Source organism: Silurus meridionalis, chromosome 6 (assembly GCF_014805685.1).
Source record: "Silurus meridionalis isolate SWU-2019-XX chromosome 6, ASM1480568v1, whole genome shotgun sequence".
Taxonomy (NCBI): domain Eukaryota; kingdom Metazoa; phylum Chordata; class Actinopteri; order Siluriformes; family Siluridae; genus Silurus; species Silurus meridionalis.
In genome coordinates this window covers 8,536,937-8,773,286 of record NC_060889.1, presented here as the reverse complement: position 1 = coordinate 8,773,286, position 236,350 = coordinate 8,536,937, and the positions used below count along the sequence as shown (strand labels likewise).

General features: G+C 39.8%; 11 protein-coding genes and 4 long non-coding RNA genes across 33 annotated transcripts; 7 read left to right on the top strand and 8 right to left on the bottom strand.

Moving 5' to 3' along the window:
• Positions 1 to 2,173: 2,173 nt before the first annotated feature.
• On the bottom strand, positions 2,174 to 14,827 carry ubtfl (upstream binding transcription factor, like). 10 transcript variants are annotated; one of them, XM_046851765.1, is made up of 20 exons: positions 14,652 to 14,826; positions 11,198 to 11,310; positions 10,302 to 10,483; positions 10,011 to 10,094; positions 9,744 to 9,899; positions 9,589 to 9,653; positions 9,387 to 9,507; positions 9,190 to 9,300; positions 8,988 to 9,115; positions 7,207 to 7,348; positions 6,473 to 6,514; positions 6,274 to 6,384; positions 6,027 to 6,182; positions 5,630 to 5,758; positions 5,249 to 5,334; positions 4,965 to 5,154; positions 4,786 to 4,833; positions 3,923 to 4,054; positions 3,568 to 3,684; positions 2,174 to 2,806 (listed from the first exon to the last, which is right to left on the bottom strand). In XM_046851765.1, exons 2-20 carry the CDS (start codon positions 11,253 to 11,255, stop codon positions 2,720 to 2,722), a joined length of 2,145 nt encoding a protein of 714 aa, XP_046707721.1. In that variant the 5' UTR covers positions 11,256 to 11,310; positions 14,652 to 14,826; the 3' UTR covers positions 2,174 to 2,719. The 10 variants fall into 10 exon arrangements, with proteins under 10 accessions (XP_046707721.1, XP_046707724.1, XP_046707730.1 ...); XM_046851768.1 differs by having other exon boundaries at positions 3,568 to 3,681; XM_046851774.1 differs by having other exon boundaries at positions 3,989 to 4,054.
• A 2,269-nt stretch (positions 14,828 to 17,096) lies between these two features.
• On the bottom strand, positions 17,097 to 51,979 carry slc4a2a (solute carrier family 4 member 2a). 4 transcript variants are annotated; one of them, XM_046851251.1, is made up of 25 exons: positions 49,172 to 49,626; positions 42,653 to 42,716; positions 40,180 to 40,326; positions 34,162 to 34,330; positions 33,730 to 33,989; positions 33,496 to 33,635; positions 32,268 to 32,494; positions 31,611 to 31,747; positions 31,387 to 31,446; positions 29,881 to 30,061; positions 29,635 to 29,770; positions 28,428 to 28,617; positions 27,184 to 27,289; positions 26,212 to 26,396; positions 25,770 to 25,986; positions 25,411 to 25,614; positions 25,109 to 25,257; positions 22,734 to 22,928; positions 22,434 to 22,649; positions 21,711 to 21,800; positions 21,426 to 21,592; positions 20,477 to 20,730; positions 20,019 to 20,188; positions 19,751 to 19,924; positions 17,097 to 18,903 (listed from the first exon to the last, which is right to left on the bottom strand). In XM_046851251.1, the coding sequence occupies exons 3-25, from the start codon at positions 40,234 to 40,236 to the stop codon at positions 18,823 to 18,825; spliced, it is 3,765 nt and encodes a 1,254-aa protein (XP_046707207.1). In that variant the 5' UTR covers positions 40,237 to 40,326; positions 42,653 to 42,716; positions 49,172 to 49,626; the 3' UTR covers positions 17,097 to 18,822. The 4 variants fall into 4 exon arrangements, with proteins under 4 accessions (XP_046707207.1, XP_046707208.1, XP_046707209.1 ...); XM_046851252.1 differs by having other exon boundaries at positions 42,653 to 42,713; XM_046851253.1 differs by lacking the exons at positions 42,653 to 42,716; positions 49,172 to 49,626 and adding an exon at positions 51,763 to 51,979.
• A 5,697-nt stretch (positions 51,980 to 57,676) lies between these two features.
• ttc19 (tetratricopeptide repeat domain 19) lies at positions 57,677 to 72,847 on the bottom strand. 2 transcript variants are annotated; one of them, XM_046852779.1, is made up of 10 exons: positions 72,561 to 72,847; positions 71,761 to 71,846; positions 69,032 to 69,142; positions 68,561 to 68,599; positions 68,405 to 68,461; positions 68,154 to 68,215; positions 67,105 to 67,199; positions 63,111 to 63,268; positions 59,471 to 59,633; positions 57,677 to 58,250 (listed from the first exon to the last, which is right to left on the bottom strand). In XM_046852779.1, the coding sequence occupies exons 1-10, from the start codon at positions 72,817 to 72,819 to the stop codon at positions 58,084 to 58,086; spliced, it is 1,197 nt and encodes a 398-aa protein (XP_046708735.1). In that variant the 5' UTR covers positions 72,820 to 72,847; the 3' UTR covers positions 57,677 to 58,083. The 2 variants fall into 2 exon arrangements, with proteins under 2 accessions (XP_046708735.1, XP_046708736.1); XM_046852780.1 differs by having other exon boundaries at positions 63,111 to 63,265.
• A 5,459-nt stretch (positions 72,848 to 78,306) lies between these two features.
• On the bottom strand, positions 78,307 to 86,572 carry abcf2a (ATP-binding cassette, sub-family F (GCN20), member 2a). Of its 2 annotated transcripts, none has more exons than XM_046852486.1 (15): positions 86,453 to 86,572; positions 84,629 to 84,811; positions 83,745 to 83,957; positions 82,905 to 83,087; positions 82,508 to 82,679; positions 82,158 to 82,253; positions 81,819 to 81,921; positions 81,233 to 81,328; positions 81,011 to 81,130; positions 80,818 to 80,907; positions 79,688 to 79,798; positions 79,534 to 79,596; positions 79,269 to 79,397; positions 78,875 to 79,078; positions 78,307 to 78,762 (listed from the first exon to the last, which is right to left on the bottom strand). In XM_046852486.1, exons 2-15 carry the CDS (start codon positions 84,762 to 84,764, stop codon positions 78,655 to 78,657), a joined length of 1,824 nt encoding a protein of 607 aa, XP_046708442.1. In that variant the 5' UTR covers positions 84,765 to 84,811; positions 86,453 to 86,572; the 3' UTR covers positions 78,307 to 78,654. The 2 variants fall into 2 exon arrangements, with proteins under 2 accessions (XP_046708442.1, XP_046708443.1); XM_046852487.1 differs by lacking the exon at positions 86,453 to 86,572 and adding an exon at positions 85,150 to 85,171.
• A 625-nt stretch (positions 86,573 to 87,197) lies between these two features.
• Positions 87,198 to 121,633, bottom strand: smarcd3a (SWI/SNF related, matrix associated, actin dependent regulator of chromatin, subfamily d, member 3a). Of its 5 annotated transcripts, none has more exons than XM_046851202.1 (14): positions 121,414 to 121,633; positions 109,196 to 109,383; positions 107,602 to 107,691; positions 105,250 to 105,292; positions 104,363 to 104,485; positions 103,974 to 104,096; positions 102,402 to 102,497; positions 97,616 to 97,717; positions 94,948 to 95,109; positions 93,583 to 93,680; positions 93,357 to 93,492; positions 92,099 to 92,221; positions 89,497 to 89,598; positions 87,198 to 88,590 (listed from the first exon to the last, which is right to left on the bottom strand). In XM_046851202.1, exons 1-14 carry the CDS (start codon positions 121,423 to 121,425, stop codon positions 88,537 to 88,539), a joined length of 1,452 nt encoding a protein of 483 aa, XP_046707158.1. In that variant the 5' UTR covers positions 121,426 to 121,633; the 3' UTR covers positions 87,198 to 88,536. The 5 variants fall into 5 exon arrangements, with proteins under 5 accessions (XP_046707158.1, XP_046707159.1, XP_046707157.1 ...); XM_046851203.1 differs by having other exon boundaries at positions 121,469 to 121,630; XM_046851201.1 differs by lacking the exon at positions 121,414 to 121,633 and adding an exon at positions 115,110 to 115,414.
• A 3,222-nt stretch (positions 121,634 to 124,855) lies between these two features.
• Positions 124,856 to 133,225, bottom strand: tmub1 (transmembrane and ubiquitin-like domain containing 1). The gene is made up of 3 exons (XM_046851206.1): positions 133,079 to 133,225; positions 128,879 to 129,435; positions 124,856 to 125,747 (listed from the first exon to the last, which is right to left on the bottom strand). Exons 2-3 carry the CDS (start codon positions 129,388 to 129,390, stop codon positions 125,396 to 125,398), a joined length of 864 nt encoding a protein of 287 aa, XP_046707162.1. The 5' UTR covers positions 129,391 to 129,435; positions 133,079 to 133,225; the 3' UTR covers positions 124,856 to 125,395.
• A 4,938-nt stretch (positions 133,226 to 138,163) lies between these two features.
• fastk (Fas-activated serine/threonine kinase) lies at positions 138,164 to 150,081 on the bottom strand. The gene is made up of 10 exons (XM_046852044.1): positions 149,417 to 150,081; positions 147,439 to 148,270; positions 145,549 to 146,022; positions 145,176 to 145,324; positions 144,719 to 144,935; positions 144,293 to 144,452; positions 143,615 to 143,706; positions 142,873 to 143,512; positions 141,575 to 141,689; positions 138,164 to 141,492 (listed from the first exon to the last, which is right to left on the bottom strand). Exons 2-10 carry the CDS (start codon positions 148,226 to 148,228, stop codon positions 141,406 to 141,408), a joined length of 2,724 nt encoding a protein of 907 aa, XP_046708000.1. The 5' UTR covers positions 148,229 to 148,270; positions 149,417 to 150,081; the 3' UTR covers positions 138,164 to 141,405.
• A 3,173-nt stretch (positions 150,082 to 153,254) lies between these two features.
• On the bottom strand, positions 153,255 to 162,036 carry LOC124386768 (cystatin-like protein). The gene is made up of 4 exons (XM_046850726.1): positions 161,785 to 162,036; positions 154,329 to 154,442; positions 154,029 to 154,109; positions 153,255 to 153,915 (listed from the first exon to the last, which is right to left on the bottom strand). The coding sequence occupies exons 1-4, from the start codon at positions 161,971 to 161,973 to the stop codon at positions 153,802 to 153,804; spliced, it is 498 nt and encodes a 165-aa protein (XP_046706682.1). The 5' UTR covers positions 161,974 to 162,036; the 3' UTR covers positions 153,255 to 153,801.
• Positions 162,037 to 167,608: 5,572 nt separating this feature from the next.
• Positions 167,609 to 173,724, top strand: LOC124387674 (cystatin-like protein). Its single transcript, XM_046852170.1, has 4 exons — positions 167,609 to 167,861; positions 169,118 to 169,228; positions 169,436 to 169,507; positions 173,470 to 173,724. Exons 1-4 carry the CDS (start codon positions 167,763 to 167,765, stop codon positions 173,530 to 173,532), a joined length of 345 nt encoding a protein of 114 aa, XP_046708126.1. The 5' UTR covers positions 167,609 to 167,762; the 3' UTR covers positions 173,533 to 173,724.
• A 900-nt stretch (positions 173,725 to 174,624) lies between these two features.
• Positions 174,625 to 178,641, top strand: LOC124388033. Its single transcript, XR_006926322.1, has 2 exons — positions 174,625 to 175,006; positions 178,518 to 178,641. It is a non-coding gene; the product is annotated as an uncharacterized LOC124388033 (long non-coding RNA).
• Positions 178,642 to 181,889: 3,248 nt separating this feature from the next.
• On the top strand, positions 181,890 to 183,088 carry LOC124388034. Its single transcript, XR_006926323.1, has 2 exons — positions 181,890 to 181,970; positions 182,790 to 183,088. It is a non-coding gene; the product is annotated as an uncharacterized LOC124388034 (long non-coding RNA).
• An 11,935-nt stretch (positions 183,089 to 195,023) lies between these two features.
• On the top strand, positions 195,024 to 197,869 carry LOC124388032 (cystatin-like protein). Its single transcript, XM_046852658.1, has 4 exons — positions 195,024 to 195,293; positions 196,467 to 196,577; positions 196,773 to 196,844; positions 197,246 to 197,869. The coding sequence occupies exons 1-4, from the start codon at positions 195,105 to 195,107 to the stop codon at positions 197,351 to 197,353; spliced, it is 480 nt and encodes a 159-aa protein (XP_046708614.1). The 5' UTR covers positions 195,024 to 195,104; the 3' UTR covers positions 197,354 to 197,869.
• Positions 197,870 to 199,903: 2,034 nt separating this feature from the next.
• LOC124387854 lies at positions 199,904 to 202,454 on the top strand. The gene is made up of 3 exons (XR_006926253.1): positions 199,904 to 200,177; positions 201,605 to 201,718; positions 201,908 to 202,454. It is a non-coding gene; the product is annotated as an uncharacterized LOC124387854 (long non-coding RNA).
• A 2,116-nt stretch (positions 202,455 to 204,570) lies between these two features.
• Positions 204,571 to 206,692, top strand: LOC124386774 (cystatin-like protein). The gene is made up of 4 exons (XM_046850733.1): positions 204,571 to 204,829; positions 205,880 to 205,993; positions 206,193 to 206,273; positions 206,388 to 206,692. Exons 1-4 carry the CDS (start codon positions 204,647 to 204,649, stop codon positions 206,493 to 206,495), a joined length of 486 nt encoding a protein of 161 aa, XP_046706689.1. The 5' UTR covers positions 204,571 to 204,646; the 3' UTR covers positions 206,496 to 206,692.
• Positions 206,693 to 219,463: 12,771 nt separating this feature from the next.
• Positions 219,464 to 222,296, top strand: LOC124386775. Its single transcript, XR_006926011.1, has 4 exons — positions 219,464 to 219,770; positions 220,864 to 220,977; positions 221,167 to 221,247; positions 221,360 to 222,296. It is a non-coding gene; the product is annotated as an uncharacterized LOC124386775 (long non-coding RNA).
• The last annotated feature ends 14,054 nt before the right edge of the window (positions 222,297 to 236,350 follow it).

The window sequence follows — 236,350 nt, the reverse complement described above, 5'->3', positions numbered from 1 at the left end:
CATCATCAGAAAGTTTGCTCCATTTCATTTCACTCGGATGCTTGTTTCATTTCGAGACTGGTCTACTGGAACCTGATTCTGAGCAACATACAACCTCTGCAACTAATCCAGAATGCAGAAAACCTTTCCACACCACCCCATTGGTACGACCGCCCCCCTTTTACTTTAAAAAACAAACGAAAACGTATTCACTTTACCACACTCCCTTCGATCTTCTACTCTGCTCAGCTGGTCCTTCCATCTCTCAGGGTACGAGGAAGGCAAGACTCTCCTCGGTTCTTGCACCTAGGTGGTGGAATGAACTTTCCCTTGACGTCCAAACCGATGAGTCACTAGCAGTGTTCAGAAAAATGTCTAACCTACCACTTTCTGATCAAAATTTCTCATTATATTATCTCCAGAACAGCGTTTATAGATTATAGAGGGTGGTGTATATATAGTCCAGGATCTAATGAACCAGTATTTATTTATTTATTTGATTGAAATGTAAAGGCAATAAAAGTTGGTGGTTGACTAAACTGAATATCTTGGACTATCGTGTCTCAGATGTTTATCACTTTGGATCAAAACACGTTTTAAATAATGTAGTCTACATTTAGGTAGTGCGACGGTTCTTTCATGCTTTTATCCACAGAGCTCATGCAGTTGGGTTTCCAACTAGGATTGCAACCTTCCAATCATTTACTTGAGTTCCAAAAACCACTGCCCCTTGCTCATGATAATATAAATACCTCTGAGATGAACCATAACCTTAAAACCACTGACAGCTGAAGTGAATACAATTGATCTTGTTATAATGGGAGTTTTTGACTGGTGGGATGCAATTAAAACGTTATCAAAGGTGTTTTGTTGGACAGAGTAGAATTGGTGTGAAAGACTTTTACAAGATTGTTGTTGGTTTGACGATTGGGTCAAAGCATCTCCAAACCAGCAGGTCTTTTGGGGTGTTTCTGGTATGCAGTGGTTAGTACATGCCAAAAGTGGTCCAAGGAAGGACAACTGATGAACTGGTGACAGGGTCATGGGACACCAGTCCTAGCCCCATGTGGTGAAATTCCAAAACTATTCTACAAAATGCTGAAAACGTTAACACGTTCAGTGTTAGAAAGATGTTTGAACACAAATAAAATGTGTCCTCTTCCCGCAATGTAAGCACTAGAATTGGATAACCGATGAATCATCGTTATCTTGTTGAAGGCTGGATACAAACCTGGCAAAGACAGTGTGATGCTCCGAGCAATGTTGTGCAGGGAAACCTTGTTACTTTGACAGATAGCATCTACCAAAACATTGCTGCAGACCATATACACTCCCTATTAGTCAATGGTATTCTCTAATATTCGTGGCCTCTTTCAAAAGGATAAAAGCCCTGAGAGTTCAAGACGTCGACTTGCCCAAATTTGCAAAGATCTCAATCCGATCGAACGTGTTGGATGTGCTGGACAAACAAGTGCGATCAGACAGGACCAGAAGGATACTTGGTAACCACCTGGTGCCAGCACATCTTTAGAGGTCTTGTGGAGTACATGCATCGACGGGACAGAACTGTTTTAATGGGCACAAGAGAGACACCCACAATATTAGGCAATATAATATCTAATGTATAATGTTATTCTAAGACACTTTCAACTACAATTATTTAAAACAGAATAATCCTTTGGATAAAATCATAAAACCCTTAACCCCCGCTTTAATTACTATCACGATACTATTCAACTGACCGAAACGTTCATACCTGAATGTAATTGCAGTAAAATTAGCTTTTATCCTTCTTTAGTAAACAATCAATATCAGGGTCATTATCCAGAAACTAAGATTGGAATTCATCCTGGATGGGAAACATCAAGATATTGCAGGACATCATGCAACCACACCATCTAGGTCACTCTAATGTAGTCATCAACCTACAGGCATGTTTTTGGAAGTTGGGAGAAAACAAAAAACAACCCCAGACAGACACTTGAAGGAACACATTAAACTCTACAGACATTAACTTCGGCTATGGATCAAACTGGGGCCCTCAATGTTTCCCAAAATATCCCTGTTTCCATGCTGTGGTAACGATAATCAAAAAAAGTACAGTATTACACAGTCTTATATGAAGTATGGCGCATTTAGCAAAAAAGCTTGTGAAAGAAAGAGAATAATATGCACAAATCATCACGCTACAGAATAAAAGAAGAAAAAGTGCAATTTATTTTCGAGGATTTGTCCAAAAAAATGAACAAACAAGACCAGACTAGCTTAATATAGCTCTCTGAGCTTCACTGAACTGACTAAGGTGTACAAACCCAGGCTCCAATACCTCTGTTATAAAAGGCCTTCTCCCCCAAAGTCCACCTCAGACCACTGTTAATGTTTCGAAAAGAATACAATAAAAAAAAAAGGGAACGAGCAACACAATTTTTAATAACACACCTATATAAAGGCAATAAAAATTGCTTTGATAAACACACAAGTAACAGCTCGTTAATAAGAGGTTGTCCAGTTGACTTTAAGCCCGTAAATTGGACATTATATATAGAGAGAGATAGAGAGAGAGAAAGAGAGAGAGAAGAGCTGTCACTTTTCTGAGTCCTACGTCCCTCACTAAGGAGAGACAGACGCATTAGTGCGTGCTGTGTGCTCACAGCTACTCAGCCCCTCCCCTATTGGCAGGAAGGGATGTTGTATGGGGGTGTGTCCTGCACAGCCCCCTCCCACGGAGAGGACGGGATCGTTAGTCTGAATCGGAATCGCTGGTGTCCTCTGTCGAGCTGCTCGAGCCGTCTGACTGGTCTTCGTCGTCTTCGTCATTCTCATCGTTCTGTAAAAATGGATGATTATCGACTTATGGCTATTTTTCGAAAGTGAATTTCACTCCAACATAATTTTCGATTTTGTTCCAGCATCAAACTGAATAATAAACTAAAACTGGACCACATTTTTTTCCCCCCAAGAAATGAAATAATGCTCCTCAACATTTTCGAATGCTGCTAGTTTGTTAACTAACATCCTACTCATCATTACTCTAAACACACACATTTCATACTGCAGTCATTTGTTGTTTATGCCATTGACTAGACTCCTTTCACACGAAAAGCTAGCAATAAATACTTGAAACATTTAACCAGCCCTATCATTATCAAACTATGAAATGCTTATATTTAAATGTTATATGCTTTATTTATATTGTTATTAAACACAAAGTCCTTCGACGTTTACACAAAACGCAAGCGGTCCTAAGGGACATATTATAGCAATCGGGATTCTGAACATGCCTCATATTCTGATTTCATAACAGCCATTTTAAACGATTGCAAAGTTGATTTAATATCAAATCATCAGGTCATTAATCTTACCTGAGGGAGTCATTAATCTTATCTGCAAAGGCGTGATGTGGCTCAGGGTTTTCAATCCAACCCGGCAGGAGCCAGAGCTGATAATGACCGAGGGCAAAGATGAACAGAGAAATCACGTGTGATCTCCTGACTGGTTGCAATAAAAACCTGCAGCCACATTCGGAACACCGAAGCTCCCTGGTGTAGGTTTTTAGGCCTCACTTTAAGCTTGGGACTATATCCTTACCTCGTCGTCTTCCTCGTCGTCGTCTTCTTCGCTGTCTGTGGAAGGGGACGACTCGTCGTCTTCGTCCTCAGAGTCTGTCGAGTCGGACTTGTCGTCCTCTGTGTCTGAGGTGTCCTGCTGGAAGCCACAGAGTCACACGTCTCTAATAAGCAGTCATTGTCCTCTGTCTAATTCTCTCACACTGCATATTGCAAATTTGTGTTTTTATGGCATACATTTTGCCACAGCCTTTGCTTTTCTCAACAATATACATCCCTGACTTTGTGGCCTGAGTGGCTCATTGTTTTTAATTTGTATATTTTTTTGGTTTGTTTTGACAGTGTTGAGCGAGTGGCCCAGAGAAAACGGGCGTTACCTTGACCCGGTACGCCATGGAACGTTTGCCCCCCCCGGCCCCCAGCGCTGCAGCTCGGGCACCTACCGCCTTCCCCTTGGTGACACGCACTTTGGCTTCGGGACCCCGCGCCTTTGTCGTGCTCCGCCGTTTCTGTGGAGACACGGGCAGGGGAGAGGGAGGGGAAAGGTAGGGGGAAGACGAGGAGAGGGAGCAACAAGGGAAAAAAAGAAACACAAAAGAAAAAGAGAAAAACACAAAGAAACAATAGTTCAAGCTCAAAGCAACAATTAGTAGCTTCACAAAGCAGCCCGTAGAACATTACGTTCAGGTTAGTTCAATCTCGTGAGTGTACATAAAGCACGGTACCTATTCCAAAAAAGTTCTTAATAGCAAAATCGTTCTAAGTTGTATACAAATAAATCGCCAGCAGCGTAATTACTTGCCATGCAGTGCAGTGCGATTGAATACATGCACAATTTTTTTATGTTTACAGCCTGTACATTCAGTCCTTAGAGACCTAACAATCTGAAATCCCCCTAAATGCCGCAAAATGAGAATGAGCCAAAGTCTCGCCCTGCCCAAAATCACACCAGGGATTGGTACACACTGATAAAAAAAAAGAAAGAAAAAAGCTGGGGTCAAAGTGAAGGGTCAGCCATGTTACAGCGTCCCTGGAGCACATATGGTTAAGGGCTTTGCTCAAGGCCCCAAGAACCTTAACCACTGAGCTACCAGAGAGTGCATATGAGAAATCACGCTTTTGGAACAGTAGCTGAATTAGATTGTAGAGTGGCAGGGGTTCCCCGAGGACTAAATCAACAAGCTGTACAATACGAAAATTGTTAATAAGCAAAACAGTAATAATGAAATAAGACACTCACTGTAGAAGAGAACTCTTTGTAAACCGCTCGCTCCTGAGGAGAGAGAGACTGAGAAGGGAAGCAAAACAAAAAAAAGATCTGATCACTGACATCTGCATATGAATGAACTGAAACTGAAAGTGATGGAAGTGCGTGTGTGTGTGTGTCTGGGGAAGCGTAAAGCTGCACTTGGTGTCTACCTTCACCCAAGCATCCAACTCTGCTTTGTACTCGAGTTGCTGCTCCTCCACCTGTTTCTTGTACTTGTCCTTCTGGCTCTGGCTGAGCTTATGCCAGCGCTTGCCGATCTCCACCATGCGCTCCTTGAGGCAGAAGTGATTTAGCTCACCGTTTGTGAGCAGCTCCTGGGAAAACATCTGGTAGCCACTCCTATAGCAATAGGAGAAAGGACGAATAAGTTCGATGACTGATTCATCAATTTTTCTATACTCAAGAGTCTAGGAAATGCAGATTCCCCACTCACACAGGAGGTTTCTTGGGCTCTCCGTCAAACTTTGGCTTCCTCTGACCGTGACCTGATGGCACTGTCCTCATCTCGACTAGCTCTCTCTGCAGGACATCGGGAAGCAAAACACACATTCAGCTCGCTTCAACTTAAACGAAACCAAGATGAGACTATTGTCTTTTGATATGATCAGTAGTGTTAAAACTTTGCAAATACAGTAAATGGAAAGTACCACATGGCGAAAAAAAAAAAAAAGAAACAACAGCTATTGTTATAGCAGAACCCACTGTTTCACCTCTCCCCTGCTTTAGTCTGTGGAATATGAAGGTTAGGAGTCAACATTTTGGCATTGCATCAATAGGAATGAGAAGACAGTGGTCAAAACATTTGGTCACTGACCACAGTCCGGTACTGAACCTCGTATCGCTTCTGGTCCTCGGCTGCCTTTTTAATCCAGGGGATTTTCTCTTTCTTCTCCATGTCCTTCCAAGTAGCCTCCATGGCGTTTTGTGCTTTCTTCCTGTCGTTCTGCAAGAACACGCAACCCTTTTTGCTTATTTAGCAAAAACTATTTACATTTATTTATACAGCTCATCACGATCACCATCATCATGATGTAGATGTACAGTCATTAAAAAAAAAGAATAAAAAAGTAAAAAAATTTACAAACCGAACAGGCAGGGGAAGTCTTGAATGGATCAACTCCAACATCAGCATGACTACATTTTACTGACCCTCAACACCAATAATCGTCTTTAGATCAATTCTGACTGAAATGAGAGTTCGTCTGGCTCACCCTGTATTTGGCCAAGTAGTCACCGATCACACTCTGCTGCCACATCTCTTCTGCTGTTTTGGGCGTCTCGGGAAGTTGCGTCTTCTTCTTCCCATCTTTCTTCTCCTTTGGCAGCCCATGGACCCACTGGTCCAACTCGGAATCTCGACCCCGCTCCTATACCCCAGAGAAAGAGTTTGATGTTTCCATTATATTACACTGCAATGCATGAGTAATGGGGTTTGTGGGAAAATTCGGTTTAACCCACCTTTCCTGACGGGGACTTAGTCCCAAAAGAGTTTCCTCCCACAAGGCTTAGCTTGGTGCCTCCCAGCTTCTCCTCCGTCAAGACTCTGTCCCTTTCCTCATCTGGCAGAGTCTGTAATCAGTAAAGCAGAAAAACGAGTTGCTTGATAATTAAATAATGAATTACCTCTTGAATTTTTCAAATACGTCTGAATCCTTACCTCAAGAAACCTCTGGAGATCAATCTCATACTGCTTCTTTTTCTGAGAGGGCACAAAGTAGGAGAATTGTGTGATGTGGTTAAACTGGAACTTACTCGTATTTATTTGTTCACTCGGTTCAGTTTGTCATTATTTCTTTCCCGGAGACAATTTGGTTGCGGTGTACAAGCATATCACATAAAAACACCTTTACCTCAAATTTAAAAACCTTACAGCTAAAGGGAAACGAATGTCTAAAACTATTTATTTTACTTAACAGTAGTTCTATATCGAATGCCAGAAGGGAGGACGTGAAACTCATGATACATGAGGTGGAAATCCTTTGGGCTTCACCCAAAACCTGTCTGTGGTACAACTGAGCCTGGTACAATCTGCTTCCTCCTCGTAATTTTACTTCCCTGGTTAAAAATCCTCTCAAAACAGATTTTGTTTTTTACATTTAGAGACTTAAACACAGCAATTAAAAAGATAACAGTGAATCAATGTAAGATCTGGAGAACTTCAATATTTTATCCACATTGAAAGACCTTATTTTCCACAGACAATACAATCTTTGCTGCCCCCTATTAAACAGAGCATCAGTAATTGGAGTAAAAGAGATCTTGGTTTTAAGAAGTTTTTGAGTAAGAATGCTGACACCAAATGATAAAATCATCAACCACAGGACAGTGCATAAAGTCCTCCTCATTTAGTAAGCGAAGAAGTTTACTCGTGGTCATTGCTTTCCTGCTCACCTGTTCACATCGCTTCTGGAACATGTCCTTGTCTTTCTGGGTCATCATTTTCCACTGCTTGCTGCACAGCACCATCCTCTCTGTGCTCGGGACGTCCTTCATGTTGACCATCAGCTCGGCGCAGTAGAGAGAATAGCCGTTTCTGCAGAGCGAAAGAGAAGTACTGTCTCTGCAGCTGAAGCTGAATAACCTCTTGCAATGATAAAGTTCTGTATGCTGTTATAATTATGTTATTTAAATACCATTGAATTGATAGTAAGCATATCTAAAATGGTAAAACCATGGCTAGTGCGCCCTCTACAGGTTGAATCTGTGGTAAAAACCTGTCACTCAGAAATAGGTGCTCTATTATATTTGATGCTCCACAAACATGACAGCTTTATAGCGTTACATAGAACAAAGTTAAAAGCAGTGCTCGAATTGAAGGAGGGCTAGGGGGGCTCCGGGACCCCCATAAGGCATTGGGGGGGGATTATTTAATTTTAGTTAAAAAAAATATATGAATTACACAACAACTGGGGACCCCCGTAAAACTTGACTCAATCCGAGCACTGGTTAAAAGCATTCTCATACAAAAGTATTTATCACAAACATTATACTAAGAAACTACGTACGTCCTAAGAAGCCATTCATTGTCTGTTTTTTTCCCTCGTGATCACGACTTAATTAAGATCACTAGAAAATTGTCGCGATAACGAGAAAATAAGGGGGGAAAAAATACTACAAGGCACGGCCTCTTAGGAGTTCTGTAAAGAAAACAGAGAACAGAGTAAAACCAGTATTTATAGATAGCATTGTAGCTTAGCATTTTATAACCTTACATATTTTTCAATGGTGCCCAGTCTCACTATGGGAGACGGAGGAGACGATTTCATACTTTTTCTTTACGTGTATTTGAGGCAATCCTTGATATAAACTTGAAGGAACAAACGATCCTTGTCTGCGAGTACACCACAAGACGCATCCTTATCCCATATAATCAATGCTGCTCTGAAAACTGCTTTACACAGAGCTCCAGAGATAAACAAAGATTCATATCAGCTTGCAAAAGAAACTGATAAACAACCCCAAAGCTCAGTTTAAAGAAAAGAAAAAGCCTCTACAAAATCAATCGTTCTATAATGGGCCGAGACTAGTGGACTATTTAAGGATAAGGCCAGTTCAACTGAAGTTCTTCTATAAACAATATACAGGCTTTAATACAGATTTGTAAAAAAGCTTCAAACCAGCTTGTGAGAATTGATTTTGTAATTGATCGTGAAGAGAATGGAGCTCTCCTTAGGTTTTCCTTTAAAAAATAATAAATAATAAAGCCTTTTGTAGCCTTTTTTTCGTTTCCTGTAAATTTTTGTGTGATGGGCACCAAAACACTTACTCCTGAGTTTAAAAGCAGACGCCATTACACACATTTCAAAAATGGAAGTATAACGACCATAACCCTCTTTTTAAATAATCCTCATGTCTTGGCGGTCTGTGTGGGTTTTTTTGGTTATAAAGTTTCAGTCGTTGCATTTCGTCTGGATCTGAAATTGAGTCTCCCGTATGACGGAGCCTCAGGAACGTATCTGTGCTATTTCAGTTTGTGTGCATGGAATATGCTGACGTGTATTTAACGGTGACATTAATAGGGATTGGTCTCTCTTCGCTATTCACACGCCGCTTCCCACCTCCACACACTTCTCCAAGAGACTACTCTCGGGGGAGAAAAGACAAGAGACTAAGCAAAAAATAATAATCAATCAAGGTTGGACATGTTCTTTATGCAACCGGACGAAACCTACGGTGGTGGCTTAGTGGGCCGTCCGTCAAATTTATCCTTGAGCTGCCGCTCGGCTTTGGTCAGGACGGACTTGACGTGGTTCTCAGCGTTTGCATCTGGGTGTGCTTCATGGTATGCCCTCATGCTGTCCTGGAAAGGCAGGTTCAGCAAAATGAAGGCAGTTCTACCTCAATAACTCGGTTCTTTATTGCGCTGCAACGTACCTCGTAGTTTTTTTGCAGTTCCAGCGCTTTGCTGATCCATTTCAGACGCTTTTTATCCGAGAGCTGAGACCACTGACGCCGTAAAGCCTCTTTCAACTCCTTCTGACTTACCTAGAAACACGAAACAGCGACTTTCGAATCTAGACATACAACTCTCATTAAACTCATCAAACTTCTAAACTTCTTAACACAATCACCTCCGGGTGAAGCTTCATGAAGGTTTTCTTTTCGTGATTGTACCAAAGCTGCTGAGGGGTTTTAGGCTTCTCGGGGAGGTCGGACTTTTTTCGTTCTTCTATCAGCTCAGGGTGGTCTTCCCTGAAAGATTGAAAGATTGATGTATTGGTTTAATGGCTTTTAAACATTGCTATTTCAAAAGTGAGGGAACGGGATGCTTACTTGAATCGTGCCATGTTTTTCTCAAAGGACTCCTTCTCCCTCTGGAATTCCTGAATGTATTTAAGCTAAATAAGAGAAGACACCATACGAAAAATAAATAAATACCTTCTTTGCAGATATAAAGAAAAAATTTCAGTTATATTTAATGTGCCCACCTTTTTCTTTTCAGGGAGCTCTTTGTATTTTTTGGAGAGGATCTTAGTGAGATCGAGGTTGCTCATCTCTGGGTGGATTTTTGCATACTTGGCTCTCTTCTCCATAAAGAAACGAAAGTAGGGTGTGAGGGGCTTCTTCGGGAAGTCTGGATGTGTCTGTGGAGGTCGAAAAAAACAAGAAGTGATGGAAAATAATGCCTTGAACGTGCTGCAAAGAAATTATCCGAGCTGGTTTGCATTCTGTTGGGAATATTGTCTACACATTACCTTCAGTTTCTTTCCTTTATAAGGGTTCCTTACATATTCCATTGCGTCGACAAGGAGTTCGGTCATTGTCCTGTACTTCCGAACCTGTCAGAATAGCAATTATGAAATGGTAAGTCTATAAAAAATATTCTATAAAACAACATAAAATATTGATAAAATATCCCAAAGAACATTTCTCAACAATCTTAATTAAGTTAGCCTTTATGATATGATACTACACACACACACACACACACACACACACACACACACACACATCTGCACACACTTATTTTTTTTTAGTTGGCTCACCTCGGTGGAAACCTTCTGCCATTTTTGCTTACACATGTCCCCGGTGTAGCTGCCGAAGCCAACTTTGTCCCAGTCAAAATGAGACTCGGTGGTCTTGTATTTTAACGTGTCTTCATCAGGCAGCATACTCCTAATCCTCTCTAGCAGGGTCAGACAGTCCTCCTTACTCCATACATCTGCTACTGTCAAAACAAAAATGCAGTTTTAATTGCAGGCGTGTTCAAAATCGGCTGCAGGGACCCTCAGGACATTGTGAAACCAAGCTAGTGGGTCCATGTTGACATTTATCATCATTGTTAACCATTTTAATTTGCTTTGGATTGGTTTACTCCGAACTTTATTATCCTGACAATGAGAAGATCCATAAAAAGATATCTTGGACCTGATGAATTTTGCTTTTGGACAGTTATAATAAATAAAAAGCTCCATATCTGTAATACACGGGCCAATTCTTGGCTATTTCTCTCAAAATTGTTTGAGAATCCTTGATCTATTGAGTCCAGCTAAAACAAAAAGAGGGACAATTAAGTCTCCATATTCTCATCCAAGACTTCTATCTGTTGTGTTGTTCTCCCCCTACCATACATTTTTCAAAGCTTATTTGGCTTATTCTTATGCTCTGAAACCTGTTTGAGAATGGTTTATGAGTAAGCATAGCACACAGAGACACAAAGGTGGAATTTCTACACATGCTACAAGTTGCGAATGAAGAAAAATAAAACGTCTTGGTTGCTGGAGGCTTCAAGCCACACACATTTACATGCATTTGTTTGGCAGCTGTTTTAGTCAAATTTAATTAAAAGGTCAGACTGCAAGAATGCACTCCGCTGTGAAAATGCTTTAGAGGCTACGTTTCCAGCGTTAAAGTAAAGCAGAGAGAGATGCAGTGTGCCTACCTGGTTCGAGTTTGATTCGCCCAGTCTGGGTGCCAGCCACGCTGCTGCTGCCATTCATACCTACACAGTCAAGGTGGCTCCGACCGGACCTGCAGCAACACAAGCCCTCAAACCTGAGTGTAATACAAAGATAAGGTCATTATAATACATCCTTGCAAATCTGTTTGACCATTATTTCTACCTGCCCAGCCCAGGAGTGCCAAATCATAGCTGACCCTGCACTCCGTCCCCAGCTTCCTAAGAAGCTGGAATATCTAAATAAATAAAAGAATTTCACTAAACTACTACTACTTCTTTCAGCTCCTCCCATATAAAGTCTTTTTAAATTTCTTTTTCTTATTCTAAAGTTGCAATGTGGCACTTCTTGCTCACTCCAAAATAAACTTAACACAAATAAATGTGATCCTCTGCCACATACTTTGTGGCTCAATCTAATATCTGTGGGGAACCACTTATAAACTTGGCTGTAGGTGGAATGTCTCTTGAGGTGATCTAAATGTTTTTAGAAGGCTTTAGGTTTATCTAAAATGTTTGTGGACACCTGATCATACGATTCGTATTTGTTTTTTAAACATCCCATTCCACGTTTAGTCACGATTTGCTGTTATATTTAGCGTCCACTCTTTTTTGAAGATGCTCCATTTAGCCACAAATGCATCATTAAACTCAGGTACTGATGTAGATCATGGAAGTCTGAGGTGCGGTTAGAGTTCCAATGTATCTCCAAGGTGTTTAATAGGGCTGAGGTCAGAGCTCTATAAAAAGGCCACTCAAGATCTTCTACTCTAACCCATGTAAATCATATCTTCATGGAGCTGGCTTTGAGTACAGGGGCATTGTCATGTTGGAATACGCTTGGGTTTATGCCAAAAATGATTGTTGTTGCATCTAAAGACAATGTATACATTTGTGTGCCTCAACTCTGTGGTAACATTTTGGGAAAGAACCAGATATGGCTGGAAAAGTCAGTGTATTTTAAACTATGGGTTGATATCCTTAAATATTGATACTTTCAATACTGGTTTTGTATTGAGAGAATTGATTCCTGTTTATTGAACAGTTTATTTGGACTGTAAGTTAATGTCAACAGTCTGCTACAACGACTCAGGACTACAGTTTGCTTCTGATCACCATCACTGTACCCCAAAACATTGTTTATTTGTAATAAATGGACATTCAATGCCACCCAGATGAGGACGGGTTCCCTTATGAGTCTGGTTCCTCTCAAGGTTTCTTCCTTATGCCATCTCGGGGAGTTTTTCCTTGCCACAGTCGCCACCGGCTCGCTCATCAGGGACAAACTTACTTATAAAGAACATTTTATTCATTTTTAATCACCACATTATCTGTGTGAAGCTGCTTTGAGACAATGTGCATTGTTAAAAGCGCTATACAAATAAAAATGAACTGAATTGAAACAAACAAGTCAGCACCATGGCAGTAATATATTTTTAGATCACTGCCTCATTTATATTGTGTGAGAATTTATATATATTTTTTTTAATCAGAGGAAAAAAAAACACAAGAGGGAAATGTCATCATTCTCTTTGCAAAATGGGTTGTGTGACATTTTTAAATTGAATATAACATTTCCGATTACTTAATGTTCAAAAAACTATATAAACTATTAAATCATTTCATATAAGTATTGATATCAACGATATCGGTTATAAAAGTACTTGGTATCAGATCCAAAAAAAGAAAATAAGTAATATCAGCCAACCCCTAGACCAGTGTGATGAGCTTGTCCCTCAGAGATGAGTAAGATGTCTGGTAAAAGCTGTCTGGGAAAGACTAGTTATTTTTTTTATGTAGTGTTAAAACAGACCATTTGGAAATATGTTATGGCTATTTTCAGGTAGATAATGACCAGGTTTGGTTGTTACAGAGTGGAGGATCAGGTCTATTCTCTGGAGTGAGATGATGTCCAATAGGAGGCCACATGTGATTGGGGTAGGAACAGTTTAGAGTGGTAATGATGGAGGACGGAGAGTGCAGGATGGAGCATGAAGGATGCAGGATGGATGGAAGAGCAAATCCGTGTAAAAATCAGGATACACAGCACACAGAGATAAACAATAACTTATGGACGAGCTCAGGATGAAAATCTTGGAGATATTTTAAAAATCCTCCTGCGTAAATCTTACACTAAAGCAGTTTTGGATGTGATCCGCTTTCTCATCCTGTACACAAAAGCACCTCTTTTTAGATATTTGACACTAATAATAAATTATATATACATGTTATGAGGGTCATTTTCTACCCACTTCTCAATAGAGGCAGCTGGGCAACTTCTCTACCTATTAAGCCCCAATGCTAAACTTCTCAAACTATCCGAAAAACCTCACAATCTATGTTTAATAAGCTGATCTTCTGATAAATCGTGAAATAAATTCATCAATGTGTTCCTAATATTGAGCAGAAAACTAACATGTTGCTCCTGGCAGTCCAGTGAAGTTGTGAGATATTTCCAAACAATATAAAAAAGATTTTTGGTTTTTATTTTCATGATGGAAGCACCAAAAAATGGGTATGATTGTGAATATTTAATATAAGTTTAGGTTGGTTTGGTCAGGGCCCGTGTCCATCTGCTCACTTTACGCGTGCAAGGTGCTCCGCTTCTACCGGTGTCGCGGCTCATTCCGCCCGCATAAGGTCAACACAGAGCCGTGACCCTGGAGCTGGAAATTTTTTCCAACTTTTTTAAAGCTAAATATTTTAATGTTCCTCAAAATAATTATCCGCGGTTGATTTTCGCCTGCAGCCGCCACCAACTCTGAGATATTATCAGAAAATTGTAGAAAGTACAATTTTTTTTTGTAAATAAAAACGCGAACAAAGCGCATATGGGTGTTTAAAGACGGGCTACGTGCCGGTTGTGTGCGGCCGCTTCCCGGCACCACCTGCGCCTGATCCCGCGACCCTGCTCACGCCTGTTAGCGGCCATTGTCTGAACTCGAGCCCAGTAATGGCGCCGTGATTCCGGGAGGAGTCAGCACGCAGTTTCCGCTGGCAACAACGCCTCGGGTAGCCAGCAAAAAACATTTTTTTTTTTACGCAAAATAATAATAAAATAAAATAAAAAAATACAGGACATTTACATGTATTTTAATGGTTTCGTTTTTATAAGATCGCCCTTTTGTTTGAACAAATAAACCGATTTTTTTATTAGGAAAAAAACAAAACAAGAAAACAAGGTTTAATGATTCACAAATGTGGTCAAAATAAAAAACCTATCCGATCCCGCAATGTTTCCATTTTGCCATTTTTTCCCTTTCACGCTTTCCAGGTTTTAAAATAAACCCCGGTTCTCGGTGTCCTACGTGTAGGGGCCCTGAGCCCCTTTTCTTCGCCCCGGATTGTTCACCGCAGCGCCGCCATGAATGTTACAAAGACTCGGGGACGCGCGTCATGAAAATCGGAGAAAACGACGGAAATAATACAAAAAACTCACCTTTTTCGCTCAATTTAACACTAAATCCTCTTCGCAATCGATACGCGGTGCGAATCCAGTACATTCAGCGCGAATTTAATGTAATACGTGTCGATTTTTCGAAGCCGTAAACCCCGGGGAGTCGAGTCGAAACGGATCCGACAAAAGGAGCGTCTGGTTCGGTATGAAACTCCGCCCAGCGCCGCAGGGGGAGGAACTCCGGGGGAAAAAACACATGCGACGGGGTAAAGGCAGACTTTCGGGAGATATAGAATATTAAGTTTATTTATAGTTAGATACATGGAATACATAATATTAAAATTAAATAATCATTGAAAGTTTTTTTTATTCACGGTGAAAACACAGCGACCAGGCGGACTCTTTTCTTCACCGGAAAACCGGACCTCCACAAATAAACAGCGTTAACATCGTCCAGATATATAGAAATAAAACTCCACATTTTTTCTTCTTTTATTGGAAAACCTCGTCGACAAACGTCCAGTGTTTGAAAGCAGATAATTGGACTTTTATTTGGTCTTCGGTAACTATCCGGTGTAGGCGTCTCTGAGCCCGGGAGCAGCTCCTATAGGAAGCACGGAGTGTTCGCGGGGTTCATCCGCCGCTCCTGCTGCAGAAACCGTCAGCGTCCATCACCTGAGAAATCCACGTGTGTGTGTGTTTGCGGGTAGTGAGCTGCTGTGAGCGCGGACAAGGACAACGAGAAGGAAGGAGGAGACGCTATGGGCAAGAAGGAGCTAAACATCACTGAGACTGAAGTATCAGGAAACGTCATGATCTCTCTCTCACTCTCACACACACACACTTCTGCTAAATCATAGGTCACCAACCATCCCATACCCGTTCCCCGTCTCATCTGACCTCGATTAAGAATGATCTGCTGGCTACAAAAATTGTTATGAAGAAGATATAAAGTGCTATAATGCTCAAAAAGTTTAACTTATCCTAATAATTACACTTCTAAATTCAATAACTATCCTAACATTACTACTAATCATTATGACAGTGGCAGTCAGTATGGGTGCCATGCAGTCATTTATATTTTTTTACATTTATATTTACAGTGTTTGGAAGACGTTCTTATCCAGAGTAACCTACAACCATCAAGAGTTAAGGGCCATGGTTAAGGGCCCAGGAGTTGCAGTTTGGTGGTGCTGGGATTTTGAACTCATGACCCTTCCGATCCAAAGTCCAATGCCTTAACCACTAAGCTACCATAATTCCACTAAAAAAACAGATCCATATCTTTTGGGAAAGAGACTCAAGGCTGATCTGTACTTTCACTCAGGATGTGTATATCTTGACCACAGACAGTGTTGGAATTTTCTGACAGTAGGAGCAAAGGAACAGAACAAATGGGCAGCAGGGTGTCCAGATTATGAGCCAAATTTGGTGCAGGTTGGATAACAATTGTAGGAGTAGAAGCATGTGGTATATCGGTAGGAGTGCGCTGAGGATGGAGCTGCCAGGAAGGAGGAAAAGAGGAAGGCCAAGGAGGAGGTTTATGGATGTGGTGAGGGAAGACATGCAGGGGGGTATGGAGACGGATGATCCACTGTGGAGACCCCTAATGCGAGAAGCCAAAAGAAGAAAAGCAAATAAAAAGCAAATTGCAATTTGATATCATATTTACAATGATGTTGTAACTACTGACCAGTAGGTGGCGCTGCCATTAACTTTGTTCAATAGTTTCAGGTAATGGTGTTGAAGAGAGCAACTGAGTTTTGTGCCAGTGTACAAAATGGTTGTTGAGATATACAGCTTAATTCCTGTTCGCCAGCTTCACTAGAAGAATCCTTGGCACCAGTGGTGGGCTGTGGACTTGAATTGTGTTAATTGGGTTTCTTGCTTAAATAACACCACTGATTCACACTGCATAATATATACTGTTTCTGTATAATACTGATGCTTTCTACAGCCATGGTGTCATAAAGATAGTAATAGGTGGATTGATTCAGGTACACCAAAACTGAAGGCCTCGGTGGGAACCGCAAAGCCCACCACTGTTTGGCATATTACAGGTGAACCATTTGCAGTATTTAAAATAACAAATGGACAGAACCTTTAAAAGTAGTGGGGGAAAAAAAAAGTTTTCCAAGATGCTGGAAAATTTAATTGACAGGATGCCAGTTAGACCCAAATTTGACCTGATGGTGGTGCTAGAGCATTGAGAGGACTTGGCCCAAACGTGGTCAGAATGTTCCTCAGCCAATCCCCAATCACGTTTTACCAGATGGTTCTATGATTTGTCAGTTTCCCCAAGCAGAAGATAAAGAAAAAAAAAAAAAGGTAAAATAAACTTTTGGTGCTTGGCCCCCTACAATCATGCAGGTTGACCACAACCATCAAGCATGATACACGGACATGCTGATCTCAAACTAAAAGGCATTATAGTAATTTTATAAGAAAAAATAAACCGGAATAAATGCACAACAAGAGCCCTGCACATGTATAGAAACATAGAGTTGCTTTATTGAGTCTGCACAGTTCATAAACACAGAGGAATCACTTCTTTCACACCGTCGTCGTATACATTTTGATCCGGTCTCACAAATCCAATGCACCGTCTCGCTCTTCACCATCTTACATACAATAACAAAAAAAAGGGTCGCTTCTGCTTCACATTTCATCATCAAGCAGAAAGCAACCAACACAGTTTCATCCGGCCCGCATTACAGCGAATATTATATTAAAAGGCACTAAACGATAAGCTCAAGTGCTCGTAACGCAACTGAATTTTTTTTTGGCAAGAGCAAATGTACAGTTTCAGTAAAATAACATTTTGTTCAAGATTTCTGACAACAGTTTGAGTGTTATGGTAGGAATGTACATACAGATTGCACTTGTAACAATTACGCCACCAAGTACAACAACAAAAAAAAAGAACACACACAAGCAGAAATGATCAAGATTTCAGCATTGTACTGCATCTTTGGATCTTAAAATGTTTGAATAATCAATCATAAAATGACTAAAAAATAAAAAACAATGTCTAACATATGAATACGGTGTTTTAAAACCTGAACTATTATCAAGACGTGACCCGTTATCATTGCCAGCCTATACCACAGAACCCTGTCCAATGAAATCAACTGACATTACCGGCAATGGTGGGTCCAATCATTCTTTATCTCCCTCAGCTATAGTCCTAGATGCTATTATTAATCTAAATTATTAAAAAAAAAATTATTCTGAAGACATCAGATTGAAGCATGTAGCAAATTCACACAAATAAAAGAGAAACACAGCCCACAGCTTACAGCCTTTTCCTATTTTGGGAACTCCATACAGCAATAATGCAGCTTTCTTGATACTTTTTTGGCTTTTTTTAAATATATAAAGATATACATAGCTGCGGTTGTGTAGTTTCGCCAGACACCCGGCGGGGACGGTAAGCGTCTACTCTTGTGCGTGTACGTATTGAGAACTTCCTACTCCGCAAGTCATAAAGTAAAGGATTCGTATGATGCGATTTGTTCAATTAGTGCTGGTTCTAAACGACGAGGAACCCGGAGTTCCGTCCGTTTTTACTTCACCCCTCCTTTAGTCTTATGTGAAGACGCGCTATTCAACTGCATGTTACGTAGAGAAAAACAGAACATTGCATATTTTTTTTACAATACATTTAAAATATAGAGTCTCTAAAGAACACCGAGTTGTGCGAAAACAATTGCGTTTACCTTTCGGTGCTGGTCCGAGGGGGAGGGGGGACAGTGGGATTGGAGGGAGGGGGGGTTAACATGCTTTCCAACAGTTCTGCTAGCTAAATATGATCAGATGTTTGATAGTTGTTCACCCTGGTTTCACGAAGATGAAACGTCAATAACGAACCGAACGCATTACAATTGGTCATAAAGTGCTTTGTGTGAGAGGGGGGATAAATCAGTGATGTGGTCATGTGTCATTAAACAAATATAAAAAGCCCACGTGTTTGTACACCCTACACCTTGTGGATAAACAATTATATACTGACAACCAGGGAGCAGTTAAATATGCAAATACAAGTCTACTATCAGTAAAAAAAAAAAAAAAAAAAAAACAGCTATAACGTTTTACATAAACATGAGTCTCTGAACTACAGTGATACAGTCACGGACTGGTCGAAGCCTCCAATAAAAGGAAAGACGAAAATGTCTGTGATTGTACTCGTCCATCAGGGGTGATGCGATCCGTGTCATACTGGCATGGGCATCTCCGTGTACTCGTCTTGCCCCTCCCTCACGTTGATTGTGGGCTCCGCCTCATCTGCGTCAAGCTGGGAGAGACACACCCGATGAGAAAAGAGGGATACAGGCACAAAGAGTCTTTAACAACTAGTGTGTGTGTGTGTGTGTGTGTGTGTGTGTGTGTGTGTAACTAATTGGTATGAACAGCAATTTGGTAACTTTGTTGTTGCTGTTCGGCTCACTTGTGTGTGTCAGTCTGAATAACAATATACAACAACAATAATAATAATAAATGTGATTGCATATAATGCTTTGAAATACAAATGTAATGTGAAATTGAATATTGTAATGCTACACACACACACACACACACACACACACACACACACACACACACACACGTATAAGTATATTTGTTAATAATAAAGGGTTAGGGGCCTTGCTCCAGGGTTAAACAGCAGCAGCTTGGTGGTACTGGTGCTTAAACCCTGAACCATTCGACCAGTCACCCAGAGCCTTATATATACAGAGCTGTGAAAGTTTGTCACACTTGCATGATTCCTAGTAACTCCTCATAACCGGAATAAATACAAAAGTAATTGCCCCCTAAATCTAATAACTGGTTGTGCCACACTTGGCGGCAACAAAGGCATCGTTGTGTAGGATGTAAAATTTTCTTTCCGAAATTGCTTTTATTCTGTTCACACATAAACAGACTGTTTAGGGTCAATTAAAGGGGTAATTCCTTCTTTTTAAAAACTGCTTTTTGTATTTACTCGGGTTATCTGTGTGTTTTACCCCAAATCTGGCATCCGAGCCTACACCTATATACACTTTATAAATGCATTACATAAACACATTCGCTCTAATCAACCAATCATAATGCACACACTTCCCCATTGACCAACCGTTTTATCTCTGTAGTGAAACACTCACACAATGCATCTCGCGCTGGGTGAAGAGTCGAGGCAGCAGGAACCTTCTGAGGGGTACGGTGAGGATAAGGACGAAGGGAAAAGCTATCGAGGCCTGCGTGGACATGACGGCCCAGAGCCCAGCCAGACACACCACCTGGATAATGGTGAAAAGGTGCATGCGTAGAGTGCGCACCTGGAGAGACAAGTCAAAAAGGTCAAAGGGCTGCTCAAACGGATTGCTGGATGGTATTAATGGGTTTGGGAGAGCTTGATGAGGAGAGTCTGACCTTCCGCACATATGTATGGTCCGGGTGATATTTGGGAGGCATCAGCAGCAGCAGCATGCGCTCGGTCAACTGGATGCCATTGAGGGACATAACCCCCATGTAGAGGAAAATCCCAAACAGAACAGCGATGGGGATCTTCCTTAGCACGTCCCCAATCACAATAGAAAGACCTGCATAGTCACAGAGAGTTAACAAAGCAAAGCAAAGCCCTGGTGATAACTCTTGATACATGACCAAATGTTTGTGGACACCCGATCATCTCACTTATTTGTGCTTGCTGAACTCTACATTCCAGACATGCACTGTACATTAACATGCCCATATTGTTGCGCAAATTTTAAATAATGCCCCGTGTTTAACTTTACATTTGCACCTTATACTGTATTGTTTGAAGAAAAAAACTGTATTACCCTGTACTCTGTTTCACTTAGAGATTCATGTGCAACAGTTGAACTCACCAACAAAAACTGCTACCAAAAATCCAGTCACCCTCTGCTCCTTGACTTCCTGTATGCGTGGTTTATCGCCAGGTGCCACAGCCTTACTCATGACAGTAAGGGCATTCGCGTGGGTCACTGAGCGCACGGTTGCAGCAGCCAGCCAGGGCAGTCCAAACAAAGCCGAGATCCCACCCACAGCTACGATGATCAACAGGTCCAAATGAAAGCCTGAGCCCTTTACCAGCATCCTCTCTTTTTTACTCACAATAAGACTGAGGAAGAAAAAAAAAAAAACGTTACCTTCATTTCAGAAATTTGTACCGATTCCATCATACATTACATTCTTATCACACCTTCACGGCACGACCGTACGAATCAAACGCACGCAGTAAAGACCGATATCATGCCAGGTTACAGGGTCAAAATTTCATTGTGCAGAGCCTCCATCAAGACCTGCTTAAATGTACATGTGCATATGCTCTCACACTGCAGACGTGCAACATCGTCGGTGCACTGCAAACGCATGCGAACAGGCAAAAAAGTGCAACCATTAAACTGAAAAAAAAGAAAAACCGAGTGTGCATTTACAGGAAAGCAAGAAGGGAGAATGATGCTGAAAATAGAATTTCACCTTTAAACTAGTTGACCATCCCGGTCCAGCATTTTAAACAGGTTTGCATAATTAATTTTAAATGGAGAATACTTTTTTAAAAACAAATATCAAGTCAAGTTTATTTAAGACCTTAAGATCGAAAAATCATAACACATGGCATTTATCCTGTACCCAGAGTGGAGCACATGAACTGCATGTTTAATTGTATTGTAATGTAAAACCGTTGCGCTGCCACCATGCTGGAGGGGTGTGGACCTACGAACTATCAGATATGATGGGAGACAATCACTGCTGGTTTTGTTGTAATTTGAAAAATTCCTAAACATTGCCTCAAAATGGATCATGTTGGCTCACGTGGTGATTTGGGTCTCCATGAAGATGAGGATGAAAACGAGCAGGGCAGGCAGAATACTGGCAGCCATCATCCAGACTGGGAACTGACCATCCGAGCCCAATGGGTTGATTAACCAGCCTCGTTTCTCTGGGCTGGTCACACTGAAGCCGTCCGGCACACTCAGTTTCTGTAGGGAGAAAAAAAAACGAGGGAGACTCGAATTTCAAGCAGATTTAAGCTGCACAGATTTGTGTAGAAACATCTACGTATGGGAATAACGTGCTGTATTTTCTTTACCAACTCACCTGTGTGAAAGTGTCTTTTATGCTATAATCCACCAAAACCATGATGAAGATAGCAATGGGAACACCGAAATCTCCAATGACCCTACGGAGCTACATAATGAAACCTGGTTTTAGAAAAGACTTAATTCACAATTCTGTATACGTCTAAACCAGAAAACCCTGTTGTTTTTTTAGTTCGATTTTAATTTCACTAGAAATCTTGAAAAATGTCTCGAGCGTGGTGCTCATCTCACACTCGCATCGTTCAATTATGTTTACATTACGGTAATTTGTGGCGTATATGTTTGTTAAAATAGGCTACAAATTTTTAAAGTGCAGAAATAAGCGATCGGATGAGATCTCGGAACGGATTAAATCGCTTTTAAATTCATTCTTATGGGGAAAATTTGTTCGAACGTACGAGCAAATGGACCTACGAGCAATTTTCAAGAACGAATTATGCTCGTCCAACGGGGTTTTACTGTACATTCTAAAATACAGCAAGGTGGAGAGCAGGGTTACTGAAGGTCAACAAGTGGTTTATTTTTCTAGTTCAAATGTACTAAGCCAGGAAAATAACTGGTCAGTTGATTCTGTAGTTTTGCCAGCTTACCCACGTCCCATCAATCATGCAGCAACCTAACAGGGAGATCAAATGCTCCTCAAAAACAGGTGAAGCCACTGCACTTTTCATTACATGCTACACCACAAAAAAACTGCAAGTGTTTGGTATCAAAATCTTACACTGCCAGGGAAGAAGGCGCTGTTTTTAAATTTGCGCAGGTAGTAAGCGATGAAGAAGGTTCCTGACATAAGCACCAGAGACAGCAGTGCTGTATTGGGCTGGTTCAATAATTTCCCAGGAATCTCTTGCGCTCTGCTGGAGTTGACTGGTAACTCTGGTGTCGTGTAATTTTCTGCTGTGCTGTTGCAAGAGGTGAGAGGGTGGTCTTTAAAGATCTGGAGTGGAAAAAAAAAACAAAAGGACACATGTAAAGATTTTGTTACACAAAAAAATACGAATAAAAACAAAATGGGTTTTACCTTGGCAAGCTTCGCGAAGGTCTCGTAGATGAAAATGAGGGAGATGAGGAAAGAGAAGATCTCCTGAGTGAAGCGAGAAACAAAACGCACCAGGAAGCTTCCCTCGAAGGCCACCATAACCACCACGATAATTACCAGCCAAAATCCGATCCATACCCGGCCTGTCAGGTACTCCATGCCATAGGATTTACAGAACTGTCACAAATCAATAGGGGTTAATGTGCAAAGATTCTACAGGACAAATTTTCGAGTGTTTCTGGATAATTCATACAAGCTGGTTTTAGAGAACACCATTAAGTTACCATTAGTGTTTAAGGTTGTGTACTTTGGATCTGAAGTTTAAATCCCAGTCACACTAAGCTACCACTTCTGGGCCCCTGAGCAAGGCCCTTGAGTTGGATGAATGGGATAAATGTAAGTCGCTCTGGATAAGGGTGTCTGACTAATACTATAAATGTATTTGGAGTAATTACTATTAACACAAGCACAATCACTAGTGATATTTTGTCACTAATGCTGCATTGAATTAAGGGCTACAGCTTGTAAATTGAATTGAATTCCTACTTGCTAATTAATTCTTCTCAACCATGAGCCAATCAACTCAATATGGCTCCACAAGTAAACAAAGTACAGTTGTACACTCAAATAGTTGCATAGATTGATCAATATAGACATATTTGCTTGTTAAATACATGAAATCATCATCATCATCACGCTACGCACCCGAGGTATTTGGGTATGTCGAGAGTGGAAACATCAAGCCCATCAACACTAGAAACCGTAGAGCCATAAAAATATATCAACTGTATCAGGAGCTTTGAAGTGTTAAACATCAATACAAGGGGGCTGATGAAAAAGAAAAAGCAACCCCTTGCCACTTGTTGAGCTTCGCAACATCTTCTGGAAAAAGCTCATGTCCATGCGTAGGGCAGAGGGGCACCAGAGGTGGGGTAAGGAAGGAGCAAGGAAGCATGCTGCCTTTATATCCAACCCATTCTCCTTTACTAAGAACCTTTTAGGTGACAAGGGCAGTGGGAAATTTATGTGCTCAATTAAGGTAGTAAACACTTTGATCGATCCAGATAGAGACCTGGAACTGGAGCCAAATGCAGCCCTCATAAGCCCACAAAAATTTCAGTTTGCTATGAGGGAGCTGAGCTGGACAGAGGTTCAGGAGGTGGTGAAAAGAGCCAGATCAGCCTCTACTCTAGGGCCTAGCAGAGTTCTATACATTGTGTATAAACCCGCAGCTGCTTCATCACCTGTGAAAAAGTTGCTAAGCAGTGCAGATGGTGTATGGATTCCCAAGGAAGAAAATTCAAAGGGCATCGGCCAGTTTAAAGTCATCTCACTGTAAAGTGTTAAAGGCAAGATGATCTTCAGTTAAGGAGGCTCATGAAGTTAGAGGAGACCTTACTGTATTATTGTTGGACCTTGCTAATGTGTATGTATCCATACCTCACAATCTCATTTTGCTCACCCTCCAGTGACATCATGTTCCTAACAAAATCGTGGACCTAATCCTGGACTATTGCAGCAACTTCAGGATAAGAGTCACCACTGGGTCAGGTACATCAGACTGCCATCGGCTAGAGCAAGGCATTATTACTGGCTGTACCAAAGCCTTGGTAAGCTGTTTAACTGTAGCCTTAAGGATTCTACTTTTATCCAGAAAGCCAGTAAGGAGCTCAATTTTGGCTCAGTAAGGTAGACAAATCAGGTCTTCCAGGAAAGTTTAAGGCCTGGATTTACTAGCATAGTCTCCTGTCCCGATCCTGTTGCCATTGTATGAAATGCCTATAACAACCCTTAAGGCCCTTAAGGAACAGAATAAGTAGATATCTGCGAAGGTGGCTTGGTCTACCACAAAGCCTGAACAGTGCTGCTTTATACAGCACCAGTAATATTCTGCAACTCCTGGTTAGCAGCCTAAGCAGTATAGAGAGTCGGCAATACAGAGAGTCTAGAGATCCAAAAGTAGCAGCAGGTGCAAACAGGGAGGAAATGGAGTGCAGAGAACTTGCTAGAAGTGGCTGAGTCATGGTTGAGGCATAAATGACTTTTTAAAATGGATACAAAAATTTAAATAAAAAGAAAAAAAAGGACTGAAGCATTAATATGTGCTAAATTAAATAAATAAATAAATATAAAACTCCTGTGTATAAACAAACAGCACGTGGTGTCGGTGGTTTGCCTCTAGAGGCCGCTCTCGTAAAGACGGCGGCCCTTCTCAGCCGCTCCAGCAACCCGGAAAAACTATCGGAATGGATTTTTGCATTCAGCTGATAGTTCCAGCAATCAACTATCGATGCAGATTGCATGCGCATACACAGAATATAGCTGTTAAATTGATAGATACAAAAAAATATACTCACAGAAAAGAACGCCTCTTCAAACACTAACAAGGGTCCAGAAAAGCCAACCACTAGAAGGGGCTGAGCTCCAAGTAAACAAAACAAAGCCCCCTGTACTGCAGTGGCCACGATTAATTCTGACACACCCATCAAGCCATCAGTCTTATCACCTACAAGAGGGATGAATGAAAAAGACCACCTCATTAAGCATACACAGTGATATCTGAATTTCACTGTTGGGTTCTTTCAGTAACAAAGGCAAGGAGCAAGTGAATAAATGAACAAGCACACAAACAAAACAAGCATCCCAGGCATCAACTGACCCAACAGTCCTCCAAATGTAATAGCAGGTGAGAGGGCAGCAAAATAAATGAATATGACAGCAGCCATGCACTGAGGGTTGAGGGCATCCTTGAAGTCGCTGAGGTATTTGGGGTAGCGGTTCTTTGCGTCTCGTATCGCCCCGCCAAACGGGCGCCCCGTCCTGCGCAGGGGGTCTTCTACGGGTTTACTTGGGGGCAAAAGAGCTGCACAAAAGCACAGGCGTAGACAATGAGAGAAAAGACTGAGATCAAATGACTAAATATGTATAATAAGCTAAATTAATAATATTATACATGAATTCATAATAGGTTTTCTTCACAAATAAATTGTGTATAAATTGCATGTATTATATTTATACCCTCGTCCTCTGGTCTCTTGGGTTCCTTGGACTGCAATTTGACCTCTTGCTCGTGTCTCTTGCGCAGCATCTCTCGCTGGAATCGAGCCACCGAGTGCAACAGCTCGTCACCTCCTACCTCGGACGGAGGAAGCACGATACTGCAGTCCAGGAAGCTGTTGATGGCTGTCAGCAGGTCCCCGCGCTCATCCGCCAAATATGCTGCCTCGTGAAATTGCTGTCAAGATAAAACACAACAGCTGGTTAAAAATCGTATTGTAGTACAAACGAAAGTCGAGTTTTATTTAGTTTTTACTTATTTGCATAGTTATTATAAAAACTGTCGGTTATTATTAATCTGTCGGTCTTGTTTTTGAAATGCACTCGAAAGCAGTCACACAGTCTGGGCCAAGTTCCAAATTGATTTCCCTCTGTGCAGTCAGCGCGATTTCACTTAGCTTACTTTGTCGGACATCAGGGTGGATATGGAGCGTCCGATTTGGTGGTAGTCCATGTTAGCGATGGGCGGGCCGAGGAGGACGAACATGAAACGCACTGGTATCGGCACCTCCAGCACCGACTCCAGCAACACCGCCTCCTGCAGGCGCACGAAAGCCATAGACGGCTGGTCCAGGAAGTCGACTCTGCCTGTGGAGATGAACATTTAGACCAGGCAAAAAAAAAAATAAATAAACCACAAATATTTTAATAAATAAAAATATTTTAATAAAATATATATAAAATATTTTAAACCCCAGTTCAAATGACAAACTATTTAATATTTTTCTGTATATTATAATATTGAGTTTACTCACTTTTCATTTAATATATTTGGTTAAATGTTTTATTATTATTATTATTATTATTATTATTTATATATTTTATTTTGAACAAGAATAAAATATATACAATGTAAAACAAAATGTACAATCCATATGCTGTGCAGGGAGAGACAGAAAACCCAAAAGGGCTGATTTAAAGCCTCCACCTAAACAATAAAGGAAGCAAAAACTACTAATGACATTAAGAAAAAAACAATTACAATAACAAGTATAAAAGTGTAAATAATGGCAAATTAACTGCATGTCAAAAACCCAGGAATAAAATACTGCAAAAACAAATATAATACAAAAAGTGAATAACAAAAGAAGAAGGGACAACAAAAATAAAATTAAATTACAAAGCAGCACTAAGATGCTTTAAACCTCTTTTATAGCATGTGAAAGAAGAAATTTTCTTGGTTTAATGTTCTCATAGAGGATGACTTTATATCTTACTATGAAACACAGACTCTCACAATGGAGGACTTTATAACTTCAAAAACTTCACAACATTAAATCCGTTGACAAAACTGTGGTATAAGAGGAATGAAACACTTCAGGACATGCCGTTATTGGAACATAATCGTCAGCTCGCCCTGTGAAAGTCAACTCACCCACGAGCACGACGGTGGCTTCTGCATTTTCCGGGATCTTTTCCAGGAGCTTGAGCTCGTGCTTAGATTTGGATTTGTGCAAGCCCAGCACTAGAGAACTGTCTTTCTGTAGAAACACAGAGGACATCTTATATACAGATTCAAGCTGGTAAGATTCAATGATTAGCAAAAATTGTTTTGCAATGATTAAAAAAAAGTGTGCATCAGATACAAGCGTGCACTTTAATAGCACGTTAATGCAAATTCCTTTTTAACTGCAATCAAATTTTATTAACGCACCATTAATGCAGTGTGCGTTTCTGTTTGACAATTTTTTATAAAAAATATATATGACGCAACAATTTTTTATTTATAACATTTGTTTTACTAATGCGCCAAAGTCTCAAACCAAGCACCAAAATCCGCCAATTAAAACTGTCCGTGTGGAAACGTAGCAAAAGGTCCCGTTTGGTGTCCTGATGTTTTACACGATTTTAAACGCCACAATTATTAGAAAAAACATTTACAAGAATATATTTGTTCGTGCCTATGTTGTTTAAAGTATTAAAAAAAAAAAAAAAAAAAAAGTATTAATTTAAAGTACATTAAGAACAGATAAAAAATGTGCGATTAATCGTGAGTTAACTCGTACCGATCGTGCGATTATTTGCGATTAAATATTTTAATTGATTGATGGCCCTAATCAAGATGCATCGTTTTTAAAACATATTTGCATCGGTAAAAAACTTTTTATTTATATGTAATTATTAGTATCAGTATTATTATTTAGAAAGTGACCTAAATTGTGTGACCAATATTTTCTATATAGGTTGATTTCTCCGCGCTAAACTGTTTCGAGGCGTGTCCTGAGGCTCACGTAGAAAAGAGATTAACATGGCAGAGGTAGAGCAGAACAGGAAAAGATCTGATTTCAATTCATCTTTTTCTGCACTACAAAGGTCTGGTTGTAAAATGATTTGCGGTTTATCTGAGCCAAAGAAATAAAAGTCTGTACCACATTAAATTACATAACATATTTTTATCCATTGTATCGTAGTGCATTGAATCGCAGTGTCTCGAATCATATTGGAATTGGGTCACACGCCATTGTAATGGGGTGAATCGTATCCCATCGGTAGCGGAGTATTTTTAATGTATTGTATCATCAAAATGTAAATCTGTTACGGAGATGCGCATCCCTAATACAGATCGACACGTGTGCATCAAACACAGTGACAAATACAGAACCAAACTACATGCTGTACTTCAGTCTTGTCGATGTCGACAAAAAGGTGGGAGTCAGGTTCTGTGGTCCCTGCTATGAGCGGGTCAGCAGCAGAAGGTTCTGGATGGGCGATATGGTTGTTGCTATGGTGATGAGGCATCAGAGAGGTGAGGCTGGCTGCTGAGATGTTCCTGTTGAATGAACTGTGCTCCTTCCCATCACTCGGGTGACTGAAATGAGAGAAGACGTTCAGTCATGATGGCAGCATTACAGTATTACGTAAACTGCACAACTCTTGACGTGCTAATTATACTGCACATCTGGACCTTCTGAGTAAATTTTTTTTTTCCATTGTTGCTGATATATTATTCAACATAAAGCTAGCAGAAGTCTGATATCTACACACATCCCACATACACTAGGATGCTGCTTGATTTGCAGGGTATTGCTTCTTGGTTTGTGAGCTCCTCTGTATTTCAATTTGTGCCATTTTGGTATAAAAAGGGTACATTTTCTACAGGACCACTAGCATTAGAACCATATAAACCAGCTTTGGTTTTAAAATCAATTTCAGGCAATCGATCCCTAAGCCGAACATCTTATATTTAAATGTACACAAACATGAATAGGTTATTAACATACATATGTACAGAAGTATAAGCCTCTAATCATATGGCCAGTGAAAGACTTACAATGTTAATAAAATACATTTAGCATTTCGCAATTCTGATTATCCAGTTCCAGGAATGTTTTTTTCGCAACACAAAATCAAACTACATGCTTGTGTAGAAGATTTCTAGAAAAAGAGGTAAGAACAAATTACAAGATGATCGACTTTTTCAGATGCTGGTCTGTGTTCACTTCAGGGAATTATAAAATGAATTATAAAAAAAAAAAAATTATAAAAATAAATATAAATAAACACCACCACATTTTATTTAGATAACCTTGAAAATCGAATTTATTAAACTGAAATCATAGGGTACACTTAAACCCTCCACAATAATTTTGCCAAATTTTATATTATTTCTATAAACACCCTAGTCAGAAAAAAAAGAAAAAAATGAATAGATAGAATAATAGGGTAACTACACTCCTTCAGTGCTTGAACCCCCGCCAAACAGTATGTCATTTTAGTGGAATTTTTCCAGGTCTCAGTCACAAGCAATCGTTATATGCAGCATTTAAAAACTAGTAGTTCTGCCATCAGTTGTAGGGCCCATAATTCTGGAATAGTGTGTGCTGACCTGTGTTTAAGCAGCAGTGCTCGAAGCACGTTAGCTCTGTCTTCAGCTCGGATCTGGTCGGAGATGATCATCTGTTCCACCACCTGATGAGCGATGCCAGGCAGGGTCCTCTGGTCCAGGTCCAGCAGTACGACACCTGGCCATATACACAATCAGCATGAATCGGAGGGACAGGACCACGGTATTTATCTATAGCTGTAATCAATATGCTTATGTAAATACGTTTGTACGTGTGTGTGCGCTAACCGTGTGAGATTGTCCTACGCAGCTCCAGCAGGCTGCGGAATGACAGCGAGGCAACGTGTGGTTTCCCCCAGCGGTCCGTTTCCTCCTCCACGTCCTCCTCGAACTTGATCCAGCGAGCCGTCTCTCTCCACTGCATCTCCTGGTTCTTATCCATCAGCAACTCGTTCAGCTCCACAAACACCTGAGAGCGAACACAGGCTTTCACGCTTAAGCACAACTGAAATATTAACATACCAATACAATTCTGTATAGACAGAGTTCATTTTCCTTTTTCTTGTTATATTGCATATATTTACACATTTAAAGAACAATCCTAGTGAGATTTATGCGTTCGTTGCAAAAAAACAAAACCAAACCGATAAACACACGCATGCACATACTGTAGACAGGCAACTGTTTACAACTAATGATTTCTTAGATTTCTAATGATTTCCCTTACCACCGAAAGTAAAATATGTACAAGTTTTATCCATATATCCACAGTTATATCCAACTACAATTACAGAACATTAAAATGAATTGCAGGTGTGTTCTGCACCAAGAATCAACCAGATCCTAATTTGAATGTGGCAGCAGGAGGCAGATTTTTGATACACTAAATGGACAAAAAGTATTGGGACACCTGAGCTAACCCAAAGCTAAAGCCACAAAATTGTATATGATGTCTGGAAGTGGTAGCATGAACTTTTTACTTGAAGTTGGAGACCCAAACCGGTTCCTCTATTTTAATGCCACTGTGCACAAAATGAGCTCCATGAAGAAACGCTGTACACGGGATTGGAAGCTCTTGAATGGCCTGCTATGGAGCTTTGACCTCAACCCTATTGAACACCTTTAGAATAAATTGGAAAGCTGACTGCGTATGACTTATGGTCAGGTGTCCACAAACATTTGTCCATATAGTGTATATCAAGACGGTGGAAATATCGATCCGGGGATGATAAACACACTGGAAAAAAAAAAACCCCATACAGTTATTGCTATTAACTGATTTTCTTTGAGGGGTATACAAACTTTTGCACTCGATTCTAATATTATATTAGTAATAATAATAATAATAAAACCTGCAGCACATTAAAGCAATTGGTGAACCCCATAACATTATTTCACAATATACTGTCAACACTTTATTACTTTGGCAAATATATTTCTTTTTTTTCCCCACTCCCAAAAGCCACAATTGATTGAAGCTCATCCAAAAATATTTGTTTAGAAAACTCATGGAACATAGTAAATCAATTATCGGTGGATAAAAAGTGCTCATTTGCATACAGGAGGGTTCTGTGAGATGCAAAGCTAAAAAATATATATACAGAATTTATCTAAAATATAAATTGAACTGCTATTAAACACAGCATCACTCTGCGTGCTGTGAAAAAATGCACACAACAAACAGGAAAATGAAGGTGTGATGTTAGAAGCGAATTTGTAAAACTAAACGTGCACAAGCCTAAGCAAAAATCGGTGGTGTCCCAAACCACACAAACGTGCTCTAAGCAGCCGTACCTGAAGCTGCTGGACCTTGTGGGTCCTTCTGTAGTCTGCTGCGTGACTCAACAACCTCCTCTGATTCATAAATAAATGAAATACAAAAATAAAAAACACAGGAGCCTGAGAAAAGCCTTTTCACTTTCCTCACTTATCCTCACTACACGATGAAAAGTCGAGGAAATCCTGCCTCTTACTTTGACTTCCTTTAGAAAACCCATACACACAGAAGAGGGACTTACCTCGTGCGGGGTCCTGTCCAGCTTGCGGCTGCGGCCGCTCGGCTCTTTGTGGTCCTTGCTGATACGAACCACCTGCCCTTTACTGCACTTCCTGACCAGGTGACGCCGCACGCCGGGGACATCCTCAAAGCGGTGACCTGAAAGATCCAGAGTGAGCGATCGTAAGAAGAAGAGTGCAACATGACCACGTGCCTGAAAAGGTTAAATTAATAATACATAACCAAGCTTGGGTAATGGAGCTGCATACATAAACCAGCTAAAACTGCAGATCATCTGAGCTCTCAGTCTTCTGAGTCAAAATTATTGTTTGTGGCACTCGGTTTTTATTCTGTCCCTCCCTTCCTCTCTCTCTGTCTCACACACACACACACACTAGCAGAAACAATACAAAAAGTGATGGAAGTGTGTATCGGTGTGGGAAGCTTCACATGCTCACAAATTGCCCGAATTCCTGAATCGCTGCCAAATAATCGTCAGACAAACTGAAAACATTGTTGTTTATTCCCCAAAAAAACAACAAGCAGATCAAACAAGCTTTTGTGTTAATATGAACAAACAGGTCAGATGGCAACGAGAGAACAACAGCCGTCCCACAGAATGTATGAGACGATCTGATCACAAAACGTGACGTCTTTCACGCACACGCGTACCACTTACTCTTCATGCCGTCCAGGTCGACGGTGGCCAGCATCTGTGCCTCGCTTTCGTCGGTCGGCATGTGTTGGTAGTGGGCCAGTTCGGTGGCCGTCACGTCTCCCGTGCGCCGGCGCTCCTGCAGGTCGTAGCTACGCGCCAACCTCGAGCTGGCGTCGGGAGACACGAGCGGGTACACCGACGGAATGGACGCCGTCCTGCCATTGGGCTGGAGACACGCGCCGTCGATACTTCAACAAACGACAAAGACACAGACAGCGAGACTGATTATTCGGAAAATACAATACATGTAAATGCAGATGTGAACGAGGCCAGAGCATGAGGCTGCAGATGGAGCTGTGCGCAAGGCCCCCGAACCACGCCCACTCCTGCGGTTCAACAATTTGCATAAACAAATAAGTCATTTCAACACTATTAACACAGTGTCTCCATTTAATCAACTGGGTTACAGGCTAGGTCATGCTAGGGATAGGGCCGAACCTGAAGAAAACAATCTTTGGTGTGAATTCATGTGAAATGTGGAAAGTGTGGAAATGGCAGCCAGTTAAAAAAAAAAAAAAAAGAGAGAGAGATTGTGGAATGTGAACATTGAGGACATTTTTTAAAAACATCTATTAGTAATTGCTCTCAATCTCTTTCTGTTCTACATATTTCATGTAAAACAGCCAGTGGTGGACAGTAAAGAAGTAAATGTAATTTGTCACGTATCTGTACTTTACTGAAGTTTTTCCAAATTGAGAAACTTTTGCTTCACTACATTTCAAAGTCAAATTTCATCCTTTTTACTCAACTACATTTTGCAAATTCAATCGTTCCTTTTTATTTATGAACGGATAAAAATGTATCTGGTCAAACACGCAGCGATCCACTTTTGACAGTAAGCATTAACCTTTCGAGAATAATCCAAATAAACCTTGAATAAACTGCTCACAAATCCTGTTATTTTATTTGGTTCTGAAAGAAAATTGTTCAGATTCAAGGTTTTTGGACTCTTGATTGATTGTTAATAGATATCAGTGATTCATTAATATCATTCTATTAATACATCTGTGTGCTAAGAGAAGAACAGAGTCTTTTCACATAACCTGAACTGAGTACTTTGGATGCTAAAGAACATTTGAAGGTAAATAATTTTGTACTTATACTTTTTAAGTGAAAGTGGAGTAATATTTTATCAAGTATATATTTACTTTGTTTTTATTCATACTGTCACTTCATTGAATTTACTCACTCGGTTGTAGTGGCGTCCTCGGGGCTGGTGCTGCTCTTGTGTAGGGCCGACTCCGGGACAATGGAGAGCGGACGAGACGGAGTGTTCTGGTTATTTCTGACCACAGTAGTGCCGTTGGAGTCTTCATCACACACAAAGAACTGTGAAGGAAAAACACGAGCGGGGAGTCACGGATAGGGTGACACTTTGTAAGAGTGTGTATCTGTGTGTGTGTGTGTTTGAGTGTTTGAATACCTGTACTAGCTCAGCATGGGCGTCGATGTCGGTGTCAGGTGTAGGTGAGGTGGCGTTGTCTTCTCCATCCTGGGGGCTGCAGTGGTCCTCCTCTACGTCATCTTCTTGTTCATCCTCCTCGATAGTTGGAGCTCCGCCACTGCTGGCTGAGCCCCGCCTCCTCCCACTCTTCCTCTTGCGCCCGCTCTTCTTCCCCCGGCTCTCAGAGGGCAGCCGTTTGGAGAGCGGCTGATGGATATGCAGGGGTAAGTGACGGTGGCCTGAATATTGCACCAAAAAATAAATATTTAATGTGGCTAAAATTCATCAAACTTGTTGGATAACATTAACCCATACATTAAAAAAGTATTATAATACAAAATTATACAAAAAAATATGAAAAATCATTTGATGATATCTTGAGAGTTTCCTGGAGTTTGCTGGTGATCTCACCCTCCAAGTCCTCCTGGTTGAAGGTGCGGTGCTGCTCGAGAGGTAGACGCGGTGCTGGGGAGAGGATCTGCTGGAAGCGCTGCACTCCCAGAGTCTTATTCAGGTCCCCGTCGTCTTCGTCGTCGATGTCGTCACCATGCCGACGGGGAGAAAGGGGCACTGCAGCTGACTGAGGAGAGGAGCAGACACATGAAGAACGACACTTCAGGCTGCGCTTCCAGACACATTACAATGCATGATTCTAATACAGTATATATTAATGACGTACATCTTTATAATGGGGGCTGATGCGATTCACATCTCGATGCATAGTCAACGTTGGGTCACAAATTTATGGTCACTTTCTAAATAATTCAGAGTTCAGCTACTAATAATCAAATTAAAATAAATCAGGATATACCGACGCAAATTATGTTAAAAACAACGCATCAGGATACAAATGGCAACTTGTATTACTTTCATGATGCACACTTTTTGAATTCGATGCATCACATCGCTAACGTTTATGCATCTCATGCACGCCATTAAAGATGTAGTTGCCAGAGACAGAGCCTAGAGGGAGACACGATGTCTACTCGAGGCAAAACGAGTGCAGTCTAACAACTCAAACAATAAAAAAAAACGTACAAGTTATAGACCACGTGTGAAATAATATGCAGCTGAGAAACATTTATTAATTACCATACTGCAGTTTCTCTCCCAATGAAGCCACTCAGTCTACAAGGCTTGGATTTTATTATAAAATACACGGGCTGTACATGCAGCTGAATAGATGAAGCTGAAAAACTCTACGGTCATTTCTCTTCATCATCCTTGATATGACGTGCTAAAAACGCACCGACGGGATTGGCTCAAGGACAAGGACGAGTCCTAAACACTGCCTTTCTCGCTGACATTCCAGACACCGACTGTGACTCAGCACCCTGACTGCAGCTCTGTCGAGCATACATTTGCAAAAGCACTTAAAATACTTGGGCATGGTGCTTTTTTTGGCTTCAGATGACTGTGGAGTTAAAGCTGTTAAACTCTACCGTAGATGCAATTAATTGACGATACCCGATGCTTCAAATGACTGGCTTTCGTAAGAGGAAAGTGCTAATGACTTTACCGGACCTTGAAGTTTGATAATGCAGATACAGATAAAGCAGACGTTGTTACATCTCTGTGCGCCAGTGACGGCCGTTCTTGATATGGGATGGAAGTGTAGTGAAAACGTAGTGCTCGACAATAAGATTATCAGTGATGAGCGATGCATTATGTCACAAGGTCTCATTGATGACACAATAAGGACGTGGTAAGGCAAACTAGTTTTGCGTGCTCAATGTTTCTACTCCAAAAGGCATTCGGGTGGAGAGAAATTATGAAAGTATAATAGTCAAAATATCTGAAGAATATCAGGCCCACTGGGGGAAAAAAAATTTAAATTGCAAAATATAAATAGGTGGTTCAATCGCCTGATGCAAATATGAGGTGGTATCAAAAATATTTCTTGACTAGTTTTGTACCATGCCAACAGATGGCAGCACAAGGATGCATGCAAAGTCACAGGGAGCACCGACCTTCATAAATCAGTGTGCCAAAAAAACATCGTCTTGTGTACTATTCGGTCCATGTCTGCAGTCCATATTTTATCATGGACAGCAAGTTACAGCAAGCTAATCCACCGTGTCACTGAGCTCTTCTCACTGTTGAGTGTTTCGCCGGAAACAACATGATCTCACTTCCGCACCCACCCTACTCGCCAGATTTGGCTCCTGCGGACTTCGCCCTCTTCCCGAAGCTCGCCTTTGACACCATTGCGGGGATCCAGTGCGAATCTCAGAAGATGAAAGTGTGTGAACGTATTTGAATAAAGTACTTTCTTGTATCAGTGCTAATCTCAAAACTCGCCTACACACTCTGGGCTAGGAAGAATTCAGCCTCGTTTCTTCATATCACTCTCTCTTCTTATTACGACCAAAGCTTATTCTGTTATACAGGGTCCCAAAAAAGAATCTGATGTGGACAACAAAAAAAAGTTCTTGCAGCGACGTCTCTTTATTCGTGAAAGAACCAGGGCCCATGTAAACTAGCATTCCTTGGTGTTTTCTCTCAAATTCGTTGTAAACTACGATCCTCATTCAACTTTTAAGCATCACTTCATACAGTTGTGCAGGAGAGATTATCGGTTCAATGTATCCAGTCTCTGATCGAATTTAAGAGCTATCACTTAAATAAACGCATGTGATTGGATCAGTAACAGTATAAAATGTGCTCCAGAAGCTGGGTGATGTTTAGAAAACTGCTGAACTAGATGTTTTTGATCTTGGTGCTGAGATAATATTTTTTTTTATTTAAGTAGTTCAGTCAGCTGAGATACTTCGCTGGATCTGCATTGGAACCACACTCCAGGGGGTTGATGACCCCTGTTCTGAGGAAACAAACCTGGTATGGGTTGGCATTGAGCAGCACTTGTTCTCATCGTTTCAGAGATGTTTTTCAAAACGCTCCCCCACCTATGCACCCCAATCCAAACTCTCAAAGCTCATGTATTGGGTTACTCTTTCCCACAGAAACTGTGCTGCTTCAGTGTTGTTCTGGACACTATTTTAATATGGGACACAAAGCTCATCCTAATAGAGGCGATCGCGTTACTTCAGAGACAACGGCCTCGTTGAAAACGTGCTGCTGAAGCCTTTTCTTTTGCCGTGGCCTTTATTACAGCTGCTGACCTTCAGAGCAATCTTGCGAGACCAACGCTCTAAGAAGAGACCTTTAAAAAACAAAATGACGTCAGTCAGGAAGTCGCAAGTGATTAAAGTACAGGGTGTTTCTGCCGACGCCGTTATCTCAGTAATCTCGGATCAGGATCACAGTGAGAACCCTGGTACGGTGAAGCGGCGAAGCTGCCCACTGCGCCATCCTGCTGCAAATATCAGCGTGGTTTGAAAAAAAAAAAATACACTTTAAATTTTAGCCACTCACTGATGAACCCGATTCTTAAAATGATCTCATAAGTACACAGAAGCTGGAGTAAACAGGAAGTAGTCTTGATTGTTCCTACCGAAAGGTGTAGTTGTTGCTCTGAAATTACACCTGATTTGTCTGAGAAACCTTCCATTGAGAGATTAGATCATATGACGGTTTTTAAGCACTTCGTGGGTTGGTTATAATACTCACCTTGGGCAAGTCCATGATGTCATCCCAAAACTCTTAAACCAAAGCAGAGAGGGAGAAATGCAACTAATAGAGAAGAACTTAGAAATATATGATTGATGATATCCTCTGGTGAAGTTCATGGTCTTGATAATCCCCTGCCCATACAAGTAGGACTGTCCTGACATATCCTGAAGGACTTTAGTGCTTCATTTGTTAAAGACTGGGATGCTCTGGAAAATCTACATCCACCAAATTGATTAACAGAAAGAGACTAAAGGCTCGTCTATATATTGTCTAAAGTTCTCTCTGCCCATGTTGACTAGAAACATACATAATATGTATTAAGGACATTTTTTTCCCCTGCGTTTGCTCCTGGCAGAGGATCTCACCAACTGGTATGGGACATCACAATTCGTCACAAAAAGCATCTCAATCTAGTGTAACATTATATTGCTCCAGCTGCGCACATAATATGTCCTTCCAGCAGCGAAACGGTTCTGGGAAACCGACTGTGTGCGTGTGTGTGCGCACAAGTGCCCCATCACCATAGTAACAAGAAGCATAATTATCCTAGATGTAACTGCTGAAGAACCAACAGCCAGTCGTTTCAGATTGTCAAGCACCAGAGTCACACACATACAGTAAACTATACACAAACCCCACATATCCACAAACTTACACACTACTGTGTTACGCCCAGAGATTATTCGGGGTAAACCAAAGCTGGTTTTAATAAGTAAAGCTGCGCTGGAATGCTGGGGTGTAGCAGTTGCACCATTGCATGTCACCCAGAGCGGTGGACGGACCTAATATTTGTCACTGGGGCAACTAATATTTTGTCACTGGGGCAACACAATTGAGGACTTGAGTGTGAACCTTTAGGCTGTGTTCATGTTATCAGTTTGAAGTGACACGAATGCAATTTATTTCAACCCCGTTGATCTTTTCCAACAACACACAGTCATCCAGCATACACCCCAGCAGCTCATTATAAACAATTTGAAACACACCTCTCTATACAACCACGTTCAATGTAATATCGTTAACCATTGCTCACGTTTCAGCCCAATTACAGATCCAAAAACCCAATAAACTGTAGACATTTATTTATTTATTTATTTTTTACAAGCATTTCACACATTTCTGATAGAAGGACATAATCTGCCCCGTAATCAGTCTTTAATTATATTTCTTTACAATGTTATGCCTTTGATGGTAAACCTAAAATAGCAGCCGCAGACTAAATGTATACAAGACCAATCTGGCAACCCTGTCACGGTCCATTGTTGTTCCTTCTCAAAAAATTTTTTTTTTACATGGGGCAGAGAATATCCTGCCCCTTTGGACCTTGGTGCATTTCCCACGTATTGCCGCTAATTTCTCTAGGGGGAGCTAAATTGCACACTAGAAAAATTTGCAAAACTACACTTTTTTTCTAAAACCTTTTTTTGATTAGTATTGAACGACTGATATAAAAGGTAATATTCTGCCCCTACTGGGGAAAATATTATTGGATACTTAGGATTAGAAATTAGGAACAGCGCATGTAGGACATTTTGGGGACAAAGTGAAAGAGGCCCGATTGAAATAGTTTGGACATGTGCAGAGGAGCGACATGGGGTATATCGGTAGAAGAATGCTGAGGATGAGGCCACCAGGAAGGAGCATAAGAAGAAGGCCAGCAAGGCGGTAAATGGATATGATGAAGGAAGACATGCAGGTAGTTGGTTTGAAAGAGGCAGATGTAGAGGACGGAGTAGTATGGAGACGGCTGATCGACCCCTAATGGGAGCAGCCAAAAGAAGAAGAAGGATACAAAGGTCTAATTCATAAGAACAGTCAGAATATTATTCAAAAGGATTTTTCCGAACAGATTTCAATGCCATCATCATCATGATCCACTGTTTGGCAGTGTATCTGACTATTCAGTGGAGGAATGGCGCCTTGATATCTGGGGAATCGATTAAAGGAAACCTGAGAAGAGCATATGAGTTACTTTTGGATTTACATGTTAGAGGTCAAGATGTGCTCGAAGCAAAACAAAAAAAAAAACCTGATATTCCGAATTGTGCAGGAAAGCTTGTGACCTTAGCCTTAACTAGAGGAACATAATTGTAGACAAATATCATTAAGTCTTTTGCATACTGCGGGATACAGTTACTTACCCAATCTGCTATAATAATATGTTAAAATTAAATTGAAATACATTGACATTGGCTCTTGACTGCCGAGAGACCGTGAGCTCAAATCCCAACAAAGCCACAATAGCCATTTGGGTCTGGGAGCCAAGGAACCAACCCAGTCCATGAACTGCCGGTTTAGTCTTAGTTTCTCTCTCTCACAGTCTCGATCTATCTAACTTTCCTGCCAATCAAAAACATCCGTAACACCCTGCAGAACAGGTTACATAGGATAATCCTCTGAGGGCAACAAGACCGATATGTGGCTATGTGACGTAACTTAAAAAAAGCATGAAAAGGTGAGGCCTCGCACAGCCTTCGCCCTCCCCGGGTAGCTGTTATGTGAACATGTAATCTGGCAGCTGACCAAACTGAAATTGTGTGTGAAGGAGGGGAACCCATAATGTTGGCATAACGTGCAAGCACCAAGTCATACCTATAATTAGCACGATTTTTCCCTGGGATATAATTTAGGTCTGTGGTAGAACCTCAATGAGCAATTAAACAGACAATTTCCTGTTTAAATATCTGGCTCAGTGAATAAACCGCAAAAGTCCTTTGAATTGCTGCTACGCTACAATCGGCACACTGTATGAAACGATAAGCCAAACAGATGGTCGCTATTTGATCGAGTACAGTACCGGGATCAGTAAATTCAGGCAAAAAGAGGTGAACTAGCAATGTAACTTCAGATACTTACGTGTCCAGTCAGTCCAGCAGTGGCGATGGGGTCCCCATTATCCTGAGTGTCACTCATGGCTTGGTGAGTTGAATGTGGTGTGTGTCCCTGGGATTAGCCTTTTTCTTTTTTGCTCAGACTCAGCTGGGAGGTTTTGGAAAGCATAACCTGAAAGCAAAACACAAACCAACACTTAGCGATTTGTCGCATCTAAATAACATCTGTTTGGAGCATCTTTAGGGGGAATCAATGTTTACTTTCTACAACAAAAAAGACCTTTCAAAAGAGAGCTTTTTCTAGGAAAACTCTAGGAAACAGGCTGGATTGGGATATTGTGGATGTTAACATCTGCTTGGCCAGGCTTTAAACCATTAGTCAAATGTATGACACTGCGATTCTCTGAAGCGTAATCAAAAGGGCAAAAAGGATTTCAAGAAAACCGAGTACAGCCTGTTAAATCGACCCAGGCATTACATGTGGTAACATATTGCATCACGTCTGAGCAATCATTTGTCTTTTGAAGCTGAGCAACTATAAAATCCACCCCGAGGCCAATTCTAAGTAAATAGCACAGACAAAGAGAAAGGAGAAGAGAATAAGCACTTGCTAAATCACTGGTGTGCTCTTACAGTAGCGTTCCAGCACACAAATAACATCAGGTACGCATTTAGCTACAAAGAAAGCCGAGGTACACAATAGAGCTCGATAGAGCACCTAAACAAAATCCAGTCAGCTGAATTTTTGAAGAATTTACATAATTTCATGCATCAAGGCTTAAGACTGCATTATTTAACCCCGGGCGACATGTTCATCACCAATCGATCTGCTCAGCTCAAACGATTACTTTGAATCAAAAGTCATAAGGAACTCCGTGTTTTCAGTCCTGATCCACTTCCTCCGACTCTGCACCTCGTCGCTCAAATTGAATAATAGTTTCATTTTTCTTCGGTTTCAAAACTTCTCTTACTTAGCAAATGTCATGTTCGCACAAGTACTTTTCTTTGTTACGGAATCGAGTTCAGGAGTCTCGCTTCCTCGTTTCGTTGCTGTGCAGAGCATCTTTACGAACATATAGCAAGAGGTGTCTCTACAGAGAGAGCAATCACTAGTTTGGGACGTGTTCAAAAGGTAAAATCCGCACGAATCGGTGGAGGAGCCTTCCAGATACCAGTTAGTTAAAGAGGCTCAAAATCACCACGAACATGAATGAATAGCCTTTATTTGTCACATATACATTACAGCACAGTGAAATTTGTTCTTCACATAGCCCAGTTTTGCTTGGAAACTGGGGTCAGAGCGCAGGGTCAGCCATGATACGGCGCCCCTGGAGCACAGAGGGTTAAGGGCCTTGCTCAAGGGCCCAAGAGTGGCAGCTTGGCGATACCGGGGCTTGAACCCCAGACCTTCCGATCAGTAATCCAGCGCATCATAAACATCATAAACATGTTTAAATATGTTTCTATATCATTACGTTTGAAAATCGCTATTTACAAACACGGTGCGCAAAAAAGCATGTCGCCACCTTGAGGCCACTAAGAAGAAAACGACATCGGTTTCCACTCCTGCCGGCCGAGAACAGGAATCTGAAGCGACATTGAATACAGTCTCACTGTCCATTGTAGGTGAGCTTGTAACCAGTGCATCCTCAGACTCCAGTTCTTCGCCGACAGCAGTGGAAACCGAAATGGTTCTCTTCTTTTGAAGCTTATCCACCTCACGGTTTGAAAAGTCGCTCTTTAAGATGCTTTTCTGCAATCAAGCCTCGTTTCCTTTGTCATCATGTATGACTAATGAATGACTTTTGTTTTTGACAATTAAGATAACGAATATAAACTCCCCCAGTTCGCTCGTGTCAGTTACGTCCATGTTACAACTTGTGCCAAAAACCTGCTAATTCATGGACAAGCATTTACAGTTCGTTTTCTTATCCATTATCAGTGATGACAAAAGAAACAAAAGTTCTAAAAGTATAATACGATACTATTTTTGTAACTCGTCCAAAAAAAAGAGCTGACTCATCCATAGTTCTCAGGAACAAACCAGAGTCAGTGTTGTTTTGATCTCACGTGTAATGGCAGTGCCTAATGTCGCTGCCAGTCTGGGGACCTGCAATGTGATAGAGGACGAGGGAGTCGCATTCCTCGCACTCACAGCGCCGAATCAAAGTCTCTTTAAACCAGCAAAGCGGTCCAACCTGAGATGTGGCAGCTGCAGCCACATACGTCAGCGGCTTTTTGCTTGCAAAATAAGCAGAATTCAGAGAAAACAGGAAAGGTTTTTTGTTTTTGGGTTAGAAAGGAAGGGCTGTGAATGAAGGGCAAATCAAAAAAATATTTTTCCATATCCATTGAACAGAAATGTGGAGCTTAAATTTGTTGGACTTAAAAATACAGACCAGACAAGCCTGTGGAAACCAGTATCATCTGGATACATGCAAAGAAAATCGAACCAACAGCATCAAAGTCAATAATTTCTCATAGAAAAATTAACTCACCTTTAAGTGCTTACTGCAGGGAGCCTACAGGCACAGCGGTCATTGTAGTGCGATGGCAAGCCTACTGTAATCCCGTCCAGGCATGGAGCAGGAGAGAAAAAGCAAGGGAGAAAGAGAGGGAGAGACAGAGGGTGGGGCAGACAGAGAAGAGAAAAGAATGTGATTGGAGAAGAGTGGTGTTTTCTCGTCTCGTGTCATGCCCTGCCCCTACACAACACCCCCGCATTCCCACACACAACCCCTAACACTCTGACACACATGCACATGCACACTGTTCAACCAACCAACCCACCCCCACCCCCACACACACACACACACACACACACACACACACACACACACAAGTAGGCTTCCTCCTTCTGACAGACATGTGACTACATGACTCGGCTCTAGGCTTAAACTCTTCAAAGCTCTCCATACACCCACCCACACGTTAAACACACGCAGTACAAGTATCCTAATGTCAAATCAGATACTCAAGGCTCCTTTCATTAAGTTAAAAAGCCAACTGTCCTCCTAAGAAGTGAATAAGCAGGAAATCAAACATTCGTCGCTCTATTATCGTTATTACCGACTGGCGTTTTGACCGTACGCAATCCTAGTTTATCCTACTAATCCCGGGGCGTCTAGCGGACCATTACGTGCTATTCTGCTAGAATTATTGCGCTCAGTGTTCCCAGAAAGGATGGTACTTGATGTTCACCAAATTTAGAAGCATCACGCTGTTATCTGTGGAACTTATCGGGAAGCCCGAGGAAGGACAGAAAGCTTTTGTATCTGAGAAAAAAAAAGACGCAATATTAAGAAACCCTCTGACGTTTAGACAGCACGTGATCTATATCACGGGACTTTATTGTTTGTTTGTTTTTTTTCCATTTGTTTCTAAAGTTCTGAAATTGATTTACAAAATTTAGACATAAAAAACAACAAGAAACGAGGTGGTTTCAAATATTGCTACTGACTTAAATGGGACACAAACACACACCAACATATGGACAAAAGGACACATGACTTTCCAGACATATGTGGTTCTTCCACAAGGTTGGAGGCAAACAGTTGTACAGAATTTATTTGGATGCAGTAGAATAAAATATTTCCTTCATTTGAACTAGGAGACCTAAACCTCTTCTGGCACAAAGCCAGCTCTATGAAGTTATGGTTTAAATAGGGAAGAATTGAAGACCTTGAGTGGCCTGCTATAGAGCTCCGACCTTAACCCTCAGCAGTACCTGATTTATGGCACAAATCTCCTCAACAACGCGCTAAAATTTTGAATAACATCTTCCCAGAAGAGTGGAGGTTATTACAACATCAACTATGGACTAAATGTGGAATGATGTCCAAAAATGGACATGCACTGCCCGTCCGAAAAAAGTCACCACCTGGATCTAACTTAGCAAATACGCAAGAGCCTCCTATTGAATAATTACTGCATGGATGTTTATGTTCTTAGTTATTTAACCCTAACTGATGCACTTAGTATCTTCTCATTCATTCAAAACCCATGTCGGAAGACACGTCCTGTGGTCGAAGGGTCAAATTATTGCCATGCATCAAGCAAAGAAAACATCTGAGGAGATGTTGGGTTATGAATTGTCCAACGCATTATTAAAAACTATAAGGATAGCGAGGAACCATCATCTTCGAGGAAGAAATGCGGTCGAAATAATTGTTTAATAGTAAGAACATTTCCACAGGTACAATGCAAAGGGAACTCAAGGGATTGGGACTAATCAGCTGTGTAGCCTTAAGAAAACCACTTTTCAGGCTAGTCGCTTCAATTTGCTCCGGACTCCGGAGTAACGGAAGAAGGTCATGTGGTCTGGTGAGTTACTCTGTTCCAGAGTGATGGGCAAATCAGGGTAAGAAGAGAAGTGGCTGAACTGATGCACCCATCATGTCTAGTGCCTACTATACAAGCCTGTGGGGGGGCAGTGCTATGATCTGGGGCCGCTGCAGTTGTTCAGGTCTGGGTTCATCAACGTTATGTGCCCAAAGAATGAGGTCAGCTGACTAAGTAAATATACTGAATAACCAGGTTATTCCATCAATGGATTTTTTCCTTTCCTGATGGCACAGGTAAATTCCAAGATGACAATGCCAGGATTCATCGGGCTCAAATTGTAAAAGAGTGGTTCAGGGAGCCTGAGACATCCTTTTCATGGATTGGCCACCACAGAGTCCAGACCTTACCCCCATTGAGAATCTTTGGGATGTGCTGGAAAAGACTTTGCGCAGTGGTCCGACTTGAATATATAAAAAGGAATATATAAAAGTTGAAGAAATTGCCATTTGAATTAAGTATTGACCTCGATTACATAATAAATTGGATTGTTTCTCTTGGAAGTTTCACAGAATTTTGGAAAAACAGGTCAAAAAGGTCTTTTATTCATTTTTTTTTTTAAATATCATGAAATCATAAATTAGAGGAACCATGCCAACTTTATATGTATAAATCAATATATAGTTTTGGTCCACAACCTTCAACCAAGTTTGATTTTAGATTTAGATTTTTGGCCCTTTCGTAGAAAATCGATAATTGAGTCACACAAATTGTTTGAAATGCGACTTCTCTTTTATTGACTAAACACACGTTTCCATAAAGCATGGCTTGTCAACGGCTATAAAACGCTTCCTTACTACACTTGAGCCCAACTGACCCGATTAGATTCGACTACTGCGGTGAAGCGCTGAAGTGTCTCGACCAATCAGATGCTGTTATTGCTGTTTAACCCATACAGACCTGAGCCAAAATACTTTGTAGCTATTTAGGAGATGAATGGAAAAAAATGATTGACAAAAACATGTATCGTAATCTTCTAGAAAATACGGAAATACTACAGCACTTACAGCTGACATCTTTTTCCTTTTTTTGTTTTTGTTTTTCTAGAGACAGCACAAAAATGACCTCCTATAGACTTTCATTAAACATGGTTCAGTCCAAGATGGCAATTCCAATAAAGAAGTTAGTTCATTAGCATTTAGCAGTTTCTATATTTGGAGTATCATATAGAAGTATTTTTATTAACCAGTGAGCCAGTCAAGGAAGAATGTATAATATTTACACATCGTTCTTCAAGGTCTTATTTGCAACATGTTTGGTTATAGGATAAAGTGTTGCCTTAGTGGTGTTCATATAAATAAACCTGTCTGACAGCTGGACAAAAGTGTTTTCATATGTCGCCGATGAAAGATTTCGGTGGAGTAAATATAGGATGGTGTAGACTGAAAGCTTAAATCCTGAGAGTCACCTGGGAGAAAAACAGTCAGATCTGAATACCTTCACAAATCTAATACATGATGTTGCCTTCTAGCACAGTTTAAAATGTTGATGAAAGGAGAACCATCTAAAGTCAGCTTACCTGAAATATCATCTTACCTGCAGTTTCCTGTCTGTTTTTTTTTTTTGACAGGATAGCTCACGTGTGAAGCGTTTTCACTTTTTTCCCCACGAGCTTCGTTTTTTTTTTTTATGGTCGAGTTAAACTGCAAATACGGAAGAGATACCTGGGATGTATTCTCCAGGAACGTGCAACATGTTCGTTTTAATCAGCGAGCCGGGACACAAGCGTGTCTTATCGGTTTGGCTTGTCGCCAGACTCGCACATGCTACATTACGTGTTCAGTTGCAGGGGAAAGTGATGACGTGTTGAAAATGCTAACCAGAAAACTAACGGTGAACCAATGCAGTTTTCGAAAACAAAAAACTCTATAAGCAAGCACATGACAAAAACACGTCGTGGTATAACACTGCGGTACTCCTTAAACCGTTAACATTTAAATGCCTGCGGTTCGAATACCTGTTACTTAAAGCATTACCAGATATTTGTGATATTTTGAACGATCTCTGGCTGACTCTGTTTAAGCCTCAGGAGGCCCACGTCCTTCTCAGTTTGAAGTTTTTCCTGTTGATAAACTGCAACTGGCCCACAACACGTCCGATTCGTTAGATCCGGTGCAGAAGCAGAAGCAAAAGAAAACCTTCGACCGTAGCAGGGAAGTGGAGCAGAGAACCACTGCTGTGGACTAAACAAACTAACACACTCGCACCAAAAATAAGAATCAATGAGCCTAAATTCAGAGTCTATGCTCAGACATCCTTGAAGATGTCAGGGGTATTATTTCAGGGTTTGAAGCTAAACCAAAGCTCTACACTCCCTGGGTTAAATTATGGCCTGGTTTTACAAACATTCCAGAAATTTGACCGGTCGTAAAACGAAATACATGGGCGGTAAGACTGCACCGAGGGAAAAAAAAAAAACATCCAAAGACTCTTGACTACATCATTATTTGGCCATGAGCTTCCACATAAGCATTGCAAATAACCAGGACTGAAAGGAGTTCAATCAATTAAATATGTTGTGTACCCAACTGAATAATCAGTCCACACAAAGAACCTATTTTTAGCTTTAGGCACAAGTCCAGCTCTGGAGGGTCAAGTCAAGAAGAGTCAAAGATACCTACTAAACATGGTAATATCATCATGGGTTGAATTTTTGAGAAGAAAGGTCACCCCTTTGTACCATCTTCTTATATCAGACATTAAGTTACCAACATAATGTACTTATTGAGAGGTACAATCAGGGGCACATCTTTTGTACTGCCAGTACGTATACTCGCTTTGGCAAAAGATTGTGTTCATAGCAACTCTATTGGGAAAGCTTTGGAGTGTGGCTGTGAGGATTTGGTGGCCATATAAGCTATAGTCTTTTACTGGAGAAACTCAATGTATTAATTAATAAATCAAGCTAGAGCAGTGAGAGAGAGAGAGATGGATGGACGGACGGACGGACAGATGGACGTCCTCCATAATGGTCTGAAGTATAGTGGAAGGGAATACAAGACTGGATTACTTGTTGAAACCTGAAAGACTTGATAAAAATGATAGGACAGATGGATGGACGAATGGATGGATGGATGAATGGTTGGATTAATTAGTAGATGGATGGGTAGATGGATGAAGGGACAGTACGTATACTTGCTTTGGCAAAAGATTGTGTTTATAGCTTCTGGGAAAGCTTTGGAGTGTGGCAGTGAGGATTTGGTGGCCATATAAGCTATAGTCTTTTACTAGAAAAAATTAAATGTATTAAATAAAATCAAGCTAGAGCAGTAAGATAATGGATGGATGGATGGATGGATGGATGGATGGATGGATGGATGGCTGGACGGACGGACCAAAGCCCTCCATAATGGTCTGAAGCATAGTGGAAGGGATTGGGTCCAGTGGGCAGGTGGTAGCATTACAAAACTGGATTACTTGATGAAAATGATCAGACAGATGGATGGACGAATGGCTGGATTGATGGATGTATGAATGGACGGATGGATGGATGGGTGGAGGGACAAGACTGATAAGACAGGTAGATGAATCGCTAGATGCATGCATGCATGGATGGATGGATGGATGGATGGATGGATGGCTTTGTAGGAAAATGGATGGATTGATGAATGAATGACCAGGACCAGGTAAGATGTAACAGCAACAAAATCATGCACTGGATGTGTAAAGGGATACCGATCCGACACCAACATACAGATCACTGATGTAACTTTAAAACCTTACTCTAAAAACTAATTAAAGCTACAACACCTACACATTCCCAGGTAAAAGACACGTACTACCAGCACAAAAGTTCTCTCAACCTCAGCGAGAAACTGAAATACAGTAGGATGAACTATATTTGAGTTCTGAGAACTGACCTCCCGCTGATGTTGCAGATGCAGAGATTGCACATACGGCTCCATTGTGCACAAGCCCACTTTAGGTCAGCGAAGATCTAAATGACATTAACTAATCTCTGGTCTCGATCTTGAATTCAATTGGCTCACTGCTGGCCTGACAAGATCTCACAGGACAATAGAACAGGAAGTGGCGAGCATGCGGAGAGCAGGGGAACCCCTTTATGAAAGAAACTCTTTTTTCATTGTTCTCAATCATTCGTCCTTGTAACACCTAATATCATCATGTATCGCAATACTCTATAAACACTATCTATATTCGCTCCTCTTTATTTTTGGAACATTTCTGCTGAATATCTACACAAGGTGAAGACCAGAAGTCTGACTCAAACTCCCGAGGCTGAGAATAAAGTCAAGGTTTATTTCCGTCACAAATCTATGATTCAGGAGAACTAATGACAAATCTGCTCCTACTACCAGGGATTTTTGGGGGTTTAACAGGGGAACGTCATTTATTTACATTTCCTACTTCTTCATAGACTCTGGTACAACTTTCAGTGGCTAGATAAGACATTTAGATATCTTCTGCATGGACATTGTGTGTACTTTTTTTGAACATACAATGTGCTCTACATATAGTGTGCCTTACACACACACACACACTTCCTAAACCACAGGGATCATCAGCATTGTTACTGCTATAGCTACAGCACTAATTTATGATCCAAAAAGCAACAATGAAACACTACCACCCCATCTCACACACACACACACACACACACACACACACACACCATTCGTTGCTACAATCACAAACATCAGACATCCCATACTGACCGTGAAAACAAAACAGCTGTCTGGATCCGTGTGTGATGTTGTAACTCCAGTCTTTTTTGTTCCAACACACAAACCTGAATTTCTTCTAGGAAACTAAAAAAAAGGGCTTGGTTTTTCTCCTCCACCCCCAAAAAATTGAGATCGAGCCAAGAAAATGAACGAATGGAGGAAGAAAAGTAAACGTGGCTCGTGGCTGCTACACAGGCAACACGTGGAGCTGAATCCGGGCTGGATTCGGGTGGAGGATTCAGCTAATCCGCATCATTACAAACCCGATTTATTAGCGTTGGACTAAAAAACCGGTACAAACCATCCAAATATTCTGAGAACCGCCATCAAAACACACAAACTGTCTCGTATTTCCTGTGTAGCTCCGAGCCGGTGGGGTGAACCGGCAGACTGAATGAGCGCCTGAAGGAGGCTGTACACAACAGCAAGCTCACTCCCAACCCTGTGTGAACCCACAACAACAACCTCACTCCATGTCCTTTACATTTATAGACCAAAATCAATCATATAAAGTTCTTTAATTAACAATTTTATTGTTCAGCTTTCAGGCTATGCTTAAAACAGCATCCTAATTTACACCTGCTTGAGGCAAAAGTCTCTCAAACAACAACAATCATTTCTAGCAAAAAATATAAAGTGCAAAATCGTTTGGATGGAGATTTTGTTGGTTATAAATTAAAAAATATTCAATACTATACTATTTCTAATCCCCCCAAGTGCCATTACATTGTATGTATTACTTCCAATATACTGTATTTTTGTTTAGCTACTTTTTAGTTTTACTGAGTATCAATGATATAAGCAAAATACTTAACTTTTTAACATAAAAACTACATTTATGATTTAATATATGTACATTTGACTTTACAATATTCGAACTGACTGTTAACAATTCAATTTTTTCAGTCAGTCAGTCAGCTATGGATATTTGTTTTTACGTTAATGTGAAATGATTTACTTGACTTGTTTGTCCATTGAATACTTTGTGTTTTCATAGTCATTTTCTTCATTAATTGGAGATCATTGATTGGATTTCTTGTCTTTTTGTTTAATCTTTGTTTTATTCTGGCACGTTGAAGAGGCGGTAATGTCGATGTTGGTTAATGCAGTGTTGAGGTGTACAATTTTCTATTTCTATTTTAGGAAATATACCCTCACGAATCAAATTTCTCTTTTCATTAACACGTGTCTTGGTGTTGAGGATTAGTGCATCTTTGAGCCTGCGTTCAGTATGAGGAAAATACTCAAGTTCTGTTCAAATCAGATGCTACAAGACTTTTACTCAAGTCGTATTTGATTTGGTGACTTGTAATGGAGTAAATTTTTCAGTAAGGTACCTATACTTTTACTCATGATTTTCAGGTTCTCTTTACACCTCTGGTTCAAGACCTTCACACTTTAAACACTTAACACTGAATTTCTAGTGCTTTTTTCTTGTGAATGATTTCCTGAAGAGCAACAAATGGCTCAAAAGTGCAAAAAATATCAAGCTTTTAATTGTCTTCAAAATAAATCTTTTGTCAGAATGTTTAAGAATTTAACAAATGCACTCCCAAGATCTCTCCTGTGCAATAATTTCCCCATTAAACAAGAAAATGTACTTATTCTGTCCTTTTTTAAAATAAAATATGTCCAGGTACACAAACTTTTGAAAATATCTTTTAGTTTTTTTTGTTCCTTAAAAGATGATTCATTATCTGGTTATTTTCTCATTGTTCATCTTTCTGGTTCATTCTTCCATGCTGAAGAAAGAAACAATAGAAACCGTCACAGAAATTGTAATGGTTTCCACTAAAATACCATTATACACCATCAGCTGATAACCATTAAACCATTCCTGAATACTTTCCAGTAAATCATAATCATTATACTAAAGAAACCATTGTAGAACTGGAATCTGGATGTGTAATAGTCCCTATTGGTCTTTACTGGTGTCTAATAGATACCATCATATGATCTACAATTTGACAAATGTTGTTCTTTTGCTCCTTAATGGTATCCAGTAAACATGACATGCCAGCAAAAACATGCAACAGATTACCAATAGAGACTATGAGGGACCATTATAATGTTTTTTCGAGCCAATACAATACAAATACAAATTGTATGTGGTTGCTTATTTCCTGATCAATGATATAAAGTTTAATATTTTCATAGGTCTGTACAGCACATACCTCATGTATGCTTAAAAAGCATATAGAGGTAACATATCGCATGTGACGCTTGTGCACAGTTTTAGACATAGCAGTGACTCATTACTGAAACAAGATACAGTAGCTCTACTTCCCCACAGAGCAGGAGTGAGTTGCCAAAAGATAAGACAAAATTCTCAAAAAGTCCAAGAATTGCTCTTGGGGATTTTATTATTCACTTAGACAAAAAAAAAGCACCAAATTATACAGTTAGGGAGGTGTTTTGTATTTTGAGTACGGACTCTACCACGAAACGCAGACACGATGCCCAGCTTTAAAAGTCATGTTACCGATTGAAAGATTTATAGTAAAGGCACAAAAGATCTACCTTTAATGGTACCAACCTAGCAACAAAAAATAGCTCCTTTGTCACATTCCATTCAATCTTACCTTGCTTAGGCCATCCTGGATGAATCCGGCTTTTCAATGTATGAGGCAGTGCACAGTGTGAGATTTCCTGAGGGAAAAAGTCAGGTCCTTGAAGAGAGCAGACTTTGTTGGAGAAGAACCAGGAGTTGGAATCAGGTGCTGGTGTGTTTCTACAGGGTGCTCTTAGAAGAGCTGTTGGGGCCTTGACCAGGGGACACTTTATAAAGAGAAGCACGGCTTGTGTGTGTGTGTGTGTGTTCATACTGTGCTTTGTCTACGTGCGTTAATTGGTCAGCTTTTAAATCCCCAGGGAATGAGGAGAAAGGCTAAGGGAGCAACAACAACAGCGAAGTCACATTGCAAAAGTTTGGCAGCAAACAGATTAGCCTTTAATTTCACAATCTATTATGTCATTGTGGATCTGTGCACGCCTGGTTACACACTAAGTCATATCCTGATGTGTGTGTGTGTGTGTGTGTGTGTGTGTGTGTGTGTGTGTGTGTGTGTGTGTGTGTCGGTCACATGACGTCCTTACAAAACTGCTTGGGTTTTTTTTGTTGTTCATTAAAATAAAAATCAGCAAAAAAAGCATAAAAAAGACAGCATGAGTTTGTAGAAGCCCTGCTTATGTAGCATAAACGTGCTGTTATTTTAACCCCCAAAACCTTTTCCTCCCATTGTGATCCTTCTTTTTCATCTTCATGTGTCCCTGTACTGTGAAATTATCCTTTTATATTCAACTTCACTTCAACAACAATATCAAAAACGGACTAAAATGTCCATTCTGGATTACTGTACATTACAGGATTGCGCATTAATAGAAATTTCAACATTCACCTTGTGATATTTTTAGTGTGATTGTGTCGCTTTAATGTTTCTCTAATTTCTCAAATACTAATGACCTTGAACATTCAAAGTGATAGACATTTTTTTTTTTAGTGTATTTATCATATGTTTCTGGTATTTATGTCTATATGCTGAAAATCAGCATATGAACTGTGGGAATCGCCACTGTGTTTTACTCTCATTAATTAAAATGATTTGATAATCATTCCACAAATAAAAAATGATCCTCAAATAAATCCAATAATTAACCTGTGTTGGAAAAGCATTGTCGCTGAATGGTTACTGTGTCACAGTAAACAGTGTGTCAGAAGTAGTGCAGGCTGGGAAAAGCACACCGTCACACATGGGAAAGGTTCATAGTATTACATTTTCGAAAGCTACAGAACGAAAGAAAGCTGCTTTATTTTCGTTAATGGCGGGACGTATGCCAATTCAGCACGCAGCAAATGTTTACGCTTCTTTTCAACCACACATTTAATTATAGGTGTGTTTTTTGGCTCATTTCAGGACAAATATTATGCATGATGCAGCTTTTTTTAAGGATCCCCACGTTTTTTTTTTTAATTATTAACTATTAAGATGTTTCAACTTATCACAGCTCTCTATAAGCCCACCTTTAGACTACAGCGGATTTATATTCACCCCACTTACAGGTTTACTTCAAAGATTTTCATGAATGCTGTTTGTGTCTATAGGCGTACAGCTAAAGTTTTCCAGGGCACTCTTTTTTTGGGGGTAATGCTCAGGATTCAAGACCACAACATTTTTTTGTTAACGGTAGAGGCTCCTTAGACTTACAAGTGAGGCTGAATACAATCCTAGCTGAGGCCTTTGCTTAAACACCCAAAGGTTTTCTGGCAGTGCTTGGAATTAACCTCTTAGGCTTCCTTTTACAGAACCTTAAAGCCATGGTTGTGAAAGTGGGCACCATGATATACACAATATAAACAAAAGACTGTGGAGGCCTCACCATATGTGCTTTTTGAACACCCCCTTCAATTTATGCTGTTATAATAACCACCACTCTTCTGGGAAGATGTTCAACTAGATTTTGGAGTGTGGTTGCGGAGATTTGGGCTCAATCATCCACAAGGGTGTTAATGAAGTCAGGTACTGATGTGTAGTAGATGCCTGGGGTGCAGTCAGCATTCCAATTCATCCCAAATATGTTCAAAAGGGTTGAGGTTGTCAAAGCTCTATTAGTAGGCCACTCAAGATCTTCCTCTACAACCCATTGAGCTGGCTTTGTACACATGGACATTGTTATGTTGGAGCAGGTTTGAGTCTTGTAGTGCAAGTAAAAGGAAAATTCAATACAAATGTGTGCTTTCGGTTTTGTGGTAACAGTATGGGTAGCATATGGCTGAAAAAGTCAGGTGTCCCACTACTTTTAGTCCATATAGTGTTTGACTATGAGGACCCAGTATTGACCCTGTATTGAATGTTTTGCAATCACATGACAGTGTATTAGCGATAAGCTACAATAGTTTCACAGGGGAAAAAAATACATCGAAATTTAATACCAAATTAAAAGTATAGAGAATGTGTTAAACGAAATTGTACTCGACTGAAAGTGGAAGTAAACTAAATGCACAGGAACTTGTTATGTAAGAGATAAGCCATTGCTATTAGTTGCACAATATGATTACAAAATAAATACTCAAAACTTGACAATCCTATTGCAAATTTAATTCAGTAGTTAAGAGAGGGTTTTTTTTTATGAAATAATTGTTAATAAATATGATCACTCTTTTACACTCTGCTGGCATAAATCAGAATCATTAACTTACATTTTAAAATATTTTAAATTATTCCCAATAGTCTATTCTCTTCATTTCATAGCTTTTCTCTCGTCAAATGATGTTACCATGGTTAAAGGTTTGAGGCTGTTCCTTTAACCATTGGTTTGAGCGCTCTAGTCAGAGCTCGCAAACCGCATCTGCAGCAAACTGCACGAGCTCAAATACATTCAAATAAATTCCACAATGACAGGGGGGAAGAAATTGATTGGGTCACAGATATACTTAAAAGGACATCTACAACACACATTTCAAGAAAAGCTTGACATTCTAAAGAAAGATCAGTAGAAATAGTTCAAATCTGTTAAGCTTTTTCATGAACCGTTTAAACTTTTGCTTTATTCTTTCTATTTTGATCTGCACAAAAACACAATTTGCCTTCCTAGGAAAACCGTAATGCATGAGAAAAGGAAAAAAACCCCAAAAAAACAGAATCATTTTATGAGGTCAATATCGAAGCTTCTGCTAGAGATGACCTATGTAGATGGTGCAGCTGTGGCTACAGTGAAAGGAGACTTGTTGAGTTGTGTTCATTGGGTTTCTTGCTTTAGTATCGGCAAACTGGATTTGTTCCGATAATGCCCTGGTCTGCATGATGTCTTTTATGAGCAACTGTATTTATTCTGAGATTCATGTGGGATTTATGTCACTTTTGCTACACGCAGGTTGGCTTAATTAAAATATGTATGCAAATTCGAATGTCAACTAGCTACACCAGAAATTTCACACTTTATTATTCAGTTTGATTTAGGGGCTCTAGGTTGCATGCATCCTGAGAAAAGCATTGAAATATTGAAGGAACAACTGGCACTATGTCTCACCTAAACATATTTTTGTATTTGTATTTGTATTACTATACAGTAACTACAACATTCCTACAAGAAAACAGCGAGGATGTGGAGCTCCAGATTCTGACGTTTCTGTAAGAACTTGTACAAGGCCTACAGAGAGCATCGGGGGAAAGAAAGAAGTGGCTGTGTGAGTGTGTGTGTGTATGCTTGGACATCTCTAAAGGCGGTGCTTTGTGGAAATGAAGAATACGTTGAACTGTTATAAAACCACAGCAGAGAGGAGAATTAACAAAGGTTTTGGCATCGGTAGGAATCTTCATTTCCTGACCTCCACACGGCGGTTTGGCTTTAGTAATTACATCCGTCTCGAATGTCCACCAGAGAAAAAGGAACATGCCCACGGAAAGTTATTTCGGCGTCAAAGCCAAACAACGACCCGCAGTAAACTAATTCAGATAGTGGGAATCGAAACAAACCAACCCTCCGTGTCAAGAGTGGTAGACAAAAGAGTGGCTCCTGTAAGCCCATAATTGATGTTCTGCTGACGTTAATACGATACGCTGAGATACGCACGGTACCTCGGTGTGGTCCTTGTTACGTCCGTGTGAGGTAAAGAGGGTGATGGGAACCTGTGCTGCAGATCAACAGAGCTCAAAGCCCCGATTAAGGATCTCATAAAGAGAGGCTTACTGCTTGCATCTGGATACAAACGTAGCTCTGAAGCAACGTTTCTCAGGGGAACGAGGAGGGATAAAGCACACACATCGTCACACAATTAAATTGATCTATTGGCTTGTACCGGTTCGTGTACATGAGCCAATGACAAAGAAGAGGGTTCACTACATTGTTCTGAATATACTTGCCTTCAGGACATTTTAAATTGTTGCAATCTATTAGGCTAATCAAGTCATTTTTCACTTGTTTTTTTTTTTTTAATAGAGCTGTTTATATGGGAACTTGAATATGAATACTTGAATAAACTGAATATGTTGGAGCCATTTTGCCAGTGGTGTAACTTTTAATTATTAGAATTATTTTTTATTTATTTTTTGAACTGGATGTTTGGAATAAACCCATTACAACAATACGTTCATTAACAGATCGCTTCCATAATGTTCATTTGTGTACACAGAAATGTAGCAAACTCCAAAAATCTGACTCTGTGGCTATGTTTCTGCTTTACTGACCCCTCGATGACTCCTTACCCCACACTGGGAACCAGTGATGTAGAACATGTTCTCTGAGATTTTGCCTGAAAAATGGCAGAGTACTGAAAATGTGTCCGAGCGCAATTAGTGAAGGGTCAGGACCTTTCCGAACGGTGCGGGCAATGACGAAGAACGGAGCTAACAGTTAACCCGAGCCTACTGATTTTTAACTCTTTATCTGGAAGCTGAGCCTAATAAGCAATAAAGGTCATGTAATTGATCGTTCTCACCCCCCAATAAAGACTTTTAAACACGTAAACAGAAAGTAACCGGCTGTACACGTTTCCCTCGCCAGCGTTTCTGTGCTTAAGCAAGACATTACATTGAAATGTCCACTTTGACTTTCATTGACACGTCTGATCGTTTCAACTCGAGTCTACATTACAGACAAAAGCTGTTCGACAGTGCCATAGGAAGAAATACATCTCGTCCTACAAAGTGATGCAGCGGCGCTTTAATGCAATTAAATAAATAAATAAATAAAAATCGCACGGTTTTCATGGGATCGTCTCATGCGATCGGGATTAATCATATTTTAGCTCGCCATTCAGCCGAATCTTCGCTCCAACTCCTATATTTGCAAAGTGGTGATGGGACGATCGGATCAAAGAACTTGGATCTTTCAAAATCGTTCATTTCGTTCCTTTGAAAATCACCCTCATAGGGAGTCACGTGACACAAGGTCAAACGACTCAGACTAGAAGAGTCAAGAGGTAAACGACTCAGTCACATTAGAGAGTTACATTAAAGCCTTGTTCAAAAAAGGAATCGTTGATGAACGACCATCGCTACACTCTCTTCACTACTCCTGCATTGGATTTCTCTGGACTTTGTATGACAATGAAAATAAGTAAATGAGAAAAGAAGCTAAACGTTTTTCTCCTGGTAAACAAAACCATCGCTACACTAACAACGCTAGATTGTAATGGCAGGCCTTGTTTTTGCTGGAGATTCGGAATTCGAATTTATCAAGTCGCAATAATAATAATAGTAGAAGAGGAAGAATTATGACCACAACAGTGAGAGATTTCTATTTGACCCCAAAAAGCCACACAAAGCATTGAGCTGTTCCGTTATTTCTGAGAAAAGTGCGAGTTAAACATTTAACTTTGTTACTACAACACAGTGACAGTCAATCGGGTCAAACGAGGCCCATCATCCAGCCGTGGGTTTAAGCTTAAATGTTTTATTATTGTAGAAGGAGTGAAAGTAAACTGTGGTTAAAGGGTAAAAGAAGAAACCAATAGTTAACTGTTGCAAAAAAAAAAAAAAAAAAAAAAAGGCCACAGAGTCAGATTGGATTTTAATGTTCAGAAGATGTCCAGGTCTTTAGCCGGTAAAATACACGTTTACTAAATAATGCACAAGACGAAGACACACGCTGTACAAGACAATAAATAAAATCACCCATCATTTTTCCAGATGTGACATTCTTACATCCTCTCAATCAGCACTTTCTGAGTCACTGTCTCTCCCGTATGAGATTTTCCAGAGGAACTGCAAACAAACAAACAGCTTCATTCTTAAATTAACACCACAGAGCTTGAACTCATCACCAATAAGAACCCAGTGGAAAATTCACTACAGTATGTGCTTTGACGCGATCGCCATGATTACGACGACGATGATGAAGGATCACACGAATGCGCTTCCTTTTAAGGAGTTTATACTTCCACAGTTGGAGTGTTTATTGTGTAGTCACTGCTTGACTGATGACTCCTTGTCCGTAGTGTGTGTTTTTTCCCCTCTCCTCCTGCTCAGCTCCTTCAATCCTTCCTCACACTGCTCGACAGCTTCTGCATCTCCGACCGCCTGCGCCAGGGCCAAAGCCTCCTTGAAGAGCTTTGCAGATTCCTCGAACTCACCTGAGAGGACACGACACGTCATAAGGTTTTAGAAATTATCTATTCATACAAACTCGGCTAAACCAATGCTATAAAAGCTACGGTTTATAATCTGCATGAACCACTATTTCAGGCAATTATTTCCATCCACTCTTAGCGTTCATGCATAAACAGAATTTGAACAAATGTAATGTCGTCTATGTAGCTACATACACTTTATTAACTGTTACAGTCGTTTTTGTTCATTGTAATAACCGGTATACATAAAGACTACATTTCAAGTTGTACAGTTTGTAGCTTCCAATCAAAAATTATTTCCACATTATGCAAAGGTCCATACAGTGACAAAGCAAAAACCAGATGTGATAACTTGGGGGAGAGATAGAGAGAGAAAAGGAAAGATTGAAAATCCTTTATTTGTCACGTATACGTTACAGCACAGTGAAATCCCCCCTCGACCTTCCGTTCAGTAACCCACTCTCCAAAAGAAAGAAAGGAAAGACCCTGAAATATCACAGTCACATAAGTACAGATGGTCCTGAGTTACGATGGTTTGACTTAAATATTTTTACGATCGAAAAATCGTAACATTTCACAGGTACAGGCAGCAGCGTAATTAGAAATCGGCATGAAGCAGGAAAGTCTGTTACAGTCATGGCACGTCTTCGATGTGATATTTTTGGCTTACAATGGAGTCGTCGTAATGTATCTCCATCGTAAGTAGAGGACTACCGGTAGACAAATGTGACAAAAAGCCTTTCCAATTTTGAAACCAAAAAAAAAAAACCAAAAAAATAATTGGTGCCATGCATTAATAAAGAAAATATTTGGCCTCAAAAAGCATTTGATGGGTTGTGTTTTTAAAGTTGTTTTCCTTTCATTTGGACTTGATCTTTCATTTAAGAAGCGTGTGTAGAATACCAAATGAATAGTCTTTAATCAATTTAAGCACGGAAACAGCAGAACGGTGTCAAGGACCCTCTCTGAGCAAAGGTATATAAGTGATCACGACTGCCATTTAAACAATAACATCACCCGAGCATTTGGTTGATACTCAATTTGCATTTGAAGTGAAAACTAAAAGCCAGAAGTACGGCATAAAACATTTGTACAGGACTTGTCATTGTTATATTTGTGTTTAATGAACCCAAAGTAATTCACTTATTTCGTCTGTGCTACACTAATAAACAACTTTAATAAGATCTTTAAATTATGTACCAGAAAGAGAAATCATCTCTTACCTTTGTGCATTAAAATGCCTGCCATGTTTCCCAGCAGCACATGTTGCTCAGGGTTGCCAAATGCCTGGCCCAGTTCTACAGCCTTCCTGACCTGAGCCAGAGCTTCATCGTGCTTCCCTTGTAGGTCCAACATTGTGGCCAAATCACTCATCAAGACCAACGTCTGTACCAGAGACACATTGAGGTGACAGTCAGAGGTGGGAAGTAATGAAGTACACATACATTCTTATTGTACTTAAGTAGATTTTTACTGGTATCAGTACTTTACTATGGTATTTTTTTACACAAATATCTGTTCTTCCTACTTTTTACATTTTCAAACCAGACTCGTTATTTTAGTTTAAATCTATTCGGTGACATGATCAATATTTTTTCTTTTCATGGCGCGCAGTTTTCAGCTCATCAACCTATTTCTTGAAATTGCGCTGCTTTTTTGATCCACCACTGGTGTATCATTTCCTGGTTCTCACACACCTCAGACGTAGGCTAGTTTACAAAGCTAACCGCAGAAGGCAGAAGGCAACGAGAAGTATGAGGTTAACATGGATGAGTCAACGATGTGAACATGACCGAGAACAGAGATATTCCTGATCACCTGATCATCATCTTTTCTCTGCTTGTGTTCTATATGGTGGTAACAACATTTTAAGTTCTTTTATATATCTATATATTAATATGATGTGAGGTTCAGTTACCAGTGTGACACAATCAGGTAGTAGTAATGGCACCTTTTTACTCAAGTCCATTACCACATTTCTTTAACTTGAGTAAAAAAGTGTAGTCAATACTTTAACTTTTACCAGAGTGAGGCGACGTCATATTGACCATAAAGCACAGCTAATTCTATAGTATCTTACACACACTTTGCTGTTGAAATGAAGAAAACTGACCAAACCTACATTATGATAAGGGTGAACAAGAAAAAAATTATTTTTTCTTATTTGTTTGTATTCGATACAATAATTCCAAAAGTTCAGGCCAGAGCATTAGTAGTGATTTAAAAAATTAATACGAAAGAAAATTACAGCACGAACCAAACTCAGTTCTGCATTATAGCTGTTAATTAACAATTTTGTCTCAGGCATGGTCGTTGTGAGCCACATTTATCAGACTGGATCAGATCAGACGTATGTGCGTATCATTCATGAGTGTTTACACACAAAACCTTCTAGGTATTTATGAAAATTTTTGTAAAATCAGGAAAAAGAAAACCATTAGAATCCTACTCTTGTTACGCAGTGTGTGCACATTTACACAGTAACTTATGCAATGCTTTAAATCGTAAAATTTGTAGATAAATTCCTGCAATTTTATATACAGATGACTGTCAAGTTCAAATGAACTAATAATCAACTACAATACAGAACATACAGACCAAAATACCATCAAGAAAATTGTACACAAATACAAAAGATTTGTAAATAAATAAAAATGAGGCTAGTCGTTTATTTAGGATAAAATATAACTGGTTTAAAGGAGAATATTTGGTCTGTGAGGACAGTAGCCTAAATCTGAGGTGGTCCGAGTGGCAGAATGATTATTACTGGAAGAGTTGGTGCGTGATGCCCTCAGGAGGCATCTGATATTTTAAGGATGAAAGCTGCCTTACGAGTCCCCAGGTATCAAAAAAAAAACCCGTTGATTAATAACAACCCCCTTTAATTTCACACCTTTTTAATTGTTGGACATATTTTTTATTATTATTCTTGTAAACATGATTAAAAAAAATTCTTTCTGCATCAGTTTCATTCTTTTTTGTCCCTTTAGTAGCCACCTTGTGCTTTCCATTCATTTATTTGGTGACGTATTTATTACCACACAAAAATAAAGAAGCTCAGCGTTGACTAAGCTTTTGTAAATCCAGCGTAAACATGTAGTTCGGTTTGACAAATATTTACACACATCTTGTTCCAAGTTTGATGAATGAGGCCCTTAGATGACATAAATAATGGTGGTGGATTATTATTTAGAAAGATAAATGACAGTTATGAAAATGGTTATTACTATGAATAATTATAATGCAAATCTCTTCTATATTTAATGTATATACAGTGTGAAGCCTACCTGAGACTGTGCTGAGGTAAATTGACCTATGGTCCATGAAACATTTGGCTGCTTTTCCCACACAGCTTTAGTTAAGTACAGGTAGGGGTTGGATTTAATACTGTAAATGGCCTGTCAGACTTCTACTCTGAGTAGTTCTTAATTGTATTTGCAGTGTTTCTCAGCTATTATTATAATGAAAGCAAGGTTTTGCCACTAAGCCTGACTGTTCCTTTAAGATTAAGGCAAACTACTGTTCCAGATGTTGATCAAATCTTTGACCTTGTTTTTATTTATTTAAAATAATACCTTTAAAAAGATGCAAAAATATCTGGGTCTTTTACTGCAAGTTCTGATCACAGCTTCAAGTACAGTTCGAAAGTCTAGTGTGGTGGCATATTTTGAAAATATGCAGCTAATGAAACACGACAATCCTTTCGTGTCCTTTGTTAAATGATTAGTTTTATTAACCAATTTATTCATACCTACAGGCAAATCAGAGTCACCAATCCATCTACCGGCATGTTTTTGGAAACAAAAGGAAACAGAAAAAACTCCAAGAGAAAGATATACGTACAAAGGAAGAACATTTTTGACCAAGAACCAAGACAGAGCTCATGCTTAGACTCTTTTGTGCCTAGGTGCTCATGTGTTTGCTTGGAAATGGGCAAGTAAAAGAAAGTGAAGTGATTTATAACAGCACTGGCATCCTGTGGCTCGGGAGTCCACCCCCACAGCCCTCTGAACAATAGCAGAGACATCTTTTTTTATTGTATTTAAAAAATATTTTACTCATATCTGTATTAGATAAAGGTTGGCTTTCCAACAAAAAAAATTCCCTTAGTTATTAATAGTTTGAGGCACTGAGAGTTGATTGATGGAACTATCGGCAGAAATCTAAAACCGATAGTTTTTCCGGCTTCCAGTCTGCTGTCATTACGAGAGCGACCTCTAGAGGCGAATCACTGTTGCCACGTGCCATTTGTTTTTACATGTGAGACTACGTGCTGCACGGAGAGCAAAATATTTATTAATGATATTTCTTAATGAATAAATTCACAAATTTTGTATTTTTGGTTTTGTAATAAAGTCCAGCACTATTTTCCATGGAGTGTTATGTTTGTTTTTTTAATTAAAATTTTTTTTTATCCAGTATCCATTTTAAAAACTAGCAGTTGATTAATCGGTTATCGGCAAGTTCGATCCAAACCAGCTATCGGTAAAATCCACTATCAGTCGACTTCTAGTTATTAACAAAGCCGAATTATTTGTTAGCGTCACCCACCAACCATATGCAGGGAGTGATTAAGGCATTCGAAGGTTGAGAGTTCAAATTCCAGTAATTGCTGTAAATGAACTACAGAACCAGTCAGGATACTGTAGCAATGAACTCAACCCTGCTAATACAATTCGAGCAACATGGTAGAAGACGTGACCAGATGACATTGGCTGAGGTGGATAAAATGAGCTCCAGATTCAGTAAAACTGAAAAGGTGTATTTGACTAAACCTGGTCACGGACTGGCAGATAATTTGCCATCATGCTTGCTTTGACCTGTGCTTTAAGTTGCTGTAAAGGGCAAGATAACTAATTGTACCTGAGGATGGGCTTCTCCTTGCTCCTCCTGGCAGATCTGCAGCGCTTGGCGGTAATCCCTGCATGCTCCTATCAGGCGCCGGGACGATGCCAGATATCGAGCTCGGGCATCTAGGCTAAGGCCGAGCAGCAGCCGCGTGTCCTTCCTTTCCTCCTCTGCTAGGACCAAAGACAAAATGGCGTGTGAGGAGAATTTCAGACATTTAATCACGGCAATTAAGCAATCACATAACCAAATGCACCAGGTGTATTACTGAAAGACATACAGATAAGTTCAAGGAAGGAAATGAAGCAACCATTTTGCATAAAACAATGAAGGAATGATTCTCATACTATTGGAATGTTCTGGAGATTTATTTTCCATCTTGGTTTTACACTAAAGCAGCTATAATTAGGTGTTTGCCTACAACACATTCTTACACTAAACTGCTTGCTCTGTATCGTTGGCTTTATGCGAGTCTGTGATGCAACAGACATGAATTTACACTCAACTGGAAGCAGTACATCTCCATTATTTACTACCTACATGAGCTGTCCAAAGAAGCACACCACACATACAGTAGCTAATGGACTACATTTGATTCCAGCAACCGTTTTTCTTTGTTTGCACCCTTTGGAGCCAGAAGGAGGTGTGAAAAACAGCAGTTCAAACCAAACTGTGACAACCGTTTCTAAAACACCTGTTTAACCAAAATGTTGTCACCTTCCTGTAGTATTCTCACATCTTTACCACAGCGGTTTCACCTCAAATAACCAGATCAGTCATCGTTGACGTTGACAATGAATCATGCGGCAAGTAAAGTGTATTTCCATTCGGTAACACTGGTGAAGCCCTTTAGACTAGCGGGGCATTACACAAAATGTCACGTCATTCTGGCTGATCACACACTCGTCACCCCGCTTACACACTCGTCACCCCGGTGCTGTCTGGAAAAAAGGTACCGAAGCTTTCATGCCCTCACATCCATACATGTTAACAGATTATTTCCACAAGCCATCAGACTCCTCAATACAAAGGCCGTAGGCTAACACACAAAATAAAATAAATACCTTTATCACAAATAACGTTCTACTAGAAATGCTTAAAAGTAACGTATATTATTATTATTGTTATTATTATTATTATTATTAGGCCAATGTATTTGCACTAGCACACATTTAAAGTACTCGTTGATGCAGCACTGTTTTACTGTCTCAGTGTTTGCACATGCACACTTTATGCTGTGTCCTAGTTAGTTGTGTTGGTTCTGTATCCTTTATCATTTTAATGTATACTGTATATAAACTTTCTTTCGGCTTCTCCCATCAGGGGTCGCCACAGCGGTTCATCCGCATGTTTGATTTGGCACGTTTTTACACTGGATGCCCTTCCTAACGCAACCCTCCCCATTTATCCGGGCTTGGGACCAGCACTAAGAGTGGCTGGGGTTGGTTCCCTGACTGGGGATCGAACCCGGGCCGCAACGGTGATATAAATGGCAGAAATGACAAAACCCCACTTGACTTGCCTTACAGATTATATAAATCTACAAAAGAGGAGACTTTCTGTACCAGAAGGATACATAATGTAGAAGAATAGATATCTTCCTATATGGTCTACAATATCAAGGTAAGAGAAGCCACTCTTTGCAGCTTGTTAACATCACTAATTTAAGTATGAACATTGCCAGCAATGGATTGCCTTACAGTTTTCCCTCAGTTGCTTAAGAGAATTTCTCAGATCAGAAATCAACTTCAACCTCCAAGTCATGCACATCGTATAAGCAAATCTTCTTTGAATATTCGTTTAATCGATTGTGTACAATTGTCTGTTTCCTACATTATTTCATGTTTGTCCCCCCTGAATAGTCTTAACCCCCCCGAAACATCTCGGAATCGGTTCCCAAACCAGTTGTCACAAATCTTTCGAGCTTAAATTTCTCAAACTTGTTTATTGTAAATGTGTCTTGAATTGATGGATTGTGCAGATGAATCTTGAACGTCACTAATGGAGGCGAGTCTACGGCATCGAGCTCGACCGATGATCAACCAGTACTCTAGAATCTCCTGAAGTTTCGATTGGCGACGGAGCAAAACACAGAATTACAATTTCTGAAAACGGATAAACAAACAAACACTAGTACAGTACAGTAAAAGTGTGAATCATGTGTGAAAAGTGTCTGGCAAATCATTATCTCACGTACAGTAATGTGTCAATTTGGGCTGTTGAAATTCATATATAACATACAGAAGAAATTCAGGCTTTTGCATTTTCAATCATTGTAATATAAACCGTAGTTTACCTCAGGAAATACTGAAATCGTGTGCGTTCATACCCGACAACACGACTAAACATTTTGACGATCTCGTTTGTGAACAATGACAAAGGACTTTCGAGAGATGAACTAAGGATTTTGAGAAAAGTACAGGCTTTTGCAAAAACTCTATAATGTTGTGCTGTTTTTAACAAATTGTTTTCAGAAATGCACTTATAGCTTTGCAAATATCAAGGATCGTTCAAAAAAATGCTCGGAAGCAACTGAGAAAAACCGTAACAAAACCAACACAAGCATAAAGGCGCATGACTAAGACAGAAACTCCCCACAACAATCCAACCCAGACGAGGAACTTGTACCTAACGCTTTACTTCTGCCATTTGAAAGTAATTTAGGTAGAAAGAAATTAGACACTGACCAGAAAACAGTCCTTTGTATGCAAGTATGTCAGTCATGCATACCAGAAATGAAAGTATGCAGTTACTTTGTATAGACATTAACAAGACAACACCAGATATTGTGATTATATATTATGAAACAAAAAAAACTCTAAAATTACCTCTACCTTTATTATTAGAAATACATATCAGGGTGTTAAAACCTTACCAGGTCTTAAAATGAAGTCACTACAACCGCAGATGAACACCACTTGCCATATTATACAGTTTGTTTGTTCATCTGTCATTATTTATTATTTACAAAAAGACAAAACTAAGAATCCAAATGTGTGTGTGTGTGTGTGTGTGTGTGTGTGTGTGTGTGTGCGCGTGTGTGTGTGTTGATTTAGGTGTGTTAACAAAATGCTAAAGAGGAAATACATCAGCATTGATCTTAGAGACTCAATTATTGCTGGGAAGGGTTATAAGGCCGTTTCCAAAAAATGTACTATTTTTTTAAATTGCCAGTCTTACTGGGAGTGGGAGGAAATTCACCCCAAAGGTCAGACCCAAGATTTCAATCTCACAATCTACAGACCAGAGAAAATTCACTCTAATAAAAGCAGGGCAGGATGGCATGGGTTTCCCATTTGATGTTTGGAACAATAAGCAAAAAACAATTATAATGTTATAATGTTATGCAGCACAGCAGGAAACATATCATAACTTTAGTGATATCAGCCTATTCCATTAAATGCATTAGCTTTTACTATCCTCATAACAAGATCAGTGATAGAGCTGCATACACACCTTTATCTTTTGCACGTTTCACCCCTATTTAGTTCCTCTTTTTTCCTGAATTGGGCTCCTGAGGGTTTAAGACCTTATTTGTCATCCATAAATTCCATAAGTTCTCCTTACTGATATGACATCATTACAGGTCTTGTCAGTTCTCCCAGTGGAAACCCTGAAGGCTGATGTAACGTCACCCAACCTTTCTGAGTGGATGAGTGAGGGAACTTCTCCAGACGGTGGGTGAACATTCCGAGTCTCGACCACATTCATTCCCCCATGACATGACATAATAATGGACGCGACCATGCAAACGAGCACAAACCTACACTGATCACGTTTTAATAAAAAGGAACGACTGATTTTGCAAAATGTAGAGTAAAAAGTATAATATTAGACTTTGAAATGTTAGTGAAAGTACGCGAAGAAACAACTTAAGTACAGTAACAAATTACATTTACTTCGTTACTGTACACCACTTATCACATAGAAAAATCTCATTTCATAATTTTACATTATTCACATAGTGAAGATTTTTTTTTGCCCAGTCCTGTAATAAAGCATGCGATACCTGATATAGCATCTGGTGGTAGATCCTTCTGCTTTTCAAGCTTAGCCTCCAGTGACTCAGTGCAAAACTGGAAGCCATGCTCTGCCAATTCATGCCTGTGAAAAAACACCAGTGAAGCTAAATGTTACACAACAGACTACATATGTTCTGTTACAGAAATTGGACATGGTGATGCGATAGATTACCACTCCAAACATTACCCCTTTATCATCCCCTTACATAACAGCATGCCTTGAACTACTAGTATTCCACTCATACTAACAGCAAATGACTGATTAAAATACAAAAGTGACCTCTTTCAATTTGACCACTGTAAAAAAAAAAAAAAAAAATCCAGAATTCACAACATAATGAACGAATTTGAAAAGGGGTCCAAACCCACCAGGCCACGACCCAGCACCAGGGCATGTATTATTTAGTTCCCAGCCACAAAATGATTTAATGTGTTTTAAATTACATTTTTACTGAGTTTTGCGGTCTGAAAGGTGATTTATTTAAATAAAAATATAAAAATAATACATGTCCGCCTATGATGATTTTCCGCAGTTTTTTCAGTCGCAGTTTATAATTAAATCAGATTAATATGTATAAACTTTCTTTCGGCTTCTCCCGTTAGGGGTCGCCACAGCGGATCCTCCGCTCGTTTGATTTGGCACATGTTTTACGCTGGATGCCCTTCCTAACGCAACCCTCCCCAATTTATCCGGGCTTGGGACCGGCACTGAGAGTGGCTGGGGATGGTTCCCTGACCGGGGATCGAACCCGGGTCGCAGCGGTGAGAGCGCCGCATCCTAACCACTGGACCACCAGGGGACCTAAATCAGATTAATATGTATAATAGTAATATAATATGCATGTTACAGTGTTTCTGTTTGGATGTTAGAGGTCATTTTTAACGCATTACAAATCAATCAATTGATCTGAACACACACACACACACACACGTGTATATGTGTGTTTGAAATCTATATTTGTGGTACATGGAATAGATGCGCTAGCTCTTTAAACATTAATAACAATAGATCAGACTGCACAATATAAACTCTCACTTGTTTTGAGTGGCGTAGATGCTGGCCAACTTCAGGGACATTTCAATGACTGCATTGTCGTCCTGTTTAAAACAAAGCCATATACATTTATTTACACGTAGATGACAAAGATTAAGGACAATCACTTAATAGGGAAAGCCAAAAGAAGTTTAATCAGTTCAATGAAAACTTACATAAACATCCTAAAAAAAGAAAATGAATAGCCACAGGAATTAGTCAATCAAATACATTTTAAGAAAGCAGAGTCTGACCTGTGGTGTTCCTCCAGACAGCATGAAACTCATTGCAGCTTTGAATAGTTTCTCAGCCTACACAGGACAACAAGAGAACAGGGGTTACACACCTACTACTCGCAGGAGGTCAAAAGGTTTACAGTATGTAGAGAAGGAAAAGTCACTTTTACTCACACTGTCCAGCTCACCTTGGACAAACGCCAAGTTAGCCATCTGTTCAGATGATAGATAGATAGATAGATAGATAGATAGATAGATAGATAGATAGATAGATAGATAGACAGATAGACAGATAGACAGACAGACAGACAGACAGACGACACTTTATTCAACCCAATGGAAAATTTACAGCTTCCAGCAATATCTACAAACATAGGCAATAATGCATGCGATAAAAACTACAAAATACTAAAATTTTAAAGGTAAGTGTCTGTGCAAAAACTCAGTGTGCGACTCAAAGCGTTTTGGAGTGAGGAAACCGTGAGGAAAGTCCGCACTAAAGCCCCCCCTTCGAGTAGAATTAAAAGCCGCCCGGCATAGAGAAGGAACGCCTTCCTCAGTCTGTCAGTGAAGCAGGGCAGTGAATCCTGGTACATTCTGACTACACGTTAGACAAATTTCAGAATGTAAGGTAATGTGTGTTACCAGGCTGTAGGTGTAGATGATGGCGTCGTTGTTGTGACTCTGATGGGCGAGTCGAATTGCTTTATGTAAGAAGCCGTTCGCTGCATCCAGCTCCCCGAGCATCATGTTGTACTGTTAAAATAATAATAATAATAAAATAATAAAAATTAAAAAAATATTCTATTGAGTGGTTTTTACTTAAATTATGTCTTAAAAAAATTATTATTACAGATTTCCCAATTTCGTGTAAAACAGACATCCAGCTAATAACAGTTTCAGCTAATTATTAACATCATTGTGAAATAAACATCCCTCAAACCTTTCTTCGGTGGAGGAGGAAAGAAAAGTAATGGTGATAATGGATAAGTGGCTAACGATGAGAAAAAGGGAAAATTAAGGTCTTGAAATTAAGCACCAAACATTGAGAGACAAACGCATTATTTTTAAAATAACAAAACACAAATAAACAGGGCAACAGCAGCTGCTGAAAGCCACCATATCTACAAATGTAGCTTCATACTTGAGGTGTGTGTGTGTGTGTGTGTGTGTGTGTATGTGTTATTAATTGATTCAAATATTGAATCGTGATTAATCGCATTATTGACATAAATTAACTTGTGGAGGAGGGGATGGAACACAAGTTAATGCTAAACACAGACAATTTTTTATTTTTTATTTTATGACCCTCTTAAAACTTTACCTCCATTAATGAGAATTATTCAGTTATATACTAACGTGTCAGGATACAATATTCATTGGGAGAAATCTGAGGCTATTCCAGTGTCTAGAACTTTTCATTCCCATACAGTGACTCAATTTGGCTTCAAATGGATTCCAGAAGGTATGAAGTATCTTGGGGTTAAGCCAAGTCAAAATTTGGATGATGTAATGGTGTTGAATTATGACCCACTTGTTGTGAACAAATGTGATCAACTGGAGCTGTGAAGTGTATATCCATGATGATATCTGTGAGCATCCCAGACTCTATCTTCTGGATATCAAGTCGTCAAGTCAAGTTTATTTCTATAGTGCTTTTCACAACAGACATTGTCTCAAAGCAGCTTTACAGAAATCAACAGTTAAGGTGAATGGTGTGTATTTATCCCTGATGAGCAGCCGTGGTGACTGTGGCAAGGAAAAACTCCCTTAGATGTTATGAGGAAGAAACCTTGAGAGAAAACAGACTCAAAAAGGGAACCCATCCTCATTTGTGTGACATCAAGATTTTGATCATAAATCGTCGATCATAGATATGTAATAAAATGATCAAGGATTTTTTATGGGAAAGAAAAAAGACCCTGAATTAAAATTAAAGGGGTAACTGTAATTAGTGCCTTATATGAGAATGAAATATTTTTGTCATATTCTCAGTTGGTAAAAAAGTATAATAATGGGCCAAGAAAATGTTTGCAAGTATCCGCAGATCAGACACTGTGTCAAGAACAAATTCATGATTTTCAAATGCAAATTCAAGTGATGACCCCGTGCATGTTTATCTTAAGTTACCACGTGAAGCTCAGACTGCCTCTGTATGTTACAAATGAATGCTTGATCAAAACAATATGGCAGAAGAATTTGGGGATTAATATTCATGACTGGCTGGATATACTATCTAATCGAATTTTAGAAGAAGCTAGGGGAGATTTATTCATTACTAAATAGTACATAGATATTATTATGCACCACCTAGACTCTACAGAAGTGATTTGTGATAGAAGAATATCTACAAGAGTGAAAGAGAAAGTTTATAGGACTGTGGTGAGACCTGCGATGTTGTATGGTTTAGAGACAGTGGCAGTGAGAAAAAGACAGGAGGTGGAGCTGGAGGCAGCAGAGCTGAAGATGTTGAGGTTTTCGTTGGGAGTGACGACGATGGACAGGATTAGAAATGAGTTTATTAGAGGGACAGCGCATGTGGGACGTTTTGGTGACAAGGTGAGGGGGGAGAGATTGAGATGGTTTGGACATGTGCAGAGAAGGGGACATGGGGTATATCGGTAGAAGAATGCTGAGGATGGAAACACCAGGAAGGAGGAAAAGAGGAAGACCAAGGAGGAGGTTCATGGACGTGGTGAAGGAAGACATGCAGGAAGTTGGTGTGAAAGAGGCAGATGTAGAGGACAGGGTGGTATGGAGACGGATGATCCGCTGTGGCGACCCCTAATGGGAGAAGCCGAAAGAAGAAGAAGATCTAGACTCTACAGGATGGGGATAGATGTAAATAATTGACGCTGGTAAGGGAGAAGAATGTAAGGGAGAAGAGGATACTTATTTGCATGTGATGTGGGAATGTTCTAGCATAGAATTCTGAGAGTACTTGGAGAGTGGCTGAGCTCTAATCTAACCATGATGGGTAATTTCAGATTTCTATGATAACTGGCTGATTTTGATTTGGCAGCATTTCTACGTTTCATCCCTGAAACGATGCCCTCATCTCCCCCTACCAGCTGCTCAAACGCACTGCATGTTAGGAAGTACATCTCTGAATGAGTTATTTCACTAATGCACACGTTTACTCTATCCTTCTTGTTATCCATTGTTCATTAAATTGGACAGATAAACGTGCCATGCATGACGCAGACTGTTAAACAGAGTCTGATAATGTAATCTAGAATAGTGCAAGATAAGATGCAGCTATTGAGCACCTGGACAGATGTGGTTTAGTCGTTTGGTCCTGGTTACAGATTGAAAGCCCTTAACTTTGTGATTACCGTGTGACTCGTATTATTATTATGGTGTTGTCAGTTTACCTTTGCTTTCTTTAACAGGAGAATGATCTCGTCCTCCATCTTCTGGGCCTCGGTTCTTTCATCTTTACTGCCAAACAGTGAGAAGGCTGCCGACAGAGCAAATGTCACAATGATCGAGACACTTGTAATACAGCAGGTACTATAAAAAGATGTGAGTGAAAGCACTAAGAGAAAAAGATGAGCATTCCAAACTGGGGAAAAAAACAGATACACTGAAAGTCTTTAGAAGTCCATATGCAATGTGTATTTATCCCTGAAGAGCAGCCATGGAGACTGTGACAAGGAAAAACTCCCTTAGATCATATAAAGAAGAAACCTTGAGAGGAACCAGACTCAAAGGGGACCCCATCCTTATTTGGGTGACATTAAGAGTGTGATTATAAATCTTTAAAACAATACAAAACACTGGAGAGTGAGAACTAACATGATCACTGGAATGTAAGATTATAAGTAATGTTCTTTCTACAGTCTCCATTTGAGGTTATGGAACCAGGAGCTACTGAGCAACTCATAAAATAGCTCAACATTTGGGATCATCATAGATCCAACATCAGCTTCTCCATGCCAGAGGCTTTAAATACTCAAAGAGGTCCAATGTCCAAACTTAAAACCCACATTGAAGCACTATAGAGCAAAGCTACAGAGCATGGCTCAGGATAGATCATGGACATATGGACATGGACATGGACATGGACATGGACATGGACATGGACATGGACATGGACATGGACATGGACATGCAGGGTGTGAGGAGGTGCAGGTGCAGGACCAGGACCCAACGGTTGAGATGCTACACTTACCCAGTGCACTCCACACTGCAACCCCGGAACCGGTGTTTTCACTTCCACCCTCCTCATGACAGTAGGGCGCTGTTCTGCTCAACGGCCCCCGACGCCGGAAGTCGCGCGGAACCGGGGTGAATGAGAGCTGCCGGGTCACCTGGTGCGACTTACACCCGCCGAAACCTGATTCCCAGACCGTCCTCACTGCCTGCCTCACCGCCCGTCTCATACAAAGTCCTTGCTCCACGAAGAGACGACAGCTGGAGGGCAGCGCCATGTTTTCTTTTCGACTGCGTCATGACGTACGTTGCCACGTGATACGGAAAACAGACAGCGCTCGCTGATTGGCTCTGTCGATTGATACGCTCCTCTTACCCCTTAAAGAGGATTGGGGTTGCCAGAGTGGTTAAAATACTGCAAATCAACAAATGCAGAGGAATTATGGGCCAAATAATGGCTGTACTAAATGATGCAGGAGTTATAGAAATAAGTGAACTTGTTTCCAACTCAAAGATATAACAGCCAGAAGAAAGCTAACCTTTTTCTTTTCCAAATAGATTTGTTTTAAGTCGTTTTAATTTCTGCAGAGAGATGGCAACCCTGGTATCAAGTAAAGTTGTATAAACACTATATGGACATATGGACATTGGGACACCTGACCTTTCCTGCCATATGTGATTCTTCTACAAACCGTTACCACAAAACTAAAGGCACACAGTTGTATCGGATGTCACTGAATGCAGTATAATAAAATTTTGCGTTTACTAGAACTTGGAAACCCGAACCAGTTCCAGCATGACAATGCCCCTGTGCACAAAGCCAGCTACATGAAGATATGCTTTACATGGTTTGGTGTGGAAGATCTTGAGTGGCCTGCTATAGAGCTCTGAACTCTACTTAACACCTTTGGACTGCACCTCAGGCCTCCTCAATACTAAATCAGTATCTACACTCTTGTGGCTGATGAACATGAATGTCCACAAGCACAATCCCAAATCTAGTAAAAGAGGGATTATAAGAACAAATTAACACTAAATGTGGAATGTGATGCTCAAAAAGCATTTACTATACTTATACTTACAAACTTTTAATATAGTGTAGCTGAAATTCAGTGGACACCTGACCATCAGACCCACATGTGGTTCATCCTGAATTTGTTGCCAGAAATTGCTGATCTGCTAGGGTTTTCACACACACACACACACACACACACACACACACACACACACCAGTCTCCAGACACATTGAGTATTTGAAAGCTCTGCTGTTTTGAATCAGTTTGTTGTGAGAGAGGTTGGAAGGGAATGAGCAGACTGGTCTGAGCTGTCAGGTTGATTATAGTACCTCATATATACTTTTCATGGTGGTGATCAGAAAGGAACCTTCCTCAGACACCCTGATCCAGAGTGGCAGCTGGATCTGGTTGGGATTTCAACTTATGACCTCCAGATCTACATAAAGTCCAATGCCTTAACCACTAAGCTATGACCACCACAAGGGAGCCATTTATTATATTTTATATTTTAGATAATTTAGCCACACAAGCTTTAGTAGGGTCGGGTGCTGATGCTGGTAGAGGATGCATATCGCAGTTCCTCTACAATTGAAGTAGTTTGGTGCAGTTGATGTCAAAGACTCTGTACAGACCACTCAAGTTCTTCCACTCCTCCCTTGAAAAACCATGTATTTGTGGACCTTGCTTTGTGCATAGAACACTATCATGCTGGAACAGGTTCTAACATTTTGGAAACATGTTGGAGGATTCCATATGGATTTTACTAGTTGGGTGTCCAAAAACATTTGACTACACTGAGTGATAGTTTCAATCTATAAAAATGAACATAGTTTTGGCTATAATTACAATATTACAATCTGTAATTCTCATAGAGCATTCTGGCAGGTTTTCTTTGCAAGTCCAGTTGTATTTAACTGATGTTACATACTACAACAGCCTGATGCAAATCAACAGCTGCCTTCCTATTGTGAAAGTGTCTTCAGGAAACAAAAGGTTTCTCAGTCTATTCTCAGAATATGAAATTCCAGAAATTCCTTATCATGCACTGGATGTGTTAGATAGATATTAGGCTGAAAAATGGTTTCATTCCTCAAATCATTATTATTTCTTTAGACAACATATCACGATGAATACAATAAGCTGAGGATTACGTAACAGCATTCACAGTATGTTTGTTCACTGAAATGAAAAATTGCATTTTTATAAATGTGGAATCTTCCCGAAAACATGTCGTTTTTCTTCTTTTTTTTTAATTAATAAAATCATGATTAAATACTCTGTTGACTATCTGGAGCATTTATTTAATGAACATAACTAACAGTTACATTAAATATCAGCCTTGATGCTTGTGACATACAAAAGCATTAGAGGTATTTCAAAAGGAAGAAGGGGGAAAGAAAAAGCTAGACATTTTTCCACAGATTTTTCATTTGAAGATGCATTTTATGCACAAAACTCACATTCAGAGAATAGTTATATGCGTCACTTTTAACATATGCTATATGATTAACATGAGATTTGACTATATGTATCCGCATTCTTGTCGTTTTCTCTCATTGTCATTACAACTGGCTCACAGTGGAGATTGGAGTATTGCAAATAAAGTAACATCAACCTTTTTTTAAGACTTAAAGCATGCATATGTTTAGGACAGGTTTATAAGTACTTTAATGGAGGTAACGACTTGTGTGACTACTTCTATAAAAGCAGAGATTTTTTTCAATCATCTGACATACAAGTAAAAATACATAAAAAAAAAAAAAAAATACGTTTGTCATAATTGTCCAAAAAAAAAAAAAAAAGGTATTTCTATTGCTTTCTTTTATTTATTTTTTTTACTGTTAACACATAAATGGCAAAAAAAAAGGTCAAAGGAAAGAAAGTGAAAAGCACAGACTAACTGTTTTATACTGAGTAAGGAGGACACCTAGTGGAGACTTGGTGTTAGTGAAGTTTGTAAAGTCAATTATAAAGAACAAGAGACAGGGGACAGAATTTGTACCTGGTCTTATTCACAGCTTCACAAGAGCTGCAAAAAAATAATTGTGGATGAAGACAATGTAAATGTAGAGACAGAGGGCACCTGCTTATTAGATGCACTAACCAGAGTGAAAACTAGAGGAAACAGTTTATCTGCAAATGAGAGTAAAATTAATAACGTCCTGTAATTCTGATATAAACAAACATTTATAATTGTATATAGTATTGCCCTAACTGTTTGTGTTTATTCCTTTTTCCTAAAGACTGTTCCTTCCGGAAAACGTCATCCCCAAGATTTGACTTCTCACAGCTTTTATATATTAAGCAACACATTTTGTATTATTACTTCAGTCTATTAAGTCAAGGGGCTGCTATACAAGTCCCCTTGTGTGAGCTGTTACTATACAAATCAAAGTCTATTAGAATAAGGTAATTTAATATATTGCTCATTTTACAGCTGGAACTACTGTCTGAACTATGCTGCTATACAGAAATAATGCAAACCTGCAAACCAATCAGATTTGTGATCTAATTAAACCACACTGTGGTAAAAGTTTCTATTAGTCATAGATTATACAGTGTCCAGTCATCAAGTGTGGATGAACTGTTACTAGAGAAAATAATAAAACGTTGGAAACAGAAAACCTGTCAGAGCTGCCGTTGTAGAAAATCTATCTTGTGACCAGGCAGAATCAAAAATGTAAGGCTTTTGCACAAGTGAGACGATTTTACATTCATTAGACGATTTTAATGCATGATGTGGAGCCAAAGATCCACATCATGCAGACATTTAAATAGAATATAAAGAAATATTAAGTATAAAAGTATGAACTATAAGGTATAAGAATCTAATTATACAAAATTATATACTATACTATAAAATATATATACAAAATATGACAAACACTTCTAGACATGGATTATCCAACTTATGAGATGACAGCATTTTGCTGCACAACATTTAAATGCATGAATAATTATTTTACACATGGGTTACATCTAGAATTTCACCTACTCTAAATAATACACATAGTGATAAGATTACATTTATTTCAATTCATTATAATAAATCAAGTATTATATATTATGTTAGAATAAGTGAGGGATGAAGATTGTGTCTGTACTGCATTATCACTCTACATGCAAGTGTGACTGTATGTTACTATGGTTACAATAGTTTAGCTGTGTTAGCTGGATCGTTAGCTGTGTTCTTTAAAAAAAAAAAAAAAAAAAAAAAAAAAAAAAGTAAATGAATTTAGAAATTAAGCAATTTTGAAAGTCCAAAATTCATTACTTACTCAATTGCAATAAAATACTTTTTGCCAAACACTTTTACTGCATACCAGCAGCAAATATGTTCCCATGAAGGTCATGCTACAAATGAGAGCTTTTGTAAATTTGCCAAAGACGATCCAGGAAAAAGGGATCTGCATAATTGATTGCATCTCAATAATATTTTGGAGGCTGTGTAAGAACGATTCATAAGCAGTTCTCACTCCTCTTTCCAAACCGTTTTATTCCAGGTTTTTTTTAATAGACTTTTCAAAATATGAATGCAAACCAACTGACAGCAGAAAAAAGGTCAAGCAACAATTTATGAATTAATCCTACTATTGTAGCAAATCGTCTATGAAAATATAAAACTAAACCAAATACAATTTTGTTAATAAATAGCTCAAAATTAATACAATTATTGTTAAACCACCTGAAGATGTTTAAAACATGAGAAAAAAGTAGTAATGTGTTAACTAGGTAGAGGATATGATTTTACTAAATGTAACTGTTGCACCGGCTCACTACGGGGAAATCTTGCAGAAAATAACCATATCAATACTAAAGCTTCACATTAGCCCCAAGGACCCTTTATACTTAAAAACAACCATGAAAATTTCTCTCACCAGATGGTGGAAAGTGCTACCACACGTACAATAGCATTTGACTGGTGTTTTTTTTTTTTTTTTTTTTACAAAAAGTACATGTTAGGAATGTTTCCACCATGACTCTGAGGGGTGCCAACAATAAGACTGAGTGTGAAATGTAGAAGCATTGTGCTCTGTACTTGCCAAGAAAGCCAAAATGTAAGCACACTGTTTTATTTTTTGTGAACATTAGTGTATGAATACTGTGTGAAATGAAAAACCCAACAAAGAAAACCCAGGACTGTTGAGCAGCTAGAATCCTGCATCAGATAAATATGGTATATGCCTTCCTCCAAACTCCAGCAAATGGTCTCCTTAATTTTCAGAAATATTGACTGTAGTCCCTTATGGAAGCAGGGAATAGATTGACAGCACTCAAAAACAAAACATGTTCAGAATAGCATCTGTGGATTTTATTAATAACTTAAGCTCCTTAAGCCACCCACTTACCTATTAAATGTTAAACTCACTCGTTTTGAAAAAAAATTCCAAGCAACCCTCTTGATAAAACACCAGAATCTAAAGTATCAATGCTTTGGCATTAATTTGCCAATCAAAAAAAAAAAACCCCCCACACCAAAACAACATCGGCTGTATAGATACATTGCTAACGGTAGTTTATCACGCTAGTTTAGAGAAATAGGCAGGTTGTGTGGATTAGCAGTAGCGATGGCATTTCTCAAACCCGAGGAACTCGTGCATGAACACTATGAGGTAATGAAACATGACAAGGTATTATTGTAATAACTTTACTGTGGAAATTCTCAAATCACAAGGTTAACACAGGCCTGACTTCCAGTCTGATGGAAAACCAAACAAAACACAACAATACCACAATAACATCTTTAAGTACTGACAAAGGTATTTTTTATTTAGTTATGCTCATCCATTATTGCAGATATAGCCTTAAATACTTGAAAAATAAAAGCTCAATAAGAGCCCATGTATACATAGTGACATCAGCATTTGCACTGGTGACACATTGTTTAAAAAAAACAACGGGGTGGGGAGGGGGGGGGGATTTGACAAAAAACAAAAACCAAAGTGAAATGTCCTGAAAATTTGCTTAAGTGCACACCTGTTTAGATTCTTATTTTAGACAACAAAAACGCAAAACAGTAGATGTCTATGCATGCTTTGCCATGATGTGAAGTAGTAGAGATGCTGACGTCCTTGGATGGGCAAGGCAGGGTATGCTTTACACATTTTTATCGATTTTAGATTTCAGATGTTCTTTGTAGGCCAAGATGTCCTGACTCCATTTGGTGATGGTCTGATTTTGACAAACCCAGATCTCCTGAGCGACCTATTAGCATCAACGGAAAGACAGACTGATCTTAAGTTTCCAAAGTAAAAGACACAAACATGGAGCAAAATCAACATGTGCTCAGAAAAAAAAAAAAAAATCCCAAAATTACCTGCTGAATGAGTCTGAAATCGTGGCTGACCAGCATCATGCCCCCTTCAAAGTCGTTAATGGCCTCAGCAAGTGCGTCGATGGTTTCAATGTCCAAGTGATTGGTGGGCTCGTCCAGGAAAAGCATGTGTGGGTGCTGCCAGGCCAACCAAGCAAAGCACACGCGACATTTCTGACCATCCGAGAGATTCCTGATGGGACTCACCTGGCATCAAAAATAACCCAGAAGAAATAGCATTTGACTCTATACCTCATGTGTTATCTGATCGCCTCATTACGAAGTGACCAAAGTATTAATACAGCACTTATTTTAAAATACAGAAAAGTGAACACAACCCCACCCCCCAAAAAAGCATTTCTGAAGGTTTTCGTTTGTGCCGTGATGTAAAACTAACCTGCTGCTTGCCAGTGAGTCCATAGCGTCCGATGATCTTTCTCATCTCCTCTCTCTCTTTGATCTCTGGGTAACACTTCATCATGTACTCCAGAGGGGACAAGTCCAGATCCAACTGCTCTGTCAGATGCTAAAGCAAAAGAAAGACAAAGCGCAGATGAAGATGATTCTAATTTACTCGCCTGCTTGGGCAACCTGACAAGTCGGTATGAAAAGAGAACACGAATAAAAAACAAACAAATGGCAGAGTATTTGATGGGCGGTACCTGGTGATATCTGCCGATCTTGACGTGGGAGTGTTTTCTGATCATACCGTCGGTGGGGAGAAGCTGAGAGGAAGAGGACAGAGCAGAATGTTAGTCTAAAAACCAGCATGCAGCGTTAACGCCTCTACACAGTCGCATTTTAAAGTACACGTACCTCCCCTGTGAGCAACTTCAGTAGTGTGGATTTGCCAGCTCCGTTGGGCCCCACAAGGGCCACTCGGGTATCCAGGTCAATCCCAAACTCTAGATTTTTATAAATGACTGGCTGAGATGGGGAAAAAAAAAAAAAATAATTAAACATGACTCCCCAAGAGGGCGCTGCACATATTGAAACTTTTTTTTACAGTTAGTTCACTTTCATATCTTTGGTTCAGACAGACAAATCATAAATTTGCTTAAGTTTTATTTCTTTTTTTTTTATTATATTTTTATTTATTTCTTACTAAAACAAAACAACAACAGAGCCGATCAGTCAACACACAGCATACATTTAAGCATATTAACAACAATATAATGCTAACATGGAAAAGTGACCATGGAAAGGCAAAGGGCAAACCAAATCAAAAAGGGGAAAAAAAAAAACAACAAAAAGAAAACCATGAGCAAACAAAACAAGTCCGGGCTAGGGTCGTGCCATTAGAGTAAGTAAATCCCACAAAGGGGCCCATAACCACCAGAATACATCGGACTTATTCTGCAAGTCAAACGCAAGTTTCTCCAAAGGGAGGAGATTAGCCATTTGTGCTAAACACATCTTTAAAGTTGGTACCTGGGATGATGCACTTCTTTGCCAAATAAGTAACAAATTTAATAAAGACTGAGTCAGTAGAGAAATCCAATGAAACTGCTTTTTTAATACCAGTCTTTTTTTTTTCCAACCAAGAGGTGTGCAAAGTCGCTATGGAAACACGCCGACATTTGCCACCACAACAAAGTCAAAGCCGAATAAAGTCTTAGAATAAATAGTGTTAAATCAAAGTACTGCAATAACCAAGGGGGCTCCGATCGGATATTCGCGACAATGATTTACCTGCTGCTAAAACGACTTTAAATTCTACAAGGTTTGGGCGGGGAAAACGAAACCAAGAAATTGACACTTAATTTTAATATTTAATACACATTGTTTCATTTACCAGTTTTTAGCTTTAATGAGGCGATATGATAAAACCCTGCAATCGGTATAGGTGGACACAGCTTCCAGTCATCTTGGAATGGTGACGGGGCCCCAAAAAACCTAAATCAGAGCACCGGTATGCAAAACTTCGTGGATGCAATGGTTCCTACCGTACTATCCGAGTATCTGAAGCCGACGTTCTGAACCATGATGACTGGAGGAGGGATCTTCCCACAGGAAGGAAAGTAAAACGACAGCGTCTGTAAGAGAAGCCAAACAGTACTGGTCAGACGTGCTCGTTTCCCCCGTTAGCTAAACAATCTGTGACGGGTCGTTCAACGACCCACTTTAGCAACAGTTCACCTTGTCATTCACTACACGTTCAGTCAGCCCTGAGGCCACCATTTTCTGCAGCGTTTTCTCTTTGCTCTGCGCCTGCCTGGCCAGCTTGGCTGAACCGTGACCGAACCGTGCAATGTAATTCTGAGGAAGAACAAACGGTTCATATTGGCAAACTTCTTACAAAATTCCTTTTTTTTTTTTTTTTATTACTAATCAGTTTAAACAGGCGCGTGCTAAATTTACCTTCATATGTGCAATCTGGTCCTGCTCCCAGTTAAAGCGTTTCATCTGGTTCTCCTCCAGTTCTTCTCTGGTTTTAACATACTGGTCATAATTACCCTACACACAAAACAAATCCACATCACCACCAAAACAATATGCAAAAAAATTTAAATAAATAAAAAGATATCCAGAGCTGTGAAGTCTAGAAAAAGACCACCAAGTAGGGTTGCAGGGTTTTTTTTTTTTTTTTTTTTAAAAGACAGTTTTATTATTCTTACCTAAATGTCTGTTTTTACAACAGTACAATTTTGTTGCACAATGTCTAACACTGTAAACAAATTTATATAAACAACATGAACACTAGTCAAGTGTGCAAGAATACCCAGCATTTTTATTATTATAATATTCTGTGCAGGATTTAAGAAATTCAGTTATGTAATGGAGAAATTCACACTGCATGTAGGGGGCGTGGCCTCAAAGGCCAAGCATGTGATCGATGAATGTGCAGAGTAGAAATTCAACTGAAACTGCATTAAATCTGGTCTTTTTATAAACTACATTTAAGACACATCTAATACCCACCACTAAGTGGGGAAAAGCCACTCACCGTGTAGTATTTCAGTTTGCGTTGGTGCAGGTGGATGATGTTGGTGCACACGCCATTGAGGAAATCTTGAGAATGGGAGATCAAAACTAAAATTCGTTTGAATCTGTAACAGAGAGATTTAGTTTAGAAGTCTGAAAATAACCCACACACTTGATTAATCCTCTACTTTGGATCTGTGGATCAGTTAAACGCTTCGGTCTAGTTTTTGTCAAAGCCCCAGCCGTAGTGAGAAGCAAACTGCTTGACGGCGGAGCTACAATTCGGCCTTTTGTTTACATCATATCCAACCAGGCGACTCGAACTCGTGATCAGTTTGAACGTAAAAGAACAGCAACGTACTCCTTTAGTTCTTCCTCCAGCCACACGCACGCATCCAAGTCCAAGTGGTTGGTAGGTTCGTCCATGAGCAGCATAAAGGGTTTGAGGAACAGGGCTCTGGAAACAAGAATATGCAAGTCAGTTGCATCCTTTTGTTATTAGAAAAAAAAAAAGTGAAGAGACAAAGAGCTGCAGAAATCAGAAATACGCTTCAGACAGTTTTTGTCACTGCACAGCTGGACCGCAAATTATTGCTTGGTGTCTGTGCTATCATTCGGCCTTTTGTTGCATCATCTTACAGCAGCTATTGTGCATTTCCAGAGGTGCCAAATCCTCCACTGGAGGCTAACAGGAGTGTAAATATAGCGTACCTGGCAAGAGCAACACGCATCCTCCAGCCACCACTGAAGTCTTTCAGCTTCTTCTGCTGCATTGCCTTGGTGAAGCCGAGGCCATGAAGAATGCGGGACGCTCGCATCTCTGCCTTGTCTGCGTCCAGCTCCTCCAGTCGTTCGTACAGCTCCATCAACTTCTCACACGAGGCTAACAAACAAACAAACATTAACCCACTTGTTTGCCGTGATTATTAAGACACCGATAGACCTTGTTTGTTTCTTAACCGAACACAGTCTCCTTTAATACAGAAGCCATTAAGGAGCACGTTCATTAAGACTACACTGTACCACGCCTAGGAAAGGAAGCTATGACAGACAACAGCCCCTATGAAAACGTGGAAAGCTCTAAAAGAAATGACATTTGTAAACTTACAGTCCTCGTGCGCAAGCCTCTCTGCCTCTCTCTCCAGCTTGATCCTCTCCTCGTCCACCTCCATCACACACTGCAGGGCAGTCTTCTCACTAGGAGCCATTTCACGCTGCAAGTGGTAAATGTCAATGTGCTCTGGAATTGGCACCTCTCGGTGACCGATAGCTGACAGCAACATAGATTTACCTGAAAAGACAAGAAAAAAATTAATAAATAAAATTACAGCTTTAGGTCAGAGCACAAAGAGCAGAAGCTGAGGTCAGAGCACAAAGTCAGCTCCCTTGGAGCCAAGATAGTTAAGGGCCTTGCTCAAGGGCCCACCAACCCAGAGGCCTAACCACCAAGCAACAACTTCCTAGACTAGACTGTTTAAAAGATCAACCTATATTTGAATGCCATTGCAAATCCAAAATGTTATTTGAATGAAAAAGTGAACTACAGGAGGTCACAATAATCCAGTAATATTACACTACTTCACTTTAATAATCCTTGTCCGAGTACAAGCACATAAACAAAGTTTAATAGCCACACCAAGTATGCACTGCTGATAGAACAGTTTGTTCACAACGGCCTTCAATAACCCCATAGCATGACTCTGCCCGACTGCCTTCTCATTTGCAACACCATTATTGGTTTAAAAATGACTGATCCTGGCTGGTTGAAGGAATGCACATTACTTCGACTTTCAAAACATGATTCCTAGCTTCATTTCCAGCTCCTAACACTGACCATTAAGATCCTGTACTTTCTTTACCCTTTGCTCGGTTATTTCAGTCTCATTCGTGCACCACTCAGCAGGACCCTCGCTCAGCTCTTGCGCCTGCCTGAAAAGGTAAACCGTACCGGTTCCGTTGAGGCCGATAAGGCCGTAGCGACGACCCGAGTTGAGCTCCAGGGAGGTATCGCTGAGCAGCTCCTGCCCATGGAAAGTTAGAGAGAGACTGCTGATGTGAACATCTGTGCTGTTTGGATGAGACGCCAGCACCCCCGTAACAGCACGTGCTTCTGTCTTTGCCAACTCAAACTCATCCAGTTCCTTGGTAAGGCTCGCTACTCCTGTGGAAAAAGAGCACCAACAGTCTTAAAAAAAACCTCAAATAAATCCAGCAGGGTGCATCAAACAAAAAGAACATCCCTGGACATTTTTCAACAACAGTTCAACATGTAGGCAGACTGACTACGCAGTGCCACATGAACGCTCTCGTCTGTATTTATGACGTTGTGTTTGTGCATTGGGAGAGGGAAGTAAATATAAAGGAGTTCTATTAAGTAGTGCAGAATAAATGCAACAGCATTTGGTCAGAATGTTGTTTATTCAAAGCAAGAAGGATAAAAAAGGGGGAATGAAAACAGGTGATATAATTGGGGATATTAATGCTGTTCTCAACTGTAAGCACATAGCGACAAAGTGATCGTTATTTTTGGACCAATCAGTCAGGACAGCATTTTCAGGCTGCAACTCTATACTTATGCTGCCTTCATTTTTCCAGAGATAGTGCCAATATTTTCAGGGTTATACACTAATTGGACATGTTCTTCATTACTCTCTCATTCAAATTTAGTTTTACTTGTATACTGATGTTCTTTAACAATAGACATGGTCCCAATGCAGCTTTAGAGATATAAAACAGATAAAGAGAATAAAGAAATAAATAACCACCACTATTTAATATCTGCTCTTTAACACAAAGTCAAAACTTAGCACAGCACTAATGCTCCTTACTCACCATCATATACACCGTTTTCTTGGCTCTCTGGTTTCTCCCCTTCTCCATTCATTTCTTCTGCTTTTTTGGGCCTTTGACGGGCCTTGGCTGCCTCCTTCTTCTTCGCTGCCTTCTTCTTGGCCAAATCGGACGGCATTGTGACTGGGGAACAGGAATGATAGGATGGTCTTGGAGAATGGTAAACTGTGGGACAGAGGTAGAGTTAACCGACATTCAACTAATACAGATGTTCAGAGCAAACAAAACAATACTCATGCCACCTCCATACTGTTCACTTTCAATGGGGCACTAAACCTTTTTACTTCGGAAACCAAATCTTATGGACTTTCTAAACCTTGGGAGGTATGAGGACTTTCTTTGAGTCAGCTCTGTTTTCTTTCACTACCAATGGCCTCCTCTATGACCAACACATACTTTAAGTTGAACTAAAACAGAACAGTTAATAAGGACGAAAAAAAGAAAAATTGCAGGATCCATTAAATCAGCCATTGAGGGAACAACTTCACACATTAAACGCTTACCAGAAGTACAGTATCCAGATGTGTATTATTATCTGCTGAGTGTATTATCTACACGAGAGAAACAGTCAAGATTTACGGTAGTCTAGGTGCCTACAATTACTTCCATATTGGGGGAAAAAAAATATTTGGTCATACATTGTGGATGACGTTCAGCTTGTGATACCACACGCTGTTCTTCTGTTTGGGTCGTTGCTATAGTAACCGGGGAGGTTATTATTACGTCAATGCTAATAATAGAAATCACATCGCTAACTACATTCTATTACACTGTAAGGTGTGAAATTTAAGGTTGTAAATAATGTCCATCTTTAAACGAGACACACTGTTTAATCCGCTGTGGTTAATGAGTTTCACCTCCAGATAATCCAGTCGGCAGATCAAAGCCTCGAAATTGTGTACAATAATAATATATTGCAAACATTATTTAATACATTGTGATCTTTACATATCATCCATTACTGTGTTTACCGAGTCTGTCTTATAAACGATGCCTTGTCGTATTAAGCCACGTTATTGTGTGTTTATTTGTTAGCCAGCTCGTTTTGCGGTAATCTGAACACTAATTTTCGACCGCATGTTAGTTCCTGGTCTGAGAACGCATGAACAACGTGGTCCACGTTTTAATTCGAGCATTAAAATGTCTTTCTAGACGCAAAAAAAAAAAACAACAACAACAACAACAAATAGCAATATTCCTGTATATAAACCGTCTCCCGCGTTAGCTAACCGGAAACGTCCAAGGAACAAAGACGTCACTTCCGTACATGAACGAATGGCCAAAACCCGGCCGGTTCACAAGAGGCCCAACAACCAGACTAGTGCTCCCCACGCTAGCTCGAGCTAACCATGCTACATCACTGAGCTGAAATGGGTTTAAAAGACGCTCTCAAAAAGATGGTTTTCACAAACCTAGTTAATATTAACTTAATAAAAGCACACGAGTTTATCTGAATGAACGAGAGACGAGGCTGTGAGCGGTTTCAGCTCTCGCCGCATTGTGTGCTCACTATACCGGCAAAAAGCCGGGCCACATCCCAAATCCCGTGCTCCTGCCTACAAAAGGGTACTACATAGGCCTCAAGATGCACGACAAGTAGGGTCCCTTTGTAGGGAATAAAGAGTCGTTTAAAATACAGCCCCGGCCTACAAGCAGAAAGAGTACCTTCTTATTTCTTAACATTACAGCGCTCACTACCAGTAAAAGAAACGGTTAAGAAATTACACAGAAAGCCAGTAATGGTCGTACCTAACATGTACACTGAATATTAGATCTATAAAACGTGACTCTGTATCAGGTTATTACCTTCACTGCCTCCGCTGAGCGTGCCGGCTCGCTAACAGGAAATCAGCAGCCTCATGGCTTTTCGATACCCGGCGTCGGAACGACGCGCGTGCTCAAGACTGGTCCGTCGACCAATGAGATTTTAAGACTTGTAGAAGCCCCGCCCATATAAAGGCGGGGCCCAGGGGATGAACTGGGAGTCGGTTCATCGCTGTTAGTCTGGTTTTTTCCACGTGTTCTTCCTTTCCAGGCATGAGGACTGACGTGTTCAGTCAATTTAAACTAGATTCGAGTTTATAAAACCTTTTTTTCAATTTCCCTTTGGAATTATCTATCTATCTATCTATCTATCTATCTATCTATCTATCTATCTATCTATCTATCTATCTATCTATCTATCTATCTATCTATCTATCTATCTATCTATCTGGGTGACAAGTTTAAAAGAAACATCAAAATTAAACCACTTCTTGCAACACTTATTTATTGATACTCATTTATTGTGTGTAATCAGTGCTAAAAAATTATTAAACCATGTGCCTTACAGATGTTTTTGTTGCCCAGATGTGCCCTGCTAAATTAATTCTTTGAATAATGAACATCTCTGAATGTCTGTTCTTGATTTCTCATGTGAAGACTGCATCTGTTGTTGGACAAACCAACACAAAATAAAACATAGCTGTCCATGGGAGAAACACAGGCTAAACTCTCAAAACCACACACACAAAAATTAATAATAATAATGAAAAGAATTCACACCCAGCGATGAAACAAAGGCATTTATTAATTTACACTTATCAAATGTTTGTGACATGAGAACACGATTTTTTTATTACTATAAATAAAGAACATCCTTAGAAAAATTACAGGACCAGGTGTCCCAGAATTAACAAATCTGACATTCATTTTCGCAGCAGTGTCACTGCCACCACACTTAAACCGTACCCATGTTAAAAAATGTGACTGCAGGTGACTGAAACATCATTTAAACCAAGTTAGCATCTCAGTAATCCATCTCATAGGTAAAAAGGTAATCACCAGTCCATTGAACTATTGTGACTGAGTATGACTTTATCTACAGAAAATAAAAAAATATAACAATGGTACTAAATAAAAATTGGCCTACATTTAAACTTTGGTAAATGCTTTTTTTTTTTTTTATAAATCTGCATCCTCAGTAAACTTTTAAGGCAACGAAGTTACAATGCTGACTGGTTCATGCGAAGCTGTTTCCTAAAAACAGGCTTGTATGTTCTCATGCAACATGCACTGGTGTGAACAGATGTCTGACAACAACGAGGCAGAGCCGCTGACAAAAATGAAATCAGTGATCATGGCGCACGGGGTTTGGGGGTGGTGGTGGGGTGAGATAAAGGATATGTATCTTTCTTGAAAGTTTTCATCTTTCAGGTCCTCAACATGTGCTCACACCACCCGAGTAAAAAGGCTTTCAAGCTGTATTAATTAACAGAAATGTGAAAGCAGGCAAGTTTTAGCCTAGTGAAGCCTCGGCCATGGTGAATGTTCTGTTAAGACCTATAGAGAGGTTTACACAGTGCTTCAGTTCACGGACACACAGCAGATGAACGAAGACAAAGCAGAATCTAAAGTGATACTCAAAATATCCAGTACTGTTAACACATATTCACATACACTAATACCAAATACTGTTGACGAAACAAACATAAAAATAACAGCGGAACTTCACAGTACACATTTCTTTCCCTTTTATCCAAGGTTCAAACTCATTCTTACCCAAAAGAGACGATATTTTTTTGCAAATACAAAACATTCCCTCAGAAAGAAAAAAGCCAGCAAAATTTTTGGCTCTGTTTTCCTCTGGTTTGTAGCATAGGAATTTTCCATAAAAGTCTTTTATTTGTATTCATTTTTGATAATACTTACAAACTCAACGTTAAACTGTAATGCCATATACAAAATGTTCAATAAATAACAAAGAGTGCCAGTTGCCAGTGATTTATATTGTTCAAGGATACCGGGAAAAATTGTCCAGTATGTTTCAGATTTTTTAACTAGATTAAAATTCCTGTCATTATTTGACCAATAAGTGTGCTGGTAAGTTTCGCTCCGGACCGATGAGAAGTTTAAGTGGTGCGCATCGCCAAGGCCTGTTCGAGTTCTTGTCTTCGTTGTTGGATCTGTTTTCCAAAGAAAAAGAAAACACGTTCAAAATAGTGAAAAAAATGCCCTGTTTCTTTCTTTCTTTCTTTCTTTCTTTCTTTCTTTCTTTCTTTCTTTCTATCTTTCTATCTATCTATCTATCTATCTATCTATCTATCTATCTGGCCACACACACACACACACACACACACACACACACAGCATCTATAATGCTTTGTATTTTCAATTACAATGCACAAATATTTAGTTCAGTTTGATGTAATTCCAACCAATTTCTTTTTAATTTATTGGATATTTATTTTTTATGCAGTTTTATTTATACAACCATTTTAGCGATAGATGTAGATTCAAAAACGAGCAAACCTGAATTGTCAGTCGCAAAGAAAACCTTTTCGAGACGACACGAGGGGATAAATACTCTGTTAATGAAAGTAATCATTATGATAAATACAATACTGCCATTAATGGAAATTATAAAAAGTTATAATCTCGGATGTTTAAATCAGTGAATAAATGCCCTGTCACTTCTAAAATAAATATATATCTTGTATATGTATTGTATTTATCATAATGATTACTTTCATTAACAGTGTATTTATCCCCTCGTGTCGTCTCGAAAAGGTTTGCTCGTTCTTGAATCTACATCTATCGCTAAAATGGTTGTATAAATAAAACTGCATAAAAAATAAATATCCAATAAATTAAAAAGAAATTGGTTGGAATTACATCAAACTGAACTAAATATTTGTGCATTGTAATTGAAAATACAAAGTAATGTTATGATGATATACTTCATACATTCCGGTGTAGTAAAACTAGCTGATTGGTTACATATAAAATATAACATTATACTATATATGGTAACCTTTATTACACATCTTTCTTGAGGTAGTCTCATGTCGGCGTGAATCATTTTCACTCACCTTGCAGTAAAAGTAGCGACTCACAGCTTCTTGAGACCAAGGCTGGTTATAAAACTCTGCTCTTCTTTCCTCCTCTGGGTTTCCCACCACATCCATCATGAGCTGTACAAGTAAATCATAATCGCGGGTTTATCGGCAGTAGATCACTTTTGTACAGATTACGGTGCATCCGGAAAGTATTCACAGCGCTTCACTTTTTCCAAATTTTGTTATGTTATAGTTTTATTCCGAAAAAAAAAAAAACCATTATTTCTCTCAAAATTCTACAAACAAATACCCCATAATGACAACGTGAAAGAACTTTGTTTAAAATCTTTGCAAAAAACCCCCAAAAAACTATTCAACATTAGAATTTTAAGGAAAATAATGATTTTTATCCATTTTGGAAAAAGGCTGTAACCTAACAAAATGTGGAAAAAGTGAAGGGCTGTGAATACTTTCCAGATGCACTGTATACAAATGGTAACAAGCCAAAATTAAGGAGGGTAGAAATAAGATAAATCTAAATAAACAGTGCCAGCAAAATAGTTTGTCTCAATTATACAAACTTTGCTATAAGGCTTATTAAAACAGCAGTGATTTTTTGGAAAGTTGTGGTTTGAGCTTAAAAAGTATAGGGACAAAAGTTTGTGGACACCTGACCGTAAGATTCATATGAGCTTTTCGGACATTTCATTCTACATGCAGTCCCTATTTGCCTCCAGACTACTGGGAAGATGCTTCATTTGATTTTGGAGTGTGCTTGTGGACATTTGAGCTCATTCAGCCATACAGGTGTTACAGTTTTTCTCAGTTGCTTTGCAGGGTTTTGTCAGATCAGAAATGAAATTCTCAAAACTATTTGTTCCTGTCAGGAAGTCACGGTGCACGATGCAAGGCCAGATTATTCTGTCAGGGGAGTGTGGGTGACTGGGTGAGTGGGAAGGATCCAAATGCAGAATGCAAACAGAGTATTGTGAAAATAAAGACTTTACTGAATAAAGAGGCAGAGGGAAAAACACAGGGCAAACAATCCAAATTCCGAGAGCCAAAAGAAAGGTCTAACAGTCCAGAGCCAAACCAGAGCAGAGCAGAACAGGGGTCAGGATCCAGAACGAACAGAATCCAGAGCAAGCAGGGAGGCAAGAGTATTCACAGGGGCAAGAAATCGGGTGAGATAATTTGACCCCGAGCTAAAGTCTTGATGTCCTTTATAAACCGGGTGGTGCAGAAAAAAAACGGCAAGATGGCCGCCGTCTCGGAAGGTCCTGACAGTTCCACATGATGTAGTCACTCGTGCACATCAAAGAAGCAGTTCTTGTTGCCTAGATCAAATTGTGAATGCTTTGGTATATTCATTCAATTGATTGTGTACAATTGTTTCCTATATTATCAGTTGTTTGTGTCATGTTGATCAAAATATAATGTTCTTAACCCTCAAAACATCTCAGCATCAGTTCTTTGCATAAGTCACTAAGTGCGAAAATTGTTAAACCAGTTATCAGCTGTCAAACTTATATTTCGATTAAACTTTTTTTGTTGTTTTTGTAAATATGTTTTGAATTGCTGAATTGTGCAGATGAATCTTGAATGTCACTAATGATAGCAAGTGAACGGCATCAGATCGACCAATAATCAACCGGTTCTCTAAAAAAGGTTAAAGGTGAATCTTGTGAACCTTCAATTGGCAACAGAGCAAACCAATGAATTACAATTTCTGAAAATGGATGAACAACCAGGAAACGAACGGAGGCTTGTACAGTTCAGTAAAAAAATGTAAATCCTGTCAGATCTCTTGCAATCGATATAAATCTAATATGCAATCAAATAAATACATTTGTGCTGCTGAAATTCATAGATGCCAAACAGAAGAAATTCAAACTTGTGCATTTTTAATTAATGTAATCCAAAACGTAGATTATATCAAGAAATCCTAAAACTGTGCAGCATCATACTGACAACATCACCAAACATTTTGATGATCACGTTTGTGAACAATGACAAAGGGACTTATTATTCTGATAGCAGTGATTTGTTCGCTGACACAAATATTTCCTTTTGAGAGATGAAATAAGGATTTTGAGAAAAGTACAGGCTTTTGTAAGAAATCCAATGTATTTTGTACAAATCATTTCAAGAAATGCACTTACTGGTTTGCAAAAAGTAAGGATGGTTCGAGAAATGATGCAAAGCAACAGAGTAAAACTGTAGTAAAGGCAGGTATTGATGTAGGCTGATGAGGCCTGAGGTTCAGTTAGTGTACCAATTCAAGGGTTGAGGTCAGAGCTCTATAGCAGACCACTCAAGATCTTCCACTCCAACCCATATAAAGCATATCTTCATGGAGCTGGCTTTATGCTCAGGGGTATTATCATGCTGGAACAGGTTTGGATCTCCTAGCTTAAGTGAAGGAGAAATGTCATGCTACAACATTCAAAGGTTGTGGTTACAGTTTGAGGAGGAACAACAGATAGCTGGAAAAGTGTCCCAATACTTTTGCCAAAAAAGTATATTATTAATAACGTCTTAAATTTATATTTCCTACAGATTCTCAAATTTTATCAGAAATAAAATGTGTGTATATTCTCATAAAAAGTAAAAAAACCCAAAAAAACGTTCTGACCTTGAGGTCTCGGTTTTGTGAACAGATCCAGTCCTGGATGTAACCTTTGGGATCTCTGGAAAAACTGAGCATGAAGTCTCTTTGAATCTTCAACTGGTTGATGGATTCAATGGTCTCGTGGATCTGAGCAACCACAAAAACACTTATATGGGATAAATCAAGAGAAATGCATATACATCTCTCTCTATATAGTACATTGGTTGTGGCATTGAGACATCTTGTAGAAAGAGACAGCAAGAGAATGGAAAGATGATGTACCACATACAGGTGTTGTGCCACTTCTGATCATCAGAAGACGCTAATTCAATTTCGAGAACAATTTTGGCAGCAGCACTGGTGGAACTTAATGTTCTTGTTTAACTCAGCATTTAACTTATTTTTTTGTCTGACTTCATCATAGTGGCTAATGACATAAATTAAAGTAGACACTAAAGGCTTTAGAAATTTATACTTCTTTTAAGATGTGTTTCTTTGTTTACCAAGCCTAGGAATAAATCTTAGGATTTTATTGTGGCCAATGTATATGGTACACCATCAAAAAAGTCATGGTACTTTACACACAGAAACCCAACCATGTCTGGTATAATCTTTTAACTTGATGCACTAGAAAAAATTAATTTGTTTCTACTGATTAAAAAGTTTATTTTCATTATGCGGAAGGAATAAAGACATTGAAGGCCAAGAAAAGTGTTAAACCACTACCACCTTTTTTATTGACCTTTTTGTTTTTAGAAGTAGTCTCCAGTGTTAGTGGGATTACATTAAGTTAAAGAATTGCAAAAGTCTTTAGGGCAAAAAGCTTTGTAACATTAACCAAATTAACCCTTGTGGATTAATGAAGAAGTATTTACTCATTTTTATTATACTTTAACCAGAAATGATGCATACATGAAAAGCAGAATACTCTCCAGGTCTAATTAACATATAAAAAGTATTTCAAAGAAAATCTGTTGAGGGAATGATCATTTATAGCTACTATAATGTAAGTGAAAACAGGGAATACATTTTTTTATGTTAAACTTTAGAAAGGAAATACAGCCTACTGTTATATAATCAACAAAAATGGTTATTGTTTGCAAATGGGTTGGTATAGTGACACTTCAGAGTGGTATAAGTAATTATCTTATATTATATACATTGTTTTTTTACTTAAAAAAACTTCAAAAACAAAAAAATGTTCAGGGATATTAACGTCTTAATCCATTCCTATACATGCAGTATATCAGTGATATAGCAGCTCTTGTTGTGTTGTGCTCACCTTGTTGTCTAGTGAAGCTATTTCCTGCTGATTTGCCGTTGAAAGCAGAAAACCATTCATCTGGGTCTTTAGAGGATCATCCACCTCGACATCGATGTCATAACAGGCTGTTTTCTTGTGGTCATTGGGGTCAACGCTGTTAAACAGGTACATAATATTTAACTGTATAAAAAATAGGAATCCAAGTAGGGGCTCCTTATGCATTTGGAACACGAGGGAGTTTTACCTGATGACATGGTTGATCACAATTGGGTCGGGGGGCAGCAGCAGGTTAGTGAGCCGCTGAGGAATCTCACTAAATTTCAGACGTGGGCAGTCGAAGATCTGCAACATGAACCAGACCACTTTAAATAAATCCATGTTTATACCTGGTTACATCAATTATACTATTAAACCACATGTCAGGTATGCACGTAGTGTAAATTATAATGTGCTCCAGCAGTGGTTACAAAGTTTAGATGGATGGATGGATGGATGGGTGGGTGGGTGGGTGGATGGATGGGTGGGTGGGTGGGTGGATGGATGGATGGATGGATGGAGGAGGGATGGATGGATGGATGGATGGATGGATGGATGGATGGATGGATGGATGGATAGATAGATAGATAGATAGATAGATAGATAGATAGATAGATAGATAGATAGATAGATAGATAGATAGATAGATAGATAACAGCAAAATGCAGTTTTCCAAACATGCAAATAGTAGAAATTGTGCAAACTGACAAATGCATATAAATATGCATTATATGTACAGTATGTAATATATATGTAGAAACAGCAAAAAATATAAAAGCTATGGCAGTGAAAAATGTACAGGAGATATTAAGTAAGTACAAGTAGACATTCTTATACAGAAGCTACACTATATGCACAAAAGAATTGGGACACCTGACTTTTCCAGAGATATGTGGTTCATCATCCAAACTCTTACCCCAAATTTGCATGCACACAATTGTACAATTGTCTTTGGATGTAGCAGAATAAATTTTTTTCCCTCATTTGAACTAGGAGACCCAAACCTGTTTCAGCCTGACAATACATGAACAGTGCCCCATGAATGTATAGTTTACATGTGTTGGAGTGGAAGGTCTTGAGTGGCCTGCCTCAAACCTACTGAACACCTTTAGGATGAATTGGAACACTGACTGTACCCCAGGCCTCCTTACCTAAATCAGTACCTGATTTTACTAACACACTTGTGGCTGAATGAGCACAAATCTCCACAACCTAGAGTTTATTACAACAGTAAATGGAGACTAAATGTGGAATAAAATGTCATAAAATACATACAAATCTCAGTCAGGTGTCCACAAATGTTTGACCACACAGTGCACATTGGACAATTGGCTGCATTTTGCACACCCTTGGTATATGTTATAGTGTCAAAGACAGGAAAAAACAATCGTATGTACTTTGATAAACCACAAACCATAGATTTACAAACTGCACTATATACTCAGCAGAATAATGCAAATGTTTCAAAGCCAAAAATGGTCTAACAATCCCATTGTATGCTGTAATACAGTAATAATAATAAAAAATATGCTGTCATTTTGTTACATACTAAATGTTAAAGGTGCTAAGGTACCTGCTGGAAATACTTGTCACAGTTTATATATTCCTTTTCGTGGGAGTCCTGCAGCTTGTTTGTCTTGACATACTGCCACAGGGCTTGGATGATGCAGGAGCGGGTCTGGGTGTGAATGCCCAGCAGACGTGCAAGCCGAGGGTCAAGCTTAAACTGGGGTGGCTTGAGGAAGGAGATAAAACATTCACTTAAAAGGGATCCAACAAGGCCATTGTCATTATAGAAGTATACAGTAGATATGCTAACAAAAAGGTCACTTTATAATGCAATTGAAATCACTACTATTCACTGCTTTACAAAGTGAAATTCGTCTTATTCTTTGCAATTGCAAAAAAGACTTGCATTCCAAATAGGAATGTAAATGTGCCAAATGGTCAACCACTGCACAACCATCAACGATCAAGTTAATAGCTCACCCATCAGAGTTCATGCATATGTTGAGATTTCCAAGTGCCAAATTCAATTAGCATGAGAATGGTCCTGGATAGTGACTGTCATGGACCATCACATCACCCAAATTTAAAAATTTTTCCTCATACCCATTTGGTCCACATACTTGCCTGTATGGAATAAAAGAATGTGCCATACCATATCCCAAGTCATATACCCCGATATTTAACACCCATAATATTCTTATAATGCACACATTCTTATTTAAGATTTTATACCCATTTTTGGGGAGATAGCCGATTCGCATGGTAACGTCAGAACACCCCTCTTCTGTGGTACGCTATGATAAATTTTGAAGACAAAGTAATTTTTATACTTAATAGCAAAAGTAATTCCGTAATTAAACAAGTGTTCCACGGAAGTTGGACAGCAGAACAGTATTTTGTGCCTTACTTTAAACTGGGCAATGTTTTTACAATCTGTTTGTCAGTAAAGCAGTAGTCAGTATTTTATTATATAATTATTAACCAGTAAACAAAAACCCATTAAGTTTACCTACTGCCTTTTGTAGGCATTAAGTATCTGAAGTTTGTGTGGGTGTTCTAATGAATTGTAGCAATGACAAAAATTGAAAATGAACTATTAATTTGACAGACTTATAACTAATTATGACATATTACATTTTCACTAGATTCTATATTAATTTTGCCCAAAATTAATTTATGTAATGCCGGGCTCACACTGTGAGATTTTTAATTGTCGTTTGCGGATGTTGTTAGTCGGACTGTACAAACATGATCCCCATATCACACTGTAGGAGCTCAGTGGTTATAAAGTCAGACTATACAACAGTCAAAAACTGACGCACACAAGAAAAAGTATCGTCCGAAGTTTGACATTATCAATCCGCATTTTCTCACTCATGGTAGCTAGCAAGCAAGCGAAAACAATCTGTTGCGTAAATATTGTTCATGACATGCCTTCATAATAAAAACGCCACACAAACTCTCCATAACTCAATAAGTATCTCTTCTTGCTGTACTGTCCAGCTGAGACGTTTCGACATTTTCCATGAGGTGGTTTGAAGTTGTCGTGATAATTGCGTTATCAGGTTTGTCGCTCCTATTGGCTCTTGGTTTGATGGTCATTGTAACAAAAGTCAAACTTTCTGACACTACCAGAATTTAATCGGTAAACAAATTATCGCAATGGCCATTATAAGACTACAGATTTTAGCATAAAAATATAGGAATCTTTTAGGATTCTCAAAATGTACCTCTGACAAAAAAAAATTGCACAGTGTGCATCTGCCTTAAGTAGAAATTCTTGTTCTTAGTCAGCAGTCCAGCAAGTCAGCAGACTGAGAGGCAAACGGTGCTTTCTAGAAAGTGTATAAATCATCTAAAATGTGTTATACATTTTTACACCACAACTCTGGAATCTGATTGGTCACTAGGTGTGAATTATTTTTGTATAACAGCGCAGTTTGTATATAAATTCTGACTGTCACGTGAATGAAGGGTTTATATTAATCTGCTCATTAGTATGTAATTGTTTCCATAGTTACAGCTCATATGCTTTTATGATGAGCGCTCTACATAATCAAAGAGAAATAAGAACCGGATTTTTTTGCGCAAAAAGCAGAAACGTTGGTGTCGTGAAATTTTTGTTAAAAGACATATATTTAGCATTTGTAAGAGTCAAAGTTTCCCCACTCAGAAAAGTTTATGCCCTCTTGATTTTCTGTAAAATTTTTGCGTTTGTTTCTTGAGACAGATGGTGAATGATGAGGGAATGATTGTACAAACAGAACAATAAGTGTGAACAAACCATTTGTGCATTATTTTTGCATAACCAAATGCTTATTTGTTATTCCTGACATATTAATAAAATGTTTTATTTCATGAATATTTAAGGAATATTCTTTTTTTTTTCTCAATCTTGAATGAGAGAGAAAAAATCTGGTTACCACAGTAGTCAATCACAAATCAAAACCAAACCAAACAAAAAGAGCAACAACAAAAGCTTGACAACGAGACACACAGAAGCTGGAACTAGTATGGTGACACTGATTGGGAGAAACAGGAAAAAGGTGTGAGTACTCTCGTTGGCTTATGCAAGGGTTGATGGGTAATGCAAATCTTGTACAATTCAGCACAACCCTGACACATTGCTAGAAGTGATGATTTGTGAAAAGGTTCCTGTAAAAATGTAGTTAGAGTGAATCTAATTACAATACTAGTTGGTATTGTATGTTAAATAATGTAAATGATCACACCTGGTAATCAAGCATTAGAAGCAGTGTGCACCGAACATTCACGTCTCCAGGCCTCTTCACCTGGAAGCCATCCGTCTCCTGGGTTGTGGGAGTGCGATGCCACTAATGGAGCAAAGAGAAGACAATGGACCAAGAATTACACACATTTCCTTCTGAGATTATTGAAAATGAAGGCCGATTATATTGCTTTTGCTATATGCTGAAGGCATCTGGATTTGAGATGAAATTTATCTTTTATACTGTGATATTAAACTACTGGGTGGCAGACCATCCGATTTTTTTTTGGTGAGCAAAAGGATTGGAACAAAGTCTTGAAATACACATGCTTTTTTTTTTTTTTTTTGCCTTTACTAATTGTTTGTGTTGAAGGGATTCTTTGTTCAGTCTCTTCTTCAAAAGGTGAAATGCTGCTTAATTGGGTTAAGGTTTGGTTAATATCTACGCCTGTCTAAAACCTTCCACTTTTCCTCCTAATGAAGGCATTTGTTGGGATGGCAGTGAGTTTTGTGTCATACTCTTGCTGCATTGTGAATTTCCTCCTAATTAGTTTCGATACATTTCTATGTGAAGGGTCAGACAAGGTTTCTGTAAACTTCTAAATTCATTCTGCTGCTTTCATTTGAGTCACATCATCAATAAAGATTAGCGACCCTGTTCCATGCAAGCCCATGTACTGAATTTACCTCAGCTGAGCTTGTTTTTTGGATTAAGAGCAATTCCTTTCTTTCTCCAAACTTTAACCTTTCCAGCACTTTGGTAGAGGCCTCTTGTATGGCCTCTAGACTTCTGTTCTCAAAGTCTTGGATTGTGATACCTTCAACCCTGTCCTGTGTGGACTGTTGGTGATGTTGCTTTTTTTTTAGGTTTTCTTTACAGTTCCTGACAATTGTATTGCCACCAAATGCTCCCGTTTTCCATTTTGACCTGTTCCATGTCTGGTTATTGGAACATCAATGATTTTCACTTGCTTTTTTCCCATAGGCTCCTCTCTGGTTTTATACAACGAATGCTCTCTTCGCAGATGAAACCCAGGGCTCAAAGCAAAAGTAGACTTGGAGCTATTAACTGTTTAAACAATCAACAAGGAACATAGTCTAGTAATTTAGCTCACATTAAAAATGTGTCATGTTCTAAGTTAACACTAGATGTAAATATCAGAAAATGAATGTTGAAACGTTGATCCATCGTCTCATATTCATCTTTAGAGCTCAAACTCAATCATTTTTAATGTAGCGCTAAAACAAAAGAGCTGGCCTTGCTGTTCCAATACGTTCCGAGGGGAACGTTCATTAACCCAAGGGCATTACAGGCGAGTACAATAACTGCAATGAATACGAGCAAAGTCTAAGCAGTGTCTGCCTGTGAGTTGTGCTCATGATTCAAAGGCTTTTAATTGGACTCTTCTGTGGATCTAGTTAGCGAATACCATGATTATTAAAATGGCTTTTTGATGCTGTTTTGTTGGAATGCTGTTTGTCTAGAGTTCAACTGAAACTCTTTAATACTAAAGACCTTTATAGACACTTATTTTTGCTGAAAGTATGACTATCTCCCAGTGGCCCTTCAATCATAATAGCAGTGACTCATAGCTCAACTCACTTAGTGTTGTTGGACACAGGATGAGCTCTCAAGGCCTCCCTAAGCAGGTAAATCACTGTTTTATTACACACCTCAGTCTGGTATGTGGTTTGATAAAAACCTGCAGGCACCAAGGACATTTAGGAGTACAGTGAATAAACACACACACACACACACACACACACACACACACACACACACACACACACACACACACACACACACACACACACACACCATTTTTCTGCAAAACTATGGCTGGAGAAAGACAATGCTATTGGGTTGGTGGTAAAGACCTTTTTAAAAGCATACTGACCTAACTATAGCCTGCTAACTATCCATAAATAAAAACATCTATAAGTATTTAGTGGAATGCTCAGGGTAGCATCAACAGCATCAGCAAGTTGCTCAAACGTCATTAAGTACTGCGCTTACTGTTGCAGAGAAAAATATCCAGTTATATTGGAAAACACGCAATTCTTTAAAAATCACATATTAAAACAAAAAAAAGAATGGAGGGGAGACTAAAGCAATATGTTTAGTTTCTCAAGTGCAGTAATATTTTGGTAATATTTTGCATTCCATTATGTACTGGAAAAAATAAATTCTTCTTGCTTCATTGCCATGGCTCAAAAGTGTCATGGACAATAGTTTATGTAAGATATTGCTATGGTAACTCAAAAAAATTATTTTTTTGATCCAGTGAGTTTATCTTGCACCAAAAAGCTCATTGTGCCACTGTAAAAGAGTGTTTTGGTGCTAAAAAGAGTACAAAGGAGCAAGACTGCAAACTAGGGCTGTAGCTATCGATTATTTTAGTAATCGGGTATTCTACGGATTATTCCGATTAATCGGATAAGAAGTCATTTTTAAAAGAGCAATACTAAATATACAAGCGAAAATAAGACAGGTCTCTTAAAATGAACAAGTAATTTGTTTTCTTTTTAGAAAAATATTAACATTTTTATTGCGGAAATTGCAATCCGTGAAAACTAAACCCATTTAGGGCATTTCATTTCGTTGGAAATGATCCCAAACATTGGAAACTTTCTGTCGTTTTCTTTGGACTGAATCGTCTCCTCACCTCGCACTGTTTTCTCCTCATTCCTCCATTTTTTATTCTGCGGCGTCTTCTGTATAGTTTGGAAGCCTGTTTCCACTTAAAAAAATGTTCACCTAATTCCAACTTTATTTCTCGCAATTCCAACTATTTCTCGTAAACCTCCAAAATGTCTGGTGCATCCACCTGTAGTCATGACGTGGGCCTGAAGTTTGAAGCTGTTGGTGTATGAATGAGGCCTCCTCTGCTTCGTCTTGTTCCGTCTCCTCCAGAGCTAATTGTTAGACAGAGTTCTCTCCAGGGATCGGAGGCTTAGTTTGATACCTTGCGATTCTACTGATTGTAGCCTATTTTTATTTTCAGTGTGTAAAGATTTTTGGCACTACAGAGGGAGTGATGCTGCCCAATTGGCAAGAAAAAAAAAAATTGGAATTGCAGGAAAAAAAATTGGAATTGCAAAAATTAAAGTCAGAATTGTGAGAACTTTTTTTTTATGTGGCAGAAACGAGCTCCTATAGTGTTCACCTGTCCAGAGCACTCCAGAGTGTAGCGGGTGGTGCGTCAGTTATAATGGCCCGTGGGGAAACACAGTTTCTCAGCCTTGATTAATTTTTGTATTCAAATTATTCAAGTTATTAAAGGAATCGTTTCAGCTCTACTGCAAACTCCAAGGTCCTGAAGTTTCAAAAGAAGCAAACTCTGGGTTTAGATTAATATTTAACATAGATAAAGGTTTGGTCGTTCACCGATTCTGAAGCAATATCTAGTTCTCTTCCTTATCACATAACAGCCATTAAACAAGAAGGCAGAATGTTAACATGGGAAGCTAGCCATCGTGTATCGTGTATCACACACCTGCATATATTAGGCCACAGGACAGCGCAACACTCTTGGAGAAAAAAAACGATTAGTGGACTCCCACAAATAGTTAGTGTCTCGCTGATCGACCAGGAAAGAGAGCATAACATTACACGCACCCACCGCATAAGGAACTTACAAATGATAAATCTAATTAAAAGACAAACCATGACAAACTGCTGCTTCCTTCACTTACACTTACACTCATCCTTCAATTCACAACGGAACTGCTGTTGAGCGTGTACCCAGTTTCAAGTTCCTTGGAATACACATCTCTAAGGACCTCACCTGGTCTCTGAACTCTTCCATCCCGATCAGAAAGGCACAACAGCGCCTATATTTTCTGAGGAGACTTAAAAAGTCCTGTCTGTGCTACAGGATACTGGAGAACTCTTACCGCTGTACCATTGAGAGTATCCTCACAAACTGCATCTCAGTGTGGTACAGCAGCTGCACAGCTTCAGACCGTAAAGCCCTTCAGAGGGTGGTGAAAACCACCCAACGAATCATCGGTATTGAACTACCCACCTTGGAGAACATTTTCAAAAAACGCTGTTTGCAAAGGGCGAGGAGCATCATCAAAGATCCCTCTCACCCCAACCACGGACTGTTTACACTTCTCCCATCGGGCAGATGCTACCGTTGTCTCAGAGCCAGAACAAATAGACTGAAAAATAGCTTCTTTCCTGTGGCTGTTTCTGCACTAAACAGCTGATATGGTGTTAACAATCACCACTGCACTGTCACTTTTCTTCTGTGTTTTGCACTATTTTGCACCAGTTTAAAATCATGCGTACTTGCACCACCCAAAATCATTACACTTCTGCATTTTCTGGATTTTTTTTTCTCATTTTGTCTCTCATAGTTGAAGTGTACCTATGATGAAAATTACAGGCCTTTCTCATCTTTTTAAGTGGGAGAACGTCCACAATTGGTGGCTGACTAAATACTTTTTTTTGCCTCACTGTATATACATAAATATATATACACACACACACACACACACACACACACACACACACACACACACACTTATTCTGGCCCACAGCTGGTTTGCAAGAATACTTTGAAAACGGAGCTGGTGATTGGGGGAAAGTCAAAAAGTCAAAAGTGTCCTTTTTTTTTACCTTCATCTACCACGTTGTTAAGTTTACACATGAAATCTCAGATTATAAAAATAAATGTAATAAATTACATTTGTGAAACATTTAATAACCTTTAACCAACACCAAACACCTTTATTAATCTTAGTCATAGTCATGCAGGAATGTCGAACAGATGGATTCATACCTCTACTAAGTGGTTATCGGGGCCATACAGGTCCTTATCCAGCTCAATAACCAAACTCTTGAAGAATGAAGAAAACTTCCTTTTTTGCTTTCCAGGCTAATAGAAAAAAAAAGACAGTATTTATTTCGTTGTTACAATCAAAAGCACACACACACACACACACACACACACACACACACACACACACACACACACACACACAATATTGTTCATTGTGCATCTATAACTCAGCAATGCACAATGCAGGAAGTAGAGGGAAAAAAAGTATTTTACTCTGAACATACATTAAAATCGCTTTCAGAAAATGTTCTCCAAGGCTGTAACCCACTGAAGCACACTCGCTGGTATTCACAAAGCCCAATGTCATATCAGTCTTTTCACATCTTCCAGTTAAAAAAAAAACAATATCAACCTGAAATGACTAAATAATAGTTGTTCAATTGTGTAGAGTAATATATATATATATATATATATATATATATATATATATATATATATATATATACAGTGGAACCCACTTATCTCGACCTCGGTTAACTCAACAACCCTATTAAGTCGACGTTTTTGAAGTGGAACCGCCAAATTCTCGCTTTGTCTTAGGATTTTTTATCGGTTATGTCGACTTTTTATGTCGCCGAACCCTGATATCTCGAGCACAAGGGGGGAAAAATTTGCCATTTAACATCGGTTATCTCGGTGCAGCCGCAGAAGAACTTGCGAAAGTGGCGGAAAAATGAAGCCTTACAGATGCTACAGGTGTTGTATTGTATACTGGTGAATCTCTGCTATTAGTTAGTGCACATATGCCTTTTGTTGTTAAATGTTATGCGATGAACGGCAGGCGAAAGCCGTGCTTGGTAGGAACGCAGCGCGGAACGTGGGATGAGCAGCAAAAGCATAGAATGAACACCGGCAGGATCTGGGGGGGGAATCCGCAATGCGCTTTGGGAAGAAAAGAGCAGCCATTGAGAGAGTGCCGGTGGGAAGGCACGTACCGGGATACGCATGAGCCGCCGTGAACCAACCGCCGTGAACCAACATATACCAACAATAACGGACGGTGAGAGTGTGGAAGTTTAAATAGGAGCTGGTGATGATGATAAACGAGCACCATATGTGCGCGATTGAAGCCGGGAGCTTCAGAGAAAGCGGCCGAGAAAGCACCTGACACGCTGAAGGGGGCCGAAGGGGGTGTGGCAGGTGGATTCCTGACAGATAAACATGTACTGTATGTATTTTTATAGCATGCCTTCATCAAACAAATCGCGGCAACGCTGTTGTGTAAAAACCCCTCAAAAACACGTGCATGCACATTCTCATTTATTAACACACATCATGTACATAAAGAAATTTCAAGCACGTTAATATATTGCCGCCATTTTGATTTTCGTTTATCTCGAACATCGGTTATCTCGATGCTTTTTGGCGACCCCCTAGGACATCGACATAACCGGGTTCCACTGTATATATATATGTATATATATATACACATATTAATATATAAACATATGTATGACAACAGTGTGCTTCAAAATAAAATGCATTTTATTGGGAAGTTTGGAGTTTGCTCACATCATCTAGCAGCTTGCCTTCTACTCTCAGCTCCCAGGATGCAATGCTGCCCTCTGAGTCGTCCGAATCAGGCTTGGCGGGGTTAAAGGTGTTCGAGATGTACAGTCGGAGCTTGCGCTTTTGCTTTTGAGAAGGATATTTATACATGAATGAATTGGAAACGGCTTATGATGGAAATTTTTATCCAATTGCAGTATTATTTACAGACACATCGCTATAATATCGCTATAACATTGCCAGTATTAATACCTGAAAGCTTATATAGTATAGTGTTTTATATACAGTTCATAGCAACAAATGACTGATTTCTTAAGTATGTATTTTTATCACTAGTTAAAAATCTATGATGGACACTGAAGATCAGGATAATCACTGATTATAGCACATACCTTCATCGGTCTCTTGAGCGCCTCTTGAATATCCACCCGCTTTCTCATAATAGTTTGATCCAGTTTGCGCTCAAAAGCCAAAAGGTCCATGTACGCCTGCGACTCGGGCACCAGCTCACGAATCTAATGGGACGAGGTGACATGTGAATGAGTAACACGGGTGATGACAGCCATTGTTAATCTCCCACAACATCTTTAACTGCATGAATATATCATTTATCTCATGTGGTGCTAAAACAGATCAGGTGAAGTTCTCTGAAGTCTGAAGGTGACGTTGCTCATTACTCTTCCACTAATTAACTAATCAGCTTAAAGTGCTGAACCTGACACTGAAACCAAGCCAAGAAAATCGAAAAGAAATATGCCCTTTCCTTTCCTTGTTATTCAACACGCTCCAGATTTTTCATTGTGTTGCATCATTCAGAAGCACAATAAACCCAGAGCATCTAGTGCTCTTGCTAAAGACAAAAATAAAGTGTAAAGGATACAGAACATGCATTCGAAATAAGCATGGGACAAAAACTATCCTGTCATTCATTCTGTTTTTTCCTCTCTTCTCTGTAATAGTAATAGTCAGAGATGCACATTTATCCCAGCTGCACCATGGCTTTCCTCCACAATCATTTTTTTTATCCTGTGGCACCTCTCAGTGAACTTATGGAGCAGCCGCCGCACCGTTACACACCCCAAGAACTAAAAAACCGCACACACTCCTGAAGGCAGGAGAGGTGCCCTTGTTACAGCACACATTCCCGCGTCGCAACCCCTAATTCCCTCCCATAGAACCAGCCAATGGATTTACCTGTATCGTCGACTTGGAACAAAACAAAACAATGCAGGACACAGACAAAACAAAGAGAAAGAATAACCACAGAGATGCACCTCACCCTCTGAGGGAGAATCTTGTCTGCCATTTTCCTTCTCTTGGCACTACAAATGGGGAAAACAGGGATAGAAAGAAATAGGGAGAGAAAGAGAGAGAGAGAGAGAGAGAGAGAGAGAGAGAGAGAGAGAGAGAGAAGAACGCATGTTACTATGGTGACTGATAGCAGAGTCCACAGGCCATCTGCTGAATAACTGGGACCCGTCCAGAATTGTTCCAGCTGTGCATGTGTGTGTATGTGTGTGTGAGAGAGAGAGAAAAGTAAGAGAGATATAGAGAGGAAGCAGAGTAGTTACAGTTAGAAAGAGAGAAGGAGAGAGAAAGACTGGATAAATGAAAAGGAAAAGGTGCAAGGAAGTGTGATATTAAGAGCAATTCTGGAGATTCAGAAGATGTTCGTTCGTATTCTTTGCGAGTGTGTGCGTGCATTTGTGCATCCAGTGAAACCCATGCAGATACAACACGGTGCTGAATCACTAGGAAGAACTGAAGCAAAGCCAATTTGTCCTCTCTTTATGCTCTCTCCTGCATTATGCTTTTTTTTTTCTCAATTTCGTTTTCACACGGGTGATTCAGAGCGAAATCCCAGGTTCCTCTGTCCATTTTATAAGGTTTGCTCAGTCGTAGGAAGAAAACATGAATGCAAAGAAAGTCGATGTGTTCTGGAAAAATTAAAATTGGACAGTGAGATACTGACTTTTGCTAATTGCACTAAATCATAGCTGGGTGCAATTTACCCTAATTAAATGGAATCAAGTGATTTATTCAAAGTAAAAAAAAAAAAAAAACCTACACTTCACACTTTGTCTTTCACACATGCTGAAAGTGCTAACAAGATTTCAGGAAACTGGCAGGTTTCATCATATCTTAATTTGGCCCTTATCTCATGACCTTTAAACATTTACAACGTATGTGTTACGTTGTGATTCACATGTGACCCTCTGTTTGCCAATCCTCAGCATTTATAATAGACGATTGATCAAATCATGGCTCAGTGACTCAATGAAGCAGTACCACAAGGCCCAAAAACAAGGATGTTCTTGGTACACTTTTCCCCACACACATGAATTCTTCTTTACACCAGGGCTCAAGCAAAATTCTGTATTACAGTGGATCAGAAAAACAACTGACCACCTACTACTTTCTTGACAGGAACACATGAATGTTATCTTATTTATTTACCTGAAGAGTTAGAAAGATGATTGAAGAAAGACGATTGGACACCAGATTGATAAAACTTTCTTTCGGCTTCTCCCGTTAGGGGTCGCCACAGCGGATCATCCGCATGTTTGATTTGGCACATGTTTTTACACTGGATGCCCTTCCTAACGTAAGAGTGGCTGGGGTTGGTTCCCTGACCGGGGATCGAACCCGGGCCGCAGCGGTGAGAGCGCCGCATCCTAACCACTAGACCACCAGGGACCCTGGACACCAGATTAATAATATGCAGTAAAAAGGTGAAACAAAACATGTCACCATTTAATACTGATTGTAGTGGACCTGGAAGCTATCTGGGCAACAGAAAGACAAACTCTTACACGGATAATAAGTAAAGCACAGTATCAGAACAGAGCTGTGAGGCGGCGTCACAACATTACCCGACAGCACATATCATTCTATCACATCTATCACACCACTGACTCATTACACTTCACTTCTTTCTCTTCTTCACACCTCATCACAACACATTAGCCTGTTCAGAAATAAGCCCGATGCTTACAATTCTACAGTCCTACAGTATAACTGAAAAACATATGGCTCCCTTGATGGAGGAAATATATGTCTACAACCATTTGCCCCCTGAGTGGAATAGAGATAAACTTTCCCATAGCCCTTCACTCCCACCCTTAGACCACAGAGCTCCTCTGGGAGCAGCTGAATAGACCGAAGAGGTTGGGAACTATAGAAAACTCGGATGTGGGTTTAGACGTGTGGATGAATGATAGCTCTACAGGAAACCTAGCTAATATTCTAAGTAAAGGAGCCTAGAATACTGTATAAATAATAAAAAAATTTACCTTCAGCAGGAGAACCTACATTAGAGGCAGTAAAGTTATGTTTGTGCACTGAAGAATACCATGCAATCATCACCGATGGCTAAGACAAGGGCAGGTGTTTATCATATCTAACATGCATACACGGAGATCATGTTCATTCTCTTAAAAACGCGCGTTTATGTTTACTGGGAGCATTTTTGGAGTGAGGAAAGATTGAAATGAAATTTCATCCTCACTTCTCATAGTACTTTCAGGAATGCATACATGCATTAGGACCATACAAGGCTAGTAATGCTATCATCTAATGAGCAAATCAATCACAAACTCAAGTCTAACATGCAGCATAGTTTACTGCCTACTTGGATCCAATTGCTGGCTCAGATTGGACCTCTCGCAAGTCCAGCGGTCTTGCAGAAACATCATTGGCTCCTTGGAATCCCAGTGGTTTCCTATAGGTTCAAATTTAGTAACTAATGATAAGGATTAAATAGTAAAATTCATGTGTACAAAGGTTTAAAAGGACTGTCAATATGTTGTAAGACAAATTATCGGCCCAATCTTAGAAATCTAAAAAAAAAAAAAAAAAACTAAATAACCCTAAAATTATCAAAAAAACCTCCTACATTTATCAGACAACATTATCCAGAGCGACTTTGAATTAGCTAATGTTTTTTCAGTGAATTTGAACTCATGACCTCCTGATCAGAAGACCAACATCCTAACCAGTGAGCCTAACCTTACCCCTCAAACTGCAACTAGCTTAAGATAAACTAGTATGAATTTGTTCTTGATTTGAAATGCATACTATAAAGAATGAATAGTATAAATAAAGCATCTTCTGCTGGTTGAGCCTGCCTCAGTGATGATGGGCTATATTGCTTGTGGAGTTCATCAAGATATACTACAGCAAAACCAAGCTATAAACATCATAATGACGACACTGAAGTCAATGTCATGCTTACATGATAACTAAGGATCAAACCAGTGTGGCTTTGATATAGAGTAATATGTTCTCAATTAGGTTATGTTTCTGGTAAAGGGTGCAAACTTAAAAAAAAAACAACAACATAAATAAACATTACTAAAAAAGAGAGCATCATGTTAAAAAAGCTCAGGAAATGCTATTATTCTCCAAAGGTTTAAGAATTATTTCATACATTTTGAATCAAAAGCTTCCAGGAATAGAAAAGCAAGAAAAAACGCTCAATTTATAGAACAAGAAATCAATGAAAATGAGAAATAAAATGGTCAATAACAGCAAGAGATCAGGATTATAGTATGTGCTATGTAGGCTTATAGTATTCAAAGTGTCACAATCTTAGACTTTTATTGGTCTGGGTGTTCTTTCCTCGATTGCGGTGATTAACAAACCTATAGCTAACACACGCTGTGTGAACAGACGGACAAAAAAAGGTGTAATGTATTAAAACACAAAGAAGTGAACTGTAGAAAAAAAAAGTACCATCACATTAAGAGGGCAATGAAATCATTCGTTTTTTTTTCTTTTTTCTTTTGTGATGCCTTCCTATTTTTGCAGCATCTAGACAGACTTAACCAGCACTCAGTTAGCTACATGTGGAGCATGACATAAATAATCCTCTGCTTGAACTGAAGAACACAGGAATTAGACACAAACAGATGATGATGCAAGTGGAAGGCAAATTTTTGCCCTTAATATTTCAGGGCCTATAATTAAAACGACACCTTCAACACAGTCTGCACCTGCCGTAACTCCCAAAGCATGCATGCTCGTTCTGGTCACTAGATGGTGCAGGGATAGAAAAGGACGCATGAAGAGGACAAGACAAGGTCAGCATCGAACGAGGAGACAATCATTACAAAATTGCAAAAGCAGCTAAAATGTTGAATCTGATAATCATTGATTACGTTCATACAATGTCAGATTTAAATAAAGTAAGTGCTTTGTGGATTCGGGATGTACATGGTACTCACTTTCTAGGCCGGGTCTGGACGGGCGTGGCTTGCACCGGTGGTGTAGTAGTGGGCCGTTTGCGGTTTGGGTCCAGTGTGGTGTTGGGCATCCCAGGCCGAATCGGGGGTGTTCCACCATATGGGGGACCGGGTGGACCCATAGGGGCACCTTGGTGGGGCATCCGAGCCCCTGAGGTCATACCTGGACGCTGTGTGGGCAGAAACATCAAGTCACTATCAAAGCATCAGTGGTGGACTATCAGTGCATTCTTTGCTGGCCATAAACAATCAATTAAAATCACTGACTTACGTTTATATCCAGTTTTTTTTCCCATGAATATATCTTCAATTATTCCCAATGTTATCAAAGCGTATCTCTCTGGTGCGCTGCTCCTAGACACGAGTGTCTGTATACGTGTTTCTATCCGATCAGATTGTAGCCGTCACCTTACGTGTTGCTGTAAGGCCACCACTATGAGCACGGCAGGCTTTTTTTTACCACAACCATCACAGTTCACAGGCTTCAGAACATGTTGGCATTTTCACTTGCTTTGACTGAATGCCAGTTTGCCTTCATTTCAAATCGCAATGCCTGGAAAAATGCCCAAACATGCACAGAAACCCCGGGGTACTTTTATGAGGTGAATATCGATGCTTCTGTTTGAGATTATGTATTATCTAATGTATGTATGATCTATTATCTGTATATATGATGAGGCAATGCGGCTGTGGCTACAGTGAAAGGAGACTTGAATTGTGTTAATTAGGTTTCTTGCGTTAGTAATGACATTCATGCTCACTGCATGAAAAACCCGTCTGTGATGCAGCGTCATAATGATGTTGAGAGGTGAATTAAGAGGTGGATTGACTCAGGTAGGACACCACTGAAGGTGGTGAAATGCATGGCCTGTATATTTTTGAATACAGGTTGTCCCCCTATCTTACGGTGGACTTTACGAGTGGAGGCTACGTTTGCCTGCGGCACGAAATGTAAAATATACAATTTTGTTGTATTATTATCGCCATTGTAAGATTAAAAATTTGAACCATCGGGGATTAAAATTGTTCAGTGGATAATTTAAACATTTATATAATGCCTGCATGCTATAAATAAAAATACCTGAACATAAGTGCGCATAGACACGGCGCACTGTACAGCTCTACAGTTTCACTGTAGTTTCACTAGGTCGAGAGCTGTGCAGTTCAGTCGTGTATTGGCCTTCCGCTACCGAGCGCTGATCTAGGTCACGGCCACACACACCTGTCCCTGTCATTTCAAAAGCAACAGCTGCAGCAAGACTGAAGCAGGATCATACTGCAGCTTAAGCAAAGGCAGCCTGGTGACACGAAGCAACTGAACAATCATTCTGCTGTTTCATTGTCTGAACAGCTCAGTGTGTATTTTTCTTTTTCATAGTAATATAGGAATTTATCATCCGACTATATCCATTACACTATAGATTTCTTTGTCTTTTTTGGGGAGGAAACTACCATTTCTATAGATTTCTTCTTTGAAAAGTCTTAACCACAGTTTCACAAGAGTGTACAATAGAGTGTACAATGTATTACACTTTATGTTTATTTCTTAGATCCAAATTCCAATACACTATTTTGACAGAAAAAATACATAGACTCCTTGGACTCCTTATGACAGCATGAAAAACATTAAATATCAGAATATGGAAAAAAGTGTCATCTTTGTTCATTTAACCATGGTGTGGTTGTTGCTGCTAGATTGCCTGGTTGGAGGATTTTAGAAGTTTCTATAGTCAATAACTCAAATAATCACTCTTTACAACCGGGGTGTGCTGAAAAGCATCTCAACATGCAAAACATCTAACTGTAAAGTGGATGGACTGCAACAGCAAAAGACCACAATGGCTTCTACTCCTGTTAAGCAAGAAAAGGAATCTGATGGGTACAGAGTCAAAAAAAAAATCACCTGGTCTTCTTTCTGGTATTTAAGTACCCAGTTTCACTGAATCGGTGCCTGTAATATACTCAGATTCTTGTTCTTGGCTGAAAGGAGTGGAACCTGATGTGATTTTCTGCTGTTCTAGCTCATTCAGGGTTTGTAATTTTTTGGAATGATTTTCCACATACTATGGTTGTAGAGTGCTTATTTTAATTACTATAGACTTTCTGTCATTTCAGACCAGTCTGGTCATTCTCGTCTGAACCCTCTCAACAACATTTTTCAACCTGCAGACCCTTCGCTTTTTTTTTTTTTTTTTTTTTGCTTTTTTACAGTAAATTTAGATACAAGTGTATTTGGCCATATGTATTTAAATTTCATTTTAATACTTTCCTTCCACTTCTCTTGCTTAATATTCTGTCTTGTATCTTGAATGCTGCTGTAACATTAGAATCCCCCCACCTTGGAATTAGTAGTGTTATATTATCTGTCTTCTTCTTCATAATCCCTTCATTCATCTATAACGTGCTTTATTTTAGTTAGGGTTTTAAATTCTAAATACTGCTTTAAAGTAATCCTCAGTAATGAAGAAAAGACGCTGCTTTGAAAACATGACATACGTCCTATAAAGAAAGTTTTTACAGTGTGGGTTTTTTATGGTGCATTCTAGAAAAGTCATCACCGGCCACATTTTTTCGTGTCCTGCGACACAAAAAGTCACCTACACAATTATTGTTTAAAAACACTGAACAGCTGAATTAGTCACTTATGACTCACACACCAGCTCAAAGTCACTGGAACTCGCAGGACGTCAGGAGAAGCTGTGAGAGCATTTGGAACTGGCGCCAAAGCTCACAGCTCCCGTGCTCACCATAATGCACCACTGCCAGACATGGTGCAGTGACCCTCCTGTCCTGACCCGTTCACCCTTCCCAAAGTAGACCGAACCCCAGGGTACCCTGGGTCAGTTCAATCCCAGCGCCTGCGGGAGGGCACAGAGCGGTGGGCCGTGAACATGTGGACACAGCATGAAGTGGCAACAACTCTCAAGGTCGCAGTGGAAGTTTGAAGCACAGAGGGAGGTTGGACCGGGCATCAGGAACAGCACCGGGCTGCCACGGAAGGCTCATTACAAAAATAGCACTAATGATGAAGCACCACTCGCTCTTCTGCTTTTCAGTAACCGAGAGATGAACTTAAACAGGAATGTTTACATGATTACACTTCTATTCTAATATTTACTTGATTATAACACATTAGGGATAGAAAAATTCACCTGTGCATCGACATAAAAGTTATGATACATCGATTTTAAAGTGTGCATCGTTGGCATTTGTATCAAGATGCGTTTTTGTAACATATTGCATCGGTAAAAAAACGCTGTACTAATATTTTATAATTAGCAGATGCGCCACACTTTTAATTATTTAGAAAGAGACCAATAATTTGTGACCAAGGAATATGACGTATCGCAACACTACAGCTGTGTCTTGAAACTCACATAGAATATATATTAACATGGCAGAGGTAGAGCTGTATCGCATCGCATCGGTAACAGCTTTATATGTTTATTAAATGTATCGTATCATCGTCTATGCATCGAGATGCGAATCACATTGCCCTCAGTTATGGAGATACACATCTCTAGAACACACTAATCATTTTTTTACGGCCTTTTGTCTGTGTTCAACGTTTTTTCAGGCTTTTGTACAATGTAAGAACACATTTATCATTCTGCACTGTGTCTGGGCAGGAGTGTAAAACTCTAGCACAAACACGTCAATCTATAGAGATTCTTAGCACTTGATGTGCATGCCAAGAAACTTGAAACTCTATTTATGTAGATAATTCCTAACCTTCCTACACTAAACAGACTTTTCAGAGTCTTTCCGAACCTACATACTTGTGAGGAAAACCTTCAATATTTAACCATTAAATATTGTACCTGTTACTAAATACATTTATTTCAAGTGTTATGATAAAAGCCATCACAACATCCTCATGAAATCAATGTAACATCATATTGCCCATGCCTGCAGAGAACCAGACAAAACAAACAGATTTTAAAGCATTTCATCTTCCATGCTGTTATAAGAGGTGGTAACAGAAAAGAAACTCAAAGATGGAAGTGTATCAGTTATTTCAATGAAGCTAATCATGTGTTTTTCCGATCGCACATTCGCATACGAGTGCACATCATTCGAGAACGGGGTATTTGCCTTTGCATTTATGTGCACAGCGGCTTGCCAAATTGAAAATGGAAAATCAAGGTCTTAACAAGTATGAATCTGGCATAGCGATGAGAGTTACAGTGATGCCTTCGTTTCTAAGTGTGTTTTTGTCGTCGTCAAGCTTCGGTCTCCGCTTATACCGAAAACCTTTCAATTGTAATTTCACTTGTCAACAAGGTGGGCCGTGAAAATCAGACAGTATGTGTGGAGGAAGTGTGCCAATTTTGTGAACGAAACCATAGCATTATTGTGGTTTTATTAGAAACAGTTTTCACTGACTGTTCTGTGATTTACTTCATGTCACTTGCTTGTACCGACTGTGAAATATACGTAGTACATTGGTTTTTCTGACAGACACAAACATACACTGTATGGACAAAAGTATTGAAATACCTGCACTTTCCAGCCGTTTGTTCCCCCCCCCCAAACTGTTACCACAAAATTCGAAAGCACACAATTGTATATGATGTTTTCGGATGCAGTAGCATTAATTTTTCCATTTACTTGGACTAGGACACCTGAGACAAAGTCAGCTCTATGAAGCCATCTCTTATCTCACTTATCTCACTTTATTGAACACCTTTGGGATGAATTGGAACGCTGACTGTACCCGAGCCCTCCTCAATCTACATCAGTAACTGATTTTACTAACACCCTTAAGGCTCAAGGAGAAATAATCTCCTTAGCCACACTCCAAAATCTAATGAAACATCTTCCCAGAAGAGAGAAGGTTATTATAACAGTAAATCGGGACTAAATGTGGAATAGGATGTTAAAATAGAAACAGTGTATAACAGTCCATTTATTGTATCTCGCTGGCCATGTATTATCAGGTTCAATGGAATTTGGTCCTTTCCAATTTTTTCCTTCAAAAATTTTGTTTCAAGAAAAAAGAAAAAGGGTACAAAAAAAAATGCACAGCGATTCATTCAACACCGGCACGGGCAGTTTGATCGTAAGCCGTAAGAACTCTCAGTGGAAAAGTTTATGCTTGGAGCAGACTAAACAGAGGAGGTGCAGTCTGCCGGGGCGAAACCAGAAACCTCCCTGTGAAGCGGCACGAGGCCTGGCTCACTCTCCCCTAATATCTTGCCCTGGCTAAACTTTCACATGCAATAATTTACTGTTCTGATCCTACGCTTTTCTCTGACGGCTGCTGCAGTGCTGCAGAGAAACGATTCTGACGATATTAGAAATTCATTTCGGGGGGGGGAGAGACACAAAACCCACTCTCTCACACACACACACACACACTCTCACTGTTTGCAATTGCCATAGAGTTTGTGATACACTGCACAAAAAAACAGCACGAACCACAAAACAGACATTTCACTTAATCCTAAGCAATCGTTTTAGATTCTAAAACATCCTGACAAACTGCCCAGACATACTCCAAGACTTTCCTGGCAGCGATGTACAATATCCGACAAGTGAATCTGCATTAAACTGGCATCAGAAACCCGAATCAGTTTCTGCCCACTTTTCCAACATTTCTTCACAGTGACCTGCACCAGCATCTGTCCCTCAACGCTTCATCTTTTCCTCCCCCTCTACCTCCCCCTCTCTCCTCAATCCTTTTCAAATACAATTCTAAAGGAAAACCTTGGCATCGCAATCCTTCGAGTACTCTGTCTGTCTCCAGAATACATTAATATGCTTATGCAGCATGCTCTCACCCTCTTTCTCTCTCTCTCTCTCTCTCTCTCTCTCTCTCACACACACACACACACACACACACACACACACACACACACACACACACACACACAGACTAAGCTGGCTTGCTCACCACTCCGTGGACAAGAAACTCGAACAGTTTACTCTTGGTGGCTTTTCGAGCTCCGCCAGTAGAATCCTCCGTGGCCATTGTGCGTGAACCCCCTTTTTCTTCACCCCCAAATTTTTCTTTTGTTGTCTGTATTACCAGCTTCTTCTCCCCGTTCACCTCCCCTTCTATCCACTCCACATTCCCTCTCCTCTGAAAGAGAGCACTCCCGCCCTCCTTCACTCTCCCGCTCTATCTCTCCTCTTCCAAATGTTCCCTTTCTCTCTCTCTCCCTCTCTCTTTCTCTCTATACTAAAGCATGTTAGTATGTGGCAAAAGACCAGCCTCCTGTTCCTCTCTCTCTCTCTCTCTTTCCCTACCTCTCTAACCCTGCCTTCTTTCCTCTTTTTTAACATAGCTCCCTCACACATCCCTCAGCCAGGGTAGAGAGAAAGAGACTAGGGGCATTCAGACCAACATTGACCTCCAGAATCCATATGAATTCAGAATTTGTTGGTGTTTTTTTTTTAAATGCTGTAGCATTTGATTCAAATAATTTTCATCCTCATAGCCTTCATACACCGGTGCCAAAATTAAAATGCCCCAAAAGCATACTTGTTTTTTCTTCCATTTGTTGCCTGCCTGAATAAACTATAACGGGTTAGTAGAACTAACTGTATATGGGATACTACGACTAACAGTATATGGGATACTAGACCATTATGACTAACTTTATAAGGAATAGTAGCTATTATGATTAACTGCATATTGGCTTCTACGTTACTGGGATACTAGGCTATTACAACTAACAGTATATGGGATACTAGGATATTACGAATAACTGTATGAGATACTAGGATATTACGATTAACTGTATATGAGATACTAGGATATTACGATTAACTGTATATGAGATACTAGGATATTACGACTAACTGTATATGATATACTAGGATATTACGACTAACTGTATATGAGATAGTAGGATATTACGATTAACTGTATATGATATACTAGGATATTACAACTAACTGTATATGAGATGGTAGGATATTACGATTAACTGTATATGATATACTAGGATATTACAACTAACTGTATATGAGATGGTAGGATATTACGATTAACCGTATATGAGATACTAGGATATTACGATTAACTGTATATGATATACTAGGATATTACGATTAACTGTATATGAGATACTAGGATATTACGACTAACTGTATATGATATACTAGGATATTACGACTAACTGTATATGAGATAGTAGGATATTACGATTAACTGTATATGATATACTAGGATATTACGACTAACTGTATATGAGATAGTAGGATATTACGATTAACTGTATATGATATACTAGGATATTACGACTAACTGTATATGAGATACTAGGATATTACGACTAACTGTATATGAGATGGTAGGATATTATGATTAACTGTATATGAGATACTAGGATATTACGACTAAGTGTATATGATATACTAGTCTATTACGACTAACTGTATATGATATACTAGGATATTACGACTAACTGTATATTAGATGGTAGGATATTACGATTAACTGTATATGAGATACTAGGATATTACGACTAACTGTATATGATATACTAGGATATTACGATTAACTGTATATGATATACTAGGATATTACGATTAACTGTATATGAGATACTAGGATATTACGACTAACTGTATATGAGATACTAGGATATTACGACTAACTGTATATGATATACTAGGATATTACGACTAACTGTATATGATATACTAGGATATTACGATTAACTGTATATGAGATACTAGGATATTACGACTAACTGTATATGAGATACTAGGATATTACGACTAACTGTATATGATATACTAAGATATTACGACTAACTGTATATAAGATGGTAGGATATTACGATTAACTGAATATGAGATACTAGGATATTACGACTAACTGTATATGAGATACTAGGATATTAAGATTAACTGTATATGGGATGCTAGGCTAATACAACTAACTGTATATAGGATACTAGGCTAATATGACTAACTGTATATGGGATGCTAGGCTAATACGACTAACTGTATATGAGATATGTATATGTATATGGGATATGAATATGAGATATTAGGATATTATGATATGGGATGCTAGGCTAATATGACTAACTGTATATGGGATGTTAGGCTAATATGACTAACTGTATATGAGATACTAGGATATTACAACTAACTGTATATGATACTAGGATATTATGATATGGGATGCTAGGCTACGACTAACTGTATATGGGATACTAAGCTAATACGACTAACTGTATATGGGATTCTAGGATATTACGACTAACTGTATATGAGATACTAGGATATTATGACTAACTGTATATGGGATACTAGGATATTACCATTAACTGTATATGGGATGCTAGGCTAATAAAACTAACTGTATATGGGATACTAGGCTAATATGATTAACTGTATATGGGATGCTAGGATATTACGATTAACTGTATATGGGATGCTAGGCTAATACAACTAATTGCATATGGGATGTTAGGCTAATACGACTAACTGTATATGGGATGCTAGGCTAATATGACTAACTCTATAATGGGATGTTAGGCTAATACGAATAACTGTATATGGGATGCTAGGCTAATACGAATAACTGTATATGGGATGCTAGGCTAATACGACTAACTGTATATGGGATGCTAGGCTAATATGACTAACTCTATAATGGGATGTTAGGCTAATCGACTAACTGTATATGGGATGCTAGGCTAATACGACTAACTGTATATGGGATGCTAGGCTGTCGACTAACTGTATATGGGATGCTAGGCTAATACGACTAACTGTATATGGGATGCTAGGCTAATACGACTAACTGTATATGGGATGCTAGGCTGAAACGACTAACTGTATATGGGATGCTAGGCTGAAACGACTAACTGTATATGGGATGCTAGCTAATCGACTAACTGTATATGGGATGCTAGGCTAATACTAACTGTATATGAGATATGTATATGTATATGGGATACTAGGCTATTACAACTAACTGTATATGGGATGCTAGGCTAATATGACTAACTCTATAATGGGATGTTAGGCTAATACGAATAACTGTATATGGGATGCTAGGCTAATACGACTAACTGTATATGGGATGCTAGGCTAATACGGCTAACTGTATATGGGATGCTAGGCTAATACGACTAACTGTATATGGGATTCTAGGATATTACGACTAACTGTATATGAGATACTAGGATATTATGACTAACTGTATATGGGATACTAGGATATTACCATTAACTGTATATGGGATGCTAGGCTAATAAAACTAACTGTATATGGGATACTAGGCTAATATGATTAACTGTATATGGGATGCTAGGATATTACGATTAACTGTATATGGGATGCTAGGCTAATACAACTAATTGCATATGGGATGTTAGGCTGTCGACTAACTGTATATGGGATGCTAGGCTAATATGACTAACTGTATATGGGATGCTAGGCTAATACGAATAACTGTATATGGGATGCTAGGCTAATACGACTAACTGTATATGGGATGCTAGGCTAATACGACTAACTGTATATGGGATGCTAGGCTAATACGACTAACTGTATATGGGATGCTAGGCTAATCGACTAACTGTATATGGGATGCTAGGCTGTCGACTAACTGTATATGGGATGCTAGGCTAATACGACTAACTGTATATGGGATGCTAGGCTAATACGACTAACTGTATATGGGATGCTAGGCTGAAACGACTAACGGTATATGGGATGCTAGGCTAATACGACTAACTGTATATGGGATGCTAGGCTAATACGACTAACTGTATATGGGATGCTAAGCTAATACGACTAACTGTATATGAGGTACTATTTTATTAGGAAGAACTGTAACTTATGATTCTACATCGATAAGCACAAAGCGAAAGTCGTTACATATAACAAGATCAATGTACATGTTTCTTTAAGACAAAGAAAAACAGGATTTTCCAGTGATAAACTAATGATTACATATTTAGCTACAAAAATGATTGGTGATAGTATATCTGTGGGTAATAACATTCCCAGTATGAACAGGGAATATCTCGTTACTCGCCTTCTATTTCAGAGCAACCGAACAGGCAGCTCACAGCACAAAGACAGTCAATAAATCAATATAGGCCAGAAAAAATAAACTGTTGCAAAGAGGAACATGACTGCCGGGAGTAAGCCCCCCCTCTCTGTACCCCCATAAGCCCATAGTCTAGACTAACAACGTCTCATTTATCAAGAGCACAGAGGGGTGCTGTAGAAGGTCTTTCACAAAGACCTCAAGCATGTCTGAGGTCTGCTGAGTGCTGACACACTACATTTTATAGTGTGTATACTACATATACGTTTTTATTGTGACACAGATTCTACTGAGAGACGTTGTGCAGCACTCAGGAATAAAAATGAACACATTTAGCTAATTATGTTCAACAGCACCGCCATGTGGAAAAGCTTTTTATAAAGTGCTTTAACATGTGCACTGCTTTTTTGTTGTTGTAGTTTTTTTTTTTTGTTATTCGTTTATTGTAGCTCAATTTGCTTAATACGTTATAAAACAACAGCACGTCCTGTAGAATTTACTCCTGTGGTAATTTGCCAAATAAATAAAAAGATGGTGTTTTTTTAATGTTGGGGAAAATCCATATGTGTAGTGAGTAAACAACAAAAGTATTAACAGGAACGACAGATAGAAAGTACTACATTTTCGGGATTTCAGAGTTGCCCTTTTCCAGAGCGACTTACAGTTAAGCAGTTGCACGGTTGAGGGTTTGCTCAAAGGCTCCAGCTGTGGCAGCTTGGTGGTACTGGGATTTGAACTTTCGCCATATGATCCAGTGTCCAATGCTTTAAAAACTGAGCTTCCACCTCCCCATACTAGATAAAGTCCTAGATACTAGATAGATAAAGTACTTTGTTATGTGTCTTTAAACTGGCTGCTATAACATTACAGTTCCTCCCCATCTATCTATCAATGTATGTATGTATGTATGTATGTATGTATGTATGTATGTATCTATCTATCTATGATATGAGGGTGAGACTTGAAAAAAAGATACATGTCTGACAGAAAATGTCAAAAGTGAACATCTTTGAAAACTTAATTAATCAATCAATCAAGTTATTACATTCATTCCCTACACTCCTTTTCTTTCTCTTTCTTTCACGCAGCTTGTTATATTGTCAAATCCTCAGTCCTAATCCCTCTTCATTTGCAGACAACTTTCTGACTCTTATAATCCGCTGACACCGGAGTCTCCTTCTATAAAGGTTCAATAAACTACATATCTGTTCTGAGCTCTTCACCATAACAAAAAACAGATCTTTCTTAAAATACCAGTATTTCCATAGGGCTTCGGCTAGATATGAATTCGTGCATCTATAGAAAATAATGTATTCGAACGCAGCTGGAACCACTGTCGGAGGTGCAACTACATCAAACGAATCAACATCTGGTGACGTGAAACCGGGGACATACCACGTTATTTTCTATTCTATAGTAGCATTTCTCTGACACGTTCTGTCTTACGTCCTGTACAAACCTATATATTGGAAGATTTTTTTTTTCCCACTGAACAAATATCGCTGTATTATAAAATACAAAAAAAAAACAAAAAAAACCCAACGTATATATTTATAATATTTTCTTGTATGCAAGGTAGTAGATTTCTGTTATTCCACATCAGGTAACACATTTTTTTGCACCTTATTTGATAAAAAATTAAATAAAAAAGAATCCATAAATGAGGATAAATAGAGACTCCTACCTGAATCCACTCAGGCTACAACATCAGGACCTGAATCCTCAGTCACAAGTTTGGCACACTGTGATTTTCTGCCATGCAAACTCACACATTGTGTTGTTTTGTGTTGTGTTTGGTTTTTAATTGTTTTATATAAATATATAGTGGGAGAATAAATTTATAGACGCCTGTTTTATATTAGAAACAATAATGTTATTATTAATAATTTTGTTATATGATTCATAATGAGAGGAGGGGAAAAAAAAGGAGGAATGTGAGCGTTGTAGAAGATGTGTTGTCCATGTCTCAGGTGAGAAGATGAAGGTTTAGTTGTGGGAGAAGAGAAAGGGTTTCCAAAGAAGGCCTGTCTCACTGTCTACAGGAGCGTAACGCGCCGTCGTGACCACATTTCCGAAAACACAGAAAGCGCAGCTGGATTGGTTTTTTTTCCACTACAGCATCTGGATGAGGAAGGTGACGGCGTTAGAATGGATGCGGAGGTTTTGTGTCTCCTACCTTTCTTTCCATCGGGGCAAGTTTGAGATGCGCACACACACACACTCTCTCTTACGTTGGTGTCCGTCTCCGACAACTTGTCCTCGCTTGCAGATGGATTGTTGGCGGGTCCCTCTTTCTCCTCCTCCTCCTCCTCCTCCTCCTCCTAGCAGTGAATGGGGGGATGCTGATGAGGAAGGCCCAGTGTGGAGAAGAGCGGCGTGCGGTGCGGCAGCAGAAGACACGCATGCGCAAAACGAGCGCACGACTATAAGGGAGCGTCGTCAAACTACAGTCATGCGTAAGATGACGGAGGTTTATATTTACTGCTTATGTTCACACGGTATATACAGTACCAGTCGAAAGTATGGACACATCGTCTCCTTCATTGTTTTGGGTTTGCCTTTATTTTTTTTTTAATTATTTTCACATCAATACTGACATCCAAACTATCAAAGAACACATCTGGAATTAGTTTTATATTTTAGGTTTCATTGAGGTAAAATGGAATGGTTTTCCAACATTCTTGAGGAGTTCCCAGAGGTATTGAGTGCTTGTTGGCTGCCTTTCCTTCACTCTCCAGTCCAACTCAGCACAAACCATCTTAACTGGATTTTAGATCGGGTGATTGTGGAGGTCAGGTCATCTGATGCAGCACTCAATCACTCTCCTTCTTGGACAAATAGTTCTTCCATAACCTAGAGGTGTGTTTACTGTCCTGTTGGAAAATACAACTGTAAATGATGTTCCCACTAAGTGCAAACCAGCATGCTGCTGCAAAAATGCCATGGTAGCCATGCTAGTTAAGTGTGCCCTTAATTTCACTAAATCGCCAAGTGTCACCTGCAAAAAAACCCATACCATTACACCTCCTCCTCCATGTTTCACAGAGGAAACCACACATTTAGAAATCGTCCATTTACCCTCTGTAAGTATAAAAGAATCCAACACCAGTTAGAACCAAAAATCTCAAAATTAGACTCCTCAGACCCAAATACAGTTTTCCATTGATTTAATGTCCATTCATTGTGTTTCTTGGCCTAAACAGGTCTCCTCTGCTTGTTGTTCTTCCAAAGTAATGGTTCCTTTACTCCAATTTGATCATAAAGGCCTGACTCAAGCAGTCTCCTCTGAAGACTGGATATTGATTTATTTCTTCCACTTGAACTTGGAGAAGCATTGATGTCAAATGATGGTATCTGATGCTGGTAATTCTAATAAACATATCCTCTGCAGCAGAGGTAGCTCATGGGCTTCCTCTTCTGGGATGATCCTCATTAAAATGTTTAATCATGTAGATTGGGATACATTTGAGATTTTTCAGGTTGATTAACATTTAAAATAAATATGGACTGTCTTTTCTATTTATTGGAGTGTTTCTTGCCATAATATGGATTTGTACAGTAGATGTAGCAGCACTACTAGGGATATTGACTCTGTACTCACTCTTTGCTCTGCACAAGACATCTGATGGTCTAAAGTTTAAGAGGGCAAGAAATGTCAAATTAACTACCGATATAATTAGAAACCATTCCAGATGACTACGTCTTGAATCTGCTGAAAAAGTGGCTCCTTTGAATAATCGAAAATATAAAACGTATTCTGGGTTGAAACAAAACACTTTTTGTTTACTTCATAATTCCACACATTCTTTCATGGACAATGTTAAAAAATAATAAAGAAAACCCACTGAAGGAGAAGGTGTGTCCAAACTTTTGACTGCAGAATGTAGGAATGATTCATATTGCCATGAATTAAGACCCAAGTGGACCCTAATTAACAAAAATTGTCCAGGGCAACAAAAACTCTGTTCTGAGTTTATCTTATACCCAACGATGTGACATTTCTGATAACCTGAATAAAACAAAAAATACAGGGCAAAATCCACGCACACAATAACGAAGGTTCAGAATCGAACTTCAATGCAATTAAATTGCAATTAAATTGAAAGACTGTTTCTATGGTGATTTAAAAAAAAAAAAAAAAAAAAGGATTCATTATTACATCCAAACATGATGGATCATTGTGCAAATACAGGCAACAGGTTAACAAGTTCAGGAATGTGCATGTGAAGTGTATTAAGCTAAAGGAAGTCTGGAATTTTTGTTAAAAAAAAAAAAAAAAAAAAAAGAATTCTGTATGATAATTTCATAAAACCAAAATTCATCCCAGGTTGATCCAGCATCATAGGTACGAAGGATTTGGGACTGAGAAATGTATTTTCTATTTTGATGCCGAAACCAACCTAACCCCACTTTGCTGATCGCGCATGAAATCAAGAAGTGTAATTTGAACACCGGTTGTTGCGTCCCCATTTGCATGTTCATGATACAATTAGATTTTTCTGTACAATGACTCACCTCTTTGTGTCAGCTGATAATAGCAACTTATATACATATCCCATTATTCACTGTCAATTTACACACATACGTACACTGAAAATTTGTGCATTTAATTTCTTTTTCAATTTAAATTCCAATTATTTAATTAAATATAATCAATAAAGTGTATCTAACAATATACAGGCAAATGTTTGTAAACATCACACCCATATGTGGCTTTTCCTCAAAGTGTTGGAGGCACACAACCGAATCTGAAACTTCTCCCTTCGCTGAAACTGAAACGGTCCAAACAAATACCCCTGTGCACAAAAAATGAGCTTCGAATCAAGTTTACCAAAGTTAAATGAAAGAACATGAGTGTCCTGCACAGATCTCAGCCACAATGAACACCTATGGGATGAACCAAAACCCTGAACTACCTGCACCAGGTCTTCTCAGGCCTTCTCACTAGTGCTCTAGTGGCTGAATGGTCAAATCCCCATAGTCACACAAAATCTATTGGAAGGCTTTCCAGAAGAGTGGTGATTATTTTAAAAGCATAGACTAAATCTATAATGGTGTTAAGGTGTCCACAGACCTTTGGACATATTGTGTATCTTGATGAAGTTAAACACATCTATCACACATATCTATGCTTTTTGAATATCACATTCCACATTTAGTCTTCATTTGCTGTTATAAAAACCTCCACTCTTGTGGGAAGATGTTCCACTTGATTTTGGAGTGTGCTTGGGGAGATTTGTTTATTCAACCGCACAAAGTCAGGTACTGATGTAGGTGAGGTGAGGAGGCCTGCGGTTACAAAGGTTTTCAGCAGGGTTGAAATCAGGGCTCTACAACAGGCCACTCACGATCTTCCACTTGAACCATGTAAACATTGTCGGGCTGAAACACAGGTTTGGGTCTCCTAGTACAAGTGAAGGAAAAAAAACGTAATGCTCCACATCCAAGACGTCCTATACAATTGTGTGCTTCCAAATTTGTGGTAACGTTTTACATAAAAATGACATACAGCTGGAAAAGTCAGGTGGCCCAATACATTTGTCCATCTAGTGTATATATTTATGGCATTCAAAAACTCGAAACGAATAAATAACGCCACAAATGACATTACTCGCCAATAAATAAAAGAATGATTTAATAGATTATGTCTTTGTTTCAAAATGCTTTTTTTTTTTTTTTTACACAAAGTACTTCAATAGTCCTGACATACATCAGCAGCGCTGTCTGCTCTACTCTTTAACAGTGACAGAGAGACAGACAGACAAGAGACAGAATAACCTGCCTGACAGTTTGAACAGTCATGTGACTACCAAACCCTCCCATCGGTGAGCACCAGCTACACACTGGCAGCCTGTAAAGCCAAAAAAAAGGAGCAAAAATAATATTAAGATAGGCACTATGAGCATTTCTAAATAATAATAAAAAACCTAAAAATTAAATATAGAGCACACTGCTGAGTGATACGAGCATAAACCTGATGTGACTACGAGATGAGATGTGACTACGGTAGAGAAAATAAGACCTTTCTGAAATTATAAGCCTTCAACAAACCCGAGAGTGTCGAAACTTCCCAGAAGCGGTGTACAGTGGTACTGGTACGTGTAGGTGTGCGTGCGCCTGTAGGCTAAGTGTACGTGTGTCAGGTGAAGCTCTAGTAATTAACGACGGTACACCCCGAACGCGACAAAACTAAAGAAAATGGTAATGCCAACGAGCGAAGCGGTGGCAGGGGCGGTGAAGAACTGGCGGTACTGAAACTGGAAGTACCAGAGCACGGAGAGCATGAGCACGAACAGAGGGACCATCAGGCTCCCCACATTCAGAGCTACATGCACCTGGTCGGCAGTGCGAGCACCAGCGGGCATTGCCCGCGTGGCGTGCTGAGAGATATGGCAGTGCAGGACGCAGTTATCAGCGAGGTTGAGGGAGGCCAGAGTCTGGGCATCGTCCTGGAGAATCTGTCCGTGGTAGATCAGACGCACCTGGTGCTCCTGGCCAGCAAAGTAGGTCCTGCACACATGATCAGAAAACATACACACGGCTTAACATAGGGACGAAATGTTTTATTTAAATGGAAATTAGGATCTCGTTTCCAGTGACGTTCATAGTTCATAGAACCCTTTTTGGATGGTGGACACCGACTCAGTGGAATGTTAGTATGCGTGTTGCTTGTACAAGTGTGTCAGGTACATAAAAGCTCTTTCCAGCAGTGACACATCTGGCAGCAGAACACTCAACAAGCCCCTGCTTGGACAGCTCTGCGCTGAGAGAAGTGATAGCTCTATGGAGGTCCATTTTGATGGATGTAGGAAATAGAAAAGGGCTGACGTCATTAATGTGTATCTACCTGATTAAGCAAGTATTCCTGACTTAGGTTATCTTACCCAACTTTTCATGGGGGTCATCTAAACGCATTTTCCTTCGTCATTGGCCCTGCCTAGTGGTCTTAAAGAACAGGGTTCTGTAAAGGGTAGTATACCGTCATTTGTTAATAGTTTAACAAATTACAGTAGATAATTTAGCAAAACAGAGCAATTAAAATGACTGTACTGTATAAAATATACAGTATATATGTATGTGGCAGTGGGCACGTGCCAGTTTCACGAGTGGAGGGTGGAGCTTACGCTGCTTCGTTTGCCTCCAGCGCAAAAATTTAAAGATTGGAAAATTGTAATTGCACTTGATAAACGGCTCAGTGAATGAAGGAATAATCCAAATCAACCACAAAAACCCGAATGGCCACGTAGTCTAAAAATACCCTGGTTAATAGCAGTAATAGTGCTGATCCATTATGAGCTTCACGTCATACTTACTGGGTTAGTATTTATGCTATCCTGTAGTACTTTAAAGTCATATAGTTTCCCATTTTCTGTCAAATATCCGTTGAAGGGGCACCAAAGTGCTCGCTGTTAAACGACTAGGATGTCAAATTGGAAAATGTGAAGGGCCTCATAAGGACAGTAAGACAGTAGTGTGCTGCTGATAAAGTCTGGCGGTTCCGAATATCTGCTTTGTCAACCTCGCCATTGTTAGAGTTTCAAATCCTAAGGATTCTAAGGACCATGTCAATCTCATCTCATCGCTGAACCCTACCTGATGCCTGCCGTCTGAACTAAAGAAAGAAATTCATGTGCATAAACCTAACAATATAAAGAAAACTTCTGCAGGGGTAAATGGACCAAGAATCATGTACTCGAGTTAAAGTAGAGATAGACGAGGTAAAATATTACCCTGGTAGAAGTGCTACTGAACTTTCACTTGAGTAAAATGATCAGCCTTTCAAAAGTACTTAAATATTCAAAGTACTATGATTTTATTATGGCTGTAATGTTCCTACTATCATTTTTATCACAAGACTTTTTGCTTAATCGGTTCAGTTGACGTGAAAAGACTCTAATGTGACTCTCAGCACTGCGATCTATTAATATAATGATATTAATGAGTCAAACACTGATATATATTAAAGTTAACATGAGCCCAAAACCTTCTTTTCAACTCCTTTTTTTTTTTTTAATCGCACAAATAAGACCACGGGTGTTGTAGCAAATTCGAGTCAGGAGTTTCGTCATCATTTATTTGTCTCAAAATGTTCTACTTGCTGTTGACCTGATGCTGGACTGTATGTTGGTTTAGAAGTAGATATCACCCAAGCGGCGATGAAAACGAGTTCGAAACGGAGCCTGCGCTCGACCCTGATTGGTGGATTGACGCGGGTTTCACGCGGTTACGCTTTTATCCGCTCATACATAAAATGGAACGGCTGATTTCTCTAAATGTATTTGAGTAAAAAATAAATAAATAAATAAAAAGAAAAAAAAAGAGATTTGACTTTGAAGTGTTGGGGAGTTAAGTAAAGTCTTTACTGTCCACCAGTGGCAAAATGCCTCTGCAATTCTCTCCAATCCTTTTAGACCTTACAGGAAGACCCTCAGTGCTATGACTGTTTCTTTCCAATTTAAAGAGTGCCAATAATGTTAAAACAAATGTAGAACATAATTATGATATCATACAATGTTCCTGTAGAACTGCGCTCTAAATACAGTATGTCATAATTAGTGCTACCAAATCGTTCACACAGTTGTGTTACAGGGCAGCCTCAAGATCATGCTCATGATTGGCTAGTGTCACAATGATTGACAGAGGAGAGTATTCTGCCCCTCCCACTGAGAGCCTTTTGCTCTAACTTAGATTCACAGGGGGCCAAAACTCAAAACACACTAAAACTAAATGTTTTTTTAATATAAATAAAAAAAAGACAGGCTTATTATTCCAGAATAAATCGACTTAAACTTTAAATAACTTAAAATATTTTGCTCTCCATAAAAATATCTCCTGTCGAACACAAGACGTTGAACACCTTCATCATGCAGCTCTTCAGAAACTCTCCCTCAGTAAATAACCTGCTGATGTGCCTCTGATTTCTCATCTGTTTTCACACCAGCTTCACTTTGTGATTTTGCTCTGGTGAAAAACGTCTGCTGAAATGTCAGATTCTCCTTTAACTCTTCTACTTTCTGTATCTTCTGGGCTGCATTCGGGTTTTTCAGCTTCTCCTGATGTTTTGTCTCGTAGTTCCGTCTTAGATTCAATTCCTTACTTACAGCCACATTCGCTCCACTAATAAGACACACGGGTTTACCGGCAGTGTCAGTAAACATCTACTCAGAATCCCATCGGTTTGGAAAGGCTCTGTTTTCAGAATCAACTTTTCTCTTCGCCACGGTGAGGCGCTGTTTCACAATTACGTTACAATAGGGTTAAATACATCAACAGAAACTCGACTTGATTGACGCTGGAATGTTCCCAGGTAGCCTAGCGTTCGGTAAGGCAGCTGAAGCGCTGCATTATGGGATCTGTAGTTTGTGTGGTATCAGCGCTTCATATCGCTGGGCCATTAATAACAATATTAATAGATCTATATAAAATCATCTTGCGGGCCGGATATAAATGTACGTCGGGCCAGATGTGTTGAGTTGCAGATGGATGTGGCACAGTCAGGACTCAAACTCAATCTTGCTTATAGGGTGGAGGGCCGTTCTGTTACACCACTTCGTAACCCCTGGGTCATAGTTGTTAGACCCTCTGTGGAAAATTACACTACAATAGAAAAATATGTATATCTAATAAGCTTTTATTATTACCTTTTAATGTAGCCGATGTTGTCCTCTGGGTTGACCTGTGCTATTACTTCTGTGTCGTTCAGAAACTTCAGCCTCAGTACCATGTTTCTCTCTGTGTTATTGGGCACATCTTCAGACGTGGGAGCCTGTGTGTCGCTCGAGGCACTGGCTGATGGCTGAGTGCTGAGTAAAGGCCCCGATACGTCTCGGTGTCTCAGACCGTCTGCTCCCAACAGACTGTCTTCTCCTGCAGCTTCTGCACTGCCCCCACGTCCCTCGGCTCCTCTCTCGGCTCCTGCATCAGTCTTATCATCTTCTCTGGAGCTGTGAGGTGGAGAGGGAATTTCACCAGGGGGATGAGTCTCTTGGCTCTCGGGCTCTGCCGAGGGGACGGAGCCCGGGTTGGATGGGACAAGGTGCTCAGGCGGCTCGGACGTGTGCGTGGAGGCCCAGGCCAGGACCAGGACAAGCAAGAGGAACACGACTCCGAAGAGCAGAGTGACCTCATCGCCCACGCCCTCGATCAGAGCCATCCTGGGCGCTTTTGTCCTGGACTAAGGCAACTTCGTATTAGGCACCTGCAGCACAAAAAACAGATGTTGATTTAGTACCAGGCCATGCAGAAAAGGGGTTTTATTTTTAAAAAAATTTAAAGATCACTTCCCAGATAAGAGATACCTTTATTCATCCCACAGTGGGGGAAAAGAAATGTGCAAATATATAAAAAGTAGCGACATAATAGAAGTATATACATCTGTATACACAAATGTATAAATGTACAAATACAAAAGAAAAAGATACCACCAATAAAGTTGTTACGCTTTCAAACATATTGCACAGAGGTAACATTGCACGGTTTGAATGAGTGTTACAAAACTTTGTTATTGTTCTTATTGCACAGTTCACTGCGAGCAGCTCTGATAGTACAGTCGAATAGCAGCAGGGAGAAAGTCATGGGGGCTTGAGAAAGTTTTGAACAAGATTTTAATGTGACTCAGAAGAACGAGTAGTCACAAAGAGCGATTCGTTCCTTTTCCACCGGACGAGCACGAGCGAAGCGTCAGAATCGAGTAGTTCATCTCCCAATGCTTCGAACCAGAAAACATGAGAGGTGAGATACTAATTCTGTTTATCATAATTTGTCCTATAGTGGAAGTCCTTGTATGTAGACGTGTTGGGGAATCTGCTTAGTCAAAAAAAAAAAAAAACGGTACGTTTTATTTTATTTCTAACCCTTGATGATCCAAAGATCCATCACTATAGGTTTTTTTTCCGCATTACAGTGAGTTAAGTTACTTTTTCATTATATATGTAGGAATTAAATCATATCGAATGCATAATACTAATATAACATGCACGTTATCGTGGTTGGTCCCGATCTGTGGAAAAATTGCTGCTCGATAGCTTTTACAATAAGCCAAAGGTTCCAACCACGACAATGTGAGATCACAAAAACACAAATCGGGGAGCAAATGAAAACTTCATCATCATGTTACCCATGATATGAAACCCAAACCCCCGATGTGCTCAGTGTGATGTTTAGACACTTACAGTGTAAAGCATTGAAATGTTTAAACAACATTAGCAAATATTCTAAATTCTAGGTAATATCCAATACATTGCTGTATTATCCTTACCCTCTACTGATAATTAGCTCCCCCCCCCAAAGGTTGTGTCCCAAACCACATACTACATATTAGTTTGTCTGAATACTATTACAGTATTTACTAGGGAGGATCTGACGCCGATCGGTTTAATGTCAGACGATATTTTCACGGACCGGCCTTTAATGTGTGGCGGATAAATACAACAAAATAAAACGATACGACCGGCATGAAAACTAGTATTTTCTAAATATAATAATAAACGTGAATCCACTGTGTTTTTGTTTGTTCATTTTGTTTCAGTTTGTTCATTTTGCTAGCTGCTAGCATCTGTATATTATGATCATAGTACATAAACATCTGTAAATTACTGTTTATAGTCCTATAATACCATTTTATTTAATTTATGTAAATCTTATAAACACTGTATATCCTGCACTTGCTGCTATTGCACTCTGGTTAGACCCAAACTGCATTTCGTTGCCTTGTACTTGTACATGTGTAATGACAATAAAGTTAAATCTAATCTAATGTGTTAGCGGCCGGAGCCCCTTTAAGAAGGTATAGGATGGAGGTAAGACATGTGGCCGAGGCATCATGATATGCATCAAGAGTGAGTCATAGACAGATGTGGTAGAACACTGTTCAAACACAGCACTATCATGCCAATGTCTTATTATTTCAAATGGGCTTGTGTTGAGTTCTTGTAGTGGATCATAATCGGAGCCATACGATATTCTGTTAATGGAAAACTCTAGCTGTAGTTCACCAGTTTTCTTAACCCAAACCTGCTCAGCTTGTGACACACTTAATGGTGATGGTGATACGGTGGTCTTACAAAACTCTTCAAAGCTCTTCAATTTCCAATGGATTAACAAATGAATTCATAAACAAAATGTTTTTCGAACCGAAATCTGCAATCCCTTAATTAAAAGCGCTCGGCTCCTGATGTTCAAGCATCTCTGGAAGGTTTTGAGTCTTTTAGGGCAAGCATCTACAATCTCCCATTCTTCCTGCCAATTACTCTTAAGCTCATTCAGATTTCCAATCTTCTCTCTACAGATGCTTTATAGGGCTTCTCTCTTTGCTACTCAAGAACTTTGAGACTTGTCCTGAAGCTTCATCCTCCCCTCAAGGCCAGTCTGCCCATCTCTGCTACAGAAAACGCCTGATGCAAACACCACCGTGTTTCACTCTAAGGATGGACGAATGCACTGTTCACAGCACCTGGAGTTTGGCCAAGATGAAAGGATTTGGGTCTCAGAAGACCAGACAATCATTTTCCTATGCTCTCAGACACCTTTAAGTACCTGAAATGCGTTCCATCTCACCACTCGACCATATTGATTAAATTTTCAGCTATCTAATATATATCTGACTTTTTGACACCAATTCAGACTGCCCATTAAGGTGTTGATGAAAGCCCCGGCCCAGAGTTTGGTCAGGAAGCTTTACAGCGAGTATCTGGTTTGTAAAAGTAGTTTTTGTTTTTTTTAACACCCTTCCAGAGAAACCTCAATATAAACCAATTTGATTTTGGATGTCTACGATGAGTTTCTTTGACTTCTTGTGTTTTTAGTCTGACTGCACTATGCATCTGTTTAACCTGACACTCCAGTAAAGTTCTACAGAAATCTTACCACAATCTATTCAAACAGGATGCACACTCGATCCATTTTTCAGCCGATTTGCTTTTCGTTTTGGAATTATGGACCACTCCATGTAGATTAATAACCAAAAAAGTGACTAAAACTTTCCGAACTCCCTCGACCTGCTTACGTTCACGGCATTTGGAGGACGCTTATATCCAGAGCGACTTACAATCATCTCAGTTTTATACTACAGAGCAGTGGAGGGTTAAAGGCCTTGCTCAAGGGCCCAGCAGTGGCATCTTAGTAGTGCTGGGATTTGATCTCACGACCTTCTGATCAATGCTCTTAATCACTAATCTCTGTGTCTCTTTGGACATGCGAGTTGTTTACCAGTCCTTTTTTCTCTTTTTTTTTACAAATCTGAGTTGAACACCTTACTGTCAAGTGACACAAATACCTCTGGGTGGTTGTGTGTTGTGGTAGTGACTGAGGTGAGGAAAAAGCAGCCGCACATTTCCGCTCCTGACTGATGAATGTGATTCTGTCAGGTGAGACTTCATGTTTTGTATATGTTCAGGATTAAGAACATCAGATGTGAAATAAACAGCAACCCTAACCCCCCATTATCCCCAACCTAAAATACCCCAGATATACCATTAATATAAATTCAGATCTAATCTCCATGTGTTATTGGACAGATTACACAGAGGAGACAAAGTATCAACCACACAGTTACTCAATAATGTATGTTTTTCAATAGTAAGAACTGAACTGAAGTTCCAGCCCCAAGGAGGCTAAACGAGAGTCTTAATAACAAGCTTTAAACAACCATTATGTGTAAATAAAACAAACTACAGGGTTATTTAATATCTACTGGATGTCACAACAGCAGCTCGATGATACGCTTGACGAGCCCAGAGCACAATTCCACAGCAGCTGTTGATTTATGTTAGCTTGCTAACATTATGGTGGGGAAAAAGAAAAACATATAAAAACGGCGACACGCTACAAGAAAAACGACTTACTGTGGACATATCACACGTCATGACAGGACACCATTTACTCCGTATTACTTTTTATATTTCCTGATATTTTGCGGATGGATTGTCGACATTAGCATGTAAAAAAAAACATCACTTCCGGGTTAAACCGCTTCCCGCGCCATAATAAAAGCGCTGACACGACGCGCTCGTGTGTCGCATGTCCACTGTTGACCGCGCGTTTCATTAATCCATAAAATAAAATATGTAAAAATTTTTTTTTTTAACCTGCAACTCAACCATAAGTGTATTTTTTTTAAGTAAAAATTTCGAATGTGCTCCTTCTCTAAAAAGTGATCAAATTGCATTAAGGTTCAGCACATTAATGATCCAATTACTGATTTTCTTGCCATTTCATTTAATATAAAATAAATAACCCACACTGACTATAGCATTTTATGTTAAAATGTGTGAAAAATATCACTGCTATGTCTCCAGTCTTAACACCTGCAGTAAAAAAAAAAAATGCTTCATCCCTCATCCCTGGTAATCAAACCAATAAGTCAAACTGATTTATCCTTGATATGTAATGAAACATGATATATCCTTCAAACTGATCACTGATAATAAAACCTATTCCTCAAACCGATCCCTGATAAAGAAATGTACGTATTTATTGTTCTCATAATATCTCAATAAATCAATGACTATTTTCATGGCAATATCCTGGTGTGTAATTCGGGACATTTGAGTAATTCCTATAATATTACAAGAACAGCTACAGTCATGTGCCTTCTGTTCTATGGTTTAACGTTTCAGGACACAATGATAAAAAAAAGTCATCTAGGGTCTCATTAATAAATGTGGCAAGTCCCGTAAGCACGTTTTAATGTGAGAATGTGTGCATCTGTAAGTAAACTCTGAGCACTGCCTATGCACATTCTGGAGACAAGGGGAATTGGTATCCTAACTGTAGTGGCGTTCATAACAAAACCGGCATGAAAAAACGTGTTCGCCCTTTACATTTTTATCTTCAAGTTTTATCTGAGGTGGAGGATACCACAAATTCATGCTGTGATCTCCTTTATTTTCTTACTCTGGAATGCACTGTTTTTACCAACTGGCTGTCTATCTCTCACAGAACAACTTCCAAGACCCCAACCAGTTGATGCTAACTCTGACCTGCTCGACTTGGATATGGAGGACAAGGACGAGGACGACAGTGGTCCCTTCCCGGACCAACAGTCGAGACCTCACAGCGCAAGCCACTCGGCCACGCAGGCGGATGGTAACCTGCATGAGGTTTGCAAGCAAGCTAAGCTAGGCCTAGCTTGGCCTGCGGCCAAGGACGCAGAAGGAGCTGAAAGGGTTTTCTATGATGGGAAAAGGCTGCCGCCTGCTCAACCCGCAACGAGACAACTCCTGCCCGTACCAGCTTGCATGAAGGAGATGTCTCGCCATTGGTCTATCTCCTTCAAACTCCAAAACAGAGCCTTCTAGTTTTAAGTTTTCATTTAGCCCTTGTCCAGAGCGACGTACAAGAGTGCTTTGAGTCTCCATAATTGAATAAATCTACACTGGTACGCTAGATTACAACTTAAGATAAACAAGCCTACAACTCTGTTTAAAGGATTTTTTTTTTAAGCAAAACAATCTTGGAAAGTGTTTCATTGTTTCAGAATAAGGTCTCACGTGTCTTCACCCATTGCTTGAAGATAGCCAGGGACTCCGCTGTTCGTACATCTAGGGGAAGTTCATTCCACCACCTCGGTGCCAGAATAGAGAAAAGCCTTGAATTATACTTACCTGTTAACCTGAGAGAAGGTGCAACCCGTCGAGCAGTGCTGAAGGATCTCCGGCAGCGTGGTGCAGTGCGAGTTGTGATGAGGTCTCTGAGGTTAGGCAAGCATCAGTGTTTTGAATCTGATATGTGCAGCTACCAGGAGCCAGTGGAGGGAGTGCAGTAGTGGGGTATTGTGGGAGAACTTGTGGCAGGTTGAACACAAGATGCACAGCTGCGTTTTGGATCATTTGCAGTGGACGAATAGCGTTCAGAGGAAGACCTGCCAGCAGAGAGTTGCAGCAGTCCAGTCTTAAAATTACAACAGACTGAGCAAGCATCTGTGCATCCTGTGTGGACAGAAATGGTTGAATCCTTCGGATGTTGTAGAGAAGAAATCAACAAGAACGAACCACATTAGAAAAGTGAGAGGAAGGACAGTTGATTGTCCATAGCTACCCCAAGGTTGCAAGCATGACTGAAGGGGAGAGCAGAGAGTCATAAAGAGTTATTCTGAGATTCTGACCTGGATATGAATCACCTGGTGATGTGAGATATCACACGTCTGAGAAGCATGGACAGACATGGACAGATGCACAGGCAAAAGGATGCCCTGAAAACATGGCAGAAATTCAGCCATACTGACAGGGTGTTATTGGAATCCACCAATCTGCCCAGGGCCTTCAGAGTCAGTACTGCTGGCCTTTTTACCTCAGTCTCTATTAGCAGTGGGTCTGTTTCTGAAACCAGTCAGATTTTAAATTTGCTAGCTAGCTGGCCCAGAATAGCATCAGCATTTTTCCACCCTCTGATTGGTTGGTCAGAGGGAAACTGTTACAGCCATGTTAAGCAAAACACGTCTTTAGCGCTCTGCACACATGAATACATCCGAGTTACACTTTTTTATGTCTACGGAGGAAGAGAAATTGATTTTGTCTCGGACATACTTAAAAATACATTTTCAAGAAAAGCTAGACATTGTGAGGATAGGTCGGTCAACCCCGAAGCTAGCTAGTTTGTCTCAGCCCAGGAAAGGGTTTGTTCGCCACTTCCAGACCAGAGCCTCTGAGTAACGGTGCAAATAATGATCTGCATCTCTTGTGAGTAGGTTGTATTTTATTTACATTTTTATGCTTTTGTCATGTTACTAGACAAATACTGATTCTGAACTGCTCCAGATGATGTAGGTGCACAGTTGCGGTTGTAGTGTAGAGGTTTGGAGCTTGCCTTAGTAAAATGGTATTCACCCTCCATATGTGAAATGCCACGCCTTGTTATATTGCGTTTTGATGGTTTCTGTAATTGAGCCATGTGAATATATAGACAATTCGATTCACATCTCTGTTTGCTCCATTTTACTTTAATGGAACTACCAACAATGGTTGTACTCCTTCTGCCATTATAGAAGAGAATATGTGTTATGTGTTGTATGTGAAATGTATGTATGTATGTATGTGTAACTAAGGTGTTACACAATTATTCAGAAATATATATATATATATATATATATATATATATATATATAAATATAAAATATGAGCGTCTGTAAAAACAACACAAAAAAAATTCAATGCAATAGAAAATATTAAAAAGACGAAGTGATGGCAGCAATCAGTTCATAATTTTGCAATTAGCTGAGTTTTTTAAAAATAATACATAAACAATATGAATCCTCTAAAGAAGGGAAGAAAAGACCATTGTTCTAAACATGTATGTGGCCAATGGGGACATACTGGCTAATGTTTCCAGAGTTTTAATGTCTCTGAATGCAGCAATAGCTAATTATCCATAAACTGTCGTGGATAGTAATGAAGTGAATGTAATTCGTTACTGTACTTAATTAGCTTTTTCACGTATCTGTACTTTACTGAAATATTTCTATTTGGCTTAACTTTAACTTCACTACATTTCAAAGTGAAATATTTGACTTTCAGCCTAACATTCTGAGAGGAATAAATGATAGAAGAAACTCCTGACTTTAATATGGCACAACACCCATGGCCCATATTTTAAGTAGTTGAAAAGTTTTTGGGATCATGATAATTTTGAAAGACATCAATAAGTGATGTCTGCAGTAACTACAAGGGAAATAAGTTTGATCAGCCACACCATCAAGTTATGAGAAAGTAGTGCTGAGAGAAAAGGTGACCATCTGTGAGCAACAGTATGATTTCATGCTGTGGAAGAAAACTTCAGACGCATTATTTGCTTTGAGTGTGTTGATAGAGAAGGTCAGAAGGATCTAGAGAAAACGTACGACAGGGTTCCGAGAGAGCAGTTGTGGTATTGTATGAGGTAGTCAGGTGTGGCACAGAAGTATGTGAGGGTGGTTCCGGACATGTATGAGGACAGTAACAGCAGTGTGCAGTAGGAACGACTGGTTTAGGTAGAACTTTATCAAGGATCGGTTCTGAGCCCTTTTTCTGTTTACAGGGGTGATGGACAGGTTGACAGACGAGGTCAGACAGGAGTCTCTGTGGACTATGATGTTTGTGGATGATACTGTGATTTGTGGTGAGAGTAGGGAGCAGGTCGAGAACAGCCTGGAGAGGTGGAGGTATGCGCTGGAGAGAAGGGGAATGAAAGTCAGTAGGAGTAAGACAGAGTACATGTGTGTGAATGAGAGGGAGGGCAGTGGAGTGGTTCAGTTGCAGGAAGAAGAAGTGGAGGAGTTCAGGTACCTTGGGTCAACAGTGCAAAGTAATGAAGAGTGTTAGAGAAGTGAAAAAAAGAGTGCAGGCATGGTGGAGTGGGTGGAGAAGAGTGGCAGGAGTGATTTGTGATAGTAGAGTATCTGCAGGAGTAAAAGGGAAAGTTTATAGGACTGGGGTGAGACCTGCGATGTTGTGTGGTTTAGAGACGGTGGCATTGAGTAAAAGACAGGAGGTGGAGCTGGAGGTAACAGAGCTGAAGATGTTGAGGTTTTCGTTGGGAGTGATGACGATGGACAGGATTAGAAATGAGTTTATTAGAGGGACTGTGCATGTAGGACGTTTTGGAGACAAAGTGAGAGAGGCGAGATTGAGATGGTTTGGACATGGGGTATATCGGTAGGAGAATGCTGAGAATGGAGCCACCAGGAAGGAGGAACAGAGGAAGACCTAGGAGGAGGTTCATGAATGTGGTGAGGAAGACATGCAGGTAGTTCATTTGAAAGAGCTAAATGTAGAGGACGGGGGGTATGGAGACGGATAATCCGCTTTAACGACCCCTAACGGGAGTAGCCGAGAGAGGAAGATTAATTTAATATCGTTTAACTCCAAATTGCAATTATATGTAAATAAATAAAGGGACACCACTGTTAAGATTTTAACAGAACAAACCACACAACACAAAAAAAGAGACATTGGTTTCCTGTTTTTCACTTTTTTATAATCATTTCATATAGACTTTTTTTTAATATGTATATATAAACAAAGATTTCCATTTTCCCCACCTATTACCCAGCACGCAGACATCCACTCATTGAGTCTTCTTACATTCAACACTTGCCATTAATAAATAAGTTCTCTTCCAAAAACAAAAACAAAAAACCAGCAAAGCCCACGCACACAGCGACACATTGTCTCGATGAGAACTAGATTACATAAAACAAGGCTTCTGTATTACTGCCATCTAAACTTTTTTTTTTTAAACCAAAATGTGCACTAAAACCATAATGTCCAAACGGAACCCTACATCCTATGCCTCATTATGTGTTTACAACATGATCCTGTTTATTGATTTGAGATAGTAGAGGTCTTCGGCCTTTTTAAAAATGGTAGGATTCGCACCACTGAGGCATCAACTGGAGTTGAAAGTCTTAAAAGATATGGACGTGCTTCTCTTTCGAATATGGATCTGAAATATGGAACACAGCGACGATAACGATTTCACCAACACAAGAGGGCGCTGCTACTTTTAATCCACACAGTCCACTGAGTGCGTTGCTTTGCATTCCTTTAAATGACAAAATAGATCATTTGTTCTGAGAAAATAAAACCTATCGATAGAATCCATCTCCTTTATACATTCAACACGACCACCGCCAACTATTTACTCACGTACTGTACACGTCTGGTCAACGTGTCCGTGATTTGCAGGACACGCTAACAATTGCACACAGTCGGACCTGTGAAACGATCAATGGCCGAAAACATCCTCTCTTGTTTTTTTCGCAGTCACACAATCCTTCTTCTAGAAAGCTCTTCTGGGGATTTGTGATGGCTCCTCCCCGAACGTGTCTCTTTAATGGTTTAAAACACTAACGAGAGACAGTTTATGAGCAATGGAAATAAAACCACTAGCAGAAATCTGAGCGACGGGACGAGATTATAAACGAGTAATAGCGTGCCTAAACCCTGTTAGCAAAAATCTAATACCAAAACAAAACAAAACAAAAAAAATACAAAAATACCGACACGCAATCTGGACAAAATATAAAACCAATCGTCATTTACGAAAGCAAGAAAGGTCTTTTATTGACGACTCCACAAAGCAGCTTCCTCTGGGGGTGAAAGTCTAAATGCGCCGGGGGGAGCAGAGCAGACAGAGCCAGGAATCAGCAGCTCGGCTTAACGCCTTTATATCGCAATTATGTCAATGATTTATATAATTGATCTAGAAATCTGATTTTTTCCCCCCCCCGTTGTTTTTAATTAACAACAACAAAAAAGCCATTTTCTAACCGCTGGATGTGTGCAAAAGATGTGTCGAAAATCAAACTTCCTCCAACATTTGCACATTACACCAGTTCGTCTGGTAACATTTCCATGGTGTTAGTTTTACATCAGAGCTGGGGAGCTAACGTGGCTACCAAACTCATTTAAAATAACATGACTGGATGAGATCCTGTAGGTTCTTCATGCTACCTGAATTTATAAATTAGATTATGATTCTGGAAAACTTCTCAAAAGAAGCTTAATGTGTCTCATTTAAACACTTACACGTGTATATTTTTGAGATTATCAGTCACTAAAGGTCCTCAAATGCATTTAAACTGGGCATTTTCCCCCGCATATGATATAATAACCTCAAGCTATGTATTTTAGATCATATGACTCTCCTATGTTTATATACATCAACATAGATCAACATTTTAAACAAGGGATCATGGAGATGTTAATTATTACCAGTATCATCTGGTATTATTTTGCAGCGATGAACAGACCGGACTACACGTTTTCTTTAGACAAGAGCAAAAAATGATTAATAAAGCACATACATTTTCCATATGCAATGCTACTTCCTGCCTCTGACTACAATACTTTTTTAGCCTCTCCAGGCTTTACACACTGTTCTTATTAGTATTAGTATCTTGCAGAATAAGCAATGTGCAAACAATATGGACCTGGATTAATTAGTAATCTAATCATACACCAACCAGCTGTTGTTTTAAACCCGAGGAACAATTTCCAGCTACAGTGGGGTCCAAAAGTCTGAGACTGTGTAAGCAGAAGGGTGGAAGAACTGTAAAACATTTACAACCAAGAAGTAAATGTTCGGTACACCATACAAACAAAAGTATTGGGACACCTGACTTTTTCTGACTTCACCCAAACTGCCACCAGAAATCTGGAGGCACACAATTGTATAGGATGCCTTTGGATGTAGCATTTCCATTTCCAGCTGTTCCATTAAGATATGGCTTACATGAGTCGGAGTGGAAGATCTTGAGCCCTGATCTCAAACCTATTAAACACTGGGATGGATTGGAACACTTTTGGTAAAGGTGCTGATGTAGGGTGAGGAGGCCTGGGGTGCAGTCAGCTCTCTTCCTTCATCTGAACCTGACTTTAATAACGCCCGTGTGGCTGACAAACAAAAATCTCCGACATCTAGTTTTTTTAAACTACTTTTTACCCAATGTCTTCTATTGAAGCATGTTCATATATGATCAAAAGGTTTAGCAAACTTGTGAGGTCTAGCGAAAAAAATGGAACATACCAAATGCTATGAACTTGATGTAATGATGTAATCAGGTTGTCGTCAGAAATTTATATACACTAGCCATCTCAGACTTCTGAACCCCACTGTATATTACTAACTCGGTGTCATGAACACAGATTCCATGATGCTGAATGTTCATTACGTGCTGGTTAGCTGTGTAGCTCCAGTGCAAAACTAATGCCTCTCTAACTGACATTGACTCTGACATGCGCATTCGTCAATAAATCTCGGTTCATTTGAATTCCCAAATCCTAACTTTTACAAGCAGCACTGTCTTTTAGTTGTGAGTGTTCTAGAAGGTCACATCTATTCCCAGAAATATCTATATTTATATTTTACATTTTGTCCAGAGAGGTGTTATCAACCTTTCCCCTAAGTCAAGAACTAAAGACACCCATCCACTGGCTTAGTATCAGCAAGAGTTGCTCTAAAATACAGGACTGTTCATATCCTGCAGTACACACACACACACACACACACACACACACACACACACACACACACACACACACACACACACACACACACACAGACAAAGCCTTCTTCCTCAAAACACCGATGCCTGTTTAAACTAAATGTTGCACATGCTTGCAGACATGCTCTCACTCACACACATACACTAAAACACACTCTCACACATACACACGCCTCTGCTTTTCCATCGTCATAAAGGAACCTCTAGGAGCTTTTTGTGCAGGTACTGCTTCACTTCCTCAATTCCGTTCAACTTCTCCAACTCCAGATAGGGCAACTGATGAAGACAAGCAGACACATGAGAGGATGAGAATACGTGCTGAAGTCTAAACACAATAAACACACACCAACTGGCTTACCTGTAGTATAACGTAGCCAAGCAGCTGCAGGTGGCGGTCTCTCATCGCCCGGGAACCCACGAGCACGTCCGAGTTGTGGCAGTAGTGCCATTTATCGTTTACTGACATTATCACCCTGCGTGTAGAGAAGCACACGGACACTTTTGAACGTATGATCAAGAGCTGGATACAGCTGTGAGACACTGTAGAGACATGGTACATTGTAGCGATGTGCGTCTTCATAACCAAGATCGATGCATAGCCAACGATACATTAAAGATGTGATGTGATACAACTGATCTCTATTATGATGCAGTGCGATTCAACTTCGATTTCATTCGACACAATGTGATTCAATGCAATACGACGCAATAGAAAAAATCTGAAGTCAGGTAATTCAACATTGTACAGATAGTGTGCTTTTATTTCTTTGGTTCAGACAGACAGCAATTCATCTTTTCTTTAGACTTTTTTTGTTGTTGTTCTACCTCTGATGCAGCTCTACCTCTGCCATGTTAATCCCTATTCTATGCGACTCTCAGGACACGCCTCGGGTTATGTAGTGTTGTAACAGTTTAGTGAGGAGAAACCAATTTACACATAAATGATTGGTTTTTACAGATGCAAATCTGTAAAAAATGGAAATAAATCCATGAACACGGAACTCGTACCAAATGTGTTTAACAACTGCTTTTGTCACTCTGCTTGTGGCTACTGAGATTCTGAAGCTTGCAGCCAGAGAAGTATATGATACGTATTTCACAATATGTGTCCTTTAAATAGAGTATCTGGCACTGAGACTAGAGGGAGGGGAATATGGAGATAAATATAAAACCAGGCAAATTAGGCAAACAGTGCAAATGACGGTTGTAATCCAGGTCATATAAAGTCAATTTAATTTAACATTGTCATAACAAAATGCATGAGGTTATGAAATGAGAGCTAAGGAGAACCTGTGCCATTTATAAGGTGGGAAATGGATCAGAACAGTTTGACACCCCCACTTGGGTGGATGCCCCATTCTCACCCTCCAGTATCTTTCCAATAGAGAACTGGAAGAGAGAGTCCTGACAATAACCTTAACCTTTGTGTGTATAATTTAACTCATTAATTGTATCCCGGCTTGGATTGGGAATTTTGGACGTGGAACCTGGTAACAAATAAGCATAAGGCAGGATTACACACTGAATTGAACACCAGTCTGTAGCTTTTGCAATATGGGAAAAAAAATTGTTAAATAATTAATAAACGGATGTGGACGGTTTCTAGATTTCAGCATTATAAAATTGCATAAAGCTTAATGGTGATACTGGACTTACCTTTTAATGTGCTCCACGGGTGTCCTCTCCATCTCAGAGGGTTTTGATGAGTGCAGCTGTAGTGTTGCAGCTGTCCCTGCGTTGCTTTCTCCTGCCTCATAGGTCACACCCTCATAGAAAGGTGTGATACTGCAGTCTGGTCCTGAATTGGCCCCCACTTGGATGGATGCCCCACGCTCATCCTCCAGTATCTTTCCAATAGAAAACTGGAAGAGGGAGTCCTGTGGCACACTGGCCCCGGGTACAGCTGCGCCAGCTTGTGCCAGACACTCTGACGGGCTGCTCAACGTTGAGCTGTCCTGGCTCTCCAGAGAGTGTTCCTTGGCCAGGCTGGAATAGTAATCCGAAGCTGGGTAATAGGTGTTGTAGTCCAGTGGCACTGCTCCATTGGTGCCAGCTCTCTGGATGTGGGGCGGCAGGAAGGTGGAATCATTTTCGGGGTGTTTGTCGACACCCTCCTCTAGAGGCGGTGGAAAGGGGGAAAACTTCTGGAAATCAGAGGTGAGAGCAGCAACAGAGGTCGGGCCGTCGGGTTTAGGGTTCACAACCGTGCACATAGAGTCAGCTGTTAACGTGACTGCGGCTGAGCCTGCTCTGATGGGAAGAACACGACCCGCATGGTCTATCCACAGCAAAAAATCTGAACAGGGAGTGGAAAGATTTCCAGTTCAGGAAAGATACCAAATGATACAGCAGATAAACGTCTCAATATACAATAGGAGATTGTCAAAGTTTTCTCTACCTGTGTAATACCCAGGAGGTAGAACTTCATCTTGTTTGTAACCGTTCTCACCAACCAACTGCCTGAGGGCCTCAGCAACCAGACCTTTGTAACTGTAACATAAAACACTAAAATCTCCTAAATGTACTAAAAAAAAAAAAACATGTATTGACAAATAGTTTTTACCTCTCTATTCAACATTATATTTATTTATTTATTTATTTTGAAGAATATCTCTAAGACAAACAGGAACAATCCTTCAAAACAGGAAGGATTATGAACTTGCTTTTGAAATAATTAGTTGAATATAAAATTTTAGTCACACACACACACACACACACACACACACACATGTATAGGCATAACATTATGACATAACATAATGAGCGGTGAAGTAAATATCACTGATTATCTCTTCATGATGGCACCTGTTAGTGTTGATGTGTTAAAAGCTGGAAAAATGGGCAAGCGTAAGGATTTGAGTTTGACAAGGACTAAATTGTGATGTCTAGACGACTGGATCAGAGCATCTCCAAAACTGCAGCTCATGAGGGTCATGAGCGGCCGAGCGAGACTCATGCATGTGGGGAGCGAAGGCTGGACCATGTGGCCTGTGATATGTGTGTTATGAAAGCAGGTAAAACAGTCTGGACCATCTTTTTGTTTCTGTGTCTAACAGTGAAAGAGCTGCGCACTGACCTGTACTTGCGGTTGACCTCGTCAGCAGTGAGCGCGTGGTCAAACATGAGCACTTTGTGTGAGTCCTGCAGACGAGGTCCTGTGTACTCTCTGTGCTCGAGCTCCACCGCAGCGTCCAGCAAAGACAAATAGCGGCGTACAATCAGAGCATAGGGACTGTCTGCGGAGTCACACACAGCAAACAATCCAGATTAGTGCTGTAGGCTGAACTAGAACTGTCTGGCTGGGGGTCCCTACTGCTGCAAAGTCTGGAGTTTTAAAAACGTTAGGACAAGAGTAGGGCAGGAATCTTGTCCTTTCTGATTTGCCTTAGGTCACAGGTCCCTTAACTCTAAACCATACGCTTGAAACGGAAGGGATGTAAGACATGAGAGAGGCTTTATCAGAAGTAAACACAAACAAGGTTTTGAACGGCGATCGACTCACTGGTAACGTTGCTGATGAAGGAAGGCGAAAAGACCCGGTGCAGCACCAGGCTGGGAAAGTGTCCCAGCTGGAAGAGGGACATGAGGATGTTCACAGTAGCTAGCGGTGAGCTCAGAGCCTTCAGCTCCAGCACCATTTCCAGCTTGGCGAAGAACTGAGTCTCGTTAGCCGGCCGATAACTCATGCGGCTGAAAGGGAACACGAGTTTCTGGATCACCTGGACGACAAAACGGCAACATGACCGAAAAAGAGAGATGAGGTTAAAACACTTTTTCTGCTTCTGACTTCGGTTTTAAAAGAATTTAAATTTGAATAGTTTCTCAATGATGAATTAGATGTCATCACATTGTCAAAAAAATAAATAAAAAAAAGGTGAAGAGCACAAAATATAAGGGGATAAATGTATATTTGATTACACGTAAATTAAGACTAAATCCTCAATCCAAATCCTTCTCACCTTGCTGTCCAAGTACTCTGCCTTCTTGACCAGGAATTCTGCAATCGTGTCCAGTAGTTGTGTTTCTCTGAGGCGATGGCGTGCGATATACTTGGCGATAAGAGCCATGGTGTACGGGGTGATACTGTCGACCTTTTTAGGCAGCTCCTCTAATAGGATAAAAAAAGAAGACCGTTCATTATAATATTCACCATTTTTTACATTCAGATTCATTAACGTAAACTGCCCCTTATATACACCACTTTAACATCTACACTCTCTAAACACTAATAATACATTCTGGGGGGAAAAAAAACTTGAAACAAAATCTAAACAATGTACAGACAAATCAAATCCTATTAGCTCTATGTGCTTTAAAAGTGCCCAAGCTCACCAGCCAGGCTGCTCACAAACTTCTCCTGCCTGTTCTGGTAGAAGAGGTGAGAGCTGAAGATGAGCTCGAGGCTCTTGTTGCTGGCCTCACGGGCGCACGCTGCCAGCATCTCGTCCAGTAAGGTCATCTCGTGGTCGCGTACGCAGCTGACACTGGCCAGCGTGTGTTTGACCAGGCGTAGGATCTTGCGGTCCACCACGAGCTGTTCCGCGGAGGCCGTGTCGGCCGCCTGCAGCGCGCGCCACTTGGTGCGGTAGTAAGACAACAGCAGGAACAGCGTCTGTGGGTGACGCTCACGCTCGATGTTCTTCTCTAAGCCTGCCAGACACGACTCGATGAGTGGGTGTTGGCTGGACGGGTGCAGCTTCATGCAGCTGCTGAACACCATGGAGATGTCCTTCTGGTTGAACTGAGACAGGCGGCCCTGCGATTCCTCCTCTAGCACCTGCACTATCCGGGAGTCACTGGGCAGCCCTGAGGAAACACAATGGAGGAAATATCTGAAAAAATTCAGCAAATACCAATGCAGGCTAAACCCTGAATATATTATCGCTAGATTTGCTTATATTGAAAAAAATGTACTAATCTAACTATTATTGCTACTCTGATTTACCTAACCTTTTCGCTCTGGACATGCTTGTACTATCAATAGGGGTGTTGCACTCCACATAATTTGACCCTTTCAGTCAAAATAAGATTTGCTTTCCGCTGAACATACTGCACACTTACACCCCCGACATGTACAGGATTTCAATTCCCTACCAGGCACCATGTCTTATTTCCTCAAAAAAGCAAAGACTGGTGCAATTAATTTTATATTGACAAAAAAAATGTATAAATGCAAATCACAAAATGCTACGGTTTTTGAAACGTCAATTCGACGTGTATAATGGATTTCACAGTAGACATTGTCACTATAAAGCTTTACAGAAATCCAGATTTAAATCCCTAATGAGCATGTCAGAGGTGACAAGATAAATATCACCCAGGGAAAATACAAACTACCTGGAGTGAGATTACTAATCATTAATAGCGATGCAAACGATCACATAACTCAGGGTTCGGACTGCGTTACGGTTATTGAGTCATTTTTCGGATCACCCAAAAAGAAAAAAAAAAAAGGAAGTAAACAAATATTTGTTATTTTTATGTATGTGTATATACATATATATACACTTTCTTTTTGCTTGTGTGTGTGTATGTATATATATTATATATTTTTATTCTCAGTCATAGTCAGATTATATTTTAATATACTTCTATACTTATTTTATTTATTTTTACGTTACTTTACTGTTTTATTTTTTATTTTTATATCGTATTTCTATTCATGTTTACAAGTTGGACGGTTGTAAAAAGCATTTCACTTTATGTCATACTCTGCATGAATGTGTATGTGACATAAAATGTAATCGTGGGGAAGGATTTTCAAGATTTTCTTCTCCTGTGACTGCGCTGTGAAGTTACAAAATGACGTACAAAGCAAAAGGAATTTTTTTTTTTAAAATTACGATTCATCCACGAGTTAAGCACTTAATCCGTGGGTTCCGAACAAGGAGTCGTGATCCGTATGGATCGACTGTGATCAGTTTCACCTCGTATCTCGACTCTTCTACAACTGCACTAAACACACAGAGTTTGTTGAAAGAGTGTTCAGCGTGACCCTATTGTGAAAAGAGTCCTAAACTAAACCCTTTTATGATTGCAGCAGCAGCAGTTGAGATTACAGGATCATCCTGTGACTAGGCACTGACTTTCTTCTGCAGTGTTATTCCCAGAGTGAATTCGTTTAAAAAAAAATAATGAGTGCATTAACGGTTCATTGTTCGTCATGTTCTAAAATTATAGATAGAAAAAGCAGGTAAAGTGCTCTCGCGTCCTCTGGCTTACCGAGCGCAGCCACGGCGTACAGGCAGTTGACGATGCTGAAGTTGTCAAATTTGGAGCAGTCGTTCACAATGGCGTCGCAAAGGGTCTGGAAGTCTGGGTGATCCAGAATCTGTCGAGTTGCACCATCGCCCGAGCCTACAGCAGGGGGCGAGGACAGTGCTCCCTCGGGGCTCACTCCGCCGCTCCCTAGACTCCCTCCTACACCTCCAGTAGCTGCAGCCTGCTGGAGTGCCAGGAGCTGGCCAATTTTCTGTAAGGCGATCGGGTAGTGGTTGTGCGAGATCTTCCCCGGGTTCTGAGTGACCCAGCGGAGCACCTCGTCCACGCTGCGCGAGCGGTCGATCAGGCGCTTCATGGTGAAGAAAGTGTCGTAGCTCATCTTCTCATGAATGAAGTTCCAGGTCTTCTTTTTGCCGTGGTGCATGTGGGCATGGGGCTGGTAGTGTGGAGGAGGGAGGTGAGGGACCTGCGGGTGTGTGTGGTAGTGCTGATGAGGCTGGTAGTAGGTTCGGTGGGCATCCACGCGGCCCTGGTACAGCGGAGGAGGGAAACTCTGGGGAGGCGGGATGTGGGGGTGATGAGGGGCGAGAGGGTGGTGGGGATTTTCCAGCATGGTCTGCCCTCCCCCCATCAGACCAACACGGCGACCGGGCTTGCCCCCTCCGCCGCTGTACAGGCGTGTGGCATACATGCTGGCAAGAGCACTCTGAGCCAGAAGGTGGGAAGGCAGTGCAGGCAAGGAAACTTTCCCGCAGGTTAAGAGGACAAGACAAGAGGGCAGAGCCAGCATGGTATATGGGGTGATTCAACACTAAATTTCAACTCAGTATACCTGAAAACAGAAAAAAACAACATTAATATATTCGTGTTCGAATCGCTGAATGTAACGCAACGGAGTCACAAATCACTTCGGGGTATATTCTCAAATTCGTACACGAGTTTCGGTTCTATAAATAAGGATATGTACAGAGACCGAGCTGGCATTGCCATTCTAGAAGCATCTGAGAGTCATGTGATATGATGATGTAATATGTCTACTGTCATTACATACCTGATTCGGTACCGTTATAACGCCGACCGAATGCACTTGTAGCTGCGTAAACGAAAGACCACGCTAAAGAGAGCAAACAGTAGGCTGGAGTGTATTCTATCATGGAATGACCTTCCCAGTCACCACACCTAAATCCTATTGAACTGCTATTGGATGAACCGGATCACAAGGTTAAAGAGAAATCTCCAACTAGTAAAGAACACCTTTGGCACGTTTGAATTCAATTCAAGTAAATTTATCCACAATGAGTAACCCAGTGGCAACTGTGGGAAGGAAAAACTACGAGATCATTATTGAGGTGAATCATGCAATAATAAATGCAATCCAAATCCATTCTTAACGTTCAAAGTTTTACAAGAAGCACGGTTTCAGCATGAACGCATGGAGTAACGAACTGTCCGGATGCCAAGCGTGTTTAAAACCTATTTAAGGCCAAGAGGGAATTTGTCAATAAAAATAAAGCGCATTTAGATATTCGTTTGGTCAACGTGAATATTCATAGCGTTAATTTATCTAGTTTATTGCACACAAATGAATATGCATGTGTCTAAAAATAAAAATAAAATTTGACATGCACTGGATATTAAAAACATTTTCCAAAAATCTGTACATGAATTATTTGCCAAAATCATCATATTATATTTGTACTCTTAAAATGCCACAGGCATAGATACTATGTTCTTTACTTTTTGCATTTGCAAAAAAAATAACCAATACTTTCTCATATTTTAAGGAGAATTGACCTTCACCAAGGAATAAAACATGATTTCAGAAAGTGATGAAATATCAATTGACACCAATGACCCATTTGATTTTGAAGATTGCTAGCAGCCTGGAGAAACTGCAAAAGGGATTTGAACTCACAACCTTCTGACCGGTGCACAACAGACATCACTTTATATGATAGAAATCAGTAATTTTACTCACATGTTCAGTTTAAAGCAAGGCGGAAGGATGCAGATGGAGTCTGGAGCCATCCGTGACCCGAGAAGACATGGGTACTAATGTTTACACGCAGGCGCAGAGAGTCGCTCCTTGTCAGGAGAACAGAAATAAACGGCGTGTGTGTGGAAAAAAAAGTCAGATCATTTCCAAGCCGAAAGAAACCTGACAACCATGTCTGCGGGAAGTGAGAGAGGGAACGCTGGGTTGGCTATGTATGGGCTAAGGGAAGAGCAGCTGAAGATTTCCAGTGGCAGGTTAAATAGAAGGAGGTGTGATGAAGCGGTTATGAAGGGACATGCAGTACGGTGATTAGAGAAAGATGAGCTGGATGTGAGGATGTGAGGAGGAGAGCTGGCAGGCAGGGAGGTGTGCTGTACGAGGCTGGAGCTCCTCCAACACGGCCTGTCAGATCAATGCTGCTAACACACACCGGAGCTGCAGCTGCAGCTGGAACTGTGTGTGTGTCACCGCTCTGAGGTCCAAACCCCGAACCTCCGACTCTACCAGCACTACACAAGTGTCCACTGTCCGCGGGAGACACGGCTGACATGTGTAATGTAATGTCACACCCAGGCCCTTTACATCCACACTCTCCTCGCACTTCGGCTACAGCGGTTCGCCGCCCCGGTCTCCGCCATCTTCCCGGAAGTCAACATTGGCAAACCGGAAACACGTCAGGTTCAGGGAGAACTGGAGGCTCGCGCCAAGGTGTGGGCTGCAGACTGTACTGCAGGCGCGAGGACATGCCATAACGCAACAAACAAACAAACAAGCAAACAAGCAGACAGACAGACAGACCAAAATATAAATAAGAAGTATGAAAAAACGAATACATAAAAAATACACAACTCACTAAGTAAATTAATTAATGAAAAGAAAAAAGAAATACATAAGTATATACATAAATACGTAAATAAACACATAACTTACTAAATAAATAAATCAAAGCCTGAATGAATGAATAAACAAATACATAACTAACTAAACAAATACATACACAACGAACTAAATAATACATAAATAAATAAATACATAAATATGTAAATAAATACATAACTTACTAAATAAATAAATCAAAGCCTGAATGAATGAATGAATGAATGAATAAACTAATACATAACTAACTAACGAACTAACTAAATAAACAAATACATTCACAATGAACTAAATAAATAAATAAATACATAACTAACTAAATAATAAATACATACATACCTACATAAAGTTAGCAAGTATGTAATTAATTAAGTAAGTAAGTAAGTAACTAACTAACTAACATATCTATCTGTCTGTCTGTCTGTCTGTCTGTCTGTCTGTCTGGCATTGGCAGCTAAACTTACACATTTCCCATTACTTAAATACCTGTCAATACTTTTATTACTATTATTTTATTATTTACAACAATTCCTTATAATTAACAGATTTTTTTAAATACACACCCACCATCCACTTTTATTAGGAACGCCCGTAGAGCTGCAATTCACCAGTCATGTGCTGTAAAGGTGTTTAGAGGATAGTTAGATATTTTATTGGGTATCATTAGATCTTTCAGATAGACTTCTCTGTGATCCTTTAATCTAATTTCAATTTGACTTTGGTCATCTGGTGAAAATCATCATGAATGCACTTGAAACCCAACACATCTGTGCTTGGAACAAGAACCTGCCAACCAACTCTGACATAAATTATAGCTCAGTTCATTTAGGAAGTCATGACATTCCAGGGGTTTTAAATAATCCCTTGTTTAAGGGAGATACCCACAATACAATTCCACATATTGGAAGACAGCAGTTACACTTTAACTTTTATTTGAGGTATTTTAGTGCAAATAACTGCATTTCTATAAAAGGTGGTTTGAGGGCAACTTCTTGTACTTTGACACAATTACAAACAAAACCTAAAATCACCTTAAAAGTCATGCAAGTCCATTATTAATAGATAAAAAAATAGACTGGTTTGTTGATATGTGCATAAGCATATCAATTTGCTTAAATTGATTCTGAAAGGAACATTTGATTTTTCTAATAATTATTGTTTTTAGAAATATAAAAAACTAAATGAATAATCTAATAAACCTTTTTTTTAAGCAAAAAATATCATTAAGGCAGATATGTGTAGAGGAATACAAAATTTTGTGAGTTTTGTTTTTTCAAAATAAACAGTAAACATGTAGGATGTAGAAGTCTTCATTTCCAAATTAATAAATGGATAAGCTTTGTATTATCCACACTTGCACAACAATTACTGTATTTTCTGGACTATAAGCCGCTACTTTTCCCCCACGCTTTGAACCCCCACAGTTTAAACAATGAAGTGGCTAATATATGGATTTTTCCTGGGTTTGTCCCAGTCTCACAAGCTTCAAGCCAAAAAACTGTACCCTATAACATTAGACCAATGAAATTGCCGAACGGGTTCAGGTGAACCAATGAAATTCTATATATTAAATCAAATACGCTCCCACTGAATCGGGCCGCACCACATCATAAATATGGATGAGGTTTCTCTGACGTTTGACCTGCCGCTCACTCCGACTGTCTACAGGAAATACGTATCATTCGTCACGCTGAAAACAACCGGGCATTAAAAAAAGGCACTTCACCTGTGTTCTGAGCTGCACGGCATCGGGAGAAAAGCTTTACCGATGGTGATTTTTAAACGCACGACGATGCCGAAAGATAAACTCCCGAGAGAAATTGTTGTGAACGGAAGGAGGAAGACAGTGAACACTGACTTTCTTGGTAGGCTGCTGTTTAGATACAAGCCGTGTAACAGACACTGTCTTTCGTTAAAGCCTGTGTAAAGTTCATTAGTTTCAATGTAGGAACCTGCGGCTTATTTATGTTCAAAATAAAAATCTTTGTCAAATTCAGTGGGTGCAGCTTATATTTGGGTGCCCTTAAAGTTACGGTAGTCCTGCTAATACTTAAATAAGCAGCTATAGGTATGTAGTGTAAGTGGAAATTCATCTCTGAAAACTTATTATCAAATGAAATAATGAAATCACAGTCAACAGAAAGTAAACCTTAATTGTGTAGTGTAATAAAAAAACGGGGTTGTATATATTTCAATAGCTCAACTCCGAATACATTTTATGACATTTAGTAGATGTGATTTCTAAATATTTCACTTCTACAATTGAGCAATTAAGGGTGAAGGGCCTTTCTCATGGGCCCAGCGATGGCAGCTAGGTAGTGTTTGAATTTGAAATAATGACCTTCCAATCAGAAATTCAACATATTAACCACCTCCCCCTTTTGCACCAGACATAAAAAAGACAATTTGAATTTACATTTAAAATATATTTGTTGGTCCAAATTAGTACCTTAATCAGTCACTAGCTGCTGTATACTTTAATCAAAACAAACGGATCAACTTTTTTTTTCTGGAGTTTATCTGAGGTAAAAAAAAAAACCTTTGTAAATTGTAATAATTGAATGTATTTATATTGTTGAATTTATTAAGATTAATGACCAAGATCACATTTTTAGGTTTTACATTCATTATACTATTGTCACCATTTATTGATTTGAAAAAGTATCCCCCCAAAAGTCTGGTTTGGCTAAAAATAGATATTTCTGACTATAATATACCTTTATATTTACTTTTTGGAAAAATAGATTTGACTGCATTTCTGCAGAAATCATGTTGGATAAAGGCCTGTTTTAACAAGTATGGTATTAAACTTGGTCTGCCTATGAATTCTGTTTAGAACCTTGCAGATAAGTGTGTTTTCCTCATGAAGTAAATGAAGCATTGTTCAAGTTGTTGAATATTTACAGTATGTGTTGTAGCAAAACAAACAAGCACATTATCAATGTAAAATTCTGATTATACTTTTTATTAGTCATATACACAAAATTAGTTACATACTGTCATGCATGACATGAATATACTACATGCATAAACATACTACATACATGAATTATGAAGTATACAAATTCAATTTATAATTAGACTGTTGAAAAGTCCTTTTTAGCTGTAAACAGATTTTAAAACGCTTCACGTACACAAAGAAAAATAAATTCAGTTCTGTGTGAATGGCTTTAGATAACTACAAAACAATTTCAGAGTAAGATCATAAAATTATTTAGTATAAACATGAGAATCAAACCAGGACACACTCCTGTCCCTCCCTGTCCTTATTTAACAGAGATGAACTGAACTACACATTTTTTTCTAATAGAATATAACAAACGTTTTTTTTTTATTTTTTATAAATTGCTACTCTATGAAATATTTTTAGTTATTTTTTTTCTCTCTCTCTCTCTCTCTCTCTCGCGCTCACACACACACACACACACACACACACACACACACACACACACACACACATTTTATATATTGCGTTTATGATTTGTACAGCTTCAAATACAACCAAGACATTCAATCTTCCTTTTATCTTCTGATTTGAGCGCCATGAGGTTTGATGCTCCAGTGCGATATGGCCTACAGCTATTTCGGATTTCACTGCGCTTTCCCTGAAAAGAAGCAATTAGTTCTTAGTAGTCAGGAGTAACTCCAACACCACATAAAGACAATGTCTTTAGTTTGGCCGTGGTCTGTCATTCTATATCTGCTACAGTATACTTACTTTAGAAACGTTAATCTTCCTGCCACAGTCAACCAGTTCTTTTTCATTATATGTTTTACACACAAGGCAGTCAATCAGGGGCTGTGTAAAGCAAATTGGAATGGATTATGTTTAGGAAAGCTTTTACGATTTTAATATTTCCATGATTAAACAGTATGTTGATATGAATATAAAAAAAAGTCTAAGTCTGCTTAAAAACATTAATCCGAAACATTTTAGACCTTTATAGGGACCTTTATACCATTATAGACCTGTACAGACTTTATAAGGTCCATGAGAAGATAAGTAATTATGTCATACCGTGTTATCTTTCCGTGTATCACATTCATCTCTGTGCTCATATGCGTTCTTGGAGGTCTTAATGCAGGTTGTGACTTTTAGAAGGACATTTACATACAAGTTGCTCTGCCTAGTCTGTGGAAAAGTTCATTGCATAGCCATATTAGTATGTTTCCTTTTAAAAATCATGAAGTAAAGGATTGAAATCGTTTTAACAGACCATGCTGGCAATTATATGTGATAATATGCCGTATGCCACACTGTTGCCAAACAATCGCATATTAAATTCCATAAGGTTATCATATACATCTAATGCACATTTAATTCACATTTTCAAGTAAATTCATATTTCAGCTTCCAGCTTCTGGGGTGTGGTATATTTTGTATAAGTTCTTAAATGCTAAGAAAATTGATTTAACACATTTTATTGAGTGTTTATGATCTTCCATAATTGGCAGAGAAACACAGACAAACGGGATCTGTCACAAAGTGCTCTGATTTCAATAAATGTGTTTTTAAGGCTTACAAAAAGCCTTTTTGTGTGTGTGTGAAATGTTGTTTTTATTTTCAACATGTCTTACAATTAAACTGAATGCAGTATTTAACATTTAGATTTTTTTGTACCTAATACTGTGATGGGATCTTAGTTCTCTTAGATGCTTATGATCTAATAATTGTTTCAATAATTTGCTTCTTTGTATTTTTCACATTGTTCCAAATGTAATCAATCGTATAAGTGGCTGGGCATGACAAATAAAGAATAGCAATTAAAGAATAAAGATAGCAATTAATTGCAATTTCTGGAATTAAATAAAGAACTAAAAACTCTACTCATACCAAACAGCAAAATGACTTGTACAAAAGTACATTTGTCGGAATGCCAAATAATAAAAATATTTATTTTCCTATTTTTCCTCCATATTTTAGTATAAATAATTGTTCTCCATTTGGGAACATCGAGCTGCATCGCAATGCTTTGGGAATGGCCCCGCGTTGTCCGCGCTCTGAACCACGTGAGAAATCTGGCCAATAGGCAAGTCGTGACGTCATCGGCGGGCGACGACGCGAAGACCAGGAGCTACAAAATGGCTGTGCGGTGGTAGCGACACTGGCTTCTGCCTGTTCAGGTAAGCGTTTTTTTGTGTGAGTCTGTTTTAATGATGGCTGGCAAGCAAAAATATCATTGTTGTGTTTATCAGTGTCCCCGTTTCATTAAGGGGAAGGATACGCACAATCAGTGTGTTGTTTGCATTTACATTTACATTTGCGGCATTTAGCAAACGCCCTCATCCAGAGCGACAAACAAAAGTGCTTTGAGTCTCTAGCAATGAATAAATCTACACTGGTACGCAAGATTAAAAACTTAATATAAATATAACTCGAGTTCTACAAAGCAAACTTGGAAAGTGCTAATTTATGTATTTCAGGAAGAGGTAGGTCTTCAACCATCGCTTGAAGTTAGCCAGGGATTACCTCTGTGCCAGAACAGAGAAGAGCCTTGAAGTATACTTACCTCTCATTCTGAGAGAATGTGGTACCAGTCGAGCAGTGCTGGAGGATCTCAGACAGCGTAGTGCAGTGCGAGATTTAATGAGGTCTTTGAGGTAAGATGCCGCTGGTTCATCCATCTCTTCCTGTCACCCTCTTCTCTCTCTCTCTCTCTCTCTCTGTCGAGTTAAACATGCTCCTGAGGCTCCACTGACCACTGTTCCTGCCCCTCTCCCCTCCGTGGATCTTCCACTTCATCCAGGCCTGCCTCTGGATAGTGTTCTCTTCGACTGGAGGCCACTCTGTGCAGCTTGGGACGGTTTCTCATCAACACCTTGGGTGGTTCCATGAAATTCCGGAGTAAGAACGGGTGCTTTGAGGATGGACTGGACTGTAGTTAATGTCAACAGTCTGCTACACTGACTCAGGATACAGTTCGCTTCTGATCATCATAACTGTACCCCGCAACATTGTATATCTGCTTCAAATGGACATTCGGTGCAACCCAGATGAGGATGGGTTCCCTCTTGAGTCTGGTTCCTCTCAAGGTTTCTTCCTTATGCCATCTCGGGGAGTTTTTCTATGCCACAGTTGCTCATCAGGGACAAACTTACTTACAAAGAACATATTTACTTTTAATCACCACATTATCTGTGTAAAGCTGCTTTGAGACAATGTTTATTGTTAAAAGCGCTATACAAATAAAAATGAATTGAATTGAATTTTGGCCTTGTAGGCAAGCATCAGTGTTTTGAATCTGATACGTGCAGCTACTGGAAGCCAGTGAAGGGTGCGCAACAGTGGGGTGGTGTGGGAGAACTTGGGCAGACTGAACACAAGTCGTGCAGCTGCGTTTTGGATCATTTGCAGTGGACGAATAGCGTTCAGGGGAACACCTGCCAGCAGAGAGTTACAGTAGTCGAGTCTTAAAATGACAAGAGACTAAACAAGCACTTGGGCAGCCTGTGTGGACAGAAATGGTTGAATCCTTCGGATGTTGTAGAGAAGAAATCGACAGGAATGAGCCACATTAGCGACATGTGGGAAGAAGGACAGTTCATTGTCCATATTTACCCCAAGGTTATGAGCAGTAGCTGAAGGGGAAAGCAGAGAGTCATAAAGAGTTATTCAGAGATCTTGACCTGGAGATGAATCACCTGGGATGACTAGCAGTTCTGTTTCGCTGGGGTTGAGTTTTAGTTGATGATCACTCATCCATGAAGATATGTCTGTCAAGCATGCCGAGATCCGAGCGGAAGCTGTGGTATCTGATGGCGGGAAAGAAAAGATTAGTTGAGTGTCATTTGCATAGCAGTGGTAATACCCATGTGAGGATATGACTTCACCAATGGAGTGGGCCCAAGTACCGAGCCTTGTGGGACACCAGTGGTGAGTCTGCATGGGGCAGATGTGGATCCCCTCCGTTACGTGGAGTGACCTTCCAAGTAGGAAGCAAACCATTCCCATGCTGTTCTGCGGATACCAAGGCTCTTGAGGGTAGACAAGAGAGCCTTGTGGTTGACTGTGTCAAATGCTGCTGAAAGGTCTAGGAAGATAAGTACAGATGGCTGATTAAGCAGCATGCAGTTTCTCAGAAACAGCCAAAAGGGCCATGGAATGGGCCACTTTGAACCCAGACTGGTTCCAATCATGGAGGTTGTTCTGTGAGAGATAGACAGACAGTTGGTTAAAAACAATGCATTCCAGAGATTTAGAAAGTAAGGAGTTAAGGTTGAGAAGCTTGACAACAGAGGAGTAGAGGATTCCTGGCTGTGTTGTGTATTCATTGTTGGGGAGGAAGTGAAGGTCTGGCAGACCTTAGAAGGCAGTTTTAGCAGAAGTCACATCCAAAGAAAATACGCGGTAAGATGCGAGGTCTACATCAAGTTGTGATTTTTTCAACTTCCTCTCTGCTGATCTGAGTTCTCGTTGATTGCTACGCAAAACTTCTGACAGCCAGGGTGTGGGACAAGAAGTCTTCTTGGGTTTTGTAGTCAAGGGGCAAAGGAGGTCAATGGTTGAGGAAAGAGATGAGAGGAAGGAGTCAGTAGCAACGTCCAAGGGTAGAGAAGAAAAGGAGTCAGGGTCCGGAAGAGATGAAAGAGTACAGGAAGCTACAGAGGAGGGAGAGATGGAGTGAAGGTTAGGATGGATGAGAGACATGTAAATTGTTTTTCGTTAGAATAGGAAGAGAGATTGAAAAGGAAACCCGGTTGATGATCAGAGATTGGAAGTAATTCAATTCAATTCAATTCATTTTTATTTGTATAGCGCTTTTAACAATGAACATTGTCTCAAAGCAGCTTTACACAGATAATGTGGTGATTAAACATAAATATGTTCTTTGTAAGTATGTTTGTCCCTGATGAGCAACTGTGGCAAGGAAAAACTCCCCGAGATGGCATAAGGAAGAAACCTTGAGAGGAACCAGACTCAAGAGGGAACCCATCCTCATCTGGGTTGCACCAAATGTCCATTTGAAGCAGATATACAATGTTGTGGGGTACAGTGATGATGATCAGAAGCAAACTGCACTCCCGAGTCAGTGCAGCAGACCGCCGACACCAACTACAGTCCAATCCGTCCTCAAAGCACCCGTTCTACTCCGGAATTAAGAGACCGTCCCGAGCTGCACAGAAGTGTGAAGATCCAAGGAGGGGAGAGGAAGTAGAGTGGCCGTCATGCCTGTAGCTGGGGTAGGGTGGGTGAAGACCAGGTCCAGGACATTTCCTCCCTTGTGTCTTGAAGGGCAGCTGTTAAATGTCAAGAAGAAGGTATTCAGAAAAGTCAAGAGGCAAGATGACTGAAGTTTAACAGATGGGAGGTTGAAGTCACCAAGAACTGTCAGAGGGGTGCTGTCAGAGGGGAAAGTACTGAGGAGTGTGTCCATCTCTTCTAGGAAGTCTCCAAGGGGACCAGGACAGCGATAGATGACAATGATGAAGAGGTTGATTGGAGAGGTAACTGAAACTGCATGGAATTCAAAAGAAGACATGGTTAGATGAGACAAAGGGACAGTAAAGTTATCAGTAAACAGTAAGGTTAACAGTAAAGTAGCGGAGCATGCTCAATCGGCTCTCGAGGGAGTCGATTCCTTGCATTGTAGCCGCATGCCCATGCGCACGCTTTGCTCCTGAAGAGCGCTCTCCCTCGTGGCTCCGGTCCTGCTCTTGCCAAGGCAATGCGCCGTCTGCGGTCGTGGGGCTTGCAGGCCGATCTGGCAGAAAGCCTGGAGTCAGATGAGTCCTCTCTAGCCTCCCCTGCCGGTGCTGCTTCCTCTCCCGGTGCGAGCAGCGTGGTGTTACGTGTCTCTCCCTACAAGGAGGATGAGATTGTGGATGCTAGCGAGCCTGTGGACTCCTCACAGGCTGTGCTGTACGAGGAGCTCCTTAAGGTCGTGACATGGGCCGTGTTCAAGCTTAAGCTAGCTTGGCTGGTCGAGAAGCAGAAGCTGCACGCACCCAGTAAGCTGGATGAGGGTTTCCTGCACCCCATGTCACAGCCTCTGCACCGAGGCCTTCCGTTCTTCCCTGACCTGCACACTGAGGTGTCTAGGTCCTGGGAGTCCCTGTATGCGGCACATACTTTTTCGCAACATATCTTGCTTTATGCGAACGTTGTTGGGGCTAAGCAGTGCGGCTATGGGGCAATGCCATGTGTGGAAGAGGCGTTAGCCACCCATCTTTCTTCTAGCGTAGCATCGTTGCTAAAGGCCCCGGCGTTTCCCACAAAGCCGTTGCATGATACAGCCTGCGTTGCGGATGGGGAAGGCCCGCTGCCTCTCAGGAGGCTCCGATGGCTGCAGGGCTCCAGCCACTCTGAGTGGGTCGGAGGCCAACCCTGAGGGGTTGGTTCCCATGAGGAACTTTCTGACGGTTTGGGAGAGGCTGCCAGAGGTCTCTCAGTGGGTCCTGCGTACTACAGCGAGAGGCTACTCGATTCAGTTTGGGTCCTCTCCTCCCCGGTTTAATGGAATGTGTCCCACCGTAGTGGGTCCCGAGCAGGCTCAGGTTCTGGAACATGAGGTGTGCGCTCTCCTGGGGAAAGAGGCCATCGAGGTGGTTCCCCCCCCCCTCAGTCAGAGAGTCAGACAACTACAGCCCGTACTTTGTTGTTCCGAAGAAGGATGGTGGGTTGCGTCCAATGCTAGATCTTTGCTCCTTAAACCGCTCACTCATGAGGCTCAGGTTCAGGATGCTCACTCTCAAAGAGGTCGTGCCTCAGATCAGGTCCAAGGACTGGTTTGTCTCGATAGATCTGAAAGACGCATACTTCCACATAGCCATCCTTCCCGCTCACAGGAGGTTTCTGAGGTTTGCTTTTGGGGGCAAAGCTTACCAATACCGGTCCTCCCGATCGGCCTGGCCCTCTCACTCAGTACCGTCACTAAGTGTGTGGATGCAGCACTGACCCCACTGCAGCTCCAGGGCATCCGCATTTTGAGTTATATCGACGACTGGTTAATATTGGCTCGGTCAGAGCCCCAGGCAGTCCGGCATCGAGATGTCGTTCTCTCCTGCATGAAGGAACTGGGGCTAAGACTAAACGCCGGGAAAAAAGTGCTTTCTTCAAGGCTTAGAACCACCTTCCTGGGCATAGTGTGGGACTCGACAAGGTTGCGGGCACAGGTATCTCCCGCCCATACCGCAGTTATCCTCACTGGAGTCAGAGGCTCACCTGAAATTTGCCCCCCAATCAGGAGAAGCAGAACCGGCTGTGTCCAGTGTGATCACTGGATACTTACCTCCAAAGGATGAGTCTGTGGAGGAAGTCAGAGCAGCTGTTCGTCTGCTATGGCCCTAATTGGAAGGGTTTCCTGGCCAACAAGCAGACGTTAAGCAGGTGGGTAGTGGATGCTATCCTTTCGTCTTATGAGTCCTCTGGTCTCCCCAGCTTTGCTCAGGGTCAAGGATCACTCCACCCAGAGTGTGGCGGCCTCTACGGCCTGGTCCACTGGAGTACCACTCCAGGACATTTGCGATGCTGAGGGCTGGTCCACCTCGCTGACCTTTGTTAGGTTTTATGACCTCGACCTCAGAGCCACTTCGGGCTCCTCTGTCTTGCGTGCAGTTGCTGAGGCCCTCACACATTAGGCACGGTCTGGTCAGTGTGGCGTGATCGGACATCTCGTTCCCAAAGCTTTGCGACGCAGCTTGAAGTTCCAAATGGGGAACGTCTCTAGGTTACGAGACACTGCATCCCTGTGCCACACCCCCTGCATGCCGGCGGTGCTTACCTTCTCTCTGTCCAAAAGCCAGTGTCGCTACCACCGCGCTAATGGTTGTTGCGATGTCGCCCGCCGATGATGTCACGACTTGCCTATTGGCCAGATTTCACACGTGGTTTAGAGCGGGGGCGTTCCCAAAGCGTTGCAATGCAGCGTCTCGTTCCCTCGGGGAACTAGGGTTGCATACGTAACCTAGAGACGTTTTTATTTTTGTTCCATTTGTCATTACTAAGTTATCCAACATGGGAAACTATTCAGAACAGAGAATGCTTCTGGTTTCTCTGTCACACATGATGCATTTGTTTTTGTCCATAACAAAGCAGGAGAAAAAAGTGAGACTGGTGAGAAAAAGTTTGTTTCAAATTGAATAATTTAGATAATAAAGAACAAATGTGTCTTCTATTATATTACATAATTATTAAGTAATGTTTGAAACGGTTAAAACAATGGCATCATTTGTACTTTAATAAATTAAATTGTGTAATTATTGGCAAATGACTTTTTTTTAAGCAGACAGCCATTTGATTAGTGGACAGTTTTGCTTTAAAAAAACAAATCAATTCAGGGTACTAACAGCCATGTGGGTAGGAGTTAACATGATCTGTTACTTATCTTGACATTTTGACAGTAACTAGCTCAATCCAAAGAGTTGTTCCCTTAGCTAATCTAATCCAAAAAAACACAAATCAAATATGACCAACATATAATTATACATACATCTGCAAGTCGGAAATAACGAAACAAAATCCTGACATAACTTACCATCGGTTTGCTTATGATGGAATCAAAAACAATATGATGACCCCTTCCAAAGTCTTGGTTCGCCTTCATCAGCATTTTGTCAATGTGTCTCTTTAATACATCAGGCAAGCTATTGTAATTATTAAATGTTTGGGCAGAAACCAGCAGAATCAGGGCTGCCAGCACCAAAACCTTTAGCATAGCATCCATGTTGTGCAGAACGACTGAACTGTGTGTTTCGCAGATTGCTTCTAATCTTGTAACTGCCCTGTAATACACACACACACACACACACACACACACACACACACACACACACACACACACACACACATTCCAGCTGTGATGGGCGTTTTGGCTAGACTGTCACACAGCTGCATACAGCTGCTCTCTGGGTTCGGTTTAAAGGAAAAGAGAGTCAAAAAGTATTCGATTGTGTATGAAAACTGAAAAAGCAATGACTCTCCCTTTAGTCCTTTCACTGTCAAAATATACATGTACACGATATGGATCTATATTCTTGATAAATAGCATTATTACTATTGTATCAAGTATAGCCTTGATTAACAGTAAAAGCTTTTCAATAAATTTCTACAGGAATCACTACAAGCACTATTAATTGGTACTATCTACATTATATGAACGGACTATTTTGAGATTTTTTGTCTTTATAAGTCTACAGATTTGCCTGGATTTCTACTAATACACAGCCCTCAAACCAGAGCTGCTTTTCTCATTGTCATGCAATAGTGTCTAAATCCTCTGGAACCAACTATTTGCCTCAGCAGCACTAATAGATCCAATAGAAGCAGTGTTTTGGATTTGTTCTGCATTGACTTTACTGGGCACTCAGTTAGCATATTTAGATCCTGATTCAGAGTTGAATCTGGCTCGAACTCTGCAAGTCAAACAATTGGCTAGTCACAAAGTTCCATGTGCAGCTTTGAATGATAAGATGAATATAAAACAGCTTTTCAGTACAAGCTGAATGCTTTCCCATCAGGCAGAGGATAGTTACTGAGTTACATGGAATAATGGTATAAAATACATAACACCCAATACACTGTTTTTCACAGCTAAATATTTCTGTGGATGAATAAGCCAGTGTTTGTGATGTGTAAAGACAAGTTGGTTAGTCTCACACAATAAACCACTTGAGTGAATTGATTTTTTGTTGAGTAAGCAACTTTCAATGCTGAATTTCATGTGTATTTTACATTTTGTATTTTATCAGCATTGGTTCTATAACTTTAATCTACGGTAAAGGCACTGATTAACCCAAAGTGGCAAATGCCATGATATCAAGGCCAGAATGCGGGCTGACTCTTCTGTGGATTATGCATGGTTAATTAAATAGACCATCCACCCATTACTATTAATATACCCCGACCAGGTACATGTTCTAGAGACAGAATACATAGACCAGGCCAGGCCTCATCATGTAAAGTCAAGAAACATTTATTGCCATTCCAACCATATTCAGCTGACGCAGTACACAGTGAAATGAATTTCTCCAGAATCCTGGTGCTACATAAAATAACATAGAGCTACATCACACAACATAGAGCTACGAGTACAAACAGTGCAAGACAAAATACAGTGCAAACAGACAACACAAGACAGTGCAGGACAGATGCACAAAATACACAAAATAGTGATGCAGTATACCTCTTGTATAATATGTTATACAATACAATGTGCAAAAAAGGGAACTGTAAACAAGAGTGTACTTGTAAACATATACACAAAATGTTGTGCACATAAATATTTATAATATAGGTGGTGCTAGAGACATGGATGTGTATGAATTGTATTGAGTGTATAAGTGTGTTTGACTGTGTTTTACGATCTACTATATACATAACCACTGATTCTTGTCACAATGAACTAAATTCAATTTTAAATTCAATTCATTTTTATTTTTTATAGCACTTTTAACATTGTCTCGACACAGCTTTACACAGATAATGTGGTGATAAAGAGTAAATAAGATGTTCTTTAAAAGTGTAAGTTTGTCCCTGATGAGTGAGCCGGTGACGATTGTGGCAAGGAAAAAAACTCCCTGAGATGGATGGCGTAAGGAAAAAAGCCTTGAAAGGAACCAGACTCAAGAGGAAACAACATAATCATCTGGGTGACACCGAATGGCCAGTTTTTACAGATAAACAATGTTGAGGTGGGCAGTGATGTGATTAGATGCAAACTGTAGTCCTGTGTCAGTGTAGCAGACTGTTGACATTAACTACAGTCAAAATCCAAATCTTCAGAGTAAGAGTTCCTGTTCTTACTCTGTAATTTCATGGATCCCTAGGGTGTTGATGAGAAACCATTCCCAGCTGCACAGAGTGGCCTTTGTTCATAAGCCACAGGTGCCTACATTGAAACTAATGAACTTTACACAGGCTTTAACGAAAGACAGTGCCTGTTACACAGCTTGTATCTAAACAGTAGAAAGTGATGAAAAGTGGTAATATTGATAGTAAAAGATAACATTACCAAGCAATATTATGTGTTTATGCGGTAGGTTATATGTTCACCAATTATAAGAAGAGAATTCCAACTTAGGATAGGATAATTCGGGTCTGAACATGTGAAACGGCACAGGCTGCAAATAACATGCTGTTTTTTTTCTTAATGAATTCTTAAGTTGTGACAATAATGCTCTCCAGTACACACAGTAAATCTTAGACTTTGATTTACATAAATAAAAAACATGTTTGTGTTTCTGCCTGCTTTCACTCTTTAAAAACATATATTGCAAAGAACTTGGCTCTTAAACAAGGTTAATACCAGAGCACCAAAGTGCAGACCTGCAAAATGAACACAGGACCTTATACTGTTGAAAGTTTGTAGATATACTGTGAATCATTCAGCTTCAGCTTTTGAAAGGTTTATATAACACTCGGAACATAAAATAATAAGTCCCGTAATGAAGCACATGGAGAGGTGGGGGCAATGCCAATGAGGGATCGACCAGGGGTGGTTGGTAAGGGACCTTGGCCTGGCTACATGTGGGAAAGGCAGACACAAAGACAAAAAATCTCCATTACCTGGATTGCCGGTCATATGGGATGAATGTCCCCACTGGAGAACCTGGAAGTGAAACCCTCTGAGGACAACCAAGAATTTAGTGGGTCCCCCTCCTGGATCGGATTCTTGGGTGTTAGCCTGTCTTACCTCAGATTTAATCACACATCTGACAGGGGCTACCAAGTCAAGTCAAGTTTATTTGTATAGCGCTTTTCACAACAGACATTGTCTCAAAGCAGCTTTACACAAATCAACAGTGATGGTGAATGGTGTGAATTTGTCCCTGATGAGCAAGCCATGGCGACTGTGGCAAGGAAAAACTCCCTTAGATGTTATGAGGAAGAAACCTTGAGAGGAACCAGACTCAAAAGGGGAACCCATCCTCATCTGGGTGACATCAAGAGTTTGATCATAAATCTTTCAACAATACAGAACACTGGACAGTGAGAACTAACATGATTACTGGAGTATAAGATTATAAGTGATGTTCTTTCTGCAGTCTTAAACAGTCTATATGGTTAGTAGCTCCGAGTTTTATGAGCTCAGCATTTGTGGTCACCACAGATCCAGCATCAGCTTCTCCATGCCAGAGCCTTTAAACACTCCAGGAGGTCCAATGTCAAAACTCCACACATGTAGCGGGATCCAAATGGCACTGGGCGTCTCTAGATGGTTCGGGATGTTTGTGAGTTCGGCATCTACTTCTTCAAGGTCCGTAATCATCACGAGGTGGGAGGTAACTGGAGCTGGCCAAACCTCAGGGTGTCTCGGGATGGGAAGAGAAAGAGAAGCAGTGGAGCGGAATTAGCGTAGCTGCTGTTTATGATATTAACAGCACAAGTTGATAATGTGCATGTGATCAGATGTTCTGGAGCACAAGGTTATGATATGTGATGTGTGTTATGTGTAGGCTTTGCTAAAAAGATATGTTTTAATCTACACTTAAACTGGGAGAGTGTGTCTGAGCCCGAACACTGTCAGGAAGACTATTCCAGAGTTTAGGAGCTAAATGTGAAAATGCTCTACCACCTTTAGTGGACTTTGCTATTCTAGGAACTACTAGAAGCCCAGAGTTTTGAGATCTCAGGGGCGTGGCGGATTGTAGCGTGTTAAAAGACTGGATAGATACATGGGAGCCAAACCATTTAGTGCTTTATAAGTGAGAAGTAATAGTTTGTAGTCTATTCGAAACTTAACAGGAAGCCAATGTAGGGACGATAGGATTAGGGTTATGTGATCATATTTTCTTGATCTTGTAAGAACTCTGGCTGCTGCATTCTGGACTAACTGAAGCTTGTTTATTAATGACGCAGGACATCCACCTAGTAATGCATTACAGTAGTCTATTCTGGAGGTCATGAACGCATGGACGAGCTTCTCTGCATCGGATATAGACAACAAACACTTTGGCAGGAGAAAGGATCGGCATTACAGGCCTCTCTTCGATCTCAGGTGAGTACACCTGGGACAAGGCATTGGGCTTGAGATTCTTAGAACAAAGGCAGTAAAACAGAGTAAACTGGAAGCAACCACCTATGGACAACCAAGTTTAATAGGGGTTCAGGTGTCAAGCATGCTGAATGTATTCCAGGTTTCTGTGGTCAGTGAAGAACTGAAAAGTGTGCCCACCTCCTTCAAGCAATTGCCTCCAGCGCCATCCTTGAGTGTCATTTTGACAGCAAGCAGCTCTACACCATAATTTCTCTCCATTGGAGTGAGCTTTTGGTAGCACAAGGGCTAAGTTTGTTGTCAGGCCCAACTGTGTAAGAACTCACTCCCAATACCATGAAGGGTATGCCTGTTTTGGAGATGGCCAAGATAGGAGCTTAAGTAAAGTGATGTTTGAGCTCCTGAAAAGCTGCAAAGGCCTCCGGGTTCCACAAAAAGTTGGACTAGGGCCCTTGGTAAGAATTCATATAGGAGCGACCACTGAACCGAAATTGCTGATAAAAGTGAATCCATGTGTCCATGAAGTTGCATGTGGCACAGAAATCCACCAGAACCCCGAATCATGTGATGTCTGCCACACAAGATAAGCTTTATATGGAGACACAAGCCAATGCTGGGCTAAGATTTCTCTCCTGCACGTTCCTGTTGGTCAAAAACCTACGTGAAATTTGTGGCAAAGGCTAAGTAATTGGAGCAGCAGGCACTCTGGGTCTCCCAGATGGCTGTGGACCATTCATGGGCTTTCCCTAAGAGAAGGGTAATAATGTAGGCAATGTAGGTTTGAATAATCGCCCTGGAATGAGGACGGTTGCAGTTTGAATGAGCAATGGGTAAGGAAGCTACGACAGATACTGGGATCTCTGGCGAAGCACTTGGGCAGTGGGAGCCGGGGCTCCTGCCCGTGTGGAGTAGATGGGAGCATGAGCCTTAGGTGGTGCCTGAAGTGGTGCAGGTGCTGGATGGCAGTGACGAGGGTTGTCAGCATTTACCAGTTCCTGGTGATGGACTGTACCTGCTGGGCCAGCACCACCTCCTGGTGCTGTATCCGCTGCTCCTGGTGTGCCAGAGAGCTGAGAAGATCCTGTGCACAAGAGCTCTCTTTTTTGTTTGTTATCTGTTTCTTGGTTCTTTGGAGTATACTCATTGCACGTTTGGGCTTTAACATGACAAAATTATTTGTAAAACGTAAAAAAAAAAATTAACATTGTTTGACAATTAAAAAGAACAAGTTCACACTAACTGCTTCTGGTTTCCCAGGATTTCATGTTTTTTTCTTTTAAACTCTGCTCTAAGTATGAAGTAACGTGTGAAAGGGTGACAGTCGCCAATCACAGTTGGAGTGCCTTGAGTGTATATATGTGTGTGTTTTTTCTGACAGGAGTTCAGAGATTAGACTTGATCCTCGACACACAGCTCAGTCGTCCTGAACAACATGGATAGTACTCTAAAGATTTTGCTTCTGGCAGCCCTGACTCTGCTGGTTTCTGCTCAGACTTTTAATAACTACAGAAGTTTGCCTGATGAATTACGAACACATAGACAAGGCTCTGAAAAAGGCAAACGAAAACTTTGGATTGGGTTTTCATGTTGCTTTTCATTCAATCAAAGAACCAGTGAAGGTATGTTTTATCTATATTTTTGAGGGGTTTACTTTAAAATAACATTTAGAAAAAAACATGTTTAAGTTCTATTTAATTTCTTTTCAATATTGCGGTATTTTCGTTTGGCCTCATCATGTACAAACCATTTTGCAGTTTTTACTTTGTTAACTCTTTGGTGTTGACCATTGGTGGTACACAAACCTTTTCCCATGAAGAGCCAGGAATCAAACTTGACTGAGGCCTGTGGGCCAAAAATAAATATTATTTAAGCATTAAAGTTGGCATGGTTCCTCTAATTTATGATTTCATAATATTTCAATATAAATGAATAGAAAACATAATTTTGTAATCTGCTTAACTAATGCAGATTTATTTTTATAGTTCTAGTTCAGTGAAACTCATACTACAAGGAGAAACAATACAATTAATTGTAAAATAAAGTTTAATGACTAATAATGCTTAAACTGTGTCAGATGTTAATTTATTATATTTTGTCAATTTCTTTATATCATTTTTGCTTTTAGACTGAGTACTATTAGTAAAGTAGGGTGTTGTTTATTTGGTGTTCTGAGAAATATCAGATCAGAGAGTGAGATTGTTTGGGATTCTATCCAGGGTTTGTACTTTTGAATCCACTCAGTGATACACTGTATTTCTTTTGCAAGGTAATGTGTTTGGAAATTTGGGATTTTCTAAGCCCTTATGAGCTTAGTTTTTCTGTAAAATGTTTTAATCTTTGTTTCTATCTTTTCATCGTAAACTTTGTTTATAAATAGTAGGTTGTAAGTTTGTTAATGATCAAAATCTACTATTGCATTAAAATAAAAATGCACTTTTTTTGCTGCAGTTGATACAAACAATGTGTGTTGTGTGTGTGTGTGTGTGTGTGTGTGTGTGTGTGTGTGTGTGTGTGTGTGTGGTGGGGTTGGTTGGTGTGCTTTGTATAGTACAAAATATAACATTTAATTTAACATTTTTGATTGACTGTTTCAAAATATTGATGATACAAAATATAATTAAATATGATGCTTGATTGCTTGTTAATATGATCTCTACTTTCACCCAATTTCACTTTTTATTGTAAATTTAACTTATTCAAAAACTTTTCAAACAAAAAGAATACTTTTTGCTGTTAAAGTAAATCTTAATGCGACAGACATGAATAGTTATCATTGGAATCAGTTTAAATAAAATGTAGTAAATAAACTCTTTCAAGAATCAGCCAGTTCCTGTTCACCCCTTTTACTGTATTTTTTATTTTACTTTGTTCACAGCTGGATAAATACTTGTATGTAAACGTCCTTCTGCAAGTCACAACGTGCAGGAAGACTTCAGACAATGCATATGAGCACCGAGATGAATGTACTAAACGAAAAAATAATGCAGTGTGTATTACTTTATATCGTTATAGACTTAAGCACTTTTAGCTTTCTTTCTTTTTTTTTTTTTTTTTTTTTGACTCTGACAAAACAAATTTCTTTATGAACCAATATTTTAAACCATTGACACTCTGTAATTCTGTACATTTTGTAACATTACAAATTCTCAAAATAATTCCTAACCAAAAATCAATTACTTTTTATTTTACACAGCCGATGATTGATTGTGTTGTGTGTAAGACACACGATGGTGAAGAACTAGTGGACTGTGCCAGGGCTTTTCAGGTAATAAAAATAAGTATACTGCAGCATATTTAGAAATACACACCACAACCAAACTATACACATCATCAGCACCTGTTTCTGCAAAAGTAGATGGCAAAAGTACACACATCCTTCAAACAAGTAGAAGTACAGATACTCATGTTTTAACAGACTCTGGTAAAAGTTAAAGTACTGATTACACTTTTTTATACTCAAGTTAAAGTCTGGGCTCTCAATGACTTGCAGCCAGTTTTAGTGTCACACTGGTAACTGGACCTCACATTATATTAATATATTAATATAAAATAATTTTATTACCTTATAATTGTATCCAGGCTGAACAACCACTATATAGAACACAAGCAGAGCAAAGATAATGATGATTTGGAATGTCCCTGTTCTCAGTCATGTATACATCAATGACTACTCTCTCTGTCTTCTTCTTCTTCTTCTTCTTCTTCTTCTTCTTCTTCTTTCGGCTGCTCCCATTAGGGGTCGCCACAGCGGATCATCCGTCTCCATACCACCCTGTCCTCTACATCTGCCTCTTTTACACCAACTACCTGCATGTCTTCCCTCACCACATCCATGAACCTCCTTTTTGGCCTTCCTCTTTTCCTCCTACCTGGTGGCTCCATCCTCAGCATTCTTCTACCAATATAATTTATGTCCCTCCTCTGCACATGTCCAAACCATCTCAATCTCGCCTCCCTCACCTTGTCACCAAAACATCCTACATGCTGTCCCTCTAATAAACTCATTTCTAATCTTATCCATCCTCGTCACTCCCAACGAAAACCTCAACATCTTTAGCTCTGCTACCTCCAGCTCCACCTCCTGTCTTTTACTCAATGCCACTGTCTCTAAACCATACAACATCGCAGGTCTCACCACAGTCCTATAAACTTTCCCTTTCAATTTTGCAGATACCCTACTATCACAAATCACTCCTGTCACTCTTCTCCACCACTCCACCCTGCCTGCACTCTTTTCTTCACTTCTCTAACACACTCTCCATTACTTTGCACTGTTGAACCCAGGTACCTGAATTCCTCCACCTTCTGAAGCTCTTCTCCTGCAACCGCACCACTCCACTGCCCTCCCTCTCATTCACACACATGTACTCTGTCTTACTCCTACTGAGTTTCATTCCCCTTCTCTCCAGTGCATATCTCCACCTCTCCAGGCTCTTCTCAACCTGCTCCCTACTCTCACAACAAATCACAATATCATCCAAACATCATAGTCCAGGAGACTCCTGTCTGACCTCGTCCGTCAACCTGTCCATCACCACTGCAAACAGGAAAGGGCTCAGGGCCGATCCTTGATGCAGTCAACCTTCACTCTAAACCAGTCTGTCGTACCTACTGCACACTTCACTGCCGTCACACTGTCCTCATACATGTCCTGCACCACCCTTACATACTTCTCCGACACACCTGACTTCCTCATACAGTACCACAACTCCTCTCTTGGCACCCTGTCGTCGCCTTCTCTAAATCCACAAATACACAATGCAATTCCTTCTGTCCTTCTCTATACTTCTCCATCAACATTCTCAAAGCAAATATGGCATCTGTGGTGCTCTTCCTCGGCATGAAACCATACTGTTGCTCACAGATGGTCACCTCTTCTCTCAGCCTGGCTTCCACTACTCTTTCCCATAACTTCATGGTGTGACTGATCAACTTAATACCCCTGTAGTTACTGCAGGTCTGCACATCTCCTTTATGCTTAAAGATCGGTACCAGCACACTCTTTCTCCATTCCTCAGGCATCTTCTCACCTTCCAAAATCCTGTTAAACAATCTGGTCAAAACCCCACTGCCATCTCTCCTAAACATCTCACGCTTCCACGGTATGTCATCTGGTCCAACCGACTTTCCACTCTTCATCCTCTTAATCGCTGCTCTCACTTCCTCCTTACTAATCTTATCTACATCCTGCTTCACCATCTCCACATCATCCAACCTTCTCTCTCTGATTTTCCTCATTCATCAGCTGCTCAAAATACTCCCTCCACCTTCTCAACACACTCTCCTCACTAGTCAACACATTTCCTCTCCATCCTTTACTGCTCTAACTTGCAGTACATCCTTTCCAGCTCGGTCCCTCTGCCTGGCCAATCGGTACAAATCCTTTTCTCCTTCCTTAGTGTCCAACCTCTCATACAGCTCCTCATATGCCTTTTCCTTGGCTTTCGCCACATCCCTCTTAACCTGCTGCCGCATCTCCTTGTACTCCTGCCTACTTTTCTCATCACTCTGTCTATCCCACTTCTGTTTTGCCAACCTCTTTCTCCTTATGCTCTCCTGCACTTCCTCATTCCACCACCACGTCTCCTTGTCTTCCTTTCTATTTCCAGATGTCACACCAAGTACTTTTCTAGCTGCCTCCCTCATCACTCCTGCAGTAGTTGCCCAATCATCCAACACCTCCTTAACACCACTGAGCCTCTCTCTGACCTCTTCCCTGAACCTCACACTACACTCTTCCTCCTTCAGTTTCCACCATCTTATTCTTCTTTCAGTCCTCACTCTCCTCCTCTTCATCCTCGCCTCCAAAACCATCCTACAGACCACCATCCTATGCTGTCTAGCTACACTGTCCCCTGCCAACACCTTACAGTCTCCAATCTCCTTCAGGTTGCATCTCCTGCATAGCACATAGTCCACCTGTGTGCACCTTCCTCCACTCTTATCGTCACCCTATGATCCTCCTTCTTCTTAAAATAAGTGTTCACCACTGCCATTTCCATCCTTTTAGCAAAATCTACCACCATCTGCCCTTCCACATTCCTCTCCTTAAAACCATACCTACCCATCACCTCCTCATCACCTCTGTTCCCTTCACCCACATGCCCATTAAAGTCCGCCCCAATCACTAACCGTTCTTTCCTAGGTACACCATCTACCACTTCATCTAATTCACTCCAGAATCTTTCCTTCTCCTCCATCTCACAGCCAACTTGTGGAGCATAGGCACTGATGACATTTATCATCATCCTTCAACTTCCACCTTCACGATCATCACCCTATCAGAAACTCTCTTCACCTCCACTACACTCTTACTGTACTCTTCCTTCAGAATCACCCCTACACCATTTCTCTTTCCATCCACACCATGATAAAACAGTTTAAATCCACCTCCAATGTTCCTGGCCTTACTCCCTTTCCACTTGGTCTCCTGAACACACAGCATATCTACCTTTCTCCTCTCCATCATATCAGCTACCTCTCTCCCTTTACCAGTCATAGTACCAACATTTAAAGTACCAACCCGAACCTCCACTCTCCTACACTGCTCCTTTCCCTGCCGTCTCTGTAGACGTCTTCCTCCTCTCCTTCTCCTCCTTCGGCCAACAGTAGCCCAATTACCCTGTCGGCTAACGATACCTGTGGCGGTCGTTGTTAACCCGGGCCTCGACCGATCCGGTATGAAATTCTCATTTGTGATCCGCATATTTGATTTGGCACGTGTTTTACGCTGGATGCCCTTCCTAACGCAACCCTCCCCATTTACCCGGGCTTGGGACCGGCACTAAGAATGCACTGGCTTGTGCATCCATAATGGCTGGGTTACTACTCTCTCTGTCTCATCCACGTTAACCCCAATCTTCTTGTTGCGTTCCACCTTGTTGGTAGTTAGCTTAATAGGCTATCATCCTACATCTGTGGTGCGTGAGAGTCAGGAAATTATACACCAGTGTTAGATTGAAAAAGCCACGCAATGACAGGAAATAGGTTGATGGACTATAAACCGTGCAATAAAAAGAAAAAAATATTGTACATGTCACCAAATATATTAAAACCAAAGTACTGGTAAAGTAAAAAATACTGATACCAGAAAAATCTACTTAAGTGCAGTAATGAAGTTCTTGCACTTCATTATTCCCACCTCTGAACCAACCTATACACATAATCAGTACTGGATACAGAAATTGTGTGATTATTAAATAATAACAGTTTTTTTTTTTTTTACAGAACCGTGCAGAGATACGAGGAAAATGTCAACAAAGATATGGTGGTCATGGTACTGCTTTTTAGTTCACTGAGAAGCACAAAATTTAAACTTTAATTTTAAAACTCTAAAACACTATATACAAGTGAAAAGTGATATACTTACATGCAAAATTGGGGCTCTGTGCTTAAGTAGATCATCATGTTCTAGCCAAACCACGTTCGACTTTGAGTCAATGTATATCCATGATTACACACAATAAATAAAGCATGTTGAAAAAGGAGCATTTTTTGACTTTGCGTTTTTCTCTAACTTTATCTCAATCTATAATTGTGTGGTGCACATGAAAATCATCCACATTAACCATTACACCTGTTTCTAATTACTCCTGAAGAGTAATTAATAGCACTTAAATCCTTGAATGGTATTCTAGTGCCACTGTACACTAGGGGAGGCAAGACTGCTTACATACTGTAAATAAGTAGCACTGTGAAATGGAATGTCTGTTCCTGTATGGGGGGCCTTTCTTCTAAAGTAATGGGGGCATGTAGTTCCATGGCTTAAACAACATCTGATAAACACGATAAGCTAGTTATATAGTAAGCAAGTTACTAACATCTCAATTTTGACAAAAATCTGTTCATCTGAACCAGGAAGTGAGGTGAGTAGAACCTTTGATTGCACCACGGACACTGCTGAGGTATGATAAATCTTGTAAAAAGGGGTCACTGTTGATATTAAATGGTGTACCCTTGTAGTATTATCATTAGAAGACAATAAGCTGATATAGTCCCTGCATAGTGGGTGATATTCTGAGCTGAAATGCATTTCATTGCCAACTTCTGCCATTTTTGGATGCATTGTGGATATGTAACCCAGATAAAGTTATGGGTATTTGTTTTAGATTTATGCATTTATGTTAAAGAAATTGTTTGAGTTCCATATAAATAGTTTTACAAATGAATGTTATGAAAATTATAATTCATTCACCAGCAATGAGGTGATGTAATAAGGTCACGTGACACCTGTATAAGGTAACAGTAATTAAAAACAATTATTTGTTAAATGCTTTTTTTTGTTTAAATAATATAAATATGCTGGTAAAGATTATTTAAAAAGAACTTGTATTTTGTTTATAAGTTTTATTAATTTATGTGCCATGTTATGAGGCATGCTGCACGTGCACGGTGTGGGGGAGAGAGCGCGCGAGAGAGTGACAACGGAGCTGCTGAACTAACAAGTACGACCTGTTCTTCAATTAGTGTAACGAAGCTAATTAGGTGTTCAACCCGAACCCTGTGTAGTGATAGTTTCCGTGCAGAGTTGGAAACACATCAGAAAGACGTGGACATCGCCTCTGACGAACGGAGATTTAAGTTGCGGTTTACCTCGCCATGTGCAGAGGCTTTGCTAATAGACCGGCGGATAGCTAGCTCAACTCGCAGGGACTACGTGTGGCGAAGGAGTACCCCTTGAAGCATCCAAGCTCTGTCTGTGTTTCACATCGACCCTTTTTTTCTGTCTGACGCGTGCACGGTGTGCAAACAAACTTCATACAAGGTACTATTTTCCGTTTGTTGCCCTCGTGGTGAAGTAGCCATTTTGTTACCCCAGCTACGTACAGGCCTGCAACTGGTACACTGAGTAAAGTTTTCATTTACTTTTGCCGGCTTTTATTTGTTTTGTTGCCATTTTTTAATAATAAGTGAGTTACTGATATTTTTCATTTGAAACTGAACTTGACTTTGAAAGTTATTTACACCATATTTAATTTGACATCACATTTAGTAAACTGTTATTGTTTACATTGTGTTGTCTATATTTACAATATAGAATTGTATTTCATTTTCTTGGTACCGGTTAGTTAATACATTTAATTATAAATAGAACCCATACTCAAAGTAAAGATAAGACATTGATTAGGTTTAATATTTTCAGATATTTATTAAAAAGAGCTCAGGTTAGCCACCCCATTATAGCCACTAACGCTAGGGGCGCTACAGATTGAATGGGAGTCACCAAGACACCTTCTAGGAGCGGATTCTCAATCCCGTGTTCTGCTATTCAGTTCAATACAACTTTACCCATACAGTGCTGTTAACACTGGTTACTGCCACAAAGCAGCTACAAATATCCAGATTTAGATTTACCACAAAATAATGTTCTTGTATAAAATGGAGCTTTAAGCCTTGTCTATACTTTTGTGAACCATCCTAAACTTGTTAAAGCACCAGTTCTTTATGAGAAGTGAAACAAACATTTTTTATTTACTCAAATCAAAGTCCAGTATATTTACTGTACTGGACAGCATGTAATACCATGACCTCTGACATAAACCCATTTTTATTAAGTAAAATAAAAACTTAAATATTTGTTTCTGCTTTCAAGCACTATGCTGTATCCATTCTTCATTCACTTTGTAGTTTTTGAAAGGTCACCTCACATTTGTTCACATCTGTTTATTATTCTTTTTTAATAACTAACTAGTGTCCATCTCCACTAAGGGGCTTAGAAAACAAACTCTCAATGAAATAAGTTGCTTTCCCACACTGCTTGTGTTAAGAAGGTTGTATAGGTTCACACGTCTCCTTATTTCTGATAAAACCTGGGAAACTGAAAATAGAGTCCTCTTTACTCATACAAATTTAAGGAAAGTTAGAAATGGCAAAAAGTTACCTGGAGTTAACAGGTCCTGAAAACATGTTTTGTATGGTAATAAGAATGAATAAAAATACTCATTGAGACAGAAGAAAATGTGAGGAGGCTTTGTACAGTTCGGAAGAATACAATAGTCATAATATGCCTAGCAGATAACTGTATATGGTGTACATGTCCATTAAGGTGATGAGAATAAAAGGGAAAATGCTGTATGAGTGCTATCTACAGCATAGATAAATGGATACAAGGAATGAAAATGCAAATTTGTGCAAATTTTTATTATTAGACTGCTTACATACTGTAAATAAGTAGCACTTTGAAATGGAATGTCTGTTACTGGATGGGAGGCCTGTCTTCTGAGGTAATGAAAGCATTTAGGTTCAAGGCTTAAACAACATCTGATAAACATGATAAGCTAGTTATATAGTAAGCAAGTTACTAACATCTCAATTTGGACAAAAATCTGTTCATCTGAACCAGGAAGTGAGGTGAGTAGAACCTTTTGGTTGCACCACTATACATAGATATAATTATCTATCTATTATTAGGTAAAGTATTTATCTAGCAAATTTGTGCTAATAATTTTTACCCAATGAATTATGTTCATTAAGAGAACAGAAATAGGTTACAGCTGTTGCTATTTGCCTGTATGTACGTTTTATCTACTGTTTCTTGGTTCTTTTGCATATTTGTGCTTTACAATGACAAAATAATTTGTGATAGTTGGGGGAAAAAAAATGTAAGTTAGACAAATAGAAAGAACAAGTTCACACTAACTGCTTTTGGTTTCCAAGGATTTCAGGTTTTTCTCTTTTTGAACTGTGCTCTAAATACTAATGTGTGAAACTCTGACGACCTGACCAACTCGCCAATCACAGTTGGAGAGCCGTGTGTGTGTGTGTGTGTGTGTGTGTGTGTGTGTGTGTGTGTGTGTGTGTGTGTGTGTGTGTGTGTGTGTGTGTGTGTGTGTGTGTGTGTGGTGTTTTTCCTGACAGGAGTTTAGAGAATAGTTTTGGTCTTTACCACACAGCTCAGTCGTCCTGAACAACATGAATGGTACTCTAAAGATTTTGCTTCTGGCAGCGCTGACGCTGCTGGTTTCTGCTCAGACTTTTGATAACTACAGAAGTTTGCCTGATAAATTACGAACACACATAGACAAGGCTCTGAAAAAGGCAAATGGAAACTTTGGATCGGGTTATCATGTTGATTTTCATTCAATCAAAGAACTAGTGGAGGTATGTTTTATATATATTGTTGAGGGACTACTTTAAAATGTTCAGTTATTTAAACACAAGTTCTATATAATTTTTTTTAAATATTGGGGCATTTTCGTTTGGCCTTATGTACAAACCATTTTACTTTGTTAACTTGTTTGTGTTGACCATTGGTGGTACACAAACCCTTTCCCATGAAGGGCCAGGAATCAAACTTCACTGAGGCCTGTGTATTATACCAACCATTATTTACGCATTAAAGTTGACATGGTTCCTCTAATTTATGATTTCATATTATTTCAGTATAAATAAATAGAAAACATGACTGTAATCTGCTTAACTAATGCAGATTTATTTTTATAGTTCTAGTTCAGTAAAACTCGTACTACAAGGAGAAACAATACAAATAATTGTAAAATAAAGTTCAAGGACTAATAATGCTTACACTGGGTCAGATGTAAATTTATATTTTGTCTAATAATGCTTTTAGACTACTGAGAACTATATTAGTAAAGTAGGGTGTCGTTTATTTGGTGTTCTGAAATATCAGATCAGAGAGTGAGATTGTTTGGGATTCTATCCAGGGTTTGTACTTTTGGATCCACTCAGTGATGCACTGTATTTCTTTTGCAAGGTAATGTGTTTGGAAATTTAGAATTTTCTAATCCTCCATGAGCTTACTTTTTCTGTAAAATGTTTTAATCTTTGTTTCTATATTTCCCTCGTAAACTTTGTTTATGAATAGTAGGTTGTAAGTTTAGGTGTTAATGATCAAAATCTACTATTGCAGTGAAATAAAAATAAAATTAACTTTTTTTTTTTTGCTGCAGTTGATACAATGTGTGTGCATGGTGGGGTTGGTTGGTGTTTCGTATAACATTTAATTAAAAATTGTTGACTGACTGTTTTTAAAATATTGATGATACAAAATATAATTAATGATGATGCTTGGATGCTTGTTAAGATGATCTTTACTTTCACCCAATTTCACTGTTTATTGTAAATTTAACTTAATCAAAATCTTTTCAAACAGAAACTTATTTTTGCTGTTAAAGTAAATCTTAATGCAACAGAAATGAATAATTATCATTGAGTCAGTTCAAATAATATTTAGTAAATAAACTTTCAAGAATCACATGTACAGCCAGTTCCTGTTCACCTCTTTTACTGTATTTTCTTTTTTACTTTGTTTACAGCTGGATAAAAAACTGTATGTAAACATCCTTCTGCAAGTCACAATGTGCAGGAAGACTTCAGACAATGCATATGAGCACCGAGATGGATGTACTACACGAAAAAATAAAACAGTGTTTTACTTTATATTGTTATACGCTTGTTATATAGTTTCTTAATCTTTTGACTCTAACAAAACAAATTTCTTTATGAACCAATATTTTAAACCGTAGACACTCTGCAATCCTGTACATTTTGTAACATTACAAACTCTCAAAAATAAGCTAACCAAAAATCCATCACTTTTTATTTTAGAATTATCATTTGTTGACTTATTAAACTCTTTTGGGGTTAAACAAAACGTCACCAGACCAACTCATCGCTTTAACCACACACTAGACTTAATAATATCACACGGAGCAGACGTCACTGATATAGATATTTTACCTCAGAGTGATGACATCACAGACCATTACCTCATACTGTACACACTACCGGTAGAGCAGATTAGCCGTGTTGCACCACGTTATCGACCTGGTAGGACTATTGTTCCAACCACTAAGGACAGATTCGTAAATAACCTGCCTGATTTATCTCAATTTCTCACTAAACCCATAACTACTATTAATCTTGATGAGATAACTAAGAACATAGACCTTATCCTCACTAGCACATTAGACACCGTTGCCCCCATCCGGTTAAAAAAGGTTAGAGACCAAGCACCTGCATCTTGGTATAATAGTCATACACATGCCCTCAAGAGAACAGCACGTAATCTGGAGAGAAAATGGAGGAAAACTAAATTGGAGGTATTTAGAATCGCGTATAAAGACAGTATGCTCAGCTACAGACGGGCGCTAAAAGCTGCTAGAGCTGAACACCTGAGCAAACTTATAGAAAACAACAAAACAATCCCAGGTTCCTTTTCAGTACAGTAGCTAAACTAACTACAAATCAGGGCTCTGAAAATTGTGTTCCATCACAGTTTAGTAGTGAGGACTTTATGATTTTCTTCACTGAAAAAATAGATAACATTAGAAAAACAATTGTGGCAGTTCAACCTCTTACAGCATCTCCTGAGACAGTGTTACCTTCAACTCCACAACTCCACTGTTTTACATGTATAGGACAGGAAGAGCTGTATAATGTTATTGCCAAAGCTAAATCGACAACATGTCAGTTAGATCCAATTCCTACTAAATTACTGAAGGAAGTGTTATATACAACTGGTGAGCCTCTTCTAAATATTATTAACTCCTCACTATCTTTAGGTCACGTCCTAAATCCCTCAAGTTAGCAGTTATTAAGCCCCTCATTAAAAACCTAATCTGGATCCAAACACGTTATCAAATTACAGACCAATTTCAAATCTCCCATTTATGTCTAAGATTTTAGAAAAGATTGTCGCTGCACAGTTATGTTCCTACCTGCAAGAGAACAATATCTTTGAAGAATTTCAGTCAGGTTTTAGGCCCCATCATAGCACAGAAACTGCTCTAGTTAAAATAACTAATGACCTGTTTTTAGCTTCAGACCAAGGCTTCATCTAGCTGTTGGTTTTACTAGATCTTAGTGCTGCATTCGACACTATAGACCATGATCTCCTCCTAGATCGCTTACAAAATTACATCGGCATTCAGGGACAGGCATTAAGCTGGTTTAAATCCTACCTGTCCGATCGTTACCATTTCGTAGATTTGAATGGAGAGCTATCCAGGCTAATGCAAGTAAATTATGGCGTGCCGCAAGGTTCAGTTCTAGGACCCTGCTCTTCACAATATACATGCTTCCGTTAGGAAATATTATTAGAAGGCATGGAATTAGCTTCCATTGTTATGCTGATGATACTCAGCTATATATTTCATCTAAACCAGGCGATACAGCTCAATTAACCCGGATGACTGAGTGTGTTAAGGAACTAAGAGATTGGATGACCCATAACTTTCTACTTTTAAATTCTGATAAGACTGAGATTTTGCTCATCGCCCAAAAACTGGTATACAGACGCTCCAGCATCTCAACCTGCATTTAGACGGATGTTCTGTAACCACTAGTTCAACGGTAAAAGACCTGGGTGTTATTTTAGACAGCGACTTGTCTTTCAAAAATCACATCAATCAGGTTACAAAACAGCCTTCTTTCACCTTAGAAATATTTCTAAGCTAAGAAATATGTTGTCTATATCCGATGCAGAGAAGCTCGTCCATGCGTTTATGACCTCCAGAATAGACTACTGTAATGCGTTACTAGGTGGATGTCCTGCTTCATTAATAAACAAGCTTCAGTTAGTCCAGAATGCAGCAGCCAGAGTTCTTACAAGGTCAAAAAAATATGATCACATAACCCCGATCTTATCGTCCCTACATTGGCTTCCTGTTAAGTTTCGAATAGACTACAAACTATTACTTCTCACTTATAAAGCACTAAATGGTTTGGCTCCCGTGTATCTATCCAGTCTTTTAACACGCTACAATCCGCCACGCTCCCTGAGATCTCAAAACTCTGGGCTTCTAGTAGTTCCTAGAATAGCAAAGTCCACTAAAGGTGGTAGAGCATTTTCACATTTAGCTCCTAAACTCTGGAATAGTCTTCCTGACGGTGTTCGGGGCTCAGACACACTCACCCAATTTAAGTGTAGATTAAAACGTATCTTTTAGCAAAGCCTACACATAACACACATCACATCATAACCTTGTGCTCCAGAACATCTGATCACATGCACATTATCAACTTGTGCTGTTAATATCATGAACAGCAGCTACGCTAATTCCTCTCCACTGCTTCTCTTTCTCTCCCCATCCCGAGGCATCCTGAGGTTGCTCCAGCTCCAGTCACCTCCCACCTCGTGATGATTACGGACCTTTAAAGAAGTAGATGCCGAACTCACAAACATCCTGAACCATCTAGAGACGTACCAGTGCCATTTGGATCCCGCTACATGTGTGGAGTTTTGACATTGGACCTCCTGGAGTGTTTAAAGGCTCTGGCATGGAGAAGCTGATGCTGGATCTGTGGTGATCACAAATGCTGAGCTTATAAAACTCGGAGCTACTAACCATATAGACTGTTTAAGACTGCAGAAAGAACATTACTTATAATCTTATACTCCAGTAATCATGTTAGTTCTCACTCTCCAGTGTTCTGTATTGTTGAAAGATTTATGATCAAACTCTTGATGTCACCCAGATGAGGATGGGTTCCCCTTTTGAGTCTGGTTCCTCTCAAGGTTTCTTCCTCATAACATCTAAGGGAGTTTTTCCTTGCCACAGTCGCCACGGCTTGCTCATCAGGGACAAATGCACACCATTCACCATCACTGTTGATTTGTGTAAAGCTGCTTTGAGACAATGTCTGTTGTGAAAAGCGCTATACAAATAAACTTGACTTGACTTTATTTTACACAGCCGATGATTGATTGTGTTGTGTGTAAGACACACGATGGTGAAGAACTGGTGGACTGTGCCAGGGCTTTTCAGGTAATAAATATAAGTAAAGTGCAGAATATTTAGAAATGCACACCACAACCAAACTATACACATCATCAGTACCTGTTACAGAAATGATGTGACTATCAGAGGAGGCAAAAGTACACACATCCTTCAAACAAGTAGAAGTACAAATACACACGTTTTAACAGACTCTGGTAAAAGTACTGATTACACCTTTTTATAATCAAGTTAAAGTAAAGAAGTTTGGGAATGGGAATCATTACTACTACCTGTTTTAGTGTCATACTGGTGACTGATCCTTGCATCATATTAATACAGTAATATAAAAGAATAAAATATTTTGTTACCTACTGAATGTATCCAGACTGAACATCCACCATATAGAACACAAGTAGAGAAAAGATGATCATGTGATCAGGAATGTCCCTGTTCTCAGGCATGTTTACATCACTGACGCCCTCATTTACGTTAACCCTATACTTCTTGATGCTTTCTGTCTTGCTTGTTGTTTGCTTCAAAAACTAGACTACGTCTGCGGTGTGTGCGAGCCAGCAAATGATACACCAGTGGTAGCTTAAAGCTGTGCAATGACGAGAAACAGAGAGAGGAAAAAATATTTACATTTAACCAAATAGATTAAAACTAAAGTAATTAGCCTGGTTTGAAAATGTAAAAAGTAGAAAATACAGATATTTGAGTAAAAATATAATGAATGAAAGTAAAAAGTTAAATAGTGAAGTAAAGTATTGATACCAGAAAAATCTACTTAAGTACAGTAATTAAGTATTTGTACTTCGTTACTTCCCACCTCTGGTGACTATTAAATAATAATTGTTTCTTTTACAGGTATCAACAGTAATACGAGGAAAATGTGATAAATATCGTATTGGACATTTTGCTGCCTTTCAGAAATCTGATGATAATATGGAGATTGGATGTATCGGATGTTTGTAAAGTTGCATGTGTCTCAACAGCACAAATTCTAAACTATATTTTAAAACTGTAAAACACTACATAAGTGAAAAGTGGTTTGCTTACATGCTGAATTGAGGCTCAGTGCCTGAGTATTTCATAACGTTCTAGGCAAACTCGGTTCAGCTTTTTTGTGACACACAGCATTTAATAAAGCACATTACAGAGCATTATCTGATGTTACGTTTTTCCTTTGCTTCATCTCGATTTATATTTATTATATTTATTGTGTGGTGGCCACAAATCCCCCCCCCAGCCCCAACACACACACAAATCTCTTGTTTGATTGCACCTAATAAGAATGAACCTACAGTACACTTGGATCTGACTTTAATTACTGACAAAGTAGTATTTCTCTTCTGTATCAATATCAACCACTTATACTGACTGTAAAGCAGCACATGGACATTTAACAACCAGTATCTGACAACAAAATACACTAATTACTCTTCAACATATAACTTTTGTTCCAGCACAAGATCCGTGCAACAAATTTGACATTCACTGAGTGAGAAAATCTCATGTATCTAGCAAGGTTCTACACTTCTGTCTGTAATCTGATTGTTTTTACCACAATGTTCGATTAAAAGTGGCCCCTTACCCAACAGATGCTTTATGCAAATGTGTTTATTATTACTAAAACCATTCTAAGAACAGACCGTTAAGAACATCGACATGTTTCAAACATGGTAGACATGTTTTTCAAAGACCTTACTCATGTCTATTAAACACATGGGGGGGGGAACACAGGTTCCCATTACATCTTTTCTTTGAACTAAACAAGTTGCTCAAACAGACAAGTTTTACGTTATTGTTTACATTTTCAGACGACAGGGCGGCATGTTAAAGCATTTTGTCATTTTGGTGTTTTCAATTGCCATTTGGATGGATTAATGCCATTTTAAGTATTTTCAATGGGGAAAATCGATTTGATGTGCGAGGAAATTGAGATACGAGCTAGTCCACGGAAAGAATTAAACTTGTAGGTCAAGGTACCACTGTACAGAAAAAGTTGTGCACATATAAACATTTATAATATGGGTGGTGCTAGAGACATGGATGTGTATGAATTTTATTGAGTATATAAGTGTGTTTGAGTGTGTTTTACGATCTACTATATACATAACCAATGATTCTTCTCACAATGAACTAAATTAAATTTTCAATTTAATTCATTTTTTTCTATAGCACTTTTAACAATGAACATTGTCTCGAAGCAGCTTTACACAGATAATGTGGTGATATAAAGAAAATCTTATTCATTCTTTAAGTGCAAGTTTGTCCCTGCTTGACTGGTACCACCTTCTCTCATAATGAGAGGTAAGTATACTTCAAGGCTCTTCTCTGTTCTAGCACCGAGGTGGTGGAATGAACTTCCCCTAGATGTCCGTACAGCGGAGTCCCTGACTATCTTCAAGCGACGATTGAAGACCAACCTCTTCCTGAAACACTTAAATTAACACTTTCCAAGTTTGCTTTGTAGAATTCAAGATTTATATTTATATTAAGTTTGTAATCTTGCGTACCAATGTAGATTTATTTATTGCTAGAGACTCAAAGCACTTTTATATGTCGCTCTGTATAAGGGCGTCTGCTAAATGCCGCAAATGTAAATGTCCCTGATGAGCGAGCCGGTGACCCCTGTGGCAAGGAAAAACTACCTGAGATGGCATAAGGAAGAAACCTTGAAAGGAACCAGACTCAAGAGGGAACCACATCCTTATCTGGGTGGCACCGAATGTCCATTTATTACAGATACACAATGTTGAGGTGTGCAGTGATGGTGATCAGATGCAAACTGTAGTTCTGTGTCAGTGTAGCAGACTGTTGACATTAACTACAGTCCAAATCTTCAGAGTTCCTGTTCTTACTCTGTAAAATCATGGATCCACAGGGCGTTGATGAGAAACCATCTCCAGCTGCACAGACTGGCCTCCAATCGAAGAGAATTAAGCTATTATATCTTGTCTTGTTTGTGACCCAGTTTAACCTTGATTCCCAGTACTGCCTTTGCTAGTTGTCTGAAAAACACTTACACCCCCTTGAACCACAACAAACCATCATTTACACCATTTTCTTGTCACAGTTAAAGTTCTTATCATTTTTTTTTAAAGGAATGCAAACTGGATAATTTTAAATTCAGTATTAGAGTATTAAAGATACAGTATTAAAGATGTCATGTCTAGTCAAGTTTATTTCTATAGCGCTTTTCACAACATACTTGTCTCAAAGCAGTTTTACAGAAATCAACAGTCAAGGTGAACGGTGTGCATTTATCCCTGATGAGCAAGCTGTGGCGACTGTGGCAAGGAAAAACTCCCTTAGATGTAATAAGGAAGAAACCTTAAAGGAACCAGACTCAAAAGGGGAACCCATCCTCATTTGGGTGACATCAAAAGTTTGATCATAAATCTTTCAACAATACAGAACACTGGAGAGTGAGTACTAGCATAAGTACTGGAGTGTAAGATTGAGTAATGTTCTTTCTACCGTCTTATACAGTCTATATGGTTAGTAGCTCCTAGTTTTATGAGCTTAACATTTGTGATAATCACAGATCCAGCATCAGATTCTCCATGCCAGAGCCTTTAAACACTCCAGGAGGTCCAATGTCAAAACCACACATGTAGCGGGATCCAATTGGCACTGGTACGTCTCTAGGTAGGCTGTGGGAATGAACGTCCTGCCTTCCGGGCACCTGGAGGGGGCGGACTCCCGACTTGTAGCTGAGCGGATCTGCTCCTCGAGGCTCTATACGATGGGGCAGACGAACAGCTCGGGAGGAATAACGGGTTCTGGCTCGACATGCTCATCCAGACCATAGACGCGGGAAAGGGCGTCGGCCTTGCTGTACTTGGATCCCAGTCGGTAGGTGAGGGTGTAGTTGAACCCCAGACAATCGGGCTTGTCTGGGGTTCAACCTCTTGGCGCCTCTGAGGTATTGCAGGTTTTTGTGGTATGTGATCACCACAAATGGGTGTTTTGCTCCCTCCAGCCAGTGCCTCCACTCCTCGAGCGCCAGTTTGATGTCGAGGAGCTCCCGGTTCCCAATGTCATAGTTCTGTTCGGCGGGTGACAGTTTCTTTGAGAAGTACTCTTCAGCCTCGGGCATCCAGGAAAGTCTTTGGGCTCTCCCCTGAGGAGGGAGGTGAGCGGGGCTGTGACCTGGCTGAAACCTCGTATAAAGCGATGGTAGAAGTTGGCGAACCCCAAGAACCTCTGCAGCTCTTTCACAGAACCGGAGGGCGCCCACTCCTACACCGCCTGCACCTTCCTTTGGTCCATCTGGATTCCCTTGGCGCTGATCACATAGCCGAGGAACTGGACCTTGGTTTGGTGGATGTTACGTCCCATTGGATGTTCGTGTGTGTGGCTGTTTGTCTCTCTCTATTGGTTCACCTTCCTGTCAATTTCTCAAGCTTCCGCCCTCTTTGGACTGCTATTGGCTAGAGAGATAATCAACGTGTGTGACCTGACTGCAACTGTGGCCAATCAGGTCATTTGTTGGGGTTTAAAAGGAGAACTGCAGGAACGTTGGAGAGAGCACCATGAGCACCATTTGTTTTTGCAGTGTTGTGTTTGAAGCATTGCTTGTTTATTGTATTTTCCCCTTTTGACTATGATTTTCCCCTTTTGAATCAACAATCGTTGATTCGTTAAATGTTATCTTGTTTGTTTTTGAGTGGTTATATTCTGACAACAACCCTTGTTTTCCCCAGGAGGTTGGGCAGGTAGTATGTCACGTGACTTACATCTTGCAACACGTAGATGATACTATGTATAGAGACACTAGCTAGGAGTGTGCGCTACTTCTGTATTTTTGTTAGTTTAGAGTAGGTAAGCTAGGGCGTGTAGAGGCGCCGGAAGAATTTTGTTTAGTGTTAGGTTAGTGGTTTATAACTGAGGTAGTTGGGTTGGTTTTGTTGTGTTCTTTTCTTTTAGCGCCACTCTCCGCCTCTCTCTCCTGTGGGATTAATTAATAAGCTTTGCTATACTTTGCTATTCTCGCCTGTTCCTCCTTGTTTGAATAAATCCTTTTATATTATACTTGGTTTACGTGTCCTTTTCCCTGGCCCATTCACAGAATGGATCACAGTATGAATGTTACGGCTTCAACCCTAGACATATAAAAAGAAGTCGTAACATTTAATGGGGGCTTGTCCGGGATAATCTTCCCAAATGGTTCGAAATACTGTGGCCATTTTGTGAATTCTGGTGGAATTTGACCGTGTTTGAGTTGGTATAACAAGGTGATTTGCGTGGACTCGTGTGTGCTTGCGTGGAATTTCGGAGTAGTGTCTGTTTGCTGGCTGTGCGTTGTGACCATGTTTAGCTTGTCGAATTTCATTGTTACTCCTTCGTTAGAGCAGATTGATCTATGTCGAAAGCCAGAATTATTCCTGATAGCTGACCACTATCAGATCGTTGTAAATAGACAAGGTCTTAAAAGAGACATAAAGAGTGAAATACTAAAGCACTTGGTGGAGTTGAAAATTCTCCCCATGTCAGACACGGCTGAAGGTGAGGATACCGGCCAGGTTGAAGGCCGTAGTGACGTTGTTGTTGGGCCTCTCACTGTTGAAGATGAGGATCCACAGAGTGGCATAGCTGATGCTGCAGTGGAGGGGCAGCCCGAAGCTAAGGCCGGCTTGCCGCCCTTTGATCCATTCTCTCCCAGCTCTGTTGACTCTAGAGCGGATGCGCGACTGAAAGTCCGCCTGGCTCGGTTACAATCCGATGCCCAAAAGAGAGCCCAAACACGTCAGGCTGAGATAGCCATGCGTCTGGAGGTGCGCAGGCTTGAAATAGAGGCTGACACGCAGGTAAGGCTGCGACAGCTGGATCTGGAGGCGATGAAAGTGGCTGCTGCTGAGTCCGCTGCGCAGCCGACCCCGCCAGAGTCTAATGCTTCTCCTCCGGTTGATTCATTCTCGCCTACGTTTGACGTAAGTAAGCATATTGCATTAGTACCCCAATTTAGAGATTTTAATCTGAAGTAGATTCTTATTTCAATGCTTTTGAGCGAATTGCTACTTCTCTTCGCTGGCCTAAAGATGTTTGGTCGCTTCTGTTACAATGTAAATTGTTTGGTAAAGCTCTGGAAGTTTGCTCTAGCTTATCGCTAGAGGAGAGTTTAAACTATGAGACCGTAAAATCTGCTATCCTTCGTGCATATGAGCTAGTTCCAGAAGCATATAGGCAGAAATTTAGGGGCCATAAGAAGAATTCTACACAAACCTTTGTAGAGTTTGCTCGAGAAAAAGGAATACTGTTCGATAAGTGGTGCACTGCTAGCAAAGTGAAAGATTTTGATTCGATGCGAGAACTTGTCTTATTAGAAGAGTTTAAAAGTTGTCTGCCGGAACGTGTTGTAGTTTACCTGAACGAACAGAAAGTAACTTCTTTGTCACATGCAGCTGTGTTAGCGGACGAGTTCGTTTTAATGCATAAAACTGTTTTCACTTCTGTGCGCGCTGAGAAAACTCAGTCTGTTTCTCTCCAATCACAAACTTTTCATTCTAGATCCAGTCCACCGCGATCTCGGGAAAATCGTGAGTGTTTCTATTGCCATAAATCTGGTCACGTAATAGCTGATTGTTTGGCGTTAAAACGTAAAACGCAATCCCAACCTAAAAGTGTTGGATTTGTAAAGACTCTTAACTCAGCCGTTGCAGTGCCTTGTGAAGAAAGGATTGATGACAGTTACACTCCTTTTATTTTTAAAGGGCTAATTTCTTTGACGGGTAATAGTGAGGATCAGAAAGAACCCAGCCATTAGGGAGGCACAAGCCAGTGCATTCTTAGTGCCGGTCCCAAGCCCGGGTAAATGGGGAGGGTTGCGTTAGGAAGGGCATCCAGCGTAAAACACGTGCCAAATCAAATATGCGGATCACAAATGAGAATTTCATACCGGATCGGTCGAGGCCCGGGTTAACAACGACCGCCACAGGTATCGTTAGCCGACAGGGTACCGTGGAAATTGGGCTACTGTTGGTCAAGGAGGAGAAGGAGAGGAGGAAGACGCCTACAGAGACGGCAGGAAAGGAGCAGTGTAGGAGAGTGGAGGTTCGGGTTGGTACTTTAAATGTTGGTACTATGACGGGTAAAGGGAGAGAGGTAGCTGATATGATGGAGAGGAGAAAGGTAGATATGTTGTGTGTTCAGGAGACCAAGTGGAAAGGGAGTAAGGCCAGGAACATTGGAGGTGGGTTTAAACTGTTTTATCATGGTGTGGATGGAAAGAGAAATGGTGTAGGGGTGATTCTGAAGGAAGAGTACAGTAAGAGTGTAGTGGAGGTGAAGAGAGTTTCTGATAGGGTGATGATCGTGAAGGTGGAAGTTGAAGGGATGATGATAAATGTCATCAGTGCCTATGCTCCACAAGTTGGCTGTGAGATGGAGGAGAAGGAAAGATTCTGGAGTGAATTAGATGAAGTGGTAGATGGTGTACCTAGGAAAGAACGGTTAGTGATTGGGGCGGACTTTAATGGGCATGTGGGTGAAGGGAACAGAGGTGATGAGGAGGTGATGGGTAGGTATGGTTTTAAGGAGAGGAATGTGGAAGGGCAGATGGTGGTAGATTTTGCTAAAAGGATGGAAATGGCAGTGGTGAACACTTATTTTAAAAAGAAGGAGGATCATAGGGTGACGATAAGAGTGGAGGAAGGTGCACACAGGTGGACTATGTGCTATGCAGGAGATGCAACCTGAAGGAGATTGGCGACTGTAAGGTGTTGGCAGGGGACAGTGTAGCTAGACAGCATAGGATGGTGGTCTGTAGGATGGTTTTGGAGGCGAGGATGAAGAGGAGGAGAGTGAGGACTGAAAGAAGAATAAGATGGTGGAAACTGAAGGAGGAAGAGTGTAGTGTGAGGTTCAGGGAAGAGGTCAGAGAGAGGCTCAGTGGTGTTAAGGAGGTGTTGGATGATTGGGCAACTACTGCAGGAGTGATGAGGGAGGCAGCTAGAAAAGTACTTGGTGTGACATCTGGAAATAGAAAGGAAGACAAGGAGACGTGGTGGTGGAATGAGGAAGTGCAGGAGAGCATAAGGAGAAAGAGGTTGGCAAAACAGAAGTGGGATAGACAGAGTGATGAGAAAAGTAGGCAGGAGTACAAGGAGATGCGGCAGCAGGTTAAGAGGATGTGGCGAAAGCCAAGGAAAAGGCATATGAGGAGCTGTATGAGAGGTTGGACACTAAGGAAGGAGAAAAGGATTTGTACCGATTGGCCAGGCAGAGGGACCGAGCTGGAAAGGATGTACTGCAAGTTAGAGCAGTAAAGGATGGAGAGGAAATGTGTTGACTAGTGAGGAGAGTGTGTTGAGAAGGTGGAGGGAGTATTTTGAGCAGCTGATGAATGAGGAAAATCAGAGAGAGAGAAGGTTGGATGATGTGGAGATGGTGAAGCAGGATGTAGATAAGATTAGTAAGGAGGAAGTGAGAGCAGCGATTAAGAGGATGAAGAGTGGAAAGTCGGTTGGACCAGATGACATACCGGTGGAAGCGTGGAGATGTTTAGGAGAGATGGCAGTGGGGTTTTGACCAGATTGTTTAACAGGATTTTGGAAGGTGAGAAGATGCCTGAGGAATGGAGAAAGAGTGTGCTGGTACCGATCTTTAAGCATAAAGGAGATGTGCAGACCTGCAGTAACTACAGGGGTATTAAGTTGATCAGTCACACCATGAAGTTATGGGAAAGAGTAGTGGAAGCCAGGCTGAGAGAAGAGGTGACCATCTGTGAGCAACAGTATGGTTTCATGCCGAGGAAGAGCACCACAGATGCCATATTTGCTTTGAGAATGTTGATGGAGAAGTATAGAGAAGGACAGAAGGAATTGCATTGTGTATTTGTGGATTTAGAGAAGGCGACGACAGGGTGCCAAGAGAGGAGTTGTGGTACTGTATGAGGAAGTCAGGTGTGTCGGAGAAGTATGTAAGGGTGGTGCAGGACATGTATGAGGACAGTGTGACGGCAGTGAAGTGTGCAGTAGGTACGACAGACTGGTTTAGAGTGAAGGTTGGACTGCATCAAGGATCGGCCCTGAGCCCTTTCCTGTTTGCAGTGGTGATGGACAGGTTGACGGACGAGGTCAGACAGGAGTCTCCTGGACTATGATGTTTATGGATGATATTGTGATTTGTTGTGAGAGTAGGGAGCAGGTTGAGAAGAGCCTGGAGAGGTGGAGATATGCACTGGAGAGAAGGGGAATGAAACTCAGTAGGAGTAAGACAGAGTACATGTGTGTGAATGAGAGGGAGGGCAGTGGAGTGGTGCGGTTGCAGGAGAAGAGCTTCAGAAGGTGGAGGAATTCAGGTACCTGGGTTCAACAGTGCAAAGTAATGGAGAGTGTGTTAGAGAAGTGAAGAAAAGAGTGCAGGCAGGGTGGAGTGGGTGGAGAAGAGTGACAGGAGTGATTTGTGATAGTAGGGTATCTGCAAAATTGAAAGGGAAAGTTTATAGGACTGTGGTGAGACCTGCGATGTTGTATGGTTTAGAGACAGTGGCATTGAGTAAAAGACAGGAGGTGGAGCTGGAGGTAGCAGAGCTAAAGATGTTGAGGTTTTCGTTGGGAGTGACGAGGATGGATAAGATTAGAAATGAGTTTATTAGAGGGACAGCATGTAGGATGTTTTGGTGACAAGGTGAGGGAGGCGAGATTGAGATGGTTTGGACATGTGCAGAGGAGGGACATAAATTATATTGGTAGAAGAATGCTGAGGATGGAGCCACCAGGTAGGAGGAAAAGAGGAAGGCCAAAAGGAGGTTCATGGATGTGGTGAGGGAAGACATGCAGGTAGTTGGTGTAAAAGAGGCAGATGTAGAGGACAGGGTGGTGTGGAGACGGATGATCCGCTGTGGCGACCCCTAATGGGAGCAGCCGAAAGAAGAAGAAGAAGAAGAAGAAGAAGTGAGGATCAGAAAGAAATAAAAATGCTTAGAGACACGGGTGCGATGCAGTCATTTATTGTGGCAGAGAAATTAAATTTTTCTGAGGATACCTCCTGTGGTTCGAGTGTCATTGTAAAGGGTATTGAGATGGGTTGCGTAAAAGTGCCGTTGCACCGAGTACATCTGCAGTGCGAATTATGTACCGGGTTTGTACGGGTTGCTGTTTGTCCTTCTCTTCCAGTAACCGGTGTTGACTTTATCCTTGGGAATGATTTGGCAGGTGGTAAAGTAATGCGTTTTAGAGGTTGTTGATAAACCTGATATTTTCTGTCAGTCAGAGGATGTGACTAACTCTGATGTTTTTCCTGCATGTGCAGTTACTCGCGCTCAGTCTAGAAAGATGGGTGATGTAGTTGATTTGTCTGATTCGTTTATTCTTCCACTTTTTTCTGACTTGAAACCTGAAAATTCCGATGTATCTGAAGAACACAAACATAATTTGAAGAGTTCTAAAGTAGCTGTGAGTGATGTAGGATTGTCAAAGCTGTCTTTATCTCGAGAGGAAATTATTGCTGCGCAGAAAATGGACAAATCTCTTGTTCTTAGTTTTTATTCTGTTTCTTCTGATGTGATTAAAGACCAGAAAGTTGCCTATGTTATTGACAATGGCATGTTGATGAGAAAATGGTCCTCCAAAACGGATACGGATTCAGATTGGAATACGGTGTATCAAATTGTTGTTCATTCTCCATATTGCCAGCATGTTTTATTTCTAGCGCATGATCATCCACTTGCGGGACATCTTGGAGTCACAAAGACGTACAATCGTGTTCTAAAACACTTCTTTTGGCGAGGTTTAAAAAAGGATGTGGCAAGTTATTGCCGTGCTTGTCATGATTGTCAATTGGCCGGAAAGCCGAATCAAGTCATTCAATATTAGTGGCACCTCCGGTGGAAATCAGAGGCCAAGTGACGCCCTCAGTGGGGGACAGGAGTGGAGGGACTTCCTCTGTGGGTGTTTGGAGCGGATCCTGGGGTATGACGTTAGTTAGAGTTGCGAACCGTCATACGGGTTTGGTCCGTAATGCAGGGACGATCCACGGAGCGGAGCGGAGATAATCCACGGAACAGAGATAGTTCACGGAAGGGAGATGATCCAAGGAATGGAGAGAGATGATCCAAGAAAAGGAGCGGAGATGATCCACGGAACAAAGCAGAGATGATCCGCGGAGTGGAGCAGCGATGATCCACGGAGCGGAGACAGTCCATGGAGGGACCAGCGGTAAAAGCTGGCAGTTGGAGATCCGTAGCATGACCTTTAAGAACTGACAACCTGTGACTCTTGAACTAGCGTTTATAAAGGCTGGTCCGTAACGAGGACCAGGTGTTTGCGGTTAAAGCCGTGAGCGGCAGTATGACAGCCACTAAGGGGGCGTGGCAAGTGGAACCCTGACACTAGTGCCACTGCACACTAGCGGAGGCAAGACTGCTTACATACTGTAAATAAGTAGCACTTTGAAATGGAATGTCTGTTCCTGGATGGGAGGCCTTTCTTCTGAGGTAATGGAAGTATGTAGTTCCAAAGATTAAACAACATCTGATAAACATGATAAGTTATAACTACATGATAGTTATATAGTAAGCCATTTACTAACATCCCAATTTGGACAAATATCTGTTCATCTGAACCAGGAAGTGAGGTGACTAAAACCTTTGATTGCACCGCGGACTCTGCTGAGGTCTGATAAATCTTGGAAAACGTTTTACTGTTGATACTAAATGGTGTACCCCTTCAGTATTATTATTAGGAGACAATACAATGATATAGTCCCTGCACAGTGGGTGATATTCTAAGCTGAAGTGCATTCCATTGACAACTTCTGCCATTTTTGGATGCATTGTGGATAGAATGGGAGTCACCAAAACACCTTCTAGGAGCGGATTCTCAATCCTGTGTTCTGCTATTCAGTTCAATACAACTTTACCCATATAGTGCTGTTAACACTGGTTACTGCCACAAAGCAGCTTTGCAGATATCCAGATTTAGATTTACCACAAAATAATGTTCTTGTATAAAATGGAGCTCTAAGCCTTGTTTGTACTTTTGTGCACCATCTTAACCTTGTTAAAGCACCAGTTCTTTATGAGTAGTGAAACACAAACATTTTTTATTTACTCAAATCAAAGTCCAGTATATTTACTGTGCTGGACAGCATGTGATAACATGACCCCTGAAATAAACCCATTTTATAAAGTAAAAGAAAAAACAAAACAATTTTGTTTTTGCCTTCAAGTACTATACTGTATTCATTCTTCATTCACAGTGTAGTTTTTGAAAGGTCACTTCACATCTGTTCACATCTGTTTATTATTCTTTATTAATAACTAACTAGTGTCCATCTCCACTAAGGGGCTTAGAAAATAATCTATATGAAATAAGTTGCTTTTTCACACTGCTTGTGTTAAGAAGGTTGTTTAGGTTCACCCGTCTCCTTATTTATGGTCAAACCTGAAATAGTGTTATATAGATTTCAAAACCTGGGAAATTGAAAGTAATGCATCATCATAGAGTCCTCTTCACTCATACAAATCAAGGAAAGTTAGAAATGGTAAAAAGTTACCTGTAGCTAACAGGTCCTGGAAACATGTTTTGTATGGTAATAAGAATGAAAAAAATACACTCATTGAGACAGAAGAAAATGCGAGGAGGCTTTGTACAGTTCAGAAGAATACAATAGTCATAATATGCCCAGCAGGTAACTGTATATGGTGTACATGTCCATTAGGGTGATGAGAAAAAAAGGGAAAACGCTGTATAAGAGTGCTATCTACAGCATAGATAAATGGATACAAGGAATGAAATAGAACTACTATACATAAATATAATTATCTATCTATTTTTAGGTAAAGTATTTAACTAGTAAATTTGTGGTGGTAATTTTTACCCTATGAATTATTTTCATTTAGAGAACAGGAATAAGTTACAGCTGTTGCTATTTGCCTGTATGTACTTTTTTATCTACTGTTTCTTGGTTCTTTTGCATATTTGTGCTTTAAAATGCCAAAATAATTTGTGATACTGTTGAAAAAGTTTACACTAACTGCTTCTGGATTCCCAGGATTTCAGGTTTTTCTCTTTTTGAACTGTGCTCTGAGTAATAATGTGTGAAACTCTGACGATCTGACCAACTCCCCAATAACAGTTGGAGTGCCTTGAGTGTATGTGTGTGTGTTTTTCCTGACCGGAGTTTACTGAATAGTTTTAGTCTTCACCACACAGCTCAGTCGTCCTGAACAACATGGATGGTACTCTTAAGATTTTGCTTCTGGCAGCCCTGACTCTGCTGGTTTCTGCTCAGACTTTTGATAACTACAGAAGTTTGCCTGATGAATTACGAACACATATAGACAAGGCTCTGAAAAAGGCAAACGAAAACTTTGGATTGGGTTTTCATGTTGCTTTTCTTTTAATCAAAAAACCAGTGAAGGTATGTTTTATCTATATTTTTGAGGGTATACTTTAAAATAACATTTAGAAAACAATATGTTTAGTTATTTAAACACAATTTCTATATATCTTTTTAAATATTGGTGCAATTTTGTTTGGCCTCATTATGTAAAAACCATTTTGCACATTTTTTGTTTTGTTAACACGTTGGCTTTGACCATTAGTGGTACACAAACTCTTTTTCTATGAAGGGCCAGGAATCAAACTTGACTGAGGCCTGTGTATTATACCAACCATTATTTTAGCATTAAAGTTGACATGGTTTCTCTAATTTATGATTTCATATTATTTCAATATAAATAAATAGAAAACATGATTTTGTAATCTGCTTAACTAATGCAGATTTATTTTTATAGTTCTAGTTCAGTAAAACTCGTACTACAAGGAGAAACAATACAATTAATGTAAAATAAAATTCAATGACTAATAATGCCTACACTGGTCAGATGTAAATGTATTATATTTTGTTAATTTTTTTATATATATTTTTTATTTTAGACTACTGAGTACCATATTGGTAAAGTAGGGTGTTGTTTATTTGGTGTTCTGAGAAATATCAGATCAGAGAAAAAAAAAAAAAAAGTTTTTTTCTTTTTATTTCCCATTTTGCTGTTTGAAGTAAATATATGGTTGTATATGTAACTCATAGTTTACTGATTTTGCATTAAAATAAAAATTGAAAATTCATTTTTCTTGCTGCAGTTGATACAAACAATATATATATATGTGTGTGTGTTTGTGTGTGTGGTGGGGTGATGGTTGGTGTGTTAAAATAACAAGATATTTATCATTTTCAAAATCTCGTCAGTAGATTTGGATAGTACGAGATATCACATTTAATTTTACATTTTTTGATTGACTGTTTCAAAATATTGATCATACAAAATATAATTAAAAATGATGCTTGGGTGCTTGTTAAGATGAGATCCAACCTCAATTTCACTTCGTATTGTAAATTTAACTTAATCAAAAACTTTTTAAACAGAAAGACTTCTTTTTGCTGTTAAAGTAAATTTTAATGCAACAGACATGAATAATTATCGTTGGGATCAATTCAAATAAACTGTAGTAAATAAACTCTTTCAAGAATCACATGTACAGCCAGTTCCTGTTCTCACCTTTTACTGTATTTTCTTTTTTACTTTGTTCACAGCTGGATCAAAAACTGTATGTAAACGTCCTTCTGCAAGCCACAACGTGCAAGAAGACTTCAGACAATGCATATGAGCACCGAGATGAATGTTCTACACGACAAAATAATGCAGTGTGTATTACTTTATATCATTATAGATTTAAGCTCTTTTAGCTTTCTTTTTTAATCTTCTGACTCTGACAAAACAAATTTCTTTATGAACCAATATTTTAAACCATAAACACTCTGCAATCCTGTACATTTTGTAACATTACAAACTCTCAAAAATAACCTATCCAAAAATCCATCATTTTTTATTTTACACAGCCGAAGATTGATTGTGTTGTGTGTAAGACACACGATGGTGAAGAATTGGTGGACTGTGCCAGGGCTTTTCAGGTAATAAATATAAGTATACTGCAGCATATTTAGAAATACACACCACAACCAAACTATACACATCATCAGTACCTGTTACAGAAATGATGTGACTATCAGAGATGGCAAAAGTACACACATCCTTCAAACAAGTAGAAGTACAAATACACGTTTTAACAGACTCTGGTAAAAGTACTGACAAGAAACAGAGAGGAAAAATGATTGACATTTCACCAAATAGATTAAAACTAAAGTAATCAGCCTGGTTTGAAAATGTAAAAAGTAGAAAATTCAGATTTTTGAGTCAAAATTTAATGAGTGAAAGTAAAAAGTTGTCAAAAAAATAGTACAGTAATTAAGTATTTGTACTTCGTTACTTCCCACCTCTGCTGACTATTAAATAATAATTGTTTCTTTTACAGGTGTCAAAGGTTACACGAAATAAATGTGCAATTAATTATCTTTCTGGAAAGAACACTGCCTTTCGGAAATCCGATGATAAGGAGATTGGATGTATCGGATGTTTGTAAAGTTGCATGTGTCTCAACAGCACAAATTCTATACTATATTTTAAAACTGTAAAACACTACATATATAAGTGAAAAGTGATTTGCTTACATGCAGAATTGATGCTCAGTGCCTGAGTATTTCATAACGTTCTAGGCAAACTCGGTTCAGCACACACATGCACGCACGCACGCACACAAATAATCTCTTGTTCATGATTACATCTAATAAGAATGAACCTACAGTACACTTGGATCTGACTCTAATCACTGACAAAGTAGTATTTCTCTTCTGTATCAATATAAACCACTTATACTGACTGTAAAGCAGCACATGGACATTAAACAACCAGTATCTGACAACAAAATTAACTAATTACTCTTCAACATATAACTTTTGTTGCAGTACATGATCTGTGCAACAAATATGACATTCACTGAGTGAGAAAATCATATGTATCTAGCAAGGTTCTACACTTCTGTCTGTAATCTGATTGTTTTTACCACAATGTTCGATTAAAAGTGGCCCCTTACCCAACAGATGCTTTATGCAATTGTGTGTTTATTATTACTAAAACCATTTGAAGAACAGACCATTAAGAACATCGACATGTTTCAAAGATGGTAGACATGTTTTTCAAAGACCTTGCTCATGTCTATTAAACACATGGAAAAAAGAACACATGGAAAAAAACACAGGTTCCCATTACATCTTTTCTTTGCACTGAGCCAGTTGCTCAAACAGACAAGTTTTACATTATTGTTTACATTTTTGGATGACAGGGCGGCATGTTAAAATATTTTATAATTATGGTGTTTTAAATTACGTAAATCATCTGGACACCTAATGGAACTTTTGCTATGTTTCCACACGGACGGTTTTAAATGCCGGATGTGTTGCACCATGCCGGATTTTGGTGCTTGATTTAAAACTTGGCACATCAGTTAAACAAATGTTTAGTGATTAACTTTTTTTATATATCTGAGTAAAGAAAGTGCATTGTTAATATGTGTGTTGCGTTCAAGTTTTAAATTTTGCCTCTTTTATATTTATATTTTAAATAAAAATGGTCAAACAGAAATGTGCACTGAATTTATCTAGGTACTAGGTGTTTTACTGGTTCAGATTCAGATAAATACTGGAATATTCATTAGTGGAAAAGGATTTTTTTATACAATTAACGCTGTGTGAGACGAACAGTGAATCACTACTTTGAATCATTACACATCATTTGACTGAATCGTAAAAATAATGGCTAAAATAAGAAACTAAAATTCCATTGTATTAAAACCAGATTAATGATAAAGGTTTTTCTAAAGATAAAAATATTATCATTGTTTTTAGTGATTTAGTGATTACATAATTCTGTTTACATGCTCAAATTAGTGCTAAAGAATGTTGTTAGCCAGGCACATCCCTGTACAGCAGCGGTCCCCAACCTTTTTTGCGCCATGGACCAGTTTAATGTCAGACAATATTTTCACGGACCGGCCTTTAAGGTGTGACAGATAATTACAACAAAATAAAATGATACGACCGGCATAAAAACTGGTATTTTTCTAAATATAATAAACGTAAATCCACTGTGTTGTTTTTTTGTTCATTTTGCTAGCTTCTGGGTTTCAATTTAGCGGTAATGTATTACGTGTTAGCGGCTGGAGCAGCCCCTTTACGAAGGTAGCGGATGAAGGTAAGACATGTGACCAAGGCATCATGACATGCATCAAAAGTGAGTCATAGACAGATGTGGCATAGAGAATCTGGTAATTTTCCAAAATAAAACATTATTCAGAATCAGATAATAAATAAAATGGAAATAATGTAAGTTATGTATTCTTTCTGTGTGGCCCGGTAACAATTCACCCACGGACCACTGCTGTACAGTGTAACCTGGCAAAAGATCGCCAGATGCTGCTAACGCACGTGGCTGCTGAATATACATTGTTTCTTGATACACCGTTATCTTACCTTCTTACCTTTGCCTGACCCAAGAATGTGGCCATCATATCAACTGTTTCATGACCCTGAAGTCTCTCACTCTTCTACCCAAACGGATATATGGCTCCCTGATACCAACCCATTTCCAGATATTGATAATGACAGTGTTGATACATGTACTAGTGTAGGTGGTCATTATTTCAGGCCTATCAAACCTGTATGTGAGGATCTTATTGGTCAGGCCAGTGAAGATTTTGAATTTTTCTTTCACAGTGCTATTTACACAATAGATAAAAAATGTAAAAGTGTGACATAGAACTAACGTTAATAACTATACATTTCTATTTGTTGTTGGGTAGAGTAATACATATCTAGCCATTTTGTGTCATTGTTCATCACAAATAACATGATTACCACAGGAATTATTTTCAGTAATATACTACAGCTGTGGGTTTTTGGCTTGATGTAAGGTTTAATCTATTTTTCTTGGTTCTTTATCTGTTATCTGTTTCTTGGTTCTTTGGTGTTTAACAATCCAAAAAAACAAAAACTATTTCAGGCGTTTCTCTTTTGAACTGTGCTCTGAGTACAAATGTATGAAATGTTAACAGTCTGACCAAATGACCAATCACGGTTGGAGTGCCTTGGTGTGTGTTTTTCCTGACAGAAGTTCAGATATTAGACTTGATCCATGACACACAGCTCGGTTGTCCTGCACAACATGGATAGTACTCTTAAGATTTTGCTTCTGGCAGCCTGACTCTGGTGGTTTCTGCTCAGACTTTTGATAACTACAGAAGTTTGTCTGATAATTTACGAACACATATAGACAAGGCTCTGAAAAAGGCGAACGAAAACTTTGGATCGCGTTATCATGTTGCTTTTCATTCAATCAAAGGAGAACCGAAGGTATGTTTTGTCAATATTTTCAAGGAATTACTTAAAAACAACAATTAGTATATGGTTAATTATTTATACAAATGCTTTACTCTTTGGTGTTGACCAGAGGTGCCCAAACATTTTCCACGAAGTGCCAAAAAATCTAACTTAACTGAGGGCATTGCGCCAAAATTAAATGTCCCTCATTTATGATTTCATAACATTGAAAATATCAAATTATCAAATGAAAAAGAAAACGGAAAGCGTAAAATAGCTATAAGAAAACAAGATAAAATAAATAACACATTGCTTAATTCAAACTATTTGTTCAAAGAGCATTCAGTATATATACACACTACAGTCAAACCCATTTATCTCGACCTCGGTCAACTCGCCAACCCTATTAAGTCGACGTTTTTGAAGTGGAACCGCCAAATTCTCGCTTTGTCTTAGCATTTTTTAATCGGTTATGTAGATTTTTTTATGTCGCCGAACCCTAATATCTGAAGCACAAGGAGAGGCAAATTTGCCACTTAACGTCGGTTATGTCAGGAATCCCCCTGCCACGCCCCCTTCGGCGGCGGCATTCCCCGAAGCACCCTGCTTCTTCTCTGAGCTCGTCGCAGTCATGCTGATCACACACAACTGACTCTCATTCACTCACTCATCCCATATCCTATTTAAGCCCCTCACCTCCACACACTCACAGTCCGTTATTGTTTGTGCATGATCGTATGTGTTGGTTCATGGCGGTCTGTGTAATCGTGTATACATATCCCGCTACGTGTCCTTCTTCTCGGACTCAGCATTTTCTCAACGGCACCCCGGATTAACCCGATCCCTTTCCATAGCGCGGATCTGTGGATTCTCTACACAAACTTTCTCTGCTTTCACAGAACTTCGTGGACAGCGCTCCCGGAGCGCACCACTGGATATTACTGCTTCACTACAAGTATTGGTGGATTATCTCCTGAGTATTCTCAATAAACTTTGTTTGCGTTTACTTCGGCTTCTGCCTCCTTATCCGCATTACAGGTTATCTCGATCCGCATGACCAATCAATCAAATCGCGGCAACGCTGTTGTGTAAAAAACCTCCAAAAACATGTGCATCATGTACATAAAGACATTTCAAGCACGTTAATATATTGCCGCCATATTGGTTTTCGTTTGTGTCGATCATTGGTTATCTCGACGCATTTTAGCATCCCATAGGCCGACGACATAACCGGGTTCCACTGTATAATTACTTTATCTATACAAGGCTTTTTTTTGCTGTTAAAGTAAATCTTAATGCAACAAACAGAAATAAATGTAATTGTTATTAGTTTACATACATGTTGTATGTACACACGTCATAAATAATGTTAAAATCTTGCAAGAATTATATGCATAGCCGGTAGTTGTTCACCCCTTATAATTTTAATCTGTATTTTATTTTTTACCCTTTGTTCACAGCTTAGGAAGAAAGACTTGTATGTAAATGTCCTTCTGCAAGTCACAAAATGCAAGAAGTCTTCAGACAACGCATATGAGCACCGAGATGAATGCACTACAAGATTCAATAAATCGGTGTGTTACTTTATGTCATTATAGACTTTAAGCTTTTTAGATTTCTTTCTTCAGCCTTTTGACTCTGACAAAACAAATTAAATTAAAACAACATACTTATTAGACTTTCTACTGTAATTATATTTTATAACATTACAAATTCTCAAAATGTTTCCTAAACAAAAATCTATCACTTTTTATTTTAAAAAGCTGCTGATTGATTGTCTTGTGTGTAAGACAGAAGATAGTGAAGATCTGGTGGACTGTGCTTGGTGGTTTGATGTCATAAAGGTATGTATACTGCAGAAGATTTATAAATACACACCACAACCAAAATATACACATCATCAGTACAGGTTATAGAACTTATGTGTCTAATAAATGATAATTGTTTCTTTTACAGAAGTGGCCTGATACACGGAATAAATGTCTTAAATATTTAATTGGAAGTCCAGTTGCACACTGAGAAGCACAAAATTAAAACTATATTCTAAAAGTGTAAAACAATATATACAAGTAAAAAGTGATTTGCTTGAGTAGTTCATAAAGTTCTAGACAAATGATGTTCAAGTTTATGAGACAATGTTTAGTCATGATTACATACAGCAGTAAATAATGGACATTACAAAAGGAGCTTTTTCTGACTTCAGGTTTTTATGTTATGTATCGCTCATGCTTATCCCGGTACGTGCTTTCCCACCGGCACTCTCTCAACGGCTGCTCTTTTCTTCCCAATGCGCATCGCGGATTCCCCCGATCCTGCCGTTGGTAATTCTATGCTTTTGCTGCTCATCCCACGTTCCGCGCCACGCTCCTACCAAGCGCGGCTTTCACCTCCCGTTCATCGCATGCAATTTAACAACAAAAGGCATCTGCGCACTAACTAATAGCAGAGAGTCACCAGTATACAATACAACACCTGTTGCCTCTGTAAGGCTTCATTTTTCCGCCACTTCTTCTGCGGCTGGACAGTGCCGATCGACATAACTGACGTTAAAAATAAAAATTTTTCCCCCCTTGTGCTCGATATATTAGGGTTCGGCGACATAAAAAATGACATAACCGACTAAAAAAATGCTTAGACAAAGCGAGAATTTGGCGGTTCCACTTCAAAAACGTCGACTTAATAGGGTTGTCGAGTTAACCGAGGTTGAGATAAGTGGGTTCCACTGTAATCAGCAAATCCTTGCACAATCCTATGCCAGTGCCTAACAATATGCAGTAATGAATAAAACCAAAAACATTTATTTTGCTATCAAAATCAACCACAAGTAAAGTTTCTATCATTTTATTTTAAGTTCATTTTAATAACCAGTGTATGATTACAAAATAATTACATTACATTATTCAGTCACCTCTGGGCCATAGCAGGACTCTTTGACCTAGTTACTGAAATCCTGATACTGGGGGAATCTCCAGTAAATAATCTAACCAAGTCTGGTCCAGTACATCCTGTACCTGTGGGTTGTTCAGCTCTGCCAGGGAAAAAATATTTGGAAAGGGTTTGATTTTGCATTTGCAATAAGGGTCACCTGCATGTTATCATCTACTTGTCCTTGTACTCTGATGATTGATGTAATTCCAGGTATTACTACTATGGTTGCTTCAGTCGGTCCAAGAATACTTAATAGTTATCAATACAGACAGCAGCATAGCTGAATTATAAATCAATAGGGTGACTGATATTCTTAGGAAATCTAGACTCATATTTATTACTAGTTTGGTCTTGTTTTAGTGTTACGTTACTCTAATAAGTTCAATATGAGACCAAAAAATATCAGATGTGCAAGGAAAGTGGACAAATATCTTTTTGTCCCTGCTTTTGGTAAGGGTGCATAGGAGAATGTTGTCCAAAGATAGTGTATTCAAGTGCCACTGCACACTTGGGGAGGCAAAACTGCTTACATACTGTAAATAAGTAGCACTTTGAAATGGAATTCCTGTCCTTTGATGGTAGGCCTTTCTTCTAAAGTAATAGGGACATGTAGTTCCATCTGATGAACATGATAAGATAGTTATATAGTAAGCCAGTTACTAACATCCCAATTTGTTCATCTGAACCAGGAAGTGAAGGAAATGTTGGGACGTATTTAAATTTGGATAAAATGAAAACTAAAAGACTTTCAAATCACATGAGCCAATATTTTATTTGCAATAGAACATAGAGAACATAAATGTTTAAACTGAAAGATTTTACACTTAATGCATAAAATGAGCTCATTTTAAAACCGAAACACAAACATTTGTATTTACTCAAATAAAAACTTTCTTTCGGCTTCTCCTATTAGGGGTCGCCACAGTGGATCATCCGCATGTTTGATTTGGCACATGTTTTACGCTGGATGCCCTTCCTAACGCAACCCTCCCCATTTATCCGGGCTTGGGACCGGCACTAAGAGTGGCTGGGGTTAGTTCCCTGATCGGGGATCCTAACCACTAGACCACCAGGGGACCTTCTTTGTATTTACTCAAATAAAAGTCTAAAATGTTTACTATGCCAGACAGCATGTAATGCCATAACACTTTTAAAAAAATAATAATAATAAAACTCAAAACAAAATAATTATTTTTTAGTTTCTGATTTTCAGTGCTATCTGTTTATTATTCAAGATGTCCATTTCCACCAAGGGGCTTAGAAATGAAACTCACTTTGAGATAAATTAATACTTTAGTCAACATAGGCATAGACAAATATGGATGCTTTATGCAAATTAAAACAAAAAAAGTTCACAAATAGAAAGAACAAGTTCACACTAACTGCTTCTGATTTTCCATGATTTCAGGCTTTTTTCTTTCGAAATGTGGTCTGAGTACTAATGTGTTAAACTCTGACAGTCTGACCAAATCACCAATCACAGTTAAGGGCCTTGAGTATGCGTATGTGTGTGTTTTTCCTGACAGAAGCTCAGAGATCAGAGACTACAACATACCTTAGTCGTCCTGTACAGCATGGATTTTGGTCTAAAGATTTTGATTCTGGCAGCCCTGACTCTGCTGGTTTCTGGTTTTGGTAACTATAGAAGCTTGAATAATGACTTACAAACACAAATAGACAAGGCTCTGGATAGGGCACATAAAGAAATTGCAAAGAGACAGCATGTTGCTTTCCATTCACTGGAAGGAGAACCAAAGGTATCCTTATACTTTGTCAATATTTTTGAATTAAGAAATTACATTAAAATAACATTCAGATGAAAATTGCATGAATCTAACAACTTTTCTTGGTTTTATATTGCCAGCACATTTATCTTGAGTTATTAGTTTTAATTGAGATCAGTGCGATTATTATCTTTTAAATAAGTTTATGTGTATTTTTTAGCATTACTTAATGATGTGTTTATATCATTTTGGTGTGTGCTTACACTAAACAAGTGTTCAGTGAGCAGGCAACTTTCTTGGTTTTTAAAAGAAGTTTAAAATAACCAAGTGCTTATACATAAGAGATTACTGTGTAGGCAAAGGATGGTGTTGTTTTATTGGAGTTCTGAGATATAGAAGGTTGGAGAGATTGTTTGGATTCTAACCAGAGTTTGGTCTTTGGTCTCGTTCAATAATACATTGTTTGTGCTTCTAAGTCTTTATGAGCTTTGCTTTTCTGTAAAGTTGCTAGTTTTCTTTCCTCTGTAGGGGAAGTTTGATGGTAAGTTAAATTATCAGTGAGAATTGGTAGTAACAAACAAACTTATTGATTTTATTTATTTATTTTTTTACATAAAAACAATTAAATAAATAATGTTTAGTTCCTCTTCAACTGATCATCAATAATGTAACTTAAAGATTTTATATATATATATATATATATATATATATATATATATATATATATATATATATATATATATATATATTAGGGCTGTCAAAATTAATGCGTTAACAATGGGACAACGCAAATGAATTTTAACTGCACTAATTTTATTAAAGCATGATTAATTCAGCACACACTTCTCTCTGACTATTTTTATTAAAAAATATGTTGTTGTTTTTGCTTTGATTGTTTGTGTATTTGTACACAATAATTAATTAAATGTGTAGATTTTTATCATATATAATTATCATATTTAGCAGTTTAAATACAATATGGTAAATAATTTTTTTAATTGTGGAAGAATCACATGTACAGCCATTTCCTGTTCACCCCTTATACTTTTAATCTGTATTTAATTGTTTACCTCTTGTTTACAGCTTCAGGGGAATAGCTTGTATGTACACGTCCTTCTGCAAATCACAACATGCCCGAAAACTTCAAACAGTGCATATGAGCACCGAGATGAATGTTTTACACGAAAAGAAAAAACGGTGTGTATATTTTATATCCTTATAAACTTAAAAAAAATTATTTATTTAACCGTTTATTAACCAAATTTTCGAAAATTTGACAAAGCAAATTAGATATTCATGAACATGCTTATTAACCATAGATACCCTTCAGTCATTGATATTTTGTAACATCAAAATGTTTCTTAACCAACAATCCATCACTTTTTATTTTACACAGCCGCTGATTGATTGTCTTGTGTGTAAGAATAAAGATGGTAAAGATCTGGTGAACTGTGGCATGAGGCATGAGGTCATGAAGGTATGTATACTGCAGCATATTTAGAAATACACACCACAACCAAACTATACACATGATCAGTGTCAGTTACAGAACTTATGTGACTATTATATAATACTTGTTTTTTTTTTACAGAAATGGCCACATGAACGAAATAACTGTCACACACATTTTTATGGAAGTAAGGTTGCTTTTCAGAAATTTGATGATAATAAGGAGATCGGATGTGTCGGATGTTTGTAAAGTTGCACGAGTCTAAGCAGCACAAATTCGAAACTATACTGTAAAACATTATACAAATAAAAAATGTTTTGCTTACATGCAACATACAGTTCAGTGCCTGAGTATTTCATAAAGTTCTAGGAAAACTGTGTTCAGCTTTTTGAGACAATGTTTAGCAGTGATTACACACAGCACTTAATAAAGCACATTGAAGAGCATTTTCTGACTTTAGGTTTTTCTTTTACTACATCTCAATTTATAATTGTGTGGTGGCCACAGACAACACACACACACACCTGTTCATTATTACACCTATTAAGCATGAACATACACTTGGATCTTACTCTAATCAATAACAAAGTAGTATTTCTCTTCTGTATCAAAATCAACCACTTATTCTGCATTTGATACAGCAGAGCGTCACAGTCTGATTACTGATCTGATTATCTGATTACTCTTCAACATATAACTTTTGCTACAGCACAAAATCTGCAGAACAAGTTTGACAAGCACTGAGTTAGAAAATCTATATGTATGTACAAATTGACTGTTTTAATCACAATTTTTTGTCAAAGTTGTCCTCTTACCCAACAGCAGACAAGCAAGTTTGATAAAAAATAAAATAAACACAAATATCTTAAACAAAATGTTAACATTTTGCCCTCATTTTGACTGTCACGTTTTTTCATCTGCTTCATAATTTTTGTGATAAATGTAAATAACAGTATGGAAAAGGCAGTATGTTGCACCTTTATGAATAAACACAAAAGAAATTGAGTGGCTGCAGAAAAAAATTTAATTGTGTGAATGTAAATGAGGAACGAGTGTAAATTGTTATCACAAACCTACTGTGTTTGTGCACACGAGAGGCATCAGTCAGCTAGTGCTTATATAGGCACAAAGTCTTTATACTCTCAGTTTCCATTTAATAATTCTTCTTCTTCTTCTTCTTCTTCTTTCGGCTGCTCCTATTAGGTGTCGCCACTGCAGATCATCCGTCTCCATACTACTCTGTCCTCTACATTTGCCTCTTTCAACCCAACTACCTGCATGTCCTCCCTCACCACATCCATAAACCTCCTCCTTGGTTTTTTTTTCCTCCTTTCTGGTGGCTCCATCCTCAGCATTCCCCTACCAATATACCCCATGTCCCTCCTCTGCACATGTCCAAACCATCTCAATTGGGCCTCTTTCTCTTTGTCTCCAAAACGTCCTACAACATGCTGTCATGACTTTTTAAATTTTTGTGTAAAAAAAAAAATTAGCACAACAAATAGGTTTACATCCACCAAAACCTACTGCATTTATTTAACCAAAGGTGAAGGCCTTACATGTCTTTCACCTCAAGTATTGATTTTGCTCATGTCAAAGAACAAAAGGTAATTTGGCCCCAAACTTATTGTTTATTTGTAAAAGTCCTTCAAATGTCTGCTATCAGACAAAATCAGCTCTAAATTTGAATATTTATTTCATTCTAATAAATACCATTAACCCTGTCACCCTCGGTGCTTCAGGGCACGGCCAGCTCCAGCGAGCTCTCTCCTTGGCCTCCACCCGGCATTGTTGTGGTCCCGGAGATCTCGCCTCCCCTAGAGCCATCTATGGGTGCTGCCTTGGCTCTGGGCATACCGGAGGTCAGTCTCGAGAGACTGATACCCCTAAGGCGCTTTCTGGCAGCTTGGAAAGCTCTTCCAGATGTGTCTCAGTGGGTCCTGCGTACTGTAGAGCGAGGCTACTCGATTCAGTTTGGGTGTCCTCCGCCCTGTTTTCACGGGGTTCTTCCCACCCTGGTGGGAAGCCAGCAGGCTCTGGTCAAGGAACAGGACGTAGACACTCTCCTGAGGAAGGGGGCCATCGAGGTGGTCCCTCCATCAGAACGAGAGTCCGGGTTCTACAGCCGGTACTTCATAGTTCCCAAGAAGGACGAAGGGTTGCGTCCTATCTTAGATCTACGTCAGCTGAACCGCTTTCTCATGAGACTCAGGTTCAAGATTCTGACCCTCAAGCAGGTTGTGCTTAAAATCAGGTCAGAGGACTGGTTTGTCATGGTAGATCTAAAGGATGTGTACTTTTATGTATCCATCCTACCTTCTCACAGGAGGTTCCTGAGGTTCGCTGTCGGGGCCGAAGCTTACCAATAACGTGTTCTTCCATCTGGCCTTGTCCTTTCACCCCGTACCTTCACAAAATGTGTGGATGTGGCTCTGGTTACCCTGAGGTCTCAGGGCATCCGCATCCTCAACTAAATCGACGATTGGTTGATCTTAGCTCAGTCAGAGAAGTTGGCAGTCCGGCATCAACATGTCGTTCTCGACCCACATGAATGCGTTGGGGTTTGGGCTGAATGCCGGGAAGAGTGTGCTTTCTCCATTACAGAGAACCACGTATCTCGGTGTCATATGGGATTCAATTAATTTGCGTGCAGTTTGATTTTGCATTTGCAATAAGGTTCACCTGCATGTTATCATCTATTTGTCCTTGTGTTCTGATGATTGATGTAATTCGAGGTATTACTACTATGGTTGCTTCAGTAGGTCCAAGAATACATAATAGATGATAGACAGCAGCATAGCTGAATTATAAAACAATAGGGTGACTGATATTCTTAGGAAATCTAGACTCATATTTATTACTAGTTTGGTCTTGTTTTAGTGTTACATTACTCTAATAAGTTCAATATGAGACCAAAAAATAACAGATGTGCAAGGATTCAATTCAATTCAATTCATTTTTATTTGTGTAGCGCTTTTAACAATGAATGTCTCAAAGCAGCTTTAAACAGATAATGTGGTGAATTAAAGTGAATATGTTCTTTATAAGTAAGTTTGTCCCTGATGAGCAAGCCGGTGGTAACTGTTGCATAGAAAAACTCCCCGAGATGGCATAAGGAAGAAACCTTGAGAGGAACCAGACTCAAGAGGGAACCCATCCTCATCTGGGTTGCACCGAATGTCCATTTATAGCAGATATACAATGTCGCGGGGTACAGTGATGATGATCAGAAGCAAAAAGTAGTCCTGAGTCAGTGTAGGAGACTGTTGACATTAACTACAGTCCAATCCATCCTCAAAGTACCGGTTCTTACTCCGAAATTTCATGGAACCACCCAAGGCGTTGATGATGAATCGTCCCTAGCTGCACAGAGTGGCCTCCAGTCGAAGAAGGAAGAAAACGTCTCTAGGTTACGTATGTGACCCTAGTTCCCCGAGGGAACGAGACGCTGGGTCAAACCGCTTTGGGAACGCCCCCCGCATTGTCTGCGCTCTGAACCACGTGTGAAATCTGACCAATAGGCGAGTCGTGATGTCATTGGCAGGCGACGACGCGTAAACCAGGAAGCTACAAAATGGCTGCGCGGTGGTAGCAAAGGTGGCTTTTGCACAGAGAAAAGGTAAGCGGCATAGAGATGCACGGAGTATGGCATGGAGACACATAGTCTCGTTCCCTCTGGGAACTAGGTTTACATACATAACCTAGTGATGTTCCCCATTTCGGAGTGGCCACTCATAATTGCTCCCCACCCCATGAAGCGTCCGTCATAAGCGTTATGCGAAAACAAGGAGTCCCTAAGACGGGGCCTGGGGACAGAAACGTTGGTTCCTTCCACACATACAAGTCCACCGCCATTAAACCCAGCAGCCAGGAACTGCTTCACAGTGAGTGGCTGGCTCTCTCTAACCCTCCTGACTGCAGTGAGGATGACTTCGATCCGGGCGGGAGACAACCCTGCCCACAACCTGGCCAAGTCCCACACCACGCCCAGAAAAATGGTTCTCTGTACTGGAGAAAGTACACTCTTCCCGGCATTTAGGCTGAACCCTAGTTCCTTCATGCAGGAGAGAATGACATCTAGATGCTGAACTGCCTGGTGCTCTGAATAAGCCAATATCAACCAACCGTCGATATAATTAAAAATGCGGCTGCCCTGGAGCCACAGCAGGGTTAGTGCCCCATCCACGCATTTCGTGAAGGTACGGGGTGAGAGTGCGAGGCTGAACGGGAGGACCCGATATTGGTAAGCTTTTCTCCCAAAAGCAAACCTCAGGAACCTCCTGTGTGCGGGAAGGATGGCAATGTGGTAATATGCGTCCTTTAGATCTAACGTGACAAACCAGTCCTCGGACCAGCTCTGAGACACATCTTTTTTGAGAGTAAGCATCCTGAACCTGAGCCTCATAAGTGAGCGGGTTCAAAGAGCGAAGATCCAGAATGGGACACAACCCGCCATCCTCCTTCGGAACAACGAAGTATGGGCTGTAGTAGCCTGACTCTCGATCCAAGGGGGGAACCACCTCAATGGCCCGTTTCTCCAGGAGAGTGCGCACCTCCTGTTCCAGGACCAGAGCCTGCTCGGGTCCCACCAGGGTGGGACACAACCCGTTGAACCGGGGAGGAAAAGACGCGAACTGATTCGTGTAGCCCCTCTCTACAGTATGCAGGACCCAATGGAAGACCTCTGGCAGCTCCGCCCAAGCTATCAGAAAGTTCCTCAGGGGAACCAACCCCCTTGGGGGCTGGCCTCTGACCTACTCAGAGCAGCTGGAGCGGTGCCCCGCCGCCGCTAAAACCTTGTGAGAGGTGGCGGATCTCCCCCATTTGCAATGATCTTTTGGGCAAAAAGACAGGGAGCGAACCGCTGGAGGGAGGTTGTGCCCTGAAGCTCGTCTCGGGGCAGGGCTAACAGACCGGCCTCCTGGACCCGAACAGCCGGAGCAGCGTACAGCGGCCTTTGACGCCGGAAGTGTGGGAGATGTGGAGGGAGATGTCCACTGGAGGGGGGCCGCGCATCTTGTGGCAAAGCCTCCTGTTGGTGCTGGGGAGGGATGGGCACTGTAGCGTGAGGTGTACACCGTCCCCCCAACCATAGGCTGTCAGGACCTACACACCACAGCCTGTTTGTTGGAGGCAAGGGTGACCCTCTGCTCCTTCTTGTGCTTAAAACGTCGCCGGGGGCCCTTAGGCCCTGCCTACAGAGATCGGGTGGCAACACTTTGTTTCTGGGCTTCGTGGTGCCTGGAAGGACCGGGCTGGGGCTGCCGCCGAACATTCCCACGAGATCGGTGAGGGAGGTACTGCTGAAACGCAGCCGACTGCTTTTTAGACTCCTGGAATCTGTTCAGGAGTCTAAACAGCCCAGGAGGAGTCATAGGGGCATTTAGCAGCACAGCTCTATCCTTATCTGGGAGGTCAGATAAGGTGAGTCACAGATGCCTTTCTGTGGGTATCAGGGCCACCATGGACCGACCAACGGCCCACGCCGTGTGCTTGGTGGCTCAAAGGCTTAGGTCGGCAGCGCGACGCAACTCCTTACATCATCGGCCCCAGACCTAAGACCCTCATCGGCACCGAGGCGTAACATGGGGCGCAGGAAACGCTCATCCAGCTTACTGGGTGTGTGGTACTTCTGCTTCTCGACCGGCCAAGCTAGATCCAGCGTGGACACGGCTCATGTCACAACCTCGAGGAGCTCCTCGACTACAGGACAGGCTGTGAGGAGTCCACGGGCTCACTAGCATCCATCATCTCGTCCTCCTCGGAGGGAGACATGTAACACCGCGCTGCTCGCACCGGGAGAAGAAGAAGCCGTCGGGTCTGCTTCCAAGAGAGAGGAGGTGCTCGATTCAGCAGGGGAGGCTGTAGAGGACTCATCCAACTCCAAACATGCTGCTAAAACGGCCTGCATGATCGGCCTGCATGCCCCACGAACGCCGGTGCCGCTTTGCCTTTGCCCCTTGAAAAGCGCTCTCTGGGAGTGAAGTGTGTGCAAAACCATGTGGCTACAATACAAACAATCATCTCCCTCGATAGCCGATTGAGCACGTTCCCCTCCCAAACAAACAACGCTCCGATCGTGCGTATCCTTCCCCGTAATGAAACAGGGACATGGATGAACACACTCAGGATATTTTTGTCTGCTAGCCATCACTCGATTAGAATCACACATTAACAGTGCTTACCAGAACGAGCAGAAGCCAACATCACTACCACCGCGCAGCCACTTTGTAGCTTCCTGGTTTACGCGACGTTGCTCGTCGATGAAGTCATGACTCGCCTATTGGGCAGATTTTACATGTGGTTCAGAGCACGGACAACGCGGGGGCGTTCCCAAAGAGTTTTCGACGGGCCGCTGCACACTAGGGGAGGCAAGACTGCTTACATATTGTAAATAGGTAGCACTTTGAAATGGAATTCCTGTCCTTCAGTGGTGGGCGGTCAGGGCCAGCAAAGCCTTCTCTGCTGGCCTAAACACTATCAAAAGCATTGACTTACATTTACAACCTAAATACTAATATTTGTTCCATGAAATTGTATTCATTTATTCCCAACAGTTTATTCTCTTCATATTGTAGCGTTTCTCTTGACTGCACGGCTTCCAGTACGTGTATGTAGATTTTATGTCCAATCAGATTTCAGCCTCTATGTCCTGCCATGTCAATGTAATCTACCCAGGGCCTTCACAATCAGTAGTGCTGGCAGATGTACCTTAGACTATATTTGCAATGGTTCTGTTTCTTTAACCAATCAGATTTCAAACTCGCCTCACAGGGCCAGCTAGCTGGCCCAGAATAGAATGTGACCTAAAGAATGTGTTGCTGCAGGGACTTAACTGTTGAACTGTTCACCGGGAATTGTGTTTGTATCGGCGTTTTAAATTTTTTATAGTTCGTTTTTTCTCACTTTTTTCGCTTTAAAATATCAAAATATCGTTTTGATTTCCTGCATCCTTCACTTTCCGTTGGCTCCGTCTCGACTATTTTTGCTGTCGGAAGAGCGCTTTTTTCCCTGTCTGAGGGTTTGAAAGCAGTGAGTGAAGGATATTCACCAGAACTACAAACACACACTACAGTAATCACATTAAGGTACGTAATTTCTCTATTATGGCGAACATCCAGTTCACTCAGTGTGTGAAGTGTGACATGTTTAGTCAGTCTTTCTCCGTTGTTAGCGATAATTTTATCTGTGAGAAGTGTAAGCTAGTTTGCTCTTTGACGGAGAAGATCTTAGCATTAGAGGAGCGCATCCAGAGTCTAGAGAGAAGTAGTGAGTGTGAGAGCAGTCCAAGTTCTGCAGGGGAAAGTCTGGATGCCCTAGGTGAAGGTACTATTCCCCCGACTCCGGCATTAGAGCCCTCGCAGCGGGGCGAATGGGTGACGACTCGGCGGCATACTCGCAAAGCCAAAGCTAACGCTAAGGCTCGCCCACGGGAGCACCATTCCTCTCCGCTTCGCGTGTCCAACAGGTTTGCTCTCCTCAGTGAAGCACCCGCTGAGAAACCTGAAAGAGCTCTGGTTTTAGGAGACTCCATTCTGAGGCACGTGAAACTAGCTAGACCTTTAGGGGCACCAGCAGCACAGGTTATGTGTATACCGGGAGCCAGGGCGCCGGACATAGCAGGTCAGCTTAGATTCTTAGGAAAGCACAGGTTCTCTAAGATAGTTTTTCACACAGGAGCTAATGATATACGCCGACAGTCAGAGGTTACTAAGAGTAATATTATAGAGGTGTGTAAATTAGCGAAGGCAATGTCCGATGCTGTAGTATGCTCTGGCCCCATCCCAATGCGACGTGGCGATGTAGCCTACAGCAGGTTATGGTCGCTGAACTGCTGGATGTCCGAGTGGTGCTCCAAAACAATGTGGGCTTCATTAATAATTGGAGCATTTTTGAGGGCAAGGCTGGCCTGTTAGGGCGGGACGGTGTCCATCCCACCCGGGAAGGTGCTGCTCTCATTTCTTGTAGTATAGGTCATAGTCTCAGAACAGCACTAGTTAACAAGTGACTGTCTAGAGCCAAGGCCAGGGAGCAGACAGACAGGCTAAACCAACCGTCTGCTAGCTGCACAGAGTCGTCACTCAGGATCCACCATATTGAGACTGTGTCTGTCCCCCGAGCAAAACCAAAATATAGGAATTATCAGAAAGTCTGTTTAAGTAACCTGATTAACATTAAATTAAATAGGACTGAACGCACAGCCAGCACCTCTGATCTAAAAATAGGATTGTTGAATATTAGATCTCTCACGCCAAAAGCGCTTACTATAAACAAAATTATTACCGACCAGGAGTTTAATATAATGTGTTTGACAGAAACGTGGATTAAATCGAATGAATATGTAGCATTAAATGAGGCGAGTCCTCCTGGGTATAGTTACATACACCAACCCCGTCTAAATGGCAGAGGAGGCGGAGTAGCAGCTATTTATAATAATAATCTAAACGTCACACAAAAGACTAAACACAAATGTAAAACATTTGAAGTTCTTTACACCAACATAAAATATTCAGTGTCTGAAAGCAGGTCAAGTCAGTTAATTCCACTAATTATTATTTATAGACCCCAGGGCCCTACTCTGATTTTCTGATAGAATTTGCAGATTTCATTACAAATCTAGCTACTTCTTTAGACAAAGCATTAATTGTTGGAGACTTTAATATTCATTTTGATAATCAGGAAGACTCCTTAAGAGCAGCAGTTGTGTCCATTCTAGATTCAGTCGGAATTAATCAGAATGTTATAGGACCCACTCATAGTGGTGGACACACTCTCGACTTGTTGTTAACATTTGGATTAAAAATAAAAAACTTAGTCATAATTCCACAGTCTGAAGCTATTTCAGACCATTATCTAATCTCGTTTAAAATTTGCCTTAGTCATCGCATTTCTACCTCACCACGTTACCGTGTTAAGCGTACTTTCACGTCAGCTACAGCAGCGCTTTATTAATTATCTTCCGATATTACGATATTAGATAGATCTCCGTCAGACCCGCAGAGCTCGACTGGGCCACTGAACATCTAGAAACAACGTTACGTTACACTCTAGATGATGTAGCTCCCTTAAGACCAAAATGATCAGGGAGAAAAATTAGCACAGTGGTATAATGATCATACGCGCACCTTAAAACAGAACACTCGAAAACTAGAGCGTAAATGGCGTCAAACAAAATTAACAGTATTTCAAATAGCATGGAAGGAGAGCCTCTAAATTATAGAAAATCTCTTAGTGCTGCCAGATCAGCATATTTCTCCACCCTCATAGAAAATAACAAGCATAATCCTAGATTTTTATTCAGCACGGTAGCAAAATTAACAGGGAATAAAAGCACTGCGCTAACATGCACACCATCAATAGGTAGTAATGATTTCATGAACTTTTTTAATAATAAAATTGAAAACATCAGGCAAGAAATCCAGACGGTTAATATAAATCCAAATTATTTTACAAGTAACCCTGTAGACAGCAGTGTCATTATAGCAGACAATCAATTACAAAGCTTCACTACTATTCATGAGAGTGACTTAATTTCATTAATCTCCTCATCAAAATCATCAACCTGTATTCTCGATCCCTTGCCTACTAGTTTCTTTAAACAGATAGCTCCAGAGGTAATCAAACCTGTTTTAAAAATAATTAACTCTTCCATTAGCACTGGTTATGTACCGAAATCCTTCAAACTGGCAGTTATCCACCCCCTTATTAAGAAACCTGACCTTGACCCATGTCAGTTGTCCAACTACAGACCGATATCAAATCTCCCCTTTATATCCAAAATTTTAGAAAAGGTTGTAGCACAGCAGTTATGCTCACATCTGCTTATGAATAACATTTTGAAATGTATCAGTCAGGATTTCGGCCTCATCATAGCACAGAGACGGCGCTAGTTAAGGTGGTAAATGACCTGTTATTGGCCTCTGATCAGGGTTTTGTCTCCTTACTTGTTTTGCTCGACCTTAGTGCAGCTTTTGACACCATTGATCACACTATACTGCTTGCTAGACTTGAGAATGTTGTAGGAATAAAGGAACAGCTCTCTCTTGGCTCAGGTCTTATTTGACTGATCGCTATCAGTTTGTGGATGTAAATGGTGAGTTCTCCACGCTCTATGAGGTAAAGTTTGGTGTTCCTCAAGGATCTGTCTTAGGCCCACTGCTTTTCTCTTTATATATGCTGCCTCTTGGTGAAATTATTCATAAACATGGGATTCGCTTCCATTGCTATGCTGATGACACACAGCTGTATATTTCAGCAAAGCCAGATGAGAGAGATCAGCTTAACAATGTTGAGAAGTGTGTAAAGGACATTAGACAGTGGATGCTTAATAACTTTCTTCTGCTCAACTCAGATAAGACGGAAGTACTTTTACTAGGACCACATGCAGCTAGAAGTAAACTTTCCGATTACGTAGCATCTCTGGATGGTGTTTCTGTTTCAGCATGTACGGCTGTCAAAGACCTTGGTGTGATTATTGACCCGAGTCTTTCCTTTGAGTCTCACGTGAATAATATCACCAGAATCGCCTTCTTTCACCTTAGAAATATTGCTAAGATTAGAAATATGATGTCGTTACAGGATGCAGAAAAACTGGTTCATGCTTTTGTTACTTCTAGATTAGACTACTGTAACGCTTTACTGTCTGGGTGTGCGAGTAAGTGCATCAATAAGCTTCAGTTAGTCCAGAATGCAGCAGCAAGGGTCCTCACTAGATCTAGGAAATATGACCACATCACCCCTGTTTTAATCAGTCTACACTGGCTCCCAATCAAATCTCGCATTGATTATAAAATATTACTACTGACGTATAAAGCACTCAATGGTCTCGCACCGCAGTATCTGAGTGAACTTCTGTACCAGTATGATCCTCCACGCCTACTTAGATCAAAAGGTGCTGGCTATCTGTTGGTTCCTCAAATAATGAAGACTACAGCAGGGGGCAGATCTTTCTCTTATAAAGCCCCACAGTTATGGAACAGCCTTCCAATCAGTGTTCGGGACTCAGACACAGTCTCAGTGTTCAAGTCGAGGTTGAAAACGTATTTATTTAGTCAAGCCTTTTATCAGTAGATTTCTCTTAGGTAAAGGCACAGATCTGGAGGGAACATGGATATAGAGTGTTTGGTGAACTGGTATATTTGTATGCTGTCGTCCCTCACATTCACACGTTCACTCAGGTTTGTTGATGGTGGTGTGGTGGGTCGTCTCTTATCCCAGAGATCCCTCATGTCTGTGTTACCTTCTGGTTCTCCCTTTTAGTTATGCTGCCATAGCGAGTCTTGCGAGTCCAAACTGCACAGTGACATTAACTTTCATACACCAATAGTTACACTTAATAATCCATATCCTTCTCTTCCGTCACCCTCTCTCTCTCTCTCTCTCTCTCTCTCTCTCTCTCTCTCTCTCTCTCGGTCGAGTTAAACATGCTCCTGAGGCTCCAGTGACCAGTGTTCCTGCCCCTCTCCCTCCTTGGATCTTCACACTTCTGTGCAGCTCGGGACGGTCTCTTAATTCGGAGTAGAACGGGTGCTTTGAGGACGGATTGGACTGTAGTTGGTGTCGGCGGTCTGCTGCACTGACTCGGGAGTGCAGTTTGCTTCTGATCATCATCACTGTACCCCACAACATTGTATATCTGCTTCAAATGGACATTTGGTGCAACCCAGATGAGGATGGGTTCCCTCTTGAGTCTGGTTCCTCTCAAGGTTTCTTCCTTATGCCATCTCGGGGAGTTTTTCCTTGCCACAGTTGCTCATCAGGGACAAACATACTTACAAAGAACATATTTATGTTTAATCACCACATTATCTGTGTAAAGCTGCTTTGAGACAATGTTCATTGTTAAAAGCGCTATACAAATAAAAAAATGAAAGAATAGCGTCAGCATTTTTCCGTCCTCTGATTGGTTGGTCAGAGAGAAATTGTTACAGTCAAGTTTGACTGGGAAAACATGTCTGTAGCATTGCACACATTAATACATCTGAGTTAGACATTTTTTACGCCCACAATGGCTGACAGAGGCAGAGAAATTTATTTGGTCTCGGACATTCTGAAAAATACATTTTGCAGAAAAGCTAGACATCATGAGAAGAGGTCGGTCAATCCCAAAGCTAGCTAGCTTGTCTCAGCCTGGGAAAGGGTTTGTTCTCCACTTCCAGACAAGTGAATACGAGCGGTAGTACTGGCATACAGCCTCTGAGGAGCGGTGCAAATTATGAGTATGCATCTCTGGTGAGCAGGTTGTAATTGATTAAAATCTTTATATTTTTGTCATGTTATTAGACAAATATTGATTCTGAACTGCTCCAGACGATGTAGGTGCACAGTTGCGATTGTAGTGTAGAGGTTTGGAGCTTGCTTTAGTAAAATGTTATTCACCCTCCATATGTGAAATGCCTCTCTCTCTCTGTAATGCCACTCGTTGTTATATTGCGTTTTTCTATAGTATTAATGGGTTCTATAATTGCAAAGTGATAGGGGTGGTATTAAGAGGTGGATTAAGTCAGCAAGTCCCCATTTAAGGCCCAGGTACCAAATGCACGGTAGGCCTTTCTTCTGAGGTAATAGGCATGTAGTTCCATGGCTAAAACAACATCTGCTAAACATGATTAGCTAGTTATATTTTAAGCCAGTTACTAACATCCAAATTTGTTCATCTGAACCAGGAAGTGAGGTGAGTAGAACCTTTGATTGTACCACGGATACTGCTGAAGTACAACCTAAATTCCGGAAATGTTGGGACATTTTTTTATTTGAATAAAATGAAAACTTAAAGAATTTCAAATCACATTAGCCAATTTTTTATTCACAATAGAACATAGAGGACAGCACAAGACAGCATGTAATTGCCACAACACTTAAAATAAACATATTTGAAAACTGAAAAAAAAAACCCAACTCAAAACAAAATAATAATATTTTAGTTTCCTATTTTCCAGGGCAATCTGTTTATTATTCATGATGTCCATTTCCACCAAGGGACTTAGAAATGAAACTCACTTTGAGATAGATTAATACTTTTTAAAATGTTTAATAGTCTAATCAACATGGGCATTGACAAATATGGCATTGACAAATATATGCTTTATGCAAATGTAAAATAAATAAATAAAAGAGTTTCACACATAGAAAGAACAAGTTCACACAAACTGCTTCTGGTTTCCCAGGATTTCAGGCTTTACTCTTTTGAACTGTGCTCTGAGTACTAATGTGTGAAACTCTGACCAAATTGCCAATCACAGTTGGAGTGCCTCGAGTGTATAAGTGTGTGTTTTTCCTGACAGGAGTTTAGAGATTAGACTCGATCTACAAGACATCTTAGTCATCCTGTACAGCATGGATGGTGCTCTAAAGATTTTGCTTCTGGCAACCCTGATCCTGCTGGTTTCTGCTCAGACTTTTGGTAACTATAGAAGCTTGTCTAATGACTTACGAACACAGATAGACAAGGCTCTGATAAAGGCACATCAAGAAATTGCAAAGAAACAACATGTTGCTTTTTTTTCACTGCAAGGAGAACCAAAGGTATTCTTATTCTTCATCAATATTTTTAATTAATGAATTACATTAAAATAACCTTCAGATGAAAATTATTTCAATCTCCTAATTTTCCCTGTTTTTATATTGGCAGCAAAGTTATCTTGCGTTATTAGTTTCAATTAAGATCAGTGAGATTATTAACTTTTAAATAAGTTTATGTGTATTTTTCAGCATTACTTAATGATGTGTTTATATCATTTAGGTGTGTGCTTACACTAAAGGTGTGTGCTTGTTTTATTAAAGAATTTTTAAATATGCAAGCGCTTATACATCAGAGATTACTGTGTAGGCAAAGAATGGTGTTGTTTTATTGGTGTTCTGAGATATAGTAGGTTGGAGAGATTGTTTGGATTCTAACCAGAGTTTGTCCTTTGATCTCATTCGGTAATAAATTGTTTGTGCTTCTAAGCCCCTATGAGCTTTGCTTTTCTGTAAAGTTGCTAGTTTTCTTTCCTCTGTAGGGGTAATTTGATGGTAAGTTAAATTATATATTTTAAATATAAGTTGTAAGTTAGATATTGTTAATTGCAGTTTAACAGTTTTTAAATTGCTTTACTTATTTGGTGAAAACAATTCTAAAAAATTTTATGTAAATTATTTAAAAAAATCTGGTTAATGTAGTTGGTAGTAATAAAATATAATGTGTATTCGAGTTTTTAATTGATTCTTTATCCAAAATATTATGAACAGTGATAGATATCTAAAGATGTTAAAGTGATAGCTTCTATTTCCCAGATCCAAAAAATGTCCCAGATCCAAACACACACAGTTTCACAATTCATTTTGTCCCTGTGTGATTTTAACAGTGATTTCAGGGCTAAGGTTTTGTTGGCAAAGCTTAAATAAATGTAAACACATTTTTAAATGGAAAACATTATTACCTCTTACCCTTAATTTCATAAAATTATTTAATTTGAGGAACAGCTGGATTCCTCTTCAACTGATCATCAATAAGTTAACTTTAAAGTGTATATATATATATATATATATATATATATATATATATATATATATATATATATATATATATATACTTATACTTTTAATCTGTATTTAATTGTTTACCTCTTGTTTACAGCTTCAGGAGGATAACTTGTATGTAAACGTCATTCTGCAAATCACAACATGCCCGAAAACTTCAAACAGTCCATATCAGCACCGAGATGAATGTTTTACACGAAAAGAAAATACAGTGTGTATTACTTTATATCCTTATAAACTTAAGAAAATTATTTATTTAACTTTATGACGATTTTCAACAATTTGACCAAGCAAATTTTCATTAACATGCTTATCAACCATAAATACCCTGTAGTCATTGATAATTTGTAACATTAAAATGTTTCTTAACCAAAAATTTATCTCTTTTTATTTTACACAGCCGCTAATTGATTGTGTTGTATGTACGACAAATGATGGTAAAGAACTGGTTGACTGTGCCTGGAGGTATGAGGTCATAAATGTATGTATACTGCAGCATATTTAGAAATACACACCTTAGCCAAACTTTTCACATCATCAATACCTGTTACAGAACTTATGTGATTATTAAATAATCTTTTTTTCTTTTACAGAAACGACCAGATGCACGAAATAATTGTGGTAAATATTTAGTTGGAGGTTCTGTTGCCCTTCAGAAATCTAATGATAATAAGGAGATTGGATGTATTGGATGTTTTTAAAGTTGCACGAGTCTCAGCAGCACAAATTCTAAACTATATTCTAAAACTGTAAAACACTACATTTATACAAGTGAAAACTGATTTGCTTACATGCAAAATTGGGGTTCAATGCCATTCAGTGTAGTTTATGAAGTTGTAGGCAAACTAGGTTCAGCTTTTTGAGATCATGTTTAGCCGTGATTACATACAGCATTTAATGAAGCACATTACAGAGCATTTTCTGACTTTAGGCTTTTCTTTTACTACATTTAAAATTATTCTTGTGTGATTTCCTCCCCAACCCCAATCCACACACACTTGTTCAAGATTACACCTAATACAAAAGGTATACCTAATACAAACTAACCCACACTTTGATCTGATACTAATTACTGTCAACTTGTAGTTATATACAGAAAAAGTAGTTTTCTCTTCTGATCAAAATCAACTACATATTCTAAATGTGATGCAGCAGCAGTGCTCAAATTGGGGGCGTTAGGGACCCCCGATGAGACTAATGAGACCTGATAGACTTAGGGGGGGGTCCCCAAAATTATTTTATTAAAAAAATATGTGAATTACACAACAACTGGGGACCCCGCATAAAACTTGACTCAATTCGAGCACTGTGCAGCAGCATTTAACAACCAGTACCTGATAACAAAATTAACCGATTACTCTTCAACATATAACTTTTGCTGCAGCACAAAATCTGTGCAACAAGTTTGTGTAAGAAAATAATATGTATCTAGCAATGTTGTACACATCTTTATACAATCTCACTGTTTTTAACATAAGCCAAGCTTAATAAAAAAATAAAAAAATAAAAATATTTTAAACAAAATGTAAACATTTTGTAATGATTATGAATGGCGTATTTAAAAGGCAGTATGTTGCACCTCTATAACTAAACACAAAAAAGGACAGCAGAGAAACATTTCATTTTGTGAATGTAAATGAGACACGAGTGTAAATTATTTTAAAAACTTACTGTGTTTTTATAGACACAAAGTTTTTATTCTCTCGGTTTCCTTTTAATAATGACTTTTTAAATTTAATGTAAAGAAATAGCAAAATGAATGTTTTGATATCTACCAAGTCAGACTGTATTTATTTACCCAAAGGTGAAGGCCTTACATGTCTTTCACCTCAATTATTGTTTTTGCTCATGTCAAAGTACAAAAGGTAATTTGGCCCTAAACCCATTTTTTATTTGTAAAAGTACTCCAAATGCCAGCTATCTAATCAGCTCTAAATTTGGGTATTTATTTCATTCTAATAACCTACCTTTTATTTTAAAGCATTGGTCAGTTTACATCCATGACACCTATGAACTGGAAGTCTTTCTGAAAAGATTTATCTATAAGATAAATAGGAGAAATATTTCAATCTTATATACCAAGAAACTCAGTTTGCTTTTCAGTCACCAAGAAATAACACTGAAATCACAAATACCCAAGAAAATTATCTTTACAGGTAACTGCCCATGGCATCTATTCTGTACTGCAGTATTATTTCTACCGAATGAAATTAAATGACATTATATAAAGGTCAGATCAGAAATAATGAACAGCAGCTGCCTGATGAAATGTGGCAGCATGAAATGCGTAAAAGCTTTGACTACGTGGTCCATCTGTTCCTAGTTACATTGTTTTTGGTGATTTCAGCGATTTCAGCGATTATATAACAATAAAAAAAACACCATTTTTGACATTATAAAACGACCTTAGAGAAGAAGAAGACCCTTCAAAAAGCTCTTTCTGTGAATTCTAGTATTTGAGGGGAGATTCACTTCAGCCCGGATGACAAGAAATTGAAATGCAATCAATCCAAATAAAATTTTATTTGTCACATTCACATTGGTACAGAGCATGACATGGTGTGAAATGCTTTTACTGTCCAACATGTAGATAGAAATAGAATATAAAAATAAAATAAATTAAAATATAAAGTATAATTTAAGTATAAAGTATAAGGATTATATACAGTACAGACCAAAAGTTTGGACACACCTTCTCATTCAAAGAGTTTTCTTTATTTTCATGTCTATGAAAATTGTAGAGTCGCACTGAAGGCATCAAGGACTATTTGACCAAGAAGGAGAGTGATAAGGTGCTGCGCCAGATGACCTGGCCTCCACAGTCACCGGACCTGAACCCAGGTGGTTTAGGGGTGAGCTGGACCGCAGAGTGAAGGCAAAAGGGCCAACAAGTGCCAAGCATCTCTCGGGGAACTCCTTCAAGACTGTTGGAAGACCATTTCAGGTGACTACCTCTTGAAGCTCATCAAGAGAATGCCAAGAGTGTGCAAAGCAGTAATCAAAGCAAAAGGTGGCTACTTTGAAGAACCTAGAATATGACATTTTTCAGTTGTTTCACACTTTTTTGTTATGTACATAATTCCATATATAATTCCACGTGTGTTAATTCATAGTTTTGATGCCTTCAGTGTGAATCTACAATTTTCATAGTCATGAAAATAAAGAAAACTCTTTGAATGAGAAGGTGTGTCCAAACTTTTGGTCTGTACTGTATGTATATGTATATCGCATGATTGTCATGAGTTAACTCGTGATTAATCGCAATCTAATCACACATTTTTATCTATTATAAATATACATAAAATTTATACTTTTCAAGTTTTCAATAAACTTCAAATAAACAAATGTATGTTTATTATAACTGAAACTGCCCTAAACATAGAGCATAAGGAACAGTGACATGTTTCAAAGACGGTAGACATGTTTTTTTAAAGAACTTGTTCAAGTCTATTAAACACATGGGAAAAAAAACACATAGAAAAACCATAGGTTGCCATTACTTCTCTTTCTTCTCAATGAGCCAGGTGCTCGAACAGACAAGTTTTACATTTTCAGATGACAGGGCAGGGCATAAAAATATTCTTGTAAATGTTTTAAAGTAATTTTAGTGTTTTAAATTATATAAATCATCAAGACACCAAATGGAACTTTTGCTATGTTTCCACACGGACTGTTTAATTTGACAGATATGTGCATCATGGCGTATATAATATATATATATATATATATATATATATTACTATGGGCGTGTGCTTGTATTAGGTGTTCCAGTCTAGTGTTAAAGTGACAGTTGTTCAATTGTGCAAAAAGAAATGTGCAGAAGAAGGAAAAGTAGTCAGACAGAAGTCCATGTACTAGGCACTAGGTGTTTTTCTTGTTTAGATTCAGGTGAATACTGGAATATTCTACATTAGATTGTGATTGAAATGATGAAAATAAGGAAAAATGTTGAGCCGAACAGTGAAATCACTACTTTCATCGTTCATCATTCGACTGAATTGTAATTCTTATGGTCAAAATTGAGAAACGAACTCTATTTTATTAAAACAGATTATGAAATTGATTATCTAAGATGAACTCTGAAAGCGTGAGTTGTGTGTCAGTGATGTAAGTGTATATAAGTTTATATCCAACAACATTGTCACATTATTCAGTAATTTGCTCTGCGCGTTTTAGAGGACAAATGTTGGTGTTGTTTAGGTTCCCACCTGATAGATGAATAGTTGGTACTGAACAGAGGTGGGAAATAACGAAGTACAAATTCTTCGTTACTGTACTTAAGTAGATTTTTCTGGTATCAGTACTTTACTCCACTATTTATTTTTCAGACAACTTTTTACTTTTACTCATTACATTTTTACACAAATATCTGTACTTTTTACTTCTTACATTTTCAAAACAGACTCGCTACTTTAGTTTTAATCCATTGATTTGGTGAAATATATATTTTTTATTTTCACTGCGTGCCGATTTCAGCCGAACAACTGATTTCCTGTTACTGCGCGTCTTTTTCAATCCGCTGGTGTATAAAGTCCTGACTCTCACTCTTTACGAAGCTAAGAATCAGCAGGCAGAAGGCAGTAAGAAGTTTGGGGTTAATGTGGATGAGACAGAGGGAGTCAGTGATGTAAACATGACTGAGAACAGACACATTCATGTTCATCATCATCTTTTCTCTGCTTGTGTTCTATATGTGGATCTTCAGCCTGGATACATTCATTAGGTAACAAAATTTTTAATTCGTTTTGTATTAATATATATATATGTATGTATGTATATGTATATTTGGCTGTCAAAATGAAAATTATTTTAAACGGCACGAAATGTTATTAACGCGCTATCAATTCAGCGCACATTTCTGTTTCCCCAAATGTAAACACATAAATAAATAACTAAATAAAAAAGAGGCGAAATTAAAACCTTTGGCAAAAAATGTATTTATCCACGACGTCCTTTCTTTACTTAGATATAAAATGAATAAATAAACTCCAGATAAAAATATTTTTAATCTGTTTTATTTCTGTGCCAAGTCTTAAATCAAACACCAAAATCCACCATGATTCACACAATTTACCCTCTGGTGGCGTTTTTTGGGTTTTTCCCTCATAATGGCGACACAAACTTAAATTACTGTCTTTAATGATCGTACAGATAAAAACAATACAACATTTAAATCTGTAAAATGTCTATAATTTTATATATATAAGCTTCCTGACTTGACTTAAAGAGGTGCAGTCTCTCCGGTATCACCTCAATAACTGTCCGTGTGGAAACATAGCTAAGGATTTTAATGATGTCCACACATCTCTGCACTGTTATAGCCTTTATATTTAATCACTGTACATATGCTTACATATCAAGTCAAGTCAAGTCAAGTTTATTTCTGTAGAACTTTTCACAACAAAAATTGTCTCAAAGCAGCTTTACAGAAATCAACAGTTAAGGTGAATGGTGTGTATTTATCCATGATGAGCAGCCTGTGGCAAGGAAAAGCTCCAATAGATGTAATTAGGAAGAAACCTTGAGAGGAACCAGACTCAAAAGGGGAACCCATCCTCATTTGGGTGACATCAAGAGTTTGATCATAAATCTTTCAACAATACAGAACACTGGAGAGTGAGAACTAACATGAGTACTGGAGTATAAGATTATAAGTAATGTTCTTCCAACAGTCTTATACAGTCTATATGGTTAGTAGCTCCTAGTTTTATGAGCTCAACATTTGTGATCATCACAGATCCAGCATCAGCTTCTCCACGCCAGAGCCTTTAAACACTCCAGGAGGTCCAATGTCAAAACCACACATGTAGTGGGATCCAACTGGCACTGGTACGTCTCTAGATGGTTCGGGATGTTTGCGAGTTCGGCATCTACTTCTACAAAGGTCCATATTCTTCACGAGGTGGGAGGTGACCGGAGCTGGCCAAACCTCAGGATGCCTCGGGATGGGGAGGAAAAGAGAAGCAGTGGAGAGGAATTAGCGTAGCTGCTGTTCATGATATTAACAGCACAAGTTGATAATGTGCATTTGATCAGATGTTCTGGAGCACAAGGTTATGATGTGATGTGTTATGTGTAGGCTTTGCTAAAAAGATATGTTTTTAATCTGCACTTAAACTGGGAGAGTGTATCTGAGCCCCAAACACTGTCAGGAAGACTATTCCAGAGTGTAGGAGCTAAATGTGAAAATGCTCTACCACCTTTAGTGGACTTTGCTATTCTAGGAACTACTAGAAGCCCAGAGTTTTGAGATCTCAGGGAATGTGACGGATTGTAGCGTGTTAAAAGACTGGAGAGATACATGGAGATAATCCATTTAGTGCTTTATAAGTACATATATATCACATGCTGTAAATATGATACATGTTTAACACCTCCAAGCTGCCAGTTTTGGGCACCTGAGCAAGCCCTTAACTCACTACTGCTCATTTAGTAAATGAGATTATTAAGAGTCGCTTGGGATAAACACTTCCAACAGGAAGTGGCTATATCTCGCTATCTTTGTCTCTGTGTCTCTTTTAGTAAATGTCTCTGTCTTACTGTATATGTCTCTCTCTTGCTGTCTCTCTATTTGTTTCTCACTCTTTCTAAAGCTGGGTCTGTGTCTGTGTCTCTTTGTCTTTGTCTTTCCTGCTTATGTACATGTCTAACAAAGTTTTGAGTTTTGAAGTAATGCCATTAGCGATCTATGATGAAAGACTTCCCTGGTTCGATTCTTACCTTTAGTTTCATATTGAACATTATAAGAAGTTTTTAAAAACAGTACAATGAAAGGTCATTAAAATTGATTGCTGGCAAATTATGGTATATCAGTGGTGCAGGTGTTGGAGATGTGGTTCTTGTAGCTGAGTCACTTCTCATAGACTTCGAGTTACTGAGAGAATGAACAGGAAGGAGAAATTTTGACCCTCTAAAATCATGATCTAAGAGAAAACAGTGGTCTTTTAACTATAGAAAACCAAGAGTCTAATAAGCAAAGCCTTGTTTGCCACCCCTGTGGTAGTGTAGTGGTTAGTGATGTGGTCTCTGTTATCTGACTCACCCGGTTCGATTCCTACCGCTTAGTTTCTGTTAAATTGTTTAAAATGTTTTAATAAAGAACTATAAAAGGTTCTAAAAAACAGGTTCTTGCAGGAGATCCTGTGGCTCAATTGGAAGAGCTTTACCTCTGGGTTGAGAGGTTGCCGGTTCAAACCCCGGCCAGGGCTCAAAGTTAAGAATGCGGAAGGGTCTGGTTACTGTAGTAAGGAAGGTGTCAGAAATGGCTGCATGGAAGGTTGGATGTGGATGGTTTCGGAGGGCGTATCCTGAAGCAGGGGGGCAATATCCGGGCATCTGCCCCCCCAGTGTCTGAGAAGATGAAAACAGGGGGTTATGAAGCAAAAACGTCCAAAAAACTATCGACTTAGTTTTGCATATATAGGGAAAATTTCTGCCAAAAACCTATCACCCACACTTTTTCCTGAGGCTGTGAAGCAGCAGGTCTTCACAGACTTTGTTTACAGTTAACCACTCCATTGCTCACCACAGGGTACTTTCCACACAGTTTATCCAGTGTGGGGTGAAGCCAGATTCAAACCAGCAACCTCTGAGCTCAGAGGCAAGGTTTTTATCACAAAGCCATCAAGCCTCACAACACACCTTCTTTTTTTGGGGGGTTTATCCTTCGTTTCATGCTTCAAAACAAGAAATTCAGACCAGACAGAAACACAGAAAGCAGGATTCGAACCCTGAACCCCAACAACAGGGAAATACCAGTTTTAACCAACTGAACCATCAGGAAGGACAAGCTAGGAAGCTTGTTTAGAGCAGGTCTATCTTTCTTTTTAACCCATCAACACAAGAATTGAAGAATATGAAGATGTAGGAATCAGGAATTTAATCTACCTCATGACTAGCAGACAGAAAGCCAGGTTTAAACCCTGACCACCAACATTAGCAAAGTACCAGCCTTAACCCACTAAGCCATCAGAAAAAAAACAGGATGGGAAGCTTGATTAGAGCAGGTCTATCATTCTTTTCAAACCATCAACACAAGAATTTAACGCTAAAGAAAGATGTAGGAAGCGAATATAGATGTAAGTAGCACAAGTTGAACCCACATTGTAAATAGCAGGAAGAAAGCCCTGATCCTCACCATCAAGTCAAGTCAAGTCAAGTCAAGAGGCTTTTATTGTGATTTCTACTATACACAGTGACATTACACAGTAAAAACGAGACAACGTTCCTCCGGAACCCTGGTGCTTCACTAAACAACAACAAGCTACATAAAGTGCATCGAGTGCACCGAGTGCAAACAGTGCAGACAAAAAACAGTACAGACAGACAGTGCAGACAGAAAACACAAGACAACACAACACAAGACACAAAACCTAAGATAGCGCCAACTAGTAAACCTACTGTATACTCTGACTATACAGAAATTAATCCAACACAGAAAGGACAGAATTAAAATGTTTTCAGAGTGGACACAGTCCAGAAGTTTTATTTACCAACACAGCAACCAGCTCGACCAGGAATCCAACTCTCAAACTCATCTTCGTGGGGACCCTGACACTAACTCACTAGGCTATCACATCTATCTATCTATCTATCTATCTATCTATCTATCTATCTATCTATCTATCTATCTATCTATCTATCTATCTATCTATCTATCTATCTATCTATCTATCTATCTATCTATCTATCTATCTATCTATCTATCTATCCAGTATGATGTGAGGTCCAGTTAACAGCTAAAACAGGTAGAAGTAATAACTACTTTTTACTTAAGTACATGTGCGAGCCAAGACTTCTTTACTTTCACCTGAGTAAAAAGCTATAATCAGTACTTCAACTTTTACCCGAGTATTTTAAAACATGAGTATCTCTACTTCTACTTAAGTAAAGGATGTGTGTACTTTTGCCACCTCTGGTACTGAAACTTTAGGTTACTTACGTAACCCCGGTTCTCTGATAACAGGAGTGAGGTATCTTACTATGGGAATCGCCTCGGGCGTGACCAATACTGGAAGCATCAATCACACCACGTCTGTCGGCTGACAGAACAATCACGTCAGTGATGCGCTGCTAACGGTCCCTGCCTCGTTCTCACATATCTCTTCTCCGTGCACTTCAAGGAGGGAAGTGCGGTGAGATACCTCATACCTGTTATCAGAGAACCGGGGTTACGTAAGTAACCTAAAGTTCTCTTTCAAACATTCGTTCGATATCTCACTTTGGGATATAGACAACTCCTGTATTGCAGATATGCTGTCCGAAGCAGGTGTCAGCAGGAGACAACTCAGTGATGTGATAAAATGAAATAATCCCTCTCACCAAAGAGAGCGGAAACATGAGAGAAATGACAAACATCCGATCCACGATGTTTCCATCATCTGTTGTCATTCCCTTTCATATACACGTATACATACACAAACATACATATACATATATATATATATATATATATATATATATATATATATATATATATATATATATATATATATATATATATATACAGTGGAACCCGTTATGTCGATGTCCTAGGGGTCGCCAAAAGCATCGAGGTAACCGATGTTCGAGATAAACGAAAATCAAAATGGCGGCAATATATTAACGTGCTTGAAATTTCTTTATGTACATGATGTGCGTAATAAATGAGAATGTGCATGCACGTGTTTTTAAAGGGTTTTTTTACACAACAGCGTTGCCGCGATTTGTTTGATGAAGGCATGCTATAAAAATACATACAGTACATGTTTATCTGTCAGGAATCCACCTGCCACGCCCCTTCGCCCCTTCAGCGTGTCAGGTGCTTTCGCCGCTTTCTCTGAAGCTCCGCTTCAATCGCGCAAATATGGTGCTCGTTTATTATCATCACCAACTCCTATTTAAACTTCCACACTCTCACTGTCCGTTATTGTTGGTATATGTTGGTTCATGGTCGTTGTTATCGCTTATGTGTATCCCGGTAAGTGCCTTCCCACCGGCACTCTCTTACCGGCTGCGCTTTTCTTCCCAAAGCGCACCGCGGATTCCCTTCCAATCCTGCCGGTGTTCATTCTATGCTTTTGCTCATCCCACGTTCGCTTTCTCCTCCCGTTTATCGCATAACATTTAACAACAAAAGGCATATGTGCACTAACTAACAGCAGAGATTCACCAGTATACAATACAACACCTGTAGCATCTGTAAGCCTTGATTTTTCCGACACTTTCGCGAGTTCTTCTGCGGCTGCATCGAGATAACCGACGTTTAATTTTCACATTTTTCCCCCCTTGTGCTCGAGATATTAGGGTTCGGCGACATAAAAAAAAAAGAATCAACATAACCGATAAAAAATGCTTAGAAAAAGCGAGAATTTGGCGGTTCCACTTCAAAAACGTCGACTTAATAGGGTTGTCGAGGTAACCGGGTTCCACTGTATATATATATTACTACACACTCAGGACGTAATGAGCCAGCAAAGTGACGCTCCGTGACATTCAGCCTACAAAAACTGACAAAAGTGTGCGGCGGAGCCCAGCATGCTGCCACACAAATGTCCTGAACGCCCTTAAAAAGCGCCCACGAAGTGGTCAAGCCATGGGTACTATGAGCCCTCAGTCCTTCTGGAGGGCTAAGACACATGTTATTATAACTCAATATAATAGCCTCTACGAGCCAATGGGACAGGCGCTGCCGGGAAACAGGTCTTCCTTTACGAGAATCAGCCCATGAAACAAACAGCTGATTACGCCGCCTCAATCCCTTCGTCCTGTCAACATAGTGACATAACGCACAGACAGGACACAGACAGTGAAGCCGCTTCTCCTCCGCTGAGGAAAAAGGAGGCGGATGAAAAACCATTAAATCCACCTGTCTGGAGGCGAAAGCTGACTCGCTCACCTTAGGAATAAATGCTGGATTAGTTTTGAGAGTCACTCGCGAGAAATCCATAGCAAAACGCATACAGGAGTTATGAACCGACAAAGCATGAAGTTCACAAACCCACTTTGCGGTAGAAAGAGCCAACAACAAAGCAACCTTCAGCAAAAGGAGCTTTAAATCAATACTCTCTATCGGCTCAAAAGGAGGCTGAGAGAGCGCGCTCAGGACCACTGACAGATCCCACGACGGAACCAGCGGCTTCGAGAACGTGCTCAGGTGCCGCGCTCCCTTTATAAACCTGAACACGAGGGGGTGATGACCAATAGTATTACCGTTAATCCCTATGTGGCATGCAAAAACAGCAGCGAGATAAACCTTAACGGTTGAAAATGCCCTGCCCTTATCCAAAAGTTCTTGCAAAAAGCACAACACTTCTGCCACAGAACAGTGAAAAGGGATAATCTATCTTTGAGCGCACCATAGTTTAAACACACTCCATTTCTTATCATATGCAGAGCGCGTCGAAGCTGCTCTCGCATTCTCATCATCTCAATCACCCTCAGAGGCAAACCAGTGACCCTGAGATTCATCCTCTCATGGGCCAGGCCCAGAGAGCTACTCTGTCCGGGTGCCGGGTGAAAAATCTCTCCGCGTGCTTGTGAGAGGCGATCTCTGCACAATGGGAGAGGCCAGGGACGATCTTGCAGGAGTTGGAATATCTCCGTCAGCCACAATTTTCTGGCCAGTTTGGAGCGATTAGTATTACAGAGTAACCGCCTTCTCTTACTCTCTTTAAAGTCGGCACGATCAAACTCAGCGGAGGAAATGCGTAAAGCAGAGCGTTTGGCCACGGGTGGGCTAACGCATCCACACACATAGGTACACCGTTTCTCGCCAGAGAAAAGAATAGAGGGCAATGAGTGTTTTCGTGCGAGGCGAAGAGATCTACGGCAGCCCGGCCGAATCTCTCCCATAACAGGTTCACCACCTGAGGGTGGAGAGACCACTCCCTGTACAGGGGATTTCCCCTGGACAAGAGATCCGCCCCTGCATTCATCACTCCCGGCACATGAGTCGCTCGCAGCGATAGGAAATGCTCCATGCCCCACACCATGAGATCTCGCGCTAGACTGTGAAGTCGAGGAGAGTGCATTCCGCCCTGGCGATTTATGTACGCCACCGCCGTCGTGTTGTCTGATCTGACCAATACGTTGTGACTCCGAAGAAACTGCACAAAATGTTTCAAAGCTAGAAACACAGTTAACAGCTCCAGAAAGTTTATGTGGGCGCCCCAAAGTGAAACGGGCCATTTCCCTTTCGCTAACCTGCCCTCGCACACCGCACCCCAACCTGTGAGCGACGCATCCATCGTCACTAATTTTCTCAGGGAAACAGCTCCCAGCGGGGTTCCCGACTCGAGAAAATCGCGATTTCTCCAGTGATAGAGAGCGCGTAAGCACAGTGATGACACTCAGTAATGACACAGAGTCTGAATGGAACCTTTTTTTCCTCTCTGGAAAAGAGAGAGACAACCACGAAAGACCTGATGCGCTCTTCTGATAGAAAAGCCTGATACAGGTCTGAGTTCAGCCTGAGACCCAGGTAGATTATTTCCTGTGTGGGCACCAAGCAGCTTTTTGTCTGACAGAAAGGTGGACACCTCGTCCATTGCTTGAGAAGCAGCCGGCAGCGGAGAGAGACATGGGTCTTCTTTATTCACGGCCGCGACTCGCATTCGACGCTCCCAAACCCTTAACGGGAAGCGAGTGCAGTGCGGGCAGCACTCGGGATTAGCGAGCACAGCCTGTGCGTAATGAACTCCTAAGCACACGATGCACAGGGGATGAGAGCCTTTAGCCAAGATCATAGACCCGCATTCACACGGTCGGGAATGATCTTTCCCGGAAAAGAAAAACGACCACAACGTGCTTCTTCGAAAAACGGGTCTCGAATGATATTTCACTATACGCTCAACACGAGGTGAAAAGGAAGAAGTGAATATCCACTTTGACAGTGAATATTTCCCTCAATAAGCAGCCGTGCTCGAAGATGTACCTTAACGGCTCGACCGTTACCAGTTAAGCAACCACCCCTAGAGGAACTGCTGCGGATAGCTCCCTAAAGGATCTTCACGGGGAAGAGAACGAGAATGAGGCAGGGACCGTTAGCAGCGGTGTATATAGGGAGGCGGGACTCCCGCATCACTGTCGTGATTGGTCTGTCAGCCGACAGACGTGGTGTGATTGATGCTTCCAGGATTGGTCACGCCCGAGGCGATTCCCAAAGTGAGATACTGAATGGATGTTTGAAAGAGAACATGAAAGGAGCTTGAAGAGCTTGTGCATTGTGTGAGACAGGCAAAGCCACATACCTTTTTTTTTTTATCTTTCTGATACTGTTGATCAAAAAATAGCTGTCATAGTTAGTCTTATCAGAATCCCTCAGAAGAGCATATCTAATAATCTGTTTTATTTGTTCAGCTTTCCTTCCAGGTCTGCCTTTCAGATTCTTTACCTCAGCCTGAATCCTCCTTAATGTGACAATGTCTCACTGATCCTAAAAATGGCTCAACATGCCACAGTGAAGTCTGTGCCTGGTCTTTCTTGCATAACATAATAATATTCCCACAATTCAGGTCTCTTGGATATTGTGGACTTAAACTCAAAAGTATAATGAAATAATGAAAAAAATTACTCTGTTACTGAAGATCCTTCCAACACATTTAGCACTAATATACTGCAGGTCTGCACTGTAAACATACACATGCCGAATGGGCACATTTCATTACAAACACAATACATTTGTACACACTAAACACTGAGCTTCCTCTTTAATATTTATTTAGCTTTTACTGTGGAATAAAAATTCTAACCTTCAGTTCATACGCAGAGACAATGGTACTTGATATGTCTTAATAGCTGCCAAATCACTCATACCAAAGGTGAAGGCCGTCCATGTTTTTCACCTCAGGATTTTGTTTTGCTCCTGTCATGAGGTAATTCGCCCTCAAACCACCTTAGACAGCTAGTTGCCCTTACTAGTTAAAGTGTAACTGTTGTCCTCTAAGTATTTGTTGGCAGACAGAAACAGCTTATTAAAATAAGGGATTATTAAATTCCTCTCACTGTGAATTATGCTAAAATCCACACATAAGAGTTTTGTTTAACATGTTCAATGAAAACAAAAAAATCTGAAAACTGAATATCTTTCACACAGGAAATCAGGCTGCTTTACAATTAGCAAAACTGATCATCCAACAGCAGAGGTGGAAAGCAATCAGATACAAAATACTTTGTTACAAAAGTTAAGTAACTTTTTTTCTGGTATCAGTACTTTACTTCGCTATTTATTTTTTGGACAACTTTTTACTTTCTCTCATTATATGTTTTTTACACAAATATCTGTACGTTCTAATTCAAACCAGGATTGTTAGTTTAGTTTTAATCTATTTGGTTGACATGATCAATATTTTATTTCTTCGCACCATTTTCACATTTTTTGCCCATCAACCTATTTCTTGTGATTGCACGGCTTTTTCAACCTACCAACCTTTAACCTTGTGTTCTATATGGTGGATGTTTAGCCTGGATGTATTCATTAGGTAACAACATTTAAAATTCCTTTGCATTATGTAATACAAAAATGTTGTAATATGATGTGAGGTCCAGTCACCCGAGTGACACTAAAACAGGTAGTAGTAATGGCTACTTTTTACTTAAGTACATTGCCAACTTTATTACTTTAACTTCAGTGAAAAAGTGTAATCAGTAAAACAACCTTGTAAAACATGAGTATCTGTACTTCTACTTAAGAGAAGCTAAAAAGCTACGCTCCTTTTCCTAGGTTTAAAGATGTATGAAGAAGTAGAGAAGGTTTCAGTCATTCATTAGCAATTGTTATGATACTTTCATGTGCAAGACGATGCCCTGACTAACTAAAAGTAACCGATACAACATACAGACACTGTTGTTAGAGGTTTTATTGCTTTGAATATTTCAATCCAAGTCCTACAATTAAACATTTTTATTTATCCAAGCATAGAAGTCATGTAAGTCTTACCATTTTCAATAAACAAAAAAAAAGAGCAAAATATTTATCTTTCTCTCCATGCGCTCCACCTTAGCAGATCATTGGTCCGCATATATTTGATTTGGCACGTATATTCGATTTGGCAAGTTTTATGTTGGTTGACCTTCCTGATACAAACCTCCCCAAATGATCCGAACTTGGGACCGGCACTAGGAGTCCACTGTATTGTGCAACACCAGCGGTAGGGCTCGACTTCCTGGTCAAGACATGGTGGTGAGGCCTGCCCACAAACCATAAGAGTTATAGCTACAAAATATTTCAATGTTTTTCCTGGGATATAAAACAATGTTCAGAAACCTGGTGAGAAAAAATATAAGTATATACTATAATCCAGTTACATATAGCTAACAACAAATTGATGTTTTTTTGTTGGCGTTTTAAGTACATCACATCATTTTAAAGAAAGTGGTTATTGGTCCTTATTGGTCTTAAGATCTTGTTTCAAGACCCAATTTTGGTTTAGTTTACGCTGCTGGACCTTACATTTGTCTCACAAATATTTTGGTTTAAACCGAAATTCATCGTTATCTCTGTGACTGCAAGTCTTCCGGTTCCCATGGCTTCAAAACAAATCATCACCCCTCCACTGCAATACTTGACATTAACATAAGGAATTTGTAGTGTTATGCTGCGTTTT

What these genes read in the sequence shown, in the direction of transcription:
- smarcd3a (XM_046851201.1), bottom strand. Translation starts at nt 115,187, where the DNA reads ATGGCCACGGAGGATTCTACTGGCGGAGCTCGAAAAGCCACCAAGAGT. An exon ending in AGTTTCTTGTCCACGGAGTG is followed by an intron (nt 109,384 to 115,109) that starts GTGAGCAAGCCA and finishes CTGCCCACACAG; the next exon opens with CGTCCAGGTATGACCTCAGG. An exon ending in ACAAGATTCTCCCTCAGAGG is followed by an intron (nt 104,486 to 105,249) that starts GTGAGGTGCATC and finishes TCGTCCCATTAG; the next exon opens with ATTCGTGAGCTGGTGCCCGA.
- abcf2a (XM_046852486.1), bottom strand. Translation starts at nt 84,764, where the DNA reads ATGCCGTCCGATTTGGCCAAGAAGAAGGCAGCGAAGAAGAAGGAGGCA. An exon ending in ACCAGATTGCACATATGAAG is followed by an intron (nt 81,131 to 81,232) that starts GTAAATTTAGCA and finishes GTTCTTCCTCAG; the next exon opens with AATTACATTGCACGGTTCGG. An exon ending in AACGTGTAGTGAATGACAAG is followed by an intron (nt 80,908 to 81,010) that starts GTGAACTGTTGC and finishes CTTCTCTTACAG; the next exon opens with ACGCTGTCGTTTTACTTTCC.
- ttc19 (XM_046852779.1), bottom strand. Translation starts at nt 72,819, where the DNA reads ATGGCGCTGCCCTCCAGCTGTCGTCTCTTCGTGGAGCAAGGACTTTGT. An exon ending in AAGGAGAAGCCCATCCTCAG is followed by an intron (nt 59,634 to 63,110) that starts GTACAATTAGTT and finishes TCTCTGGTACAG; the next exon opens with ACGTTGGTCTTGATGAGTGA. An exon ending in AGGCATTTTAATGCACAAAG is followed by an intron (nt 58,251 to 59,470) that starts GTAAGAGATGAT and finishes GTGTCCTCTCAG; the next exon opens with GTGAGTTCGAGGAATCTGCA.
- fastk (XM_046852044.1), bottom strand. Translation starts at nt 148,228, where the DNA reads ATGCTGGCTCTGCCCTCTTGTCTTGTCCTCTTAACCTGCGGGAAAGTT. An exon ending in CTTCATCAGCAACGTTACCA is followed by an intron (nt 144,453 to 144,718) that starts GTGAGTCGATCG and finishes GTGACTCCGCAG; the next exon opens with ACAGTCCCTATGCTCTGATT. An exon ending in TTGGCTACGTTATACTACAG is followed by an intron (nt 141,493 to 141,574) that starts GTAAGCCAGTTG and finishes TGTCTTCATCAG; the next exon opens with TTGCCCTATCTGGAGTTGGA.
- tmub1 (XM_046851206.1), bottom strand. Translation starts at nt 129,390, where the DNA reads ATGGCTCTGATCGAGGGCGTGGGCGATGAGGTCACTCTGCTCTTCGGA. An exon ending in AACATCGGCTACATTAAAAG is followed by an intron (nt 125,748 to 128,878) that starts GTAATAATAAAA and finishes TCATGTGTGCAG; the next exon opens with GACCTACTTTGCTGGCCAGG.
- LOC124387674 (XM_046852170.1), top strand. Translation starts at nt 167,763, where the DNA reads ATGAATTACGAACACATAGACAAGGCTCTGAAAAAGGCAAACGAAAAC. An exon ending in CAATCAAAGAACCAGTGAAG is followed by an intron (nt 167,862 to 169,117) that starts GTATGTTTTATC and finishes CTTTGTTCACAG; the next exon opens with CTGGATAAATACTTGTATGT. An exon ending in ACTGTGCCAGGGCTTTTCAG is followed by an intron (nt 169,508 to 173,469) that starts GTAATAAAAATA and finishes TTTTTTTTACAG; the next exon opens with AACCGTGCAGAGATACGAGG.
- LOC124386768 (XM_046850726.1), bottom strand. Translation starts at nt 161,973, where the DNA reads ATGGATGCTATGCTAAAGGTTTTGGTGCTGGCAGCCCTGATTCTGCTG. An exon ending in CCATCATAAGCAAACCGATG is followed by an intron (nt 154,443 to 161,784) that starts GTAAGTTATGTC and finishes ACTTTTCCACAG; the next exon opens with ACTAGGCAGAGCAACTTGTA. An exon ending in GGAAGATTAACGTTTCTAAA is followed by an intron (nt 153,916 to 154,028) that starts GTAAGTATACTG and finishes GCTTCTTTTCAG; the next exon opens with GGAAAGCGCAGTGAAATCCG.
- LOC124386774 (XM_046850733.1), top strand. Translation starts at nt 204,647, where the DNA reads ATGGATTTTGGTCTAAAGATTTTGATTCTGGCAGCCCTGACTCTGCTG. An exon ending in CACTGGAAGGAGAACCAAAG is followed by an intron (nt 204,830 to 205,879) that starts GTATCCTTATAC and finishes TCTTGTTTACAG; the next exon opens with CTTCAGGGGAATAGCTTGTA. An exon ending in TTACACGAAAAGAAAAAACG is followed by an intron (nt 205,994 to 206,192) that starts GTGTGTATATTT and finishes TATTTTACACAG; the next exon opens with CCGCTGATTGATTGTCTTGT.
- ubtfl (XM_046851765.1), bottom strand. Translation starts at nt 11,255, where the DNA reads ATGAATGGCAGCAGCAGCGTGGCTGGCACCCAGACTGGGCGAATCAAA. An exon ending in GGCAGAAGGTTTCCACCGAG is followed by an intron (nt 10,095 to 10,301) that starts GTGAGCCAACTA and finishes CTATTCTGACAG; the next exon opens with GTTCGGAAGTACAGGACAAT. An exon ending in ACTACTTGGCCAAATACAGG is followed by an intron (nt 5,759 to 6,026) that starts GTGAGCCAGACG and finishes GTGTTCTTGCAG; the next exon opens with AACGACAGGAAGAAAGCACA.
- slc4a2a (XM_046851253.1), bottom strand. Translation starts at nt 40,236, where the DNA reads ATGAGTGACACTCAGGATAATGGGGACCCCATCGCCACTGCTGGACTG. An exon ending in TCGACATCGACAAGACTGAA is followed by an intron (nt 27,290 to 28,427) that starts GTACAGCATGTA and finishes GTGTTTCTACAG; the next exon opens with AAAGACAGTTCTCTAGTGCT. An exon ending in CCCAGCGCGAGATGCATTGT is followed by an intron (nt 18,904 to 19,750) that starts GTGAGTGTTTCA and finishes TGTCTCTCCCAG; the next exon opens with CTTGACGCAGATGAGGCGGA.
- LOC124388032 (XM_046852658.1), top strand. Translation starts at nt 195,105, where the DNA reads ATGGATGGTACTCTTAAGATTTTGCTTCTGGCAGCCCTGACTCTGCTG. An exon ending in TAATCAAAAAACCAGTGAAG is followed by an intron (nt 195,294 to 196,466) that starts GTATGTTTTATC and finishes CTTTGTTCACAG; the next exon opens with CTGGATCAAAAACTGTATGT. An exon ending in CTACACGACAAAATAATGCA is followed by an intron (nt 196,578 to 196,772) that starts GTGTGTATTACT and finishes TATTTTACACAG; the next exon opens with CCGAAGATTGATTGTGTTGT.